The 288,358-nt window shown below is 33.7% G+C and overlaps 13 protein-coding genes and 1 long non-coding RNA gene across 47 annotated transcripts in view; 7 read left to right on the top strand and 7 right to left on the bottom strand.

Moving 5' to 3' along the window:
* Positions 1–13,075: 13,075 nt before the first annotated feature.
* Positions 13,076–55,330, top strand: LOC105327826 (F-actin-uncapping protein LRRC16A). Of its 23 annotated transcripts, none has more exons than XM_011428467.4 (40): positions 13,076–13,216; positions 16,474–16,571; positions 22,539–22,589; positions 28,676–28,735; positions 32,764–32,894; positions 33,230–33,398; positions 35,152–35,225; positions 35,371–35,446; positions 35,716–35,804; positions 37,199–37,293; positions 37,422–37,612; positions 37,719–37,796; positions 37,890–38,077; positions 38,381–38,532; positions 38,931–39,030; positions 39,422–39,476; positions 39,577–39,680; positions 39,906–40,043; positions 40,799–40,892; positions 41,065–41,163; positions 41,447–41,575; positions 41,819–41,935; positions 42,018–42,080; positions 42,977–43,086; positions 43,218–43,305; positions 43,483–43,614; positions 43,884–43,904; positions 44,134–44,160; positions 44,809–44,856; positions 45,882–45,951; positions 46,736–46,849; positions 47,600–47,644; positions 47,851–48,124; positions 49,022–49,120; positions 49,291–49,445; positions 49,712–49,908; positions 50,248–50,923; positions 51,331–51,417; positions 51,746–51,973; positions 52,333–55,330. In XM_011428467.4, exons 1-40 carry the CDS (start codon positions 13,180–13,182, stop codon positions 52,506–52,508), a joined length of 4,935 nt encoding a protein of 1,644 aa, XP_011426769.3. In that variant the 5' UTR covers positions 13,076–13,179; the 3' UTR covers positions 52,509–55,330. The 23 variants fall into 23 exon arrangements, with proteins under 23 accessions (XP_011426769.3, XP_011426764.3, XP_011426765.3 ...); XM_011428463.4 differs by lacking the exons at positions 13,076–13,216; positions 46,736–46,849 and adding exons at positions 13,537–13,870; positions 46,453–46,473; XM_011428454.4 differs by lacking the exon at positions 13,076–13,216 and adding an exon at positions 13,537–13,870.
* A 301-nt stretch (positions 55,331–55,631) lies between these two features.
* Positions 55,632–97,691, bottom strand: LOC105348155 (protein disulfide-isomerase TMX3). Its single transcript, XM_034483007.2, has 14 exons — positions 97,554–97,691; positions 96,819–96,867; positions 96,220–96,259; positions 95,497–95,660; positions 95,067–95,147; positions 94,468–94,582; positions 94,272–94,349; positions 94,093–94,159; positions 83,945–84,113; positions 60,873–60,926; positions 59,730–59,922; positions 57,931–57,999; positions 57,531–57,693; positions 55,632–57,242 (listed from the first exon to the last, which is right to left on the bottom strand). The coding sequence occupies exons 1-14, from the start codon at positions 97,582–97,584 to the stop codon at positions 57,193–57,195; spliced, it is 1,323 nt and encodes a 440-aa protein (XP_034338898.2). The 5' UTR covers positions 97,585–97,691; the 3' UTR covers positions 55,632–57,192.
* LOC105327824 (techylectin-5B) lies at positions 65,948–77,683 on the top strand. Its single transcript, XM_011428452.4, has 2 exons — positions 65,948–67,400; positions 75,435–77,683. Exons 1-2 carry the CDS (start codon positions 66,734–66,736, stop codon positions 76,193–76,195), a joined length of 1,428 nt encoding a protein of 475 aa, XP_011426754.3. The 5' UTR covers positions 65,948–66,733; the 3' UTR covers positions 76,196–77,683.
* Positions 97,692–100,266: 2,575 nt separating the features above from the next.
* Positions 100,267–151,280, bottom strand: LOC105330821 (transient receptor potential cation channel subfamily M member-like 2). Of its 3 annotated transcripts, XM_034483009.2 has the most exons (33): positions 151,168–151,278; positions 148,807–148,901; positions 147,358–147,582; positions 147,093–147,242; positions 146,704–146,931; positions 146,458–146,616; positions 146,003–146,209; positions 145,630–145,799; positions 145,458–145,507; positions 144,799–144,910; positions 144,362–144,542; positions 144,015–144,166; positions 142,921–143,131; positions 142,637–142,755; positions 125,757–125,809; positions 121,118–121,251; positions 120,792–120,892; positions 120,085–120,222; positions 119,747–119,770; positions 117,491–117,593; positions 116,439–116,605; positions 116,121–116,227; positions 114,875–115,100; positions 114,561–114,635; positions 114,375–114,458; positions 114,098–114,226; positions 113,722–114,006; positions 110,996–111,170; positions 110,653–110,812; positions 109,132–109,322; positions 108,752–108,911; positions 101,202–105,760; positions 100,268–100,855 (listed from the first exon to the last, which is right to left on the bottom strand). In XM_034483009.2, the coding sequence occupies exons 2-32, from the start codon at positions 148,877–148,879 to the stop codon at positions 105,715–105,717; spliced, it is 4,395 nt and encodes a 1,464-aa protein (XP_034338900.2). In that variant the 5' UTR covers positions 148,880–148,901; positions 151,168–151,278; the 3' UTR covers positions 100,268–100,855; positions 101,202–105,714. The 3 variants fall into 3 exon arrangements, with proteins under 3 accessions (XP_065936170.1, XP_034338900.2, XP_065936171.1); XM_066080098.1 differs by lacking the exons at positions 146,704–146,931; positions 147,093–147,242 and having other exon boundaries at positions 100,267–100,855; positions 151,168–151,279; XM_066080099.1 differs by lacking the exons at positions 100,268–100,855; positions 101,202–105,760; positions 108,752–108,911; positions 109,132–109,322; positions 110,653–110,812 and having other exon boundaries at positions 111,002–111,170; positions 113,933–114,006; positions 151,168–151,280.
* LOC117692332 (uncharacterized) lies at positions 131,001–137,421 on the top strand. Its single transcript, XM_066077665.1, has 14 exons — positions 131,001–131,314; positions 131,686–131,753; positions 132,343–132,417; positions 132,543–132,635; positions 132,834–132,884; positions 133,192–133,408; positions 134,109–134,333; positions 134,667–134,767; positions 135,062–135,329; positions 135,691–135,806; positions 136,029–136,194; positions 136,389–136,672; positions 137,026–137,221; positions 137,414–137,421. The coding sequence occupies exons 1-14, from the start codon at positions 131,137–131,139 to the stop codon at positions 137,419–137,421; spliced, it is 2,046 nt and encodes a 681-aa protein (XP_065933737.1). The 5' UTR covers positions 131,001–131,136.
* Positions 137,578–140,109, top strand: LOC117682271 (uncharacterized). Its single transcript, XR_004596718.2, has 2 exons — positions 137,578–137,867; positions 137,966–140,109. It is a non-coding gene; the product is annotated as an uncharacterized lncRNA (long non-coding RNA).
* A 13,242-nt stretch (positions 151,281–164,522) lies between the features above and the next one.
* Positions 164,523–186,248, bottom strand: LOC105329392 (transient receptor potential cation channel subfamily M member-like 2). Its single transcript, XM_066080100.1, has 32 exons — positions 186,231–186,248; positions 185,558–185,617; positions 185,228–185,452; positions 184,900–185,049; positions 184,488–184,718; positions 184,241–184,399; positions 183,881–184,087; positions 183,553–183,722; positions 183,396–183,445; positions 182,770–182,875; positions 182,484–182,664; positions 182,143–182,294; positions 181,632–181,842; positions 181,391–181,509; positions 180,846–180,898; positions 180,622–180,755; positions 180,341–180,435; positions 179,440–179,577; positions 179,072–179,095; positions 174,832–174,934; positions 173,738–173,910; positions 173,430–173,536; positions 173,090–173,315; positions 172,780–172,854; positions 172,605–172,688; positions 172,342–172,470; positions 171,972–172,259; positions 171,362–171,536; positions 168,605–168,764; positions 167,951–168,144; positions 167,614–167,773; positions 164,523–165,561 (listed from the first exon to the last, which is right to left on the bottom strand). The coding sequence occupies exons 2-32, from the start codon at positions 185,598–185,600 to the stop codon at positions 165,516–165,518; spliced, it is 4,368 nt and encodes a 1,455-aa protein (XP_065936172.1). The 5' UTR covers positions 185,601–185,617; positions 186,231–186,248; the 3' UTR covers positions 164,523–165,515.
* A 2,419-nt stretch (positions 186,249–188,667) lies between these two features.
* Positions 188,668–192,522, bottom strand: LOC105329395 (fibroleukin). Its single transcript, XM_011430630.4, has 7 exons — positions 191,740–192,522; positions 191,529–191,628; positions 191,255–191,431; positions 190,611–190,750; positions 190,217–190,319; positions 189,690–189,854; positions 188,668–189,446 (listed from the first exon to the last, which is right to left on the bottom strand). Exons 1-7 carry the CDS (start codon positions 192,055–192,057, stop codon positions 189,169–189,171), a joined length of 1,281 nt encoding a protein of 426 aa, XP_011428932.3. The 5' UTR covers positions 192,058–192,522; the 3' UTR covers positions 188,668–189,168.
* A 2,218-nt stretch (positions 192,523–194,740) lies between these two features.
* On the bottom strand, positions 194,741–207,626 carry LOC105329412 (transient receptor potential cation channel subfamily M member 8). The gene is made up of 32 exons (XM_066077889.1): positions 207,405–207,626; positions 206,330–206,554; positions 205,927–206,100; positions 205,572–205,814; positions 205,145–205,312; positions 204,768–204,980; positions 204,477–204,655; positions 204,239–204,303; positions 204,031–204,136; positions 202,485–202,665; positions 202,192–202,343; positions 201,884–202,097; positions 201,564–201,676; positions 201,418–201,467; positions 201,150–201,280; positions 200,933–201,030; positions 200,616–200,753; positions 200,394–200,417; positions 200,193–200,298; positions 200,020–200,117; positions 199,830–199,936; positions 199,230–199,455; positions 198,866–198,955; positions 198,597–198,692; positions 198,297–198,425; positions 197,832–198,119; positions 197,265–197,426; positions 197,121–197,163; positions 196,665–196,824; positions 196,136–196,326; positions 195,011–195,112; positions 194,741–194,754 (listed from the first exon to the last, which is right to left on the bottom strand). Exons 1-32 carry the CDS (start codon positions 207,484–207,486, stop codon positions 194,741–194,743), a joined length of 4,368 nt encoding a protein of 1,455 aa, XP_065933961.1. The 5' UTR covers positions 207,487–207,626.
* A 2,797-nt stretch (positions 207,627–210,423) lies between these two features.
* LOC105329397 (calcium-transporting ATPase type 2C member 1) lies at positions 210,424–229,786 on the top strand. Of its 3 annotated transcripts, XM_034483027.2 has the most exons (23): positions 210,431–210,566; positions 212,726–212,758; positions 214,376–214,591; positions 214,960–215,049; positions 215,482–215,517; positions 215,707–215,768; positions 215,910–216,018; positions 216,109–216,336; positions 216,644–216,786; positions 216,969–217,093; positions 220,526–220,623; positions 220,840–221,025; positions 221,145–221,249; positions 221,587–221,743; positions 222,056–222,226; positions 222,591–222,739; positions 222,961–223,127; positions 223,791–223,859; positions 223,957–224,073; positions 224,275–224,422; positions 224,765–224,860; positions 226,894–227,035; positions 228,004–229,786. In XM_034483027.2, exons 2-23 carry the CDS (start codon positions 212,756–212,758, stop codon positions 228,123–228,125), a joined length of 2,739 nt encoding a protein of 912 aa, XP_034338918.2. In that variant the 5' UTR covers positions 210,431–210,566; positions 212,726–212,755; the 3' UTR covers positions 228,126–229,786. The 3 variants fall into 3 exon arrangements, with proteins under 3 accessions (XP_011428934.3, XP_034338918.2, XP_034338917.2); XM_011430632.4 differs by lacking the exon at positions 212,726–212,758 and having other exon boundaries at positions 210,424–210,566; XM_034483026.2 differs by lacking the exons at positions 210,431–210,566; positions 212,726–212,758 and adding an exon at positions 212,438–212,473.
* A 1,087-nt stretch (positions 229,787–230,873) lies between these two features.
* On the top strand, positions 230,874–240,725 carry LOC105329398 (GMP reductase 2). Its single transcript, XM_011430635.4, has 7 exons — positions 230,874–231,077; positions 236,979–237,098; positions 237,401–237,484; positions 237,756–237,929; positions 238,229–238,417; positions 239,141–239,343; positions 239,714–240,725. Exons 1-7 carry the CDS (start codon positions 230,991–230,993, stop codon positions 239,910–239,912), a joined length of 1,056 nt encoding a protein of 351 aa, XP_011428937.1. The 5' UTR covers positions 230,874–230,990; the 3' UTR covers positions 239,913–240,725.
* A 1,576-nt stretch (positions 240,726–242,301) lies between these two features.
* LOC105329400 (rhophilin-2-B) lies at positions 242,302–259,551 on the bottom strand. Of its 2 annotated transcripts, none has more exons than XM_011430636.4 (15): positions 259,374–259,551; positions 255,773–255,888; positions 254,918–255,046; positions 249,905–249,980; positions 249,455–249,532; positions 248,983–249,107; positions 248,407–248,515; positions 248,024–248,173; positions 247,541–247,639; positions 246,932–247,088; positions 246,314–246,433; positions 245,859–245,979; positions 245,570–245,720; positions 245,286–245,435; positions 242,302–245,070 (listed from the first exon to the last, which is right to left on the bottom strand). In XM_011430636.4, the coding sequence occupies exons 1-15, from the start codon at positions 259,431–259,433 to the stop codon at positions 244,717–244,719; spliced, it is 1,995 nt and encodes a 664-aa protein (XP_011428938.3). In that variant the 5' UTR covers positions 259,434–259,551; the 3' UTR covers positions 242,302–244,716. The 2 variants fall into 2 exon arrangements, with proteins under 2 accessions (XP_011428938.3, XP_034338919.2); XM_034483028.2 differs by lacking the exon at positions 259,374–259,551 and adding an exon at positions 257,645–257,776.
* Positions 259,552–259,744: 193 nt separating this feature from the next.
* On the top strand, positions 259,745–283,063 carry LOC105329401 (exocyst complex component 2). Of its 7 annotated transcripts, none has more exons than XM_034483016.2 (30): positions 259,745–259,863; positions 259,969–260,115; positions 260,905–261,075; positions 261,926–262,055; positions 262,196–262,249; positions 262,884–262,927; positions 263,115–263,184; positions 263,303–263,427; positions 266,201–266,272; positions 266,404–266,549; positions 266,738–266,819; positions 267,043–267,145; positions 267,306–267,418; positions 267,981–268,043; positions 268,393–268,443; positions 268,724–268,857; positions 268,945–268,995; positions 269,303–269,472; positions 269,891–270,012; positions 270,623–270,696; positions 270,789–270,872; positions 271,172–271,290; positions 271,460–271,535; positions 271,990–272,106; positions 272,880–272,945; positions 273,480–273,621; positions 273,788–273,966; positions 276,060–276,121; positions 276,559–276,615; positions 282,797–283,063. In XM_034483016.2, exons 2-30 carry the CDS (start codon positions 260,001–260,003, stop codon positions 282,894–282,896), a joined length of 2,892 nt encoding a protein of 963 aa, XP_034338907.1. In that variant the 5' UTR covers positions 259,745–259,863; positions 259,969–260,000; the 3' UTR covers positions 282,897–283,063. The 7 variants fall into 7 exon arrangements, with proteins under 7 accessions (XP_034338907.1, XP_034338914.1, XP_034338911.1 ...); XM_034483018.2 differs by having other exon boundaries at positions 259,749–259,863; positions 259,992–260,115; XM_034483017.2 differs by having other exon boundaries at positions 259,768–259,839.
* A 3,476-nt stretch (positions 283,064–286,539) lies between these two features.
* The window catches only part of LOC105343500 (uncharacterized), a 3,775-nt gene continuing 1,956 nt past the window's right edge, over positions 286,540–288,358 (bottom strand). The window contains exons 1-2 of the mRNA XM_011450925.4: positions 287,601–288,358; positions 286,540–287,330 (exon numbers count right to left, since the gene is read on the bottom strand). The exon at positions 287,601–288,358 is cut by the window's right edge and continues 1,956 nt beyond it. The gene's annotated coding sequence lies outside the window, so the exon portion shown is untranslated. The remainder of the gene's footprint in view (positions 287,331–287,600) is intronic.

Below are 288,358 nucleotides of genomic sequence, written 5' to 3' on the forward strand. Positions count from 1 at the left end.
CCGTCTCTTCAGGAAAATTCCTGCTGTCTGTTTAGATCTAATGGTTTGTAAGGTGTTCTAGATCACTGTCAGACCGTCTGTTTTCATCGATCCATAAACTATTGTGTATAATTGTCTATAGTTCTTTGCATTGCCTTCGTGATAAGCTACTTTCACTTTCCCAATATGGCGGCAAATACAAAATCTGTGTTTTAAGATATTGCAGTTTATAACAATAATGGTCTCTTTTGCATTCATCATTTGGCTTTCAGCCTGTTTCATAAGCAAATATACTCATGATCAGCACTATCTTAGAGAATTTCAAGGTCCAAATCGTCTTGACATATTCCAACCCAGTCTACATTCAAGAAATTTTCTGAATATTTCCATTCCTAAAGCTTTAACAAACCGGACAGGGAGTGCCAATCAGTGTCTTACTAGGGCCAACAGAGCTAAGTGTATTACAACATGTAATTACTTGAGTCTTTTACTCATTGCTTTAGCATGTGATGTTGAACTGAACCCTGGTCCAGAATATCCATGTGGCATGTGTAACCAAGAGGTATCTTGGAGCCACCAAGGGGTCTGTTGTGATTCTTGTGATGCATGGTTTCATGCCTCCTGTCAGAATATAAACTCAACGGTTTATGAAGCCCTTAACAACACAAATTGTTCATGAATATGCTTTCAGTGTGGAATGCCTAACATCAGCAGTGGCATTTTCTCTTTTAATTACATAGAAACAGAAAATACCTATGCCCCCTTTAATCAAGAAGACTCTTAATCAAGTATGGACCTACCATCCGGTCGACAACAAATCACATCAACACATAAAAGGACAATCAAAAACAAGGTACCAGTAATAAGGATAATGTCAATAGAGGGTTAAAGACCTTGAACATCAATTGTAGGTCTATCTGTAATAAAAAAGTGAATTCAAAACTCTCATAGATACTGTCTCCCCTGATATCGTAGTAGGCACTGAATCATGACCGACACCTGATATAGCTGACAGTGAGGTATTTCCAGTAGACATGGGTTATACTGTGTTTCGTAGGGACAGAGTTACAACCAGAGGTTGAGGTGTATTTATACTAGTCCGTAAACAGTTTACAGCCTCCAGAGCCCCCGAGCTGGAAACTGACTGTGAGTTGTTGTGGGTCAGAGTTGTATTGCATGGTTGCAAAGCATTATATGTAGGTGCCTATTACAAACCAGAGGAAGCCGACGAACAGAGCTTAGTTGAGCTGAATATCTCCGACAAACAGAGCTTAGTTGAGCTAAATATCTCGCTATCCAAATTTTGCGCATACAGGTGGAACTATCTGGCTTATAGGCGACTTTAATATGCCAAAATATGATTGGGTTAGAAATAGTATTGACGCTATTTGTAGAAACACAAGCCTATATGAATACTTCATAGAGCTCATACAAGACAATAATCTACAACAAATGGTAGACTTTCCTACTAGAGGTGAAAATACTCTTGATTTGTACTTAACAAATCGCCCAACCCTGGTAAGTAAAGTAGCCCCCTTCCCTCTCCCAACTATGTGACATGAAAGTGAGTGACCATAACAGTACCCCTCCCCCAGCTAAGTATGCAAGTATCTCCATTACTGATGAATCCTCTCCATCAAGAATCCTGATGCCTGACATACAGGTGTGTACAAAGGGTATTGAGAAATTGTTTTAAAAAATCTGAAAACAGACAAAGCAGCTGGCCCTGACCAAATCTTTCCCATCTTACTGAAGGAACTGCACAATGAGGTAAGCCCAATAATTCTTTCAGCTCTCATATGACACAGGTATACTACCCAGAGAGTGGTGTACAGCAAAATGTAAGTCCTTTATTTAAGAAGGGGGACAGATCAAAACAACTGCAGACCAATATCCCTTACCTGTATACTGTGCAAAACTATGGAGCATATCATCGCATCCAACTTAGTAAGGCACTTTACACGGAACAACATCTTGTATGATCTCCAACATGGTTTTAGGGAGCGACGCAGTTGTGAAACCCAGCTGGTGATGCTGATAGATGAACTTGCTCGAAACATCCAAAATGGTAAACAAACCGACCTGATCCTGCTGAACTTCAGCAAAGCTTTTGATAAGGTCTCACACAATAAATTACTTTTTAAACTACATCAGTTTGGTGTTCGAGGCCGAAACCTAGCATGGATCAAGGGGTTCCTCAGTAATCGTTCCCAGCGGGTAGCAGTAGACGGCGAGTTCTCTACATCCATCCCTGTTACATCTGGGGTCCCACAAGGTTCAGTCCTTGGTCCCATTATTTTCCTTGCATATATAAACGACTTACCAGAGCAAGTGAAATCACAAGTCAGATTCTTCGCCGATGACACTGTCTTCTATATTACTTTAGATGGCAAGGGACGTCAGTCAATGCTCCAAGAGGACCTAAGGAAACTTGAGCACTGGGAGACCCTGTGGGTTATGGAAAGCAAACCCAAGTAAGGGCCAGGTTATCCATGTAACAACATCCAGAAACCCCATCCGTTCCAAATATATACTACATAGACAGGTGTTAAAAAATACCTCATCAGCTCGGTATCTGGGTGTTTATATATCGGATGACCTAAATTGGAGTATGCACACCAGCCGGGTTACAAATAAAGCCAACAGCACCCTTGGCTTTCTACGTAGAAATATTCCAACCAAGAACCAGCAGCTTCGGTCAGCAGCATACAAAGCTGTGGTACGCCCACAGCTTGAGTATGCTGTCAGCGTTTAGGACCCTCACTTGGCTACACATACGAATCAAATTGAGGCAGTACAGCGCATAGCAGCTAGGTAGGTGATGTCTGACTATAGCAGGACATCCAGTGTAACAAGTATGCCACATACCCTAGGTTGGAGAAGCCTACAGCTAAGGAGGGCTGATGCCAGACTTGTACTTATGTACAAGATCATTCATGGCTTTGTATAGCCATTCCCTCGGTTCAACTCGTCCCCCTGGTAGAATTACTCACTCAACTCACTCCTTTACTTTTCGGCAGATTCAAACCACAAAAAATGTTTACAAATATTTTTTCTTCCCTCTTACCATAGTCCAGGGGAACAGACTGCCGGACAGTGTTGTGTCACTTCCAGATGTTGATCATTTCAAACTGGAAATGGGCAAATTGAACCACCTCAGGCCTTAATTTTGCAAAAGTGCTTTTATGTCTTTTAATTGTAGATACTATTTATCTTATCTTTTATTTTCACTAAAACGTAATAATATTACTATCCCCGTTTTTTCAAAGTGCGTTATGAAGGCACATTACCATTTTTTAGCATCGAGACTCTTAACACACTTCGAAAAAATATGTATAAATCAAATTTGAAAAATTCCAATTGGTGCTTACCCCTTTCCTAATACTACCAGAGTATCAGCGACGACAAACTTAGGATAGCCTCCAAGAGGACATGCAGCCTCTATAATAACCGACTAGTGGTCGGCCTCCAAACAGGATTGGTCCTATGATTATCGATGTAGTAAGCCTCTCTCTCAAGGCAACCCACCTACCAAAATCGTACCTTAAATAAATAGTCTCGCAATTTCTCTGTCTCTTGAAATACTGCTAGGAAAAGAACGCTGCGACTGCGACGCGCTCTGTGGGTCAAGTGAAGGTAGATGTGAAAAATCAACCGAACAGCAAGATGATTGGATTATACGCGGGTCATGTGACAACTCTCCTCTGGTTGCGAGGCGACAATACAAACACTGTTGTCATGATTTAAGTTTACATAACATAAAACGTTACACTAACCACGCCTTCGATGACATGCGACCCACATGTAATTAAAATGTGAAAACTACCAAAGTAAGATTTATTTAGCATCAATACTCAAACTACAAATTTTCTAATCTTTGCAGCACTAACAGATATCTTTCTTAAGCCTTCAAAATGCATGTCAAATAATTTACATATCAAGCACAGCCTTCAAAATGCATGTCAAATAATTTACATATCAAGCACAAATTTTTCTTAGAAACAATTTTAGTATCAACATTTCCATCTCTGAACTTCTTAACAGCTTTTCTTCAATGGCTCTGTTTGAGTTTCGCAGTCCTTCCTGCTAACAAACGATTTTTCAACGTTTTTTCCATTCACTGTGACCTGTAAGGATTGGTCATCTTTTCTTATCTTCTTAGGGTGTGCAGGAGACAAGTCGACGTCCAAAGCATTCCGTTTATTAACTATTGGAAGCGAAGGCATTGTCGGCTTCCAAAACATTCATCCCTCAAGCTAACTTCCATCTTTGGTTTTCTCTTGAGAAACAGCTTTTTTATCACTCGTTGTAATGTCGTCATCGCTATTCTCATCTGAAATTTCTCTAATACGATCTCCCGGATTTTGTGCAATCTAATCATCTGAACCTCGCTGTTTTGTTGCCTTTTCACATCTACACCTTCCTAGCATCCAAGCTTGTTCAATTCCTCTATATTGTCTATTGGTTCCGAGTTTGCCACCAATGTCCCATTAAAAACATAAAGAACTCGAATGTTCTGACGAGTTCATCGCCCTCAATGGTGCAAATGTATCTTCAGTCACAAAAATTCCGGTCACGGAGACACAGTCAGACTCAAAATTTCTACAAATCCACACTCTGTGACATTATCAAACATGGGAGCTATAACGTTGCCCGCTGCAACAACCTAGCTACTTCGTAGTAAACAAAATTATTAGCCAGGGTCACCCTGCAACAGCTAATTCTTCCTTCCATATGCAGACCATAGCGTTTTCCTTTTATTTTTAATGACGATGTCTAGAGAACAGTCATAATCTTTCAGGAAATCAAGTCCCAACATACCATCAATACCTATTTCAGCAAAAGCAAACATTTGCGTGAAGCTCTCACTGCATAGTTAATGTCGTTAGACCATCGGTCTACTCTTAAGTGGTAGACCATTTGCAGTTGCTACTCAGCTTATTCCTGAAACAACAGAGTCGAAGACATCAGGCGCTAACATACTCAGGGTTGCTCCGGAATCTACCTTCCCATTTATAAAAACATGCCAGCTTCTTCAGCTTTGAAGGTTTCACCTGACCTTTCTGCTTGTAAGCTGTTTATAATGGTTTTATTAGATCTATTCCTTAAATCAGACAAACTATCCCTTGATCGACAACAGTCTGTATTCTTTGCTCTGTTTAACGATTTCGGGTATTTAAAACACTTAGCTTTGACATGTCCTTCCTGTTTACAATAATGAGAAACTACAGTATTTTTATGTTCGCCCCTGTTATGTAGATCAACCGTGCGGTGGTCAACGGAATGGCCTCTGTCTTGCTTCAGAATTGTTATTTCTTTTTGTAGGTCCAGTATTGCCTTGGTGAATACCGATATCGGGTCTAACGTTTCTTCTTCATCATTCTGTGTTGACCTTGCATAAGTTAGACTATTGTGCATTCGGTGGTAGAGGTCCTGACTAGAGTTGCAGGGTCCCAGGTTCGATTCCCAGTCCAGCTATATATTTTCAATGTGTTATATGCTCATCCCTCCTATATAACGTTATATAACGTACCTGTGTTTTGAGATGGGCCCTATAAAGAACTGATGGTGGATTAACTGCAAATACATTAGAGTTAATGTAAATTACATATGGATAAAAAATGAATAGGTTTGCTTATGTAGTTTTTACGCAAATAAAAATACCTAAAAATTACTAAAATAGCTGTTCCTTAGATGAGAATAGGCTTTACATTGAAAAAAAAAATGAGTTTCATCTTCAATTGCACCAGTTTTACAAGCATTACAATATCTTTCATTCCTGAATGTGGCATTAAATCTACCACTTTCTATTGCAAGTTTATGTGCACTTAATCTTATTCTACTAATAGAGGATCTCTCAGATCTTTTCCTGAGTATATCAACATAAGGACTTCTTTTTCTCATATATAATTTTTGAAAAAATTAAAGTTTTTCTGAACAAAAAATTGTTGATGATTGCTCTTGGATACATTGGCCAACGATTCTTTGCTTTATGTTTGGTAAAAAGTGTTGAACTGTGCTTTTATAATTACTAATGTTTGAGAATCCCAAATTATCTAGGATGCCATAAATTTTCTTAGTCCAGGAATTGGAATTGATTGTTCCCTGATATAATTTAAATGCCAAAGAATTAGACGTTATCAAGTGATTCCAATATTTAATGCTTGAGAATGAGATTTTAGACTAAAGTGGTAACCTGTTTAATTCTGCCAAACAACCAGCATTAGATGCTTTGCAATGTAATCCAAGTATATCTTTAAGAAATTTTAAATGAAAATTTTCGATAACTGAAATATCTTTCAATGAGAGATCCACTCCCCATATTTCACAACAATAAAGAAGTACAGGAAGTACAATATAATCAAAAAGTTTTTCTAAGAGCTTACATGGATTATCAATACCAATTATTTTGTTCATTTTAAAATATGCTTTTCTGGCCTTTTCAACAAACACAGATGTTGCTAAATTAAACCTCCCTTTACTTTTCAATACAATACCTAAATAACAGTTATTTGATACAACTTGCATAGTATCTCCATTGAAAGTGAAATTGATGCTTTAATGTTTACTATTTGAGTTAAAAATCATGATTTTAGATTTATCAACATTGACTCGTAATTTCCAATTTGAACAATAGTTATAAAGAATATCTAAACTAGTTTGTAAACCACTTTTGCTCTCTGATAAAATAACAATATCATCAGCATAAAGCAGACAGTTTACATTGAGATTATTTACATGTACAGGTTCACATTTTACATTTTGCTTCAAGTCACTGACAATACCATCAATAAATATATTGTAAAGTGTAGGGCTAAGAACATCCCCTTGTTTGACACCACATTCAGAGTTAAATAATTTACTTAACCCATCAGAAAATTTTATCCTACTGGTTGTGTTGCTGTAGATGAAAAAAGAATATTAAATAAGTTTTGAGAAATATTGGAGTTACGGAGCTTATAAAATATACCTTCTCTCCATACAGTAACGAATGCTTTTCTAAGGTCAATGAAAGCAGCATATACTTTTTTACTTTTATAATGGTCAATGATAGTTTTTATAGAGAACAAGAAGTCTGGTGTTCTACAGTTTTCTTTGAAGCCAATTTGATTTTCACTTATTAGTGACATAGACTTTACAAATTCAAGTAACCTAGTATGTATTATTCTATTTAAAAGTTTTCCAAGATTTGAGGTAATTGATATACCCCTGTAATTGCTAGGATCAAGCCTATTTCCAGATTTATATAACAAAACTAAATGACTCTCATTCCAGCTTTGAGGAAATGTACCAGAATTCAGTATAAAATTAAACAACTTTCCCAAAGAATTTAACATTAAATAACCTTCATATTTTATCATCTCTTTTGATACCATCTCTGTAGATGAGCTTTTCCCATTTTCCAGAGATTTTAAGGCAGTTTTTATTACATTTATGGTGATTCCTGGCTCAAGGAAATTGCTTTGGTGTAGTTTATTTTTCATAGCATGAAATTTTTTAATATATCTTTATGAAATTCATTAAGATTGTTGTCAGCTTTATTGAGTATTTTTAAAAATTGGTAAAATTCTTAAGAATTAACTTCACGAGACAAAACATGTCTAGTGATATAGATTTATCCAGTTTGTTCAATAATTCCCAAAATGATTTAGGATTATTAGGGTCTTCCGTTCCCGACGGAAGACCCCTTTGGTTTTTTTCGGTTTCTTTTTATTTATTATTATTCTGACTCCTTCCCGGTTTTATATTTCAAACATTTTTCATCCGATTCAATTAAATTTTCAGAGCTTTTGTAAAGTTACTGTACCTCAAAGATGATAAAGTTTTAGCATTTACGTCACTTCCGTTCAAATTTGACGGCCATTTTTAATTTTTTTAAAAAGTGATTTTGTCCGGAGGTAATCTCCATAAACTTTAAAGATATCGCTTTGAAATTTTTACTTATGATAGATGTATCAATTCTATGGTGTACTGGGGGGGGGGGGGGGGGTAGTTTTTTTCATCAATTTTGCTCAAAGCCGGAAGTAGTTCCAATTTTTGGAAATTTTCATTTTTTTTAAAACAAAATGAAACAATGCTACAGTGTTATAAAATTTGCCATGGTGAATTTAAATCTGAAATCTGTTTTAAAATCGGACGATGCATTGCAGAGATATTGGGGATTAAAAATCGATTTTCCGGAAATTTTGATTCCACGCTCTAGGTTTAAAAAATAGCGTAAAGTTCAAAGTGAAATTAACTCGTACCAAAAATAAATCGTTTTTTTTTTACTCATTCAATTTTTTTTGGTTAAGTCGTTCTGGAAATCGTTAAGGTTTTTGTTAATTCGTACTCAAAATCATTCGGATTTTGTTTAGTCGTACCAAGAATCATTCGTTTTTTTGTTTTTTTAAGTTACCCTTTTTATTGGTTTAAGAACTCTGCTTCTTTCAGGAACATCTAGCTTTACTCTCGACATTAACAGAAGACCCACTTTGCTCTAGTTGTTAATATTTTTGTAAATATCATTACAAATTGTGTTTCTATAATTTTGTTCCTCAAATTTACATAGTCTTCGATTTTGCTTTATATGTATAAAACATTTCCCTGTATTCACCATTGAATGGGTGTTTCTTTACAAGTTTTTCATAATTTTTAACTGTATTCCTGAGATCAGAACATGACTGTGAGAACCACGGTTTTTTCCTTGTTTTATGTTTGCCTATTGGTGTTTTCATAATAAATTTGGTTGACATTCTTGCACATTCAACAAGTATTGAGCTAAAGGCTTTTGAGATTGATTAACTATCAAGAAATTCATTATTCATAAATTCAGAAAATTTAATTTGAAATAAACTGCTTTGACTATTATTAGTGTATGATGCTATTGCATCGTTGTTCCACAGAAATTTTCCGGGAATAGGTTGTAAATTGTTTAATCTACCAGAGCAAGGTTCTGAGCAAAAACTGTCAAATATTGCACAACATATAGGCCGATGGTCTGAGGAGGATGTAAAATCTAAAACTTCAAAGAAACTTACTGAATTCAGAATATCCTTAGATACAAGACAATAATCAACAAGACTACAGCCGTTATATGTTATACAAGTTGGCTGACCAGTTAGGTCACCTGTTGTTCTACCAATTAAAATTCGTAAACCAAATTTCTTACAAAGGTTCAAAAGGCATTTGCCACTATTGTTAATATGTTTGTGGTCAAGATTATTTCTTGACATAATTCTATCTGGTTGATATAGAACATCATCAGAACTTGTGTGTTCAAAATCAAACATAACAAAATCAGGTTGGGTATTGGTGTACGCATTGAAGTCACCTTGTGTGATTAAATCACCATATTTACTATACTTCACTATATCACTTAGCAGAATTGAATATATGTCTTCAATGTTATTTACATTGCTGTTGGAGTATTTAGGAGAAATATAAACAACTCCAAGATAAATATCCCTGTGTAATCTAAAAAAAACTTTGATCAAGTTTGATCCATAAAATATCTGGATGATTATTACTTACTTGTTTAATACCATTTGTAATTGTTGTTTTAGCATAGATATAACCTGAAGCCTGAATAACGCCTAGCCCTTTTATGTTTTTTTCCTAAAACTTGAATGAATTAATTGGTGATTAGGAAATCCATTGAATTGGTTTGTTTCACCTGTCCAGGTTTCGACTAGACTAGCTATGTTAAATTTGAACAATTGCTTTTGAAAATGAGGGTCTTGGATTTTTTCATTTGATAGGCCTTCAACATTCCACATATCCAACTTCAGAAAATCTGCATTACATTGTTTGGAGTGTTTTGAATATTTTTTCATACTAAATTGAAATGAGAAGGGATACTGGAAAAATACACTTTTTGTAATAAGTATATGCATATCTTTGAGCAAATATTCTTTATGCTTGTTCCTGAAAAACCACAATTCATAGTGGATAGAGACATTTATTAAAGCATCATATACGATGTATTCAATAACTCATCAACAAAGTGATGAAATATCATAATTATATGGGAAAACTCAGTACATTATATGTAGTACAACAATCTGGATAACAACAATTCTTCAGCAATACCTTATAATGTTGACATTATACAGTAATCAGTTTTTCCTTACTTATAGTATACGTTAAGCTGATTTTTCATTATTCATCAATAATGAGGTAATTAAATTTTGAATACAAAAATTATACCAATATACAAAAACAAGGGTGTTAAAACCAACCCACAAAATTACAGACCAATCACTATACTAAGCTGTATTGAAAAACTTTTTACCTCCATTCTTAACGAACGACTGAATACATTTTCAGATGAATTTAACGTATTACATGAATACCAAACAGGTTTTAGAAAAGAATATTCAACCATTGATAATATTTTTACATTATATATTCTATTCGAACTTTTAAGAATGAAGAAGAAAAAGCTTTATCGTATGTTTGTAGATTTCGAAAAAGCGTTTGATAACGTATGGCGAAAAGCATTGTGGTTTAAACTATTATCCCATAATATTTGTGGCAAAATGTTTAATATTATTTTCAATATGTACAGTCATATTAAGTTAAGAATTGTTTATAATAATGAAACCTCTACTTTTTTTCATTGTGAAAACGGAATGAGGCAAGGTGAAAATATGTCAGCCTATTTATTCTCTATGTACCTTAATGATATACATGACTTTTTAAATGAGTCTGATGTTCAAGGTTTACCAACTATTACTGACACGTTAGAAAATATTTTTTTTCAAATTATTTGCTATATTATATATGCAGACGACACTGTACTGTTAGCTGAATCTCCCGAGGAATTGCAAAATGAGATAGATTGCCTTCATACTTATTGCATAAAATGGAACCTGAAAATGAATATCGATAAATCTAAAATAATAATATTTAGCAAAGGTAGGCAGAAAGAAAACGTACAGATAAAATATAACGATAAATCTATTGAAGTTTTTACTGATTTTAACTATTTGGGAATAGTATTTAGCAGAACAGGATCTTTTAAAATTGCAATACAGAAATTAGCCGAAATTAAGCTACAAAAGCATTATATGAAGTGTTAAAAAAGGGGAGATTTCATAACCTATCAGTACAGTGTCAACTACATTTATTTGACAAGATTGTCCAACGTATACTGTTATATGGATGTGAAGTCTGTGAAGTCTGGGGATTTTCAAATATTGCAATTATAGAAAGAATTCATCTCAAACTTTGTAAACTTCTACTCCATTTAAAACAATCAACTCCAGATTTCATGATATATGGTGAACTTGGTAGATACCCACTTGAAATTCAAATTAAAACTCGCATTATTTCTTATTGGTCCAAAATACTTACCGGAAATGATACAAAAAAGTTAATATATGATCTAGGAATTTGTATGAATCACAAAATTGGGGGGGGGGGGGGGGGGTCCCTTGGTAATGAAAACATCAAACATATTCTAAATAACTGCGGTTTATCTAAAATATGGGATTAATCAAACTACAATGTATACATAACTCACAATGGCTAAAGGCAAAAATAAAACTCACGTTGATAGACCAATTCAAACAAAATTGGCAAAATATTCTGCAATCATCCCCAAAAGCTCTAAATTATAGAATTTATAAGGAAGATTTACTATTTGAACATTATTTTGATACATTATCAAAAAAAGATGCAATTACTTTCTGTAGATTTCGAACATGTAATCACCATCTACCCATTGAAAGTGGACGTTGGGCAAATATTCCTAGACATGAAAGATTCTGTGCTCATTGCAATAAGTGCGAAATAGGAGATGAATTTCACTACATACTTAGCTGTAACTCGTTGCAACAAGAACGCAATTAATGCTTATCAAATATACATATAAAAATAATAAATGCTATTAGTTTTAAATTTATAATGGCAAGTACAAAACACTGTTCTTTGAGGAAATTATGTGCTTTTATTAGAAAAATAAATAAAAAATGCTCCCCAGGTTAAAGCCCCCATACTTCACATTTGTATTAACGAGTCAGAGTTGTAGACGTTAAGATCTCGGTTCAAGCTGAAGTTTTAAAGGTTCCCAACAAGGTATGGATACATTTAACTGAAGAGCAGAGACAGAGACGTCTTTTCAGACTTTTGAATTTTCTATTACCTACAGCATCTATCACCTCATCCGAAGGGAGTCTGAAAATTCCAAAAGTGTCTAATATAGCCAAAAAGCCAGTACAAACAAAAAGAGTGAAGTCATGCAAGACAAAAATGGTAACGAAGAAAATGAGAGTAGAATAGAAAAGAGTATAAACAAAAAGAAGTTGAGAAGATACCCCCCCCCCCCCCAAAATGGACCCTGAAGTAGAACCACGTCCACGTCGTGAGGTCATTATGAATGGCCAGGAGTACTACAATTAAATTAACTAATTTAAATTTCTGACTTACATAGTAGCAAAGATTCTTAAATTTACATAAAAAAAAGAATAAAGATGGAGCCCCCCCCCCTTTTATGGGACCATGTAAAATTTTGAATTGAAAATACGGAAATAATCGTGAAAATGAAGTTAAAAGTATAATACCCCCCCCCCCCCCACACACACACACACACGGTTTAAGGTTTTCAGGATTTTGGAAAGAAACCATATCTATCAAATATAACAAATAATATACAACATCCCCCCCAAAAAGTACACACAAAAAAATAAATAAAAAAAATAAAAAATCATTTACCCCCCCCCCCCAAAAAAAAAATCGAAAATACCCCCCCCCCCCCAATAAAAATAAATAAATTAAAAACACCAAAAACAAAATATGGACCCTGAAGTAGAACCACGTCCACGTCGTGGGGTCTGGAAACATTCATATTTTGAATGACCAAGAGTTCTACGATTTTTGAGATTTCCTTTTTAAAACATGATCGGGATCGATATTCTGAAAATATAGAAACGATCCTTAACAGAGCAAAAATTCTTTATAATAAATTCATATCCATTTTTTAAAAATTCGTTTGATAAAGAATTACTAAAAAAATGTATCTTTACTGAAATACATACAAATAAATGATTTACACTCACTATTTAAAAAAAACCGCTAGAGTTCTCTAAAGTTCTCTAGAGTTCTCTGTTTAGTAGTACCCCTAAAACTCCCCTTCCGTATTCATGACGTCCGTTAAACTATTTCACTCATAGATCAAATCCTCGTTAAAGATCTGTGAAGGTTCGATGACCTGATAAAATGACATCGAGCTCTAAAATACCAAAAGAATTAAAAGGTAAGCCAATATTGATGAAAAAGAGAAACCGAATGCTGTCAATGTAAAAATGTAAACATTGGCCTGGCCCTTCTTCTTTGGAGGAGAAACAGCTGACAAATGAAAATCGTTTTGTTATGACTAACAATAGGCTGTTTACCGGAAAAGTATCGGATAGTAGCTTCCGAAAAGAAAAAAAAAATACACATATGTAAGAAGACACTTGTGGCAATTCTTTAGACAAGCAATTTTAATTGCTATATTTTGTGTATGGTTGTTTTAGGACCTTCACATGTTATGTTTAAGTGTCCCATTAAACAGATCAGGAAAACAGCTTATATATTATTATAATGTGATATACATGGTATAGACAACAAGGATGTAGAGCATAAGTTACATGAAAATTCCTGTAAGAATTGCACTTTTTGTATGGTTATTCATTTTGAAAGATAGTTTGATGATTTTGCTGGATAGAATCAGGGATCATTAATTATATTATGGAGCCTGTTAATCCTGTTGCTCCACCTAGAAAGAAGAGAACATCACAAGTTGTTGAGTATGGGTATCGTTCGTCTAAGAATGCATCTACCGTTATGGTTGAAAGTTCAAGTGAAAAACAGCCCAAACCTCGTAAATCTGTGTCTTCATCAGTGTTTGACTTGGATGCATTTTCAGGTACAAGTATTGCATATAAATTAAAAGTGAAATGAGTATAAAAAGGTTTGAAATAAAAAGGTGTTTTATGTTTTACTAGTATTATTTAAAATTCTTATTTAAAAACTATCAAACACTTATGTTTTTTTTTCTATGTTTGAGTTTCTCTTCCGTGCTCTAGCTTGTATATATAAATAGATGATCAGTTGATTAAGGAAGTGTGAGTTGATGGCAAGACCCTTTTAATGAGCAATACTTCATGTTATTAGTTTTGAGTGTAATAATTTATGCTAGTGGGATTTGAAATTTTTTAGAGGGAGCCTGGTTTGATTTTGAGAAACTAGAATTTAGCTTTTTATAATACACATATTTTTCATTATTAATTTTAAGGACTCATTCTCGTGATGATTGATTTGATAATTGCTGTTGCATTTTTTTTTAGCAAGTACAATATTGCATCCAATTAAGACCAAATGTCATATATTCTCAGAGTACTTGAGTATTTTGCTGAACACAACAATCATAAGACATAATGTCCCAACTGGGAGCTTCATGTCTACTATTATTGTCAAAGCTATAGCTATAGCTGGCAAAAGAATGATTACTATTGTTATAAATTTTATTCTTTCATAAAAAGTTCCGTGCTTGATTATTCTTTTCACTCTTCACATTTCATAGTTCTTTAAATATAAATATGGTTTTTCAATTTTCACTGATCAGTGCAAACAAGTTATTGTCCTTCAGTAGCTAACCACTGGTAGGTAGATGCAGAAAAAAATTCTTTTGAAGAAAATGGAGACTATCATTTGTAATTATTTGTTCCTTGAATCAATATTGGATTTAGTTCCTCAGGTGAGCTTTATGGCCTTTGGGGATATTGTTTAAATGTCATAATAGTTTTACGCCTGTGCAAAAGAACTTTGTATGATCTACACAACTAAGAGACATAAATGAGTGATACAAATTCAAAAAGATTTTGATATGTCACATGTCATCTTAATTCAGTTCTTGTCTTTAGAAAGTAGTGCTTTGGCTGTTATTTTAGTGGTTTTATTATTAATGTTTGGATTGCAGGCTCCTTGTTTCCCAAATACTGGATTAATTGGTTTGGTGAGGAGCTGGTGTTTTGTATATCTTATTTTAAGGATTTTTAACTAATGTATGACAACGTAGCTTGTTGTTAACATTTTACATGGATTCGGCTAATGTGAGAAGTGGGTATCAATTGCATAACCAGAAATCAGTAACCTTGTTTTTCTACATATCAGTGCAGTTATACTATTGATTGATCAGCAAGCTAGATGAAAGTAATGGAGCGATAATGAGAAGATTAAACATTGAAATTATTACCTGATTAACTAATTAAATGCTTCATGAGTCCTTAAGGGAGAAATATATCAAATATATGAACTTTCCAGAGTTTCAAATTTCAAGCTGCATTGATTTTATCTCCCAGATCTGTTGTGATCTACACTGTTTTATGTAAGGGGGGGCAGTTACTTTGTCATTATGGAACATTAATGATGGATGATTATTATTAGCTTAATTGATTTTCCATAAATAATAAACATAGTGCATGTATATGCCTTTCATGTCTTATCCATCAAAGACTCAATGAGTTTATCTAATTACCTAATACCCATGAATTTTTCACTCAATTTTTTTTTATGTCACCAAATTGTCTCTTTTACTCATTGTTTAGATTCTTATATATACTGAATTGTCATTGTCAATCTTCAGTTCGGAGGCCTGACGCATTACCGGCCACTTCCGTCTGTGACCCTTATTTGTTTGTTATTGGTCATCTTTTAAACTCAATTGATAATAAATACGGAATCCTTCATCATGTTCATCACTTCGTTCTGTTTCTCTGGAATTGCATATTGGTGGACCCTTGGAAATACGGCATATCTAACCTTCGTGTTTTTACCTTAAGGCCCGCAGCTTGACGCAACCTTATTTCTTGTACCCTCTTCGCCAACATTCCCTCACCCCGTTTGTACTGCACATGACAGATGCAGTTCCAGACGAAATCCCTTAGTACTGTACAAATCTACGCAGCCACAATTAAACTATTATAAACTTTTAATATAACACATATATACTGCCCTTTACTTCTGGTAAATTTTGTCATTGACAAAGATTGTACAAAGAGTATAACAATGAACTTAGATTTAAGCATTTGGTAATTTTCTTTTTCAGTTGAAAATTTAAGGTAGAATTCCATATTTCTGCTCATTCCATATCTGTAGTAACTGTGTTATTTAATATCAATTTCATTAATTTCAAGTTGAATGTCTACTAAAGTTTTACTTTAATTGATTCTCTGATCTAGCTTCTCTGCCTATCTGATTATCTGTTAAAGAATCAAAATTTCCCCAGACTGAGCAAGCTTAATAAGAATTAAGTTTTCCTTCCTCTTTCAAATTTAAACTGTCTACGTTATGTATAGGAAATTTGACCCACTGTAAAAAGAAAATATCTTGCAGTAGGTATAGTGCATATGATTTTGCATGGATGAATGCACAGATGTTGAAATATAAAGGTTAGATATATAATGATCTTAAAATACTGTTTTATTTTAGTTTAGCATTATTCTTTATCTTTGAAATTGTTTGTTTTAGATAGCATCAGGGAGGTTCTGGGCAAGAATGTGACCCTGTATCAGAAGTTTTTACTGAAACAGGAAGTAAGGCCGGACAAGTTTGAAAAGCGGGTCATAGTAAGTAAAGAGCTCCAACCAGTAACTAACAGTACCAGTCATAGTCTGTACAACAGTACCTGTCATAGTCCGTACATAGCTGGAACCAGTATTCAGCATTATTTTATGTGCCAAATATTTTTACCTACCATATATTTTATAAGATTCATATATTGATGTCTTAACTGGCACTGATTGACAAAAAATGAAAAATTGAGATCTGTTTGATTTTATACATGGTCAAATACATGTAGTACTATCTAAGCTGACTACTGGGTACTGCACATGACCTTTTAAACCTCCAATATACTTTTATAATGCTTTTTGAACTTTCATATTGCAGTGTGAAAAGCATTACAAATGCAGGCTTTAGTTTAGATATACAGATAAATAATAAAGCTTACTTGCATGGGCCTACCAAGTGAATTTGTCCTAGCTGTCATAGAGCATAGGATGTTGTCCATGTCTTGTTGTTATCTCTAAATAGACTTTTATTCCAAATTCTGTATTTTAAAGAAAGTAACGAACTATACAAATCTACTTTATTTTTCAGTAGGTTTATCTAATATTTCCTCCTAAATGAAATTGACTATTTTTCAATTTTTTAAGAGTAAACAAAAACTGTTTGTTGAGATTAAAATGTCCCTGGTCTACCAGGAAGAAGAAAAAAACCCACAAATTAAATATTGCTGAAGTTTCTTATCAGTTCAGAAATAAATATATATAAATATATATAGGCCAGTTTTCATTAATTTTCATGCATGATAAATACCAATTTATTTATAACAGTGGAATTTTAATTTTAATATGATGTATGTACTTTACAAGTATTTATTTACATGTATTAGTTTCAAGACGTGTGTAAAATTGCTGTACTACTTCGCAAGTTTCAACTAACTTATACCAACTCCAGAACAAGAAGGTGGATTTAGTGCCCCTTCATGTTCATTTACATGTGTCAAATAGCGTAGTACGTAATTGAGACTTAATTTAGAAAGCATTTTTTCCATTTTGTCTGTAAAGTTACATTAAGTACTCCCAAATTTATGTTAAATACAATTAGTTTCATTCAAACATTTTGACATTTTCCACAAGAGGAAAAAATTCTGCAAAAACATGCAAGCTGTCATCTCCTATAAAATACCATATTATTCCTATTAAGCACCCTTGCCCCTATAAGCCCCCTTCCAGTTTATTTCAATTGTCATAAAATAAGGGTGCCTTATGGTACAGTTTTTTGCTTTCATGAGTGTTGCTGGTCCCCCAAAAAGTCCCCATATATCTAAATCATACAAATGTCTGTATTTCTCGTAATGTTCCCCAAGACACGAAACTAAATTCAGCCATTATGAAAAGAAAGTGAAAACAAAACTATGGTAGTTGGGTAATTTGTACATAAGGTAGAAGCGTTAGTGTTAAAAAATCAAAGAATATTATATGCACGACTTAATAAATATGTCCTGAAAGTAAAAGTGACCTTTCAGTTGTGTATGAATCAAACATATTTGGACTTTTTTTTTGGTAGAATTAATTTAATAAATATGACTTGAGTGGAATATCTTATTATGAAGGAAATTATAACAATCATGATGGAGTTTTCCAAATTTAAATATCTTTTTATCAAACATTCTTAAGTAACAACATATCACAGAGAATAGTTTTATACAAATGCCAAATAAACGCCCCTATTGCATTTTTCTAAGTGCCCAGGGCACTAATAAAGGATAATACGGTACTCATTATGTTTTCAATGTTAAGCCTATACAATATGTATACTCTGTCCCAAGATATTTATGCAGCACATTTTCCTAAATTATTTGATATTCATAAATACCCCAGGGTTCATTCAATATTTATTATATGGTATTGAATAAATATCCCTAAGTATTTTTTGATTGAAATACCCTCACAATCTTAATTGTCAGATTTCAACATATGGCTAAAAATCAAAAGTGTATGCATGGGATTTGTAAAATGGGGGAAGATAACTGTATATATGAAAAAAGAGAACTTTGGGGAAAAATAAATTTATAGTGAAACAACCAATATTTTAATCAGTATTTCTCAGGAAATAATCTAATGGTATAGATTATATACAGATTTTTTTGATATTGGAATATTTTTTGGTCCAGTGTTCAGGTGAGCATTGTGACCCTTTCTCCTTTTGCCCATGTGGTGTCATGGGGGGTCGAATGAGAAGATCAACACAGTAAATAAGATTGGTTATATAAAAGGTACATGTATTCTGAGTACCATACATGTATTAATTAGTGCTCTCTCTCTCTTTTTTTTTTTAATTTTACGTTGAATGTACTACAAAAGTCTGTAAAGATTACCAGGTATATAGGTGGTGATTTTCGTTCATTTTCAGTTTTATTGGTGTTTGATACATCCTCTAGGATATGGAATTTATGCTTGATAGATACAGTGGCATCTCTGCATTTTACGACTAAGTTTACCATTAGAGTATATACACTGTATGCCTTAGGTTAAAAGCACTGTATACATATACTGGTATGTTGTAATCAAAATATAAGCACAACAGATGTGGGATATCATATGAGGGAGCTAAATGCTGGCATTTGCTGGTTTGATTTCTCTCTCTAATCAATGAGGCTGATCTGTTTATAATTATGTATCTATTTTGTCAGGTTTATTCTTATGCATGTTAATCAGTACATAAACGAGGGTTGTTAAAAAAGTTCACCGACAGGTTTGATTGTGAGCGGACTATTCGCATGATACCAGCAAAACTTTTCATATTTAATCTTGATGTATTTTCTAAGAAATATGTAAAGATTTGTTTATTTCAAATAAACCATAAAAAATATGCAGATTAATTATTTTGTTTAGATATGCTTCATGGAGCATATATGTTTTTAATTGTTTAATATTTTGTACGCATTTTTTCTTAATAAGAAAATGTACAGTTTAAGTGCATAAAAATATAAACAAACAGTATTTCACAAGAGATCACAATAAGTTATGAAAGTCATTTTGTGAAAGTTTCAATTAAATTGAAGAATTTATGACCATTTTATCGCTGAATATGGACGACCAACGCTAGAAAAATGAGTCAAAAACGTTAACGTAAATGGACACTTTGGCGCACAGGTCGTCATTAAATTTTGTGTGCAAGCAAAAAATCTCCGATGGAGACCAAAAGGTTCTTATATGCTGCTATTTTTATAGGACAAAGGTTTACAATTGGTATCACAATTGGAATTTGAGGTCTGAAAATGGAAATACTGTTATCTTGAGCACTTGAAGCACCCCAACCCCCCATACAGCCCGGATATTGCACCTATGGATTTTGTTTTATTTCCTTATCTAAAGTCGAAACTGTGTGGACAGAGATTTTCGAGCCTAAATGATCTATGATTTAATTGACAAAAAGACAATATACAAAAATTTGACAAATAATGGTGTGAACGTGCATTTTATAAATAGGTTAATGGCATGAAAAGTGTGTGAACTATAAGATGTTTACTTTGAAAAAGAGTGACAGGTTTAAATTGCCTTTCAGTAGTTTGACGTCATCTAATGTTGTGGAAATATGGAATGGTGGTACGTAAATCCAATTCGTGCATAATAAAAATCGCTGTTTCCTTTGAAACAACTTCATGCAAAATCATATGATTTTTTGCATAGTTATTTTTAATTGTTAATCATTTAATAAAACATACGTCATCCTACAAAGTACACAGTAATTTTGCCGAAAATCACTTTGTCCATGAACGTTTCTAACAACCCTTGTATATGTACTTTAGATATAAGTATTGATCGTCTCTAATCTCTACTTGATGCAATAAGAAATGATTCTGATTACAATATAAAGTACCTCCAGAACAATATGTAAATGTCATTGATCTAGCAGTGCTTCTTTGCAAGCAAGATTTATGGTATGCTTAAATGTGAATTTCTGTATTAGAGATAAAGATCAAAACTGTCTAATTGTTTAATTGAGATGAAGATATTTTGAATAGAGCATTTACATGTTCTGGGTAATATCTTATGAGAGTTTTATATTTAGTTTCACACTAAATGGAGAACAGCATGCACTTTCATGGCATTAAACTGAACATGGATGCATAATTGGTGCAAACAGCAAAATTTTTAGGGATTTGATACCAAGACAGTTTCTTCCTCCCTATTGATGTATTTCAATTAGCTGATGGCTCTAGAAATGCAGAGACACTATAAGAGAATCCATTGCTCGGACCGGATCAATAGAATAAGCTGCTTTACATCTTTTTGTGACTTAAGAATATAATTGCACAATAATATCTCATGTTAAAATGATAGGCACTATGAAATCAGAGGACCATTTTGTGACTGGGGCAGGGAGGGTTTAATGGTATTGCCTGCATGGAGTCAGTCGTGATACTCTTACACACTTCATTTATTTCCTGCAAGTTTGCATTTTAAGCAGAGTATTGGTTTTGACAGTTCACGTACCAGGACAAACTTTCTGTTGATCCGTTAGTGTTATATCCTGTTCTCGTACCACACTACACCTGCATGAACATTATATTACAACCATTTTGATTTGATTAATTTCACTATAAGTATGTTCTGGTTATTTTTTTTTAATGGAAATATTTTCATTTGTTCTGATTGAATAATGAAGCCGAAGAGTTTTCAGTTTAATTGCAATATAATGATCTGCATTCAAACAGCCAACATGCCATCATTTGTTTATAAAACACACACCCCCCCCCCCTCCCCAAAAAAATAAAAAATAAAGTGGTTTAGATCAAAGCAACAATGTGTCTTACAATTCTCTATTTTATTCTTTTATTACCTTTTTTATTTATCTTAAACTAAATTTCCAAAATTCTTAAAATATAATTTCAAATTGTTGTGTTGCATGGATAATCTAGTTGAAGAGAGAAAGACATATATCTTCCTTATTTTACTGTACACAGCATATCATATTTTATCAAACAGAACATGTATTTGAAGATGTATATTTGAGGAAGTACATGTGCAAGGGAAACATTATGATTTGTTGTCATTTTATTCATTTCACATTAGAATTTCTCTTCCTGTTTGAAATGATAATTTGTTAGGTAAATAAATGTACAGTCATATCTTTGAGTGATTAAGTATATATATATATATGTATTATATTTTTCATGTATTACATTTTTATACAGCAGTTACTTAGATATCTTTGAAGGTTTTAAAAGGTCACAAATTACATGTATATGACTAGACTATGAAACATATGTTAACATTAGAACAGTTTGAATAGGTCTAGGTAGCTGTGGTACACTATCATGCTATTTACAAGTTTACATTTATTAACGATACATTTTTCATTGTACATTTATTTTCATTCTATGATTGATTAATTCCTAGCTCTCTGATTAGCTCATATCCAACTATCTCGAAAAAGGTTATATTCACCTGCACATGACCTTGGAGGTCAAAATAACATTTGATTTTCTATACATTGGACTAAAAATAGATCATTGAATGAAACATTGCATTTCTCAATTTGTTCGGCTATGGCTTCAAACTAAAATGTTGCTTGATAACACTGTCTGTATCAATTCGACGCTGAATCATAAATAAAATAATTATTGCTATTTTTTTTATCAATTCGATGATTTAGCTACCTTTGAAGTACAATATTCACCTCGCCTATGACTCTGTGAATATTGTACTTCGAAGGTAGCTAAATCATCGTATTGACCTCAAAAACAGCAATAATTGTATAAAAACTCATGTTACATTGTATTAATATTGGAAATTCATATAGTTTATTTAACCATGCAAACCAAAAGTTATCTGTTTATACCTCATGAAACTTTAATCTTATAGAACTTAAAATTGATATGGGACAGGATTTGGGTGTTGCAAATTTTGTAATGGACAATCAGATATGACATGTAACACATGTTGATTTGTATCTTAGCTTTTGGAAAGCATTGTTCTTGAGTAATACTGCGCTGTACGTAATTATTGTGATTGTTATTGCAGGGTCTGACAGGATGCAGAGTTTTTGTTTTCCTCGCCAAGACCCCTACAAAGGTGAGAAAAAAGCTTATTGGTGATCGGTTGCAGCACTTGGTAATCAGTGGGTACCACCCCCTGATAAATTTGTGGCATTTTCAAAATTAACCCATGAGAGCATGCATTGTGTAGGAAAATAATTGGTTTGAAAAGGGAATTGCGTATCCTCTAAATTAATTGCTTAGTTGCAGAGAAATTGTGATATGTTTCTACTATAATTATTCTTCTGGGCTTATATTTCAGCCCATCAGTGAAATTAATGACTGGTCTGAATGTCATATTAATTATTTGATTAATTTTTAATGAATTTTCTGTGATATTATTATTTTCAGAGAAACCAAGCAATATGATGTATAATTGTACATAGACATACTTTTGGTGCATTAGAAATTGACACTATTCTTGGAAGATGGATGAAATCCCCCCCCCCCCCCCCCCAATTTAATCTGTCAATATTTCAATGACATACATATGTATGCAATATGACCAAACATTTGCAATTACTTTGAAATATAAAAGCACCGTTTTTTTCAGGTTAGTTTATAAAGAGTTATTTTACTATTCCTGACCCCAAAACTACTTGATACTCTGAATATATATTTTATGCTTTAAATTTCGAATTTTCTAATTATGTGGATTACCATTATTTATGCCTAGGTCACATTTAATTATGCTGATGCCCGATGAACAGAATTCCCTCATATTCCAAATACTGAAATTACAACCAAAATCTATTTATTGATATGAATCCTTATCATATATTTCATGAAGTTCTTACATAATATTAGAAACCTCCATAAAATCAACTTGTGAAGTAATAAAACATTAGATAACTCAATATTTTTCCTAATGAAATATGAATTCCTTCAAACAGCACAATTTTGCAATGTAAAGTTCAGTTAACACTTTGCTTTGAGTATAATATCCCTTTACAACTTCAACCCAAAGGTTAAAGTGACCAACTACACCTTGAAATAATTTCTCAAATCAGCTGAAAATTACTTTATTATTATAGATAGCATGATGCATCAGAAGTATTTATCAAATACCAGTAGGCAAAAAATATGCAATTTTGAAGAAGAAAAAATATACCGTGATTTTCTAAAATCTAATTCTAATCAGTAGATATGAACAAAAGCCCCTTGGGTTCACAACCTTGATACTTCAACAACTGTACGATGATGATATTCAACTTAATAGATTAATACAAACAATTTTGAAACAAACAGAAAGTATTAATCTTGATGTAATGAAGTACCTTAAAAGGCAAAAGAAGAAAATTCTTCTTTGTGATGTGTACCAAACATTTGAGCAACTTAAAAAAGGTTTAAGTGGGTACATTGTCTTATTTTTTGGGGTGCGGCTTATTCAAATTTCTGTGTAACCCTACAGCTGAATTATGTCTAAATTAGAATTTACGAATTTCCTTTACTTTTATTTCATGAACAAACTGCAATATGTTCACATTTACACTGTATATTATACAACTTGTGTATATCTGGATGAATGGTCATGGACAGTTTAGCTAGACTATTCAAACCTTATTTAAAAGAAGAGTTCGATTGGTTTGCAAATTCAGGAATATTTTCATTTGAAATTGAATTTCAAAGCTAAAACATTTAGGTATTTTCTTTAGTTAAAAAAGTTTATGGCTAAAAAAGTCATATTTATAATTTCCGGTGTGTCAAGTGTTTGTTGATTTTCTAATCTGCATATTAGGGTCCTTTACACCTTTGAGAAAATTTTGACGTACAAGCCCGAAATTCTAAATATTCCTTAAAGATATGGATCTCTAGAAAGTGTTTGGCTTGAAAGTTACAGAAAAAGGTTCAATTTTGGGGGTGGGGGGAATCAACTTTTAAAAATGTATTGCTATTCATAGAGACAAAAGTCATACAGTATTTGAACTCGTCACCCAGAACTCTGTTAATGGAATGAAGCTATACCCATTGTTCTTTGGAGACGGAAACCCAAGTATTGGGATGAAAACAGTTTCACAATCCAAAGTTGAAACCATGTTGTGATGTACTGTCGTAAAAAGTAGGAAGTCACGGGGTGTCAAGGACCCTTAAATAGATATATAGGTCAGATGGACCAAGTGTTCTCTTATTCGTTGAGTTTTACCTAATTATAAATTGTCCTATCAAATTGTTGTACGAATTAATTATATGAGCTGCATTTGCTGTTAAAAATGGATTGTAATATGGCAGGTGCTTTACACATGATATGAGATTTTCTTCCATATATTGAGTTTGGTTACATCTACAAATGATGTACATGATGTGTTTGTATAAAAGAGGAATGTGTAGGATACCACAGTAACCCGTTCTTAGACTTCTCTGGAGATAATGGTTATTTGTTTTCTGGACAGATTTCATGCAATTAAGTGATCCAAAGGTCAGATTGTAATTAAGACAAGTCTTAAGGTCATTTATTTTATTTGAGACCAAGGTCCTTGAAAGATAAACTTTAAATTCATTACATCGATTAAGATAAAGGATTGTTTTAAGTTTAACAAGTGGCTTCCTGTGAAAAGGGATATCCTACCAGGTGTATGAATTTCCCTCTGAGCAGGAAGCTAGCTCAGGAGAGAGGGAGAGAGGGAGGAATAGAGGTAATGTTCTTATAAACAAAAGACTTAAATTACAACATTTCGAAGTACAGGTATTTTATTTAGAGTAGTGTTTTGTGATATTAATATATTTAGATTGATGTGCATTTGTAAGTGAGGTATTGGTAATAATAGTTGCATAATATCCTAAGCATGCTAGGGATGGATGACAAACAAACATGAGTAAACACATCTAATTTGAAAAATGCGTGGCTCTGTCAATATGATGCAGTAAGTGATGCAATAGCATGCAGGGAATATTTGCTATACGTCAAAGCTGGTTTAGTCAGATTTTGTGAATACTAATGTCTTGATGCAGTACAATACACAGAATGCAATGCATCTTCTGCACTATTAATAGTAGAAGACCTTTCCAAATTTAATCATTTTTCCACTGAAGTTTAAATACCTCTATTCCAATTGAGAGAACGATTAAGTTCAACGGAGACATTAACAGTACTGTTATTATTAAAACGTACATTATTCAAAAAATTTGAGCATATTTTCAAACAATACCACAAATCTTGATGGTATACACTTTTTTATCCAGCAAATTGTATAAATACAAGCATTGATTAACAAATTGTCCGATAGACCTTAGGTATTTACATATACCGGTATATAGTTCCCTATCAGTGAAACAAACTTCAAAGGGTAAAGGTTTTCTCACTGCCTGCTTTCTCTCAGTGTCTCCTTTTGGTTCCACATTTTTTTTATTCTTGTTATTGCAAATTTGTCTGAAAAAATTGAACTGTACTGGTTTGTGACATGCTGTTTAATTGAGTTACACTTTTGTCATGTCTAATAAACAGGTGGTAGCTACAGAGTATCCTCATCAGAGATAGCTGCTTCCTGATAGGGGACATGTTTTATTGTGTTTGCGATACACCCAGAATTTCTGTTTTCTGATAATTCCTATGACTCAGGATTATATTTCTGTGCCTAAGGAGTCATTTTTAATGCTAGAAGATTTATTCTTTTGACTGTGTCAGGGGGAAATATACAACAGCTTCCTAAGTCACTTAGGTGACATTTAGTGGCATTCTTAGATGTTTACAGAAATGCAGATATCGATATGCACTTTATTACAAATGCCAGTATTATTTATTCTTCATTATTGGCTAATGAAACTACAAGAAGAAAAAAAACATTTTTTTTCAATGTCCTTTTAGATGTTCAAAACCCACAAAAAGTTTACTGATGATTGTTGTTTGTGATTTGTTTTATCAATTTTTTGTAGAAACCAACATGTTTCTGCATGGTGTCAGATAGGTCTTTCACTATGATTCACATCCTTTTTTTTTTTTTACAGTTAATTAACAATTCCACTAATTAATTTGAAGCATTTACCACATTTTTTTAAATTGAGCAATTAGTGTTAGACATAAAATTCAGTAATGAAGGTTGTGATATACGTGTTGGAAGCACTTCTTTTGAATTGCTCTGAAAATTCATAAGACATTTGTTTATTATTTTCATTGCCCACGCATTCTATGATTTGTTCATTTAAGAGTTTGTCACTTGCTTAGTGGGTTTGATTCATAAAAAGATTTCCTTTTCCTTTTTAATCATGATATGATAAATTGAAGAAAAAAAATTTAGTAGGATTTACTTTCATCATGTAAGATTTCTTTAGTAATACAGTTTACTGGCGGCTACTGTATACTTATCGTCAGAAACCCACGTCCAATCTCGCAGTTGCCTACTGATCTTTGGCCAACTCATTGAACTCTTCTCATTCTTATGACTAATTCATGCTCTGTTCCGATTAGCTCCTTCACACTTTCATGGAGGAAATCTCACAAATCCCTTTTATATTTACGCATGCATCCATCAACAATGGCATGTTTTCTTAAATTACATGATGGTCATTTTCATACCTTTAAAAACTGAAGAGTTTTGCTTTCTTATTGGTGAATTTAGAATTGTAATGAATATTCATGAGAACAAGAAGAGTTTAATGAGTTGGCCTACGGTCATTAAGTGTATGCGAGACTGGCCATGGGTTCCGGATGCTGTATTTTGTATATTCCTTAACATCAAAGGATGTCATGTACGTTGTAGTTGATTTTCGGAGAAAGAGTCTGTAAAAAAGTAAAGGATAGGAAAAATGTAAAATGAGGACTTTTATTAGAACATTAATTTCTGACGCTATTAATGTACCTGGTTAACCAGGTACAGCATCCTTGTCAGAATCCTTATTTACATTAGCTTTCATTGATAATCCATATTATTAGGTAATATTATTCCTTTACAGAATCCTTATTTGAGTGAACAAAGTTGATCGATTTAGTGCAGCTTCATTAAACATAAAATTATCACGACAAGGTGCTGCTGTTGTGTATGAATACCGGCCCACACCCAATGGTGTGAAATTATTTTTTGATTTGAGAAAAAGCCTTTGGTTCATTGGGTTATCAAATAATTGAAAATATTATGTGTAATGCCATTCATGGTTTGCATTGGAGGGCGTGAGTTCTTGGGAAGATAGAGACGGCACAATACCAGAAGGAATTCTAATCTCCAAATGATTTGCATTTCATGTATAGGATTTTTGTCCCTGATGATCAAATGTTTGTGTCTTCTGTCCATTTGTCTCCACAAAGGCATGCATATTCAGTTCTTCAATAGTCCCCTTTCAAATTTACTCATATTGAACACCATGTGCTGTATGTAATTATTATATATATTTAGACGCCTACCTAATCTAGATCATACAACAAACTCAATAGGGGTTAGCATCCTCAGTAGGGTAAATGTTAAATCATTATATGATAACCGATACATTCTTTGCTCGGGGACATTTATTTATTTCACAAAGTAGGAGAATTTTATTTAACAAACAGACCTGTTTCACAATTTTACAGATCTAACATATTTTTAATCACCACTACTCAAATGTAAGAAATGAGAGTTGTTATGATTATGAACATTATTTTCAAAACTTTACTTCCTCAGGAATAACATAACTTACAGTGTTATACATTAAAACTTTGTTATACATGTAGTAAATTCCTAGGGATCAGTGGATTTACTCCTTACAACAAATTCATAATAATAGGAATGGCAAAGTGTATAGATGTTACTTTCAACATCATTTGTGTTAATTGATGCAATAGATACGGTAATAAATACCGGTATCTTTTTTTGAAACCTAGGGAAAACGAAGTACCGGTATTAATAAATTAACAAATTTATGTTAAAATAAATTTATTCAAACAGTGTAATGTCAATTGGCATTGCTAACTTTAAAAAAATATGAACCAATTCTTTGTATAAAAGTTATATTTCATTATTTTTCACCTGTAGGGGACTCAAAATTAATTTGCTATATCTGAAAATTTTAATTTATTATGACAATAAAATTTATCAAGGACTTGTGAAGAATTTTGCTGGGGATTTCCAAAACTGTGCTATATCTGCGTTTGTACTGAAACATGTTTTACTGTAATTATACATTAAACTTAAATTGTTTTAACTTTTTATATTTTAGGTGGACCAAGATTTCAGCTTTATAGATATTCAAGGCTTAGAGAGCAAAAAGAAAAACCAGGTAAATCCATTTTAATTTATCTTTTAATAGCTCACTGAGACTGAGAAGTTGGGGGGGGGGGTTATGTTATACCCCCTGTGTCAGTTTCGGCGTCTGGAACTAGTTAAAGTTTTTAGAGCAGACCCTGTATCTTTGTCCTACTTGTCCTACTTTCACTTTATTTGCATGGATAGTACATCTGGACCTATTAATGAACTTACAAAGACTTGGATGCTAAATCTGGGCCATGAATTTAAGATGCTGGAGGAGGTTATGGTTTTTGAAGCAGTTTAAAGTTTTTGGAGCAGGTGCCCTTTGATAGCCATATCTAGGTTACTATTGGTCCCAACTTCACCAAAATTGCATGGATGGATAGTCATATCATACTAATGCACTTGACAGGCTTTAATGCTGAATCTAAGCCATAGGTTTTGGATCCTGGATAAGATTAAGGTTTTTAGAACTGGTTAATGTTTTTGGAGCAGATGCCCTTTGATGATTATATCTTATTTACTACTGTTCTTAACTTCACCAAACTTGCATGATGGTGCATCTTATGATACTGATGCACAAGACAGACATGAATTCTGAATCTGAGTCATAGGTTTTGAATGCTAGATGAGGTTGAAGTTTTTTTGAGCTGGTTCAATAGCCATATCTTAGTTATTACTGGTCCTCAATTGCCTTAACCAAACTTTCTTGGCTGCTGCATCTTATGATACATATACAACTGACAGGCTTGAATGCTGAATCTGAGCCATAGGTTTCGGATTCTGGAGGAGGTTAAGTTTTTTGGAACTGATGAAAGTTTTTGGTGCAAATGCTGTTTGATAAACGAATATTAGTTATCTTTACCATATTTGGATAGATGCTGCATACGGTATACTGATGCACTCTACAGGCTGGGATGCTGAATCAGAGTCATAGGTTTCAAATGCTGGAGGAGATTAAGGTTTTTGGAGCAGGTCACATTATACAGTTGTTGACTGGGGTCTAGGGCAACAGTTGATTTGTCGGACCGGCTCGCAAACTGTTGCCCAAGGCCGAAGGCTGCGGGCAACAGTTTGCGAGCCGGTCCGACAGATCAACTGTTGCCCGAGACACAGTCAACAACTGTTTTGTTATACCCCTTCTAATCAATAACATGTTTTCGCGGAATGTGATGTCACTGGTCAGCAGTCTTTTTTAACAGTCGATTTTAACAGTTCCAATCTAACAGTTCCAGTCCAACAGTCAAAATGCTGGATTTTTTTCGTATAGAGTTATATAGTAACTGTTTTACAGGGGTATAACAAATTTATGTATTGTAAATAATAGTACTTACTTTTTCAAACTTGAATGTTTAAATCAACCATATATAAATGAATCGCAGAGGTAGCTTCAGATACAGAGGGTGATCTTGTGTTAAATTGTGTGAAATTGTGTTAAGGTCTTGGAGCTGGTTACAAAATGAAGCTAATTCTTTTAAACTTAGTCATTGATGCTGGAGCAGATGTAAGTATTTTAAGTAGTTAAATACAGGTTTGAATACGAAAAATGCTGTCCTTACAAACTTTTATGGTTCATTTAACTTTGGATTTGAAAGATAAGGCTAGCTATGAATACAGAGCCTGATCTTCATTGTCAAGGATGCTAAAGAAAACCTTGTCTTACTTCACTAAAACTTGCTTGATAGATAGATGTGATTGATATATCAATAATATGATATGATATTTTATCATATGATATGATTTTTTCATATGATATTGTACTAAATGATAAGAAATAGTACTGTATTATATTGTATGATATTGTATCATATGATGTATTATTGTAAGATATAATAGGATACAATTATATGATATTTTATAATTTTTTAATGTAATATCATATGATAAAAATTTATTATAATATATTTTATTTTTTTATATTGTATCATGTTATATGATACAATATTGTATGACATGATAATGTATCACGTAATACAACACCATATCATACAACATATGTGATACAATATTATGTAAAACTTCATGAATCTGGATGTTGTCCAATCCGGCGAAATGATTCAATCCCTTGACATTTTTTTTATTATTTTACATTTTATGTTTGATAAATGCTGTGCAATCTGTGTCTTTTCTATTCTGTTAACCGACCGTGTTGTATAGAAATGACTCCTTATAATTAGTGAAATCTAACCATTTATTGATGGATGATTTAAAGAAGCCATATGCGGATCATTACTGCTCAGTTATCAATTTGCCTGTCAGTGCTTTTGATTTAAACAAATTTAAGTTTATTATACCGTAAAATGCTTTTTGTAGTACACACTTTTTTCAGCACAAATTAGATCAAAAGCGGGGACGTGTATTATACTTTAACCCATTTTTTTAAAGCCGTCACTCTAAATACTGTGGGAGTATGACTGCCAATATCATTTGTAATGTGCGTCTATGTTCTGTCAAAAATGTTTCATTCTTAAGTAAATTCCAATGTTTTTGAATATTTATCCATTTTTCCCTGCGTCAAAAGAGTTCTCGCCAGTGTATTCACCATTACGTAATCAGCCACTTGTTGACTTGTGGTGTGGTCAATGTTTATTTATCAGTTTCTGGTGCAGCATGCACTTTTCTCGTGTTTGACTTCTAAATTTATTATTAATTTATATTTGATGATTATTTGATTGAAAATATATTTCCATAGAACCTATTTGGTTTTGCAATGAAAATTTGTGCAATCATAAGGAGATTTTAAATTTTTCATGAGAATTGAAAAGTTTGCAAGAATATGCAATCAAAACCCACTGCATTAAATGCTAAATTAAACTTGCAACAATGTCCTTGGATGTTGCTTAATCTGGCGAAAATTTTTCAAAACCAACCTCTGCCGGATTAGACAAGTTTCACAGTACTGTATAATGCTGTACAAAACATTAAACAATATTGTATTAATCATATGATACATTTGTTTCATACAGAACAATATTGTATCATTATGATAAAATATCTTATTATATATCCAGCAATTTTGCCTTCTTGACACTTTCAATTTTACAGAGTGTGATCGGATTTTCCGAATCACCACACTGTGGGTTTCTGATTCCGTACCACCACTCTCTGAAACTGATGACATAGCACATTTTAAAAGAGGTCGTTTCAAAACAGCTTTGTTATATGAGTAAACGTCATACAGTTGATTTTAAAAAGACTGTTTTGTAATTAAAACTTTTAAATAGACAAGGATATATAATGAATTTATCATTACAACAGTAATCTGATCCAAAGAGCTGGATCATGTCTCATTGCCGGAGGAGATTATCAAATCAAACTCGACGCTTCGCGTCTCGTTTGGTCTGATGATCAGTGCCTGGCAACTCGTGATCCGACCCTTTGGATCAAGTTACTGTTATATATCAGATACAATATAACATTACATAGTTTTTTATCATATCATATGATACAATATCGTATCATATTAAATGATACAATATTGCATCATATTACATAATACAATATTGTATCATATGATTCAATATTCATATAACTTGATACAATTTCATGTCATATGATACAATATTGTTTTGTATGATATAATAGTGTATTACAAATTTATATTATAACATATAAAATATCATATGATACAATTTGATAAATATTATATCATACAATACAGTATGAAATTTATATAATATAATAATCATAGATCATATGATATTCGATATTATGTCAAACCACACTACATAAAACAATATTTTGATAAAGACCATTATCTCTGATATTTATATAGTATGATAAAGATGGTCTCATAAAGGTGAAGCCTTGTCTCGGTGAGCCCTGTAATATTCTTTATCTGAAATGAATTTGTGTCAGCGATTTGGCAATACTTGGTATATATACATACATCATAATGATCTATTACAAAAATTCATTTAAAGTTTCACACAAGTATATCCTTGATAAAATTGTGAAATACTTAGAGAATGAGGATCATTTTAGTGTGAGATATACATGTATTTTTAAGGTGGTAGCTTGTTTCCTTATTGTATGTTGACTTTCTCTTCACTTTTACAGCTAACAATCACTGTGGCAGATGGCAAGCCAGTCTCTGTGGTGACAGTAGAACCAGACTTGGATGACATTGATCACATAATAACACACATTGGGAGGTCTCTCAAAAACGTATTTCCCTTCTATGATATCGAGTAAGTGTGATTAAGTTGACATAGAGGTCGGCATTTTTTGACACTGTCAATATTAACCGAGATAATACAGCTCTGTGAAATCAATGATTATCAAACTATGATTAATTTTATCGGTCAAATATTGATCAGTTTTTGGAACCTCCCCTTCTTTTTTTTCATTGTAATACATTATTATAGTGATGAGAAAGACAAAATGTGTCCAAAGAAATGAAAAATAAATTATTGAATTTTTGAAGACACTTGTGTTATATTAGAGAAAAATGGTCATTTAGTCTTATTTTACATGAGAAAACACTTAAATCAGAGACTCTAATATTGTGGGTTTTTTTATTCAGGAGATTTATCAAGAAAATCGATGTGCAGCCACCTGATCGTCTACGGCTGATGCAAGACATGATGAAAGAGATTGAGAAGAAAGAGCATGGACCGTGTGGGGGGTACTCCATTATGTACGCCTGTATGTGTGACTACCACAACACCCCCTACAGGGAGGAGGTGGCCTGGGTAGGTGGAACGGCTTTAAATAATCTCAGCGAGATTTGTCATGACTGAAAAATTTTGACAGACGTCTCTCAAAATTTTTCAGTCTCGACAAATCTAGCTGAGATTAGGCTTTAAACAGGGTGAATGCTGAAACCTCACAGAACTGTCAGTACTGCACATGGGAGGATATAGAGGGATAGAGGGAAGGGTTGGGTTGGGGATGGGGTGCACCATGGAAATTTTAAATCTCTTAAATACACATCATTGTTAACTTTAGTAACTGCCTTGGATAGCAACATATATTGGAGAACAGCTTTGCATTGAAACTGAGTTGTTCACTTCATTAACATTTGTACTTGGATTTATAATCGCCATAATCTTCCCAAACTCAATAACTATTACCAGTATTTATTACACTATACTTTAAGTTTTAATTTTTTTACACTAGTTTTAACCTGTAAATTATTTTCATGCTACCCTCAGTTTCTTTTAGTTGAACTAAGAATACTATGTTGAATTGTGCTTTAATTTGTCAATAAATTTAAAACTGACGTCAGTTGTTATAATCGATAAAGTCATAAATATTTTGTAGATGTTTTACATACATTGATCACAAATGAACAATGTATTTTTAATGGTATAATGCAGTATCATAAGGCAGACTAAGCAAATTGATAGTTATCGAACAAACTAACATTGTAATGCAAAGAATTCAGATAATAGAACTTTCTTGGAAAACTGCCCGCACAGCATATCATTTATTAGACTAAAAATGTCAATAAAATTTACATCTAGAATTGCATTTTTATGTTGGCCATTTGCAGAAGCCCAGTCAAAATCCATGCAACAATAATGATAAAGCAGGGACGGTAATGGGATTCTGATGCTTTTGAGAATAACGTGGGCTTACACAAAGACAGAGCTGAAATGTCACAATTTTTATCTGGTACTTGGGGGATTAAATATTGTGCTATTAAAGAAAAAAACACATACTTGGCCTATTATTACAAAATAAAAATGTACATAAGAGATATCAAAGTTATTTGATGTTTCCTGAATACTCACAAAAACAGATAAGGAAATGAGAACCACGATATTTATTTGTCTGTTTACCACTCATTACTTTGATTTCCAACCCTCAAAACATAGTTTGATTTTCTGCAGATCCAGTCATGTAATTTCTGTCACCAGAAAAACTGCTAAAAACTAGCAATTTAAAGATTGAAAACTTGTTTCATTTCTGTAAATCAAAAAGAAAACGTCTTTCAGTTAAACTGAAAATGTTATGTCCCCAGGGAAACCTCTTTAATTAATAAAAGAAACTCAAGTGAAGATTTTTGAAGTCAGCTTTAAAATTTCATCAAAGATTTGGGTTGTTTTTTTTTTTAAAATGTTAATTTCATAAATCGTTCAAAAATATTATTTTATTTAATACATGTAGTAGACTGATGTCTCGTAAAAGTAAAATAGATATCTCAAGTTGTTAGATTTCCTGAAGAATATATCCTAAGTGCATGTTATACATTGTGCACAGGTACTGGTCATTTGGTCAGTAGTTTTTGTTGTTTGGTTATCTTGTTCAGTTTGATTTTGAGTTTGATCATGATGTCCAAGAAAAAAAAACATTAAAGAAAGAAAAGAAAGATATCACAAACGCACAATTTAATATACCAGTTACAAAAAATAAAACTATAAAATCTGGAGATATGGTAAAATAAGATGTGAAGTTTTGCTTGAATAAACGTCTGATATTGTAATCTGATTTTTTTTTCAGGATGTAGATACCATTTATTTGTCCCAAGATTCCAGAGAACTTAATCTGCAAGATTTTGATCATTTGAGTTCAAAGTAAGGCTTTGCACTGTTTTAATAGCTAAAAAATTCTTCATATATTTCCTCTATATGGAAATATGAGAATTAAGAATTACAAATAGAATTATTAGACCTAATTTGTATTATATTGTAATATTCCAAGCATGTATTTGTCTTGTAGGGACCTAGTTCCAATCATAGGGGCTTTGGAAAACAACACTTGGTTTACTAAATTCACAGCCAGCAAAATCAAATTGGTAAGTCCCCAATAGGAGAAAATTGTTAGAATTGATTGTTTTTTTAAAGTTATATATATTACATATTTAACCCTTAATATGATAAAACAAATTGTATTTTACCCTCAAAAGAAACATGCTACCTCCAATATTGCACTGGATATCTGTATGTTGACAGAAATAATTGTGTTTGTCACTACTGCGATTGTCTAGAAAATAGTAAATAGTTTGTTATCAGTATCTCAATAGACTGAATATAATTATTAAATGATTTGTATTGTATACTGTAGACATCAGATGCCCAGACTGAAATCCTGAAAGTGATGAAGAGGAATAACACGTTAGAGGAACTGGACCTCAGCAGTACAGGAATTGCTGTGTAGGGCTCAAAGTTTAGTAGAACCTCAGGCTGGGGGGTTCAAATTCTAAATAGAGCCTCAGGCTAGGGGGCTCAAAGTCTAAATAGAGCCTCAGGCTGAGGGGCCCAAAGTCTAAATAGAACCTCAGGCTAGGGGGCTCAAAGTCAAAATAGAACCTCAGGCTAGGAGGCTCAAATTCTAAATAGAACCTCAGGCTAGGGGGCTCAAAGTCTAAATAGAACCTCAGGCTAGGGGCCTCATAGTCTAAATAGAACCTCAAGCTAAGGGGCTCAAAGTCTAAATAGAACCTCAGGCTAGGGGGCTCAAAGTCTCAGTAGAACCTCAGGCTAGGAGGCTCAAATTCTAAATAGAACCTCAGGATAGGGGGCTCAAAGTCTAAATAGAACCTCAGGCTAGGGGGCTCATAGTCTAAATAGAACCTCAAGCTAAGGGGTTCAAAGTCTAAATAGAACCTCAGGCTAGGGGGGTGGGGTCAAAGTCTAAATAGAACCTCAGGCTAGGGAGCTCAAAGTCTAAATAGAACCTCAGGCTGGGGAGCTCAAAGTCTAAGTAGAACCTCGGGCTAGGAGGCTAGGAGGCTCAAAGTTGAAATAGAACCTCAGGCTAGGGAGCTCAAAGTCTAAATAGAACCTCAGGCTAGAAGGCTCAAAGTTGAAATAGAACCTCAGGCTAGTGGGCTCAAAGTCTAAATAGAACCTCAGGCTAGCCCCCCCCCCCCCTTAGTCAGACAAGCTAACCTGTCACCTCAGTCTCAAGTTATAGCTTACATGTATATTACTAGAAGTTTGACTTAGATTCTAGGTGAGGCTATCTAACCTTTACCCCATAGCCAGGAAAACATGTTTAATTTGGTGCAAACAATAAGTAGTGCATTTCCTGATGAAAACATGGGAAATTCATACATTAGGCTAACAGTTCCTCCTCGTCCTATGACATGTATTTTTCATAATGGTGCATCACAACATGGAAATTTAGATGAATTGTAACATTTTTTGTACAGAATAATATGTTAGTCTGATTTCATAGCCCAGTGAATAAAGCATTTGTCTTCTGACCCTCAAATCAGTAGTTCAAATGCAGCATGGACTTTTTGTATTAATGAATTGAAGTTAATGTTTGAACATCATTTTTTTCTCCAAAATAACAATTTTTTCTGCATTTTATTCAATTATCTATTGGTACACTCTCAAGATATTTGAATCTTTGTCACAATCTTTTATTGTATATAATGTATTGTTTTAAATATTTCTGTGTTACATTTACATCGCTAAAGGATAAACAAAAGGAAGAAATTCAAAGACATTTTGATAGATATACTGTAGAGTTATATGAATTATGTTTAGGAAAATTTCCTAGAATCACTGTGTAACCTGGATCCTTGTTCTTTTTGCAGAGATTTTGTGCAGAAATTAGCAACAGCCATTTTGTCCAATAGTTCATCACAGCTACAGAGAATTGACTTGTCAAAGAACTCTTTAGATGACAAAGGTACATGCTGCTGATGTTAATAAACCTTGATCTTTTATCACATACTTGTATGCTTATGTGTGTACTTCATCTCTATATACAAGATTGTATATCAAAGACATTTCTCCTTTAAAACAAAACTATTTCAGCAATGGTACACTTCATTGGATCACTGAAGAACCTATCCAAGGGACTTTTACACCTGGATATATCCAACACAAGGATCCTCGGGAAAGGTGTCAACAAGGTCGCTGAGTGTCTGTCACAAAGCCCCGCCATTGTCCAGTCGCTAAACTCACTCAACCTGGCAGACAATCCCAGCAAGGGAGAGGACATCCAGGTAAGTTCCACAGTTAAACCTGTAAAACCTCTTGCAGGTAAATTACCTCTGTAACTGCTGTAGACTTTTGTGTGTACACTTGATTAATATTTTTTATTAACTTCAGGGTCTCTACAACTTCCTGGCCCAGGGAAACAATATAACCTACCTAGATCTCTCAGGGATAGACTGTGCCCTGGAACTGGTAAATATATTTTTATGATTAAAAAGATAAAATCATATTGAATTCCTGTTACCTTACCTGTGTACTGTAATCTGTGGGGATGATCTGTTTCAGCTCTGTGCAGCCCTGCTAAGAGGAAGCTGTGCTTCTCTGACTCATCTCAAAGTTGCCAGAAACGTATTCACTCACAAAAAGACCAAAGAGGTGATTGTGCAGGGGACATGGAAGACATTTTTCTCCAGTGTTTACGGCCTGGAACTGTTGGATTTGTCTGGCTGTAAACTACCCCCAGAGGCCCTCAAGTAAGGAACTGCTTCTGTTCTTAGGATGTAGCAATAACAAGGAGGGCAATACTTTGGGGCATAATTTAGACTCATATGCATGCTGCTGATTTTAAACTTAGATGTAATATCACATATTCAATGATTTTCCCTGGGGAGACAGTGAAGTCAAGTTAATGAAATAAAGCAGCATGACATCAAATAATGATAAATCTGATTCTTCAGTAAAAGAATGGCTTAGAATTACATGTATTGCTTTGAAATGATGTATTGTAAATTATGAAACTTAAATGATGGTAACATTAATTTTTTATTTTCCTGTAGGGAGTTACTTTTGGGAATTGCCTGTAATATGCACATCAAGAATCTTCACCTTGACCTGAGTAGCAATGACCTTCAGGCACAAGGAGGACAGGTGTTGGGGGGTTGTATTGGAAACATCAGTAGTATCACAAGTCTGGATATCAGTAATAACAGTAAGTTTACTGTAACAAGTGATGGAATTATCAAAGAGGGCACATTAAGCTAAGTCTGTGGCCCAATTACTCCCAGAAAGTGGTGGCATTGCCTTATTTTGATACATATATTTTCCTCCTTTAGACAGTTGGCAAGTGTCAGCTGTTTATAAAGCAAATTTACAATATTGAGCATATTCGATTTTGTTATAAAGAATAAAAAGAATACATTATGTAATCAAAATTTAATATATATGATCATGCCTATAAGAACAATTAGATTCTTTCTACACATGAAGCTTTGATAAATATACATATAAGGAAATCCAAATGTTTAGATTTGATAATTTCACCATAGGGATGCAAAAGTAAAATTTCAGAAAATGTGATGAATATTTATGGTCTTTTTTAATTTTTAGATTTCAACCAATCAATTGTGAGTTTACTTGATAGTATAAAGAACAACAGAAGTATAAAGTCTCTTGCCATTGGTCAAAACTTTGATAATGTAAAACCAAAGTAAGTAGGAAAGAGAAAATGGAATTACTTTGTACCAATATTAAAGAATGTGATTTTTTCCCCTCAAATCAACATCTACATATGGGTAATTGTGTATAGGAGTGTAAATTTGCAATAAAACTGAAAGAAATAAACTATATAAATCAAGATCTGTGTTAGAGTGGAGATAAAGCATGTAGTTATATTCTACATATTCTGTGCATATATAGATATGATAGATATTTATGTTACATATTTTGTGCTCCTAAAGATACAATGTTTGTGTGTCCCTGATTCTGTGCTTCTATAAATATGATATTAGTCACAGATATCTGTTCTTAAGTAGATATAATATTTGTATGTCACAGTTTTTGTGCTAGAATCTACATAATATTATATTTATATGCTACAGATTGATGACTGGTGTGATGGAAAGTATCGTCAACTTGATTCAAGACGAATCCTCGGTAAGTACTGGCATATCACGTTTGTAGACTACAGCTCTTATTTTCTCACATCTTCTCCCACAGAGTTTCAATTCAAATGGTTTTTTTTTCTTGTTAACAGTGTATCGAGTCTCTGTCATTAGCCGATTCCAGACTGCGGAACAATCTCTCAGATATCATAAACGCATTGGGCAGCAATGTGACTCTAACAGAAATAGACATAAGGTACATAAGGCTTTCTGTGTAGGATGAAACAAAATGTAACACTTCTGTAATTCACTTTTATCTCCATTTTTTCATCATGTAAGTGCATTTGCTGACATTAATGTATTTGTAAGTGATATGACTGATAGCAATTCACACCATTCATCAGGCATTTTCCAATTACTCAATCCCACATCTTATGATTGTTAAGTACATTATATTAGTGTGTGACTGTTTTTGATTCAGTGGAAATCAGATCGGTGATTTTGGTGCCAGAATGCTGAGTAAGGCCCTCCAAATTAACTCCAAGCTGCGCTGCATTCTGTGGGACAAAAACTTGATTTCCGTGCAAGGATTTGAAGACATAGCTCAGGCTCTACAAAAGTGAGATATTCATTGAAAAACAGAAATATAAGCCATTTAAAACATTTCATTTTAAAATAATTGTTATCAAGGAAAAATTGTCACAGTCCAAGCCCATTTTGACTTTGATTATCTCAATTACAGGAGAATTAAGAATAGGCAAGTTAGCATGAACATATAGCATAAATTAATTGTAAATGTATAGTGTAATGTAGAGTTTGTATATATATAATTGTATCATTATTCTTCTCAATGTCAGCTAAGATTTACCACCCCTCAGCTACAAGTTCCTCAAGTATTTTAATTTAAATGTATACCTACACAATGTTTAAAAATTGCATACATCTCAATTGAATTGAAATGAAATAGAATTAAAAAGCCAGAAAATAATGGATGCTTTGAGTCTATACTTATTAATAAGTTGTCTTTTTTTTCCAATTTATATATAAACTGTTCATTGATTTTGCATCATCTGAATTTTTGGAAGACTGATTGTGAACTTAACCAAGTAAAGATTAATCATAATGTAACATTAACTTTGATTTATAACAATCGAGCTGTTGGAAAAAGCTGTTTGGTGGTCCATGATAATAAATTACATTACTTTTCTTTCTTGTGGAAATATATGCTATTTTTTCTTTCTCTGAATTGGGATCCTGTGACAATGTGTATGCAGTATATTGCACAAAGAACGACAACTCAAAATATTTGATTTCATCAGAGTGTGTTAAGGTGTACTATTCTTTGATTCTGATTTTTTATGTCTTGTGTCACAGAAATTATGCCATGAGAAAAATGCCCATGCCAATAAATGATGCTGTAGCAGCCCTTCAAAAACAAGGGGAGAGAACTGAGATTGCACTACAGAAGGTATGATTAATTGTTTTAACATTCAGACACAAATAAATCTGAGCCTAACTCATCAACTTGTGCCTGGCTTTTTTGTATTCCATAATACTAGTTTACCTGTACTCAGAGTTTTGTACAGGTGTGTTATGAACAAAACTGAAGTGATGCTGAACTTATATTTTGTGTGATGCAGATAGAAAGTTTGCTCCAAAGGAATCACAGTCCACAGAAATTTTCCTCTGACCAGGCGTACAGGCTTCAACAGGGCTTCCTGATCAGCTCCACCCAACAGGTAAATTAATTACCTTACTTGTGTAATGTGGAAAATGGGTCTTTGAGTTTTAAATCATATAGTATGTTCATTTTTACACCCCAGGTAATTCTTTTTATCAAACCTGTGTAAGGTACAGTGTACTATGGTCCAAATGTAGTAATACATATTTTTAGGTATCCTCATCAGCTGCAGACAGCTGGTGAATAAACTAACAAGGTGATGTTATAAAAAATAGATGTGCAGAGTTGATGACCAGCGTGTCAGTAAGTGTACTGAGTGCTGACATTTTTTCTTTAATCAGATGGTGGACCGTCTAGTGGTACAGGTTCAGGATGCGGTCAAAGCTCTGTCCATGGGGGATACAGCCCCTTTCCAGTCTGACATTGACCAGGCCAGCAGTGTCGTCAAGGATGCCGATAATTCTAAACAGGTGAAGAAAACAAAGAACAAAGTCCTTAAACACAATAGGCTCCATTTTGAAACATTCTTAAATTTTTAAGTTTTCATAATGATTTCTGGTGATATACTCAAAGACTGTTCTTTATATCAAGAATATGAAAGCATAATATTTCAGAATCATTCACAGTGGTGTCATTCATAGGGGATTCTACATATAACACATGAATAGAAATACTGTTGAGATAGTATGATTAAATGCTTTTCTTTTATTTAGTTACTGCCTCACCTACAGCATATAGCCATGAAATCCTTGAATACAGGGAATATGGTGGAAACTGAGCTTAAGGATCTCACTGATAACCTTAAAACAACCCTTCAGGCCCAGATTAAGGTGCACATTATTTTGTTTTAACAAACTCTCATCTTTGTATATCAGCATTTATAACAATACTAAATGTTTCCATTTCTTACAGAAAACTGTAGCTGACATGATTGAATGTACAGGAAACCAGTGCTCAGGGGTCACTTCAGACAAGGTCAGTAATCAAGGGTCACTTCAGACAAGGTCATTAATCAAGGGTCACCTCAGACAAGGTCAGTAATCAAGGGTCACTTCAGACAAGGTCAGTAATCAAGGGTCACCTCAGACAAGTTCAGTAATCAAGGGTCACCTCAGACAAGGTCAGTAATCAGGGGTCACTTCAGACAAGGTCAGTAATCAAGGGTCACCTCAGACAAGTTCAGTAATCAAGGGTCACCTCAGACAAGGTCAGTAATCAGGGGTAACTTCAGACAAGGTTAGTTATCAGGGGTCACTTCAGACAAGGTCAGTTATCAGAGGTCACCTCAGAAAAGGTCAGTTATCAGAGGTCACTTCAGACAAGGTTAGTAATCAAGGATCACCTTAGACAAGACCAGAAACCAGGTTTACATCAGACAAGGTCAATAATCAGGGGTCACATTAGAGGTCACATCAGACAAGGTCAATAATCAGGGGTCACATCAGAGGTTCCATCAGACAAGGTCGGTAATCAGGGGTCACTTCAGACAGTCAGTAATGAAGTTGGTCACATTAGACAAATTCAGTAATTAAGACCTCAGGGGTCACCTTAGTCAAGGTTGATGTTCAAAGGTCACTTCAAACAAGATCAATAATTTGGGGTCACTTCAAGCAAGGTCAGTAATAAAAGGTCACCCGAGACATGGCCAGTAAAAATGGCTCACCTTGACAAGGTGATTGTTAGGGCCGGGAAAGTCAAGGTCATATTCAAGGGTCATCTGATCCCAGAAAATATCAGTATTCAGATAAGGATCCAATAAAAAAAGGTTAAAGTTTTAATTTTATCATTTATGATAATGTTATGTCAGTGTAGGAATTATTTATATTGAATACAATTATTAATTGCATGTATTTTTGTTGTATTCTTTGTAGGATTTTATGTTAGAATTGGTATCAGGATGTTCAGAGAGAAGTTCTCTACCCAAAGGATTTGCTAAACACCTGATGGATGGAGTGGAAACTGATGTATACAACAAACTAAGGTCAGTGCAAATCTGGATATTGCATCATTCCTAATGTTTCTTTGGAATTTTTAAAAGTTCCCTCACTCATACTCTTTCTGATCTTTGTCAAACTGTGGTGAGTTCATTTACTGATTGTTTTTCTTCTTCAGTGAGATTAATTTAGCCGTGGCAGCCTACATCTCCGACACAGTGATCGATGGGGTGATAGAAACTCTGACAGACAACCATAAAATTCTGGTACTGATCATTAAACTTTACCAATCAGTTCATTGATCAGTGTTTGTCTCACCTTTACCAATTTTCTGAATGTATAATCTCCGTGTGAAGACTCCAAAATGATATACCAAAGAAAGTGAATTCAAAACTTCATTTTGAGTCTTAAGCTGCTATTGTCTATTTTTTTTCTCCTCGTAGATGTCTCATGTGAAACAGAAACGGTCAGAGTCTCGCCCAGTCTCAACAGACTCCAGAGAGAAAGAACTTGAGAAAACGGAGGAAGTGGACAAGGTTCCTCTTCGGATCACTATCAAAGCAGACTCCCCGGGGGTAGGTACACTGCCCAACTATGGCAGTAGTCCTAGGTCTCAAGAAATCAATCACCAATACTGCTTGTGCTTGGATATTGTTGGGGGAAATCTAATTAGCCTGAACTCTGCATTTATCAGATTAGAAAATCCACACCTGATTTTAGAATATTAAGATTGAAATTCATGAAAACTTTGTCAGTTGAATGATAGTTTAGTTTTGTCCAAGGTATTACATGTAGCTTATCATATTAATATTTCACCATTTTGAAAACCGTTGTTCTAATTAAGGCATCATCTAAGAGCAGCCATGTAAGTTTGGTTTTTAGATTCTTGTTTCTTGACTTTTTATTCTTAGAAAGATACTTGCATGATGAGTTTATGATTTACGTTTTTTTTCTCCTTTTTTAAACTTAATTTTTTTCAACTTGTTAATGGTTTACATTTTTATTTTATCATATGTATTTTTTGAAAATATATTTTTCTAACTTTTTACAATTTATTTAAACTGCAATGATTTTTCTTTAAAAATGTTATGAAGGATAATCTTGAAGTACCTGAAAATAGTGTAAGTTATGTTACTTGTATGACCTCCATCATAATATCTCTGAGCTAACCTTTATCTGAATCAATCCAAGCCTTTGATCCATCTGTTTTCTGTAACCAAATTTACTTCAGATTCTTGGGAATCTGTCTGCTGTCAGATCACATCATGTGGTTAGGAGGCGGTAGTTTGGGGAGTCTGTCTGTCCGGATCTTAGGCCCAGTGTCTGTCTGGATCTTAGGCCCCCTTCTGGAGGTTTCAGTGTGCTTTCTGTGTCTTAACTGGATTGTTTTTGTTTCATGAGTTACTTCCCCTTCCCTTTCACTCTTATGTTGGTTAACTGTTGGTGAGTGAAAATATTAACAGGAAATTTTAACATCTGAAAGTAAGGAAATTTAATGGGAAAAAACTTATAATTGTACACCTTATTATTGTCCGATAAGTTCTTAAGGGAAAGCGGGAGGCAATTAAAGGTTTAGAATTGAAATGCAAAAAAATTTCAGGATTTTTTGTCATAAGAGTTCATAAGATATTATATGTTATAATGTGAAAAACATGTAAAAAAGTAACAAATCCTCCAACCATTCGCATGAATTCCTGAATTTCTGTTTCTGTGACTGTTTACATTGTTTTATGTGAACTTTGTTTCTTCCATTTTGCATGTGACTATAGTATATTGCGTACACCGTACCGTATCTGCAGACACTTCCCTATGTTCGTGTAAGTCAGATTTAAGTGTTAATATACACTACATCTTCACTTGACATTAGTTCAGGACTATCTGCTTCTTGTATGCAGTATTTTATCCAATCAGTGCTTGAGCATTATCAATGGTATTACGTATACATGTATATCACACATAAACGGGCATCTTGAGGAGCCATCGGATGCTTCATTGAATATAGAAATGCATATCAATGCAGAAGAATTCCCAATGCCAAAAAGCTAGGAGATTGATTAAACAAATGCACTAAACTAACCAGAGAAGATGTACACTTTAAAAAATCTTTTTATAACTTGTCATAAATGTTTTTATTTAGGTCTCTCGAAAGGTAATGCGAAATTAAAGCTGGGATAAGATGGCATTTATTTCTTGTATATTATTTCTTCATTAATGCTTCATTTTCAGTTTTCAAATATAGTTGTATACTTATGCATTTTTTATTTATCAATATTTTGAAACTTCTACTGCATATGTTAGGTAAAATAGGATTATTCATTTAATCAACAAAACATTTATTTAAACTAGATTTTAAGCTATGCTTGGCGGTCGCTGAAATTGCACTTTTTTCACAAATGCCATCATGCATGAAACATAGTGTTTTACAAAAATTATTTGCCTACTATTTTGGATATACTAATAAAGTTTGATAGGCCTGTATTTTATTGCCACAGTGACTGTTATTTGAAGATTATAAAATAGATTATGAAATTGTATGAACTGGTTATTCCATTCTACCATGGTGTATGCCTGTGTTTTGTTCTGCTGCAGAGATGACCTTCCTTATTATCCATGCTTCCATTGAACTTGGTGCACTAATTATGCACATATTAAAAGATACTTCATATTATTCATCTATAAATTCATATTTTGGTGTAAATATGATTAATATAATGTTAATAAATATTTGTAGATTTTTTGTGTATCAAAGATAATTTTTTTCTGTGGTAATTTTAATTTGGTAAACTCACTGATTTGATTTAATGGAGTGTCAAATAATTACTGAATTTTAACTAAATTTCAGAGCACACCAAACCTTAGTAACAAAAGGAAAAGTGTCAATGCGAGAAAGATGAGGCCCCCCACAGTTATTGGTGAGTTTGGTTTAGTTGTACTGAAATACCTGTATCATATTATAGTCATTAAACTTAGGTAGAATATATATACAAGTATATCACTTATATCTTACACAAATGCCTGGCTGAATGACGTAGCTGGTTTAGCAAAAAGTTCATTGTATTCATTTAGCATATAGATACAGGCTAAGTTGATCTTATCAAATCTTAGTTACTGCACCATGCTAGATTTTGTAAGATAATGGTAGATTATTGAGTATAGCTACGAGGATAGATTAGACAAATGTCTAGTATGTTCTGCCTCCTGCCAGTACTTCGACATTCTGAAATGGCTATATGTAAAAAATTCACCTTTTATCATGCTTTCTGTCTTTGCTGATCTGGATGGGTCTTGTGTGTTGTTACAAGAAAAAGGGAGATAATGCAATTCAAAAAAAAATTTCAAATTTGCATGATAAAGTTACATGTATATTGAAAGGATTCAACTCACTTTGCTCTGTTTTCTCAATGTACATGCAGTTACAAATAAGAAAAAGAAGAGTAAGTTTTATATTCTTTAGAGACAATTTAAATCTTTTTCCCCTTTGACTTAACCATTGTTTTAGTTAATGATTGATGCAGCTACAAAAAATCCATTTTGTTGCCTATCTCTCCTTTTCTTTATGGTTTTGCTTGCAATTTCACCTTTAAGTAATATTTCAGAAGTCACATGATTCACTGCAAGTCATGTGACGAAAATTCATTTCACTGCTAACCGATTTCTTTGTCTCTGTCTTCCTCTGTTATACAATGCGCTATGTAGATCCAGAGCAGGTCAATCAAGCACTAAAAATTCACCAAGCCAAGGAGATTGACCTTGATGACTCAAAGGTCAGTGATGATGGAGAGGTCAAGGACACTGAAACTGCAAAAGAAGGTATCTGGGTGTTGTAAGGGCATATCCAATGCTTAAATGCTTTCAGCTTATCATGTAAAAATGGCTATGTTACCACAGCAGCAAGAGATATTGTTAGTCATTCTAGATGTTTTATATTGGCAAACTATTACCATGTGGTATAGACTGTAACTTGATTGTCAATCATGTACAAATGTATACACATGTATTGTACATGTATAAAATGTTACCTACATTTATCAGATTCCTAAAAAGTGAATACATCATTTGAATTGGACAATCCCTAAGATTGTTACATATTAAGTCTCTCTACCAATCTGTCTATGCTCCCTGATAATTATTCTGTTCTTTTTGTTTCTTTTGATTGTATGAAACTTGTATGAGAAATTAACCATCAATATTTATTATTGCATGTTAGTTTTGCAAACATTACATCTAATTCCTTTACCAGTCATATCAGATTTTTGTAGAAGATATAGCTACATGTAGCTATATATGCAAAAGAAGAAAAATAATTATTGATTAGATGCTTTAACATGCATCTTTTTCATTAATAATCAGTTCTTTTCATAATTATTACACATGCATTTTGAAGTTGTAAACCATTGGTAGGCTATTTAAAGTCCAAGAATATTCATTTATTGTCATTCAAATTCTTGTTTAAGACGTAATCTGATGTGTCTTGATTTGTGATCTGGAATACAGATACATGTAAATATTATTGAAATGAAATATATGTAAGCTAATATATGTTATCTTTATTGATTCTAGTTGGCTCACAAGAAGACCTGACTAAATTATCCACAAGTAATGCAGGTGAGTGGGTCAGTGGTTTTGGAATTAAATAGGTTAAGATAGGTACTATGAATCAACTAGTATTTGCAAGGAATTTTTTCTGCAATTTACAAACATCTATATTGTACTAGACATTCGATTTTATGTTAGAAATAGGTTTTTGATGAGACACATACATAAGCTAACAAGTACTTATCAGTATGGTATCAAACTTGATTCTCTGTTAGAAAAAGTAGAGCTGGACTCTTTGGGAAGTTTACCTGACACTTCCACAAAGCTTACCCACATCGCCAAATCCCGGCCCCGGGGCCCACAGAGGAGGCGCCCGTCTGCCCGCCCACAGGAGGCTGCCCAGGACACCGGCGCCGGGCTGAAGGCTGACGAGGGCCTGGATTCGTTTTTTACATCAAGCCCAGCAGACCAGGGGACACCCAAATCCAGCAAGTCAGACAGGAAAGAAAGCATAGGCAAAGGGTCGGACAAAAAGGAGCCACCCCCAAAGTAAGACCTCAGTAACGCTCACTGGTGGGTTTTTTTTATATGTTTGATGACTGATAGTTATGCCTCCTATTGGTTTTTTTTTATTAATTTGATCCACATTTCCAACAAAGGATTTTAATTAAGGAATGAATTCAATATTTATTAGTTTTATACGATATAAAATGGTTTGGGACAGTTTACGCTTTATAAACCGCGAAGCGGTTTATAAAAAAGCGTAAACTGTTTCAAACCATTTTATATCGTATAAAACTAATAAATATTGAATTCATTGCTTATAATTTAATTTTTTTACTCTTCATTGTAGATAAAAACGGTCGTTTGACCTTTAAAATGACGTAAAATTGTACAAAATTCAAACGTAACGTCAGGCGTATTGATATGTTTTTGACGTTAGTCTTACTATGACGTAGGCAACATTCTTTATACGATATAAAATAATTTTTCTAGCCAATCAGAAAGCGCGTTACAACCAGAATTAAATTATTGTAAAATAAGTACAGTAGCTTTATTTTGTCCCGGTAGCTGTTGAACAGTATGGGATGGTTATAATGGCAATAGCCGCTGCAATACTGACTTCTTATGATTAGAGCTGCATTCTATGAAAAAATCTTTTTAAATTTCAAACTTATGGAATGATCTGCAGTGCACAAAAAATTGTTACATGAAGTCATTCATATTTCAACTAATTCAATAACCATTATTGCCACATTGTTTACATTAATTGGAAAAAAGAAGAAGAAATTCTTGCAAGCTAGTGGTATGTTTATCTTGTCTTTGTATCCCAAAGATAATTGAACAATGAATGTCACTCTCTCATACCTGTGATGTAGGTGTAATAACTTTAATTTGTTTTACATGTACATACCTGCCAGTTGATTGATGTTTGTTTCTTTACAGACCCACATCAGAGAAACCTAAGAAAGGAGGATTGTTCAAGCGGAACACAGGAAAAGATGCAAAGGAGCAATCGGATGAAAAACATGACAAAAGCAAAGGGTTGGTGCTATATATAGTACATTGTGTATTATAATAGGTGATATTCGCTTACTTCATTGTTACAGTTAGAAAAATGCAATTATAAGATATTGCATTTAGGATTTTTAAAAATTGTGTTTGAATCATATATATGATAGATGTAGTAGTGTACATTATAATGTGATTTACAGAGGGTTTGCCAGTAAATTGTTTGGGAAGAAAAATTCAGACAAAAAAGAGAAGACACCGCAGAAGTCAGAAACCCCAGCCAAGGTGGAGGAACCAAACCGAGAGGAGCAGGGAGAGGACTCTGAACCAGAACCGGAAACTAAACCAGCACCAGAAAGTATGATCCAAGCGTAGTCCATTCAGTGAAATACAACTTGTAACTTGTAACTCAGTGTGTATTAATGAGGTGTATGTTCCTGTATCATTTATTTGTGTGATGATGAAATGCCAGAATGTGAAGGACTATGAGTAATGTGATTCATCATTCGTCAATTATTGATATATTATATAAAAAAATTGCATTTCTTTTATTCCATTGATAGACAAACATGGTTTTCTTAATCTCAATGTAGAGGTTCTACTTTGAATGTGATTTTTCCACAGATTCCACTCCTGACACAATCCCTGAGAAGGAGGATGTGAAAAGTGAACAAGAGGCTGAGGAAGCTGCTCCTACTGAGGAGAAGAAGGAAGAGGCACCCCGGAGAAAGCTTCCTGTGGGAGGGATCGGAATTATGGGTGGTCCAATGAATATGAACATCTTCTCTGAAATGAAGTCAAACAAACGATTTTCTACACTGGTAATTATATTGTTCATGTATACCTAGGCCTGTGACTTGAACTAAGAATTACTGTAGATTCTCTATATGATGGGATTACTGTACTGGTCTTGCATTAAATTGTGAGACATTAAAATTGTGAGTTTCAAACTTTTATTGTAAATGTAATATAATTTCGTTCATTAAGTTCAAAATGTCCCTAAAAAAATTGCAAGTTTAAAATCAGCAAGAGAGGCTTCTCTAGATTTGGTGCAAATATTTCTTGAATTAAAATCTACTGTATGTTAGACTATACATATAAAAAAAAACTGTTGAAGGGAATAACTAATTTTTAATGGGAGAGGAATTATTTTGGTCTAGAATGCTGACAAGGAAGAGAGGAAGCCAGCAGTTGCTTTACTTCCCCCTGGAAGGAAGTCTCCCACTGCCAATATCCCTCCTCCCTTTAAAGAGCCAGCTAAGGAGTCCCCACTGAAACCAGTGGAGGAAACAAAATCAGAGGAAGAACTAAAAGTGAAGGAGAAAACCAAGTTGGAGGACAAACCAAAAGTAAAGGAAGAAACCAAGTCAGAGGAGAAACCAAAAGAAAAGGATGAAACCAAGTTAGAGGAAAAACCTAAAGTAAAAGAGGAAACCAAGTCAGAAGAAAAACCTAAAGTAAAGGAGGAATCCAAGTCAGAAGAGAAACCAAAAGTAAAGGAAGAGCCCAAATTAGAGGAGAAATCAAAGGTAAAGGAAGAACCCAAATCATCGAAAGAGCCCAAAGTGGAGAAACCTGTTAAAGAAGAGACAAAAGAGGAGGTGGCCTCATCAGAGGTCAAGGACACTACAGTTGAGGACAAATCTGACCAGAAAGAGGACAAGGAGAGCAAAACAGCAGCTCAAGAGAGTAAACAGAGCCCAGCAGCCATGATAGGGAACATCCTATCTAAGCCTAGGCCCTCTCCGTCTCCTCGCTCAGGCTTGAGGAGGACACCTGAGGACACAGCCTCAACCCCTTCCACAGCCTCCCCTAGGTCCTCGAGGACGTCTGGCGGTAAGTGATCAACAGAGGTTTATTATTCTTACTTGAATCTTTGATTTATTATAATATTATAAAATGATTTTTTCACTCTGAAAAGACGTGTGTAAGTCACTTATTGATGTTCATTATAAACATGTTTTTTCTGAGCTGCTTTATAAAAAAATATCTTTTATTTGTCTTGCAAGGACTTTTCAGAATCTTTTTTCACATTTCTGAATCAAAGCATGCTTCTTTGAAACTCAGCAGCCAAATGTTCTGCATGTGGTCATTTCTTCTCTGATGAGAAAATGCTTAACACAATCAAGTTGTTGAATTTCAATAGAAATGGATCTGTGAAAAGAGGTCCAAACAACAGCCGAAGTGTCTTGTTTCTCCAGTCTGATAACAAATATTTTTCTATCTGTGTACTATTCTTGCAGACATCTCTAAACCCTTACCCCTGAGGCCAAAGCCACCACCTAAGGCTCCAAAACCATCAAACAAGAGCCGAAAATCTGATCCGGAATGTTAGTGTGGATAACAGTCTTTTTTTTTTTAATGTAACAGAAAGCTACAAACTCAACTGTTAATGACTGCTAAATTGAGTTTGATATTAATCACAGTTGCAGTTATTTCCAATTAATCCTCTTTGCTATATATCTTTTGATTAAATCATTATCTTATCTGTTCATGATTCTTTTACAGAGAAAGAATACAATATGAGATAAATATATTATTTTTAAGCAGGATACCACTACATAATAATGTGAATAAAAGTTGTCAATAGCAAGTCTTCTATTCTGCTCCTTAATATAACCCTTCTGTCTTTCCATATGCATATTTCTTTATTATTAGCAACAGAGAAGGGAGTTTCTAGGGAGAGTTTGGAAAGTAAGGAGTCTGCCGCTGACAGTAGAAAAGAGGCCCACTCTACTCAGAGTGATGACAGTGGGGTCGTGGTGGACTCCGCCACACTACGACTGTCCGTCGGGGAGAAAATTAAACGACTCAGCCAAAGACTACCTGAACCAGAAAACCCCCCTGCATCCAGCAAATCCAGTTCTCTACCCAAAAATGTTTCATGTAAAATTTCTATATTCCTATTCAATAATGTATCTACAAATTTATCAGTATATTCATTTTGTGTTACCTATATGTACATGTATTTGTCACAAATTATATAGGTACAAGTATATGTCACAAATTATAAAAGTTAACTGCAACATTATTCTGACCTTCTTCTATATATTTTATAAGCACATGTATGACCAAAAATATTGGAAAATGTATTATCTTTTACACTACCGGTACAATGGATTTCACTTATTAGTATTATTTTATATTTTTTTTTTTTTTTACAAACTTTATCATATTTTATATTTCCTTGCATCCATACACGTTTTCATAGAATGTATTTCCTGAAAATGACCATTTCATTGCAGTGAAAAGTTCTTTGAAATCTGAAGTGCAAGAAAATGGTGACTCGGAGAAGTCTGGCGACAAGCAGGAGAAATCAGAGGAGGAAAACTCAGACAGTTCCAAACGTACCTCTGACTCAGACAAGTCTGAATCTTTGGGCGAAGGTGCAATAGAAAATGTGGATGAAATCATGGTTTAATAGGATGTCACAATTAGTTGTTCAGCATCTTGATATTTAATTCTTTCTTGAATAACATTCATTTTTCAAATATCATTGTGTTCTCTATGGCAAAGAAAGGGATAGATCACTCATTTAACCATTAATCCCTGGATGTATAGAGCCCTCAGGTTTAATTCAATTATAGTTATGTAATTGTTACACAACTTCACACCAAAAAAGGATGTGTACAGTATATTTTTGAAACAAAATGTGGCCTTTTTTCCATTTTTATGAAAAGCATGCTCTGAAATTTCTTACTAACTGTTGTATTCATCTTTGAAATTTTACATTTTATTGTTATATTTGTTTCAAGAGTATATTTTTTGACAAAGGATTTATTGTGCTAAATTTTGTGAGGGTTGCAAGTTTTCCCCAAAAAAGTGCTTTATAATCAGATACAGACAAGAGTAGATAACACATGAATATACATGTACTTTCATACAGATAGAGTTTTAACATAGAGTTCCAGGCACTTGCTATTGATCTTGTGTAAATATAGATTTTGACTGTTTGAAATTGACTAACTGAAATCAATTCTATACATATATGTATGTATTATGTTGCTAAATGTTGAAATGAAATGCATTTTTCACAGATGTTGAGAGACCATACTTGAAATATCAGCCACTAATCTTGATATATCTACAAAGTTTAATTTCGAAAAAAAAATGAAAAAAAACTTTCATCCTGTCCATTTTTTTTTCTTTTTTTGCATACATCAACATCAAATTTTGTTATTCAATCTGTAATCAATATCTGCCCTCTTTAAGCAGTAATCTTACATGGTCCATGAATAAATGATATGTATTGCTCTCAACATAAACTGCTCTTGATTTTTCTCATAATCATCAAATTTTTCATAGATATTAAAGCAAGCTTACAGTTATACCTATATACATGTATCCGGAGGGCCCAATTTTTTGTGGAACAAATATTTATATTTTAAACTTATTTAAATATGTGGAAAACTAGCAGCTTGTGGAAATGCAACACAATTATTTTGGGATGCTTTACTTTGAGTGAATAGTGCTTGATAACAAATTTTATGTTTTTCATACATTTTCTGCTAGAAACAAGAATGTCTGCTACATAAAATAGGATAAATTCATGTTAACTTTCAAAAGTTGAAAAGTTTAAAAGAATTAAAAATCTTTTTGGAACTGCGATTTGCACAAATCATATTTTTGATTGGGAACAAATCTCACTATTTTAATGAAAGAGCAATATCCATTGAACAAAAATGTGTCTGCTACATAAAATAGGATAAATTCATATTAACTTTCAAAAGTTTGAAGAATTAAAAATATTATGCACAAATCATATTTTTGATTTTGAACAAAGTCTCACTATTTTAATGACAGAGCAATACATTCTCTTCAGAAACCATGAATAACATGTTCCCTATATTAACTTATAGAATATCCAACTAGGATGTAGATGAAGTTACCCTTCTTAGATTGTCTGTGATAAAAGATGTTTAGTATTTAGACAAAATTCCTTTTTAATTTTTTTTATATTCAAATCCCAGTTTTATTCTCACCCACTATAACATTATACATTTGTTGATGCAATATATGAAGTGTTCAATTTGATTTTGAGCATTGCTCTAAACCTTTATATTAGTTAGACGATATATTTGTGCTACATATATTTTAGACCATTAAGATGTATTTGTACACAAACATAATTCAATAGTCTAGTTACTGTAGTACATGTATTGCAGTGTTATCGATCATAATTTTGTATGTTTTTTTGTTTTTTTTTTACTTTTTGTAAGAGCATAATCTTTATTAAATTATTTAATCATTTTATGTGTATATCAGTCCATATTCATGATTGTTGGCAGTGCCAGAGTAAGATAATTAGGGGTCAAAGTTCATGCTTTTATCTCCAGTAAAAAAGTCATTATTCCATTTACCATATTTTAGTGAATCTTCCACAGATGTAGCTATATTTTGGCCCCTTTTCTCCTTTTCTAAATAATGTAACAGTCAATAAATACTTGTGGGAAGGATTCAAATTATGGTACATGTAGATTTTTTATAGATGGTGAACTCTAACCTTTTAGGTTCACATTAATATTCAATAGGTGGGACAATGCAATGTTGAGTGCAGTATGGTACTGCTTGCATGTATATTTTAGTTTTGGTATTTTCTTTTCGAGACCTGTACATCTCTTTTCTCTCTCTCTGTCTATACAGTTTGAATGCTGGATGTAAGTGTAAGATAAACACCGCTAAGCAGGCTGTGCCAATGTATGGGATTAGGAAATTATTTTATTCAAGATTCTGATAAAGATAATTTTTTTAGGATAGTCTTTTTCTGGAAAATAAAGCCTACAACTTGGATATGTTCATACACAGTTTTACGGTACAATCATTACTTCATTATTTTGACCATCTGTTTGATGTCAGCTTTATACAACCAAATGGTTGTGAGCTCTTATTCATTTCCTTCTCCTCAAAAGTTGATAAACAAGATTTCTGCATCACTATTATGTATTTTATGATTGTGTGTTTGATAATTATTTTCTAATTTACAAAAAAAAGGTCTTCATTTTTTTTCTATTAAAAAAATCATCAGTCTTCCATTGTGTAAGCAAATCAACAGCTAGCAGCATTATCCTAAAAAAAAATTGACTGCCAGGCAGGTAATAACCTTTAGAATTGAGACATTCCTCCTTTTTATATTGTTAAATCTTAAATTGTTACCTGTTATGTCCATATCCCTCCCTAAGTGTGCAAGTGATGTTCCCTTGACTTTTTGTTACACAAGTGTATTAAAGATTTTTTAGTGAAGAAGTGCTGATTTTGGTTTATGTTTTCATGACAACAGTATACTGTGGTTTCATCAGTATTTGTTGAGCACATATTTTTTTAGATATCATTGTTCAGTCAAAATCAGATACCATATTGTACTGTTTGGACCACTGTCCACAAATTACATATCCTGGAAATTTAATTTGATTAAAACCACGAAAATTGATGCCATGAATATTGATGAAACCACAGCAATGGCTGTTATTACCAGTAGTGGCAGGAGGATATACAAACACATGTAATGTCACCAGTATAATTCAGGAATACAGAACAAAGACATCACTTTCAGGGAATATACATAATTTTATTTAAGAAAATAATTTACAACATTCATCACTGTCAAGAAGCACTCGATCCAAACATAAGAATGTGCTTAAATACCCAGGACTATCTGGAAATAAAGTTACCATATATTGCCTATCCTTCAAAACATTTACACAATATTTCATATCAGACTTCAATTACCGGTACACAACAACGTCCATCTTTGTAAACATTAAAGTTGAAAAGTAACTGCAGTTTATGATGTTTGGTGAGTACATAGTAGAATTGATCTTGCAAATTGAATTTTATAAATAATATTCCAATCAGTCATATTTTTTTTTTAGCTACTATCTATTGTTCAATGTAAAATCACATACATTAAAAAAAAAACCATAATATTTTCTAACAATCTGTATAAAAAATGTCCATAGCAAAAATGTAAACTCCACCTGCTGAATTACAAATTCAGTTACACCAATTCATAAACTCTCAGAAAGCAAAGGTTATGATCACAGAAGAAAAAGATATCCAACAGACACTGGTCTACATTGCATCTCCAAATCCCAAACCAAGGCAAAGTTGCAAGATTTCAATAAATAAGAAAAGTTTTACATGGATCTGTATGCAACATTTGTTAATAAAATGTCCCCACCACAACGTGGCATATAATGCGAACATACATGTATATGTTAAAGGTTTTTCTGTCATGAACAAAAAGTAATGAATTTTTAAGCCTTCCTCCTATTGCAAAGTATAATGCGAGCAGATCAATAAAACAAAAAATTGCCCCTGCAACATCTGAAGGTGTATCTCAAGAAACTTGTACACATTTTACATGTAGATACATGATCAATGCCACTAGTTGCTGCATCGTTACATTCATTTAAAAAGAGAACTACAAAAAACATGAATGAATGAGATCATCAGAAACGGTTGTTTAACCTATCCAGTGTATGACACAGTTTGGTATAAACCATGATATGATGGCCTATAGATGCAATCTAAACTGTTCATTAACAAAAGCCACAAATTTGATGTATTACATTAAAAAAAAAGGTTATTGAAACACAGTTGTACACTTATCCTGATGGATAATTACATGTAAGTATGAAATTACCTTGATTTAAGTACATGATTATGACGCTGACATTTCATTAAAAAGACAAGATGACGCAATAGTTATGGAGATACAGACACCAATCACGTACACCTAGTACCATCCCGACTATGGGGAGATAATACTGATCAATAGCCCCTTGTAAACAACTGGTATGATTCAATCCTGAACGGCTTATACAATTTTCTTTCAACCAAAGGTGAACAATTTTTTCACATTATTATCAGGCTCTTCTTATAATATTAGGTTCCCAAAAAATTCTTAAAATTATACTCAGATTTTCTTTATACAATAAATGTAATAAACTGACATTGAATGGCTATCCACATTTGACCAGCATGTGTTGTTGACTTTTAGAAACTTAGCCCCAATTATGTGAGATTTACTTTCTTTGAAACATAGAGAGGCTTCCATTCTCTTCTAATTTGGAATGTGAATTACTGTAATATATATTTTTCCACCATCAATCAGCTTTTTCATGAAATGGTTTTGAAGACTCCAAGTTTTCTATTTCTGAAATAAAGGCAAATCACCAGTATTCATTTGGTTTATTTTGTTAATACCCCTTTCATTTATATACAGTCAAACTTCGTTATCTTGAACTAGATGGTACTGTTTGAAAACTTCAAGATATCAGAGTATTCAAGGGTAAAATACTTGAAAAGTAATTGGTTGGGACTTACAAATCACTTGGATATATCCATTGTATTCGAGATATCAGTGTTCGTGTTATCAAAGTTTAACTGTATATATAAATAGTAATAGTCATCGGACATTGATACAGCTGTTTCTATTCCTGACCTTGACCTGTCTCCTCTTCTCCCTCCTCTTTCAAGTCGCTGTCTTCCTCTGGAACATCATCAGCTCCCTCCATACAACATATACTATAGCAGACGATACTTACAACAGCCGTGGGGAGGCCGAACATTAACAGGAACAGCCAACGAGAGGACTGCCAAATGCTCTGTAGACAAAGGACAAATGATGAACAGATTACTTTTTTATGGAAAAAAATGGATGATTTTAGAAAGTTATAAATAGATATCTCTAATGCATGTGTATATACAATGAACTGATGAATATGATAAGATGTGTATCATACTTTCGAATAAATAATCACTAAATTCATTACTTCAAACTGAAGTTCTTAGAAATTTCTTTTACTGAACAAAAAAAAAGAATATAAGATGAATGTACTTACAATGACTGTGGTAAATAAATCGTAAAATATTCTCTTTAGTCGCTGAAGAAAGCCAGTTCCACCCATAGGCTGAAATATCAAAAGAAATCGGGAAATTATATTATAAACTGATATCATTCAGTGAAATTCATTTAATGGTAATTTTTTCAACTTTTTCAGCAATTTATATTCAAAACTGACATAGTAAATTTATTTCATATTAAAGTGCAGAAACTATACATAGCTGAAAATAAAAGTTCCATATTGTGAATTATACCACAATAAATGGTACAATGAAGCGCATTGAAGTGGTAAGAGTTTTCGTTTGAATGGAATGTCCTACACTTTGTATCGAACTTCAATTGTTACATAAGACATGCCCATTTCTTTTATAAGAAGAAAACAGTATTCGTAACGATGCTTTCGGAACCGCTCATCTTCTAAACAACACAATGCGCTTCATTGTAAAATCGACATCCACAGGGATTGTGGTTTTGAAAGGACTTTGAGTACCATGAACAGAAAACTAGTGTTAGAGGTACCAAAGATTGTATTTACATTGGATTTGGGCACCTGTGGTGGACAGTTTTATTAAAGAGGTCTTAAATGACCCAACAGAGCTCAGAAAAGCACCACAAATCTTAAACATTTATATAAAACAAAATCGCCAAATTCCATCAATTTATGTCTTGCTAGACTGCCTTGAATGGTTTTATTTTGGTGCTTATAAGATAATATACCTCCCTGTATTTATATAGTTTGATAAAAAAAAAAAGGGAAGGGGGTTGTCATGAATGCCTACGCAATTCATTCCAGATTGTTTTTTGTTTGTTAGAAAGGCCCAAGAAGTTGCAATTTGAAGCTAACCACAGAGGTGAATCCTGATAGCAAGGGTGAGTGCTGCTACCATTATACATTAAATGTGGTGGCTATGTCTTGTTAATTACAAAGACTCAAAATTGAGTTTCAGTTGTATATTCCTCATGTTGAATGAATCATGCCATCATGTGGTTGCATGAGTTTTCTCCAAAATGACATCATTTTCCTAATTTCTTATATGTCACATGGCGTACAAAAAATCCTTTTATCTTTATACATGTACATGAAAAAAATTGAAATTGAGTTACATGTATACTAACAAAGTAATATTGTGTGAAATGGTTAGAATCACACAATTACTCAAGGGACTCGTAAGAAACGAATTTTCTCTATTACTTCAATTAGAGTCACTAAAATTGCCAAAATCCCAACTATGATATTACAGTATCTAAAATAACTTATCATCCTGTCAAACAGACCTCTGACGATGATTAACATGCTAAAATTATCAGACGACTAAGTAAAGTTTTTCTTAGTTTGCAATCCTACGAGAGCTATAAATCAATCTTCTTCTGAAATAAAAATGTTAATAGTCATACAAATGACGGTACTGTAATAATCATAAGCTATGGAGAAAATCAAATATTTGGACGATTTACACAAAAAAATGTTGTTGTATCCTACTATCGAAGACACATGACGCATATTTTAATTACTCGAATGCTGCATCTAGTTTTTTTAAAGCTAGAAATTGCATATGATGACGAAGACTAACTTTGATTTTGTATCGTCAATTTTCAATGCCATGTCTTAGGTTAAAAATGATTAAGTTTCAAAATTGTTAACTAAAAAGACAGCCATTAGAGGCAGCGTTTAGTGTTAGACTATCGGAAACCCATGATGCCAGGATACAAAAAAGCATGTCACAAAACAGAGGTCTCCGATACCTCCTTCAAGTACCATAACATTTCTCTCTCTCCTACTCTCATCTTTGACTATACCTGAATGTTTCCATCTCTGACTCGGTTGAGGAAGTCTGACACTGTTTCTATGGTAATGTCCTTGACCTCAAAATCTGGGAAGTAGTAGTAGTGAGTTTGTGTGTTAAGGACTAGAATGACTGGTGTTGCTAGGAAAGCCATTGTAATGCTGTTTACTGTCTCAACATCTGTCATCCACAGAAACTGGAAGTCCCTAGTGAAGAGTTCAACAAAGGGGAATAACTTTGATACCATTGTATAATTTTCTCAAAACACAATTGCTGACCTTTCAATTGTGCTTTACTATTCATATATGATATGTAACATACCTAATTAAGAGATACTGTTTGTTCTAAAATATATGGTCACTATACCTATTCATTCTTTTCTTTTTTTATCTCTATGGAATCATTATTAATAAGAATCTTGAAAAGTGTATCTAGAGGACACATCTGGATTTTTTCAGTTTAAAATTTATAAAAATTTTCCATGGTTTTATATTCACCTAATGTTTAAAATACTTTATTTGTATTTTTCTTTTTTTTTGTCTGTGAACTTGCACTGATAGGGAAGCCGGATAACCATTCATCCTTGCAACGGGGATATTTATGAATGTAATTTGAATAAAAACAACTCCCTTTAAAATAAATGTTTACTACAATTAATGATATCTGTCAGAATAAGAGAAAATATGAACACAAAAGTCAAAGATTGGTCTGGAAATTACTCCTTCTCTCTATATTATTAATTTTCCTTGCTGTACAGAGTTGACGGTTCAAATGTGATGAATAACATAATGTCATAACTTGAAAAAAAAAATTAATGGAAGAAATTTAACACTTTTGGTATAATAGCTTTCACCTGCCTTTATTAATGTGGTTCTGATCAAACATTGTGTACATAGCACCAGCTCTAGGCAGTTGTGTTTCTGTACGCCATGCAGAGCTCACCACTGTAGCAGAAATGTGACAGTGATTGATTGGGGAACAACTTGCCCTGGTGTACCATTACCACAAAGGTTACCTTAACTGTGACACAATCTTGACAGGATTTCACTATATGGTGCACAACCAATATTTCACACAAGAGCTTTTTGTTTCGCTTTTCTTTGTGGGATACTTTAATCTTTTTTTTTTAAACCAGCAGAAATCAACATCTTCTTACCTGTGGTATATTTCTCTGTATTTAGAAGCCATAGTTTGACCAACATCTTTGATTCTATAAATAAAAAACCAAAAAATTATGTGTTTATATACCGGGGTGCACACATATATGCATGTATCTACAACAAAAACTTCCCAGTGCTCTGAATCATATTTCAATCTTATCATAGTATCATAGATGTAATTCAGGAACTAAAGTGCACTGCCTCTGCTAAAATTCAGAACCTGAATGCGCTGCCTCTGCTGCCTGAATGCAGTTTTGGTGCTAAACTATTGATATCATGTCTAGATGTATATAAATCAGGATCAGTGGAATGGATTTGTGCTTATTATATAATTCTTAGATATGCACCATGTCATTCCAAACCCCCCATAAATGACAAGACTAAGATATTCCTGGATGATGTCTGCTGTGGCATTGATTGTGGCCCAGTTTGACTAAGGATATCTTTATCTATATCATTTCTTTCAGTGAAGTTGTGATTTCTCAACATAAGGCCAATTTATGCAAGAGCCTCAGCTAGAAACTCACTCTGATCACCTCACTGACTGTACACTGAGATGACCAATTATTTTGCATGTTGTCTTTGAATAGCCAAATATCATTTTAAAGCAATGCATGTAATAAGTTTTGGGTTCTGTATAATTTATAGTCAAAATGTAGTTAAAAAAGGATTATTTTGCATGTGTGTACATTAGATCTTATCTCAAGATGTATAATAAAGGACTATTGATCAATTTATAGGTGCTAACCTTTCTTCAATCCCTAAACCCCTTCAAAACTTTTATTTGACTGGGTTTTTTTTATCAGCATGATAAGAATTAAAATATCATTTATTTCAAATTATTTTCAGACAGAAAACAAGAAGGGTAAGGTGTTGAAGCATAAATCTCAATAATTTTCACGTATTGATTTGCCCTCTTTAGATAAAAGCATACAGGTATTATTCACAAAAATTACACTCATCAGCTAAAACCTTCTGAATTTTTTTTCATTAATTTTTCTCAAGTAGTCAAAGAATATTTACAGATGAAGATTGGGAACAGTGATTAAGAAGGTTTATCCTCTTGTGCCCTATATCCACCACCAATTACGCACACAACCAGGAACTGATGCCACAGAAATACCATAACTTCAGATAAAAATATTTCCAAGACAGTAAGATCAAAGAGTAGAAAAAAAACCCACAGAAAGATCTTATTTAGCCTCGATTTTTTAGCTCATAAACCCCATGCAATATTGTTGCCAAACAGTGACAAAAAACCAGACTAATATCTAATATGCTGCTTTACTTTTTCTCCTGAGTTACCCCCCTTTGACAAACAACAGTGTATTATGCAAGATCAACACAGTGTGGAGTATTTTTGTTTAGATTTGATGAAGGTGATTTGCTCCAGCGCCCCAACTGTACTGCCATTGGCATGGTTGATGACATCTACCACATAGAAACTTCTTTGTTTTTCATTATTTTCAGTTCTAGCTGGAAACATTGGGAAATGAGACTTGGCAAAACTAAGTCCAAACATACCACATCTATCATGGTAGATTTATAGTTTCAGAGAGGCAAAGCAACAGAAAATGGAAAGAATTTATTGGTTACTTGGCATAGTTTGCAGCTCAAGACTGAGAACAATTTTCAAAGGAAAATCTGTTTTTCTTTCCAATTTCAATTCTAATTTCACATGTAGTATATCGATCCTTGTGGAATATTCCTTAGTTTAAATGTATAGAAGTCATATTTAAGGCTGAGCCATTAAAAGGATAGCAGGACAGTGCTGGTTTAAATTCAACAGAGTAGGTACTGCTCAATAATCTAACTGTGATACTAAGAAGGTAGAATTTAGTGACAACAAAATCTTTCTTCACAGCTAGAGTATAGATACAATCTGAGAAAGGAGGAGAGAAAATGTGTCATAGATAGAATAGTTTGATTATAACTGATACATAGTGCTTTCTTTGCTCTGATTTTGTCAAAACCCTGTGTCTCCACTCCAGAGTTTTAATTTTATTAAAACTCAAATAAATAAATACTGTTACTGAACTTATTAACAACTGATCAACATGCAGATAAAGAGCTACAAAGACAACTATAAAAAAAAATACAAGGGGAGAAGAACAACAGGACAAATGCATAGAAGGTATGACAGTTGATTTGCATATGGTGCACAAAATTCACTATTTCACTGTACCAACGGTTGCTGCTAAAATGCGGAACAGATAGTGGAATGGGAAAAAGGATAATTTAAAAGATACAGTAAATCTTGTTAATACAAACAAGAGTATAATTGGAAACCATGGATAAAGTGAAAAATCTTTGGTATCTCCAGCAAATTCTAAACAATGTTTTTTTTCTCCCCTGAAACAGTGAAATCTGATCAAGTATATGTATGGATATACATTTTATGTATCAAATTCTGGTGGGTTAAGAATCTCTCATAATCTTTTATTCATACTTGAGATTTATATCAAACTTTTAAAGTGTTTATCTTCAAACACATTCTTCAATTTTAACAGTATAAGGTTTTTAATACAGTCGTAGTAAAGATATGAAACTATATATTTTCACTGGTTTACAAATTGAAATTAATTGCCTTTTGCTAGCTGCCTCCAATTGAGAGCCCTGCAATGAAACTATCTTCATTTCCCAAGGAAGAGATCCAATGATACTCTGCAGCTGTATTCATTGGGAGGAAAATAAGTAAACAGAGAAGTTTCACTGTATTTGGAATTTGCAATACTCACTATAAATTAAGGACTTGTAAGTAATGGATACTGAAAAGTAATTTTACAAATTCTTTTGACTTTGCTGAATATGAGTTTTACTGTACTTTTTTTAATGTACTTTTTTACGTAAATCACTTGGAAGATATTTAACACAAACCATACACAATTCACTTCATATCTTACAACCAATCTTAATTTTATCATGAATCTTCCTCAACTATACTACAGCATTCTTTTTTTTTAACCAAGAGTGGTAATTCTAAGTGAAATTGACCAGCTAGTACATACAATCCGGTACAAATTGAATAAGTTTATAAAAGCTTTATCTTATAAAGTTAATTAAGTTACTCAATTGCTTTTCACTCTTCATTGCATTATCATAATAGCTTACACCCCTGGTCCAACTGCCTCATTCATCTTATTTGACACTGTTACATAACAAAGATTAAGCTTGTTGAGAAGAATGTGGGCTTTTTAGTATCACAAATGTTATTAACTTACTCAAATAAAATTGATTGTACATTGACATTTATAATCACAGAAAAAATAACAAACCATTAGTTCTACAACTTTTTTACCTAAACACTTGAGTTAATTTGCTTTGATTGCCAAATCACTGAAGAAAAGGAAATAAACTCAGAACTGTGATGACTTATCCATTTGGCATTGCTGTTATCTGTCACTTAATTATGGCTTGTTAGACTGTAAACTGAGGATAATGTATGATATTGGATGATGTTTCTGGTATTCTAAATATTAATCCAAAGAATAAAAATAACACAGGTAACAATTTAGATTGCAGAGCCCAGTTGCCCATAAGCTTTGTATCCCCCCCCCCCCCTTTGACACATTAAGTGTCTCTTTTGTCCACAGAATGTATACGTGTACAAAGTTGTTTTTTTTAAACAGTTCATCAATCATTTTCATTTTTTAAGTAAAAAATAAAATAAATAAAAATACCCCCCCCCCCCAAAAAAAATAGAAGATACAAATGTCACTTCAAAATTTATGTCACATCAAAATTAATGGTTGACAAAATACCTACATGTAATTAGACCCAATTGAATTGTAATTTTTTAAAGTATTCGGGTCATATTTAGTGGGATTAAAATAGTTCTATCATTAAAATACTTTCTGAAAGGTCACATTTCATTCACACACAATTAAGATTCAAGTCAACTCAAGCACTTTCACCTTTACATTATTCCCCCCCCCCTCTCTCTCTGTTACAGGGTATTACATTACATTATATTGTTTAAAAGTTGCTTGCAATCTTTTCAGTTATTCAGGTTTAGCCATGAGTAATGAAACAGTTCCATGACTAATTCATTAATCATATATACACTTTACACTTTATTATTATACCAGTGCTGCATTCAAGATCGTAGCAGAGTGAACAATATACTAGCTTAGCAATAGAAGCATTGATTTATTCAGTGTGTAAAATACTACTTAGATATCTATACTAGCAGCTAATTACGGTAGCATCTACAATGATTATCTTGATTGCAGCCCAGATCTCTGCACAAAGAGAGAGAAGAGTCCAAATTTAATTAAAAGCATGCACAGTGCAACTGCTTTTTAAACCAGGTGCTGCACACAGGACACTTAATTGAATGATTGCACATACATTACTGGCAATAAAACTTGAAACGAATTACATTCTTTTGGGCAACAAATCATGCCCAATAGAGTGTTTTCTGTAATTGAAAAAAAAATGATAAAGAGACAATAACCTCTGCAGGCTATGAAACCTTTGAATTCCTATATCATCAGTGAATAATTCAAATGCCCACCAAGGTTTGTGAGAAGTCAAATTCTTCTTGTTATTTTTCATCATGATGATCAAGTTAAAACCCTCTTGAAATATGATAATCTTCTATTAGTGTATATTTCAATCTTTAAATTAACTTTTCATTTTTCTGAAGACAAAACCCCCACTTTGTGATCATTTGATAGCAAATTGTGAAGTTTTTTAATGTGAAATCTAACCCAGCCTCACACTTAAAAGGCATAATTTTTGTTTACAATTCTAAGCAGTTTGATGGATTACATAAAATGTTTTTCGTATCTTTATTTTTAAGCCCATGTGTTTAGCAAATCACCAACCTCTCAAAAAGATTACATTTATATTTATGTGTAGAATGTACTTGAAAATACATTCCTCCCAGAATATGGCAATTAGGATAACTGAACAATTTTAAGTGCATCTATTGTACACAAATACACTACTACAAGGCACCCTATTATGTAATGCAGTCTACAATAGACCACATAAATATTAAATTCAAGCAGAGAGTATTCCACTGCTGCAGATGTATCTAAGTGCTAAAGCTGAAATACTTAACTTTATGCATGTATCAGTTTGTAAAATCAGCGACTGTGAAGATCCCCCCTGAAACCTTAAACCCTGATCTATCAACATAAAAAAGGTAACAATGATATGCGGTAAGAATTATACAGCATTAAAGGGCATAAGAAAGGGGCAGTCGTGGTGTATTGACTTGCTGTAATCATCGACAAACACGGCTACCGTATGACAGGATCACTTCTTCACTAACATTTTACCTGAAGCTCCAGCGTTTTATGAATGAACTGCAACACAGTGGGAGGCATAATGCTGCAAATTTTGAAAAAAATAGGGGGGTTGTATTTTTCATCAGCATGACAAATGAAGATGCAGCAACCACTGGAGCAGAGCTTCAGCCCACACAACACAGGGGACTAATAAGGAATGGCTGACAGCCACGTGTTCTCGCAAAAAATTAATTCTGTCACTGGACCACTGTTCCTATGAGATTCCTGGTGTATATAAATACAATGCGAGTGAAAATTTAATTGAAAACTTACAAGTTCTCCTCATTGTTGAAATCAGCAACCCAGGATATTTTAATGAGGACATTTTTCATTTTCCAAGACAGTTATTTCCATTCCAAGCTTACAGTCAGGTGTGTTAAGTCTGAAACAGCTTTGATGTTGTTCCAAAATCTCTGAATGTTCCAGATTTCACGTAGTGATACATTTTTGAATTTATTGGAATATTTGTTCTGAATTTCTTTCTCTGTTTAACATTATTAACACAAAACTTGGGATATCAAGAAGTTATCTGACAGCAAGAAAAAGGACATTTGCTAGCCATGAGGAAAATTCTAGTGATTTTGCTTTTTAGTTTTTATTTCTGCCTTGGCATGAAAACATCGAAAAACTCCAATAGGAAATTGCTAAAAACCAAGCGTTGTAAGTATACATTCGTAGTCAAGGAGATGGTAGATGGCGGTCACTGTCCAAACCAAGTCCAAGAGTTTCCACAGGCAGACAAAAGAATGGAGAGCTCCACCTTAGCAGCAGACTCTAAAAATCCGTACAGTATCATAAAGAGCACCACCAACCAAATACTGTCCGGGTCCACGTTTACACAGCTAGAGAAACGACTGAAAGCTGTAGAGAGTATGCTAGAAGACCAAACGTTAGAAAACACCAATCTAAACCAGACAATCAGTAAACAGGAATTCAAACTCCAACAATGTGATAAAATGATGAATGATTATCACAAAAACATCACAAACATGTTTCGTTTAATGAACCACCTCCAGAGGTCAATAAATGGGCAGAAGCAGGGGTATCGGGAGCTGGAGAAGAAGGTCTCCGGCATTGTCCTGGATGTGGTAGAAGTGAACAATGTGCTTGAGAAGAAAGTGACAGCATTTGACAACACTGTCAGCATGAAACGCAAAAACATCCAGGTGGAAACCATCTCTAAAGTGCTCAACTGTGGACAGACTAATCCTGAGACCACTTTCAAAGGTAGGGGCTTAATTCCAATCAAATTCCAAAGCTCAGCTGAATTTCTATCATGATATAATATAATATACCAAAAAACTACAGTTGCAAGCTTTTTAACCAAAAAATGAAAACGCTTTTATCTTTCCTTCTTTCTGATCTTTCACAAATACTCAGTATCTTGAGGAAATTTTACGAGCAGCATGTTGGCACAAAGTTGTGATTACACAGGTATCACCAATTTCTGGGATCTTCAAGCACCAGCAAATATTTGAAGATTTGATAAAATTCATAATTCAGTTTTATGACCATTATATCTATATGCTATTTGTATTATGCAACTGAATCATGTGTCAGCCAAAGTATGCTTTAGTCACTGTCTTCATTACTTCTTTTATTTAGAATGAAAAATGTGTGGAAAAAAATTTAGCAGAACAATAATTCATATTAGTTATAATCTCAATCTAGAGATTTTTTCAAGCTTCTTTTTTGATTCTTAGCGATATGTACACAATGTGCATTACATATTATGAGTAAATTTAACATTTTGAATACAATGTATTTTTGACTCTGTAAAATACTCATTTAATCTGATGAGCGATTTAGCTTCAAGAACAAATGATACTGACACCTACTAAACCAAGTACTTCTAGTACACTTTGAATCATTTAACCATCCATCTAACTATATATACTTCTAATCTTCATAAATATATTTGCCGATTCTTACTCCATGATATCTTTATTATGTTTGTATGAAAAATTCATGCCTTAACGAAGATCTGGATGATCAATCAGTTTACAAACACGAATAAGTTGCTGTACGTCCCCCTCCATCCCTCAAAAAGTTAAACCATTAAAGAAAAGTCTCAAAGGTAAAAGTTGAAAGCGTACAATGTAGTGGAGTAGAAAGTCGTAGGCAGTAACGTCCCACCAAGTAATTCGTGCGCTTAGCATCATCTTAGCATCATGAATTACCACCCCCTTGCTGCTTTATATGATGGCCGATAAGATTAAAATTAAAAGAATTCATGAAATTTTCTTTGAGAATCTTGTTCCGTTTAATTTGTGGTTGTCATGCCTTACTGTTGTCCATCACGCTCTCTACCCAATTATGGGGTGCATGTATAACCACACACCCCCACTTATCCAGTGGGTGCTTTGTTCTTTAATATCACAAATAAACAACTGTTTGTAAAAATTCCATGCTTTTAATTATGTACAGTGGCACCAATTCAGCATGCAGACCTCCCTCATTGGCTTTTGCTGACGAAGCTCTGTTTAATCAGGATTTTAACCTGCTTCTCTCACTCAACAAATTCTCACCTCTTTGATCCAATGAAGAAAGCATGTTTTATAAACTTGAGTCTCCAGTTAAATTCAAACTGCACTGGTTGCCTAGGAAACCTTCTCTGTTTATTTAGCACTAAGACCTGCCATTTATAGCATATTTTTGGGAGGAATAAACAATAACTGCAATATAAACTACCGGTAAATAAAATCTCAAGAGATTACAAATCTGGATTTAAATTCTTCACATATCTGCAGGTTTTGCCATATCTACTAGCTAATATGATATTTCATTGACTGAATATTTCAAATATTCCAAGTTTATTCCTGCACATAATGGGAAATGTACCTTAGTTAAATACATGTACATGAATGATCCAATTAATATTCTAAGTTAATTTTTCTAAATACAATGTATAAATTATATGTGCTTGTACCAAATGTTTCCAAACTCTCATTAAGTTCCAGCTTGTAATCAGCACTTAGCTATCAAACATATGAAACCACCTACAAATCTTTTAATGCTCTAATTCAAATAAAATGAATATGAGAAGCAAATTAAATACATATGTGAGATATTTAACAAAAAATCTGAATTCTGGTCATCAAAAAACTATTTACTGAATTATCATCATGTTTTCAGAGTAACATAAATTTTAGCAGTGTTTAATAACGCATAATTTAGGCCAAATTGAACTGAAAATCCTGATGCTTACTGACATATTTTATCTAATTGGAGGAATATAAATGTCTGCTAGGAAAAAACTGTTCCTCTCTAGCTATTGAGATTCACAGTCAGGATAAGTACTGGTATATCTAATTCAATTTAGTAAGCGACCCAATAGAATTTATAAAAGTTAAAATTATCTTTAAGAGATGCATAATATAGCAATGCATGGACATCGAATTCAAGCATGTTCTTTTCTATAAAGTCAGGATAAATAATCGTCTTAAAGTTTTACAGAATGAAATCAAAACCAGTTAAAATTCAAGTAAACCCAATTCACAACTGAAAAAGCTAGAGCTGAGTTCGGGCTATTCTCTTTTGAGAAGTGGACAGGCATAGCCTACATCCATGTAGGCTATGCCTGTCCACTTCTCAAAAGAGAACAAGTTCGGCCCACTGGGGGTAAAATGTTAATTGGAAGGTGATACGGCATGGCCATTCAAGATGGTTTCGAAAACAAAATTTGTCTGACATTTTAAAAAATGTTTCTGAGCAAATTGTTTTTTTCCCCAGTCATCATGTGCTGTTCACATCTAAATATTGCTGTATAACTTGGTTAGAATTTTTTACTGTGTACCTTTCTAATTCAAAAATAAAACAGATAATACATGTTCAAATGTATTAAGCATCTTAATACTGCTCCTTGAGTGCCCTTCAAAAATGTAAATGAGTACTAAAGCTGGTATTACAGCTGTATGCAGCCACTGGAAAATGTTCTTCTGTGTGGGGTGAAAACATTTTTCTTTAAATATAAAAAGAACATTGAATGCAATGATGGAGGAATTTGGTTAACAAACTCACAGCATCTGATCTGCTGTAACGTGCATTGAAGATTGCTGATATTCATCTGTACTGCATAATTCCAATGTTAGAACTCTTGTATACAGTCTTGTAGATTAATTTGTATTTTACATTCTGTCAATGACCTCTAAATTCACATAATAACCAAAAGATACATATCAAACATTAAGAATTCCTTTTTTTGATAATTAATTTTTGTTTGGCTCCGCAGTTATGAAACTGATGACAATGCTGAACATTTCTGTTCAAGAATTTGACAATGTGTCTGTAATCCTGGCCCCAGCCTGCCCATTCTAAGAATTTTCATGTTTATATACACACAGAAGGCATTATGACAGTTTCCCTATCAATCACCTTCAGAGCCAAGGGAGATGAAGAAAAGAAAAAACTTGCATAAAATAAAGGTTACTCATAATTTGGGTTATTCATCTGTAAACAATTATCGATAGTTACCATTGTGTGTGCGCATGCATCACTACAGAAATGTCATGCCATGTCAAACATTTTTCTTTCTTTTGATTTGCTTTGATTTAAAGTCAGGGTTAATTGAACATATAATATCTAGCCCACTGACACAGAAACAAGAAGTTCTATTAGCCACTGTAAAGCTAGACCTCTGATCAGAGACTTAAACTTTTTGAAGAACCCAAATTGCTAAATAATGACATAATGGTGATCCTTCTGGCTCAATCCATCATAATCCTAATTTGTTTGAAATGAGTTCCAATGACCAAATACAGTGTAGTTTTATGTGTTGCTAATCCACAAATAAAGCATCAAAATACAAAAAAAAATGGCACACTTAGTACTTCATCCATGGTCTGTTATAGCCAAGAGTAGCTGTATTCAATTAAATCAATACAAAAATACTTTGCTTTGATATGGGCAGTTTTTTGCTATTTCAGCAACTATACAAATGCCAACAAAATTATGCAATGTTATAAAATGATTCCTATGCCTCAATGTCAATGGTATATTGCCTATCAAATACTCATTGATGAAAATTCTTAATCATCAAAATCTTGCTATATGCTTCAGTTTTGCTGAGGCATTTATTTTTTACTGGACTTATTATGAATGGTGTACCCTAACTGACTATTTTGTAATATGTACGTGATAAAACTTACTTTTGTATGTAAAATGCATTTGTCAAGGATTATGGGGAGCAGCTTTGGGTTTTCAAGAAGCAATTTTGAGGCACACAGCATCCAATTTTATAATACCTTCATATTTTTGACCAACATTTATTCCTTGGCTTTCAGTAGTAATTCAAATGTTCTATATAGTCACTGTTTTGTTTTTCATAAACATACTCTCCAAATTACACAACCTGATCATGTCAGAGACATATGCATTCCAATTTCTCAATTTAATTCTTTGAGTAAATCATATCTTAATTTCTCTGTCAACTCATTCAAAAGCAAACCCTGAAAAGTCTGAATTCATGTTTTAAGCAGTATGTCAGCACATTAAGTTTATCTTGGATAATGCTTTAATAATAGGGATGTGGCAACTTTATCTCAAATACAATTTATCCTCTTTTTTTTATTGTTACAATGTCAAAAATACCCATCTCTCTGTGACATTAAAATTACAGCCATTTTCAATTGATATAATAGTGTATGAATACACGGGTGTCAAAAAGTTTGAGCAGATAACTAGACAATTCCTTGTGGAGGATCCCTGATGAATGAGTCCATTCATTTCCCCGAGACACAGAGAGGGAAGGTTGGGAGCAAGAAAGGTCACCCCTCCCACTATCTGAATACAGTCAGCATAACTAAGTAGAGCACTGGGAAAAGAGACAACGTTGAGAGGTGAAAATAGGAATGCAAGCTCCTAAATGGCTATGTAATGACAAAGATCTGAAAGGTTACAAATTGCCATGTGGAATTTGAGGCACCTATTAAGATCATCTATGCTAGAAAGAGTAAACAAGTTGTCTCTTATCTGCATCACTATGCAGTTGTCAAATTCGGATCATAACTATATAGGTTATCAATTCCCAAAATATTCAAAGAGCTAGCTTATGCAAATTCTACTCACTGTTTAAAATTTTTTGTATTTAAAGTCTCCATGTTTTTAGATTTTTCATTATGCCAAAAAGAGTATTATATTGATATACTGAAAATTATGCGATAATAGAGAAAACTGACAATTTATATTACACATGTACATGTATTTCTTTAAATTCAAGTGAACTTGATGACTCCACATGTGACTTGAATCTCCCTCATTAGAAAGGAATCCTAATTTATCCTCATGTTTTTGTTTACACTTACTGATTCTAGACAATTTAAGTCATTTCTGATTTATTAAATCATGATAAGCTCAAGGTTCTGGGTGGGCTCTAAATTTGAGCATTCATTCGAAATAAATTGGCTATAAACTTAAAAATAAAAAAGATTAAAAATATTACAAACCCGAGAGTCTGGGGAGTATTTTGCTATATAATTCTTTTCATTGAGTCTTCATCATAAATCCATCTTCAACTTTCTTATTTTCCAAAACTTTATTCAAAAAAAGAAAAAAATTTGATTCTTTAAAGTTTAAGACTTTTTAAAATGTGATTTTCTACCATTCTTCTATCTCAATCATAAAAAAAAACCCACATGAGACACATGAATCACACGATAAAAATAGGGCTATAAATCACACTGAAAAAGAAAAATAATCTTAATATCAGTTAATATTAAAATATCAGTTTTTTCAATTGATTTCATCAGACAATAAAACATTCAACCAGGTCTGCATTCATCATGTAATTATGGGTCTTCTACAATTATATAAATCAGATATGCCAATTCTTCAATTGTAACCTATGAACAACCAACTGGTTTATGTGAAGGGTTTGTCAATGCATCAAAGTTAGACACAACAATGAAAGACTGAAGATGATAAGGAATTATATGTCCTCCACAATGGTGGAGTTTTTTGGGTTATGTCATCAGGCCATACCCTATGTACTGCCTTAATATTCAACTTTACATTAACTTCCTTTGTTCATATAGGGTAGATGAAACGATGGAAATTGTATACAACTGGAAACAGACTCTGCATAAACTGATTGAATTTGGAGTGATAATCATGTGTTATAAGGCATTAATATAACATTCATTCTGTAGAGCCAAAATGATTGTTAGATCCTTTTATATTCTTAAAATGAAATACATGTTCAAGATTTTGTTAATGGTTTCTATTAGGCATAACAGAATTAGGTAACTGATAGAGTTTTCTTTATTGTTTTGTTTATCATCTTTGATGCAACTAAATAAATAATACAGATAGAAATAGTTAAGGTAATTCTATGCAGAGTCTAATACAAAGGAACAATGAGCAATGCACTTTATGCATAAGGAAATAGGGTTGTAAAGTTGCTGCTTTGAGCAAGCATCAATTACCTTTTGCCCTGACCTCTTAACACATAATGCATGCATTGTTCAAACAATTTGAAAAATGAATGTCTTAAAAATGAATAATCCCTGGCTTAACCTATTTAACAGCACTTGAATTTTATAAAAAACACCAACATTAAAAAAAACAACCCTAGAGATTTACTGCTTTAAGGTAAAAGACCTCTATTTTCTGCCTCTTAAACAGCTAGTGTCTGTACAATAGCTACATGATATAAATCATCCTAGCTTAATAGCCCTCATCATAAAGATCATAATATTTTATGGTCCATCTTTTTTATCAGTCTTCTATTTTCCTCACTGACTATCATCTTACCCATTTATATTTCACTATTAAGTATTATTTTATAAGCGTAATAGTTGGGAATTAATAGAAATGCCAGTGTGAACTTTGAGACGTTTTCTTAATGTTTCAAACCCACACTGAAATGAATTTCTTTAGACAAGTGTAATATGTGAGTTAACGGGAGACTGTTTGAGCTTTGCAGTGAGTATCTGGGTATCAATGAGTCACTTTTTATTTACTATTAATTCATCATCCAATTTCTCAATTGTGGACCAGAACCAGAAAAGAAGTTTTTGGTATTCATGAAATAACATCACCATGAGTACACAAAACTGCAACCAAATCACACTCCCTTCCAAACCATCTTTAGATGAAAAAATTAATAAGTAAAAAAAAATTTAAAAAAATTGATATATTCAACTCCACAAAAAACCGATAACAAAGCATAACATGTAAAATTATCCCCCCTTTTAGGGAAAAAAAATGATTGGATTTGATTTGACACAAGCCATAAATTAAGCTTTTAAGGTCATTAATTGTATTTTAGTTTTAAAAATTCTCCAAGATTCATCTTTCTATTTTGAAGTGTACCTAAACTATCAGACAAGGTGGTAAACTGTGCGAGACAGCTAGAATATGAGAATGCAGACAGTTATGCAATAATTATGAAACAGATGCACCCAGCTCTAGGATAAAGCATAATAAATGTGTCAATTTTATATAGTACTGTAAGGCATACGCACTGATAGGCTATGACAGGCCGATATTCTGTGATGAAAATCTGTATTGGAACTTTTTCTGAGTTGGATACAATCTGCCAATTATTCCAAGTGCAGTTATAACTATGAGACTCTCAATACACTACCAATACATAAAATATTTCCTCTCAAATTATCTTTAAAAAATTTTTATGAACTGCAAAGAAGCAACATACTGAATTTTATGACTCAAAGGTGTCCCAAACCTTGATCTCTAAAGTAATTATCAATTAAGCAGATTCCGCAAAGAGACAATATCTTGACATATTTATCGTTACCGAGAGCAGTATATTATCCTAGCTCTTAAGAATTGTTTACCCTTGATTACTAACAAACATTTTTTTCTTTGAAGTCTTTAATTGATATAATTTTTTTACAAACCTATTATAATAGGTTTTTACAAACCTAATATAATTTTAAAAAAAATTGGGATTGGCTCTCTTGATTGATTTACATTCAGAAGCTATCTTGCAGTGTAAGCAATGGGCTGTCTGATGCTTTAAATAGTGCATGAAGAACAATTATAATTCCTGCAACAGAAGCAAAGCTATAAATCTTTCTGATACAAGTTAAGCTTCTATAATGACACAAAATGTCTAAAAATTAGGTGGTGCGCACATAGAAATGTGTAACTCATGAGAAACTAAAGCATCTGAATGGATCATAGTGCCTCACATTAGCCAAACCACTCACTGATGTATAAAAATGTAAAGAACAGATGACTAATCTTTGTCTGGCATCATGTAACAAATGACACCCAAATCTATCTTTTCTTTATTTGCAGACTGTCAGGATGTCTTGGCTAGAGGTCACACCATAAGTGCTGTGTACTACATCACCACCACCTACTCATCTTGTTCCATCCCAGTCTGGTGCGACATGGACACACCACCGGGGGGTTGGTTAGTTATCCAGAACCGCTTCAATGGTGAGGTGGACTTCAACAGACTCTGGGACGAGTACAGAGACGGCTTTGGCAATATTGCTTCAGAATTTTGGTTGGGACTGGATAACATATTCCTTCTGTCCAATCAGGACTTCTATGAACTTAGATTTGATCTTTGGGACTTTGAAGACAATCGAGCGTTTGCTCTGTACAAGAATTTTAAATTAGATGGAGCAAGAGACAGATACAAGATTCATGCTACTGATTTTGAAGGCAGTGCCAAGAATGGTATGCAAGTCCATAATGGCATGCGCTTCTCCACCCCAGATCAAGACAATGATAATTGGTTGAAATATCACTGCGGTAAAGAATGGCGGGCTGGGTGGTGGTTCAACAACTGTTGGCATTCCATTCTTAATGGTCCATATTACAACCAATCAAAAGTCCTATCACGGGGAATCTCCTGGAATGACTGGAAGCCTGAACAACTCGCCAAAAGTCAGATGAAAATCCGACCCAGTCGCTTACATAGAAGTGTGGAATCAACCAAACATGACCCGAAGGCATCCAACTCAAAGATGAACGATGAGACTTATCTACCCTCAAATAGTCAGGACTTACAAAACATGGAGAGCAGCAAACTGAAACCAAAATCTTAGAAATCAAAGCCTCTAGGTGTTCCAATTTTTTTTTATTAAGAAACCTACACCAAACTTTCACCTATCTTTCAACAGAATGTGCTATATTCCTTATCTTTCAAAGGACAAAATCAGTGGTATATTTCAGACTACAACCAAGCTAAATCGGAATGATTTGGCTTTCAGAAAAAAGACAGAAAGGCAGTTTATCTCTCATAATTCCAAGATTTATCACACATTTTTTCATTGAAGCAGACAGACTACAGCATGTTTCAACAGTCTGTACGAGAACAGAACAGGCTATGATGAGGCATGTTAGTAAGTTTTATTGCTCAGATGTAAGAGATACAGTGTCTGAAAAGAAATGAAGGTTGAAATTAATGGTATTAAATGATGTAATATAAATTCCATTGTTTATTAAAACTTACAAAAAAAAGGAGTTTAAATCAGCAAATTTTTTTTTCACTACTTATTTGCTTAAAAAAATCATGCTGCTATTTAGTGCAATAAATTTCTGTTTCATGCCATCAAAGAAAGCTATTAAAGTGTCTATTCGAAAGTTTATTTTTCAATGAGAAACTGCTAATTCTTGCAAGGATGATAAACTGTTAACATCTTTAGTCTGGATAGGTAAGTCTAGCCTACACTAACCTGTTAGACCAATACCTTGACACAGCATAGAGTGAACAAATGGTAAAGCAAATGATTAAACACAAACTACCTGGTACATTCTAGAATATTCATTTCAATGTCAAATGAAGGCATTGTTTTCTGTTTGGTTGTTGGTTTCTGAACATTTCCAGTTACAACGTAGTTGTTGAGGATCTAACGAGTACAATCATTATTTATCTGTCTTCTGCTGAAAGCTCACTGCTGAATACATATATCTATTAGATGTTGCATTGCTTGGCAAATCTACATGGCAAACAGTTTAGCATATATGACATTTCTTGTCCTAATTAGATTATCTATGGATTATCTCACCAACTGACTTATATCTGTTAGATACCAGTAAGATATGTTAAATATCATTCCAGAGACCCAGACAAATGTTTCTGAGATGGTTCAACGCATTACATATACCTGTTTCTAGCAAGGAGGTTTAGTTTGACATTTCACCAACTCTTCATCTATGAATTGTAACAGGACATTAATTCCAAGTCCATTTTGTCAAAAATAACTGTTGCTAGTATCACACAGTTCATTAAAAAATTACAGTTTCATTGATTTATGTAAGGTAAAAAGTAGATTCAACAGATTCAACATTTGCATGGGCAAGAGTCTTTGCATTAATTATTACCCATTTTAATCATGCATATGCAATTAACACCTTATTTAATTTTGTATTTGACATTTTTCCATTTGCAGCAGCATTTTGTAATTTCTATGTATGTATTTTGAACTATTTTATATTAATATTTATATATTTGTGTATACATGTTAAATTTATTGTGAAGTTTCTGCCTGTACATGTAATACATGTAATAAAAAAATGATTCTTGTTTCAAAGCGAAGAACTTCTTGTGAATAATATTTTTAAATTACCTTTAATTTACTTTCCAAAAATGAATCATTCAGATATACTATCTGATATCTGTAAAAGCGCTGGTCAATTCTATCTAAAATTATAGGAGAAATTCATATTATCAGTCGTTTCCTTAAAAAGATTGTTGATTACTGAAGGCCTGAAAACCTGCTATGAGCTTGTCCAGTGGGGTACGAAAATAAATCTCACTTTTTACAATCCTATTTTTTCTTATAATGATGAAACACTCCCCATGCACTGTTATTAGAATAAAAAAATTGGTCCATTGGTAAAATGATTGGTAAATAACAGTCTGAACAGAAATGTGGTTTTTCAAATCAAACAACACTTGCTAGGCCTTGGGCAAATTGCACCTTCAGAAGAGCTATGATCATCCAGAATAGACAGCTAGGTCTGCAAAGCTAAGGCAAATTAAATAAGCAAACCATAGCTAACACATATATTGCAAAAAATGGCATCATTATTGCCTTCAAGGTTAGACTTTCATGTGTGGACTTCAAAGCCTGCACAACTAATGAAGGTCGAAAAACCAATGACACAGGTAGCAAAACAAGGTGAGGAAAGGGCGAAAAAACAAGGTATAGACGGGGTGTCAGTCAACATGTGCATCCCCCCAAGTTTATGTTACTGATAATGACTATCTATATAAAAATTTATCACTGAATAATAACCCTCAGGAATTCTACCGGACAAAAAAATGAAAGACTGAAAACTTGATAAAGAACATAAACAAAACCCCCAGAATGTGAACACACACAATTAACAAAGCCGATATTTCACAAGGTTATCGTTTTTCTTGGTGAATTATGTAACACTACTTAGTTTATACACCCAATTACACACTGCATTCCAATGTACTGTATAAAAACGGGCACTATTCTTGGCTGTCAGCAGACTTCTATCTCACTCCCCTCCCTACATTATCATTCCACATGGCCGTGACCGAAAACAGATCTGTCCTGAACCACCATTTCATAACAAATTCATACGAAATTCCTTACTTCAAAGTCTTATGCCTCCTCGAAAAGAAATTACTTTTATAAATAACAAATTAATGCTTGTAAATCACTAGTACTGTAGTTGAATTGGCACTAGATTTGTAAGCTAAATTTTCATTGTTAATTGTCACAAACCTATACAAAATTTAAATAATTTTTCCAACTATCTTAAAAAGCACCACTGAATTGCATTACTAATCTAAAATCATTTAACAGTGAAAAATTGAACAATCAATTAAAAAAAATTCATAACACAATATTTATATCTACCGAGTATGATTCCCTCTATTTCCTACGGAAACTTATAGTTACCGGTAATTCATAGCACTATAGAATAGAAGCTGTAGAAACTGACAGGATTGAAATATACATATAAATATGTTTAATAAAAACATATGCATCATGGTCATTCACATTTTAGAAGTGGACCACCTACACCCTTTAAAATAAAGATTTTTGATAAAAAAAAAATAGATTAGGAACTTGTTTCAAGACAAGGTTCGTAAACCAGAGATCAGATTTAGGTGATAAGACAGGCTATAGATTAACCCTTGCTATAAATTTCACAAATAGAAGACATCCTGTTTAAAAAAAAGAAAGAACACATTGTTTTGATTGACATGAATTGTCATCCATTTTTTTTCTCTCTGTCAGTAGATAATTTTTATATATAGACTCTATCATGTAAAATCTATCAATAAAAGCACAATTCAAGGACCTGCATTATATCATTAATGCGATAAGTATCTGGAATAAAAATAACAGGTACCGGTATACCGTCTGAATAGAGGAGAAGCTGAGTCACTCAATGAGCAAAGCCATTTCATTGGAATTTTCATTCATTTTACAATAAATGTCATCCTTTCTTCCCAGTGCAAATACTTTAGATTTACATGCTCCACAGAACCAATAAACTGAATGCAAAATATTTTCTATTACTTTTTCTTTTCCATAAATATTTTTTAATTTATCAAATTGAAAATTTGATAAAAAGTGAAAGCTTTTTATAATAATTTCTTGGAAATGGACATGTGAATAGATAGCATTTTATTTACTTGAAGTATTTGACAATTAAGGAATCTGTTAAATTGTCAATGTATGGTAAATGTCCAAATTTCCCTTAATGAAGCTATATACTGGTCAACAGAATCTAAAAATTGAGCCAGACAGTAGCCCACCAGACATATTTTTTAACTACTTAACAGTGGGTAAAAAAAATTGAAATAAAATTAAAAATTGAGACAGACAGTAGCCCACCAGACATATTTTTTAACTATTTTACAGTGGGTGAAAAAAAATCAACTGATGAAGAAAATCTTGTAGATGGAGGAGATATAAAAACAATTTAATCTTTAAAATAATCTTGAATACGGGAGAGATTTAGGGAACAATCTTTGGAGTTTGTTAATAAAGAAAACATGCTTCAATACGAGCATGTCAGCATTATTTTGAGTGTAATCTAAAGTGTGAACCGATGGGCATGCTTAACTGCAAATCATAAAAGATATAAAGATACGCTTTCAAAAGCCATCAAGAATTTAATTTCCTACTCAAATATATTTTCTTCACCTTGACGAATATTGAGCTTGACAAGCAATATCTGACACATAGTCTAGGAATATATATTAAGACTTATGTATGTCCTTGTGAAGTGATTGTATGAAGTTGATTCAGAATGAAACATGTCCTGAGGCATTTGCTCCTCCGCCCCCGCAACCTCCATTTACTAATGCTACAAATGTGCTACTGTCTATCAGCAGCCACAGCAGCTTAGTCAATGGGTGATAGCTATGAATGAAAGAATTTGATAGTTCAATGGAATTAAACCTGCTGCTGGCGCTGTGGCTCATTATCTGCCTCCAAAAACACTGACAAAATAGTGAGTGGGTTCTATCCCACAAGTAATCACTAAAGATTACCAAGTTTAAAAATGACTTGTGTTGAAAAAATTGTGAAGATCAACACATGCTCCAATTTTTTGTTGTTGTGAACTGAGCAAGTATTTATACCGCACAGCTCTTGAATCACTGCAGGTATGAAAATTTGCAGATAAACAACATTTTTAAACAGAACTCAAAGAAAAACAAAATAGATATTTCATTACTCATTAATTTGCAGTGCATTGCAACTTCTCTGTCCGACTCCCACAATGACAGCAGGGTATTTAACATGGTGGAAACCTGTTTGATTTTTGGCATCTTTTCCACTGGTTTCCAAAAGTACACAGATCATATAAATTATTTCTCGTTTAATTAACTTGTCCAAATCCTGTTTACCACGCTTCCTTAACTACTAGAAAAGACCTGTCCACACATACCCATGGTTTATGCACTAGTACTAAATTAAATCATGTTGTGGGTCACGTACCCTCACTTTCATTTCCCGTGTTATCTCAGATTTCAACAAAATCCATCTGAATTTAATCAGAACTGTCAACCGTGTAATCAAGAAATTCTTTGAATAATAGGATCCTGTGACTAAAGGAAACCTCCCTTTAGTCATAAGACCTGATTGGGTAACTGATATAAGGGGACAGCACTCCAGTATCTGATGAGATAGTGATAGGTGGAACCCTTTGATAAGTATGCAGTGTTAGCCCTGTTTCTTCTTCAGAGGTCTTCTCACGTTTTTGTGATGTAAGACAATTTATCAGAATCTTACATTTCTGTCGGCAGTTAACAGATATATGTGAGATTTGATATGCAGTTAAGGCTGTCAAATCTTATAATTTACCGGTACATACATTCTCTGACATTTTCATATCACTTGCAATATTCTCTGAGAAATTGTCAAGAAACACTTCAGGAATTAATCTTGAAGTTTATGGTAAATCCTTTAGATGGAACTAGATGTCTACAGAATATTTTAAATTTTTTGCAGCAAATGCAGACACCAAAAGAGATGTTTTATAAAACATGTCACTAATGTTCATTGATAAGAAGAGGTAATACACTCTAAATTTGATGAAGTGTTGAAACAAATAGGTACCGGTACAGTAAAACTTGTTTAGTACGAACACGGATACAGCGAATTCTCGGATATTGCGAAGTTTTTTTGAGTCCCCGGTAATTCTTAACAAATCTTTGCAAAATTTTACAGTTATAACAAATTCAGATATAACGAATTCACGGATATAGCGAACTGATTTTGAGTCCCGTAGAGGTGAATAATATCGAAATTTTACACTTTTATAACGAATTTCTTTACAGTTTAAAAAGTTTGCGCTACCATTTAACATAATAATTTGAATGAATTTATTTTCATATAAACCTTTCAAGTCACAATCTGATTATTAAAGGTATCAAAAGAATATATTTTCATTTTAAGCCTCAATTAGCAAAATTTATAGTCTGGTAAAAGAAAAAATGTGTATAGTGAATTCGCTACAGTTATTATTACGAATTCGTTATACGGTTACAACGAATTACGGATATAATGAAGCTAATCCAGCGGTCCCTAGGACTTCACTATAACCGAGTTTTACTGTACTCAGCATTCATGAACACAACTACCAGTGTCTGCTGTCTGGGGGTATACTAACTACCAGTGCATGCTAAATACAAGAGTATGGTAACTACCAGTGTATGGTGTCTGGGGTATACTAACTATCAGTGTATGCTAAAACCCAGAGTATGGTAACTACCAGTGTCTGCTGTCTGGGGGTATACTAACTACCAGTGTATGCTAAATACCAGAGTATGGTAACTACCAGTGTATGTTGTCTGGGGTATACTAACTACCAGTGTATGCTGTCTGGGGTATACTTACTACCAGTGCATGCTAAATACCAGAGTATGGTAACTACCAGTGTATGTTGTCTGGGGTATACTAACTACCAGTGTATGCTGTCTGGGGTATACTTACTACCAGTGCATGCTAAATACCAGAGTATGGTAACTACCAGTGTATGGTGTCTGGGGTATACTAAGTACCAGTGTATGCTAAATACCAGAGTATGGTAACTACCAGTGTATGCTGTCTGGGGTATACTAACTACCAGTGTATGCTAAATACCAGAGTATGGTAACTACCAGTGTCTGCTGTCTGGGGGTATACTAACTACCAGTGTATGTTAAATACCAGAGTATGGTAACTACCAGTGTATAGTGTCTGGGGTATACTAACTACTAGTATATGCTGTCTGGGGTATACTGATTACCAGTAAATGGTGTCTGGGGTATACTAACTACCAGTGTATACTGTTTGGGGTATACTAACTACCAGTCTATGCTAACTACCAGTGTATTGTATTTTTGTGGATTTCGTTGTTAAGTTGATCCACAAAATTTAATGTTCATTGAAGTGCAATTTCAACTTACATTTTGTATTGGTAGGATCATTAGCCTCAGGTATCCTTGAAACTGGTATTTTCACTTTATACACAAAATTGATATCCTTGAATATTGATGAAACCACTGTGTACTAACTACCAGTGTATTATGTCTGGGGTATACTGACTATCAATGTATGGTGTCTGGGGTATACTAACTACCAGTGTATGCTGTCTGAGGTATACTAACTACCAGTGTATGCTGTTTGCAGTATACTGACTACCAGTGTATGTTGTCTGGAGTATACTGACTACCAGTGTATACTGTCTGGTGTATACTATATAGCTACCAGTGTAGGCTGTCTAGAGTATACTAACTACCAGTGTGTGATGTCTGAAGTATACTACAGGATTTTCCCACCTGGTAATATCTTTCTTATCAGTCTTACCTGTAGTCATTTTAATCAAATTCAAATAAATTTTTCTATTCCAACTTCATGTTTTGTTTTTGTCTCAGGTATACCTTTTTTCATTCTGTTGGTTTCATAAATTGTTTTACACATACAGATTTGTAGTTATTATAGATTCATTAAGACATGCCTGAGAGCCAGAGGACATTCAAACACACATTTGAACTTGTAACTTAATAAAATTGTACCAAATTGATTTCACTGTATGTCTACCTGTGTGTCAAATGACCTTGAAATATATCGACCTTCTACTTTTCTACAATGAACTGATATCAACAACAATCAAAAAAAAACTTACCAGTATTGCATGACCTTCTTACTTGGCTAAGGTCTATTGTATCATATCAGTTACATGGTTTGTAGTTGACCTACTAGGTTTACAACTTTACATGTGGTTGATACATTCAAAATGAGGCAAGAGCACCCAGAGCAAAGATTTTTATTTTTAACATGTACCAACTTGTGTGTCAAATGTCAAATACTTACCTGTGTGTAAGGTCTGCTTTCTCTCTATCCTCTGGGTTGACAACAATCATGACCAAAGATTTTCCAGTCTCTGCCATATCATTGATGTTCCCCCCTGAAGCTTTTGGAAAAGATGTGAAACGCTCACCATTTATCCACTGTTCTAAGGAGGCCAAACTAGCATCTGATGCTACAAAGAAAAGGACCACACTGACAGAATATTCTACGGACTAGGAAACATGTATTTCTCTTCATTTGAATTCTCTCCAATAATTTGATACCATATAAAAGTTATAAATGACCTTGAACTCAACCATAAAAATGAAAAGATTTACATTTTTTAACAAATACTGAAATAATAATTTCTGAAAAAATAAAAGAAAAAGTTACCAAGCTCACATTCCCCATGCCCCATTACTTGTGATGCTACAACTACTGAATGGCAAAATATGCATTAAATACACAAGAAATTTGTTAAACAGCATAAAAGGAAAACAAAATCATCAGCTAAAAACTTCCTGCAAATATTCAAATTCAACTTCGTATTCCTTTGTCTTTAACAAAAAAAATTCTAAATTCAAAAGGACTGAAATTCCCAGAAAATAATGGAATCGAAATTTCCTGGTAATATGCACACCTACACATTGTGTCCTTACTATATAACTACAAAGTTTCACTTAATTCCATGCAGCAGTTTAAAGGATCCAGTTACACTTACAAACTCTCATTACTATATTCAATACCAGTATATGCAAAATTTTAAGTTCAAAAGGACAAAAATTTCCAGATAAATAATCATAATGGAATTAGAATTTCCTGGTAATAAACAAATCTACACATTTTGTTTTCTAAAAACCTACAAAGTTTTACAAAATTCCTCAACAGTTTAAGAGGAGTTGCTCTTACAAAAAAAACCAAGACTGATTGACTGAGTGACTGATGAATGGGTCAAAATTATTTAACACCTAACATCTTTGTAGCATGGGGTATATACAATATGGGGTCCTTTTCATTATATATCAGCATAAAAAACATTAAGTTTGATACAGATCATCATCAAAATTAATCTATCAGTTTATTATTTCACTAAACAAGTTGCTGATAATTCTATATATTGCCATTCAGATATCAGACTTCAAGGTTGCGATAATTTCCTGTACAAATAGCTATTTCTTATTGTGACAGATTTACAATGAGCAGAGGGATGGAAAAACTGAAAGTGTTTGTTATTTGTGTGCATGAACTTGCAGACTGTCAAGGAAAACAACATTGGCATCTTCAAACAAAATGATTAGCATGAGCATTTTGCTCCAAAAACTGTGAAAATTGCAAACTGCAGAATTAATGCTGACAAGTGAAAACATGTGTTTTCCACTTACTAGACTGAGTATTTGAACATGTTAAAGAGAAATGGTAAATAGAATTGAAATGTGAGCAGAAAATGAAATGATTTTGAATACCCCAGCCTCAGTCAAATTCTTTTACGTCTGGCTTACATATTTTAAAGCAGGGTTTATTTGATTATCATGTTGTACATGCTACTAATTTTCTAAACACCTGATCCTACGAGGCGTAGATAGAAACCTGCTGTGTAGAACGGAGCTTGAAACACAAGGCTTACTCAAGTCAATGTAAATTTTCATCAGTAGATAATACTATCAACTTCAATTTAAACCTTTCAAATAAATATCAAAGACTGGAAACATGTGGTTTTCCATTTGAATTTCACTGTCAAATCTGATTCACTTAATGACTCCATAGCTCTTCCATTACATAGAGAGATCTTGATAAATCTCAATTGCCATTTTGACCTTCTAAAGAGCTTATATTGCAAACTAGTCTTAACTGGTAAAGATCAATAATCATTCACCAAGAACAAGTTGTTATCGATCATGCAGTACTTGGCATATATTACATGTAGCATCAAAGCCATTTCATTCAATCTTTTTACATTTTTGTCATAGTTTACACAGAACCCAAATATCAGAACTCAAATCATTTACTGTAATTACATTACATTTTAAACACACTATTTTCAGGGTAAGTATTCAGCTTTTCAGACTTCCTAATTAACCAATATACGAAACAATTTATATCATCAGATGTTGATGGACCATTAACATAAAGGAATATATGTATAGTGATAGAAATACTGTAAAGTAAAAAATTATAATAACAAAGACAAGATAGCTGAGACAAGATCAGTGCATGTATGTTCATTAACAGTCTAATATGTCAATGGAGCCTAATTGTAATGCTTATATTTTCCAGGTTAATTTTTTTCCCTTTTCTGTCATGATCTTCCATCATTAGTGAAAAGTACAAGAGAATATCAAAACTCTTGAGTCTATTACAGAAACAGGAACTTTACTCTTTTTGTGCACTCTCCTATAAATCTGTGTACATTTTACCTTTTCTCACTGAGAGAAACTCAAGTTCTTCTCCAAAGTGTAGCACTAATTTAACTTGAGTTCCCCCTCTATATTTTTGCAGGGCAGAAACATTTGTTGATATTGCGTATGATTGAAGTTTCAGAATGTTGAAATTTGAATCCTGTGATATGAATGTTTTGACCTCTGGAATAATTATAGTAATAGTTACATAAAAGCTGATACAAAAAAAGTGTCATTTAATTCAGCTCTTTTGATAGTTCATATCACTGAAATACAATATTTCGCATTCAATTCAAGCAGGTATTTTGAGTCCACGGTTTGCTAAATACCTATGCAACGTCTTACTGAAGGTAAAATTTTTAGTCCTTCAAGGATAAAAAAAGAATTTGAAATCTTTTAGGGCATCCTTGATTTATATTATCTCCACAGCACCACAGGTAAACAAAATCCCAATCCACAACGACAGTATTATACAATTTTATTCTTTGTAAGGCCTGTGCAAGTCTCATGGCAGTAATATTTCTCACTTTCAAACCATGCAGTCCTAAAATGTATGTGGTACTTATTTTCCAGATAATCTCCATCTTGATCTTGAAAACTTAAGTTAATGCAAACCAGATTATCTCTGGTAAATGGTGAAATAAATTCAATTAAAGCAAACAAAAGTTTATTTACAGACCCCCAATACTACAATGGCTACTGTGAGACTCCAGTATGAGTTTCCCTATATGCCAAGGTTGTATAAATTTTGAAATGTGTGGATTCTACTGTAGAAATATAAATAAATAATTTTCAATACAAATTCCTACAATTCTGCACAGGAATGTGTTACATGCTCCTCTCCAATATCACATACTATAAGCCATATTGCTTGTGGGAATTGTAACAAACATGAATTTCCCTAATTAAAGTAACTAAAAATAATAAAATTATAGAGGTTTGTGACACATACATACAGAAATATTCTAGAATTGAAATAATAATCTCCAAACAACTTTTTTGAAGTTAAGAAAAAAACCAAAATGTTAAATTCATAACTTGCCTGTAAGTACTCATTTAATAAATTTAAAAATTTCTGTATCCAGCATGGTGATTTGTTTTATAGAAATAAATTCACAGTAACAATAACCCATCCCCTTCCAGTTAACGAAAATAGCAATGCAGAGCTTTTCTGTGGATAAAACTTTGAACATGCTCTTCACAGATGCAATTATAGTCTTTTCTAAATTTTCCCAACATTCTCCTACAATGCAACTGCATATCTCAGAAAATTGCTCCCACAGGACTACGATTTTCTTTGATGAGCTTATTACCTTTGAGAAATTACAATTTTTAAAATTTTGAGTATCATTTTGCAAAATAATTCATTTCTTAATACCGGTAATGACATAATATAATGAGAGAAACATCTGGTTTATATGAAACAGTACAACCAACAAACCACTACCCATTCTACAAATTATCAATTTCCCATCAACATATGCTTATCTAAACCACAATGGTCTGATAATGGTCTCCTTGGGACAAATGAATTCAGCCAGATGTTCTTATTAACTGCTGACAAACAAATTCATGTATTTCCATTGTGAGAAGATAGAGTACTTTGAAACATATAAAAGTATTTGATTATGAAATAAGGAAAAAATTAACAAAAAAAAGGGTGAATTAATGGAAGATCAAGACAATCAAGGGGATCAACGATTCAATGACATATATAAATATAAACCTTCATCAAAATTTGAATCCCCTTGTGTGGCCCAAAAATTGACCAGCTAGGAGCCACAGTCTAACAACTGGGAATCAACAAATATCAAGATGCTTGCATATAAAAATCGCATACTAAAACATTTGAATTTTGAGAATCAAATTTACATAAAAATTCAACATCCCCCCTTCCATTGCGGCCTCATTTTACCCCCAAATAGAATGATTTGAACATACTCTATTTACCTCTCTACCTAAGGATGCTTCCACACTAATTACAGCTGTTTTAGCCAATTGGTTTTCGGGAAATTAAAGATACATGTATTTCTATATGTATTCTTATGTAAAAACACCCCCCCCCCCTCCCCACTGTTGCTTCACCCAATCCCCAAGGATAATAATATACTTACAGCTTGTCTGGCCATTTGATTTTTGAGAAGATTTTTAAAGATTTTGAATATTCCTAAGTAAAAATTTAACCCCCATTGTGGCCCCACCCTACCCCCTGGAGATCATGATTTGAACAAACTTAAATCTACACTACCTAGTGAGCTGAATCAGTGCATTTTAATTCTAGCATATACCATATAGAGTGTATAGAAAAACAAGAGGCCCATGGGCCACATCGCTCACCTGAACAGCAGTTCCTTGTAACATTACATTTCGTAGCATATGCTTTTTCTATTTTAAACATTGAACCCCTTTCTGGGGACCCAGTTATGGTCCGAGGTTTATGGTTGGCTTGAACAACATAAATAGTAACATAGGAATGAAAATGTGAAGCACTGCGGTGGGACCGCACGTACACAACCTGAAAAACTGAACATAGCAGAGTTCCACTTCAAGAGGAATAACTCTCAGACTGTACAGAACACAAGAAAGATAACTCTTGGTTCCACTACATTAGAGTTTACACAATTTGAGGATCCTTGCATAGTAATCTCACAAACTGTAGCATTATAGTTCTCGAGAAAAACTTTTTAAAAACATTTTCAATATATCTTTCTATGTTAAACTTTGAACCCCTCTTGGGGCCACAGTATTAGTCCAGTGCTAAAGCTTTAATTATTTGGAATCTACATTATTTAAGGATGCTTGCCTAGTTATCTCACAAGCTGAAGCATTATAGTTCCCTAGAAAAAGATTTTTCAACATTTTCCCTCTATATTTCTATGCTAAACTTTGAACACCTCTTGGGGCCCCAGTATTAGATTGAGATCACAGCTTTTATAATTTCGAATCTACACTATTTGAGGGTGCTGACGTAGTTATCTGACAAATTGATGCATTGTAGTTCTCGAAAAGAAGATTTTTAAACATTTTCCATATATACCGGTACTTCTACATTTAACTTTAAACCCATCTTGGGTCTCTAGTATTAGTCCAGGGGTCACTATTTTAAAACTGTCGAACCTTCATTATCCAAGGTTGTATGCATGATAGTAATCTCACAAATTGAAGCATTGTAGTTCTCGAGAAGAAGATTTTTTAACATGTTACCTTTATATTTCTTTAATAAATTTTGACCCCATCTTGGGGCCCCAGTATTGGTCCGGGGGTCACGATTTTACCAATTAGGAATCTACATAAGCGAAGGATGCATGCATAGAAATTCCATAAACTAAAACATTGTAGTTCTTGAGAAGAAAATTTTTAAACTTTTCCTTTATGTTTTTTAAAATGTTTAAATTTTGAACCCCTCTTGGTGCCCATCAATTGTCCGGGAGTTACAATTTTTTGAATCTACATTATTTAAGGATGTACATGTATGCATAGTAATATCCCAAACAGTTGCACTATAGTTCTTGAGAAGAAGATTTTAAAACATTTTCCTACATATGTTAAAATCTAAACCCCTACTGGGGCCCCACTTTTTGTTCGGGGGTCACGATTTTTACAATCTTCACTATGTATACAACCTTTTGTGTATGTATTGGCATTTTTGGTGAAGTGGTTCTTGAGAAGAAAATTTTTAAACATTTTTCATATGTAGTTCTATGTTAAACTTTGAACCCCGCCTGGGGCCCCAGTCTTGGTCCGATGGTCACGATTTCTACAATTTAGAATCTTCATTATACATACAAGCTTTTGTGTAAATATTGGCATTTCTGGTGCAGTGGTTCTTGAGAAGAAGAGTTTTTAAACATTTTCCTAAGGTATTTCTATGTTAAACTTTGAACCCCGCCTGGGGCCCCAGTCTTGGTCCGAGGGTCACGATTTCTACAATTTAGAATCTTCATTATACATACAAGCTTTTGTGTAAATATTGGCATTTCTTGTGCAGTGGTTCTTGAGAAGAAGAGTTTTTAAACATTTTCCTAAGGTATTTCTATGTTAAACTTTGAACCCCGCCTGGGGCCCCAGTCTTGGTCCGAGGGGCACAATTTTTACAATTTAAAATCTTCACTATATATCCAAGCTTTTGTGTAAATATTGGCATTTCTGGTGCAGTGGTTCTTGAGAAGAAGATTTTTAAACATTTTCCTATGTATTTTTATGTTAAACTTTGAACCCCGCCTGGGGCCCCAGTTTTGGTCCGAGGGTCACCATTTTTACAATTTAGAATCTTCACTATGTATACAAGCTTTTGTGTAAATATTGGCATTTCTGGTGCCGTGGTTCTTGAGAAGAAGATTTTTAAAAAAATTTCCTATGTATTTCTATGTTAAACTTTGAACCCCGCCTGGGGCCCCAGTTTTGGTCCGAGGGTCACGATTTTTACAATTTAGAATCTTCACTATATATACAAGTTTTTGTGTAAATATTGGCATTTCTGGTGCAGTGGTTCTTGAGAAGAAGATTTTTTAAACATTTTCCATATGTTGTTCTATGTTAAACTTTGAACCCCGCCTGGGGCCCCAGTTTTGGTCCGAGGGTCACGATTTTTACAATTTAGAATCTTCATTATACATACAAGCTTTTGTGTAAATATTGGCATTTCTGGTGCAGTTGTTCTTGAGAAGAAGAGTTTTTAAAAATTTTCCTAAGGTATTTCTATGTTAAACTTTGAACCCCGCCTGGGGCCCCAGTCTTGGTCCGAGGGGCACAATTTTTACAATTTAAAATCTTCACTATATATCCAAGCTTTTGTGTAAATATTGGCATTTCTGGTGCAGTGGTTCTTGAGAAGAAGATTTTTAAACATTTTCCTATGTATTTCTATGTTAAACTTTGAACCCCGCCTGGGGCCCCAGTTTTGGTCCGAGGGTCACCATTTTTACAATTTAGAATCTTCACTATGTATACAAGCTTTTGTGTAAATATTGGCATTTCTGGTGCCGTGGTTCTTGAGAAGAAGATTTTTAAAAAAATTTCCTATGTATTTCTATGTTAAACTTTGAACCCCGCCTGGGGCCCCAGTTTTGGTCCGAGGGTCACGATTTTTACAATTTAGAATCTTCACTATATATACAAGTTTTTGTGTAAATATTGGCATTTCTGGTGCAGTGGTTCTTGAGAAGAAGATTTTTTAAACATTTTCCATATGTTGTTCTATGTTAAACTTTGAACCCCGCCTGGGGCCCCAGTTTTGGTCCGAGGGTCACGATTTTTACAATTTAGAATCTTCATTATACATACAAGCTTTTGTGTAAATATTGGCATTTCTGGTGCAGTTGTTCTTGAGAAGAAGAGTTTTTAAAAATTTTCCTAAGGTATTTCTATGTTAAACTTTGAACCCCGCCTGGGGCCCCAGTCTTGGTCCGAGGGTCACGATTTCTACAATTTAGAATCTTCATTATACATACAAGCTTTTGTGTAAATATTGGCATTTCTGGTGCAGTGGTTCTTGAGAAGAAGAGTTTTTAAACATTTTCCTAAGGTATTTCTATGTTAAACTTTGAACCCCGCCTGGGGCCCCAGTCTTGGTCCGAGGGGCACGATTTTTACAATTTAAAATCTTCACTATATATCCAAGCTTTTGTGTAAATATTGGCATTTCTAATGCAGTGGTTCTTGAGAAGAAGATTTTTAAACATTTTCCTATGTATTTCTATGTTAAACTTTGAACCCCGCCTGGGGCCCCAGTTTTGGTCCGAGGGTCACCATTTTTACAATTTAGAATCTTCACTATGTATACAAGCTTTTGTGTAAATATTGGCATTTCTGGTGCCGTGGTTCTTGAGAAGAAGATTTTTAAAAAATTTTCCTATGTATTTCTATGTTAAACTTTGAACCCCGCCTGGGGCCCCAGTTTTGGTCCGAGGGTCACGATTTTTACAATTTAGAATCTTCACTATATATACAAGTTTTTGTGTAAATATTGGCATTTCTGGTGCAGTGGTTCTTGAGAAGAACATTTTTTAAACATTTTCCATATGTTGTTCTATGTTAAACTTTGAACCCCGCCTGGGGCCCCAGTTTTGGTCCGAGGGTCACGATTTTTACAATTTAGAATCTTCACTATATATACAAGCTTTTGTGTAAATATTGGCATTTCTGGTGCCGTGGTTCTTGAGAAGAAGATTTTTAAAGACATGCACCCTAAACTTACTGTTTCGCAATTATCTCCCTTTTGAAAAGGGCTGTGCCCTTTATTTTAACAATTTATAACCCCCTTTTCATAAGGATGCTTTGTACCAAATTTGGTTAAATTTGGCCCAGTGGTTTTTGAGAAGAAGTTGAAAATGTGAAAAGTTTACAGACGGACGGACAGACAGACGGACGGACGGACGGACGGACGGACGACGGACAACGGGTGATCAGAAAAGCTCACTTGAACCTTCGGTTCAGGTGAGCTAAAAAATGGTGACAACTGCAATTTAAATGATCTTTAAATTGGAGTAGTTGCCCTTTAAAATTATGTCACTTTGTTGTGTCTGGAGAAGAATAAAATGGCAGTATCAAAATTTTCTTTAACTTTCAAGCACATAATCAAAGGTGATAATCAAAGGTGTATGTAAAATAAAATGTGCATATTTTGTAAAAGGCTATTAATATCAACTAACGGGTAAATGTAATTACTGTATACTCATATTTAACTATGTACTTTCTATAATCTTGATGAGTCAATGAAAATAAACCAATATAAACATCAATTTTATCTCACTTTCATCAGATTTGGAATGAAAACCTTTGAAGACTAAAAAGTCAGAAACTCAATGCAGACCTGCTTTTTTCCATTATCACACACAAGCTTATATCTTTTTGAAAAAGATTAGAAATTCGCACAGTTCGATATAAATAGTAGATGAGGGAAACAGGTTCAGAAAGTAGGTTGTTTTTAATTTCCTTGATTGATTCTTTCTTTGTTTTTCAAGGGATAAGGTATCATGGCAAACCAGCATAGAAAAACATTTTTATAATGTAGAATTTGATGTGGAAATTATTTCTATCTGGTTTATATTCTCAAAGTTCTATAAAAAAAAACAACTTTAATACAGAAATAATTTTTTTTTAAATGCCCTCAGTAGATTGACAAAAAAAATATATCTGCATATTATGCTTAATGTTATATGAATTAATACTTGATCATCAATTAATACATCTTTTACTGAAAAAAAAATAAAATTGAAGACAAATACATGTACCTTTAATTTTTGTACAGGTACACCCAATCCCTATATTTACTTACAGCCCAGACTTCCCTTAAAAGGTCTTAATTGCCGGTAATTATTAAAATGCATATTAAGCACAACTTGGTAAGTTATTAAAGGTAAAGCGAGTTCACGCAAGTTTGTAGTAATTGTCACAGAGGTACAGTTTCTACTTTTACATGTAGGTAAACTGACTTTGAACAATAGTGACCTAGCTGTGAAATGTAGGAATAGTAGCATGTATACACCGGTACATATTTGGTTTTGCTCAGACTGAAATGTCACACTTTCATTGGTTTAACCATGTCACATGATTGCCAGATATATTTCTATGTCCTGCTGGTGGGATTTATATTTGGCAATATGGCTGACATTTTGCATACTTATCGGGTTGGCTTTGCCTCAGCATTCATGAAATTGATCAACCCAATATATTTCCGTAGTCAATCAATAACAAACCTAATAAGTAATAGTATCCAATTAAAAAAAAATCCACAGATGTTAGAGCTGAAGGGTACTAGAAAAAGGCTAATAATACCTGAATATTCAAACCAAGTGCGATCTTTAATGACTAGAACTGTTGGAAATTTTGTTGGAGTAACATCCTGCAAAAAAAAGTAAGAGGAAATGAAAGGCTAAATCATTAAGTGCTAAAGATATTTGCAACTCAATATTTTCTAACTCAAACACCGTTTCAAATAAGAAAAGTACCGGTACCTTTGGTATAGTTTTTTCAGACCCTGCATAAAAGTAAGCTTGGGCTGCCATTTTTTCTGCTACACTTGAATATTTTTTCTATAAAAAAGAATTACACAAATTAACTATATGTATATTGAAAAAACTCCTTCTGTAATAATAGTTATAAAGTATTCCAAGATTTTAAATTTTAATTAGAAAAAAACCAATTTCACACATAGAGATCAATTTCTAAATTCCCATCTCCAAGATACAAGAAGAAGACTCCATCTTTGTGTTCCAGCTTTCCTTCATTAAATTTTCCAATACTAGCCATACTTCTAACAGGTGGACTGTAAAATATATATAACATAATGGTGTATTGAAAGAAAGACAACCCGTTTTATTCTAATGCAAACAACAGGTACAAAACTTATATTCACAAGACATCAATTTTGATCTCCTAAAGTTCTTTTTCAGAAAAAAAATCCATAGATATGTCATATCTATGTATGACATCAAGATTTGACATATTTCATGTATGAAAAAAGTATAGAAAATAATAAAGTTGGCAATGTCCTAAGAGCTAACAAATTTTAAGCATCAGTTCTTAATACTCCCTCTATATGTTCTAAGCATCAGTTCTAAGAGCTCCGCTAAACATTCTACTTATCAGTTTTAAGTACTCCCCAATATGTTTTATGTATTAGTTCTATATACTTCCCCTATATGTTCTTCATATCAATTCTAAGTACTCCCACTACATGTTCTATGTATCAGTTCTATATATTCCCCTATATGTTTGTCTAAGTTGTAATGTGCCTGAGACAAACTCACCCACTAGCTTTTTTGACAAACTCCACAATATCCTCTTCTGATCTTTCACCCCGATGTGTATATACTGTTTCCCCATTTATACTAAAAGTGGTGAAAAAATAAATGAAACATTTAAGCAAAATACATTTTGAGGACTTTTACATGATTTATAACTTTGAATCATCAAAAAATGATCTTCAATGGCCAGGTAAATAAAACTTAAACATGGATTTAGAATCATACACAGTTAAACTCATTTTTTTCATACCTATTGCATTTCAATGTCATCATAATGTCTTAATTAATTAATAATTCAGTATTCTAATGACCATTAATTCCACTGTGAAATGGTTGGCAAATGGCCAAAACAGCATCAAATCCTAATCAATCAATATAATATAAAGTCATATCACAGCCTTTCTGTGTAATGGAGCAGATCCATTGCACTTACAATTTAATGGTGGGAAAGCCGGAGACGTCGAACACTGAGGCGATGCTGGAGAAGCGAGTACAGTCTATCTTGGCCACTTTGACAGGATGTGACTTCAGAGTGTCCGCCACTTGTCTGTAAATCGGCTCCAGCTTTTTACAGTGGCCACACCATGGAGCGTAGAACTGAGCAAGACATAATGTAACAATAGATCTGAATGCATAAAGTAACAATTATTCTGAATATACTTGATGTAATGATTAATCTGAAAATATATTTTAACATTGTTACAATTAATCTGAATACATGTTGTAAAAATTTATCTGAATACATATTGACACTGAGAATTAATCTGAATACATGTTGTTACAATTAGTCTGAATACATATTGTTACAATAAATCTTTACCAGCAATTCAATAAAGAAGAAACAATGAAAAATGTGAATATTACTATCAATGATTTATATCATGTATAAAAATTCTTCTGTATAAAGTATGATTTAAAAAAATCTACACAAAAACAATGTTGTGGTGTACATTATGTGGAATAGTAAACCCTTAATTAATTCTTTTGAAATTTCTTGCTAACAGCAAATATTTATCCAGTATTTTAAATCACTTTTTGAGTTCCACAAATCTCTGATAAAACATATACATGCAAATTGATATTAAATTATGAACAAATACAGGGTAATCTTTATTGGGTATGTTCAAATAGATTAGTTTTTGATTTTTAATCTTACCTCAACTAACCACATTCCATCATTCCTATGTTCCAAGAAACTAAATTAAAAGAAATACCATCTCATAAAAGTGGTACATTAATTAATATTCTTTTCTGAACTTATCAACTGGGAAATCAAACATTAATGAACATATGTCATAAATGAATGATTTAAGTTATGGTTATATTTGGAAAAATTGAAATATTTGATCATGTTCTAAAATGAATGACATACAATGTATATACCGGAAGTTATATATCAATCTTTGAATTAATTTCTTTCAGGGTAACTCCAACGAATTTTTTAAAAATTAAAACTAAATAAATGAAATTTGTATTTTACCTATTAATATTCACCCAAATAAACATTTAAATACATGAAGTAAATAACTCATATATGTTATACGGTTTATATCTCGATCAGTTAACTAATGATATAATTGCTTCTTTTTCTAAATCAAAGTCAAGATCAGTTCTATAGAAGTGTTTTGTAAAATAATGAAAAATGTCTAAAATATTTTAGATTTTTTTTGGTTTTTTCTTGTGTCTTAAGAATAAGTAAAATAACATGGTACATGATTTGTGAATTGGTTTAACTCATAGAATATTAGGGATTACCTTTGATCAAGCTCTATCACATGCGAAGATATGCATCCAACAAAGAGCCCTAAAACCAAAAACTGCAAGTTAAAAATGTTGAAATATTGCTTATGATGTATGTACATCATTTACATAGATACCATTAAGGCCTATAAAAAAATTGTGTGTTCAGGGTAACACTGATGAAAAAATTAGGTTAGGTAGGTAGGGATTTTTTTTTTATTTTATCATATTTTTTGCTGCATGAACCCTAAGAATGTTTGTTTGTGTCATATTCAAAAATGTATTTTTGAATAGAAATAATATAAAATTCACTATCGGATAAAAACAGACATCTAAAAATGGTAAGATCGGGGAATTTTTGTAGGTTAGGTCGGGTTACCCTAAACACACAATTTTTTTTTTGGGGGGGGGGGGGGGGGGCCTAACGCTAATTGCAGTGACTATATGTGGACAGAAAATTAAACATGTAACTGGTAGTAGATTATTTGGTGTAGAAGGCCCAGTAAACCTTGTTCAGTTGTTATCTACAAAATACACCGATTTTATCATAACAAACTATCACCACCCTCTCTCTCTCTCTCTCTTTCTTTCTCCCTCCCTCTCGACTCTCTCTCTCTCTCTAGTGTCTAGAGGAAATTCTGGTTACACAGTGCAGATACGGCTTTTTTGACAAATTAAAATATTAAAACAAAGACAAACAGATATGTGAGGGAAAATAAGCGAGAAAATCTAGTCTTATATAAAACTTGCCTATTAATATCGCAGTTTTGATTGTCTTCATCTCTGTGATCTCTCAGCATCCTACTCCAGCCGCGACCTAATGAGGTTTCAACGCTCCTCAATTTTAAGCTCTAAAACCAAAAACAGGCTCTGGACGGCAAAAACTGTCCCGGAAAAGGTTTTTAAAATAATAATAGCGAGTCGTTGCAATATATAAGGAATAAGGAATCATTCTTTGAGTGTTATGAGGTGATAATTTCGGTCGGGGCGTGATCAAATCCAATAAAGCCCGAAATTATCACCTCATAATATTTAAAGAATGATTCCTTATTACTTATATTTATATAATTTTAAGCCATTGTCCGATTAAATATTTAAATATAGATAAACAAACCCCGCTGGTGCCTCAATTTGGCGTCATTTGAGTTATATAGTACAAAATCGATACGTAGTGTTATCACAGGCAAAGACACTGGAAAATATATATATATATATATATATATATATATATATATATATTCTTTTTATTGTTAACCTTTCTATCTTTATTCACTTGCATTTATCATATTGAAACGGTTGAAAGAGTTATCTTCCCTTGTTTGTATTTTTATTATCAATAATTATTGTAAATAGAGTAATTAAAATGTCAAATGATTAAAAGATTTATTCAAGTATTTTAATTATCATATAAAACAAAACAACAAAGACAGCTATTGTAGTTTCTTAAACTCCATAATAATTCAAATTTTTATATGTAAAGAATCTGGGGGAATAAGCCGGTGCAAATGCCCACGACCTTCTCATACCTCTAATAAGAAGTAATAAACGTACAAGTTAACTGGGCATTTAAACGGTGGACAGTATTGTCCAAATGAAAATGTCCAAAAAGGCGAAACTGTGATTAAATTTTATAGTATTTACATATACTTTAAACTGGCAAATTTGAAATGACAATCACGTACTCATTTTAAGAGTTTAAATACAAAAATGTTGATTACTGTCTAAAAATATTTTATTTACTAATTTACCTCAGTCATCATATACAACCCCTAACGCAGGGGAGTCGACAAAGAGTACGGGGGAGTCGATTCCACCATTTGTAGTAGTCGATTTTTTCCGCTTCGGAAACGGGAAGAATTTAGGTAACACCTTTTGTAGGTACATGTATTTAAAACAAGTTTTTCCAAAAAAAAAAAAAAAGAAATGAGTGGCGTCGGAATCAAATTGAAAGTGGGGGGGGGGGGGGGGGGCTAGACTTGTTCAAAATATTGACAAGCAAAAAAAGGTCTATGGTATGTATAAATTTGCAAAAAAAAAGTGAAGTGAAATACATGCCTAGTTAATCGTTGAATTTTCATTAGGCGCACACTGTACGTTTGACTTAACTTGTATTCTGCATTTTGAGCACAATTACATGCTTTTGTCCAGCGTATGTACCTGTTGTGTTAACAAGACTCTCAAGGATTCAGAGATGGAACGTTTTATCTTGCCATTTAATAGTTTCTTGCATGCACAACAACCATCTGTTTACAATATGAAATCGTGCAATCTTAAAGAGAATAACATACATTTCATATTTTATAAAAGTAGTAGAAAACGCATATCAAATAATTTCAATTTATTATTAGCAAATTTTTAATTATTAAGAAAACAAAAGAAAAATACATTTGAACAATGTATGTTATTAAGTTTAAAAAGAAAATTACATTTTAACAATGTAAACAAAAAGATAAACAAAAAACTCAAAACGCGTACGATTCGAACACCCACTTTTACAGTGACATTTGTTCAAAGAACTCCTCGCTTACCACTACACCAACGATTCGCTTGTTAAGAAGATATAATATAGCCGATTGTATTGTTATCAGTATTACGCAAACAACTGGACATAGCCATTTAAAGACCAATCTTAAATATTAAAAGAAGAAAACTTACTTTTTACCATAGAGTGGGTTTTCGTACCATTTTTTGGAAAATCGAAAAAGATAGACGTTAATATGTGTTATCAATATTCATTCTTTAAAAAATGGTACGATGACCCACTCTATGAAAAAATATAATTTGAACATCCGATTTCTATATCATTTTGTTGCCAAATTAGCATATAACTATTTTGTTGTCTTAATAACAATTAAATGTGAAGTTACTTTTTGTGGGTTATGGCAGCACTGAATGTATATGATTACATATGTTTAATAAATGTAACAAAAGTGAAATTTGTTAGAAAAAAAAATGTTAGTTTTTTTAATGGACCAATGTGGTTTTTTGCCTCGGCTTATTCCCCCAGATTCTTTTAAAAAAATAGTTGCTGCAAGAAAAAGTTTGGGGGGGGGGGGGGGTGGCAAACATTGAAATAGCCACAAGGTAGTGGCTTATATATACATGTATATATCTGTATATATTGAGAAATAACCACAAGGCAGTGCATGGTTAACGTTTATCTGTATATTTTGAATTAAAGCTTTTCCGTACATCCTAGAGGCACTTGGTAAGTGTTATTTTACTCTTCGTTTGCATTCCATAAAACTCGGGTGAACTGGGCACGGACCGAGACGCCTGGTCGAGGCACGACACATTATAATATTTTTCACAAGGTTAATATGTTGGGGCCAAATATACATGTAAATAGACTGTGGGTATGAGTTACGCAAGTCCACAGACACGTGGGGGCATGCACCCCCTCCCAATTTCACATTTTTAAAAAAAATTTAAATCCCAATTTTAATTCTTACTTTCTTCCTATAATTTGAAACGTGTGGTTTGCATATCATTTCAACATTTCGGCTCTATATGAGCTATTTTTAAAGCATTTTACGACTGACAATTAAAAAAAGAGGTCAAGAATCTGATTTTTAGACGACTATAATCAGATTCCAAGTTTACCCCTTCTAAGAAAAAGAATATTGAAAGAGAAATCCATGCTACTTGTGTACGGCACATCAAGAAATTATTTAAACAATAAAGTGTTTTCGTTGGTGATTCATTCGGGATATAAAGGTAGCGACATTGCAGAAAAAATGCATCAGTAACCCCCTTTATATTTTTTCAGATTATCAGATCTTCAAAATAAATCTTTGCCTGCGCAGTTCGACATCTGTTCTGAGTGATTTAAAAGGCATTGTCCTGTTCTTGTATGCATACTTTTGAAACAAAATGACATGTAGGACTTCATATTTATTGCTTTTTTATTCAAACAAATGTACGAATCGAAATCATTTATCCCATTCTGTTTACTGGAGCTTCCGGTTTATCACTCCCTTCGATCCTCGTTGATCACGTGGGTTTAGAGAGTATATAAGCGGCTACAACGGATGTTGTTAGTATGTTGCAGCCTGAAATGGAAAAAATTCACTTCGTAGTAGGCGAGGTCAAACCCTTGGTAATAGGCTAAGTCTTATATGCCTGAATAAGGTTGTCGAGACTTGATTTGTTATTGTATTATAGCTTGTGATAGCTACAAAATGTATCAGGGTTGACAGAAAGCGCGCGCTCCACAATAGAGTGGGATATTGTAAATATTATTGATTAAAACATTTGATTGAGAAATTTATAGTTTATCTACATATTTCTTAAATTGCTCAGACAGAGCAGCCGAATACCTGAACCCAGAAACCTTATCTTTTAGCAACATTTTTGGCCAGTTTCGGACAGAAACAAGCCAGTTCAAGAAATATTTACCTTCTTATCCCCAAATGTGCAAGATGGCCGCACATCCCCCATAAATATAAGAATGCGATACTAGTATTCAAGACTTCACCAACATCTCTGAACATTGATGAACTTTGTTGACAATGCGTCAATATTTTTTTTTCCTTTGAGAAATGTTCCACGCGGCTGTAAACATTTACGATTTGGGAAGTTCTTTTGCAACACTGTAAAACATGACAGTTCTGTCTGTCTCTAAGGAGGTCACAAAACAAGATTGGGTTAGACAGCGATTGTATGATTGTTTAACGCCTTTCTTTAATTTTTAACCCTTTGCTTTGCTATCAGTAAGGATAGCTGTTGGTACCATCACGTACCACGTTGTACAGGCCCTCTCTGTCAGAAAACCTGCTGAGCAGCAAAAAAAAAATAAAAATAAATATTTTATAGCTTCCAATAGTTAGTATTACATTCGGACCAAGTATGTTAACTAAACGTACGGGGGGTATGTTGAAGGCGATATCTAGCTACATTACACTTCGAAAGACAATTTATTGAAAATTATACCTACATTTATATTAGGCTATAGTCTGTCCCAAGATATTTATGCAGCACATTTGGACGATTTTTAATAAAAATACACATACTTGTAAAAGAAGTGCAATTGAAATATTGAAAGGGATAATTTCCAAGATAATTTCTTTGACACATTATCATCTTTCACTCGAAAAAAAGACAGTTTCCTTACGGAGATTTATAATGGGGAATGTTTACATCTTTTCTCCATTCGGAATACACTCGGAATACATCGCGCAATTTTTCAGCGTTATCATACGGGCTTGCTGCAATACAAAATCCCCGTTGACATCACATATTGTAGCATTGTATTAAAACCTGATAAGCTATTATAACAGGGGCGTTTCGACTGAGAAATCTTGGAAATTTTTCATACTTCTGCTGAACACTGTTTGAACCCTGAGGTATTTATAAATATTAAGCAATTAAGCAAAATCTGAATTCAGGATATATTGGGACAGAGTATAGCTACAGAATCCTTCATCGGAGGAAGTATAAAAAGGGGCGCAGATCAGAGGAAACACCTATAATATAGAATAAGTAGGACTTCGATTCCCCAGATGTGATGGATATATAGAAGTTAGAACATACTCAACTTTCAGACTTGGAAGTCATAACGTTACAGGAGGCGTGCATCAACTGCCTTAAAACTACATGCATACATACATTTTGAATATATCTGAAAGGAAGAAAACTTCCACGGACCGTTGGTCCGCATAGACAATAGTGATGTAACATAACGAATTTTCAGGTTTGCAAGTCATCACTTTACAGATGGCATGCATCAACTACCATAATACTTTACCTTCAAAATATATCAGAAAAAAATCAACTTCCACGGAACGTTGATCCGCACAGACAGTGGCCGGTGTATAGGCCACCTGTGACGAATGTTACTTGCCACCCTTACCTGTGTTCCAATTCCAATTAGAAGAAACTAGTTACTCATAGGAAATTTTAACTACTTTGGGAATACTTTAGGAACATTTTCTACCCGTCGGTAAGTCGGAAGGTTTTCCGTATACCGGGTACAAAGCAACAACGTGATATATGTACTATATAATATACTTAGTATCTAAATTTCAGATAATGACTTTTCACTAGATACAAGTCAAATTGCAAGAGTTTTGATCATTTAATGAAAAGTGAGTAAATTCACACAGAGAAGCGGTAAAAACAAAAGACATTTTCACATATTACACACAAGTCTAAGCATCCATCAAAATAACAAATTAAAGCATATCACAGATAATACTTTAAATGATAATGATTGACCACGAAATTGAATTTCATGTAGAATGGTAAAAAAGAGCCAATTTATCATCCACTGAACGACTCGATTCGTTTATTTAAAAAAACCACAACAACATCATATAAGGAATTGTTTCATACAAACTACGCAAACATGATTCATGCAACCGGAGGGGGGGGGGGGGGGGTCTGCCCACCACAATTAAGTAAACATTGCTATGTCGTGTCACGTAAACTAAGAATTGCACAAACAGATATCATAAAAACAGGAGTTTGTCTATTCCATTAAAGTTTGTTATTTAACAAAACCCCGTAATTCTTGAGTATAATTAATGATCAAAGGGACAGAGTAATTCTTGTAAAAGCATGTAAAATGTATACTTTATCTTCAGTTTAGGCACAAACAAAAACATATCTACAATATATACAGTATCCGTGAGTTAATACAATACGTATGGTACACTATATGGTATATATCAGTTGTGCCAAATCAAAAATCAAGTGAAGGGAAATTCTAGCATTAAAATACTCACATACATTTTATCTATCTTAAACTGCAGCAAAATGTAAAGCTAACAAAATGTAGCCCCGCCGTCATCTAGTGACACATGGCATCTTTTCTTTAAAGGGAGGGGGACAGACTTATCCAAAATATTAACAAGCCAAAAAAGGGGGAAAAGGGGGGGGGGGACTTCAAAATCCTTATCCGTGGGGTTAGGGTGTTACGACATCTATTTTAAGGTAAATTTGCTTATTTATCATATTTTCTTAAAGTTTTCCATGTTTAGATACCAGAGTATAATCATAGCGCATGAAGTATTTAATTGCACTGTATACATATATATTTAGTATATGTTTGATTGATACATTCAATATTTAAATATAATGCATGAATATGTACATAAACATATTACGCCCTAGAAAAGTTACAATGTAATTGAAGCAAGTCTTGGTATATAATATATGTGAAAATGATTTTTTTGGGTAGAAAGATGAATTGTATTTTAGTACTTTTTTTTAATACATTAGATTTTGCTTAATTTGTGCAGATAAACAGTTAACTGTCTGATTTACCAAAGTCTCTGTTTGATTTCATACGTAAAAATTACATAATACAGGCGATATTTCCCAGGTAACAAACCTGGATGCCATTGTAGGGTCGTAATATTACGTCACGGACAAAGGATGTTTGACTCTAAATATTTTGGGGCCAAAAATTTAAAAGTATGGTTGAACGTTTGTGAAAACAATCAGCTCAAATAACGTTTTGTCCGCCATGTTGCCGTATGAATTTTGACACTCGCCGTGTAAAGAAATTTATAAGGCAATCACGTGACGCAATTTATCCAATGAGTCGAGACATTCTTGTCCAAGGAAAAACAAAATTAACTAAGGGAGATAGTTACCTACAGTACTGATAAGCTCTATCCATAAATATTTTTCTCTATAAATATATATTTTTATATATCTACCAAGTATGATCCCTCTATTTCTTATAAAACTCTTAGTTAATTCATACCTCTAAAGAGCAGCTGTAAAAACTGACAGGAATTGAAATCTACACCCCCCTTTTATCGATTGCTCGAAACCTTCAGCGACTTAAGAAAAATCATGGACTGCACGAAATACTCATTATGATGTCAGACTCAAACTCCCATAAGAGATGATTTGGCTGTTTCTTTGAGCTAATGTGCTGATGTACATTAACAGTAATTTGGTGAATTTTACTTACTTTTACGATCATTTTATTAAGTTGTTAGTAGAAAGATGTAAATATAAACAAAAAAATGCTTTCTTTGATGATTCATGCGGGTTTTGAAGGTAGCGATCATTGCAGAAGAAATTAACTAACCCGCTAACGCGGGTCATGTATTTTTTCTGCAATGTCGCCGCCTTCATATCCCGCAAGAATCAACGAAGAAAGCATTTTATTGTTTAAATAAGGGAGTTTGGGGTTTTAATGATAAAAAGCAATTGATATGAACAGAATGGCCCACCTTATCTCCGCGGATATGCTCATACAAAAAACCCTCCAAAATCGTTTAATATTATATAAAGCACATTGCAAGGTTATTTTACTTTTTTGTCTATAAAATAAGCGTACATTCATAGCATGTAAAATTACATCGGAAATTTGTTGATCTATATGAATTTAGAGCCCAATTCCGTTCAGTAATAAAAAAAAATCCTATTATTTAATAACTGAGAGAATTTGATTTCCGATTTCAACGAATTCCCTTTTCTAAAGCAAATTTTTCTAAATCAAGTCATGGATTTGTAATTACTCCCAGTACAACACACTATTCCCGCCGATGTTTAAGGTCCATCTTAGCTGTCGCCCAGCTTGGACTTCCCTATAATTTTTAAATCACTTCGATATCAACTCCAATTGTTTAAAGAAAAGTACATAATTTGAGGTCAAAACTCAAACTTGAGGCTGAGTATTGACTTGAGGAAAGTCGGTGACGGTGAGTCAGAATTTGTTCTTCGTATTAAAAAAATCTCCCTTTTAGATCATACAATGATAATAACATTCATGGTTGTGGTCGACATGCTTTTGATGACTTTTCGGTGTAAACCGAAAAAGTTGTACATCTCTTATATTAGAAGAATCATGCCACATTCAATGTAAGATTGATTAATATTCGATAAAATAAATATAAATGACATAAACTTCCTGGTGGAAAAAAAAATTAAAACCACCTAGGAGCTTGATCTCTTATGTTGTTTCCTTTTGGGCGTTGCCATTTGGTATGCTCTGAAGCCTACAAAAGTAGATTCAAATAATAAATAATAAAATACTAGCAGTGTTACAAGAGTCTTCCAAATCAATTGTAATATTAGCTGTAGGTCTGTAGCTCCGGGTCTGAGAAAATTCGGATGGACGACCTGGGATCTACAGTGCCTTCGAAAGTAAATCTAAGTATTGAAATAAACAATTTTGCATGGCAAGTAGTTTCTTAGGTGTATTTGAATAAATGTGCACATTTTTTAAATATGAATTATCGGGCTTTTCCGACAAGAATTCCGAGATACGGACGGATACACCATTTAAATTATGTTGTGTAATACCGTAATTTAAAATAGAATTAACGCTATCAAACTCCACAATGCATTAGGTATCAGTAATTGAAATTATTCGAAAAATTATATCAAAGCAATCGACTACAAAAAATATCTAAATTTAAAATCCAACTATTTTGAAGTTATTTATAGATAAGTTTCCTTGAAAACAATGATTCTGAACACATGACATATCAATTAATGGTTTTTTTGTCAGCGGTGATGATTTGTGCTTAGGTCCAAACACTGTTTCATTTCCGGTTTGCCAAAGTAACTGCATGGGAAAGTTGATTAAAATCAACTCCCAAAAACTGCAATTTACGGCGCACAAAAGATTTCGCTAGTTTTGGACTGATTAACATTATTTACACACAAAATATGTTGAAAACAATAGTACCATTATATTCTTTCTACAATATACTACTAAATGCCTGACATCATAACGTCAGGCATATGTAAAGTTTGAAAGTTGCCTTCTCTAAAACAGTGCAGGCAATGGGAGTAAGCAAAACACGATTTTTCATCATAAAGATAAACCGATGCATGTTTAGTGTGCAACACTAATTTAACATTTACAATTGATGAAAATGTTAAATGGCATGTACATGTACATGTAATAAGCAACAGTGAGCAAGAATGTTCAAGTAAAAGGGCTGTTCAACATATGCACATGTGTAATCCTGATCTTAAAATATGGGGGGTCATCGCAATAAGTTGTAACATATTGTCTATTAAGGTACAATGTACGTAATAATTGGTGTTTGATTATCATCACTAATGAAGAATCATCATTTTGGATTAAAACAAATATATATTCATTTAGCTTGAATGTTTAGTAAATGAACTAAATCGCTGAAGCGGGTTGTCCGGATTTTCGATCAATCTGGCGATTTCATTTATTTTGAAAATGGTACATAACTCGCGAGTCTCACTAAATGTACATTGAACAATTACTAATCAAGTATGTATATTAATAAATTTGATAGATCCCTTTCAAAGCATTCGATTCAAAGTATACTACATGACTGTATAAATAAAAGTTATTACGGAACAAATGTCAAAAAATTGATCTGACTCCCTCCCCATGGATCTACGCCAATGGATGAGTTCATTCAAACCATTTCAGCGTTGCGTGAATAGTAAAACAGGACTTCGCGCCATAATGTCTTATTTATAGTTTTTGCGCGCAGATTAGTCATGTTGTGAATGTTCCAGAGCAAACCGTGTGTACACATCACAGGCATGTGCATGTAGCATGGGGGGACACTTTTTTTTATCCTTAATCAAAATGGAAATGACACGAACTGCCCCCTCCAGTTTGGCCGAAGCATTCGATCTGATTAAATTGAATTGCAGTTACAATGAAAAAATAATACCCCTTCCCCTCCCCCTCACGGATTAGGATTTTCTTGCATGATTTTGAGAAATCCCCCGGGTTTTTTAGTTGCTTGTCAAGATGTTTTGGATAAAGCTGTCCCTGCCCTCTCCCACACTTTCAAAATCTACGCTTAAAAATGCCTTTGGTTTTTTCCGAAACAAGCTTGCTGAAATCCAGTCACGTATCATTGTTTCTAAAAGTGAAAGGGGGGGGGGGGGACTAAAAAGTTCTTGACAAGCAAAAAAACCCGACATCTTCACGAATCGTTAAAATCTCAATGCATGCCGAGGAAGGGGGACGCTTATACCCTCTAGCTATCACTGCAATTTTACAGTAAATTTTCTGAATTTTACTTTTTTTCTTTTATTTTTCACATGCAAACAAAGAAGTAGGGTGGGGCCGACTCCATGATAATTAATTTTTTTAAATAAATCTTTCTGACTTCGGAAAATGAATTATGTTCTTACGCCGAAATCGAGAGTCGCCATTTTTCATATAGGCCTACACACACTGCACAACGTCATTTTACTGGGCTGGTGATGGTGTTCAATATTACTTATTAGGTTTGTTACTGACTGTTTACAGAAATTTGTGGTTTCGGTAAAATCCATAGAAGGCGAGGCGGAGCCGAGCTTCTATGGACTTTACCGAAACCACAAATTTCTGTAAACAGTCAGCAACAAACCTAATAAGTGTTTTGTTTTGTCGAAGACCTAAAGTTTGATATGTAAATAACAAAAGATAATATATAACAATTAAATTCATTGGCTTATTCTCTAATTTTGTACCTTTCTCGCCAGTCGTCTGTGCAAACCTCGATGCCATTGTATATATAGGATCGTTTTATTACGTCACGGGCAAAGAGGGGTCACTCTAAATATTTTGGGGCTTAAAAAAATTAAAGGTATGGTTGAACGGTTGTGTAAAAAATCAGCTCAAATAACGTTTCGTGCGCCATGTTGCCGTATAAATTTTGACGCTTGCCGTGAAAAGAAATTTATATGGCAATCACGTGACGCGATTCATCCAATGGTGTAGAGGCATTCTAGTCCGAGTCAAAACAAAAGAAATTAGAACGGTATGCAAATTAAAATGGTTGGATGGTCGTGACCATTATATGCTAAATTTTATACCTTTATAAGACAAAGAGCTCTGTGTAAAGATATATGGAAATATTTAGATTTTCCTACAGTTTATAGATAACTCTAATATCATATTTAAAAGTAGGTAGATCTGATGGTTTTAAGATTTTTGTTGACCACACAGCTTCCATAATGCTGATTTGACATTTAGTGATAAAAGAGAGAAGGGGTACCTATGAAGTATCTTCTCCACTTGCATGGCCACATTCTTGGCTATCCTCTTCTCAGTTAGGGTTGAGTTGGCGGGGTCCTCATTATGCTTCTTCATGTACAGATGAACCATGTCTCTCTCGAAGCTATTCATCATATCGCTGATTTTTAAGCATACCAGTACTGTGTGATAAAATAAACAAAAATTAAGTCTACTTATACATGTATCAATTTTATATACACGTATAGTAATAATGATAATGCATTTTAACCAATGTTCAATGTATATTGCTTCCTGTTCACGTATATTTTACTTTATATATATATATATATATATATATATATATATATATATATATATATATATATATATATATATATATATATATATAATCATTCTTACATTTTTTATCATTTTCTACTTTGTTACGTTTTTGACGGCTCTTGTACATCCATCTCGCAAAATAGAAAAAACGCTCAAATATTCCGAGAGGCATCGGAAAAATCGGAACCCTCTTGAACTCCCGCACCAGTGCGTATCTCTCATAGTTCCATTTGTAATTCCTTTTGTCCTGTATATTTCGATAGGTGTCACTATGTGGAAAAAATAGCGACTAATTTTCCAAATATATCCAAAGAAAATGATAACGGCTACTTACACATCTGAGGGAATCATTAACTAATCAAAGTACTGAAGAACTGACGGGAGTTGATTTTGTCGAAGCTTATTTATTTTAATATCAATAATATGTTATTTTGCATGACAAGTTTCTAATTTGCATTTGAATTACGCACATTTTTATAATATGAATTTTGGACTTTTTCGACAAGAATGTCGAGAAACCCCAATATGAATCATGTTAAATAATATTTAAAGATAACATTAATTCAATCAAACTATGTATCAGTAATAGAAATATTTCTCGAAGATTGTATGGATCAAAGCAATGTTGAACTCTAGTCTCGTTCAACCAAACGCTCGGCTGACACCGTAAATCTCCGATAAGCAAGAGAGACTCTCTGCTTGTCGGAGATTTACGGAGACAGCCGAGTGTCGAGTTGAACGAGACCATATTGAACTCTGGCGTAGGAATACATACGACAATGCTTTAGCATACAATAAATTGAATTTATCAATTATTTTCAAGAACTAAGTCTTGTCAGCAGCGATGATTTGTGCTGAGGTCCAAACACTGTTTCACTTTCGGTTTGTCTGAGTAACTGCATAGGAGAGTTGATTAACTCCCAAAAACAGTTACTAGCATATAAAGGTCATGCTTTTAAAGATACGTACACATGTACTTAACAAAGTTCATATTATATAAATAGTGCCTGTTTGGGAGGGTAACTGTTGAAATTGGCACCCCGAGAAAACCATTGTCAACCGACGCGAAGCGGAGGTTGACAATGGTTTTCGAGGGTTGTCAATTTCAACAGTTACCCTCCCAAACAGGCACTATTTATTTTATTATACTGAATGTCTTAATTTTAAAGAGAATTTTACTGCTTTTACATGTATATAGAAATGAAGTGAATTCTACGACGAACCGTACGCGCATAATTTACGCGCATGTAACAATTCGTTGTGTTACCCGTTGCCAAGTGTGTTGCTAACGCTGAGGGTAATAGAACGGATTACCAACTGCGTCTTAACCAATCAGATTTCAGTATTTAACATGAAAGTATAATAATTGATATTTTTTTCTATGAGTTTCAATTAAATGATACACCCTCTAGAGTGACAAGTTATTTGGTATTTGAAAAAAATAACTGATCATTTTTATCAATCAACCAAAATGTTTTTAAAGAATTGCATACTGTTCTGGAAATAAGTCAGAATTCCACATCCGCACCCCAATCAGTTTAAGCTAAAAAATGACTTTTGACACTTAACCTTTCGAGGTCACAATAGAGTCGAACTTACCTAAACATAGCTATAAGGATATTTAGGAGCATGACGTTGGCAAATATCAGGTAGATACCCATCAAGACAAGTCCAATGACCTGCCGGTGCTTCTCAGCGCACCTTGGGAGGGTTCCGTTGTTATACATCGCCACATCGAACGTACACTTCGGTTCTTCCGCTGTCAACGTTGTAAATATTAGACATTAGCAGAACACTCAATCAGGACAACTCTCTCTCTCTCTCTCTCTCTCTCTCTCTCTCTCTCTCTCTCTCTCTCTCTCTCTCTCTCCGATTATCATTCAGATTACTCTAATGTATTCTGAAATTGTCATAACATCAAACTCAAATGAAACTGTCGTACCTTCAATGTCGTCCAGAAGTAGCTCTCCGTAGAGATTCCAGTATCCAAGGCGCAAGACGTTAAAAAATAGATCGACACCTCTTTCAGATTGAGGATACATTATTGCATGAGCAGCAACAGCATAAGACACCACAAACAGCATCAAAATCACCACAAAATAAAGGAGATCCTTCGCCTGAAATCAAATCAAACGTTTTCAAAAATAGCACTTAAACAGTTGGGACAAATTAAGAAACCAATGTGGCACGGTGAACCATAAGAAATTACAAGTAATGTAAATGGAACTAAGTCAAGTGTAAAATACAATCAAAATAAAAATTTTAAAATTTAACATTTAAACCTGGCAATAAATTTCATCCTAAGAATGATTAGATAAAAAGGTTAAAATGTAAAAGCCCCTCTGTGGGTCTCATAAATGACCTGCAAATGACGCTGACGCTTCATCAAACTGCACTTCACACTCTTATTTCAAACAAGAGGCACATGGACTACATCGCTCTCCTGAATAACATTTCTTGTATCTCTTTCGAAATTTTTTAATATAATCCTCTTTAAATCACAAAAAAACACAAACAAATTTTATATATTAACAGATTTAACAACACAAAAAACAGTCCAATCTTATTATTCTATACCTCAACGTATCAAAGATAAAAAAAAATTATAATTGAATACAAATAATTATAACATGAGGCCCACTGGCCACATCACTCACCTGAGCAACAATAGCCAACAAAATCGTTAGACCATCTTTAGAGTATCAAATACAAAATATCTAAACAACTTAAAAGAGTATATCTTGATTTTTAAATAAAAAAAAAATTAATTTTTTCTCAACATACTCTGAAGTTCAACATTGAAGTCATTTTGTTTTTTCAGGTTTTTTAAAAGAAAAGAAGATTTTTATAAGCTTTTTTTCTATCTATTCTAAGGTAAAAATTTAACCTCCTCCCATTGAGACCCAACCCTATCCCCAAGTGATCATGATTTGGACAAACTTAAATCTTCACTACCTTAGGATGACTCCACACTACATGTACTTTCAATCTTTCTGACAACAAAAGCTTTTGAGAAGATTTTTTAAAGATATTGCTCCATTCATTCCTATAAAAAAACTTAACCCATTGTGGCTCCACCTTACCCAAAGAGATAATGAATGTATATCACAAACTGGAATCTACACTACCTGATGATATTTTTACCCAAGTTACAGCTTTATTTGCCGAACGGTTTTCTTAGAATAAGATTTTCAAAGATTTTTCTTTCTAAATGCCTTTGTAAAAATTTGACACCCCCCCCCCCTCATCATGGTCTCACCTTTCCCCCTGGGATCATAATTTGACCAAACTCGAATTTACACTACCTACGAAAGCTTCAACACAAGTTTCATCTTTACTGGCCAAAAAATTATAAGAACATTTTCGAAAAAAAAATTCATGGCATGCAATTAAATTTATCCCCTTTTAAAGAAGGCATGACCCTCCATTGGAACAAACCCATATCCCCTTCCTTCACCCAATAAAGCTTTGTGCTCAGTTTGATTGAAATTGGCCCGATGGTTTTGGAGATGAAGATGAAAAGGTGAAAAGTTCACTTTAAACTTAAACAATTTAGAATCTGTAGTATCTGGAAATGCTCACAAATCGTAGCGTTGTAGTTCCTGAGGAAAAGCTTTTAAAACATTTTCCATAGAAAATTGATATATTAAACTTTGAACCACCCTTGGGACTTCAGTATTGATCAGGGGGTCATGGCTTAAACAATTTACAGTCTAGACTATCTGAGGTTGCTGGCATTGTAGTTTAGTAAGAAACTTTCTAAACATTTCTAAATATTTAATACTTTGAATCGCTTTAGGGGGCCCAGGAGTCATGGATATAACAGTCGTGGTTTTCAGAATTTAAAACCTACACTATCTAAGAATGCCTGCATGGTAATATCACAAATTATAGCATTGTTGTTCTTGGGGAGAAGATTTTTAAACATATTCCCCATAAATTACTATGTTGAATTTGAACACGAGATCTCTTGGGGTCTCAGTATTGGTCCAGGATCACAAAATTTTACATTTTACAGTCTACACTATCTGAAGATGCGTGCATGGTAATATCACAAAGTTAAGCTTTGTAGTTCTTGAGGAGATGATTTTACAACATTTGCCTTTACATTTCTATGTAAAAACGTTAAACCCTCTCTTGGGGCCTCAGTGTTACACTAGGAGTCATAAATTCTAAAATTTAGGATCATCACTATGTATAAAAGTTTTCTTGTAAATATTGGCATACAATATTGGTGCAGTGGTTTTTTATTTGATGATCTTTGTAGACACACCCTATTTTTACCGTTTTATGATTATTTCCTTTTGAAAAGGGTTTAGATCCCTTTTTAACAATTCAGAATCTCCTAGTCATAATGATGCTTTGTACCAAGTTTGTTTTTGGCCTGAGATCTACAAGAAATGTCTAAAATTAAAAAAAAAAAATGAAAAACGAACGGGCGGACGGACACCCAGACAGACAGATGATCGACAACAGGTGATCAGAAAAGCTCACTTGAACCTTCGGTTCAGGTAAACTAAACAATGAAAGAAAAAAGTATTCAGTTTATAAAGTAACAGTATTTCTAAAGACAGTATGTCACTATATGGAGGTGGGAAAGTCCTTCTAAATTTTCATCGTAGTCCCTCAAAACCATTATTTTTTTTAACAAAGTAGTTGTGTATTTACCATAGCAGCAATCATCCAAATTTTGGGTCCTAACTCTTTAAGAGCTAAGAAGGCTTTCATGGTACGCATAAAGAAGGCTATTAGACTTATAGCAAGTAAGACGCGTCCGGCTTCCACGAACCCAGATAGGTTTAAACTCATGCCGATTGGAAAGAAAATAATAACAATGAAGTCAAAATAATTCCACTTGTCTGTGAAATACCCTTCCAACCTTTTTGACCACGATAACTCCTGCGGGAAATTTGGACCTAGCCGTTTCTTTAAATCTGCATTTACACAATAAAGCTGCAAAAGAAACAACACAGGATTATAAAAATTATCACCGAATTAATTTACTCTGTAGAATTTGGTCAAAAGGGTATCGGATTTAACCCACCTCTCGAAATTCATCCATAATCAAGCACAATACCCAAAAACACATCTGGTATTCGATATAGGTCAATTTATCTCCAAAGCCGGTCAGAAGTGCGTAGCTAAAGAACCCCAAGAAAACTATGTAGGAAGCCTGTCAAACGAAATTAAGAAAATCCGTGCGATGTATTGAGTGAAAGACAACAATCAAGATTTAGCATAATCCAAACGAACCTATTTACTTTAACGTGTCAGAACACCATTCAAAACAGAAAAAAATAACCTGGTAGAAAAAAATATACCATTGTATGTGAGAAGCGCATGATCGGAGCAGTGTAGAAATTGGTGATGCGATTCCTAATTTTTTTCATACATGTATTTTCTTTCTGTGGATGAAACAAACCATAATAATTCAGTAAATATGTTTATTAGTGTACTAAAAGGAGAATTCACGTCATGAAATAAAACATCTGACGTAGCAAGCGTACTACTTTCTCTTCATCGGATTCTTCAAATCGAAGCACAAAAGGAAGGAGTCCCAATACAAATACTGATGACATCATCTGCAAATAAAACCATAAAGCATTCAACAACGAAAATGTTAAATGCAACAGTATTCAAACACAGGACAATCCACATCCTGCAAAAACAAACAGAAAGTTGCTAAACGCAGACCCAATGCTTAATAATGTAACCTCACTCACCCATGTCTTCCGGGGGGAAATTCCAAAACTTAAAGGATGTATTTAAATTTACTATTAATTAATTGTTAACATTAGCCAAACGTATTTTAATTGGTCACCTGTATTGAATTATTTTTGGCTGAAATTTTCCCAAACCATCCCCGGTTGATAGAAATTTTGCAGGCATCATGCGTCATAAAGGAATATATTTTCATTTGGTACGCTATTTCTAGGCACGTAAGATTGCGCCACCGCGGGCGTTTTCTTGTCAGTATACGATCAGTTTCATCCGGACGATCTGTGTAGCATTGATTCAAGACGCCACATGCCAAATCTAGAAAATCTCTGAAATGTAAATTTTATTTAGACGAATTAAACAACAAATACATTTACGATATGTACATGTAGCCGATACTACAAATTTCAATCAGGGATGGGGTAATAATAATCAGTAATCGTAATCAGCTGTAATTGATTCCAGGTTGCTGAGTAATCATGAGTAATCAGTAATCATCCATTTTTCTGATTACAAGTAATCGTAATTTAATTGATTACTCTGTGAGAAAGTCCTGTAATCATGATTAATTTTTGATTACTACTATGATTACAATGGCAAAATTCAATAGGTTGAAATCATTATTCATTGGATCTTATATTTAGTGAATAAGGTTCAGTCTTAAAGTTGGCCAGTATTCCTTTATTGCCCTTGGGCATGTTTAAATGCATGTCCAGTCACAATACAATGAGTTTGCTATTCAACAGTCCTTGCTTTTAGGCGCATTAAAAAACAGTTCACATACTGTGCTTATTTAATTGGGAAAATTATTTAAAGGGTCACTTTTAGTTGGACTTTGTTTAGAGAAAGATGTCTGCTATACAACATTTTGAGTTTTCTGATGACCAACCATCATCAGGTATTGTGAAAGCCAAATGTAGATACTGTTCTGCATACATTTCGGGGCATGCAAAAACTACTTCAAATTTTGTCACACATTTGACAGACCAGATAGATGCAGGCTAAATGACTCTACATTTCAAATGTTAATGATGATAAAATGCAGTAAAAAGGCTTGTAAATAATGCAACAAATTACACTGATACCAGAATAAAGAGTCCTGTCAAAAATGCACTGGTTTTTTTTAAAATGAAACATGTAAACTATGAAAAACTGAAAAACAAATAATGTAATCTAAAGTAATCACAAGTAATTAATCATGATTACAATGAGGAAAAGTAAAAAAGTAAAAGTCACTTTTAAAAATAGATGTAATTAGCCTGTAATCGATTACTTTTAAAACCCAAAATAATTGTAATTTAATCGATTACTTTTGAAAGTAATCGACCCCATCCCTTTGAAACACTTACTTCTCCGCCTTGGATAATTGGTCTGCTAGTAGCTTGTTTGCTGGTTGGCAGTTCTTTCTCAGTACTCGGTAAATTCCGGAAGCTATAATGGCTGACGGAATCGGTTCCTGTTGATTTAATTAAATAATATAAATCATCTTTACGGATTAAAATGGAAGGTGTCTTTTCTAAATTTTTAGTTTTATAAAATGAAATATCAATAAGAAATGTCTGTTTAAACTATATGCAGGTACGTGTACGTTATACGCATATTAAATCATTGTACATAAAGGAAACACAATATACAATATAGATAAACTGTACTATATATGCGTGTACCTTGCAATGTTGCCAGAAGAATTTTGCAATGTCTTGTAGATTCATCATGAGTATTGCCCAAATCATGAGATAAAAGTAAGGGTCGGACTGATTTTCTGCGCTCTCAAACGATGCGAGATTTTTGAGCTTCTTCACTATATCTTCGTTGGACATCGACAGTTCCTGATCTGTGAATTACACCACCAAATAATAATATATAGTGAGGTGCATTTATTGACTAGGTTAAACACGTGCTTAAAAGAATATAATAATACATCTTATTCTCATTAAAAAAACTGTACATTTATAGGAAAGATGCAATGTACTTGATATTGTTGTCAACCATTTAAGCATTCAATGCTTATATATATATATATATATATATATATATATATATATATATATATATATATATATATATATATATATATATATATATATATATTCATACTGATGTCTATTTGGATGATCTTTTTTGTATTGCCGCTATTAAAGCCATTTTTTGCGCTCTTCGTCAGGGACCAGGATATGAAACATTCATAGAACAGCCATATTAACATGTTATCTAGTTAGCTTCCGCCACAAAAAAAAAATATAGTGCCAGAAACTTTTTGGAGAAAAATCTTTTTATCAAGGAGTAGATATACAACTATTAACCACATAAATCGAAATTGGAGGTGTCGGCATGTGACATGTATTTCTTATGCAGTACACTCAGAATGCTTGTTCTAATAAAAGGAAAAAAAATCACCGTTTTGTTATAAAAATAAATGTTTAAGACTGCTGTTTAAAATGATATTGAATGCTAATATCATAATTAAAAGCCGATTTTAAGTTTTGATAGTACTGTATGTAACCACAATGGTATAGTTTAAGGAGAGACAAGTAAACATGTTCGTAAGTCAGATTAAAACACATTATCATAATTTGCTCGTTAGAATGTATTATGAACAAGCACTAAGAAAATATGATGGAAAACCAAGGATATGGGTAAGTGAATTAATGTAGGTAGGAAAGATCGTTATCAAACTAATATACCCAAGATACAGATTTAAGCTAAGTGAATCACACACCGCTCTTTTCGTTCAATCCGTAGCTGACAAACACGTCCATCTGTAGCGACCTGACAACAAAGCGCATGATGTTGTCTACAGTTGGATCCACATCCCATTTCAACTACAAAACACAGCTCTGTCAAAGACTGAATTCAGTCTACCTAATATTATCTAACAGCGTGCCAGCTTGCTTGTCGGGCCGTGCTCAAATTTTGTATGCTGATTATGATACTACTCATCGATTAGTTGTTCGATTTCATTGACGTTAATACTAATTTGCATATCAAACACAACCCGCACTGACCAATGACATAACATGATTTTTGGTAGTGAATATCAACACGTGGACAGTCCAAAGCCTGTTGTTTGTTAAATTTATTTCTTTACGTTTTTAACGTTTATTTTAGATAATTTTCGTAATATTTGGTTTACTTCAAAACATGTCATTTTCCATTCCCTGTATAAATATATTTACCGGGGAATATGCGATTAATGCGATGTTCGTTACAAAGCATTACAAGTTGTTCTTTGGTTTTCCCTACCCGCCCTGACCCAAACATGTTTTTTTGGATTAACTAATATTGAACTGTTGTTAAATTGTTCTTTATGTGCTGTCGTTTATTTGTATGTTGAATAAATATTAAATGCGATTTGTAACAAACGCACCAATCCTAAAAATCTTCTTTTATTTTTCGATAAATTAGTCAAGAAAATATCCACCATAAGTATACACAGTTCGGTATCACAAAATCGGCCATTCATCTAACGTTGAATTTTAAAAAGAAGAATTATTAATAATTGATTATTTTATATATACGAAAGACATCGGACGAACAAACAAAAACATTTTTTTCTATCATGAAATGGTTGCATATTTTGCTCTGCAACGTAAAAGGAAACAAGTAAAAACGGTGGGGGACGTTTATTTCATTTGAATACATTGTCCATATTCCCCTTTCTAGCGTTTTGTTACCGATATGAAAATGGATCGAACGGTATGTAACCGTTGGTATCATATGCAGAAGACCCCGTCGAGGAGGTCCAAGTAAAATTGTGTATTACTTATTTCTAGGCATATATATTTAATACATTTAACAAACAACAGGCTTTGGACTATCCACGTGTTGATATTCACAACCAAAAAATCATGTAATGTCATTGGTCAGTGCGTTTCTTGGTTCTGTGTGTAACGTTTCTGAGTTCGATATGGGATTCGGCTGCCCTGCCTGAGCAAATCAAAGATTTAATTAAATAATCTATTTCCTAAATCACAGTTTTAAATTTGAAATATGTACAAGTACTATCCCAAGGTTCTCTGATCTGTGGCGCACGCACTATAAATGACGATTGCGTATGCGCTGCTCGGAGACAGGAGAGCACGCGCCGTTCCGGGACTGAAGCGTACTAACCACAGCCAACAGGCCAATTTGTATATTTATTAATTCAAATAAACACCTCTAGTATCGAAAGCCTACAACAGGCACGTAAGATCATAAACAGGTTAATCTTACCAAACTTTGTTTCTATTCTGGCTTCGACGTGTTGCTGCTTCGGCCGGTAAACACAGACTCTCTGATCCTACCGATTTGCTCAGCTTATATAACCTTCGGGTATCACGTGATCAGCTGAGGATCGAATGGGATACGTACATGAAACCGGAAGTTAGTCAGCACAATTCTACCACAGGGAACCGAACAGATATTTTCGATTTTAATTATAACTTCGCACCATGTGCTTGATATGCAAATATGCAAATCGAACAACCAATCGATGAGTAGTATGATAATCAATCAAAATTTGAATCAAAACTTTAGAACGGTCCGACAAGCAAACTGGTACGCTGTTAGTAAAAAGATAATAAATTATTCCTTAACCTTATACCAGATAACAACAGGTAGCTGAAGGAGAGAGAGAGAATGAGAGAGAGAGAGAGAGAGAGAGAGAGAGAGAGAACAGAATTAATTGAAGTTTCCTGAAATGAAAATTTATTTAAAAAGGCATTTATTCATAGTTTGGTTTTATAAAATGTTAGAAAGGCGTTTGGGGAGAATATTTATTGCAGTGGCAATCTAAACCATATATGTTTGCTTCCAAAACCAATTTGAAAGCAGTGTACAAATTACAACTGATGGTTCCGCTTTTCCTGATCCGTTGGGAACGTGGTACTAGTACTTGGTCAAGACTTAAAAACTTTGTTTTATTTACCTATTCATTACAGGACAGGAGAATTCAGAGAAAAATCAGACTGATAATGTGTACACACGTATACTTTACCTGTCTTCTAAGTTCATCTGGAATCTAAAAATAAAATTTTTGAATTTGCATGCATTTTACAGATTTTTGATCCAAAAAAATCATTGATTATATTTAATATTATATAAAGGTTTATAAAATATATGTTCGTTATCATATTTTTGAAAACTGCACTAAAATTCACATGTATCAATATGATATATTTATATACTAATCAAGGACCATCGGGGGCATATACATTAAAAACAAAAATATAATCATGCCAGCAACTTCTTAATGTTCTCTAATGTACAAATCAACATATTGCATGCTGTTTCAACTAAAAATACATGATACAAGTTTGATTGCATTGTTCTTACTCGATCCGCCTGGAAGAGCTGCTGGTAATTGCTCCTCTGAAATCTATGAATGTCCACACACTCCTTGATTAGAAGCCTCACAAACTCGCGCTTGCCGTCTCGCATTGCTCGTATCAACAGATTGTTCTTGAAAGTATCCTAAATTTTTCGAATAAAAATATATCACTCTTTTGAAGATAATATACAAAGCAATATCATCAAAATAAATTCGCTCAAACTAGATCGTTACACAAATGAGCCATCTAGATTGACCGGATTAATGTTTCTGTTGGCTTCATCTCTTTTGCAATCATCTGCCATATTATAAATGTTGGATTAACTGGTGGCTGTAAATGAAAATTTTTCAAAGCTTTACATTACGTACATTTTGCATTTACACCCATCAGTAAAATCTACATCATGGCTCATCGTCACAAGATAAAAGTGTTTTTTGTACGCCTTCAGCCATATTGCATTGCAATAATCCAATTATTCATATATAATTACTATAAAACATATATAATAACACATCATTTAACGGCATTAACATTCTTTGTTAAATGTACATGAAAGAATGCTTTAACCATACTGGTTATATTTATTCTGAGCATTTTCGGAAACACTTTCAATACATTAATGGGAAATATAAGAGAAAAATAAATGTCATAGTCAAAAAATTGAGTTTAGTTGCATAAGATTTTTATTTCGTTTGGCTAAATCAGACTTACCGTAAAATCTGGTCTGTGCGAGGCGAATACATGTTGCATTGCTTTCTCACTGTTGTTAAATGCCAAGGCGAGAAAAAGTTTGTTCTCGAGCTCATTAGAATCTGAAACGATCCATGATTACGATTTGCATTTATCTAATCATGAAGTAGTTTTAAACAACTAGATAACATGAATTATGTTCTTTTTTGTCATTTTTTCCCCGAAAATAACTTCTGATTTTGTTTTTTGGTAACCAGAGCTCTTATAAACTATTAACTCTTTAAAAAACAGATAGTACATTCATTCATCAGATTATTAACTAATTAGAATACTAAATATTCTCTTACCGGAGATGTCTCTCAGTAAATCTTTTATTAGGATGCTCTTTAGTTGACGTGTTTTATCGTTTATGTCGACAAATCTGAGACACATCTTGCTGTTCTCGTGGTTTACAATTTCCTTAATCTTACCGTCAGGTGACCTGGATAAAATTGTAAACGCATCTTTTTTTCATCATTTTTAAGTCAAAATCTAGTTAATGATTCCAGAGTATCTTTTTGGTGCTAGTACCACTATGACGTCATAATTGAATTGATGAAAATAATAATTTAATTCTGGTTGTAACGCGCCTTCTGATTGGCTAACAAATTATTCTATATCGTATAAAGAATGTTGCCTACGTCATAGTAAAACTAACGTAAAAAACGTATCAAAGCCAGACGTTACGTTTTAATAATGTATAAGTTTACGTCATTTTAAAGGTCAAATGACAAATTTTATCTACAATTAAGAGTAAAAAAAATATAAATTATAAGCAATGAATTAATGTTTGTTGGTTTTATACGATATAAAATGGCTTGAAACAGTTTACGCTTTTTTATAAACCGCGGATTATAAAAAAGCGTAAACTGTTTCAAACCATTTTATATCGTATAAAACTAATAAACATGGTTTGAAACAGTTTACGCTTTCTTTATAAACTGCGAAGCAGTTTATAAAAAAACGTAAACTGTTTCAAACCATTTTATATAATATAAAACTAATAAACGTTGAATTTATTCTTTAAATAAATGATTCCAGAGTGTCATTTTGGTGATAGTACCACTATGACGTCATACTTGATTTAATGAAAGTTGTTCCAGTACGGCTATAAAGGTAATAATATATATGTAGAAATGGAACAATTACTTTACAGTCTATCTTAATTCATGGAAAAAGTAGCTCCAATACCTGTATTCAATTTGACATCATTTTAAAGAGGAAGTCAAGAGCTTGTTTAATGTCGTTTTTAGAGAGACTGTAGTCATTCTAGATATATTTCAATAGTAAAAAATCGACAAAACTGCGAAATCTTTTGATTATTTTCTTCTTATTTTATTGAACCTGGCACTTAAAAACCTGATTTGTCATTGTATTTACTAGAAATTTAAGCCCCGATATACCCATCAAACAAAGCTATTGAAATGAAGCATCGTAGAAAGAATTTATACGTTGAATTTCATACACCTGTAGGCACCGTTCATTTACTAGATCTTGACCTTAAGCACCCCTGCGAATATGTTCGGAATGTTTTCTTTATCGTTGCTAAGTATGTAATAAATCCAGAGGTGCTCGAATGAATGTTCTCGAGAATTCACCGAAATTTGTTCAGTTCCTGTACAATATCGAGCGGAAGTATAAGTATTCTCAAAATGCGAAAGTACTGGTCGTTTTTCATATCATATTCTACTTTGATTTATGTTAAAACATGACAATCCTTTATGATGTATGTCTTATTTCACCATCTAGCGGTTATTTATATTTAATGATAAAATTCAAAACAGAGTTATCGTTCGTGTTCAACCATGTGAAGAGTGGTTGAAAATATAAACATTAGGTTACATAATAAAATTATAGCCATGTTTGATGCTTGTGGCGTGCAATATCATGTTTAAAACAAGAGAACCATGGGGCCACATCGCTCACCTGAGCAACAATGGGCGTTTAAAAGATATTGTGCCATATGGTCCCTCGGTAGAATAACAAAAAGTAAATATTGTAAAGTATTCGAATTTTACATTTATTTTTGCATACACGCAATCTTTGACATTATACCTTCATGAAATACTATTTTTTACCAGAATAAGAAAATCCTACGCAAGATATGATTTGGTAGGGGTACACTGTTTAGTTGTTAACTTCCAATTCCCTATATTTTCCTTCTACCCCCCCCCCCTCCCACTTTGTTAAGCGATCAAAATATATGAGAGCATATAGATTCATTTTTTTCATCAACTACTTACTAGTTATCGTATTTTAAAAAAAAATATATAGCAATTATTGTTTTTCATTTAAAAAATCCTACATGTATAGATGTGAAGAAGAAAATTGTACCTTAATGTGCTCAATTCCTAAAATTAAAAACATTCAAAAATTTTATTTGTCTTCTCCATTATAATTAAATGACTGTTATTTACTTCGCGTACAAACCAGGATAATTTTCCACTGTAATATTTTCTTAGGAATAGGATAATTACTTTATCCCAGCAACAGAAATGTGTCAGAACCATGGAAACTGTTTTAAAGATGTCGTTTTTATTTACTCGTGTCTGAAAAACTATCAAAATTGATGTAGATTTCACATTATTTATTGTATAAAGAGGGGGCCCCAGAGAGTAGGTATATATAAACAGAATATCATTCTTTTATATTGTTTGTACAAGTATTTAACATTCTCTAATTCATATAGAATTTCTAATGTTCAACCAAAATTTCAGCGTCAATCGTAGAATTATAAGCAAGATACAGAGCTCACAGTTCGCCTAGGTTTGAGTCATATTTTGTTCACATGAGTTTATTACATTCAGCTTAAGATTTTTAACTTGGTATTTCCTTTTCAGCATTTAAAATGGTAAAAAAGAATGGCCTAAGATTTTCAATTCTTTTATTCACTCAAGACCAGTTTACTGGTATTTGAGGTTCAAAATCAGTTAATACAAATGTACACAAACACAGTCAATGATCACATGTACAGTAGGAGTAATAATGACGAAAAAAGGTTAAGTTTACAATACAATAAGTTGTTAAAGTTGTTTTCTGGAAGAGTTTGAAAATTTTCTTAATAAATATTGACAATTTTTTTACTTTTTTACTTTTTAGTTTTTAAGATCTGTGTACAAACATAGAATTGTGAGCAAATCTCTGTATCTTGCTTATAATTTGAAGCTTAACACTCAAATATGGTTATAAATAGAAATTGTAAACAATTAAACACAAGAAACATGCACTATATCAAATAAAGAACACAATTTATTTTTTTGAAATGAATCATATTTATATACATGTATATACCTACATATTTCCGTCAGCGATATCAAACTCTATTTAAACTGAATAAACTCGAGAAAATGCCGAGCATTTCAACAAAACCTTTTGCATTAATCTACCATTACGCAAAAGATAATGCCGAATTACCGATAGAATGAATTGTATTTCAGTACTTTTTCGATACATCAGATTTTGCTTAATTTGCGCAGGTAAACAGTTAACTGTTTGATTTACCGAAGTCTCTGTTTGATTTGATACGTAAAAATCGCGAAATACAGACGATAGTTCCCAGGTTACAAAGCATAAATAATGAAAACGAAACGAAAATCAGAACAAGCTAACACCAACGTCGTGTGTGAAAACTGTCAACGCATTGAAATATTTAGCGTCAATTTACTTCACAAAATTGGCACCAATATATTTTGCATGTTTCAAAAATTTCCCTTCATACGCGAACTGTTGCATAGCAAGCAAATTCATCATAGTCAGATCGACCCTTTTTCGTATAATGTCATGGCTGCTTTAAACAAAGAACATCGTTTTAGAAGTATGGAATACGAGTCTTGGTAAAATAGGTATGCAAACCCGGGCCGTGGCAAAATAAAAGCCGGGGCAGATCGGCAATCGTCAATTCCAAATACGCATTATTTTGCAGCAATATTTACAGCGAATACAAATATACTGGTCCATCAAATATCCTGAAAACTTAATGAGATTGGCAGATTAATACCTGCCAATCTTTTGTTTTGCTCAGGCCAAGTCTTGCCTACCCATTTTACCGTATGCCGAACCCGAAGCTATTAAGCTGATTGAAACACGCCTTTCCTTTATTATTATTTTCGTAATAACTCAGATTTGAAACAGAATTAGCACTTAATTTTTGCAATTTATATTTTCCTTCCCATAATGATAATTTATGCTAAACTACAATGAATTGGACTCGGTAGTTCTTGAGAAGAAGATTTTTAAAAATGCACCCCCTTTTTCTACAGTTTCAAGGTTTTCTCCGCTTTGAATACAGATCGGACTTTTATTTCTGCAATTTATATTTGCCCTCCCATAAGGATGCTTTGTGCCAAATTTGGTTGAAATTGGAAAAGCGGTTTTAGAGAAGAAGTTCAAAATGTAAAAAGTTTATAGACGGAGAGACGGACGGACGGACGGACGGACGGACGGACGGACGACGGACAAAATGTGATCAGAATAGGTCACTTGAGCTTTCAGCTCAGGTGAGCTTAAAAGTAGTGGATGTCTGTTTTGCATTAAAACTTAGTATATCGAGCCATTTTCATGGAATATAAAATAGTATAGTCTGTTTCACTATTGATACTATTACTAGGTCAGGTGCAGATCAAAAATTAATCCTCAGGGGGAATCTCTACTAAGCATGTTTATTGTTGCAACAGCAGACAAAAACTATTACTTGTATTGTTACATTTATTTTTAGAACACATTTTATCCACTAATTAATAAAGATGCAATTTAAAATTAATAAACTCCTAGATTTTATATTTGATTACAAGTACCTAAATTCTATAAAATAGACTATAAAACTGAAAGGGTCAAATAAAACCACGTGGTCTAAAATTTAAATGACAATAACAATCGCAGGGATGTTAAAGAAGAAATCAAAGGGTTTTTTAAAAAACATTTTCTTAGTTTATCTGAAGTCGTCCTCACCTGGGTGTGTTTTGATGAACATCGGCTAAAGTGTCAGCTAATCCACCTGTCCCCTGAAGGAATAAGCTCAGAATAAAACAAATGAGGATACTTCGATAAAATTAAAATTATGAAATAAGGATTAAGAAATGAAGTAAATTGCCATCATTTATCGGGAAATTTTGTTATTGTCAGACGGTCAATATAGATATATCATTCGGGGTCCAATCGTAGCTCAAAGAGGGATCACTTTTTATCACGGCCGGAACGGAATCGTCACCATTATCATGATCTACAGTATATGGCCATAAGTGAGTCTTCAAAATGGCCGCCGTTATAAATTATCGGTGCACTCTTACCTGACTTCTAAATAAAATAATTCAAAATGTAATAAAGTAACTTATCTCAAATTTAATATTCAGTCGCATGACCTGTCGTACACGCTTAAGAATGGATGCATATAATCCTTGAATGTAATCACCCCTGCAAATGTGTTCGGAATGTTTTCTTTATCGTTGGTAAGTACGTAATAAATCCAGAGGTGCTCGAATGAAAGTTCACGAGACTTCACCGAGATTTGTTCAGTTCCTGTGAAATTTTGAGCGGAAGTATAAGTGTTCGGATAATACTCTCAAAATACGTAAGTACTGGTCGATTTTCATATCATATTCTACTTTGATTTATGTTAAAACATCAGCATCTTTTAAGATGTATGTCTTATTTCACCATCTAGCGGTTTTTTAAATTAAACGATGATATTCAGAACCGAGTTATCGTTCGTGTTCAACCACGTGTAGAATGGTTGATAATATAAACATTGGGTTGCTTAATAAAATCATGGCCATGTTTAATGCTTGTGGTGTGCAATACCATGTTTTTAAAAACATAATAGGTGAATGTTTTGCATAAAAACTTAGTGTATCGAGCCAATTTCAAGGAACATTCTGCATAAAATAGTACAGTCTGTTTCACTATTGATTTTATTAATAAGTCAGGCGCGGATCAAAAATTAATTCTTAGGGGGGATCTCTACTACGCATGTTAATTGTCGCAATAGCAGAAAAAAAACTATTTTTGTATTGTCACATTTATTTCTAGAACACATTTTATCCACCAATTAATGAAGATAAAGTTTAAAATCAATAAACCTCTAGAATTTATATTTGACTACAAGTACCTAGATTCTCTAAAATAGACTATAAACACAAGGCACGATTTTTACTACGAAACTGAAAGGGTCAAATAAAACCACGTGGTCTAGAATTTAAATGACAATAACATTCGCAGGGGTGGAAATGCTTTGGATGTAAACTCCATATTTCCTTCACTTTTTCAATCGGATTTTCTCTGTTTTTGATGTTGTTTACTTCTCTTTACAAACAAATTTTAATTGTAAGCCATACGTTTCCTATAATATTAGGGTCCAGTTATTTGGATAGCCTATTTAAAAATGTGATATTGTTTCGTTCTTTCCATCGTTTTGTTTCGTTTGAAGTATGTACGGGACATTGTCTTCTTGGAATGAATTATCGTTGTTAGAGAAACACCGAGATAAAACCGGTCGCAAATTTTCATCTAAAGTGTCGATATATTTTCGGGAATTTATTTTTTCCTCGACTCTTTTAAATGTTCCGATCCCATTATGGGAAATACAAACCCAAAACATGGCAGAAAACTAACGGTTGCCTCGTAGCCCCAGACACTCCGATCGCCTGACTTCGTCAGCTCTCCTCCAAACATAAACTCGTTTATTTTGGAAACCACAACTTGTGTTTCATCAATAAAAATTACTTTTTTCCAGTGTCTATCCAAAGTCCATCCTAGTTTTGATCTATACCAATTTTTTCGGCGACTTCATTCTTTTTCCGAATTGTTAAAATTTTGCGATCTTTCCTTCTTGCAAAGCGAGAAAAACCTAATTCTCTTCTAACAGTTCTGCTACAAACAAAAGGTAATAGATATATTGCTTCATTCTTTGTTTCTGCTAAAGTCTACACAGGATGAACCTCTGCCATTCAGTAAACTGAATGGTCTGGAAATGTGACTAAATGAACTAGTTATGTCATTCAGTCACATTTGAGTTACCTTTCCGTCATATTTCAGTTGACAGATTGTCAGAGATTCATCATGTGGCTGTCGTCTACACGTTTTAACATAGCTTAAAATTTTCCTATCTCCCCTTTCATCTGTTTTTCGAGGCCTCCCGCTTCGAGGTAAATTCTTAATGTTTTCCCTTCGAAGAAACTTACTACTAAACTTAAATATTGCTTGAATATTGACTGAATCCATCTTGTCGTAAAGATATAACCAACTGCTTCTGTGGTGATGGCATTTCCTTTCGTTTTTCCGCCATGTTTTAGCAGACGATGTTTACAATTTAGAAAGGTCAGGGTTATCATTAAATTAAATATAGATTAGCCGCTATTAAAAAGCCATAATTTAATTTTTTTTTCTCTAGCGCCATCTTAAAGAGCAAAACTTAAAAAACAACTCAGACATGGTAAAAAAAAACGGCGTACATTTGGATGACTCACTTTTGGCCATATACTGTATCGCAACAAAGCATATCGGTTCGCGATGAAAGTATCATAAAGTATACAGGCGTATCTGTGCATGCACACGCGTCTGTATGGCACGCCAAATTCAAAAATTGGGCTAAACATAGTTCACATTTGAAAAATAAGGTTATTTAATTATAGTTTACAAACCGCAAACTATAGTTAACGATTTGTTAACTATAGTTTTCATATGTACAACTATATTTAACGGTTGTAAACTATAGTTAACGAATGATTCATAAATATATCTATTCGTTTTATGAGAAATTGGCGCTTCTGATGTATAGAGCGGAAATTTTCAAAATAAACACTGTCAACAATGTGTAACTGTGTCTGTTTAATGGTCAGCAAACAAAATACAACTTTATAAACATAGAAAATTAAAAGTTTAGCCTTCAAAAATAAACAAAACACATAATTTACATATGTAATTCACGAAATAGAAAATGTAGCGATTTCACGATTTCGTCTGCTTGGGATCAACGATCAACATTTACGGCAAGGCTGGATGTTCCAATATTTCAGGAATAATTATAATAATTATAAACTTTCAGGGTTTGACACTAACTTTTTTACATTGGTGGACCGCAGGTCCACTGGTCAAGAATTTTTGGTGGACCTTCACAAATTCTCGTGGACCTTCATTAATGTTAAAATTAATTCCTCCGTATTATTCATTCTTGTTAAATGCATTTAATTTGAACACAAACACGTGTAATCTATTTTACTGAATTTATTTCATTTTCTACATCATCATCATTTTCACTATCAAAACATATCATATTTGAAATATTTTTTACTGGGTCACAATTTTTTGTAGAAAGATTTCACTTTTCCCTAACACTTTTCCGTAACAGAAAAATATGTAGAAATAAGTTTAAGAATTAAATCAGGGAGACTTCATTTAATTTATTAAGTTTAACAATGATATTCACAAATTCAAAACTTAAATTTAAAATATTGCTAAATATCCTTGGGACAAACTATATTTAAAATACAATGTATATGTAATTGGATTAGAAGCATGTCCACAACAGCTAATAAAAAATCAAACTTTTTTTGAAAAAAAATATTTCTCTTCACTTCAGTGTATTTTGGGGTATTAGTCCAACCCATTGACCCACTTACCACTGTTACGTAGTGGATAGCCAACTGGTTAAATTATAATTGTTTTAGCTTTTATTTTGCATTAAAAATGTCTTTTTATTTATCAGCTATCATTTTATTGCCAATGAAGTTAATTTGCACAATCATTTTCAATGAAAGAATTTGCATTAATAATATGATTTTCATAATAAAAGTTTAAGTACCAGTCCACATAAGAATCAGACAATATAAATAAAATATTATATACAACCTAGCAAAAAATACTTCTTTTATTAATGAATTATAAAGATCTTGTTAAAAATATGACATTCTGAAAATTTCACTTTGATTTGTTCACTAATAACAATACAAGGGCTTTTTGAATTTTGCCATATTTACCGAATGACTCCATAGAGTACTGTGTTAACTAAGTGAACTGTCTTGAGGTAAACCAATTTGCATCAAGGATGTTGGTTAGTTTCAATTGTGTTTATAAAAAGTATTAATCATATGCTTTCTTATTTATTCACAATTTACATGGGTTTTCTGTTCTGTAAAAATTGGGAGGCATTTAAAGTAAGTATGCATCTATAGTTTTATTACCTCCCTTAAGTAGAACTCTTCAGTAAAGGAAATTAATTTTGGTGTATTCAGTAAACAAAATGGAAGCAGACAACACTCATACAGATCAAATTTGCAGTTTTACGCCTTTTTACAGCCATGTACGAAAGACGAATAGGGCCACTTAAAAAAATATTTTTATCTCGTAATTACGAGAAAATACCTCGTTATTACGAGTTAATTATCTCGTTATAACGATTTAATTATCTCGTTATTACGAGAAAAGATCTCGTAATTACGAGTTAATCATCACCTTCTTAATTATTGATAAACAGTTCGATGAATTTATAAATCAATCTGCTTTGCTACTTCTTCTGAAATTTCTTTAAAACTGCTTGATCCGATTTTATATCAAATTATGCGTACGCTTTTTAACGATGATTATGCTAAGTATGTATATATCAATAGACATTGCAGTAGTTCATACACTTTACATAAAAAGATTAGAATAATGAAACGCAACATTTTAAATAGATCTTTTCTCGTAATAACGAGATAATTAACTCGTAATAACGAGATCTTTTCTCGTAATTACGAGATCTTTTCTCGTAATAACGAGATAATTAAATCGTTATAACGAGATAATTAACTCGTAATAACGAGGTATTTTCTCGTAATTACGAGATCTTTTCTCGTAATAACGAGATAATTTACTCGTAATAACGAGATCTTTTCTCGTAATAACGAGAAAATTATCTCGTAATAACGAGATCTTTTCTCGTAATAACGAGATCTTTTCTCGTAATAACGAGAAAATTATCTCGTAATAACGAAATCTTTTCTCGTTATTACGAGATCTTTTCTCGTAATTACGAGATAATTAACTCGAAATAACGAGATATTTTCTCGTTATTACGAGATCTTTTCTCGTAATTACGAGATAATTAACTCGTAATAACGAGATCTTTTCTCGTAATTACGAGATAAAATTATTTTTTCATGTGGCCCCATTCGGCTTTCGTAGCCATGTGTGTGGACCTTCTAAATTTTTTCCATCAGAGTGCAATCTTTTTCCAATTTCTAAATGTTTAAAAAACATATCAAGTCATTTGAATCATTTTAACTTAAGTAACTCTCATATTCCAACTGAGGGGCATTTGTTATGTTTCCAAGTGGGCATATTTTCTTGCAAGTCCATGGTACATTGTACTATATGCCCAAAGCTGCGTGCACAGTTAGGAGTCATGTGGCGACGGGGAAGCACGTGCGCGTACCCAAATCACACCGGAAAGGCAAAACCAGAGAGGTCCATCTCGCCTTCAACGTCATATTTTTTACTTGCCAACAAAGGTGTCCTCGTACCTGTTGGATCAGGCAAGTAACATCTTAAGTCATATTTTGAAATGTTTGGAGATACTATATATAATGTAAAAATATCGTTACATTTAGATCTATATCTTAAATTAGTAATACAATTCAAAGGAAAGCCTTAGTATATAGTATACTCTATTGAATGTTAATTTTGTACATGTACATTCCTTGCATGTGGAATTTCATTGTAGAGTTAATGAACTATTGTACCAGAGATAAACCATCACCAGTTAATTTGGTTTCTATAGAAAACACTTTCAGTGTATAATTATATATTGACTTGCATGCATGCAATAATTAATTGATTGTTTAATTATTAATAATTAGATCGTTTTGTTCTTTCATTATAAACATGACCTTGCATCATATAACAGGTATTTGTCGCAAGTGCAGAGGAGATATGTACGAGGCAATGAAGGTCTCAAATATGCTAAATATTGAGGTAAGTGATTTTAAAACATGATATCAAAGTGTATATTTTATTTACCATATATTATAAATATTTGGAACTAATTAATGTGATTCATTCAAATGAAACAAACTCATTTATCTACATTAAGGTGAGAGTTAATTGATGGCTACAACCAGTAAAAATATTCATTTTTGTGTAATGATTATAAACATGTAGAGAAAATAACTTACAGTGATCATCTCCCTATAATATATGACATCCAATTTTTATGCCCCCTTCAAATAAGGGAGGGCATATTGCTTTGCTGCTGTCGCTCGGTCCACCAACAGTTTCTGTTCATTTTCTACGCAGAGGTTGCACATATTGAAATGAAATTTGGTATAAAGAGTTAATAATAATAATTAGGTCAAGTTCGATTGTGGGTACGAACGAGCAATTTTTGACAGAGTTATGCCCCTTGAACGTAGAAAAATTCCAATTATATGCAGTTTCCGTTTATTTTCTTCGCAGATATTCAAAGGGGGGGGGGGGGCATAAGTGTTTCACAAACATCCCTTGTTATTGAAATTTTCCTTGCATTTACACATTTATTTATTAATGAGGGTTATTTTCATTTCAGTTTTTTTGCAATGATGTAACCTCATTTCCAAATTTCAATGTGGAAGTAAAACCTGACGTCGACCCCTCAAATCTGGTAAATTCTATTGGTTTAATTTATTAATCCACAATTAATACAATAATCTTTTTTATCTCAGAGACACAATGTTTTGGTTATTAGGATTTTAAGCAAATTAATGTAATGATACTTTTTTTTTTAAGATTCATCGGCAATCAAGTACATGTAGTATGATAATCGAGGCAAAAAACTCCAAAAATCAGGTTTATTCAAGGATTGTTCATGATCAGAGACATGTATGCTTTTTGAGTTTAGAATAATATATTTATTTTGATAATTAAAGCATACATTTAATATTCTATGGTTATTGTTTAAATATTTTGTGAAGTTAAACAAGTAAAATATGAGAACCTGAGCTGAACTTTCAATTACAAAAACATTTAACTACTGTTCCGAAAAAAATATGCAACTGTTTATTTTTTTTTCTGTTTTAGGCAGAAGAAAATGTACCAGCAGACTTGCAGGAATATTCAGAAGAAGAATCTGTAAGTTCATATAAATACATTTTTAATCTTTTGCAGATGATTCCAAACATTCTTAATGACATTTGATTAATTTTGATGTACTAAATTAATCAATCTCAAGGTGATATAACATCACTAATTGTGTGTATATATAAGTATGTTAGTGTGTAAATGCTTGGCAGAATTGAAAGTAAAATTAAGATATATTCACTTGTAAACAATAATCTAATTTTACCCAGTTTAAAAAGTAGAACAAATAGACAACTTGCACTAGCCATGAAGAGCAATTAAACAACAATTATTTTAATCTTTTCTATCATAATCACAGGTACTGAGTTCTCAGCCTCTGTCCCAAGTTTCCTCATGGAGCGAAGAAAATTTGGAAACTTCGCTTGATGATATAAACAAGGCCTTAAGTTCTATAAGTAGGGGCAGTTTCAGTCCGCTGAAATTTCAGGTTAGAAGGAATTTAGATATCCTAATGCCCAACACCATTCGCACCTTGAAAAGGAAAGCAGAAGAAGCTACAAATCTAATCCTAGAAGGTATATGTTGTCATTTGGCTTTTTTTATTTTAAGTTTATTTTGCAGAATTAATTTCTATATTTTTTCAGAATGTTAATTTAACAGTACCTTTAAGAGGGTTCATGAATTTTTTTTTCTACTTTGCTGTAAAAAATAATATATAAAGTTTTATTTTTAGGGGGTGGGGTTATCATTTGTGAGCTTGCTCACAGTACACTTACCTCTAGTTTAGCATTGCTAGATAATATAAATTAAGCATAATTTTTTCTTTATAAATTTTCTTGCCCCTTTAATAAAGTAATATAAGGCCACTTTTGTAATTTAATTATTTTTTAATACTGACTGACTTAAATGTTTAAGTGTTTGGAAAATAAACTTGTCTGTGCAATCAAATGAATGAATTAATTTAGCCAAACCAGCTAGTATATTATTTGAAAAATCAGCTTAAATAAAATGGGTCTGTTTTGGATAGTATATGGTTTCACCATTACATTTAATGAACTTGTGTGAAAATGTATTTTTTTTTTTGTTTTACGTACGGTACAAGTACATGTACAAGCTAACCCAATTTTTCTGGGAGAGGTCTTGAATAAGAACTAATATAAAATATGGCTACATTGTATTACTCAATATTTTCAGAAATATATATTCGTCAAACAAAATTTCATGTTCTGTTAAGCAGTTATGTAATAAATCACATGCTATGATTTATTTTCTTAGGTATAGCTCCTGGTCAGGGGAAAAAACTTTTTAAGTTAATCCAGGAACCTTCAGATCTCAAAACAACTTCTTGTGATCTAGAAAGAGCTGTGGTCAATCTGTACATGGAGAGCAGAGATAAAGACATTAAGAAACAGCTTCTGTCTTTGATTTCACAGCTCATCCCTCAACTCTCAGTTTATGCCATAAATGAAGCTCGCAAACATGCTTTAGATCAAAAAGAAGGTAGGTTTTCTCTTAATACGATGAATAATGTATCAAATTGAAATTAGGATTTTGATTAAAAGAGCAGCACAGAATAATTAAAGGTTAGATAGTATGTCATATGAACAGTAAATATCACTAAAGCTTTACAGTTTTGCACACATTTTTCTAAAAAAAAAAAATAATAATTTGAAAACATGTGCATGTACTACATTTGTACTATATAGATATTGTGAAGATAGATCATGCATTAATTAGGCTTTTCTTGAATACTTCACTTTACCGGGTTGGTACATGTATTATTACATAAATTTTTAGAATTAGCTTTGTTGCTAAAGTAATCCATTTTTAAAGGTACTGAGGTTCCAAATCAGAAACCAGTGTTTCACAGAAAAATGGACATTATAAAATTAGACCATGCACTGGATTTCATCTTTAATCCAGCATTTTATCAGGTATTTATTTGGATTTTAATTTGTAGTGCAGTATTAGCTGTTTGCACTGTATCCTAGAGTGACCTTAATTAGTTGCTGGTGGTCCCCATTACCAGTAGCAAACCAAAATATTCTTTTCAATTGTATAACTTTGTCTATGAAACTATGAAAATATTAACTTTCAATTTCAGTAGTTATATTGAGCATATTATTCTTAACTTGAATTTCAACAGTCAAGCTATGCGCCAGTATGTGGGCTATATACCTGTACCTATTCATGTACTTTAGTAATTGATTTATATGAATGTTTCACAGGTTTCCTCTATTGGTACTAAAGAGATGAGACTAGAAGATGGCAGTGTCATATCCATTCCAGAAGTGGTTAGAACAGTTTGGCACTCAACCCTGGTCAAAATCTACCTGGCATATTGTGAAGAGACAGAGTTCATTCCTCTTTCTAGATCCACACTTTACCATATCCTGCGTGTATGTCCTGCTTCAAGGCGTACAAACCTAAAAGGCCTTGACAACACAGCAGCAGATGGGGGAAATTCCTATGATGTGCTTTTATCGACAGTTGCAGGTTTTTAAATTTTATATGTGTAGTATTATAAGTATTGTTTTCAAGATGCAAAACTGAATTTGAACACGCAAGATATGTGTTGTCTAAACCCGTGCACACTTCTGTCAACAGCACATTATACATGTATATACAATTTAGAATGGATATTGTCATTTGTAAAAACTATTTAGCTCTATAACATAACATTTACAAGCTGATTAACCTTTAAAGAAAATTTGATCATTTTATTATTTTATCTTTTATATAATAATTAAATTTCAAATAAATCATGTATGATTTTGCAAATATTAAAGGATTGGAAAAGTTTGTTGATTTTATTATACATGTAAAACAATATAAATATTTATGAACTGTATTTCAGAGGTGGAAAAGTATGCAACAGATGGCTTATTGCTAATGGAATTAAAAGAGTGTAAGGACTCTCTTGTAGCCAGTAGGATTTACATGAAGACAGATTTTAAAATGCACATAAAACAGGTATTTTAAAAATAATATATCTCAAATGGTTTTAATATCACTGTCATTTTTAAGGAAGATGTGTGGATATGTTGTATATTTGAGAATAAAAATGTCAACATTTCTTGAACTGGCCTGTTTCTGCCCAAAATAAACAGGTTTATTAAAATTGTATATTTTGATGTTTTTATAGACACTCTTTTATGAATGCAATTAAAATCAATTATTCTTATTTTTTTGCAGACTGACCACTGCGGTGATCATTGCATAAACTATGCTTTGAGTGATCCACTTGATAATCAGTTTCAGCAAACCTGTATTGACCATCAACATGATGTTGCTTGTGACCGTTGTCAATTACTCCCAACAGCAATTTTGAATTTGAAAGAAATATTGGACAAACTTGCAAGTAATTCTCTATTGCATATATCGTTGATGTGTTTCATGTCAATTCATGTTTACATGTAATTCCATTTTGATTTTTGATGAATTTGATCTATTTTAAAGTGAAACATTTAATCTGAATGTTTATCAAAACTATTCTTATGTACAAATATTTATTGAGTATTGGTTTTAAATTAATTTACTGATTGATTTCATCAGATCTTTCTCCAAACACCAAAGAAGAAATGTTGGTGGACATTGAAGCAGCAGAAGCTAAGATTCTTGAGTGGAAAAGTCATATTGTAAAAACTATCAATCAAGACAAGGCAAGAACCCAAACACTGAAAGATCTCCAGCCTGGTGATATTCTTCTCATTATGGACTGGGCCATGAAATTCTTACCGATTACATTCAGAGAAAAACAGAGCAACTGGTATGGTCAGAAGGGCTTATATTGGCACTTATCTGTGTGCATTTACAAGGATGAAGACTCAAATTTAAAGGTAAGACAGCTCCAGTGCTTAAAATGATATGGTCATTATGTATCTGTTGGTCAATGTTTCTCTCTGTCCAATGGCATTCATCTTTCTGTCCTTTCCAAATAGTTTACTTCATGACGAAGAGGCTTGTCAAACACTTAGTGTACTGATATGCTTTACTCTGTGTCTTCATTGTAAGATACACCAGTTTAATTTTATCACATGCTTTCTTAAATAATATCCAATGATGAGATACATCAAGCAACTCATTGAGTAAAATTTATCCCAAACAGAATAACTCGCAATTTTAAATTACATGCAAGTCAACTGCTGATATTATACTGGTTTAAACTCAGTTATAAAGAATTCTTTTTTAGCATAGAACATTTGCACATGTGATGGATGGAGTGCGACAGGACTGGTTAGCAATTGCATGTCTCCTCGAGGACACACTTCATCACATCAAAATTCAACTTCCAAAAACTACTAGGGCATTCCTGAGAAGTGATAATGCTGGTTACTACCACTGCGGCAACTTATGGCTTGCCATTCCAGGCATTAGTAGGCGTACTGGTAAGGATTTTGCTTTTTATAAGTTAAAATTTATATTGGCAACCAAATTGCTGAAAGCAAAAGCATAAAGGTTGTCCAAGGTTTTTAGGTTTCAGGGTATAATCAAATCAAAGGAATGCTAAGCATCAGTTGAATCAGATATACCAATTCTGTCTATATATAGAGTAAAATAAATTTTATAACTAACTTCAGAGTCCTGAATTTTTTAAATATAACACTTTACATGCTAAATGTGTTCATTACTAATGCCATAAAAAGGGAGTATTCATGATGTTGAAGAGAGCACATGTAATCTATTTCAGGTATTTCCATAGCCAGCTATGACTACAGCGAGGCCCAAAGTGGGAAATCTTATTGTGATGCCAAGATTGCCCATATAAGAGGGAAGTTGAGTTAAGAAGCAGCATCAGGCCATAACATCATCACAGCTGCTGACATGAAATCAGCTATAGACTTGCATGGAAGAACGACTGGATGCCAAGCTTCACATGTTGAACTCCTTGAAAAACCCTCTCCTGCAGCTAAGTGTCCAATAAAAGGCATCACTAGAATATCAAATGTGAAGTTTGGTGAAGGACTTATAACAACTTGGCGAGCCTACAACATTGGAAGGGGCAAAGAATTCCCTATTGAACATGAAAACAATGTAAGTTTGAATGAGAAGCAAGTACAGAAGTTGTTAACATTGATATCACGTAAAATGCTTTTTTTCAATGAATAATCAATAACTGTTTCTGATTACAGGATATTGCAGATTTAGAAATAAAATCAGGTTTTGTTGCGAGTCATGGAGCAGAAGGGAACATTCGGAAACCCACAGATAGTAGGAATGATGTGAATTCTGCAGTTGATCATTGCTTTCCTTGTCCTGAAGAAGGATGTACTCAGACCTTTACTAGATATGGGGATATGCAAAACCATTGTTTCCTTGGCAACCATACTTATAAACTTCAAGCAATGTCCACTTATGATGATATCAAGATGAGATGGCGGAATGCATGTTCTTCATTGTCAGAGGATACCCTGAAACACGCTTCTAGTACTGGAGAGGAAGTCACAGATCAAAGTTTTGTGCAGTCTGACATGGGGTGGGCCTTGAAAAAAGACAGAAAAAATGCTCGATTTTCGGATGATCTGAAATCCTATTTGACTGACATCTTCCAACATGGAGAGAATGGTGGAACAAAGGTGCACCCATTTATAGTTTCTCAGAATATGAGAGTGGCCAAGAACGAACACGGGGAAAAAAGATTCAACCCAAACCAATATTTGGCAGTCGGTCAGATATCTTCCTTTTTTTCAAGACTTTCAGCTATGAAAAAAACATCTACTAACGACATGACTGATGGTGATTTGGATGCAATCCTTCTTAATATTGCGAAGGCTGATGTTATAGCAGAATTTCAATAGGAATTCAAAATCTTTGACAAAAATAGTGTCTACTTATGCTTAAAACTGGATTCTAAATATTACATGTAATACATAGTGTGCTATTGTGTACATGTATACATGTATTATAAGTTACTGTGCATTGAAGTCTTTGATGTAGATCTACCAGAATTCTTAATGTGATAACGTACAGACATTAGTGTACGGTTAGTATATCAAGTGTACCAGTTTTGACAGCACTCACTTAAACAAGTTTATAAAATACAAAACGGGCAATGCTTAGTGTGATCGAGAGACCATTTGATTAAAACCAGTTTTATAAGGAGTGGGTGTAGCAAAAAAAGTCACCAACATTCACATGAGAATTTTAAGAGTTTTAATAATCAACAAACAAGTATATTTTTATACACTTTAGGTACCAATTTCCATTTATGTTGTAAAACGACTAACACTTATGATCTTCGAGGGCTGATTTGTGTTGCTATCAAGCAACAGTTTTTTGTTGCTTAGCAAGATACAATAAATTTAAAAAGCCCATGAAAATAAAAGTTGCTAAGTTTATATATTGCATACACTGTATTTTAATCTGAAGTATTACAATTTTTTTGGCAACAGAAAAAAGAAAATGGTGTAAAACTTAAGAAAGATGATTCAGCATTTTACATGTATAAGAACTATGTGCATGTACATGTATATTTTGTGGTCCTGTTGTATTAAATCACTTCATACATTCTTTTTGGGGGGAAATATTTTTAGTGTGTTATATCATTGGTCACAATATAGAATTGCAACATTGATTACTGATATTATATAAAATGAGTCAAATGACCTGTGATTTAAATTCATTTTAATTGTACATGATGTTGTAGAGTGGAGAGATAGGAAACACAGTTGCAGATAAAAAAGTTGTGTAGTATTTAAGAAAAGGCTGGTAAAGCTATGCTAATTAGCCTGTGAGTTCTCTCTTTCTAATATCACACGATCCATTGACAATTTTAAAAATGAAATGCTACATTTGTTTCGATCAACATAGTTACATGAATTATCAATTATTGTCAACTGCCACAAAATTATATTTTTCCCTTGTTGCTATGACAACCTAATTGTTACCATGACAACAACAACAATTATTTATTATTATGTTGAAATATGATGTTAACCACCTTTCTTATTTATATTGTATGATTTATAGTGATATTTAAAAAAGAGATTTACTTATAAGCTATTAACAATCACATTTTGGGCTTCTTAGAATGTAAAAAATGTCGATATTCGTTGCTAAGCAACAACCTTGTTAAACAAAAACCCATGTTTTTTCAATTGAATTCTGATAAAGATTGGACCCAATAACAGATTGACATGTTTTGAATTGCTATCTTTTTTTGCTGATTTTTTTTATATCTTATTGAATTTCACTTAGAATTGTGAAAATGCTGAGTCAGCAAATTTTGCAAAACATACAAATTTGTTCCCCCCAGAAATAAAATTCCATAAATTTTTTTTTTCTGTATCTTAGTTTTTTTAACAGAACAAACAGTCAATTTTCTTGACAAAAGCTTCATACCAATATTTTATTTCATCAAGACAGATTTTGACCCCTTCGAAATATGAGAATTTTATGCAATCTGTTAAAGAATAACCTGTGGTTGCTAGGGAATTTGCGAAGTGAAGATATCCATAGCAACTGTAATCTGATTTCATAAATTCTTTCAATGCTTGAATAGTATAGTAAAAGGAATATTTGCACAAAAAATCATTGAATTCTGAAAACTGTCATGTATCATTATTTGTCTGATTCTTATGTGGACTGGTACTTTAAAAAATTTTAGTGGATTTTAGTGGACCGACGGTCCACCAGGTCCGGAACTGTTGGTGGACCTTCCCAATTTTTGGTGGACTCGGGCCGCCGGTCTACCGTAAATGTCGAACCCTGACTTTCACGGTAACACTGCTATTAAAATTTGTTGAGTTTTAAATTAACACACGTACATGATCAGTCATCAGAATAAGCATCGTAAAGCAAAGCTCTGAGAAATGCATCAACTCTTTCGGCGTATCATTTATGTACCTCACTGGCTATATATATTTACCACAACGTTTACAAAAGTCACACTGTGACACATACATACTATTATTTGTCGATATATCGACTATTTTCGTCCACGATCACGTCTTCTTGCACGGTTATGCCCAGTTGCATATTCCAGCGATCTAACTCACACTAAAGTCATTTTAAACGAATCCTGCTGCACAGTGAATAATATCACAAGCCATCGCATGTATTTCCCTTTCGTTTTCAATTCAGTCGGTTCAGATTTCAACTCTCTGTTCGTGTTTAATCCATTAAATTCAGCTCAATAGCTTTGCATCGACTGAAGGCCCGTCCATATTTTTGCTGTTGTTTGTATTCATACACGCGGCTTCATTTACATTATTTATTTTTTATCAATGCCACTTTACATTTTATGATTTAAAAATGTTATATTATATGATAAGAAATTTAATAATTTTTTCTATTGATCGACGTATCAAAGGAAAAAGTGACCGGAAAACTTTTTCTAGATTTTGCTGATAAATACATTCGTTAAATATATAGTTAAGAGTTATTTATCATAGTTTCACAATCATGAAACTATATTTATCAGATAAGCTATGTTTTGCAATCGCAAATGGTTGTTTTTAGTGTTAATTATAGTTTTACACTTCTGAAACATAGATGATCGCGTTTACTACGGTTTACAAATGTGACCTATACATTAACGATATTAATGATAAACTAGGTTTATCGACTGTTAACTAAATTTTACGAAAGCTAAACTATAGTTAACAATATTTTATGGTTAATATAGTTAATATAGTTAATATAGTTTACGACCGTAAACTATAGTAAACAATTTGTTAACTATACTACACGATCCGTTTACTGTAGTTTACATCTGCAAAACCATATTAAACGGTTGTAAATTATAGTTTACGAATGATAATCTAAGATTATCTGTCTGCAAATAACGTAAACAATAGATTTTGCTGATAAATATAACGTCTCATCTGTTCACAAATTTGCATTCGTGAACTATGGCTAAGAGCTGTGAATCAGTCTCACACTCGTAAAACTATATTTATCAGATAAATAATGTTTTGCAATCGCAAATGGTTGTGTTCATTGTTAATTATAGTTTTAGACTTCTAAAACATAGATGATCGCGTTAACTATGGCTTACAGATGTAAACTATAGATTCTCGTCGTTAACTATATTTCTCTGTCCGTAAACTATAGTATACAACCGTTAAACTTAGTTTATCGACTGTGACACTATGATAAGCTCATTTTTGTAAATTTGGTGTCCCATACAAAACGTTGACTTGTTTCGCGATGTTGTTTCTATCATATCGAGATTTATCTTGAAATCTTATTTGGACAATCTTATCAGAATATCGGTTATCGTATATAAACAGGCGTCATAGATCGTGTAACCTGAAATATGTCTATCGTGACCTTACCGTTTAAAAGTTCAACAAATCGCAAAAAACGTTTAGACTCGCATCACATAAAGCCTTAAATTTTGGAGAAGATCCACAACGAATTATGATTTGTTAATTGTGGTGCTCGTATAATAGATCCCACGACAGTGGGAAGCCAGCATACGAGACATACCTGCCATACAAATACATATCAGCACTGCAAGATTTCTATCAGCCAGCGAGCTGATACGGGGAACATTATTTTTAAGCTGAATTTTATAAGCAAACTCCTATCCATATACTGCAATTTCCTTATTTTACGCAAATAATTAATTGTGCAATTCCGCTTTCTTGCATCAAAATACGACAAATTAAAATCGAAAACATCATCTTTTTTGTTATGATTTCATATAGCGCAAAACTGTCTAAAAAATAAGAGCGAGCTTTTGTAATCCGCGAGGACTGCATCTAGCGATTTAACGCGGGAATTAATTTTTTACGTTTAAAAAGGAATTTACAGTATGTGTAAGTAAGTCATAAATAATTTAGTAATATCTAACTAACCTTAAAGACAATGACGTAACGTTTGGCGTCTAGTGATCGCTGGATCATACTGACGGACTGGTATTGATCGCCCCCTACCACCAGAAGTACTGAGGGGACAGTCACAGACATGTCGTCTTCTAGAAATGTTTAAACAAGTTGAGATAAAAATCACAAATAGTAGCATAAGCTAACAGGCTATAAAAGAACCCTTCCTTCAAAGCAAATTTGTAAGCATACGAAACTTGAACAGCACCATATTTTCTATTTCTTTTTATTTCAGACAAAAAGGAAAAAAAAAGCACCTAGTTTGTTATTTCTGAATCTTCCACGACGAATGTATTCCTCCAAGTTGGCCCTGAAATTGGCAGTAGCGTCTTTTTTTCTTTTTTCTTTTTTTCTTTCAATGGGTTTCACAGGCAACAAAAAGTGCGTGCAAATAGGGTTGAGGCAGTAGTCTCCTGAGGCAGCAGCTGCCTTCCGTGGATTATATTGGGTCGGCCATCGCCCAAACCCCTGACAATTAAGAAAAACCTTCAAACTTCATGCATTAAAAAGGATGGCTAACCCCAATTTCTGATTCAATCTTTTTATTTTAATTGCGCAAGACTTTTTCTCAATGATCATACTAATAAAACTTTGGGCTTAAAAGGTTGTTCCAATATTGAAATGCGATTGTTAGTACTATGTTAAAGCTGCTTGGTCCGATTTTTTTGTTATTACAGTATCAAATTTTTTTTCCATACAAACCATTTATCTTAGAAAGTTATGGACTTTCTCCTATTTACACGAGCAGATTCAGTCTCTTTTCAAAGTTAGAAATATTCAAAATAAATAAAAATAATCTCTTTTTGGGCAAAAGAAAAAACAAACCAAAGTGCCTCACGGGAATTCTTAGAAAAGGAAACCGTTTGGTTTCGTCCTCCGAATTATTATTTTTTGGGGTTATTCAACCCGCATGCTATAAATCGATTGTAAAGAAAGCTTCAGAAATATTAGCGAACAAAACGTACACATGTTTATTTGTAATTTGTCTGATTATTTCGACCTTTATTTAATGCGATGTGAAGGTCGTAATATAATCATACCCATCTCGTCGTCAGGGGTGAAATTTAACATGAGGCGAAATAACGCGGTACCCTTTTATGTCGTTTGTGTACATATATTTCTTCATTGAAATTTGGCTTAATTGACTAGGAAAAAAAAACTACAACAATGTCTATTATTATACATATACTAAGCAAAACAATCGTTTAAAAGCGTGCATAAAATTTGATATAAAATCGGACCAAGCAGCTTTAAGTTTTTATCATTTCTTTTTTAGTTCAGGTGAGCTATAAACAGCAACTCTTTGTCTATATATGCAATGCAGTTAAAGAAATTTAAAAATCTAGCATACGTTTTTGAGTTCTAAAGCGTGATTCATTTTTAGATCTTCCCATGATGCAATTCCTATCACCGTCGGTCGTTTATTTAAATCTTCTTTTTCTACAACTTGACCAATGACCTTGGAGATTTCTGAAGTAGCGCCATTTGTCGTGATCCACACCCCTGCAAAACTTTCCAAATAATATATTCTGTACACATACTTACTGATGGTTGAAACAACACTTTTTGTGATTTGTATTACAATCTGAGGGTTTATTTAAAGGACGAATGAAAATAGAATCATATTATATTGATTAATTATTCGTATGATATAGTATAAAACCATGCAATCAATATGAATTAACAGAAACACAATACCACTTTCTTTCACGATGTTTTCAAACGCTAAGGTGAAAAATCTGGCTTTCACTGGGTCATTCAGGATTTGTGACCCCTCCCCCGTGATTGAAATCAGGAGCTGGGGTCGCTTTAGTCCCCAGTGTCTCATCAGGAGGGACGAAACAATATTCAAAGGAGTTGTGGTACTGAGTCGAACGTACTTAAAGGAAAATCAGAGTAAAAAATGTTAATATCTAATCAATAAACTAATATTGTCTCGGACTGTCAAAACAACGTTTTTATCGGCGTAATTTCGTTAATGTTTATTATTCGAATAATCTGTTATCTATAAAGTAAATTTACATTTGTTGATGAGCAAATTCTACGGCATGAAATTCACACAAATGCATGAATATTGATATACTAGTACACAGAATATAATGTTACTTTCCAATAAAATTACAAGTATGACTTACATGGGCAATACTATTCTCAAGTCCACCATCTGCAAAAACTTCAACTTTTCCATAGGCATCTGTCATAGTCATAGCGATAGCCTGGTCATTTGGAGGTACGGAAGTTCCAGTGCTGTATATTGAAACACACAGTCATCAAAATGTAATACTATTTGATCATTTTTGATAGGAACAACCAAACCTAAGAAAAATTCCAAAAAAGCATCTGATACAGCATGCCCGCTGGTTAACGTTACATAATATGATCCGATTTCCTTCCATTTTTTTCACAGATGTTTAGTTATCATGGCGGTTACTGGCTGTTTACAGAAATGCATCGGGTTGTTAACGTCCTCAGAAGTCGAGATGAAGCTGAACCTTCTATTGACGTCAAGAACCCGATAAATTTTCGTAGATAGACAGTTGAAAACTTAACAATTGTTCTGTTTTGTCGGGGACCAAAATTGTCTGTAGAGACATTGCATCCACTACGTTGCTGTTTAAAACTTTTCACTCTATGGTAACATAATATATCTAATATCTTTACGGCAATCAAGTGACGCGTTTTATTCAATGACAGTGTGTCATTTTATTCCGAGGCAAAACAAATTATTATCATGTACAATATATTACAAGAATTCTAATAAAAGTAATATAATAATACGGTATAAAACGATTACCTTGGTTGACAAGGAACTTGAATACTTTTTCGAATCCATTCTTCTTCGTTCTAACAATTCAAATATAGTTTCCTTTAGAAAAGAAACTTTAAAAAGACAGTCTGAGGTTGATAAATGAAATTCAGTGATAGGAAAATAGAACATAATTTTAGAAAGAAAAATAGAGCCTAACTCTATCGATAACTTGTGCAGCAAGAAGTTCTTTGAAATAGTCTTGTAGATCGCTTGGGTAGCAATGGCTACCAACAATTTTTATAAGCCATTCGGGTCGCCTATGGGGACGTCCCTCCTTAATATCCAGAGGAAGGATTCTTTTCCATAAAGCGTTTGCAAATTCAATATCTTGGAAAATCATAATTAAGATGGAAATACAATTGCATAAATCGAGGCTGAATTTTTTTTTAAAGTTAGAAATCGTAATTTACTGACATTTAAGATTGCAAACTGTTTCTTAATCCTTTGTGTTGTCAAACTTTATCATAACTACTTTATGATTTAGTTTTTATGTTTCTTTATAACAAGCCAAACTTTATTATAGTGCATACCCTTTCTGCAAGTGTTATCCTTATAATAGATATCGGACAAACAGGCGATGAATATTTCACAATTTGCGATGAGGGCGTATTTTTTATTTTTGTCCAATCCAACTGTCGAATAGATTTGATGGTGTTTGTATATTTTTCTCAATTCATTTCGAAGGTTCTCTGCCAAATTCTTGTCTGTTGTACTTATGAGTGCTATTTTCTTCTCATCTTTTGAGATACAATAAAGAAAGTTTAAAAAACCAAGGATTAATATAATACATAAACGTAATGTGCATGTAACTAAAAAAGGCTTAATAAAGAAAGTTTTGAAAACCAAGGATTAATATAATACATATTCGTGATGTGCATGTAACAAAAAAATGCTTAATTCAGTTTTATTTCTATTTTACATGTAAATTTATAATATGTATAATATTTACTTGGTGTACTGCCAGGTAGTTAAGAATTTGATTTACCTTTTGAAATAAAGGTGTGTTTGAGTAAAACTTTCAGAAGTACATCGTCCTCTTCGTAAGGAACAATCCATGTGTTTTGTAAGTCTTGCGGCGACATATCTGTTTGTTTATCCATGTAAATACAGACTTGTTTTCCCGTTTTGCGAATCAATTTTTGTTCTGAAATAAAAATTGAGGGAAAGGTTTGGTACTGTTTTATAAACGAATTGAAATCAAATTAAATTTTGGTTGTCATCAAATATTTACCAAATTGACAGAATTCATCTTGTGAATAATCACGTGATAAAAACACGAGATAATGCGTTGCACTGCTGAGATCCTCTGTAAGTCGATGAATGACGTCATTGTCTATTTTTGCGAGGGTGTGGAATTTACTGATATTTAGATCAAAGTTTTTTAAGATTGCACAGATTTTGTTAACTTCTCTGGCGTTGTTCGGATGGTTGCTAATGTATATGTACTTCTCTTTTCTCTCTGTTATGAGCCAAAAAAGAAAAGCTGAATACCTAATACATTTCCCAAAAGAACAATTCAAATGATTGTTTAAATTCTTTATAATATAAGAGAGAGAGAGAGAGAGAGAGAGAGAGAGAGAGAGAGAGAGAGAGAGAGAGAGAGAGAGAGAGAGAGTTAACCTTTTTGGGTTTTACGTAAGGAAAACACTGAAGGTCTATAAACTTTGTCAAAGACCAATAGATTGCTCTTGTAGTTTTGCCATTGGGACACCATTGGATCAAACGTTATCAAGGAGAGCTCATTTCCTCTCATAGAAGATAACATATAGTCTAAAATAAAGCATCATACTGTCATAGTAAAAAATCATACAAATGTACCAACCAGCCCTAAGAATTTTTCTTTTAATGTAACCTGACCAATCAAATTTCCCGTAAGTTGAAGTACCTTTTGTGAACGCCTGAGTGACCACGAATTCTTCAGACAGACAGACCAGGACGATTCCTTTACTAAAGTTACTGTAATCATCGTCATCATCTCTAGTCTCGCTTTCGTTTTTCACGATGACGTCAGCTTTGGTGTTTTGTAAACTCTTCAAAAACTTTTTGACATTGCCCGTATCCCGGGTGTGATAACACAATAAAATTTTTCTCTTTTCTGCTTTTCCACACACTGCAGCATGATAAGAGTCTCAAATAGCATTTTAAAATTCATTATGTTTGATACGCCAAAATCATAATCAAAGTACTGAAGTACTGACGGGAGTTGATTTTATCGATTATCATTTATTCAAAATCAACGATATGTGACTTTGCATGGCAAGTAGTATCAGTAATCGAAATATTTCTGAGAAATTGTATGGATCCATGCAAGATTGAACTCTTGTCTTGTTCAACTAAACGCTCGGCTGTCTTCGTTTATCTCCGACAAGCAAGAGAGACTCTGTTTTGTCGGATATTAACAGAGACAGCCAAGCGTCTGGTTGAACGAGACTACATTGAACTCTAACGTAGGAATACATACGACCTTTAAAAATATCTAAACTGTTTGTACAATTTAAAATCTTACTATTTCCATGGTATTAATAAATAAGTTTTCTTGAAAACAATGCTTCAGAATACATTGCATCGAATTCATCGATTATTTTCAAGAACTAAGTGTTGTCGGCGGTATTGATTTGTACTAAGGTCCAAACACTGTCTCACTTTCGCTTTGCCCGAGTAAGTGCATAGGAGAGTTGATTAAAATCAACTCCCAAAAATGAGCTAAACATAGTTTTAGAGTTCATAAACTAGATTTATTGACTGTAAACTATTCGTTTACGAAGCGTAACTATATATATTTAATGATTCGTTTTCTATAGTCTTTACCTGTAAAACAGTCGTAAAGTTTTACATACTTTGTCTATAAATAAAAGTGAATAATAGATTTTGCTCTTAAATATAGATTCACATCTGCAAACTTACTTTTGATTAGTTTAAGTTTTCGCCAAGTACAATTTCTCGCCAGTGCATTGTGACGTCATTTTTCGTATATAATTTTATGTGTTGATAAAGTGACGTAACATTGCACTGGCGAGAAATGGTACTCGGCGAGAACGCCAGTATAGTTAAGAATTGTAAATCCTAGTTTCACAAATCTATCAGATGAACTATATTTTGCAACTTTTTTCAGTGTTAACCTGTTAAAGAATATTGTATTACCTATGATTTACAGTTGTGAAATATAGATGAACGGCGTTAACTATAGTCTGTAAACTACGGTTTACAGCTAATAAAACTAGGTTATCGTCTTAAAAATATGTCTATAGCTCATTTGTGAATTTGGCATGCCAAATGTATAAGCAAAAATTAACGTCTAAACTTTTTTCTTCTGCAAAGAATAAGAAGGTCTCACATAGACAACTGATCCATTTAAGTATGATGTCTTGAATCCCCTCTGAGGGTCTATTTAATTTTGTAACGTCCATTATAGCGTCTCTTTGTCATCATCTGCAAATAAAAGGAAAGGGATTCGAATTTATTCAGGAGCTACATCTATTTGTGAGACACGAAATCGATTGAATATGTTACCAAAACGTTGATGCTAAATATTTTTAAAACTGTTAAAAATAGAAATTTCATACTCAATGTCTCTGACAGTAAAATCTATATTTAGACATGACAAACGGTTGAAATCCGGGGTCTTTATATTTATATAGATCTCTTGGCTATGTATATGCAGAAATATGATTGAATCCAAATGCACATATATTACGCTCTTCCAATCTTTGATAAATAAATCAAACAAGAAGGTACAGTTTCTTTCAATATTTGCCCTAAAATTCAAAAGTTGTTTAAATCTTATAAAAATAAACATATACCGTCTTGAACATGTGTGTATATAAAGTACCAGGTTAAAAACTTTTATCTTGTTTCAAAAAATTATGACTTAGAGATTTTGGCATATTTTTAGGATTTAGTCTAAAATGATGAAAAATGGCACATTTTCTCATAGTTTTTTAAAAGAGGAAAATGTGTCCGCAGCCGTCGCCTATAACGAAATTGATATATTTTATGTAATATCACATGATAAAGTTATAATATGAGTTTCATCGTGGGTGACGGCTGCTAGCATATTTTTCTATTTAAAAAAAACACTAAGGAGCTTGTGTCTTCTGCTCAGTTGTAGGAAAATTACGAGAAAATGCACTGTTAATGACGTCACAATTAACCCTGTGAAAGTCTAATCACGTAACTATTTATAGATTCTTAATTTATGGGTATTTTTATGTAAATAAACGTTACTTTTCAATTTTTTGTTATATTTTTAAAATTCATCCTTAAGCAGGGCCAAATATGTCTGAAATTGTACCTAGTTCTTTTACGATTTTTTCATCTTGATAAATCCAACTTTTTTTAACAAGAGTTATTGTCAACTTTTAAAGGTACTGCAAAAATGCATTGAACAATTATTTAACATCAAATCTGCCAAAAGTGTAAAACTGTTATATTTACATCTACCCAGTGTTATAACTTTTATTTCTTCAGAAAACCTATTGTGATTCATAGCTTTATAAAACTAACAGGGTTAAAATCTACACAATCTGGTTCATACTAGTTTATTGATCGTTCTTAATACTTAACAACCTAATTAAACCACGGACAATTGTGCACGAAATCACGCGGAACTCAAATTACTATCCAAAGAAGAAAAAGTCATTTTTTTCTCCATCTAATGTACTGATATACCTAAAACAAAGTACTGAAGTACTGACGGGAGTTGATTTTATCGATTATTATTTATTTTAGAATCAACGAAAATGTTATTTTGCATGGCAAGTGGTTTCTTATATGTATTTGATTTACGCACATTTTTTATAATATGAATACTAGGACTTTTCCGAAAAGAATTTCGAGAAAACCCTATAAATGAATCATGTCGTGTAATATAAAGATACTATTAATTCCAACAACGTACGTATCAGTAATCGAAATATTTCTGGAAAATTGTATGGATCCAAGCAATATTGAACGCTAGCTTCGTTCGACCAGACGCTCGGCTGTCTCCGTTAATCTCCGACAAGCAAGAGAAATTCTCTGCTTGTCGAAGATTTACGGAAACCACCGATCGTCTGGTTGAACGATACTATAATAAACTGTAGCGTAGGAATACATACCACTATAAAAAATGTCTAAATTGTTTCCTACCATTTAAAACCTGACGATTTTCAAGGTATCAATAAATAAGTTTCCTTGAAAACCAATTCTTGAGAATTCATTACATCGAATTTATCGATTATTTCCGATGATGATTTGTGCTTACATGTATGTCCAAACACTGTTTCACTTTCGGTTTGCCAGAGTAACTGCATAGGAGAGTTGATTAAAATCAACCCCCCCCCCCCCCCCAAAAAAAAAATTAGTTATTTTTACTATTTACGATTAATTCATTAACTTGTTAAACGAAATATGTAAATATAAACAATGAGATGCTTTCTTAAATGACTCACGAAGGCTTACGCTGGTTATGTTAATTCTTTTTTTTATTGCAAGGATCGTTACCTTCTTACCCGCATAAATCTCCAAAAAAGAAATCATTTAATTGTTTATGTATATAATTTTGATACAGTCATGTCCACATCCTTCTTTTTTTTTTTAATTAAAGAACAATTTAATTTGCGTTAAGATTCTAACACATTTCTAATGCTATGCTATTAACGCAAATTTGTCATTTTTTTAGGGCAGATTATTTTGTTTATACTCATAACGTACGTACCGGCAAGGGCCTGGGTTCCGGAAATATAAAATCAGTATAGAATTTGATGCTTATATAGCTGTATAGAGTTAGACGTAGGTATGACAGCGTAACTATTGGTGTTACAGGGGCTCCATTGAGGTTCTGACTACATAGGGATCCATATAGAGGACTTAGATCATCGATATCTATTTTTGCATTGAATGAATATTTTTAAATGCCGTCGGCCCTATAACTTAACAAGAATGTACAGACAAATTAAATACCACGCGTTAGGGCGGTTATATAATTTGTCTGCAAAACAGATAAAGTTTTCAATGAAAAAAAGTTCAGTTTGACAATAATGTTCACACTCTATTAGTTCCATAACAAGATAGGAACAGTGAATAGATGAATTATGCCATCGATAGAGCTCAATTCGGGAGAAGAATTTACTGATATTGAATAAAATTATAAAATCAAAGGGCAAGTAAACTTTGACGATGTTCTTTTTGTTTTTTAATTAGTGAAACTTTTTTTTTACTGTTAAATCTGACGCGTATTATTTCATAGAATACAAAGTCTACTTTTACCCATATTTTAAATATACTTGCACATCTAACGATTTTAGAATTGCTATCCTAATAGATGTACATATATGACAATTTGGAAGGGGGTGGGTATCTGAGCATTTTATTACAATTAACATTTTCAAGAGATTATCGTTTATTATATAGCTAGCATGTATATGCTTGGGGGGGGGTGGTTTAAAAAAACAATTTACACCGAAATAAAGAAAATACAAAGAGGCGAGTTGATTAACTTTCTTTGAAACAAATGAAGGTTAAGACCACTACATTCTAGTCTTAGTTTGGAGTGAAGAGTTTGGCCTATTCTGGTATCTAAATAAAAATAATTTGGGATTTTAATCTTAATGGTATGTAAGTATGTGTTAAAGCAATGTGATGAAGGATTTGATTGCACATTTTGGGGTAAAGCATTCCATTGTCTTATTGTAGCTGGGAAGAATGAATTAAAATAAAGCTTAGTTCTTGTATTGACTTCTCGCAGTGGGTGCATTGTTCTTGTGTTGTAGTTCTGTCCTTGAGTTTTTTGTGATTGGATGATAGTAGATAAGTAATTAGGAGCCATATTGTGAAATATTTTGTGAAGTTGAATAAGACGATGATTTTCCCTACGTTTCGATAATGGTTCCCATCCCGTTTCTTTATATATCAGATGTCTGGATGCCAGTCTATTCCCTCCCGTAACTATTCTGGCTGCTTCCAATTGTATACTTTCAATCTTATTGGCCAAGTATTCTGGTATGTTGTCCTATATAATTGTCTGCATATTCTAAGACTGGTCTTACAAAAGAAAAATACAGTTTTTGCAAAGATTTCCTATCATGAATATACTTGAGTCTTCGCATCATACCAAGGCGCGAATATGCTTTTTTAACTGTTTCATCTACATGTAAATTCCAAGACAAATTACTACTAAGAATAACTCCTAAGTGTTTAAGGGTTTCTACTTCTTTCAGGTGAACATCATTAAATATTAGGGATGGATGAAAGGGTTTCTTGACTTTATTAGATATGGTTAGACATTACGTTTTGATTGGGTTAAAATACACAAGCCACTGTTTTGACCAATTATGAATTTTTTCAAGGTCTGTATTTAACAAACATGCTGAAGTATTAGCTAAACATGCTGAAGTATTAGCATTATCAACAACAATATAAAGAGATGTATCGTCAGCAAATAATTTTAATATTGGTGACCAAGTCATGGTGTACCCCAGCCTTAATATGGCCAATGTTTGATTTGCTACCATTGATTACGACATACTGTTTTCTATCATGTAAGTAATTTCTAAACCATTCGAGTAATTCTCCTCGAACGCCAAATTTTTCAAGCTTGTACAGTAGACCAATGTGCCATACTTTGTCAAAAGCCTTGCTTATATCGAAAAATACAACTCTAACTTCTTTACCCTGATCGACTGCTTTGTACAAATCACTAGTTATACTTAATAACTGATTGACTGTAGAATCATTTGGTCTAAAGCCAGATTGGTGCGGTGTAGGAATATCGTTGGTGAGAATGAAGTTGTATAAATGTTTGAAAATACACTTTTCCATACATTTACCAAGAACACTTAATAATGATATCGGCCTATGATTGCTAACGATATTGCTGGCGCCTTTTTTGAATACAGGGATAATGTTTGCAATTTTCCATTGGGCTGGAACTGTAGACTTACGAAGCGATAAATTGAAAAACTTGCTTAGTGGTTCGGCAATAGCTGGCGAAGCTTGTTTTAGTAATGTTTGGTTGATGCAATCAGGCCCGGTAGCCCTTGCTCGTGTCTAGTGTTTCTAAGACATCTTAAACGTCTTGTGTTGAGATCACTTTGTTCGAAATGATACATGTATCACTAAAACTATCGTTGTTTGGTAACTCAGTATTTTCGTCGTTAACTACTGATTGTGAACAATTATTAAACAAATCTGCTTTAATTTTATTGTCACTTATTGGCAGGCTTTGTTCCTCGCTTTTATTTGTAGGATAAGTACTTGAGTTTTTAGAACCGATGATTTTTCTTAATATCATCCAAAATTAAGCAATAAAATGAAGACGTTTTCTAGCTCTAATAGATTTCCTATTATTATTATGCATCCATGGCGGATCATTGGGGCGTAAGGTAATAATTTTTTTTGGAATTTGTAATATCCGGAAATTTATTGTCCATTTTGTAATGGTTTCATGTTTAGTGTATTGTCTTGTTTGTGACCTCAGTTCCGTAATAAATGTGTACGAGCACATGGTGTTATTCTTTCCGAGCAAATCATCAATATTACACTGGCGACGAGGATGGCAATGAATCTGCCTCAATTCCCTGAATTCGCAGTACATGCAGAAGGAAGTACTGCAACAAGATGGAAGAAATGGAAGGATCGACTCGAGAATCTGTTGATTGCAGTGAATATCAGCGACAAAAATCGCAGAAAGGCAATTCTTCTACACTACGCAGGTGAGAAGGAACACGACATATTTACCACGTTAACTCTAGCGCAAGACGAAGAAGACCCTTACAAACAAGAGTTAGATGCTCTCGATGCATACTTTGTCCCCAAGCGGAATAAGGAGTATGACATTTACAAATTCAGGCAGTCGAAACAGGAGACAGGAGAAACTATAGACACTTTCCACACACGTTTGAGGAAGCTTGCTGAGACATGTGAGTTTGAGAAAACAGACAACGAAATTAAGTCACAAATTATTCAGTCGTGCAGCTCTACAAGATTGCGGAGAAGAGCTCTTCGTGAAAGTGAAATTGACTTGAAACAGCTACTTCTATGGGCACGTTCATTTGAAATAAGTGATAACAGGCCACTGGTATTGAAAACGACGCTGCGCATGTCAACGCCATGGAAAAAACTACTGCACGAAAACAAAACTACAAACCACATCAACCTAACAGAGGAAGAGGCAATTATCACAGAGGAGGATACAGAGGCAACTATCATAGAGGGGGACACAGAGCAAACTTGGGAAGAGCAAACTCGGGAAGAGACAAAGAAGAAAGAGTGTCGCAATTGTGGAGGATCATACCCTCATCAAGGAAAGTGTCCAGCGAAAGGGAAGCGATGCAATTCCTGTGGAAAGGACGATCATTTTAGTCGCGTGTGTAGATCAAAATCAGTGAAACAAATTCAGATGCGGGAGCCTGCTAACATTGAATCTTCGAGTTCAGAAGACGAATGCACCTTTCATATCAAGAGACCCAAAGTAAGCAACATTAAGCAACCGAAAACAAAGATCAAAATATGTGGCACAGAAATCGAAATGCTGGTAGACACAGGTACAACCATAAACATTCTTGATGAATCAAGCTACAGTAAACTAAGAAATTGCCCAGCCGTTAACCCTACTATTACAAAGGTCTTTGCATATGGAGCAAAAAAACCAGTTAACTTAGTCGGCAGCATTTATACAAACATTTCATCACTCAGTGGACAGACGTCCGTGATGACAGAAGTTTACATTGTGAGAGGCAATTGTGGATCCTTGCTCAGTTACCAAACAGCGGTGGACCTAGATATCATTCCAGGCATTACATCAGACCATATTCTTGATGAATACTCAGACTGATTTGAAGGTATTGGGAAGATAAAAGACCTCCAGTTACATATTCATGCAGATGAAAGCAAAGCACCTGTTGCACAGCCACACCGACGCATACCATTTCATATGAGAAAAAAAGTCGAGGCTGAATTGGAAAGACTAGAACAACTTGATATCATAGAGAAAATTGATGGGCCCACACCCTGGGTATCTCCCATAGTAGTCGCCCCTAAACCAAAGAAGCCAGAAGAGATAAGGATCTGCGTAGATATGAGAAGAGTCAATACTGTTATCAAGAGAGAACGACACATCACCCCCACCATAGACGATGTAATACTGGACCTAAACGGTTCACGTGTCTTCTCGAAATTGGACCTAAACTCTGGATATCACCAAGTTGAACTTGCACCCGAATCACGAAACCTTACAACATTTACTACACATGTGGGACTCAGGAGGTACAAGCGATTGATATTTGGAATCAGTTGTGCAGTAGAAAAATTTCAGGCCATCATTAGAGACTGTCTAGAAAACCTAGAAGGTACAAGTAACATTAGCGATGATATCATTGTGTTTGCTAAGACCCAAGAAGGACATGACCGCAGACTCAAGAATGTGCTTCAAAGATTGCGTGAGAAAAACATAACTTTGAACAAGTCAAAATGTGAATTTAACAAAAACTCTGTTGAGTTCTTTGGATACTGCTTCAGTGCAGAAGGTGTGTCAGCTGACCCGAAAAAGATTGATGCCATAAAATCAGCCACAGCTCCACAGAACGCTGGTGAACTCCGTAGTCTTCTCGGATTGGCCAATTACGTATCTCGTTTCATACCGCACTTCGCAACCATTGTGGCTCCATTACGTACTCTTACCAACCAAAACACAACATGGCAGTGGGGCAAGAAGGAACAATCTGCATTTAAAGAACTCAAGGAGAAACTCAGCACTGAAGTAATGGCATACTTCAACCTAGCAAAGAGTACCAAGCTACTCGTTGTAGCAAGCCCAATGGGACTAGGCGCCGTTCTGACTCAGGACGGAAAAATCATATCATATGCAAGCAAGGGGCTATCAAATGTGGAAAAGAGGTATTCACAGACAGAAAAGGAAGCGTTGGCCATAGTATGGGGAATTGAACACTTTCATCTGTACTTATTTGGGTCAGAGTTCATAATGACCACTGACCACAAACCATTAGAGATAATATTCAACAACCCTCGAGAGGTGGCGTTTACGGCTACAACCCTATGATTTTAAAGTGGAATATCGACCGGGCAAAGGAAATCCGGCGGACTATCTCTCCAGACACCCTGGACAGGAGGTGAAGACATTCAGACACTCAAAGATTGCAGAAGAATACTTGAACTTTATTGTTTCCTCATCCAAGCCAAAAGCACTTACTATCAAACAGATAACAGATGCATCAAACAAGGACCCTGTCATTCAAGAAGTCATTACAAGAATGCTCAAAGCAGAATGGGAATCATCTCCAAATAATCCCTGCATTCGATCATACTTCGTCAACCGCGACAAACTTACCATTGCTCCTACTGAAAACGGAAGCATTCTACTCTTCGAAAACCGTCTCGTCATACCAGAACACCTACAGAAGACAGTTGTAGAACTTGCGCACGAGGGTCACCAAGGAATAGTGAGGACAAAGCAACTTCTACGAGACAAAGTATGGTTTCCTGGAATCAACCAGCTAGTCGAAGAGATCTGTAAGAAATGCATACCCTGTGCTGCTAGTACTCCAACAAAACATCACGAACCACTACAGATGACAGAAATACCTGATGAACCCTGGTCTCGTGTTTCCGCTGATTTTTGTGGTCCGTTTCCAACAGGAGAGTACCTATTGGTTGTGATAGATGACCATTCAAGATACCCTGTGGTAGAAGTACTGCGATCTACATCTGCCAGATCTGTAATTCCTCTATTTGACAAAATTTTCTCATTGTTTGGAATACCAGAAGAACTGAAAACGGATAATGGCCCACCATTCCAAAGTTTTGAATTCAGACAGTTTGCAGAACAACTAGGATTCAAACACCATAGAATCACACCATTATGGCCGAAGGCCAATGGAGAGGCTGAAAGATTTATGAGAACCCTAGGCAAAGCCATCAGAACAGCCCACATAGAATCCAAGAATTGGAAACAGGAAATGTTTACATTTCTGAGGAACTACAGGGCAACATCCCATAGTACCACCAATCTATCTCCGGCAGAAAGTCTCTTAAACAGAAAAATGAGGACCAAACTACCACAGATGAAGGAAAAGAAGAAGAAACTGATTGATATCTTCAGCAAGGACAGACAGGCAAAAGAAAAAATGAAAGTGTATGCTGACACGAGGAACAATGCGAAGGAATCTTACATCAAGGAAGGCGATACAGTGCTTGTGAAGACTCCAAAAGAAAACAAGCTATCAACACCGTTCAGTTCCAAACCGTACATAGTGAAGGAAAGAAACGGAAGTCAGATAACCGCAGAACGGGGAGGAAAAACCATAGTTCGAAATTCATCTCATTATAAGAAAATCAAAGTTGATCCTGACACACTGAAGGACCAAGAAGAAGGCAAAGATGAGCTGGAAGAAATCCAAAATACCGAATACTCCGACTATCATTGAGCCCGACAAAGATCCTCTCCCATATGTTCGCAACAGACCAACACGCGCAGCCAAACAACCGGAGTACCTGAAAGACTACGTTCTCACTTGAGTGTTCTTAAAACTGTTCGTGTGACTTGTAAATGTGTTTATTTGTTGCAATTAGACTCAAGATTCTATTCATGCAAATGTGTGTTATCTAGTCATGTTTTTGTGTATCTTCTCTTACAGCAGTGAATTTCTTTTGGATTTTATTCGAACATTCAAATAATGTGATTGTCATTTATTCAACAATAAAAAAAAAGAAAAGTGATGTAATATCCGGAAATTTATTGTCCATTTTGTAATGGTTTCATGTTTAGTGTATTGTCTTGTTTGTGACGTCAGTTCCGTAATAAATGTGTACGAGCACATGGTGTTATTCTTTCTGAGCAAATCATCAATATTACAGAATTGTTTTTGTGGCTGAGTTCACAATGCAGTTTGTAATACTGTCACAAGTTTGGTCAAGATCATTACTGTGCAGACTATCCCAGTCTTGATTCTTTATAAGGATTTGATAATCTTGGAAATCGGTATTTGAAAAGGACAAAAATTTTCTCTTATATGTTCTTGTATGAGATTTCGGTAGTTTTAGTACACAAAAGATTGGACAATGGTATCTTATATTGCTCGGAAAAATATTATCTCCAACACCTGAGAATTCAATGACGTCTTTATTATTAACAACTAATAGGTCCAGTAGGTTTGCGGAATTTTCAGTGACATGCGTGCATTCAGATATAAGTTGAGACATACCCTGATCCCATATGATATCAACTAATTTTCAATCGCGTGTATTGTTTAAATTGCAGTTAAAGTCCCAAGTGATGATTATATTATTGATATTCGTGTCTTTGGCTTTTTCCATCGAGTAAGCTATAGCTATATACTCCCATTCACTAGACTCTGTGTTGGGTGGTCGGTAAAAAGTTCCCATAAGAAATTTCATTTTGTATATAAAACACTCTAGCCAAATGCATTCTATTTGTTGAACTTCTAAATCTTGTCTGCGTTTGCATGAAATTTGATTTTTTGCTTAGATAATAACGCTACCGAATCTATTTTCCTCCCTGTCACGCCTGAATGGTTCTTGGAAGCCTTGAAGTAGTATGTCTTGGGATTAAGTGTTTTTATCTAACCAGGTTTCGTTGAAAGTTATAATATTGAATCCGCCAAGTTCGGCTAATCGAGCTTATTGTTTATGCTTTGGACATTAAGGTGAGCAATTGATATTGAGTTTTCTAATATTAAGTAAAGTGAATTAGGAATGCTATCTACCGAATCATCTGAAGTTATAGTGTGCTCGTATGGGCCAGGATTAACCTCGATATCCCCACATAGCAATAGCATAAATAAAATCCATAGCAAATACAAAGAAGTTAATGTACATATAAATACAGTGGGATACGTAGTTATTGAATGTTTGAGATACTTAATATCTTTCCTATGTTGGGTAAAATTTGTACAGTTTATCTTATTTACAGCACTTCTACTGAGCTTAGTCAAAAAGTTATTAAAAATGATTAATACAATAATGGTTAAGGCATTTGTTCAATATGGTACAGGTAAATTTACCATCAATATTGTCAATAGATCCAGAGAACAATGTTTTATGGTTTGTGACATGTCGTAGTATAGACCTGTCCTGATTCTGTGTAGGGTGTTACTTACAGGCATTATGTAATTGGTCTATGAAAACAAATATACGATCTGGCAAATACAACAAGGATCAGGTACAGAGTCACACATAATAAATCAAAGTCAACAAAGTAAAACACCCCCTCTCTTAGAAGGGACTCAATTCCAGCAAGAAACCGAATACAACCAACTTTTTAAAAAAAAAAGTAACGTATATACAATTCTAATAATCATTGAAAAACTGTTTGAAACTTTTTTGGAAAATCAGCACCTCGATAATGACCATGATACTATAAATATCTATAATAAGGGTCAACTATGTTATAAATGTCTATGATAAAAGTCCTCCATAACGATCCCTATATAGTCAAAACTTCTATGGAACCCTTGTTAAACCTCTATAAGGCCCGCAATATTTATGTTATCATTCTGATATGTAAATCTATAAAGCTTTATATGCAGCAAAAGTAACAAAGGATGCATAGAGTATTAACGTATATGCCAATGCTTTAGGTAGATGTAAATACCTGATTCAGAATGTCATGTTTGTTTCCCCATTTGTTGTTTATCTTATTAACGTTTCAATTTCAATTAGAAACCATTGAAAATGTTGTCGACACAGTTGATTGCGCCTTTGAAACGTTCAATTATCAATTTGGTCGGAACAGACTGTCAGAGGAATAATAAAATCATGGGGATTTTAAACTAACTCATAATGCACATAATATGGTTCATAAGAAATAATAACTCTGCTTACAAAATTTAACATTTATGTATATAGTACTAAGAACCAAGTTTTGGGTACAAGACACTTTTTGTACAATTCATATAACCTTATATCTAAATGATTGAAAATTAAATTGTTCTATTCAAGACTTGGTTCCATGATTTAAAAATTTTAAAACAGAAAAGTATTAAATCAAAACGTTTAATTTTCATTGAAATCTGTAAAACAATTGAAACTTCATACTCAGTGTCTATGACAGTTAGATCTATTTTTAATGACGGTTAGTATTTGAGAGAGAGAGAGAGAGAGAGAGAGAAAGAGAGAGAGAGAGAGAGAGAGAGAGAGAGAGAGAGAGAACAATTTTCACATCCACTTAGTTTATGCTCTTGAATTTATTACCCAGAATCTTAAAACAAATTTCAGGCAGATATTGATTTCAGTGTGTGTGTGTGTGTGTGTGTGTGTGTGTGTGTGTGTGTGTGTGTGTGTGTGTGTGTGTGTGTGTGTGTGTGAGAGAGAGAGAGAGAGAGAGAGAGAGAGAGAGAGAGATTAAAGCCGAAAAATATATATACTTTTTTGTTTTTAGATGATTCATGTTTAATAAAAGACTTTTATATCAATGAATTGTAAAACACGAAATCGAATCAATATGCAACCATAACGTAAATCTTTAATTTTCTTTGAAACCATCGAAAAACAAATCATACTCTATGTCTATGAAAGTAAGATCTATATTTGAACATGACGAACGGTTGGTATTTGTCATCGATTTATTTGGCTCTTTTAATTTATATAAATAACATGGATATGTATACATATACACTCATATGATTGTAGCCAGTATGGCGAGTATGCAGAGAATGATATCTTGAAAAATTTCAATTATCCACAGCAAGGATTGTAAGTGATCTGCCATTTTTTATATAATTTTCATTTAGAAACAGCTTGAGACGCCTAAAAAGGCAATGCTACGAGAATAGAGAGAGAGAGGTGATACAGGTTAAAAAAAAAATTTCACATCCACTTTGTTTAAACTCTTCTTTTTATTACACAGAAACTAAGAACAAAATATAATGCAGAAGGCTTTATGTATTCTTCATTTTTGTATGTAGATAAATCATATATGCATGCATGTGTAATACACAGAATACTTTTATTGTATTTGAGAGACATGAAATCAAATATTATTGCGAGGTTCCTAGCACTGTGGGATGTGTCCAGACTTGGCTCCTGCTGCGTTCCACCAGCGATCCCTGATCACTGTTTTTGTTCTATACCTCGATCGCACCAGGACATGGATGATGTATTTTCAGACATCTGACATTTTTGCAGGTCTTTCCTTAATGGTATCTTGTTTCTTTTATCCCTCAGTCTAATGTTGTTTGAACAGTTCTTCTTAAAATCATTGACTTGTTCCAGTGCGATTGCACTTTGTTCATTCTGTTGAGCATTCCATCCCCCTTTTAGAGGCGCAGGGGTAATGGCTATGAGGCACAAAGAGCAAAAGAGGTCACCCTTACCACTCGTCACTAGTCTGTTTCTAGCAATAAACTCTCTCACTCCAGTATAACCAGCGTTCACTTTTAGCCATCGAGTCTTTCCCGGTCGCCATTGCTAGTGTTAAAATGTTAAAATATAAAGAATACTAGACTTTGACCCGTGCGTGCACGGGTTGACATATAACATGATATCGGACATTTACGAAAAAGATACTTCGACACGCCGTATTGTTGACATTTACATAACCAAGCTTTAAGCCTACAATAATGCTATTAATTTTACTACACTCTGCTTAGAAAAATCTATCTGAAAAACCTTGGGACGGGCCTTCACCACAGTTAAAACGCCTCCGATATGTACACCCGTATTAACGTAGCAAAAAGTTGCAGAATCGCTCCGGAACGATTTTGGAGAAAATTAACGAAGCTGCATTGTAAATAATTAACAGTCAAATTATTCACAAAAAAACCATTTCGAGGCTGGAAATATCTTTTATCTAAAAAATTAATTCATACTAAAGAATTCAACACTTTCCACCAACTGTTTTCCTCGCTTTGAATTTACACACCATGTTGACATTCGGAACTCTCGGGATTTTTCATATTAAATGCACTGAGAGTTATCTCCCGTATTTCCTTTGATGAATATATGACAAATTTTCGATTTCAATGAAAATTTACACGTATTTGTAATATCGTTTCTGAGTTTATCCATACAAATGTCATATTTTGAAAACATAAACTAAAGAACCTTCCGTGATTTAACATGAATGTAATGCGCATACGCAAAATTGTAAAATCCATAAAAATCAGATGATTTCCGGATTCTTTAAAGGAATTTTCTTTGATTACTAATTAGCGAAGCTTGATTGAGAAAAAATAAAAACAAATTGGTAATCTCCAAGTACCAATGATGTTTGAAATATATAAAACAAACGACAGTACTCATCCGATTTCTCGGTATTAAAGCTCAAAGAATCGAGTCAATTATTTTAATATAGTAGTATAGATATGCTATAAGGTTTAATTTTGCCCCCGTTTTTAATGAATTTGAAAAAATCATATTATATTATGATATTTTGATAAATATTTAACGGAATACGCTATTTACAGAAATCTTTTACAACAAACTTTACAACATCGTTCATTCCTCGTGCTTCTATGACGTCATATTTCCATTTCCGCATTCTTTCAAAAACATGGAAATTCATCTGTTTTTTTCATATTCAAGAGTATGGGTATAGAGCACAATGTTGCCCTAAAACTATTTTAACATATATTATTGTTAATATTAATTTGCATATCTTATTAACAAATGGTGTTTGAGCAAGCATGTGCTCGATGTTTCCCCTTCAAAAACCGATAGGAAATCCCCCATTTTTTCTAGAATACATGTACGTACTTTTTGTGCAATTTTAATTATAACATTTTATATATTTATATTATGACTTCGATTAGACACATTATAAACCTGTACTAGATATATTAACTCATCTTTTAGCAAACCTTAAAGTTCCTTTTATAAATTTGAATTTTGGGGCTTAAAACACTTTATCACATAGTTCTTTCAAAGTTTATTTGATCGATTGCAGTCAACTCTTTCAGCGACAATGTTCTTTAAATATAAGAAATGAGATCTTCAAGACTTTACCAACATCTCTGTCATTGATGAACTTTGTTGACAATGCGTCAAGATTTTTTTTCTTTTGAGAACCCTTCCACACAGCTGTAAACATTTACGATTTTGAAAGTTCTTTCGCAAAACTGTAAAACACAGTAGTTCTGTTTCTAAGGATGTCACAAAACTAGATTTGTTTAGACAGCGTTTGTATGATTGATTATCGTCTTTCGTTACTTACTGATCCTTTGCTTTGCTATCAGTAAGGATATATATTGGTAGCATCACGTACCACTTAGTAAAGGCCCTCCCTATTAGTAATCATTTCGGAACAAGTATGATAACTAAACTTACTAAGGATGAGTTTAAAGACGAAATCCGGCTACTCCTATATTATCTGACAACACGGTGATGTCGTTTGTAAGACAAATTATTGGAGGTGACAATTACATTAACATTACGCAAGCTGCAGAATTCTTCATTAGAGAAAGTATGAAAAAGAGCAGACCAGGAGAAACACCTATGATATGAGAGTTAGGAAGACTTCCAATTTCAAGATGTGATGAATAGTGGAGGAACATACTCAATTTTTAGACTTAGAAATCATCGCATTACAAAAAGGCTTGCATCAACTGCTTTAAATCAATACCTTCTAAATATATCTGGAAGGAAGAAAACTTCCACACATCATTGATCCGTATACACAGCTGTCATGGAACATACCGAATTCTTAGGTTAGCAAGTCATCATTTCATCAGAAGGCAAGCATAAACTACCTTACACTTTACATGTACCTTCGAAATGTATCGGGAAGAAATCAATTTCTATAGACCATTGCTCTGCATACTCAACAACTAATGTATAGGCTACCTGTTTCGAATGTTCCTTACCGCCCTTACCCGTGCTTCAATTTCACTTAGAACAAACCAGTTACTCGAAGGGAAATTTATTTAAAAGATACTAATTTAGGAATGTATCAGTAACAGTTTTCCCCCGTCGGTCAGTCGGAAGGTCGCCCTTATACCGGTTACATAGAAACAGCATGATCGTTACTATATGTACTAAATAATAAACTTGGTATGGGAAAGTCAAGTAAAGAGCCTTTACTATACACAAGTTAAATTGCGATGAATTTGATGATCTTTTTATTGAGAGTCAGAAAATATAAACATTGTTATGTATAAAATATCACAGACAACCGGTAAATACGGTAAGAAAAAGGCGTTTTATAACATACCGGGTATAAGATATTTGCACATATATACACACACGTCTAAGCTTTCATTAAAATGACAAAATCAAAACACATCACAGATAATGCTTAATATGACTCAAAAGATACATGTTTTTCTCGAATTATAAATAAAATGGACGGAGTATCCCCAGTAAAAGATTTACATGTAAGTTCATAGTCTAAGTTTTTAGTTAATGCACAAACCAAATTACATGGCATCAATGCGTAGCGTTCACTATCAGTGATATATATATATATATATATATATATATATATATATATATATATATATATATATATATATATATATATATATATATATAAGCACAAACATTGCAATAACTCTCAAATTAACATATACCTGCCCATCGAGAAGGATATAGATAAAAATAAAGCACAGAGGCTTGAACTCACGACCTCTGGAACCCACTCTCCTAGCAATGAGCGGCCACCGCTCTAACCACGCCGCCATCTAGGCAAGACAAAAATCTTGCTTTCGATTAGGAACGGAACCATACAGCGCGCTGGTCGCTCACTGCACGGTCGTTTGAGATACAGGTGGAATACAGTTAAACGACAAAGTGTACCGTTCCGATCATCTCAAAGTGCAGGACAATTCTAGTATTAAAATACCATTAAACTGCAGCAAGATTTCAATCTAAAATTATTATAAAAATTGGGCATTGGCTTGAGGAAACTTGCTGAGGTCAGAGTTAGTTCATTGTATTTAAATAAAATCTTTTTTTATCATACAATCATACAGTTATATTAACATCCATTTTTTATATTGAAAAATTCATGCCAAACTTAATGTATATTTGATAAACATTCAATGAAATGATCCTTTGTTGAAATAAAAGAACAAAACCACCGAGGAACATGATCTCTTATGTTGTTCCCTTAAGAACGTTGTCATTTGGTATGCTCTGAAGCCTACAAAAGTAGATTTGATAGTAAACAAGAGGCTCAAAGACCACATTCCTCACTTGAGAACAATAGGCATGATAAACTAGCTTAATGGAGTCATTATACAAAATATCTAGACATTGTAATACATGTAGATCCTGTATAATTAAATATCCATCTCCCTGGATATTCTTGTGTTTATAATCACGTCCCATTTCTAACATGATGCTTTTATAGTCACATCACATGTTGAGCATTGCAGTTCTCAAAAAGATCTTAAACGATTGTTTATATATATGGGATATCAACCTACATCAAACTCTGAACCTTTTATGAAGCACAAGAGCCGTCCAGGGGCCAAAGTCTAAACAATTTTAAAGAATCAGCAATATATCAAAATGCTTGCGTGCATGTAAATCCATACATTATAACTTTTCAAGTTTTGTGAATAATTAAAATGTTTTCCTTTGTAAAATTGGATCCTCAATGTGGCCCCGCCCTTCACCCATAATTTTGATATTAACGAATGTGAATAAACGTTATCTGCAGTTGCTTTCACTAAAGTTACAGCTTTACTAGGTAAATGGTTTTTTAGAAGATTTTAAAGACTTTCTCTACATATTTGTATGTAAATATTTGACCCCCCTTCCCTCTTCATTGCATGTGGCTCCACCCTACCCCCGGGAATTCATAATTTGAACAAAACTAAAATTACTCTACCTGAAGATGCTTCCACAGAGGTTTTAAATTTTCTAGCTATTTGGTTTCTAAGAAGATTTTTAAAGATTTACTCTACATATTCCTATGTAAAAATGCCCCCATTGTGGCCTCACCCTAACCCTGGGGATCATGATTTGAACAAATTTGAATCTACCCTACCTGATGATGCTTCCAAACAAGTTTTAGGTTTTCTGGCTAATTTGTTTTTGAGAAGAAGATTTTTAAAGATTTATTCTATAAATTTATATTTATATTCAACCGCCCATTGTGGTCTCATTCTACCCCCGGGGATCATAGTTTGAACAAACTGGAATCTACACTACCTGAGAATGCTTCCACACAAGTTTCAGCTTTCCTTCTTTCTGGTTTCTAAGAATTAATATATATATATTACTAAATAAAAATCGACCCCCCCCCCCCAATTGTGGCATCATCTTACCTCTGGTAGTCGTGAATTTAACAACTTTATTTACACTTCCTAGGATGCTTTCACACATTATGGCCCCACCCTACCCCTAGGAGTCATGATTTTCACTACTTTGAATGTACACTTATATAGAAAGCTTTCACACAAGTTTCAGCTTTCCTTGCTGGTTAGATTCTGAGGAGCCTTTTAAATATTTACTCTTCATATTCCTATGTAACAATTCGACCTCCGTTGTGACCTTAACCTACTCCCGGGGGTCATGTTTTTCACAACTTTGAATCTACATTTTCTGAGGATGCTGCCACACAATGTTTAGCCATAGTTGCTGGCAAAATGGTTCTAGAGTAGAAGTTATTTGAAAATTTCTCAAAAATTTTCATTAATTCCTAAATATCTCCTCTTGAAAAAGGGCGGGGTCCTTAATTATAACACCATTGAATTCACTTTGCTTAAGGGTGCTTTGTGCCAAGTTTAGCCCAGTGGTTCTGGAGAAGATGTTAAAAAGGTGAACAGTTTACAGACAGACAGACGGACGGACGGCAGACAAAATGTCATCAGGAAAGCTCACATGAGCTTTCAGCTCAAGTGCGCTAAAAAGTGTTACAAAAGTCTTCCAGATCAACAATTTTATTGATTATTAAGACAATATATTATGCCATCACCTATCAGTTTACTTCTAAACCAAACGACCAAGGTTTTGTTGTACGCGAAATGTTTTTTCATTATGCTGGATGGTCATGACCATTTTTAGCCTATATTTACCTCCTTTACAAGAGAGCTCTCTTTAAAAATACATGGATAGGAATTATTTGCAATTTTAGTTGATAACCAAAAATATGTAAGGTTTAAAAGTTGAAGGCAGATCTTAAGATTAACAACACGACCTCAATCATGCTGATTTGGCATTAAGTGATGAAAGAGAAAAAGGGTACCTATGCAGTTTCTTCTCAACCTGCATGGCCACAATCTTAGCTATCCGCTCCTCGGTGAGGGCTGAGTAGGCGGTGTCCTCACTGCGCTTCTTCATGTACAGATAAACCATCTCTCTCTCCAGGCTGAACATCATGTCGCTGGATTTTAACGATACCAGTACTGTGTGATACAATAAACAAAATCAAATGAACAAATAAAATGTATTATTTTTAGTCATTCATTACGCATTCATAACCAATGTTGAATGTAGCATGCTTCTTATAAAATGCCTGAATGTAGTTCTTACTTCTTATATGTAACCTTTTTTCAAATATTACAAAGAAAAGTATTTCTTACATTCTTTGTCATAGTTCTCTACAGTGTTACATTTTCGACATGTCTTGTATATTCCTTTGACAAAATTGAAGAAAAGCAGAAGTATTCCGAGAGGCATCGGAAAAATCGGAACCCTCTTGAACTCTCGCACTAAGGCGTATCTCTCATAGTTCCATTTGTGATCCCTTTTGGTCTGTATCCTTTGATAAGTGTCACTATGTTGGGAAAATAGCAATTATGAGTTGACCAAATATCAAAAGAAAATGATAAAAAAAAATGTTTTAGACATCTAAGGGGCATTGTAACTAAAATCAGTTATATAAAGGCCAAGAATTAAAGATACGTAACTTGACATAAGCCATATTGGATAATCAAAACTGAAGATAAACCAATTAATTTTGCATATTCGAACGGATGTTTATGGGTCCATGCTTTTATTGTAAAACCTAAAGCGTAGCAAGTTGATTATCCAAAGAATGGTATTTTAAAAAATCTGATAATTTAAAAACATTCTTTCAATAATAACACGCTGTTCTGGAAGTACATGTAAGTTCGAATTCCACATCGACAAAAAGCCTCCTAATAAGTTTTTTATCTCCAAAATCATAACCTTTGGCACTTGAACTTTCGAGTGGTTTTTTTTTTTAACATATGCCACGATAGAGTCGAACTTACGTAAACATGGCTATAAGAATATTAAGGAGCATGACGTTGGCAAATATCAGGTAGATCCCCATCAACACCAGTCCAATGACCCGCCGGTGCTTCTCAGCGCACCTTGGGAGGGCCCCGCTGTTATACACCGCTGCATCGAATGTACAGTCCGGCTCTTCCGCTGTAAACGTTATAAATCAGAGACATTAACAATTAAAAGGATGTGCGGCTGTGCGGCTATCTTGGACATTTGAAAATAATCATGTAAACATTTCCTGAATTGACTGACCAATACTGTTGTCAAAAGAAGAAAAAGCAATAAATATTAGTTTCGATATTTTTTTAAAGGGACATGGTCACGATTTTGGTCAAAAATTATTTTTCCGATTTTAATATTTACAATGCTTCAGAAAGGCATTTCTAATAGGCAACCGAAATTTGAGTGTAATTTGTTGTCGAGTTGAGTTATAAGCAAGTTACAGAGCTTGAAATTCTTCGCTATGTAAACAAAGCGTTTGTTTACATTTTGAACGTTGAAGTAAAAATTTCAGTTTAAAACGAATTTGTTAAATGTTAGGAACTGTTTATCCATGCCTAAAACAATTTAAAAAATAGACGAATAAGCTGGAAAAAGATTTTTTTACTGGTAAATTGACTATGTAAATAAAAACAAGACACGAGCCTTGTTTACATGACAAAGAATTGTGAGCCCTTTATCTTGCTTATCACTTCGAATCACTCTTAACTTTTATTTGATAATTAGAAATGCCTTACTAAAGCATTGTAAACGTTAGAAATCGAAAAATAAAATTTAAACAAAAATCGTGAACATGCCCCTTTAATGCAAATTACGCATATAAGAAAAAAAAAATGAATTTTTAATCACTTAGAACAGCTGTAGAACTGAGAGCTGCAGATTTATTTTAAAGATTTCAGAATCTGAAGAAAAAAAGAAAGGGGTTCATTGGCGTCCTTCCTACAACCATTTGTTGAGATAAAGGTTTAATATTAAATATTATTGTAGTATTTTTGCCTCAAAAAGGGTACACTATTTCAAGATCAAGAAACTCATAACTTTTATGGCTATGACGCACATTGACGTCATATTTATATAGAAAAAATAAATGTCCATTCAAAACAATCTGTGTTGGATGTGACAGACATCTCTGTACCTTCAATGTACACCCCCATAGACACAGACAAAATTATCTCGAACGAATTGATGTTTTTTTTTTGGACCCGTTTTAAAGGGGCATTGTCACGATTTTGGTCGAAAATTATTTTTTAGATTTTAATGTTTACAATGCTTTCATAAAGCATTTTTAATAGGGAACCAAAATTTGGGTGTCATTTGTTGAGTATAAGCGAGTTACAGAGTTTACAAGTCTTCGCAATGTAAACAAAGCTTTTGTTTATGATTTGAATGTTGAAGTGAAAATTCCAGTTGAAGATCTCAAATGAATGTGTTAATCGTTAGGAACTGTTTATTTATGCTTAAAATAATGAAGAAGATAGACAAATCAGCTTGAAAAAGATCTTTTATCGGTATATTGAACCTATGTAAACAAAAACTGGGCACGAGCCTTGTTACAATACAAATAATTGTTAGCCCTGCATCTTGCTTAAAACTCATTGACTGGCACCCAAATGTCATTTGATCATTAGAAATGCATTCCTAAAGCATTGTAAATAATAAAAACAGACAAACAAAATTTGACCAAAATCGTGACCATGCCCCTTTAAGAACAGGGTACCCTATTTTAAGACAAAGAACTGAGAGCGATAACGTCCATTTTCCGCCTACATTTTACATCCAAATGTTTCGGAATTTCTGTCAGATATTCAAAAACAAAAGTATCTATACTAAAAAGAATAATCAATTTCTCATTCATTTATATTAAAAACAAAAGTTTTGCTTACGGGGAGGGGGTCCAAAAATTTCTGTATTGAAATCGGTCTCTATGAGTGAAGAAAATATTATTTAGCGGCCGATATGTGAATAAAAACCTAAACATCCCATGCTTAGGTTGATATATGAAAGTAAATTTTCATTTTTTATTCATATGTGTTATTTTTTGAAACGTTACAAGGCAAAATGCATTTTTTGGAATGTATTTTGGTCTGTAGACGTATGATACCCCCGTGAAACAACAAACCCTTTGGTATACATGTATATGTTTGTTTGACCGAATCATTTATATTTAATGAAAATATACATTAACGTTTACATTATTATGAAATAAAAATAAATTTGATTAAACAATTATCCAAAAATTACTTTAAGTTAAGCGGCGAGACAATGCTACCTTTTGCAGTTCGTTACAACTTCAATAAGCAAGTTTAGACATTTTTTCTCAGAAAATGGTTGTAGGGTGGACACTAATGCCCTCCTTTCATATTTTTTTTTCAGATATTTAAATATTGTATTTAGGTCTCTAGCTGCGCAGTTCTAAGTGATTAAATATGGCATTGTTCTGCTCTTGTATGTGAAGTTTGCATGCAAAACAAAATGTAAAACCTCATATTTATTGCTTTTTTTTATCTTCTGACAACAATTCTAGTCAGTTTTGGTCAGAATAAAGCTAGTTCAAGAAATGTTAAAATGTTCATCCTCAAATGTAAAAGATGCCCGTACATCCCCCGTAACAGAACAATCAATCTGGACATCTCTCTCTCTCTCTCTCTCTCTCTCACACACACACACACACACACACACACACACACACACACACACACACACACACACACACACACACACTTTATCTGTAATTGTCATACCCTCAATGTCATCCAGAAGTAACTCTCCATAAAGATTCCAGTATCCAAGGCGCAAGACGTTAAAAAATAAGTCAACACTTAATTCAGATTGAGGATACATTATTGCGTAAGCAGCAACAGCATAAGACACCACAAACAGCATCAAAATCACCACAAAATAAAGGAGATCCTTCGCCTGAAATCAAATGAAACGTTTTCAAAAATAGCACTTTATTAGTTGGTATGGGACACATTAAAAAAAACAATGTAAATTAAACTAAATCACGTTTGATAAATAAAAATAATTAAATAGAACATTAAAATTCTACAAAACTTGACCATAAATTTCACTTTAAGAATTTAAAAGGTTAAAATATTAAAGCCACAGCGGATCTCGTTAATAACTTGCAAATGTGGCTTACGATGCATCAACCGATTGTACAATGTTGATAGATATTAAAAATAGTAATAAAAAATATGTAAATATATAGTAAGTATATAAATTTAGTTATTTTCATCATTTACTTTGACAGTACGTCATAATGTCCACAGCCCACCTTTATTACCACCTTTGTAGTCTATTAAAAATGAAAAACCGTTAATTTAAAAAACAGAATAGTTTTGTATTTACCATAGAAGCAATCATCCAAACTTTTGGTCCTAACTCTTCAAGAGCTGAGAAGGCTTTCAGGATACGCATAAAGAAGGCTATTAAACTTATAGCTAGGAAGACCCGGCCGACTTCCACGGTTTCATAGTACCCAAGTAAGTCTAATATTACACCGATTGTAAAGAAGCAAAGGATGGTGATGTCAAAATAGTTCCACTTGTCTAAGAAATACACTTGCACCGCATAAGGTCGCTCCGAAAAGAAATTTGGACCTAGCCGTTTCTTTAAGTCTGCCATTGCATATATAAGCTGCAACAGAATGATAGAGAATTATAAAATTATTACCGAAGTGGTTGATTGTATAGATGTTGTCAAATAGGTTTAAACATACCTCTCGTACTTCGTCCAGCATCAAGCAGAATACCCAAACATACATCAGGATTTCGACCCAGGTCACTTCATTTCCAAAGCCGGTCAGAAGAGCGTAGCTAAAGAAGCCCAAGAATACAATATAGGACGCCTGTCAAAGGAAATAAAACCGTGCATTGTATTGCGTGAAAGACAACAAATAATGAACATAATCTTTACAAATTTACTTTTACATTTCAGAACAGCATGAAGAACAGAAAAACAACCCTAGCAACAAATATATACCATTGTATGTGAGAAGCGCATAATCGGGGCAGTGTAGAAATTGTAGATGCGATTCCCAATTTTCGTCATACATGTATTTTCTTTCTATAAAAAAACAAATAATTCGGTAAATATGTTTTGGTGTACTAAAGGGAGACAACCACAACTTAAAATACATCTGACGTAGCAAGCGTACCGCTTTTCGTTTATCGGATCTGTCAAATCGAAGCACAAAAGGAAGGAGTCCCAATATAAATACTGACATCACCATCTGCAATTGAAACAAAAGTATTCAAAAAAGAAAATGTAAATTGCAACAGTCTTGAAACACAGGACAACCCACTTCCTGCAAATACAAACAGAAAGTTGCTAGTTGCAGCCCCAATGCTTGATAAATGCAGTCCCCTCACCCATTTCTCTCTAGGAAATTTCCATCTTAACGAATGTAATTAAAACCACTATTAAATTAATTGTTTACAATAGCAAAATGTATTTTGCTTTGTCACCCGTATTGCACTGTTGTCGGCTGAAATTTTCCCAAACCAGACCCGGTTGATAGGGATTTTGCAAGCCTCCTGGGACATGAAGGAATAGACTTTCATTTGGTACGCTATTTCTAGGCACGTAAGATTGCGCCACCGCGGGCGTTTTCTTGTCAGTATACGATCAGTTTCATCCGGATGATCTGTGTAGCATTGATTCAAGACGCCACATGCCAAGTCCTGAAACTCTCTGAAACGTAAATTTATTTCACAAAATCAACAACAGATACATGTACATCACGATATGTAGGCGATACGGAAAATTTCAAGGCAAACACTCGTGAATTACAGTTGAAACATTTACTTTTCTGCTTTAAATAATTTGTCTGCTAGAAGCCTGTTTGCTGGTTGGCAGTTCTTTCTGAGTACTCGGTAAATTCCGGAAGCCATTAGGGCTGACGGAATTGGTTCCTGTTAATATACATTCTACTAACTGATATATATCATCTTTATAAATTGGTAAGGAAGGTATCTTTTTTTTTAGTTTATACTTAAAAATACTAGTATAATATCAATTCGAAATCTACACGAGGATACATGTATATCTACTACGTTTTATGCATATGATATTAATGTAAAAATATAATATAGATAAACTGTAAATACATGTACCTTGCAATGTTGCCAAAAGAATTTTGCAATGTCTTGTAGATTCATCATGAGTATTGCCCAAATCATGAGATAGAAGTAAGGGTCGGACTGATTTTCTGCGCGCTCAAACGATGCTAGAAACTTGAGAGTCTTGATCAGACCCTCGTTGTCAAATGTCATCAACCGTTCCTGATCTGAAATACACCACCCAGTCTTTACATTAAGTATGGTACAAATACACCACCACTATATTAAGTATGGTACAGTTTGGACTATAGGTTAAACGAACATGTGAATAGAAGAATATTTATAATACCTCCTTGAAATCTCATTTAAAGCAAGATTCAGTGTACTTGATATTGTCATCTCCCCTATTTGATCATAGATGTTATATCCAGGTATAGATCTTCCATCAAACTTACTCGAGATCTATTCGAGACCTATTTAGGGCATACATAAACATAGGAAATGTCGGTAGGGGACATGCATTACTTATGCAACACACCCAGAATGCGTAATTCTATATAAAGAACACAGTTGTTGTGTTATAGAATAAATGTTTAATATATACTTCGTTTTTCTTTTCTTAGAACATTTAAAGATAATATTGGCTACCACACCTTTGAGAAATGTTTTTGCAGACAATTCCAAATTTTTATATTTCTTACAAAAATGAATTTCTAGCATGTGTCCGACTTCAAATTCAGAGGAATATGTACTTTTGAAATTCTCCCGCTATTCCCGCAAAAGTCTCTAGAGTATTCTACACCCATTGCGACAAAGAGATAGACACTAAATCTTGGTGTTTCATAATCGGTAAAATCGCCATTTTGTGAAGTACTATCATAAGAAATCTCAAGAAACCTTAAACCTATTATAAGTTTCATTGATAGTGTATTCAACAACAATGGTGTTTATTAGGGAAAAAAACAGTAAAATATTATCAAAAGTCAGCTTAAAACATCTTATCATCATTTACTTATTACAAGTTCAGTAAGAAAATTTGATGGAAAACCTATGATATGTGTAAGTAAATCAGTGTAGGAAGGAGGGCTACTGTAGCTTTAGAGTTAATGTATTGAAGGGTTTGAACTGGTGCCAAGCGAATCACACACCGCTCTTTTCGTTCAATCCGTAGCTGACAAATACGTCCATCTGTAGCGACCTGACAACAAAGCGCATGATGTTGTCTACCGTTGGATCCACTCCCCAGCCCACCTACAAAACACGGCTATGTCAGAGACCGACTCAAACCATCAGGAGAGAGAGAGAGAGAGAGAGAGAGAGAGAGAGAGAGAGAGAGAGAGAGAGAGAGAGAGAGAGAGAGTGAGTGTGTGTGTGTGTGTTTCTATAAAAGACATTGTAAAAGAATGTATAAAATCTTCTAAAATTTTCTAAATCTTTTCACATATGCTTTTAATCATAGTTTAATGCCACAAACGTGCTAGGAGAAACGTTTAATTCAATGACTGACAAAATTGAACGCAGTGTTCAAATTGCGTTTGAGATTTTTGTTATCAAATTAAAGATATCCCTTCGGTTCTCTGCAGTAGCATTCGGCTGATTTCCGGTTTACCGTACGTCATCCCAATCGCTCTCAGCGAGTCACGTGATACCTGAAGGGTATATATAGGCTAAGACATCGGAATGACTTTGCCGGTGTAATGAAGAATAATGACCCCCGTAGAATAATGACCGGGGGTCATTTTTCGACGTAGAATAATGACCCCCCTAGCTGAAGAATAATTGGATTTTTCTGAAGAAAAATGACCCAGGGGTTATTTTTCTTCATGTTAAACATGAAGAAAAATGACCCCCGTAGAAAAATGACCCCCCCCCCCCGTAAACATGAATAGAAATTGGTTACACCGTATCCAAGAAATGACTTTGAAATTTACTTAATTTATTAATTAATTATTAAATCACATTATACTATTACATATGAAATTGCAATATATAATATTGTATCCTATGATATAATATTGTATATTCTATGATATTGTATCAAACAGTATTGTATAATATACTATTGGTTTCTGTAATATAGAATTATATCAAATGAAATTGTATATATGATATTGTAATATTATAAAATATCGTATCATGCGATATTGTATAATATGATATTGGTTTATATGATATATTATCATATTACATGAAATTGTATTTTATGATGTTGTAATATATATTATTGTTTCATATGATACAACATGTATGATATAATTGTATTATATAATATTTATTTTATTCCATGATATTGTATAATTTGATATGATACAATGTTGTATCAAGTTATATTGTATCATATAATACAATATTATATTATTTATCAAATATGATACAGTATCATACAATACAATATTATATACTATATTATACAATATAATAACACATATTTCAATGTTATGATGTATTATTGCAATATGATATCGTTTCATATAATACTATATTGTATTGTGTTTTATGATATTGTATTATTTGATCAAATAGAATAATGTATAACAAAATACAATGTCATATCATACGTTACAATACCATATCTCACAATTTTTGTACGGTATTTTATGGTATTATATGATGTATATTGTAAGTATGATAGGATGCAATTTTTAATTTTATATTATTGTATTGATTAACATATGATTATTATACAATTTCTTAACAGATGATATACGATAATGTGTCAAAACAGAATCCATGAATATCCAAGATCATAAAGGATGGTTTTCATATAATATGATAAAGGTGGTCTCATAAAGGTGATGCCTCATAAAGGTGATGCCTCGTCTGGGTGAGCTTTGTAATCTGTTATTACCTATGTTTTATAATTGCGGAGCTCTCTATCGTTTAAGGGTTCCGAGGCATTTTTGGAAATTTTATTTTGATAAAATTAATAATATTAAATTATTCAGGGGGATAGGGTCCGGACCCCCTCTCCCCTTTTACTGCGTGAAATTATAAATATTGATTTTTCCCGGGGGACGGACCCCCTCTCCCCCCTCTAGATCCATGCATGAGCAAGGAGTGTCGCATAATGAAATTAGAATGTTGCTGTGTTTGGTCCACGGTAAACAGACGGCTGGTAAGTGATAGGAGTCTGGAAGTGCATACATGTATGTACACATTATGGTGGACATTAAATTTTGTGTGGAGTATATAATGATTAGGCATAGCCAGCACTGGTAAACATATATGTCACATGTACACATTAAAATATTTATAAACATTCATAGTAAGCGCGATGGCCTAGTGCATGCGTACCAATAATATCCTGGATTAATCGAAAAACCTTGGCGAGTACGGTGACTGCATTAAATTCTATGTAATCGACCGAGACTTGCTAAATGCAATCAAAAAAGGCGAAGGCGAAAGTGCGAAGATGCGAAAGCAAGAGTGCGAAGTTAGGGAAGATCCGATAGTAGTATCGCTCCTTCGCCTTCGCACTTTAGGCATCACATCTTCGCGCTTCGTCGTCGCATCTTCGCACTTTTGCTCCTTCGCCTTCGCACTATCGCTTTTGCAACTTCGCATCTTCGCCCTATATTAAGGTCAGAGTGGCCCTATCGGAACACCATAGATAGACGTAAATGTAATTGTTAAAGGGGCATGGTCACGATTTTGGTCAAATTCTATTTTTCGGTTTTCATTATTTACAATGCTTAAGGAAAGCATTTCTACTGATCAAATGAAATTTGAGGGTCAGTTGTAAAGTTATAAGCAAGATACAGGGCTCACAATTCTTTGTCATGCAAACAAGGCTCGTGCCCTGTTGTTGTTTACATAGGTTTAATAGGTTTAATACACCAGTAAAAATCTTTTTTAAGCTGATTTGTCTATCTTCTTATTCATTTTAAGCATAAATGAACAGTTCCTAACGTTTAACACATTCATTAGGTCTAAAATTAGAATTTTCACTTCAACATTCAAAATGTAACGAATGACACTCAAATTTTGGTTGCCTATTAAAATGTCTTACTAAAGCATTGTGAACAATAAGATCGAAAATTTTTTTTTGACTAAAATCGTGACCATGCCCCTTTAAGATGACAACCATACCCCGATGCAATACGTCAATGTCTTGTTATAACGGAAGGATTTTTATTTTCTAAGCTTTACCCCTTCTTTCTATAGGTTAATTTGAATATGAATTATAATTTCTGTTACTTTCTGTAAACTGCAGCAGTAAAAATAACAATAGTGTAAAGACTATTTCACAAATACTAAAAACTATACTGAAAAACTTTAATCTACAAGGGGGTCATTATTCTACAGGGGTCACTTTTCTTCATGTGGAGTGTGCTATTTTTATGAAAATGACACTTATTCTTCAGGCAAAGGGGTCATTTTTCAACCTAGAATAATGACCGGGGGGTCATTATTCTACGTCGAAAAATGACCCCCGGTCATTATTCTACGGGGGTCATTATTCTTCATTACACCGGCAAAATAATTATCGACACTGGAATCAAAGGTTGGTAAAAGTTTATAGGATTAAGCTGACTAGAGGCTCACGCGCCTGAAGTAGGCTTTTGAGACTGTAGGTTATAGCGTTTTTATTTTTACACTATAGTCTGTCCCAAGATATTTTTGCCGCATATTTTCTTAAATTATTCAATATTTATAAATACCTCTTGGTTCAGACGATGTTCATTCAATAGTATGAAAAAATCCCAAGATTTCCCCTTTGAAACGCCCCCTCTAGCTTGTCGGGTATCAGTACACGGCTAAAAATAAAAAGTCTACGAGGTTTTTCCATTGCCAAGGAGATAAAGACGCCCGGATGATAACGTTGAAAAATTGCGCGAGGGGTCCCGAGTATTTCCGAATGGAGAAAAGATGTCAACATTCCCCATTATAAATCTCCGTAGGAAATCTGTTTTCGTTCCTGTGAATTTTTACGAGGGAAAAATGATAATGTGTGAATGAAGTTATCTTGGGAATTTTCCCTTCCATCGATTTTAATTGCACTTCAGTCACAGGTATGTGTATTTTTATTAAAAATCGTTCAAATATGCAGCAAAAATATCTTGGGACAGACTATAGGCTAAATGAATTGCCATATTTAAAATACACTAATTAAACGGCTTGTTGAATGGCGAGTGTGCTTCTGGTCCTGAACAGCGCACTGTTGTAACGGACAGAATGTGCGCTAGAGAGTTCTGAACGATATCTATTGTACATATTTTAATCAAAATCAGTTTCTAAGAAATTGTGTATTTATTCACTTTTTGATTTGCTCAAGCAGAGTAGTGGATTGGGGATATGGCGGTTTGTCATGTTTTTAGTTTGCTTCACTCATAATAGAAAAATTATAAAGAAAAGTCAGACTGAAATATGTACACACGTATACTTTACCTGTCTTTTCAGTTCATCTGGAATCTAAAAAAATAGACGACTTGTATAAGAAATTGTTTACAAAGTTGAAAAAAAATAATTTAAAAAAGTATGAAGAGATCAATAATGCACGTAACACTAATACTTGTATGCGATTTATTTAATTATACAAAGCTAATAAATACAGTTTATGTACATTGTCATATTTTTAGAAACCGCACATCACCTATCAAGATTACATGTTAATTAACCAAGGGCCATCAGGGGGCCATAAAAATTGAGAATAATATAATCGTAATGACTTCTAAATGTATTAACTGTACAAATCCACACATTTCATGCTGGTTCAGTCAGCTATAAAGAAAGTAGTTTGATTGCATTGTTCTTACTCGATCCGCCTGGAAGAGCTGCTGGTAATTGCTCCTCTGAAACCTGTGAATGTCCACGCACTCCTTGATTAGAAGCCTCACAAACTCGCGCTTGCCGTCTCGCATTGCTTGTATCATCAGATTGTTCTTGAAAGTGTCCTAAATTCAATATACAGTATTTCACTTTTTTTTTACAGATACTATATATAACCTACTATCTAACAATAATTTCAATGTTTATATAATGTGTCCAGAAAATAAACATGGTTTTTTCGTTGGCTTCATACAATCAACTGTCATGTAAATTTTGGATTTACTTGGTGGCTGTTAGTGTGAATGCAAATTTACATATATAAAATACATGTACATACATATACAATAACACATCATTTAACAGCATAATCATTCTTTGTTTATTTAAGGTATAAGGAATATTTTTGTCATATTTCGAGATGATCAAATTTACGGTCGGTAGGGATGATTGCATCTATTTTTGATCACGCTCGACTGTATTTGATCACCTCATAACATTTAAAGAAGGATTCCTTATTACTTATATTTATCCAATCATAATTTTCTGCAACTGTGGGATTAAATATTAAAATTGATTAAATGTATTGGATTATAAATGATAAATCGATTCGCAGTGTTATCACACTGGAAAATGTAAATATAAGTACATGGAAAAAAGTGTAAAATTCATACTGGTTTAATCCATACTCAGCATTGTCGGAAACAAGATGGACACGGTGTGAAATAAAAGATGGATTGTACTTAGAAAATATATGTAGTAATCAAAGAATAAAAGCCTCAGCCTAGTTTACCGTGAATAAGGTGTCTTTTTTCGTTTGACTTTACCCGACTCGCTGTTAACTCTGTCTGTATCAGACCTACTGTTAAACATGGTCTGTGTCAGACTTACCGTCAAGTCGGGTCTATGCGAGGCGAATACATGTTGCATTGCTTTGTCACTGTTGTTAAATGCCAGGGCGAGAAACAATTTCTTCTCATTAGAATCTGAAACGTTTTATGATTGCAATACGCATTAATATTTCTTGATTATATCTCATCTTTTAGTGTATTTTGACAACACAAGTTCTATTTTGTCTTATTTTTCGAAAATAAGTACGGATTTTGTTAACTGCATTCTCAACTCTTAAAACGGATACAATAATCAGATTACTCAATGTTCTGATCTCTTACCGACGATGTCTCTCAGTAAATCTTCTATTAGGACGCCCTCTAGTTGATGCGTTTCGTCGTTTATGTCGACAAATCTGAGAAACTCTTTGTTGTTCTCGTGGTTTATAATTTCCATAATTTTACCGTCATGTGACCTGGATAAAATTGTAGACGCATCTTTTTGTGAAACGAATTGAAAAATTGGTATGTTACATTTTCTATTGTTTATTTGGAGTCTTCCTTACCTCAGTCTATTTTCATGAACATCAGCTAATGTATCAGCTAACCCACCGGTCCCCTGAAGGAATAGCCAAACAAATGAAACGACAGAAGATACTTCAGTAATTAAAAGTATGTAAGATAATGTAGGAATGAATTTATTTATCGAAGAATTAATGCTTGGATACTTTAGTAAATAATCAGTTTAAGACACGCTGTTTCAACTCTTTTAAATAACGCAGTGCAACCGAATGAAGTTATCACAATCCTATAATGGTCACGTGAAGATCACTTAAGTTTAATGAAATATTAATCAGTATATTCTTTTAATACAGAAGTATCATTTAATGATAAACTCTTCCAGAATGAAATGTCCGAAGGTTTGCTAAATTATAAGATAAAAATACGTAAGACCTTATCGGCCAAACAAATTCGAATCCACATTGCAGGATCTGTAACAACTCGAGGGCTGATACGGGTATAATTCATGTATAATTATGTTAAACTTCGTATAGACAACCCTTTATTTATTACTAAGAATGCAATAAGAAGTTGGTAAAAATTAACTAACCTTAAAGACAATGACGTAACGTTGGGCGTCGAGTGACCGTCGGATCATACTGACGGACTGGTATTGGTCGCCCTCTACCACCAGAAGTACTGAGGGGACAGTCACAGACATGTCGTCCTCTAGAAACGCATCACAGGTCAAAAGTTAAACAAGTTATGACACACACATTAGCATTAGCAGCGACTATAAAAGAACCTTACTGAGAGAGAGAGAGAGAGAGAGAGAGAGAGAGAGAGAGCACCTGGTTTGTTGATTTTGAATCTGCCACGACGAATATATTCCTCCAAATCTGCCCTGAATTTGGCAGTAGAGACTTGATTACTTATTCCGTTTTTGACTTCTATGCTTTTTACAGGCAACAAGAAGTGTGTACAGAAGGGGTTGAGGTAGTAGTCTCCCGTGGCAGCAGCTGCCTCCCGTGTATTGTACTGGGCCGGCCAGCGCCCGAAGCCCTGGCAATTAGGAAAAACTTGATATCAGCCTTTGGTTTCATTTGCGCTCTCTCAAACATACAAGAGCAAACAAATAAACACTTTTGACTTTAGAAGATGTCCCACTATGAAATGTCAATTGTTATCACTACTTTAAGTTTTAATCATAACATAGTAGAGGACAATATTTATAATATTTTATGCAAGACATTTTTACTGACAAAGGTGAGAAATTTATTTTTTATAGTTCAGGCGAACTATAAACAGCAACTCTTTGTAAAATAAACACTAAAGTAAGAAAAGCTTGAAAATCTAGCATACGTTTTTGAGCATCAAAGAGTGGTTCATTTTCAAAAATTCCCATGATGCAATTCCTATCACCGTCGGTCGCTCATTCACATCCTCTTTTTCCACAACTTGACCTATGACCTTTGAGATTTCTGAGGTAGCGCCATCTGTCGTGAACCACACCCCTATGGAACAGAGAAACAATACTGTGTTCTGTACATGCAGTTGCTGACAGTCGAAACAATATCTTTTGTCAACTGTATTAAAACCTAAAGGCTTATTCGAAAGAAAGAATGAAAATAGGATCTTGATTAATTTTTTGTGGAATATAGAAAAAATCGTGCATTCAAAAGTATTCAATACAAATACAATACCACTTTCTTTCACGATGTTTTCAAATGCAGAGGTAAAGAATCTGGTTTTCATGGGGTCACTCAAGATCCCTGACCCCTCCCCCGTGATTGAAATCAGAAGCTGGGGTCGCTTTAGCCCCCAGTGTCTCATCAGGAGGGACGAAACAATATTCAAAGAAGTTGTGGTACCGAGTCGAACGTACTTAAAGGAAAATTAGAAAATTTTTGAAATTTGCACAAAATCCACAAATGTTGATCTACACAAAATATGTTGCTACGTTCAAATAGAATTACAGTTATAGCTTACATGGGCAATATAATGCTCAAGTCCACCTTCTGCAAAAACCTCAACATTTCCATAGGCGTCTGTCATGGTCATGGTTTTGTTTATTGAAGGTAGGGACGTGTCAATGCTGCACATTGAAAAGCACAAACGGTCACGAAACAGTATGTGAGAACAAAAGCAACGAATGAGACGTTGCGTCTATCATGTTGCTATCTAGCCACTCGCCGTTTATACAATACTTATTGTATACTGTGGAATCATGGCTTAATTTTCGTGGTTATCGTGAGTAGCCCTCACCAACAAATTAACATCCTCAGCGAAAAAAAAATTAGAAACAGTTAAAATTCTTACTTGATTTTAAATCCGACGCATTCACAAACTTACATCCCCATGAATAAGCAACTCGCCCTTCGCTTATACAATGTAGTATGACGGTCGATTTATTGTAAACGTAAAAAAACGCCATTAATGATTCTGAACGACTTGCCTTTCTCAAACGTAAACATAAGTAATAAACAGCAATGTACGTGATCAAATCTACTGAGAAGCCCTTCGGGCTTCGCAGGATTTAATCATGTGACCAACCAATTTCATTTCCCGATGAACTTTTTAACTTTGCTGTTTATTTCTTATGAAAAAACGCCTACCTTGGTTGACAAGGTACTTGAATTCTTTTTCGAATCCACTCTTCTTCTTTCTAAAAATACATATAGTCTCCTTAAAGAAGACAGTCCTACATGCATGTTTATATATGAAATAAGTTGATAAAATGTAAATAATTCTACGTGAAAAATAGAAAGTAACCCAATTGTTTGCGTGTGCTGCATGAAGTTCGTCGAAATGGTCCTGTAGATTGTGTGGGTAGCGATGGGTACCCACAATCCTAATCAGCCATTCGGGTCGCCTCCGAGGACTTCCCTCGGTTATATCCAGAGGAAGGATTCTTTTCCATAAAGCGTTTGCGAATTCAATATCTTTAAAAAATCATAATTAAAATTGAAATGTGATTCCATTTATTTGGGATTTATGTTTTTTTTAATCAGAAAACGTTTACTCACATTCAAAATTGGAAACTGTTTCTTATGTCTTTGTGCTAATAAATACAATGCCAATATTTTAATGTAGTGTATACCCTTTCTGCAAGTGACATCATCAAAGTAGATATTGGACAAACATGCGATGAAAATTTCACAATCTGCAATGAGGGTGTATTTTCTATTTTTGTCCAAACCCAATGTCCAATAAATTTCATGGTGTTTGTATATTTTTCTCAATTCTTTTTGAAGTTCCTCTGCCAAATACTTGTCTGTTGTGCTTATGAGTACTATTTTCTCTTCAGCTTTTAAGATAACATAAAAGAAAGAACTTACAATGGAGGATTATACACATCAGTGAATGATGAATTGTTTTTTGTATATTTCAGTTTTATTTTCATTTAACATGTAAATGCATTTTCTCGGTGCAATATTTGGTAATTAAGCATTGAGTTTACCTCTTGAAATAAAGGTGTGTTTTAATGAAACTTCCAAAAGCAAGTCGTCGTCTTCGTATGGAACTATCCATGTTTTATTTAAGTCCAACGGCAAAATATCGATCTGTTTGTCCCAGTAAATGCGGAATCGTTTTCCTATGTTGCGAATCAATCTTTGTTCTGAAATAAACATTCAGTGAGGAAATTTGAATTTTGTATTATAAGCAAATTGAATTCAAATCAATTTTTGTTGTCTTTGGATATTTACCGAATTGGCAAAACTCATCCTGTATATAATCACGTGATAAAAACACGAGATGATGCGTTGCTATACTGAGATCTTCTGTAAGTCGATGCATGACGTCATTGTCTATTTCTGCGAGGGTGCGGTATTTACTGATAGTGCACTCAACATCATATTTTTTTAAGATTGCACAGATTTTGTTAACTTCCCTGGCGTTGTTTGGGTGATTGCTTATGTATACATACTTTTTGCTTCCTACAATGATCCAATAAAGGAGAAGTGACTACTAAAATACATTTTCCTAAAGAACAATTCAAATTGTGATTAAAATTTGCTCATGTGCTGATCAGAGAGAGAGAGAGAGAGAGAGAGAGAGAGAGAGAGAGAGAGAGAGAGAGAGAGAGAGAGAGAAGAGAGAAAGAGAGAGATTTTTAACCTTCTTGGGTTTTACGTAAGGTAAACACTGAAGGTCTATAAACTTTGTCAAAGACCAATAGATTGTTCTGGTAGTTTTGCCATTGTGACACCATTGGATCAAACGTTGTCAACGAAAGCTCATTTCCTCTCATAGATGCCAACCGAAAATCTAAATGCAAAAGAATGATCATGTCATGGTTAAAAATCACCGCCCCTCCCCCCCCCCCCCCCCCCAAATTGTCACATGCTTTAACATACCTGAAATATACATGTAATCACTCAACAGTATGTCTTTTATTTTACGATTTTCATCGAACAACAGAAGTTCCCCGTATGTTGTACTGTACCTTTCTCAAACGCCTGACTGACCACGTATTCTTTGGACAGACAGATGAGGACGATTCCTTTACTGAAATTATTGTAGTCGTCGTCATCGTCTCTAGCCTCGCTTTCGTTTTTCCCGATGACTTCAGCTTTGATGTTATGTAAACTCTTCAAAAACTTTTTGACATTGCCCTCATCCCGGGAGTGATAGCACAACAAAATTCTCCTTTTTTCTGCTTTCCCACACACTAAAATCGTGATTAAAAAGTCTCAGAGAGCAAAAAGCCAAGAAATATATAAGCAATAATTTACATCTATATCATTACATTTTTTTTGGTTTTAAAAGAACTCACGTAGACAACTGAGCCATTTCAGAAGGATGTTTTGCATCACCATTGAGGGTCCTTTTAACTCTGGAATGTCCATTATAGAGTTTCTGTGTCATGTGATCAATATTTTTAAAGCTGTTATAAATAGAATGAATCAAATTAATGTATATGATAGTTAGCTAGATCTATATTTTACGGAACGAACGGTTGATATTTGTTATCGATTTCATGTATTGATTACTTGACGGCTATGTATAAACATAGAAATGTGCATATACTTGGCTCTTCTTCCTATCTTTGATGTATAATTCAAAATTAACGATTTTCTCATCTTTATTAATTCATCTTTTGAAAAAGTTATTGTCCACTTTTAAACCACTTATTAAAAAACGCATCAATATTTTTAAAAACGCCAAAACTTCCAAGTGTTACAAAGTTACACAGCATTTATATCATACATGATTCTTCTGTTTAAAGAACCATTTATTCATCCCGGTAAATCTATCTTTTACGTTGAGATTCTTACTTTAAACCGTGCTACATGTATAAACGTAACTGACTTAAGTAATAGCAAACATGGATGAAAAAAGCAAAATCATAACACGGGCAAGGACCCTGGTTCCAGAAACCATCATGAAATGTAAAGGATGCATAGAGTGTTTACGTATAAGACGATACTTTTGGTAAATAGAAATACCTGAATCAGAATGCCACGCGTGTTTCCGCCATTGTTGTTTACCTTGTCGACGTTTTGGGTTCAATTAGAAACCCATATTGATTTAAGAATCAATGCCGACACGGATGGCTGCGCCTTTAAAATGTTACAATGAACGATTAGGTCGGAACTGACTGTCAGGGTTGTAATGAATTCACGGAGATTTAGATTTTAATATAAACTTTGCTAAGAATTGTTAAATATATTAGTATGAGGCATATTGTTATGATTGACACTACTAGTATTTATGTCTTAAGACATGACGATTGACACCACGCTATTACCACGGGAAGTATTTTTCAATGGTCCCTAAGAAACCCAGTGTCATATTACCTTCTCCTAACGGAAATACCCCTAATTGGTTGAACAGAGAAACATAGTTTTACCCGACTAAATTTATTTATGATTTTGTTTTAGATTTTTAAAGAAACAATTCTAAAAAAGAACGATCCTAAAAATATTTTGAGTATCATTTTTTTAGAATTCTTTTTATTTTATCATAAAAAAGAAATTAATCTGTTTAAAATCAGACCCTTGATCTGCTCCTTGTTTTGTGTTTGTTTTCTTTTGTTTGGTTGTTGTTTTGGGGTTTTTTTTATTGGTTTTTTATTGGTTTTGTTTTGTTTTTGTTTGTTTGGTTTTTTTGTTTTGTTTTGTTTTGTTTTTGTTTGGTTTTTTTGTCGCTACACAAGGAGATCTTGGATTAGCGACAGTAGAAAAGAACGGAGATCGAAGATCTGATTTTAATCACATTGTACAAGAAATAAGATGTGAACTTTGCATTTACCCTTAATAGTTTTTGTTTATTTATCAACTTTTATAAATAGATTCATGCTCTTCCAACGACAGAAAAACAGAATAGCTGCATGGTTGTTCTTACAATTACTTATATTTTAAAGATATTTTTGAAATTCTTTTCGTTGATAAAATCATTACATTTATTATGATAGCAATACTTTAGTTTTATCTATATCTTGGATTGGCTAATATAATACAAAATGATTAAAAATGATCACATGCATTCTCAAATCTTCAAGATTTATGTTTGTTTTCAAAACCTCGTAAATAGAAAAAATTCAGAATAAATTTGACGGAATTTTAACGACAATTGCCTCTGTTAGACTATGAACCTGTCATTTTTCCTTTTTACTCTTTAAGCCACTGACAATGATATAATTATACATTTGAAATAAAGTACATCCGCCAGTCAGATCTGTAAGTCACTTCTGGACAAATATCTATTACGTATCATGCAGCATGCACGGTGCGATAAATCAGTCTAGTTGCGCCGTGTATTTATTGACATATCAAAAAGAATAGCAATAACTATTTTGTTCTTAAGTTTTACATATTATTCATTTTGTATCGATTTACAGCAAAGTGCGTTATCATGTGGGTCGGATTGCCAACAAATTATATACCCATTAGGTGTACTTTAAAATTGAAGATATAATATCTTTAGTCCAAATTTAAAATAAAGATTAAAATCCAAACAATGGCACATATTTTTCTAGGTCTTTAAACAGGGTTGTTTTTCTAAAGGAGATTCAACAATTACCAAGTATCTAAAGGTAATCGAACCAGTAACTATATTTTTCGCGGAAATCCCACCACTATTTTCTCTCTAACTTTTCACCATGCAATAAACGTATATGGCACTATAGGAAAAGCACACATCTAAAGGAAAAACAAAATCATCTCGTTATTGAGTACCGATTTGTTAATTCACAGAATTCGAGTTACAGCATGGATTCAGATACTAGTAACATATAGCATTGCCATCAAAGTATTTCCAATTTTTTTATTCATGTGTGCCGATGCATTTCGATAACATACAAGTATATTATTAGTATATTTACCTGAATATAACATGTTTGAATCCGCCATTGTTGTTCACCTGTAAGATTAGCGTTTATGGTGTATGGTCTGATCAATAATTGATACACCCGATTGCTGTTGAATTTTAGTCAGAACTTACTGTCTGGGAACAAATAAATCACAGAAATGTTTTCTCGTAATGCACGCAAATCAATTCAGAAAATATAATATTGTATACAGTGTAATTAAAAAAATTACGAAAAAATTACGAAATCTTACAAATAAATCATAGCTATTCATTATCAATTAGAAACTAGTTTTAAAGTAGTCTGGGAACAACATAAGCAAATGACAAGTAAAGGCAAGTTCCAGTCATAATTCAGGCACGTAGCATCAGGGGCCTGCCCTACACCCCCCCCCCCACTATTTCCCGCAGCAACTAATTTTTTTTTAAAATTTGCATATAAAAAATTGAATTATCATGGAGTTGCCCCCCCCCCCCCCCCACTTTTTGGGGAGTATGTAAAAAATTCATATGAAAATAAGAAAATTAGGAGTGAAATTGAAATTATATACTACGCCAGTCCCAAAAATCACAATTTATTTGAAAAGAATATTTGCTTTTAATAGAGTTTCAAGTTCAAATTCAACACCAATATTTTTTTAATTTACTTACAAGTATATTTCAATTCTATAATTTTGATACATATGAGAGAAGATTTAGCGAGTTATTTATTTTCCAAATTATTATCTGTCGTTTGGAACAATAAACAATTTATTGCATTCATCATGAACGTTCGGGAGTTATGTACATTTGGGGAAAAAAATCACAATTTATTTGAAAAGAATATTTGCTTTTAATACTGTTTCAAGTTCAAATTCAACACCAATATTTTTTTAATTTATTTACAAGTATATTTCAATTCTATAATTTTGATACATATGAGAGAAGATTTAGCGAGTTATGTATTTTTTTTTCAATCATACCTGAATACATTATCAAGGAGAGTGTTTTGATTTTCCTACTGACCCTTTCTAAAATTATTACACGACCTGAAACATTTTTTTTTCCTGTAAGAATATGCTATCGGTATTGCAATCGTCATCCATTAATATTGCTGTTCTTCGTCGATATCATGATAACGGAATCCTGATGTCCAGGAAAAGGTTTATTACCAGTTTTTTGCCAAGTCATGCAACTCTCACCATCTTCACAGTTCTTCCCATTCAGATTGGACGTTGAACATTTGTTGTACCACCACCCACCCCTCATTTTCCGGGCACAGCTCCCATCATTGTACTGATCATTATCCTTATCGACTGTTGAGAACGACATATCCTTGGCCTGAAACTGTAGTCCTGTTCCACCAAGTGCATCGCCTATATTACAAATAATGAATAAAATGTAAATCGTCCAACAAAAATATATATAATGGCTCGATTGGGATCAACGATAAACTTTTTGACAGTAGGAATATAATGCTGGATTTAACGAGGATGTAGTGTATATCTCACTTTATTCTAAACACATATATATGAGCAAACGTCCTTATGAAAAGATCTAGAAATCATTGATTGTGATATCGGATGGGTCGAGTGGGGAAGAATTTCAATGAAGTTTACCCGCAGATCCCTTTACATATTTGCCATATGTCATTGCATAATTCGCCGACTCATCAGAGACGCTTAAATTACTGTACTCGGCCTGTACAGTCGAGCCGTTGAAGGTTGTTAGCTGGATCCGTAGGGTGTTGGCGCTCTTCGTCAACGCATGCAATGCATCGTTACCTACAAAAGAACACCTAGTGTGTCATCCTTGCTAGCCAAGAATTTCTGATACTCATTGCTCCTAAAAACGAAGCAGATCAGAAACCCTTGGCTGGCAAAGATGCTAATGTGTGTGTAAATAGATAACATGTGAATTAACATCAATAAACGGATTTCATTTTTGTCACTAAATGTACATTCATAATGTACAATTATTTAGTTAAGGATGTTCGATAAAATATGTATTTTCAGTTCAGTTGTTTAAATCAATTGGAGGCAAATGTACAACAAAACGTCTTACCTATCCACTAGTCCCATGTCGCAGTCAATTCATTATAATCGTTTTCAATTTAACCGTGTTTTACTGTATATCATGTTCCTACCTATCCAGTAGTTCCCTGTCGCCTCACCAAAACCAGCTTTGTAATCTCTCCATTTTCGAGTAAAGTTGAGGCTCCCATCCTTCCGAATTCTTCTCTGTACTACCTAAAATCATTATTACATGTCATCTATTGCATAAAAAATAATCGGACACCATCTTTGGTGCATTTTGCAAATATATAATTTTCCTCACACACATTTAAGTTTGTAGGGTAACATAAATCTGGAACTGGAATTTGATTTGAATGTGAAAAATTCTCTCCCCCGTCAATAAAAATAGCGAAAACGAAACGAAACAATAAAAAAACCGGATATTAGCTATCAAAATCAAAGTTCAATAAAACTCATTCCTACTTTTTTAAAGAAGCAAAGAATCAATTAAAGGGAAATGTTTACCGTCCATCCTTCTTCGGTTTCCATATTACAGTAAGCACTTTTTACAACTTTGCGGTCCGGAGAGATGTTGTAATGTCCACTCTTAAGGGTATTGTTTTTGGAAAACAGCTCTGTACAGTCTTTTAGTATAGACTCGGGTACTACAACAAAAGTATCACGGGTTACACGGTTTTCTTTTCATTACCTTGCTTCAAAAATGTACACTCATTAATTTTCTTCATTAACTTTTGAAGAAGTGTCATCGCATAATTTTGTACCTTCGTAAAATAAAAATTATTCAAATAATAAACGATAGTCGCAATTTAAAAAAAAAGTCGCACTTAAAAAAGCACACAAGGAACAATCATAACAATAGAAACAAAGAAACGAATTAACAAAATACCAAAAAAAAAACCAAAACATTGGGATCTTTATAATACATATGAGTAAAGTTTTCGAAAAGCAAAACATCACGGTTTTCTTTTTTTTCAAAAGTTCGTTGTCTCACGTAATAAAGATTAGAAAAAAATGAGCATTTTGACAAAACCAAACTAAATATCGAAGCAAAGAGTTTGAATATTAATAGGTTGAAATAATAATACGATGGTTAATCCTATTAACACAAACCGAAGTAATTTTTGATTATTAATTTAAACCAATCCTACCTTTGCACTGAATGTCCATTTTCCACTCCCCCTGTTCTGTACAAACAGCACACTTTGTCCCTCCAGACGATTGGATGAAGCTTTTACATTGAATTTTAGCCCGAGCTCCGACTCGGCTATCCACATAGTGCACCATTTCAGTATTGGGTGCAAATCTTGAGGGCCTTTCTGCACAATCTTATATTTAAAAAAAACATCTCTCTAAAATAGGCTATGTCTTTTTGGGTGATTACTGATTGATAATAAGAAAATAAAGTTAAAACTTAAAACTTACCTAATATTTCACAGAAAGGCTCCATGGTCGTTGTATTTAATGAACATGTTTCATTAAGGTTACATTTTGTATGGTGCTCTTCGCATTTACCCTCTAATGCCTTTAATATAGAATTCAACATTAACCAGAAAAAAATGTAAAATCATATTTGTCATAACGTAGAGCTGGGAATTAAGTATCAGCAAAAGTTTTTAATTGTTTAATATCTTACAAATCGGTGAATAAATTCCCATCTGAAAGCCTGATAACAGCCGCTGATGTCTCTCTTTGGGATTTGGTCTGTAGGGTACAGCATACAGATCAGGACTCGGCGGTCGTACCGGAGAGCCTGACATCGGGGTCTCCTTTTACACTCACGGACACAATCTACGAACGAACGGTCAAATAACAATATGTATCCTTCAGAAGTGCCCTCGAAACACTTACCAAGATTGGTTTCAGGTGTATAGCCCACTGTGTTACCAAGAAAGTATAATATTATGTTTAACAGCGACAAGACGAATTTGCTCCCCATTTCAGATGACCGCATGGTTATGATGTGTTTGCGCGAGATCACTCGTAAAGTACGTGCTGGTGGCTATGTATACTTATAGCTGAAACTTTATAAATTTTTAATTATGTGTTTTGTTGATAATTTTTATCTTGAAGTAAGGCGTCCCAGAATGTATAAATAGTGACTAATTATTTATAAGTTTATTTTTATTATCTGCCGTCTTCCCAGCAGGTGCTATTGTTTGAAAATTATTTTTTTAAATTTTTTCCCAAATGTTAATATTTGCGTTAATAAAAATTTAAAAGGTTTTATCACTTTATATTACACAATGATGATGATAAATATTACAAATTGATAATAGTTGCCAGGTAATGGAATCTTTGTGGCTCTAATCAGAATATCGATTAAAAAAAATAGATACAATATCAAGCTGGGCATATTATAAAAACACCAAACCAGTGCTGTATGCAGCAACTTCCCTTTTCTTTTGTATCTACTGCATGTTTTGTAAAAGCTTTTTGTCTGTTTAAAGAATGTACAAGATAAAATGTTATTTTTAGTGTTTTTATTTATTTTTTAACCACTTTCTGGAGAAAAAAGAAACAATTAGGACTGTAACATGTGTAATGCGTTTTTACTTAGACATTTTTTTTCAGGCTGCTGATAATGATAGTACGCAAATAAAAAGACATAGCGTAGTTTAATCATTTCCTTTTGTCTGTTACTGACTATGTACGGAAACGTGTCTGGTTGGAAAGTCAAGAGAAGCGAGGCGAACCATGAAATGTTTTCTTCGGCGGCTCAATTTAAATGTTAACATAGCTAACCTCACTAGCATTAATAAATATTTATTTAGAACCATTTTAACAAGACCTTGGACTTTCAGTAGGACGTAGCTATCCGATTCTTGCGTCTAAACAAGTTAAAAATGACGCGGTTTCAAGCGAAATATGCACCGATTGCGTAGTCATAGCTCAAAAGCCAGACAAATCTTGTTGGTTTCAGAGAGCCGTGGCTGATTGGCCAACAAAGAAATAGACAAGCCTACGTCACAATCTGTTTGACACAACCACTCAAGTCTAAGCTCTTGTTAAAATGGTTCTACGTCCACTAAGTATGAGCCCCTCAAATGTTTATTTAATGAAATTGATTGTAATTCAGAACTCTATAGAAACTGACAAAATTTACACAACCCGCTCACTCGGATTATGTATATTTTCCCCTGCAAAGTCGCTACCTTTATACCCCGCATGCATACCAAATAAACCATTTTATTGTTTTAACAATATAATTATTATAGTTAAATGAGTATCATGGCTTTAATTTACCCGAGAGCCATTGTTGAAAATTTACGACTAAATCAATGTCAAAGCACGACATTGGACATTGACGAAATCTAAGGGGTAAAAAAAAACTCCCCAAGAACTAAACAACTAGAATTCATAAGTTGTTCCCCATTTCGCTGACTGAAGTGAATTTAAGAGGTTAGGAAGAAATAAATCATAAAAATATATGTAGATGTATAAGGTATTCGATGTATAACGACCACATTGTCCGATTTGCTTAATCATGATATCATTTTGAAGGTGTTATCAAATAAAAATACTCCACCAAAGGAATTTTCAAAATTTTAATTATGGTCCAACTAATTACACCTTGAATTTTTCATTGAAGTCTATGGGCAACGTATGTTTTATTAAGATGTTGTAAAAAGTAACTTATAATTCGTAAAACTCTCTTGGTTAATACATGCATAAACTTTCTTTTTATCAAAATATGAAATAAAATGAATCATTTACCGCAGATATTTTGACAAAATTAAAATTTTTCTTTTTCCATCAAGGGGAGATAACTCTTTAAAAACTTTTAAGGTGCAAAATAACCGGCTTCTTACATGTTGTCTGTCATGTAAATTTGTTTCATTTCACTTTCATAGTTATCTAGCAATAAATATTTAACTATTTTAAAATGATTCAAAATTGTTCAATATCCCTTCATTATACATGTCATAGGTCAGAATAGGTCATGTCCACAAAGGAAGTCAATTTTCAACGTGGATTTATGCAGAAAAGGCGCAACTGTGAGCTGGGATAATAGACTAGAGAGGCCACAATATGGAAGAAGGGTTCAAGTGAACACAGAACTAACAGGAAAAATTCCTTAGAGGTAAATGGAGCCTAGTTTTTGTTGAATAGATATAGACGCAAACTAGCTCAAAGAGGTTTCAATTTTGTTCATAGCATACTAAGTAGCCCAAGTGAGGTTTTACCATTGAGAACGCCAATTTTACCCGAAAACAAGCCTCTGATGAGGTATGGAGGTTAATTATGTTTCATTTAAGTCAATATTGGTTTGTGTCTGAGTACAGTCAATGATTCACAAAAAATTAATAAGCATGCAAGTTTTTATCAACCAGTTTCATGCCCCTTATCGAGCATGCAGTAAAATATTCATTTCCCGTATCAAAAACGCCTTTTGTTTGTTTCTCCGTGGACGCTGGCCTGTTGCATAATTAAGGTTTATAGGCCCTGGGGCCCTACCCTTGGTAACTGTACATTTATTAAAGTGACATCATGGTTTCGATAAAATCTCATGCATTAGATTTAATTTGACTTCAAAGTCATTTGAAAAACAATGATAATGCACCAATAGGATGTGTAAAATCAGTTCCATGTTGTTAAGTTGTTTCTCGGTAGGTGTGACATAATCTGTATATCTGTTAAACTCTGCAACCTACAAAAAAAAGGAACAACGGTATTAATTTTTTGACATTAAGACAATGCAAGAAATTTGAAATTAAGACTTGTAGAACGGACGTAAACTATAACAAAATAGTATCATACAACAAATAAAACATGACATTTATAGAGGTTTCTTTAAAAGATATCTTCCCTTAATCAATGCTAATATTTTGATCCAAACCTGCCAAACCGTTGGTTGAGTTGTTCATTAACAATATTAGAAACATCAAGTGACGTCATCGGTGTACTGGCGTCGTCTTCTTCCTGTTTCTTTTTCATAAACATATAAACGCATTCCCTCTCTAAGTCTGTTAGCATTTCATTTTCGATTAAGACTTTCCCTGTTAAAACTGGAGAGAAAAAATAAACGAGTTTTTGAAAGAATACAGTACTTTGACAAATGTCGTAAAATGGTACACAATCAGACAATTATAACATCCGTAGGTCACAACCCTACGCAAAAAAACAAAAACAAAAAACAAAAACAAAAATTGACAGGCTTAAAGTATTTACGGGTTCTCTGTTGTAACTACTTTAGGTTATAGCATGCCGACAGTTTCAAGGAAACGATTAGGCTTATGGCATTTTACTTTGTCAAATCATCATTCAATTCAGTTTTTACCACGTTCAATCAATTCACGTCATTCCATGTATCTATTATGAACTCTACGCATAGAAACTATACCTTTTAAATTCATGAATACAAAAAATACCGATACAGTAAAACACGGTTATAACAAAGTGCCAGGGACGGGCGATTTTGCTTCGTTATAAGCGTAATTCGTTATACATGTAGCAGTCAAATTTACAACATGTTGTATAGTCATGGGGAATGCAGATCACTTCGCTGTAAGCATCAATTCATTATAAGCGTGTTTGTTATAACCCTGTTTTACTGTACTATAGTCTGTCCCAAGATATTTATGTAGCACATTTGGACGATTTTCAATGAACAAAAATACACATACCTTTGAAAGAAGTGCAATTGAAATAGTTGAAAGAATATTTTTCCAAGATAATTTCATTGAAACATTATCACTCGGAAAAATTCACAGGAACGAGAACAGATTCCTTACGTAGATTTATAGTGGGGAATGTTTACATTTTTTTTCCATTCGGAATACACTCGGAATACATCGGGCAATTTTTCAACGTTTTCATCCGGGCTTGCTGCAATACAAAATCTCCGTAGACATCACATTTTTTAGCATTGTATTGAAACCCGATAAGCTAACAGGGGCGTTTTGACTGAGAAATCTTGGAAATTTTTCATACTGTTTGAACCCTGATGTATTTATAAATACCAAGCAATTAAGCCAAATGTGAATCCAGGATATCTTGGGACAGAGTATAGTTAACACACACAATCATACCTGGTTTGGTATGGTCCACGGCCGTGCATTTCTTGAATTTCCGGTACATCCACCTGACCATGTAGTGTATGTAGATGATGGCCCCTAGCGGCATAGGAATTACGGGCACTCTCTGGAACTCCTTCACCAGGCCGTATCGTTCATAGTTCCACTTCTGGTTCCGTTGAGTCTGGATCCGTTGATACGTGTCACTGAAGAACATTATTTAGACATTCGTTTGCAAAGTGTTTATGCTATTAAAGAGGCATTCATAAAAATTGTTTTTTATGAACAAACTATGGAATCAAGATTGAATTACAATTAATATGGGTTATAGCATGGGGGTCACCAATCGCTTTCCATTCAAAACATTTTATTTCCTCACTTGAAATTACACAAACAATTTTAATTTCTTCAAATGAATACAGCTTTTTTTCAATAAAAAATTATCCACTATTTTTTCTCCAACAAAAACAACTTACTGATCAATAGTTTTAATTTATATAATTCTAATTTGGAAAGCAAAAGCACAAATGCATGGTGAAAGCACCTGAACATCGCAATGAGGATATTTAGCAGCATGACGTTGGCAAACAGAAGGTAGATGCCCATCATGGTGAATCCCACCAGCCTGCGGTGTTTGACCGCACACCTGGGTAGGGTCCCCGCCTCGTACACCGCGGGGTCAAAGGAACAGGCCGGCTCCTCGGCTGTTAAGGCAATCAGAAAAGTAGTTCAACCATTGACCCGTAAAAGAAAATCAAAGGACCAAATGCCGTTGGTTCTCTCATTATTGACTCAATGAAATCAGAAATTCAAACATTCCTTAAGTTTGCTTCCCGAAGCATTTTCCCCCATTGAATTATTATTTGAATTTTAATCTATGAATTTCAAATTATCAGGGATACATATTTACGCATAAAGTCATCCATATTTGAAGATATAGTTGATAACAGCAGTAAGAAAATTCAACCAACATGGATAAAGACAGACAAAAAGACAATACCTTCTGCTAGGATCAGCTCACCGAAAGGTTCTTGTAGCCTAGTCTGTCAATTCTAGTAGCCTAGTCTGATAATTCTAGTAGCCTTGTCTGACAATTCAACCAACTCATACCGTACCTGTGTAGAGTCAGACAAAAACAATATACCTTCCAGGTCTTCCAGGAGCAGTTCCAGTAGCCCAGTCTGAGGACACTAAACACGAGGTCAAGGTCGAGTTTGGAGTCTGGGTAGATGACAGAGTAGGCGGCTATTGCATACGAGACCACGAACACCATCAGAATGATCACAAAGTACATCAGGTCCTTGGCCTGAAACAAATATCGGGTGTCATCACTGTCGTAAAGACAAGCCTTTTTTTCCATAAGTAGGTGTTTAATTTTTGGCGTTGTTGGTAAAAAGCTCATTTAATAAGATTTAAATTTTCCTATATATCATTTCTGGTTACAAAAACAGTTTTCCTTCTCATAAAATCATATTTCTTTTGCTAAAACGACTTTAACAGCAGCTGCGTAAATCTAACAATACACATTCGCATCATTTACACATTCATACAATTAATCTAAATTAAATAACATTTATTTATTGGGGAAAATAAATAGATTTGTTGTATTATTTCGTGAATTTGAGAGACAATTTTTTATTTAAAATACCAATCACTTAGCAGGAGTTTATAACTGACAATGAAAAATGCAGGATTATATTTTAATTGCTACCATCGCAGAAATCATCCACAGCTTAGGTCCCAACTCTTCAATGGCAGAGAAAGTTTTCAATATTCTCATGAAAAACGCAACGAGACTAATTGCATGAAAAACTCTGGCAAATTCCTCCGCGGTGTAAGAAGGCACAAAACTTAGAACCACGGCGATGACGAAGAAGCAGAGAATTGTGACGTCAAAATAGTTCCACTTGTCCCGGAAGTAGACTTGTAGAACAGACGGACGCTCTCTAGCGTACTTCTGGCCAAAGTAGGTCTTGTTTTCATCGATGCCATTTAGAAGCTGCAACGAAGAAATTGGTTTCCTATCAAAAAGCTTGTGTATACATAATGGTTGAGTGCATAGCTGTAAATGTCTTGCAACGGGAAAAGTCCAATTGTAAGATTCCGGTATTATTGTTAAAATTAAATATAAAATAAATGGACAAATTGATTTTGAATTTAATCATAGTCACCTCACCTCTCTGATTTGGTCCAGCATTAGAGTGAACACCCAGCTGTACACTAGGAGGACTTGCCAGTCAGTGTGTTCCGAAAACCCCACCAGTAGGGTATAGCTGAACAGGCTCAGAAACAGCAGATAGGACGCCTGACAAAACAAGATCCAGTCAGGAAATACAACAAAAAGTATACGCCGAGCCAATGTTATGAACGACTCTAACAGATCTCGAGTTTTGGCACTATATACACAGTACTTTAAACAGTTATATTTTTCTGCAATTATGTACATAATAAAGTATTATAGTATTTAAACAATTACCATTGTATGCGAAAATCGCATGATTGGAGCTGTGTAAAATTCTTTTATACGATCTCTCATTCTCTGCCAGTTATTTCTACAGCATCCCGTCTGGTTCTAAATGGTAATTTTTTTGACTGATTTAGTAACTAATTTTCTCTTATACACCGGTCATTTAGAATAATTGTGAGCAACACAAAGTTATTTTGACATTAACCGCATTTTTCTTTCTTCGTTAACATTTTCAAATTTAAAATTCGATGTCAAGTTCCATTGTTGTATTGACAAACCTTATCTTGATTACATGAAGTGTCACGTGGTTCCTCCATAAATTTCAGCACAAATGGGAATAAACCAAGGAAAAAAACGGAAATGGTCATCTGAAACAACGTCGTTACAATGATTTCTTCGAAAGAAAAAAAAGTACAGAGAAATACATAGAATCTTATCTTAGTAGTGTTGAATGGCCTTTTGAGACTTTCTTACTTTCCTCTATATAAATATTAAGCAAAATATCATATTTCATATCTAAAGTACTTTTCATTACTAAATGATAGTTCATGGCTAAATAAATCGTATCTTATATTTTAAGATAGATCTAATTGGTAATAAGTTCACTACCCAGCCTTCTTTAAAAAATTTCAGCGTTCATACCCGAAACGAATTATTTTCAGGAGATATACGTCCAAACCAGATCTTATTGATAGGGATCTTGCACGCTTCGTGGGACATGAACGGTCTGTGTTTCAACCGGAAGGCGATTTCCAGACAGGAGAGGTTGCGCCAGCGGGGGCGATTCCTGGTGAGGAGTCGCTCCGTATCCTCGGGGTTACTCTCAAAGAACTCCTGGAGCACGTCACACGATAGCTTGATGAACTCCCTGTATGTTGACAGAACATATCAATGGAGTGTTCATTTTTGTTATGACAGAGATGGATTTGGCAAGTATGAATTTGGTCTTGCTATTTCTAACAAACCCTGAATGTCAAAATTTTATTGTATTCTAGATATATTTTCTGTGTAGATCTGTATTTCGTGATATTCTAGGGTAAAGTCTCACGTGCAAAACAAACTAATTGAGAAAAATTGATTTTGTAGCTTTTTGTAACATCGGCAAAAATACATACCACATTTACAGGAATATTTTGAGAAAAATTGTGGATTTTATGTGACAAAGCAGCCAGTAAGACCCAGTCAGATGATATACCTTAATGACACGTGACTAAATGGTTTGTAGTATAAAATGAGACATACTTCTCCTGTTTTAGAAGTTTATCAGCCAGGATTTTGTTGGTCACCTGACAACCTTTTCTCAACTTCCGTATTATCCCCGAGGCAATCAGCGCCGAGGGGAGGGGTTCCTAAATACAGCCAGAAATCTAAAGAAAATGTCCATCCACACGATAAAATCATAAAATTGTTTGGCAGAAAATAATCGACTTACTTCGCAATACTGCCAAAAGAATACCGACAGCTCGTGAAGATCCATCATAAGAATAGACCACACCATCAGGTAGAAATAGGGATCATCAGCATATTTATCTGTTGTAGAAAGTCGTAAGTTTATTTTTCATATTTAAAAACCAATGACTAAATTGAACAGTCTGAGAGTTTTACCTTTCATCTCCACAGGGATGTTATTTTCTGCGAAGACGTCCATTGTTATGTTACGGACCACGAATCGGCGGATGTTGTCGATGCTGGGAACCACATCCCAGCCCAACTATACAAATGTTTCAGATCGTTAATTTTGGCATTTGAACAAATCTTTTGAAACGAAGACTGCAATTTTTCACACAGGGTTTTAACGTTTCTTACCTGTCTTCTTAGTTCGTCTGGTAGCTATTAAGTAAACAATGGTAAGAGATATACATGTACTAGTACATCTTACTGAACAAATCACCATTTTAAACATCTGTTATTTAAATTTTGCAAAAAGATCTTTATCCGCTCCAATGTGATGTTATAGAGAAATTTATATCCAAATTTTAAATATTTTGTAAGATGAAATATTAAGTAGACAGCTGATACAAATCTTACATATTTTGATGCGTAAAGTTTGTCCCTATTATTCAGCTGAAACTTCTGTATATCAATGCACTCCGAAATGAGGAGTCGCACGAAGTCAATCTTCCCCTCTCTCATCGCTTTCATCATTAGTTCCGTCATAAACGAGTCCTAAACAGCAATTAAAGCAGGCAATATAAGTTCTGTGGTCTGTCCATTCTAGGCATATCCTGTATGTGCATCAGATAATATTGGTGATTGCGACAATTTTTTAAAAATAATCCGTCATTGCAATTTGGACAAAGAGTATGAAGAATTTTTTTTTATTTTGAAAAAATGGTTTACTATACTTCTAATTGTTGAGTTTTTCTGTTGTCGAAGAAAACATGTTCCATTGCCTTTTCGCTGTTATTAAATCCCAAAGCAAGACTCAGTTTCTGTTCGTCATCTAGAATAAACATGCCGATACAATGTCAAAGAAAACCACATTTTAAAATATGAATCTCGCATATTGTTTTGAAATCCGTTTGATAAACTATGCCAAAATGAAACTCTCGACCATTCTACCTGAGATGCTATTGAGGAGAACATCTAGAATGGTTTGGCCAAGTCCGCAGTGGTCATCATTAAGGTTGACAAAGCTTATAAAACGCCGCTCTGGGTGAGTGAGAATGTCGGAAATCCTCGATTCCTCACTTCTAAAATTAGTAAGATTGTTTTTAATCAAAGATGAGAAACAAAACAAGCTGAAAATTCAGATGAAGTTGATAATGAAAATCAAACGGTTATAGTGTCAACTAAATTTTAATATTGAAAAACAATGAATACAGTCTACCTTCCGGTCTTAAATGCGTATGCTAATGTATCGGCAAAGCCTCCAGTTCCCTACAAACATGGATACCACACAATTAGAAATCAGTTTTAGCTTTAAATAATGATCAATAACAATACATATCCGATTCGTGTTTTAGACTTGTTTACCCTCAGAACGACGACGGGTCTCTTGGCGTCCAGAGAACGTTTGACCATACTGAGCGATTGCAGCGGATCTCCACCCACAAGCAGGAGTAAGGAGGGTATGGGTTCAGGACAACCTTATTAACAAGTATAGGAATTACAAATGTCAATATACAATGTTTTATACTTTTTAAGTGGTAGGCATTTTATAACTGGTTTTTTTTAACGTTCTGGTATAAGAGGGGGGAAAAGATAAGATAATTTCATTTTTTATTTTAAGAGAGAGAGAGAGAGAGAGAGAGAGAGAGAGAGGGAAGGGGCGAAAGGGTTGCTTAATGACTTACATGAAGCTTGAACATTGTATTTTCCCTGCCGTATGTATTCCTCGAATTCTGATCTGAAATTTGCCGTCGAAATTACGCAGCAGTCGCCATTATCGCTTACCACTGCACATTTGTGAGGAAGAAGAAAATGAGAGCAGAAGGGGTTTAGGTGGTATTCTCCTTTCGCTTTCAGGGCCTCTCGTGTGTTGTAAGTAGCTGGCCATCTCCCAAACCCCTACAAGTGAATGTAAAAAGAAGAAAGCTAATTTCTATATTTCATTTAAATTATTAACAATACTCTTTTACAAAATTATCAACAGTGAACATACGTTTTTGGTGACGAGATGTTCATTCATTCTGAGATATTCCCAAGATGCAATTCCGATCACTATTGGCCTTTCATTGACATCTTCTTTCTCAACTACTCTGCCGATAACTTCTGAGATTTCTGAAGTAGCGCCATCTGTCGTGAACCAAACCCCTGCATCGAGAAAACATCTCAATATAAATATAGTCCGTGAAAATATTTTTGATATAAATATAGTTTTCAATTCAGTTCTAGTGCTTAACGACTCCATGCTTTTTACATCTTAAACCGTCTATCTGACAGCAACATTCCAACCTTTTTCTTTGACTATGTTCTGGAGAGCGTTGGTGATGGCGCGACACTTCTTGGGGTTTTTGATGATCTGAGACCCCTCGCCCGTCACTGAGATCAGCAGACGTGGTTGTTCTAGCTTCCACTGGTCGATGATGAGGGAGGACACAGTCTTCAAGTCTGACTTGGTACTAAGGCGCACGTACTGAAAATCGAGGTCACTGTGGTTTCATCAATCTTCTTTAAATTGCATTTTTCGTAGATTTCGTTGTTAAGTTGATCCACGAAATTTAAATATTCATTGATTTAATAATATAGAATTTTGAACCTTTATAGCTCTTAAAGGGACTTAAACACGATTTGAGATCAAAAATTTTATTTTTATTTTTTATGTATAAAATGGTTTATTGGTGCATTTTAAATGATTGACCAAAATATTAAATGTTAAAGTCAAGTTACAAGCGAGATACAGAAGTAAGAATTGATAGTTATGTAAACAAAGCTCGAGCCTTATAGATGTTTACAAAAAATGTAATGTAGAGAATTACCATTTCTTAGACAAAATGACATGTAAAAACAATTTCAACTAATTCAATATCTTCTTAAATACTATTATCAACAAAAGAAAGTTACATTTGATTGAAATTTACACTAATACATCGAATATGTTAAAATGACAATATTCGAGCTTTGTTTACAAAACAAAGAATTATGATCGCTGTATCTTGCTTATAACTTGATATTTGAGTTTTAAATTTTGACATAGCATTATGAACTTCTACATTTATCAGTATGAACATTGAAACTGGAAAAACAAAATTTGAAATTTTTAAGTCAAATCGTGTCCAAGTCCCTTTAATTATAAAGAATGATACTTATGTATTGTCACAGGTCACTAATGCAATGACTTTTAAAAGAATATAGTTCATGTATTAAGTCATATAGCGTACATAAGGTCAGACGCTTTACAAATCGGTGACCTAAGACACATTAAGTGGTGTGAAAATACTATGTCAGCTTTTCAAGGCTTTTTGGGAGTTGATTTTAATCAACTCTCACTCGGGCAAAGCGAAAGTGAAACAGTGTTTTGACCTAAGCACAAATCAATTATACCGCTGACAACATTTAGTTCTTGAAAATAATCGATAAATTCGATGCTATGTATTCTGAAGCATTGTTTTTCAAGAAAACTTATTTATTTAAAATACCATGAAAATAGTAAGATTTTAAATTGTACAAACAGTTTAGATATTTTTTAAAGTCGTATGCATTCCTACGCTAGAGTTCAATGTAGTCTCGTTCAACCAGACGCTTGGGTGGCTCCGTTAATATCCGACAAAACAGAGTCTCTCTTGCTTGTCGGAGATAAACGAGACAGCCGAGCGTTGGTTGAACAAGACAAGAGTTCAATCTTGCCTGGATCCATACAATTTCTTAGAAATATTTCGATTACTGACTACTTGCCATGCAAAATCAGATATCGTTGATTTTAAATAAATTATAATAGATAAAATCAACTCCCGTCAGTACTTCAGTTATTTGATTAATAGTGGTAAGTATTTTAGCCTACCATTGCTGCTCGCCGTTCCAGCCCACCCTCTGCGAACACCTCGACCTTCCCGAAGGCGTCTGTTACCGTGTGTTCGGGTCCCCCTCTACAACCGTGACATCGTTCTCTGTTAAAAAAAATCAAACTCCTCATTATTGTTGTAAAGGGTGAAAAACATAGGACTCGGTATGTGTGAATGTTGAAGAAATTAGAATACTGAAAGCATTACATTTGTTTGGAGATTTCAGAATGAAGTGGTACGGTGATATTTCGCTGGATCCAATTCTCAAGTTTCTGAAAGGAATATCGAAGGAGAATACTATAAGACTACATGTACTTTAATTACATTGCACAAATAACGGCATTAAATTTACGTATGCAACCTGAGTTTTATGATATAATTGATCTGTGTTCAAAGCATGTTTTGTGCCTTTGTTAAATTCTGTGACAATCTGATCTTAACCTACCAGATTATCCTCATTGAGTAGAACATTTTGGTTAAGAAGGTCTTCAAGTTCCTTTTGGTCCACAAATTGACTGTGGCCAATGATTTTAATCAACCATTTAGGATGTTCCATGTCAACGGGATCGGCATATAAATTTATTGGAATCAGTTTCTTCCACATCACATGCGCAATTTCAGCCTCTAAAATATAAAATAGGTCTTCTTAAAAAAGTGAAGCATTATTTCAATCTCTTATTTAGATGTTGCATATAGGTATTCTTTTCATAAATAAATAAAAATGATAAAATGGTACCTTTGCGACATTTCTTGTCCGCAATAAACGCCTTTGATACACACAGAACCACCGCTTGGCATTTCATAATTTTTTGATAAAGCTTCTTTGATTCCGGGAAATCAGTTGTGAGGCAAACCTTGCATTGCGATAAGCTGGTCCGGAAAATCTTTCGACACTCCTCGGCATTAATTGAATCGGATGGATGGAAACTGATGATGATCGAGTTGCATTCTTTAATAACAAAGGGATGTTGTTACGTCATGACACTAAAAATGGTGTACGAGTATGCACTATATATCATTACCAATTAGAACTTCATATACAAATCAGGTTATCCATTAGCAATACCGGTGGTATAAAGTTTAGAGAAATGAAGTACTGATTGTTTTCATAACCTTGTTGCTCCTCCAGAATATACGACACCAAAACACTCATGACATCATCGTCATAATCGTATTTAATTCTGTGCAGGGTTTGTAGCCATGTCGGGTCTGTTTTTCTGCTGTGTGACCGTACATCTATAACGTGGATTTTCTTTCCCCTTCGTCTTATTAGTTCACATTCTATAAATTTCAGGGCATACGGAAAATTTTTTGTATTTGAAATTTGAAGTTATTTTTTTTTCTATTTGGAATTGAAAGTTAAAATTCTTAGTAACTACCTGGATTCTATGAAGAAAAAAAGAATTTTTTATTTATCATTCAAAATTTACCAGCATTTTATCAAAACATTAAATCAATTTTAAGTTAAATGATTATTTTTTTTTTAAACTAATGGATCATTTTGGAATCGTAGCAGCGTACTTAGTCAATGATGTCATACCAAGTAAACAAATGTCGTCATTGAAATAACCATTGGATAACAATAGCAGGTACTCGTCTGATGAAGTAAGATGATTTGAGGTTAGGTTCCAGTCCTCTTTCGTCATATTGGCAAACGATCTCCTCTTTTTAGGAACGACGTAACTAAGAGTTGTGATTGATGACATCATTGCACTTATACGTTCCATCTCTGATGATGCATCGGAACAACTGCTTACGTAAACAGTTTTCGTTTTGGAACATTCTTAATTGGTAAAAAATTTAAATTGTTGAAAAATGAATTATTTAGCAAAGAATTCCTTAAGTTCTAAATGCTAAGCTTTTATGACAGTCCGGTTAACATGGTGCAAACGAACCTTTCTTCTTTCTTTTATAAATTTTGAAAATAGATGGAACATCTGGCTCTTCGAAAAAGAAAACTGTTTCTTTCGTTATTCCTCTTGAATTAAGATCCTTCTTCAACTCTTTAAAGTTGTCCTCCATCATAAAATAGGTCACTTCGTTCTCTCCTTCCATTAGAGTATTCACATCTGGCAATGTGTTACAAAATACATGTTTACATCATTTAAATCAAATGAAACACCAAAATGTTGCTATTGGTTAATATTTTCACTAAAGGAATGTAAATTCAGATGAAATTGGTGAGCCAACATGTATACATAAAGTAAATGTATATAGAATAACATATATATATAGAGTCGTTACAAAAAGATAAACGGACGAAACAGGTGCGCGGGTCCCGATCAGTGCGGAGCTTACCTCTGACAAACTGTTCGGAACTCTGGACGTACTCCACGGAGAGGCAGAAGATGACCAGGTCCTCGCTGAAGCCCCCGCCTCCCTCCGCCGCTGATCCCTCATCCTTGGAGGTGACGGTCACCGGTCCGAGTTCCTGAAGGCTATGTTTGAGTTTGGTCACCTTCTGTTCATCCTTGGAGTGATGACACAGCAGTACGGAGTCAATCAACCTCCGGGAGTCGCACACTGACAGAGAAAGGTTACATATAATCCAATTCATCTCTGGCCCCAGGATAGTGAAGTATTTTAGACAAAAGTCAAAATTTAAGTACTTCATTTAAGACTTATTACAGCTACATTGGCACTTTAAATGCTTGGGTTGCAACAAGTTTGGGTGAGCATCCTTAATTTCATTTTATATATTATCTGCATACAATAATTAAACATTTAAACTGTGTACTAATTCTGACTTCAGTCCAAGACAGCTTCGTGATCCTAAAGTCAGAAGACTCTGACATGGCATGTAATTCCCCTTCGTTGTACATGTTATGTACATGCAAAAAATTAATTCCATTATGTACAACTGATCATCCATGTACACAAATCCTTACTTACAAAATTAGCATAAAAGTACATTGTGACAGTAGAATTCTATTTCAGTTGATTTTACAGATATCAAATTTGGATTTTATTTCCATATATAACAGTGTTTGGCATTTTCATGTTATAAATTTTTAATTTACCGGGTGGCAGTAAATACATTATTTACAACATGACGAAATTTTGTATTTACAGCCACCCGGTAAATTCAAAATTTACAACATGACAGCATGATGCAGTACTTAATAAATGGAGTGGGTGAATTTTTATTGTACTTCCGAACTATTCCCTTTTAAAAACATGTAAAAGTTGTCATCTTGATGAATATAGATTAATTTTCCAAACAATTTTATACATATGTATTTTCATATAATTATCTAAATACTAGTAAGAGCTTAATTTAAATTGACAGCGGTAGAACAAGTATAGCTTAGCTGCGGATATCTTAAAGGTAGATTCAATCAATTATAGACAATGGATATCGGCTGATGCTTACGTAAGTGAGACAACCAGGTCCGGACCAGTTCCTGTCTCTTTGTATCGCCATCACAGAAGGCAGAAAACAGATTTTCGCACATTTTACGACATCTGATTGTCCGTGGTTTTGTTTGTGTTGACAAATTCACTGACGTTATTTTGCCCTGATCCGCTTAGCTTGTCGCAGAGGATTAATATTTTTATCAAAAGCATATAAAGTGATTAAAGGACACGGCGGTTTAACCATTCTATTAATTTTACTTGACAATTTCTATTGGTACAAGGTCAAAGAAAGTTCAGTAATGCAATGCAATGCAGTCTTTTAAAAACTGCAAATGATTTTCCATTGCTTGAGAAATATTGATTCGATTTCATTTTTTTTTTTAACTGAGTTGATCATTATCAAGACATTTAAGTTTGTTGATACAAGAAATGTTTTGATTCAGCAGGCTAAAAATTTATTGATACACGTTTCAGTTAGGTTATTAATAGTCTTATACATATGTGAATTGCGAAGCCAACTTTTTTCATTCATATATACGAAAAACGAATAGGGCCACATAAAAAAATTATCTCGTTATTACGAAAAAAGATCTTGTTATTACGAGAAAAAATCTCGTTATGACGCGTTAATTATCTTATTTTAACGAGTTAATTATCTCGTTATTACGAGAAAAGATCTCGTAATTACGAGAAAAGATCTCGTTATTACGAGATAGAATCTATATAAAATGGCGCGTTTCTGGAAAGACCTTCATGTCGATTGTACGAAAAACGAATAAGGCCACATAAAAAAATATTTTTATCTCGTAATTACGAGATATAAGATCTTGTTATTACAAGTTAATTATATGGAAATTCACGAGAAAAGATCTCGTAATTACGAGAAAAGATCTCATAATTACGAGAAAAAGATCTCGTTATTACGAGAAAAGATTTATATAAAATGGTGCGTTTCTGAAAGTCGACTGGTTCACCTTTTCAGTTTATTTTTTTCTTTCTAGAAACGTTAATTCAACTTTGATTAATTTTTAAATAACAACTGCTATTATTCATTAATTTTTACATAAAATGATCGGATTTGACATTTTATCTTATATAAACAAGTGGAAAGAACTTCATGTAATTCCTACTACCTTTCGTCTTAAATATTATAATCCCAATCCGAAGTAAGTAACAGGGAGTTCTAGTCGTAAAAACACAATTCTATTTGTTACAGATGACGCAAATGACTATATAGTTTCAATCATTGATATACCGGATTATGTTCTATACATCCACACACAATTAACTTATATTGAAAATAATTGTTTTTGTATATTAACATTAACCAGTTATTCATAGTATTCATAAATTGGTTATTTAATCTATTAATCAATCTGCTTTGCTCTTTTTTCTAAAATTTCTTTCACTAATGTAATGAATTTCTCGTGTACATCCATTTTACATCAAGAGGGAGTAGAAAAATAAAACGCACAGTTTATTTAGAACTTTCTCGTAAAAACAATATCCTTTCCCGTAATAACGATACATTTAACTCATAATGACGAGATATTTTCTCGTAAGAACAAAATTTTTACTCGTAATAACGAAATTTTTACTCGTAATTACGTGATATTTTCTATTAATAACAAGATAATTAACTCTTGATAACAAGATCTTTTCTCGTAATACCGAGATCTGTTCTCGGAATATCGATATGTTATTTTTTATTTATTTCATAAAAAGAAGTTTATAAAACCATTGTCACAGACATATTCCCCCAATGCTAGTCAATTTTTATTTTATTGTTGCATTCCTTGGCACAAGGGTGGGCCCTCTTATGGAACTACCTCGCACCATTTCGATTTTCCCACCATGGATAAGGAAAATTGTAAGAAAACGTGAAATTAAACTAGTCATAACTTATATATTTCGTAGTGGCATACGCGAGTTTTCGTAATCACGAGATAAAAATATTTTTTTAATCGTCTTTCATTCTAACACTAAATAGGATTTTTAAAAAAATTAGATTAACGTTTACTTAATCCAGTCAGTCGATTTGTTTTCTCCATCACGCAGCGGAAGTTAATTGGGATTAAACTAAAAACAAATGCACATTGTAGGTACGATTCCAATCAATATCCTCAAACTAAAAAAAATCAAGATGTATGCTGGTCAATGCATTACATATATATATGATTATTGTTTTTCTTTTACGCTATAGTTTTGATAATAAAAAATAACACACTGTAAATTGATAGATCTATGAAATTCCTTATATGACAGCCAAATGTCAGCTGCCAACCTTCAGACTGCTTATTGTCAAATGCCTACTCCAAGTTGCCCTGCCGAACTGCTTCCAATAGTTCATATGCCACATGCATTGCATATATTACATGTGTAAGGTTATCAGCTGTCCACAAATGTCTCACACAACTGAATACATAACATTTTTAGCACATACGCAAAAGCTTTTTGTCAGTAAGCAGTTTGTAGTAAGTGGCAAACAGTTGGCAGTTATATACAGAATTCTAATAATTCGTACTCTTTTTTTTTTGTTAGTTTAATTACTATTTCATAATTCGAAATGCCCGGAATAAGTGACCCGTCGTGGTGATATAATCCCTCTAGACTAAAAGTATATTTTATTTCCACAGGCACCTGACGTTATAATTTTTTCTCGTAATATAAAATACCCTGTCCCTCATTATTAAGTGTAACGTTACTGTAGGGTATTTATTTTTATTATGAGAAAAGTTTATAACGTCACACATGTATTTCTGTTGATACTAAACAACCATAAACATGTTACTTGCATATTTTGCATGCAAATTCAATGATTCAGAATATACTGCAGTACACATACACAATACACAAAAAATGAAAGGGATAAAATTTTGCAACCTTAAAGTACACTGTCTGTGCAGAGACATAAAGAACATAAATAAGTTTTTTATGTCTCTGGTCTGTGAAACAAGTATGAGGCATGAGTAAAATTGTTCCAAAATACAACTACAAGTCGTCTCCCTTTTAAATTGATCTTTTGTAATGGAGGTAAAAACTGTGCAATATCCGGTTAGGTGTCACAAACCACAAAGTTGACAAACGATTCAACGAGTTTAGAGTCTACCTCGGAAGGGAATAACAATGTTTATGTCTTTATATAAAAATGCAGAATTATTCTGTCGCTGAAAAGCATGTAAGTTAAACAAATTAAGTACTTTGTGTGTTCTTTTACCTAATGTTTCATAAATTACTACAAATACTTTAGTAGTATGTGTGTGAATATAATTATAATACAGTCGTTATACCGGTATAAACGAATCAGTATGCGGTTGTTTCATCGTACTTGCGAGTATAATTATAGGAATTCCAAATGTTTTTATTTTTTGTATAAATCACGTGTCTTTTCCTTCTAAACTGTAGTATCAATTTCAGAAAATATAAAGGATGAATTACGGAGAAAGTAAATTCAACACCCCATACATTTTCCTAGTTTCGAACTCGTTTTCCAGTATCAAATCAAGCCCCAACTATCACTTCTGATCGAATATTTTTGGGCGGATTAATTAATAAAATACACAAGAGGTACAGAGGAAAAAATTATTGTGGGAATATGCTATTTAAACAAATAATATGATCATTATTTTTATCGTACCGTTTTCTCGTCAAATTGAAACTGGACTTGAACAGTTTTCATTTTGCGTTACTTTATGAAATTTAATATTCATGAAAACACTTTATAACAGTAATTGATGATATTAAGTAATTGCCATTTGTCTGTGTTTTGCCCGTATACAATATATCCAGTCAAAAAATACTTCTATCGCAATGAACCGAAACTAGGAAAAATATACGTGGTTCCATTTGATGTCGAGTTTCATTCAAAGCTCAATTTTTATTTGAAATGATGCATGATCTAATTAAATGGAATATGGGGGTCAATAACAAACTTATTTTCATAGTTAGGCTTAATTGTTTACCCACTTTCATTAATATTTTCTGTCTTGCACTTCCGGCAGCTCATATCTGGGTCACCTTTTTAATTTGTAAAAAATACAGTAAATAAAGGTGCAAATGTCAAACAACTCCACACACTGAAAAAATATTTATTTCTGCATTATAATTACCAAGCAAGGATTTTTTAAAACCTTCACTTTGTTTTCCAACAATAATTTTTCTAAAAATTATTTCATACTGGCAAGTATTCGTTACAGGTAAAATGACTGATTGTACCGGTAGCTAAAATTACCTAACAATATATGCAGGTAACTCTTGATGGCTCGAACTTCGATCGCTGAAATTTCTTGATCACTTGAAGTGATTTTCCGGTCCCAAATTTTCTCCCCATAATAACTAAGCAAATTTACTCCTCATTTCTCAAAACCTTGATCCTTCGAAGTCAAACTGCAGTCCCGTCGTTATTCATAATCCATTGTTTTTACTCTCGATACCTGGAAATGGCTGTGTATCTGAAAGCATTACCTAATTAAAACATGTACCTTTGCTCTTTCATTTAAATGGCTCCTGCCGTTCAAAGTGTGACTGGTGTAAGGGGATGTCTATGCAGGCGACTTTTGTCCTGCAAGGTGATAATTGATCGATGATTGACCATACTGTTACCTAACCTGCTGTCTTATGATAATTAACATAATTTTGAGACGTAGTGAAAATGAAAAAAAAATAATTTTGAGATAAAACGATAATTTTGAGCATTTTAGAGTAAAAACATAAGCTTAATGAATTATAAAACTTTAGAAATTATTAATTAATGTATCGGCATCATTATCATTATAACGATTATTGCCTGGAGTCACAATTTCTTAAAGCTGGTAGTCGACGTGTACAGTGGTTGATTTTCAGTTATTTAATTTACGACAAAATGTCTCGCAGTCCAGTGCGTTATAGTACTCATGGTACTGAGGAATCTGATCATAATAATTAAGACGAATTAAATATATAAATATCATGATTTTATTTAATGTTTATTTCTATTTAGTTTTTATATACATATAAATCTGTATATTTAACAGGGGAAAAAAATAATGTTGTTAAAGCACACGCGTAAGCTTAGCACTAAAGTAAATGGCTGAATCATATCATCCGGTAAGACTAATTTTAAACCTGTCATTCAACCCGGAAAATTCCAAACTCTTGTAAACTCTAACTCTTGATCCCTCAAAGTTTTTCCTCGGTTTTCCTTGGTTGTACTCGAGTTATTGAGTCACCTGCACTTTATTTACCCAGCTGAAGTGAGGTTTATTTTGCTACATTTACAACTAACGGCACATAGCTTAAAGTATTTTAGAAACTTTTTTCTACATTGAATCCTATAAAGTATTTTTGTGTTTCCTTTAGTAGGGAATATTTTCCATTTTCTCTATTAGAATGGTAAGCATGTTATGCATGCATGCATGTAGCTTTCAAATTCATGTATGACTATTATTAAAGATATTGTGGATGAGGAAATATGTACTCTTTGTCATTATGTTTAAACTACACTGCTTACTTACTCCTAACAATTGTTAATGGAATTTTTTAGATTAAATACTAAATATTGTAAACATGCAAGACACAAGTTCCATACCTGGGATCTTTTAACTTACTACAGGCCAAAATTTCTAGCTTACTACAGGCAGATGCTATTGTCTTCACCATTTGCTGTGTATGTTCAGTATAAATGTATAGGAATGAAAATTTGCTTATTTCTTTTAAAGAAAAAAAGAAGATAATTTGACACATGAATCAAGAAAATCAATGAATATTTACTACACATGGTTGTCATGCAAGTGCATTTCATTTGCTTTGTCATACATGTTTAATAAGTGCATGTTAAAATTCACGGATGATTTGGATGAGCACTGATCTATATCATCCCAGCAATATGCACCACTCCAAGAGTGAATTTGTTACATTTGTAGTTTTCTTTGCTAGTTATGTGTGTATGCTGCTTACTGAGCATTCTTATATGCATATGTATTGAAGAATTGACAAATGACTATAGCATAAAAGGAGCAGTTGATTTTTTGATTAAGTAAATTTGAATCAATTATCAGGTTATAAAAGGATGAAATGGTATTTTTTAGATTATGTATTGCTACATGCAGGCACACATTTGAAATAGAATATGTTTGAAATTTAAAAAAAATTTTTTTACACATAATTTTTCATTAATCAGAAAGCTCAATAATTTTTTTGCAACCAATATAGTACACCTTTAAAACTTGCCATACATATGTCTGCAGACTGGCCTTATAGAAGCTAGGACTGCAGGTGGTAATGAAATGAAAAAAATTACTCAATTTTTAACCCCTTTAAGTCAATGTTCCTGGTATTGATTTTTTCATAAAGATAAAAAAAATCTGAAGTGTGTTTATACAAGAGGCTGCATTCAGGAATGCACCAATCTGAAAGGGGGGTCCTGAGGGGGAAATTTAAAGCGATGCTTTGAAAAGAGAACAAACATTTTGTAACTTTATAAGGCTTAGATAGATTGAAGAAATTGTTTTGTTTTAACAATTAATTGCTCCATATTTTCTGCTCGAAAACAAGCTGTTTAATGCTAAAAATGCAAAATGGCGGGAACAGAATAACTTTTATGATGTCATAAATTGTGTGCACTTGAATCAAAATAAAAATAATAGAAAAACTTTAGTTTATCTGTAAAAAGAAAACAAAAAATTACATGAAAATAATGATGAGGTCATTTTAGGCTTAAATCATATATCGTCCTTTGCTTATGAAATAACACTAAATTTGCAATCAATATATGAACTTTTGGCATCAAAAGTATTGATGAAAAAATGTTTTAGATTATTTATGATGATCTTATCTATAATTCCTTTTATTGGACTGTTTTCTTTCAGGCAAATGGAAATGTAAGCTCAATAATGTGTTGCAGAGAGAGGTTAAAATATTCGGATCTCTTTTATCTTTACTATGTTACCAACAACAGCATGCTGATACAATTTCACACTTGATGATAATTCTTCATTTTCTGATTGACAGTTGAAGCAAGTAAAGGACGATTGTGGTGACATGATGTCAGCCGTGCCGCCTGCACTAGCGGTCACGCTTCCCTACACGGAGGTGGAGGCGCGACTCCGAACCAATGTTAACTCAGGGCTCAGTACAACCGAGGCCAATCAGCGTCGGGCATTCTATGGGGTGAATGATTTTCACATCGACCATGACGACCCCTTGTGGAAGAAGTATATATGCCAGGTAAATACTGGTATCTTGTGAAAATCTCAGTTAATCAGTTTCATCGACTCTTCTTTGAGAGAAATGCTTTGTTCTCATTAATCATATACCAAAAATGATGAGATATGTTTGATAAAACACATCTTGTGTACATGAAAAGATGATTTTTAAGGCATGAAATTCTTACTTTTTGAAGAAAAATTAAGAATTTCAAAGAATAAACAAAATAACAAAGGGTACTTGAACCAATAAGATATCCATAATTCTTACTTTTTGAGGAAAAATCTCAAAGAAATTCAAAGAGCAAACAATAAAACTAAAGGAACTTGGACAAAAAAAATTTGTTTATATATAACCATGGCAAATGAAAATGTAGTGTGTTTTTTTAGTTTAAAGATCCAATGATAATGCTGCTGTTGGCGTCGGCATTTGTCAGCATCCTAATGAAACAGTTTGATGATGCAGTCAGTATCACTGTGGTAAGGAGGCTTAAATTCAAACCAAAAAATGGCAGAATATCATCATCCTATTACCTACTGTAAATTCCTTATATTACGCGAGAACTTAATTCTGTGATCCTGCTGTTTTGTATCAAATCGCGAGAATATAAAATCGCTAACGCAGAACTTTTATCCTTATTTCTCATAGCTCTCAACTCTCAAAAAATAATGGCAAGATTTTAAAATTTGCGAAGGGTGCTCCTCGCGATTTTACGCGAATAATGATTCCTCCTCGCGTTTAATTAGGAATCTACAGTAACTAAAATGCCTTAATTGCAAAATTTTTGAATGTAAAAAGAAAAAAGATATTGTGAAGTGAAATACTTTATATACTAATGTTGAAAATTTTGCTAACTATCAAATGGTCTCATGATTTCACAAAATCTTCATGTATAGAATTCTTTATTGCAGGCCATCATAATTGTGGTAACAGTAGCATTTGTGCAGGTAACTCAGTTGTTTGGGGAACTAAATTTCTAAACTTCTCAATTTATTTGTCTTACCAGAACTTCTTGGATATATCTTTTACGGTAATTTGTTTTACCAGAACTTGGTATTTTGTAGGTTAATTAATAATGCATACTTGAGTCTTATTGTTCTTGTAACTCTTCAATGACTCTTGAATTGTTTGTTTAGGAATATAGATCAGAAAAATCTTTAGAAGCCTTATCCAAACTTGTTCCACCAATGTGCCATTGGTAAGTATGTGTGTACACATGTACTTTAAGTAAATTACCAGAGAAATTTTTCATTTACAATTAAATAGATAAATTATATATGTAGAGGTACTTTTAAAAAGATGTAACTTTGCTTTATCTATTACACGGCTTTGTTCACAGTTTAAGGGATGGGAAGTTGGAGACATTCCTTGCTCGTGACCTTGTTCCTGGGGACATAGTGTTTTTGTCCGTGGGGGACAAAGTCCCTGCAGACATCCGCCTGTTTGAGGCAAGTTTTGTCAACTTCTTGACTGATTTGTGAAAGACTTGATAGTAATAAACTAGCAAACGTTTCTTAAATGTTTTTCTGCCCATACAGGCTAAAGATTTAGCAGTGGATGAGTCCAGTTTTACTGGGGAGCCCATGCCAAAAGGTAAAAACATCAACCCTCTCCCAGAAAAGGAGCAGAGGACAGGAGTCTCAGGAATGACCTGTGTGGCCTTCATGGGGACACTGGTTAGGTGTGGGCGAGGCAAAGGCATCGTCATAGAAACCGGAACAAACTCCCAGTTCGGAGAATTATTTACAATGATGCAGGAGGAGGAGGTATAGTTGATAGCTGAATCTAAAATTAGAAAATACACTTTGTATATAGTTTATAAATAGTAAAACTTGGAGTTTATATTCTGTAAAATCAGAGCTGGAAAGTAAGTTTTCTGCAAGCCCCACCCAGTTTTGTTAAATGCTATATGAATTCAAGTGTATTCGTATTTAATTTATTGACAAACAGAATAACAATAACTCTAAAGATCATGTATTTGTTTTTAAGGGAAAATTGTGAATTTTGTTGAAATCATTGAAATAAGATGTTTTTAGAGAGATTGAATACAAGCACGGTCATTTTAACCCCCAGGCCCCCAAAACTCCCCTACAAAAGAGCATGGACACCCTGGGCAAGCAACTGTCCTTCTACTCCTTCTGTATCATCGGGCTCATCATGTTACTGGGCTGGCTCCAGGGCAGAGGGCTCTTGGACATGTTTACTATAGGGGTCAGGTAAGGCTTAATCAATTAATCTTTATATTTATTTTTACCTTGGAATCATTATTTCACCTGGTGTCAAAACATCTTTTCATCATCTCTCTTTGTGATCTAAGTTGTGGTTTTTGTTTGAAGATTTTAAGGAGGTGTGTGGTTTTGTTTATAGTTTAATTTTAAGTCTGTGCTCTTGGTTTCAGTTTGGCTGTAGCGGCTATTCCTGAGGGGCTCCCTATAGTTGTGACAGTCACCCTGGCTCTGGGAGTGATGAGAATGGCCTCACAAAAAGCCATTGTAAAGAAGTTACCCATTGTAGAAACTCTTGGTAAAAATATATCATGTATTCACTTTAAACTGCCTTTATTTTTTATTAACTAAAGTTCTTCACATATTCTCTGATCTAAAAGAGTTTTGGGGAAATATTTGATTTAATATCTGAAATCTCACTGACTGTAAGAATCGTTTTTAATTTTGAACGTCCAGTTATTAGATAATACTGTGTCATGGTCAAAGTGAAATTTATTTTGAGTATGGAATACATAATCAGTATGAAATGAAACTATTCCCTTTTTAGCTCACCGAGACGAAGTCGGGGGGAGCTTATGCTATACCCTCGGCGTCGGCGTCTGCGTCGGCGTCGGCGTCCGGACCTGGTTAAAGTTTTTGTTGCAGGTCCTGTATCTAACTTATTACTTGTCCTATCTTCACCAAACTTGCATGAATGATGCATCTGGACCTACTAATGGACTTGAGAGACTTGGATGCTGAATCTGGGCCATGAATTTCAGATGCTGGAGGAGGTTAAGGTGTTTGGAGCAGGTTAAAGTTTTTGTTGCAGGTGCCCTTTGATAGCCATTTCTAAGTTACTACTGGTCCCAACTTCACCAAACTTGCATAGATGGTGCGTCTTATGATACTGATGCACCTGACAGGCTTGAATGCTGAATCTGAGCCATAGGTTTCGGATGCTGGATGAGGTTAAGGTTTTAAGAGCTGGTTAAAGTTTTTAGAGCAGGTGCCCTCTGATGATCATATTTTAGTTATTACTGGTCCTAACTTTACCAAACTTACATGGATGGTGTGTCTTATGATACTGATGCACCTGACAGGCTTGAATGCTGAATCTGAGCCATAGGTTTCGGATGCTGGATGAGGTTTAGTTTTTTTGGAACAGGTCACATGTTTAATATATGTAGGTAATAGCACTATTTCAAACTTGCATATATGATCTAACTATAATATAAATGAATGGCAGAGGTAGCTTCAGATGCAGAGCCTGATCTCCATTATCAAGGATGCTAAAAAATATATCTTAGTTATTTCTGGTCCTAACTTCACCAAACTTGCAAGGATGGTGCGTCTTACGATACTGATGCACCTGACAGGCATGAATGCTGAATCTGAGCCATACGTTTCGGATGCTGGATGAGGTTAAGGTTTTAAGAGCTGGTTAAAGTTTTTAGAGCAGGTGCCCTCTGATGATTATATCTTACTTACTACTGGTCCTTACTTCACCAAACTTGCATGGATGGTGTGTCTTATGATACTTTTGCACCTGACAGGCTTGAATGCTGAATCTGAGCCGAAGGTTTCGGATGCTAGATGAAGTTAGGTTTTTCGAGCAGGTTAAAGTTTTTGTTGCAGGTGCCCTTTGATAGCCATTTCTAAGTTACTACTGGTCCCAACTTCACCAAACTTGCATAGATGGTGCGTCTTATGATACTGATGCACCTGACAGGCTTGAATGCTGAATCTGAGCCATAGGTTTCGGATGCTGGATGAGGTTAAGGTTTTAAGAGCTGGTTAAAGTTTTTAGAGCAGGTGCCCTCTGATGATCATATTTTAGTTATTACTGGTCCTAACTTTACCAAACTTACATGGATGGTGTGTCTTATGATACTGATGCACCTGACAGGCTTGAATGCTGAATCTGAGCCATAGGTTTCGGATGCTGGATGAGGTTTAGTTTTTTTGGAACAGGTCACATGTTTAATATATGTAGGTAATAGCACTATTTCAAACTTGCATATATGATCTAACTATAATATAAATGAATGGCAGAGGTAGCTTCAGATGCAGAGCCTGATCTCCATTATCAAGGATGCTAAAAAATATATCTTAGTTATTTCTGGTCCTAACTTCACCAAACTTGCAAGGATGGTGCGTCTTACGATACTGATGCACCTGACAGGCATGAATGCTGAATCTGAGCCATACGTTTCGGATGCTGGATGAGGTTAAGGTTTTAAGAGCTGGTTAAAGTTTTTAGAGCAGGTGCCCTCTGATGATTATATCTTAGTTATTACTGGTCCTTACATCACCAAACTTGCAGGGATGATGCATCTCATGATACTGATGCATCTGACAGGCTTGAATGCTGAATCTGAGCCATAGGTTTCGGATGCTGGATGAGGTTTAGTTTTTTGGAACAGGTTACATGTTTTATAGATAATAGCTTGCATAATTGATTTAACTATAATATAAATGAATTGCAGAGGTAGCTTCAGATACAGAGCCTGATCTCCATTATCAAGGATGCTAAAAATTCTCCTACCTCACTCAAACCTGCTTGATAGATGTGTTTGTTGTTAAATGATTTAACATGATTCCTATGATATAGTATTCTATGATATGATACACTATTGTTTTATATGATACAATGTAATATCATACATTATATTGTAAAAAGTTATATGATATGATATGATATTGTATCAATTTTTTTGTACATTATTATATGATATTGTATTATGATATTGTTATGTATAGTATTGTATATTATTATACAATATTGTAGAATATGATATTGTATAATATATTATTTTATCGAATGATATTGTTTCATATTATATTGCAATATATGATATTGTATCATATGATACGATATTGTATATTATAATTATAGCATATCGTATGATACAATATTGTATAATATGATATTGGTTTATATAATATATTGTTATATAATACATGAAATTGTATTATATGATATTATAAGATATCATATAATATGATATTGTATAATATGATATTGTATCATATGATATGATATTGTATAAAATGATATTGTATTATATAATATCGTACTGTATCAGATGATATTGTATCATATGATATGAAATAATGTTTTATAAAATTATATTGTATCATATGATACAATATTGTGTATCAAATATGATACAATATCATACAATACAAAATTATACTATATTATACAATATAATATCATATGTTACAATATTGTGATGTATTATGTGATATGATATAGTATCAAATAATGCTATATTGTATTTATATTAGATATTATGATATTGTATTATGTGATTAAATACAATAATGTATAACACGATACAATGTCATATTATATGTTACAAAATCATATTGCATCAATATTTATTACAGTATTATATTGTATTAAATGATATATATTGTAAGTATCATTGGATGCAATATCATATTTTATATTATTGTATTGATAAACATTGTATCTTATAATAATGTATGAAATGAACATAGGATTATCATACAATTTTTTTACATATGATATACGATATTGTGTCAAAACAGTATCCATGAATATCCAAGATCATTAACTATGATTTTCATATCATATGATAAAGGTGGTTTTAAAGGTGATGCCTCATAAAGTTGATGCCTCGTCTCGGTGAGCTTTGTAATCTGTGATTACCTATGTTTATTTAATGTTTAAGCTACAGTGATATATTTTCCGATAATTTAATGGGTTTTAATTTTCTAGGCTGTGCCACGGTTATATGTTCTGACAAAACGGGAACGTTGACAAAGAATGAGATGACAGTCACTCGAATCCACTCAGCAGATGGCCAGTATGCTGAGGTATAGAAAGACACATTTATTCAACATTTTGCTACAATAGAGCATTGACTCAGTAAATACATATTTTAGCAATCTGTCTCTAACATTTCCACATCAGATGGTGAATGTATTGATATTTTGTGCTGCTTTATTCTATATTATTTGATTGTCTTACATTGATATACATATGTATAATCCTGTACCTGTGTAAATAGTTTCATGCAACACCTGTTTCAGGTGTCAGGTGTGGGATACAATGCTAATGGATCTGTCGTGTGTCAGCACGAACAAGTGACAGAAAACTCCCACCCCTCCATAACAAAGGTCATAGAGGTCGGATGCATATGTAATGATGCTGACCTTTGTGAGGATGGATTACATGGACAGCCCACTGAGGGGGCGCTGATAGCTGTAGCACAGAAGGTCGGTCATACATGCATGTACCTAATACAATATCAGCAAATACAACACCTTGTAAATTGAACAATCAATGTATGTGAAAATGTTTGTAATCAATCCAAAGAAATATTTACCATTTGTAGATGAATTTACATCATGTCAGAGAGCTTTATACACGGGTTGAAGAAATGCCATTCAACTCGGAAACCAAATATATGGCTGTAAGGTGTAGACCATCTTATGGAGAGGTACATGTATATTATCAGTTCTATATCCATGTAACTGGAAAAAATGCTAGTAAAACTAGTCCCTGTGTCATGATAAACTGAAAATTTATGATAGTCAATATGCCAACTATTATGAAAGTATGTAGCAATACTGTAATGTTTGCTGGGAAAACTTAAATAAGGGTGCTTAAGCTATTTCATTCATTGAAGCAAAGGTCAAATACAAAATCCACCTGTTGTTCTCTTTTGTTTCTCATTTATTTCTTTTTTTTCCATATAACTAGTATGTTTCTGTCTTATGTACATATTTCTTCATGATAAAACATAATAACAGCATTGTAATTGCTATCCCATACAGAGTACAGAGACCGCATTCTTTGTGAAGGGGGCACTGGAGAAGATTCTGGCTAATTGCTCTCGCTACTACAGCCAAAGTGTAACTCTGCCATTGACAGAGAAAACCAAGCAGGAGTTTCTCCACGAGGCCTCCATGATGGGAAGTGCAGGACTACGAAGTGTGTATCTACATTGACATGTGTATCTGTTGTTTCTCAAAAACAGCTCTGATGAAATGCAGAGAACTCTCCTTTCATAGAGTCATGCTAGAAATAAATTCTAAAATATTTTAATTTATTTAACATGCATGTCTAAAGAAATTAGTTTTTGCAACATCTGAATAATAGTAAAAGTTTATGATTTAAAGTTATCATTTTTATAATAGTCATGTACCGGGTACATGAACCTCTTTTTTTGTCTACTCTGCATGTAGTGTTGATCATACATGTATTACACATACTTGTATAACTTTCATGTCTGTGTCTGTACAGTTCTGGCCATGGCCTACGGCCCGGAGATGAACAACCTGGTATATGTGGGTATGGTGGGGATCATTGACCCTCCCAGAGAGGGGGTGAGGGAAGCCATCATGACCCTTATGGAGGGGGGAGTTTCCATCAAAATGCTGACAGGGGACTCAGAGGAAACTGCTAAAGCCATAGGTGCATTGATTTGATTTTTTTTTTTTTGGTGACTGTTAATGGTGATTGCTACCAGTAGAATGAGCTCTAAGACATGCTGTGTATCTAGATTTCATGTGTAAATAAGTTATATGTTAACACCAGGTGTATCAGCATTGTGCAAAATTGTGTGCTAAAATGTTTCACACTTATTTTGTTATTTTCTATTGCATGTTGTGTATTTTGAGATGAAGATTTTTTTAATGAAGTATTGTTACCGTAATTTACTTCACTTTTGTAACATGAACATTTACTTAATGAAAAAAAATAGAGATTTTGTTTTCTTACTCTTAAATAAAACAAGAAAATTCAAATACTTTTACAGTCTATTTTGTGTTATTTGTAGGTACTAGACTTGGGCTGTACACTCATGAAGGGAGGTCTTTATCAGGGGAGCAGATTGAACAGGCAGACATTGAGCTTCTAAGGAAGATAATCAATGATGTCACAATATTCTACAGAACAACACCAAAAAACAAACTTAAAATTGTCAAAGTAATAACATTTAGCAAATTTACATTTATTTCAAGAATTTAACAATTTAAAACAAAAAAATAAGTGCAATGTAATCACAAATGAAGTTAGAAATTAAAATCACTACACTGCTTACTTTTACTTTTGGTTCACTCCCAAATGAATATGCTATAAAAATAATAAGAGAGAGAGAGAGAGATTTGAAGATGAACACTTCTTTTTATGAATTTTTCTTTTTCTAGGCTCTACAAAGTAATGGTCATGTGGTGGGTATGACAGGGGATGGAGTGAACGATGCAGTGGCACTCAAATGTTCTGACATTGGAATCTCCATGGGCATCACAGGGACTGATGTCAGCAAGGAGGCTGCAGACATGATTCTAGTGGATGACAACTTTAGTGTCACCCTGTAAGGGACAGTATTTCACCACTCATGGATTAATGGAACAATATTTACAGCTCCCAAGTATTCTTCCCTCTATTTCTTACGGAAACTTATAGTTAATTCATAGCTCTAGAGAAACAGCCAGACTGAAATCTACACACCCCATTTATCGATTGGTCGAAATCTACAGCGTCTGAAACTGAAAAGAAAATGACAGGACAGATATCGACACACCCTGTTTATCAATTGGTCCAAACCTATAGCGACCTAGGAAAAATCACGCACTGCATGAAATAATCATGATGCTGTCAGACTCAAAGTCTCACAGGAGACGATTTGGCTGTTTCTTTTAGATAAATTACTTACGTACATCAACAGTAATTTAGTGAATTTTACTTACTTTTCCTAATCAATTTATCGATTAGCTTAAAGAAAGATGTTAATATAAACAATAAAATGCTTTCTTTGATGATTCATTCGGGTTATGAAGGTAGTGATCATTGCAGAAAAAATTTACATAACCCGCTAACGCGGGTTATGTATTTTTTCTGCAATGTCACTACCTTCATATCCCGAATGAATCACCAAAGAAAGCATTTTATTGTTTAATTATTTGTCTCCATTCTTAACCTATTGTACTATATTGTGTAAAAACTGTGCTTAGATGGGTTTTTATTCTCTTTGCAGATCAGCCATAGAAGAGGGGAAAGGCATATTTTATAACATTAGAAATTTTGTCCGGTTTCAACTCAGCACGTAAGTGCATGCAAATTTTCAGAATAAAACATGTGGAAAATAGAAATTATCTTGTAGTGGTTGCAGTAGGCAATGACCAGATGATTGTCTTTTACAGAAGTATAGCTGCATTAACATTAATTACCTTATCTACTGTGATGAAATTACCAAACCCATTAAATGCCATGCAGATTTTATGGATCAACATCATCATGGATGGACCACCTGCTCAAAGGTATACCGGTAATATTAGTTAATAATCATGGAGTTTCAGCTTAAACTAATTACTCTCAGAGTTTACCTGGTTTTCATTGATGCATCAGAAAATTAGTTGTTTTATTTCAAATATATTTAGTACTTGTAATTTGGATAGTTTTATCAGAGGGAAAGTGCTATGGTGGTTTATTGTAAGGTCTGATTGACTTGTTTCTTGTAGTCTGGGTGTCGAGCCAGTGGACCATGATGTCATTAAAAAACCTCCCAGGAAGGTCAAGGACCCGATCATTACCCTTGACCTCATCACAAATGTCTTAATCTCAGCCTGTATAATTGTGTCAGGAACATTGTGGGTGTTCTGGAGAGAGGTAAACATTCAGATACTGTATACAGGATTATTTTTCTCCGTTGTTATTTTCGCCTTTCTTCACTTGCAAACAGTTTTGCCCGTCTTGAATTTGCCCAAACAAAGCTGTGTTTCATTTGCCCAAACAAAGCTGTGTTTCAAAAGAGATGATTTGAACCAATGAAATTTGCCCAGTTTTAAATTTGCCCGTAGAAAAGAAGGTGGAAAGGGGCAAAAATATTTCCTTGTATACAATAGTCATCTTGGCTTCATTTAGTTTGTCTAATATATCACTTGTAATAATAATGATGAATCACTTGTATTGTAGTGATTTATTTGATGTATTCATGGCTTCTCTCTACAGATGAGTGACAATAAAATCACACCCCGGGACACCACGATGACCTTCACCTGTTTTGTATTTTTTGACATGTTTAATGCTCTCAGCTGTCGCTCAGCAGTAAGTGACCACTATATTCTTCATTTTGTGTCCTTTTTAGCTCACCTGAGCTGAAAGCTCAAGTGAGCTATTCTGATCACATTTTGTCTGTCGTCCGTCTGTCCGTCTGTCTGTAAACTTTTCACATTTTCAACATCTTCTCAAGAACCACTGGGCCAATTTCAACCAAACTTGGCACAAAGCATCCTTAGCCTAAGGGGATTTAAAGTTGTGAAAATTAAGGACCACGCCCTTTTGCAAAGGGAGATAATTAGGAATTTATGAAAAATTTTGAGAAATTTTCAAAATCTTCTTCTCATGAACCATAAGACCAGGAAAGCTGAAACTTGTGTGGAAGCATCCTCAGGTAGTGTAGATTCTAATTTGTGAAAATCATGACCCCGGGGGTAGGATGGGGCCACAATGGGGGTCGAAGTTTTACATAGGAATATACAGAGTAAATCTTTAAAAATCTTCTTCTCATGAACCATAAGACCAGGAAAGCTGAAACTTGTGTGGAAGCATCCTCAGGTAGTGTTGATTCTAATTTGTGAAAATCATGACCCCCGGGGGTAGGGTGGGGCCACAATTGGGGGTCGAAATTTAACATAGGAATATATAGAGTAAATCTTTAAAAATCTTCTTCTCAGAAACTAATCAGCCAGGAAAGTTGAAACTTGTGTGGAAGCATCCTCAGGTAGTGTAGATTCAAAGTTGTGAAAATCATGATCCCCGTGGGTAGGGTGGGGCCACAATGGGGGATCGAAGTTTTACATAGGATAATATAGAGTAAATCTTTAAAAATCTTCCTCTCAGAAACTAATCAGCCAGGAAAGCTGACACTTGTGTGGAAGCATCATCAGGTAGTGTAGATTCATAGTTTTGAAAATCATGACCCCCGAGGGTAGGGTGGGGCCACAATGGGGGATCGAAGTTTTACATAGGATAATATAGAGTAAATCTTTAAAAATCTTCCTCTCAGAAACTAATCAGCCAGGAAAGCTGACACTTGTGTGGAAGCATCATCAGGTAGTGTAGATTCATAGTTTTGAAAATCATGACCCCCGAGGGTAGGGTGGGGCCACAATGGAAGGTCAAAGTTTTACATAGGAATATATAGAGTAAATCTTTAAAAATCTTCTTCTCAGAAACTAATCAGCCAGGAAAGCTGAAACTTGTGTGGAAGCGTCCTCAGGTAGTGTGAATTCAAAGTTGTGAAAATCATGATCCTCAGGGGTAGGGTGGGGCCACAATGGGGGGTCAAAGTTTAACAAAGGAATATATATGGTAAATCTTTAAAAATCTTCTTCTCAGAAACTAATCAGCCAGATGATTCTTTATAATTGTTAAGACTTTGGCCCCAGGACAATTCTTCGGCCTCACAAGAAGGTTCAGAGTTTATGTACGTTTATATCCCATATATAAACAATTGTTAAGGATCTTTTTGAGAACTGCAATACTCAACATATGATATGACTATAAAATCATCCTGTAAGAAAAGGGACTAATGATTATAAACATAAGAATATCCAGGGGAAAAATGGATTTTATTTATACAGGATCTACATGTATTATTGTACATTGTCCAGATAGTTTGTATTATGACTCCATTAAGCTGATTTTATCATACCTATTGTTCCTCAGGTGAGCGATGTGGCCCATGGGCCTCTTGTTTCCTGTTACAAAACGTAGTTCTTTTAGGTACATGCAAGTGCTGCATTTCGTTCATGTAAACATTTTTATTTAAATTCATTCAAAAGATTTCTTTTACAAGAGTATGGTTCCTATTACAGTATTACAGGTATTGTAAGGTTTAAAGGTCAAATTTACCACTGTTACACCCCTGTAAAGTACTGTATAACCATTATATATGGGGAGGGGACCATGATACGCCAATCATCAATGTATTTTATAGGGTTGACATGTCATGATGTCAATGATATTTTAAGTAATTTTACTTTGCTGACTTATATTTATATAGTGCGGGATATATACCAAGGCAACCTCAGTTGAAGTCCTAATTTTAATAATATTATTTACTTTTATTGTTTCAGGAAAAATCAATATTTCAAATAGGTTTTTTTACCAACCGGATGTTTTTATTGGCCGTCGGGGGTTCCCTGATCGGGCAGCTACTTGTGATATACTTCCCTCCATTACAAGCTGTATTCCAAACAGAATCCCTCTATTTATCAGGTGAGATAAGTGTTCATTGCTCTCTAATGATTATATATCAAATACATACCGGTATGCATGCTTAAAGACAACAAAGACATTGAAGGAAGATGGCAGTGAACTTTCATTGGTTAAAAATTTGAAAAATCTTAGTTGTTTTCAATCATGAAGACTTGATTCCATCTCTCACCCACTCCAGTCAGAATTTGAAAATACATTTGTACTTATATATATATTTGTACTACCGGTAGTACTTTATTAATACATTCAGGTGTTCATGTTTTCAAATTTTAGAATGCCATTCAATTTCTTAGATTTAATGAATTAGATTATTGCACAGATGAAATTGTTTAATTAATAAATGAACATTTAGGTTAAAGCTGAACACCGCTCGTAAATAGGCACTGTCCGCTATATTTCTCTTTCATCAATGCTGTCCATACAACCCCTGTATAAGGCACAGACCTTTAAACAGTTCAAAGTAGTTTGCTGTAGAGTTCTCACCTGTGTGGACGTACATCTTGCCTCGCTGTGTTACTTGGTCGCGATGAAATTATCAAATTTTACGCGCTTTTTTCAAGCCAGGAGAATACTTTCATCAAATGAATTGGTTAATGCATTATTTACAAACATATTATGCACATAGAATAATAAATAAATGCATAAAAACGAAAGACCACAAAAGAAATACATGTACTATACATTGGCCATGAGTTTCAGGTGTGCAATCGGGGTGTAAAGAAATCGAAGGGTTTATATACCAGTGTGATGATGCTTATATACGAGTGGTGTTCAGCCTCAAGTTTGACTAAGAAATGTTTACGGTACATTTGGTCCTCCAATGTAAAAGATGACTGAACATCTCCCTTAATTAACTTGCATATTGTCTAAGTTAATAGTGCTTATATTTTTGATAAAGGAATTTGGTTTACTTTGTTTATTGTACTAACACATGTGTAATAATTGATCTTTTTTTTTTTCTTTTTCAGATTTGATATTTTTGATATTTTTAACCTCATCAGTTTTTATAGTAGCAGAAATTAGAAAGTTTGTGAGAAGAATGAAAGAAATGAGGAAGAAAGGACCAGAAAAACAAAACTATTTTGTGTAGAGAAATGTCCCAAGGACAAAAAATAACACATATCAACATTATTATTGGATGTGTATAATGGGGAGAATCAAAATTTAGACCAGATTTATATTAGTATTAAAAACACCGTAGAAGCACATATATTCCTTGGCTTAAAATTTCGTTGTTTTTAAAACAAATAAAATTTCATTGGGATTTTATTTCGTCATATCGTAATCCCTTAAATGTATTGTATGTATCAACTCTGTATTTATGAACACTTGGGTTAAAAATTTGTCATTAACCAGAATTTAATTTTGTTGATTAATACTTTCAACAAAAATAACGAAATTAAATCATCAACGAATATTCTGCTTTTACAGTATTTCTTAATTTTAATAATACAATTAGTCCTTCTACTATAATGATGAGGATAAATCTCTTGATAAAAGAAATATTTTGAACATCAGGTACATATGACCTGATTGTATCCTTAGTCATGGGGGGCACTTGAGGAGAGGTTCGGTTTGTACATGTGGGAAGATTTAATATATTTCATCATATTTGTATTTACTGGGGTATTTACTCCTTCAATATGGGGTAGAATATGCTTTTTTGACACTGGTTTGTTGGAAGTACATGTACTTTTCAATAGAAATTATTGTCTATTTGTTAAAAATTGCCTGGTAGTGTTTCTTCATACAATTAGGGCCAAAAACTGGATTTTTATTCATTTACCAGTATATGTTCATTAACCATTGAAGGGTTTTCTAGTGGCATGCATAATTTAAACAATATATTAATTTTTATGAAATATTTAGAATGAGAAATGTGTATTAATTTCACAATGGTCTACAGTTGTCCCAATGAATGAAAATGTACAAAAGACAGCAAAGATTTGTAGAAAAGTCAATGTACAGTGTTTGTACAAGGGAGATGGGATGTTTATATTAATGATAAAGCTATTACTTGACTGTGTTACTCTATAGATACAAAATGTTTATTAAAATTCTACATCAAGAACTGTTGCATTGAAAAGAATGTGATGAGCTTTATTTTGTCTCAGTATTTCTCCAATAATAAATATTGTGAATACAAGGCATAAGTAGCGGTACTTTCTTAAATGTTGTGAAACTCAAGAAGACTGCAATGATATGTATACTTGTATGCTACAATGATGCTTCACATGTAGTTTTGTTGGATTCTGTAAACATGACAGTCACTAAATGTTGATACCCATTGACTTGACTGTATTTATCTCACTTAGATGTTTAGAGTATGTGCCCTTTCCTGATGCTTAAAGTGAATGAAAAGTGCAATAAGTGCTAGTTTTAGGATCTACAAAATGGTGTATGTTTTGTATGTCAATTTGGCAACTACCAGTAGAAGACATTCGGTGTTAAAAGTATTTTTACTATAGAACATGCATAAGGTGTCATTTTTTGGAAACTAAAAATTAACATACTGCTATTTTCAGAGTACATTACTTGTATTTATGTAAAATGTATATGCAAATCGGTCTTGATGCAATTAAGAACTTAAACCATCAAGAGTTTTCTATGCCTTTTTCCAAAATATAAAGCAGTGTTCCAAAGAGTTTTTGTGTGTTTAATAGGGTTGTGTGAGAATGACATTCCATCATAAATTCATCAGAGCAATTTATCAATTGATTGTTTTGTGAAGGAAATAAAACAAAAAATATATCAATGATGTTTTTACTATTTGTAAAGATTGGCATTAATTCTGAAAAATATTCATCAACAGCATGAAAATGATCAGTATAATGGTAAAGAATTTTATAAGTTGCTGGTTTAACGAAAATTGGGTTATTGAAATGGTGAAAATGGAAAGTGGCTGCCCAAAAGATACCTGTATTGTACAGATATAACTCCTCTTACAGTTTGAGACAGGAAGGTGATGCTTTGCGGATTAATTGTTCAAATATCAGCACATTGCTAGGATTCTGGTTTTTGATAGCTTATGAAAACAAATACCAGCTGTTGAACTTGTCCTTTTTTCGCATATTTTTGCAAATAGGGTACCCTTAATCGTATGGATAACTCCTCCTACAGTTTTCAAGTGAGGAAATTGATGTTTTGTGGAACAATTGTGCAAATATCAAAGATGTGCATTTTGCATGTACTTGGATTTTGATTTTTGATAATTTATGAAAAGAAGACCACCTGTTGAGCTTATGATTTATTTATTTTTTTTGCAAAATGTTGCATGTAGAGTACCCCATTTCTCTGGATAGGTAGGGTAGTATTTATTAATTCAGGGTTGAGAATTAAATGGATTATGGATACTCTTCGCACAAAACTATAGTTTGCTGTCACAATGAGAGCTCTTTTCTCCTCCTCTTTCTTGAATGCAAGATATGTTGATCGATGCTTTAATATAATGAAATAAGAATTCATTCATTTGAATGGAATAAGATTTGCTGCAATAGCTTTGAAATGTAGGTGAAAGATAATTCATGTTTTTAGTGCAAGTTTTTAAGGGTTGTAAAGTACCACCATATATTATTATTATAGTTATAAATTCTGTTGTCACTAGACAAATTAAATCTTTGATCTTCACCTATACCCATCCTTCTGTTTTCAGTCTAACATTAACTATATGAAATAAAGAAAAAAATTCAATCACCAGACCTACTTATATTATAATGAAATGAAAAATAAAAAAAAACAAAAGAAGAACACCGCCAAAAAAGCTTATTTGTTATAAAGGATGAAAAGTACCGGGTCTGATTATTCTGGTAGGAATTAGTGTGGAAACCTACTCTCTGGTAATTGAAAACCACAAAAGTCTCTGTGTTGGCGGGGGATCAACATCGCTGGAAGAGGTCACCGTCACGATTTTCGATTTGTTGGCTAGATCCGGCATAAGGAGCAACAGAGAATAAAGATGCCCAGAATAGATAATGACGTGAAGCTGGACTTCAAAGATGTTCTCGTTCGACCAAAGAGAAGCACTCTGAAAAGCAGATCTGAGGTCAGTAATTAGATAATATGCAGACTACATTATATTTCATCAACTTATGTTGCAAGTTTTGTCATGATATAGCTCCTTTGATTAGCCCACGAACCTAATTGTATACCATTCGGGATTTTGATAAGTTGTTATTTACCTCTTGAGTGATAGATTGTGGTTTGTTTATGCAAGTACTTGGGATTGTGCCATATCACTGTCAAAATATTTGGTATCATATTACAAAGTTACATACACATTCTAGACGGAAAGTGTGCCAGAAATACTTCCGTCATAATTAATCCCCTATAAACCAGTTCTAAATAGTTTGCTTGAATGATGTTGATATTTTTGTTGTTGATATTATAGATATTTCAAGCAAGAACAGGTATATCAAGCTTGATAGATAATAAACTTCTTTTTAAAATATGGCATTATAAAGCTGTGAGACAGGTGTATCGGTAGTGTCTTTTGCAACATTTATAAATGCATGACATTCCCAACATTCACATGTTTTGAATGAATCAAGGATATTTGATATTTCCAGTGTAAATTTCCATATAAGGATCCATGACACCCCATGACCTGTAGTCAATTAAGAAATAAACAGCAATTTAAAGAGTTCATCAGGATATGAACTTGGTTGGTCATGTGATCATATCCTGTGAAGCCCAAAGTGCTTCTCAGAAGATTGGATCATGTACTAACCAAGTTCATATCCCGGTGAACTTTTTAACATTGCTGTTTATTACTTATATTTACGGCAAATTGTTCAGAATTGCTAAAATCAGAGAATTTATATCTTCAATAAGACAGCGATAAGTGCATTTAATCATCATTGTCACATCATGAAAAAGTTCATACAGAATTGAACGTTTTCGCTAATCTGTAGGTTCATATATGGAATTAATATCAATTTTTTAACTCGTTGTGAAACTACTTATGTCGTCATATTTAGTTGTCTATTTTTGTATTATAGCTCAATGGGTGACCAACAGGTTCTTATTTCGAATATCATTGTGGTTTTTATGAATGGCGATAAATTATGGAAAATTGATTTTTCCCCATAATTGAAAATTTTCAAGTAGAACGCATGCTAGAATTCCATATATCTTTAAGGAATATAGAAGTTTTAGCATGTTTGCTAACTTTTCCCAAAGGTTTTGAGGACCAAAAAGCAAATTGGCTTCTGTGTTAATCTCTAATATTAAAAAGAGGGGACTTACAAATAACAATAAAGCTGCTGCAGGTCTGTAGCTCACTGATTTGAGAAAAATTTGGATTTGGAAAGCTACAGTGCCACCTGCTGAAAATGGAAAATCGAATAAATAAGAATTTATCCCCCCAAAAAGGATTGTTAAAACTGTGTAACTATGGATTGTTGTCTCACAGTAGTATTAGAAAAATGGTAATGAGTATAAACAATTAAGAGCTTTATTCGTGAAAGCACATTCATCCCAGGGAAACCCACTGATAAAGCTGGGATTAGATTAATCTTATAGCAGGGTGTTAATAGATGCTCAGTTGGATGGAGTGCATTCTATAATTGTATTACATAATGTACATGTAATTGAATCCATTTTTCCAAGAAAACACATCTGTCTTTGTCTACCCTCTTTCCTTGCCATGTTTTATTCATATAATGAATAATTACATTTACCTGGCTATTACATGTTTATGTATGTGTATGGATTATTTTGTAGGTTGAATCTCTCTTTTAGAAATTTCTCTCTGTTGATTGTAATCTTGTATGCCCTATCGGCCTAAAATTGGAAATAAAACTATGATTATTATAATCATTATTATAATGCTGCAGATGTTCCTAACCTTTTTTATTATCAATCTTTGCTTTGTGATGCATATAGAATCCACATACATTAAATGTATTATCGTTTTACTATCAGCGTGCCAGATTGCTTGTCGGGCCGTGCTAAAATTTTGTATGCGATTATTATATTACTCACCGATTGGTTGTTCTATTTCATTGATGTGAATGCTAATTTGCATATCAAACACAGAACCCAGAAATGCACTGAACAATGACATAACATGATTTTTGGTAGTGAATATCAACACGTGGACAGTCTAAAGCTTGCTGTTTGTTAAATTTATTTCTTTACATTTTAACTTCGTTAATATCCGATAGTTTCCGTAATATTTGGTTTACTTCAAGGCTGGTTATTTTATGCAAGAGTGCTTCCGCTCCCAGTATAAAAAGATTTACCAGGGAGTATTCGACTAAAGCGACGTTCATTTAACAAGTAAAAATGGTGGAGGACATTTATTTCATTTGAATACATTGTCCATCTTCCCCTTTCTAGCGTTTTGTTACCGATTTGAAAATGGATGAAACAGTATGTAACTGTTAGTACAATATGCAGAAGATCCCCGAGAGGAGGTCCGAGTAAAATGGTGTAGGCATACGACTATATATCACTTATTTCAAGGCATATATATTTAATACATTTAACAAACAACAAGCTCTGGACTGTCCATGTGTTGATATTTACTACCAAAAAATTATGTAATGTCATTGGTCAGTGTGTTCCTGGGTTCTGTGCTTGATATGCAAATAAGTATTAACTTCAATGAAATCGAACAGCCAATCGATGAGTAATATGATAAGCATCATACAAAATTTTATCACGGCCCGACAAGCAAACTGGCATGCTGTTAGTAAAACAATAATATTTGTAGTGGTTTGTTAACAAACCCACCTTACATGAATCTACAAAACATCTGTTAGGAAAGGCTTTTCTTTAGGGCATTTAGTTCTGTTTTCATAAACTGCAAATTCGAAATGCAATGCTTTATTATTTGCAATGAAAATTTAAAGGAAACTGCAAGTAGATAAAGTAATTGATACATGTACTACCATTACTATAAGGGACAGTGACCCCTGTGTTGACCTAGATTTATTGTCTGTTTGTGGTTCTCTGTAGAACCCCCGACAGAGTTTGGCTACCTATGCCACCACGCCCGGATCACAGGGGCATGTGGTAAGAGCTCAGCGGTGCTATGGATGTGCAGTTATTTGAACATTATCCCCCCACACCCCACCCTACCCCATATAGATGAGCATCTTGGCAGTGCTATAGATGTGCTGGGGTTGTCATCCCTCCTCCAACCCCCCCCCCCCCCCCATTTCCACCACCCCATACATGTATGTCGATGAACTTGTTTGCAGCCTGACACTAAAGTTTTGAATCCTTATTTCAACAGTAGTCAATACATCAAATTTGCTTTTTAAAGGGACCTTTAATATATAAGTATATAGTAGAATCCAATATTGTTAAGTAAAAAAAAAAGTCCCTTTGAAGTAAATGTAAGTGAACATTGAAATTCCCTGGGTCTTGATTACATTGCAAACCAAGATGATTTTCCAGATTGTTATATTACTACTTTACAAAGTATGTCCTTGAAGATTCTCATATATATCAATTAAGGAAGAAGGAAAAAATCCCTCCTCAAATTTCCTTGATTCACAGAAAATTTCATTAAATGTATTCTAATTTTGTTGCTGGTAATTTTGTGGGGGAAACTGCACTAGAAATATTCTCCAACAGTTTTAAAATAACTTTCTGCATGGTGACTTACTATATACAAGGTGATTTTCACCCCATGTAATTTTTGCCCTTCAACACTTTGCAAACAGTTTCACACTGTCTTGAATTTGCTGAGACACAGTTGTTTTTAATCAAAGAGATAATTTGAGACCCAGTCTTAAATTTTCCCACTGACACCAAGGGCAAAAGGGGCAAAAAGAAAATGGCGGCAAATATTTCCTTGTATACATTAGTATAACTTGATTTATATTAAACTAGAAGTTTTGCCAAAATTTCAGTATTTCTTTAACTGTTACAGCAATTGAAAAAGGGTGGCCAGTATTTTGTAGTTATAATATCTATTATATATATATACAGTAAAACACGGTTATAGCGAACACGCTTATAATGAATTGATGCTTACAGCGAAGTGAATTTCATTCCCCAAGTCTCTATTTCATGTTGTAAACTTGACAGTTATAACAAATTACATTTCTAACGAAGTTAAATTGCCCGTCCCTGGGACTTCGTTATAAGCGTGTTTTACTGTATTACATTTCTGTGATCCAGGTGAATCCAGTTAGTTTGATACATGATCCGGTTTGTTTTATCACAGTCAAGGATTAAATGTATACTGAGGAATTGTTAAAAGCCAAGTACAGTAAAACACTGTTACAGTGTACATGCTTATAACGAGTTATTGCTAACAGAGCAGTCAATTTCATTCCCCTTATCTTAAAAATGTATCGTTATACAAACTGACTGGATGTATCATATTTGAATTTTATAACAATTTAACAAATCAAAATGGCTCATCCCAGCTGCTTTGCTCTAACTGTATATCTAAATTGGTATGTGACTGTTACTGACTATTTATAAACACATTAACAAGTGTGTCGTGTTTGAGATATTTTTAAAAGTTATTATTTTTACAGTCTAGATAATTTACTGTTAACTATATGAGAACTGTACATAGGTATTTGTCAATTTTTTTAGCTCCTGATTATCATTCATTAACAGAATTACAGTAGCAACAAAGCTGATAAAGTGTTGTACTCACTTATCAGCTATATAAATACTTATAAGTCTCGTCAAGATAATGCAACGTTTCTACAGATTACATACAATGTAAGCACACTGTATAAGAAATACACTGCCACTGTAGCTAAAGCTATATGAAAATTCTCCCAAATGCAAACCTATCAAAATAAAATGAATGTTTTTTAGAAAATTGCAACAAATTTATTAAATTGGATGAGGAATTTGACCGTGTTGATAAACAGCTTTAGCTCAGTATAGTCTAAAGGTCAGTGCATAATGTGCATGGATTTTAGATAGCCTCAAAATATTTGTCTTACCTTCAGCTACAAGAATGAGTGTATGATGACTGACCTTCAGCTACATTTCCAACTGACCATCACCTTAATTTATGTCTAATCTTCAGCTACATTCATGACTGACCTTCAGCTACTATTCATGACTGACCTTCAGCTACTATTCATGACTGACCTCCAGCTACATTCATGACTGACCTTCAGCTACATTTCCAGCTGACCTTCACCTTAATTTATGTCTAATCTTTAGCTACTCTCATGACTGACATTCAGCTTGTTTATTTAAAGTCAGTTCTGTTTACATACCATAATCTTCCCTTTTTTGTGAAAAGCAATGCTAGCATGAAGTTCTAAACAGTGTCTACGGTTTCCCTTATCAAGGATGACAATGTTCAAGTGTATTCCCTCTGTACAATTGCAGCATTATCTTGAATAGTAGTGAAGATTATGCCAGACTCTTTAAAGGGGCATGATCACGATTTTGGTAAAAAAAAATTATTTTTCCGATTTTAATGTTCACAGTGCTTCAGTGAGGCAACCAAAATTTGAGTGTCATTTGTTGAGTTATAAGCGAGTTACAGCTAGAGCTTACAATTCTTTGCCATGTAAACAAAGCTTTTGATTACATTTGAATGTTTAAGTGAAATTTTCAATTCTAGACCTAAAATGAATGTTATAAACATTAGGAACTGTTTATTTATGCTTAAAATGAATAAGAAGATAGAAAAATGAGCTTGATAAAGGTTTTTTATTGTTATATTGAACCTATGTAAACAAAAACAGGGCATGAGGCTTGTTTACACGACACAGATTTGTGAGCTCTGTATCTTGCTTAAAACTTTAAGACTGACTCTCAAATTTCTTTTGATCATTAGAAATGCATTTCTAAAGCATTGTAAGTAATAAAAACAGAAAAATACAATTTGACCAAAATTGTAACCATGCCCCTTTAAGTGTTTTCTTCTGTATTTACAAATATGTAACCATTGTTAATTTGATCTTTCATGAACCAATCAGCCTTCACGATCATTTTTCCTCTCCTACAGGTTGACTTGTGTCGGTCTTTCACGTTCCGTAACTCCGGACAGACCTATGATGGAGTCCCGGTTATGGCCGCCAACATGGACACAGTGGGAACATTTGAAATGGCCAAGAGCTTTGCTAGGGTTAGTTCTCTTAGTGAAAAAAATTATAATGAATCAACTTCATATTACCTTTCCATTTAAACAGTTTGGGGAAGTACAGTGCCATTTATTAACTTCATAAATGTTTCCTTATTTATGCAGTTACCTGTATTTTATATTCAATTTGTTGTTTTTAAGAAGTGAATAAACCATAACTTATAGATGACATGACAAAAATCATTTCGAAATCAATTAAAATTTTCTCAACTTATATGTCCCGAGACAGTTTGAAAATTTGAAAATCTAATATTTATAAGAATTACATACACATATTTTGTTTACAGAGTAAGTGCTTTGTCTGTATACACAAACATTATTCTGTCGATGCTTGGAAGGAGTTTGCTGCAGCAAATGAGGGAATTTTGGAGGTTAGTCTAGATTATGTTTTAAATTACATAGCTATTGACAAAACCAGTATATTTAAAAAACTTCAAACAACTTTTATTGAAAAAAATAAAAAAATTTTAAAGTGAATCTATTGACATGATGCATTGTAAGTTTTCAGTTAACGATACTAAAATGTTTCCAGAGTTTGTCATGCTTATACAAATACAATATATTAGGGAACATAATCAGATGATTATGATCATCAAAAATTGCAGTTACAAATGTTGTGAAATGATTTGCATTGTTTGACAGCACGTCGCGGCCAGCACAGGGACGGGGGAGGGGGACCTGAAGAAGCTGTGTGCCATTATTGAGGCCGTCCCCAACATCAAGTACATCTGTGTGGACGTTGCCAACGGCTACTCGGAACATTTTGTACAATTTGTACGAGACGTCAGAAAGACATTTCCCAAACACACAATTATGGTAATGACTGTAGAAAAGGGAAAAAAATACTGGATAATTATTTTGTGCTCATTATTACCATGATAAATGTCCAAAATTATTGGAGCAAAATGTAAAGAAAACAATTATACTGTATTAATCATATATTATAGCTTTGCTGTAGATTTTAAATTTTAATCACTTTTAATGAAACAAATATTGAGATACATTAATTAAAGATCTGTATTTTTTAAAGTCTTTTTAAAGACCTGTATGTATATGTACATAATGTGCAGTACAACTGTACCAAAGCATAATGGCCTCAATCATTTTGTTGACAGGCTGGTAATGTGGTGACGGGAGAGATGGTAGAGGAGTTGATTCTCTCTGGGGCAGACATCATCAAGGTCGGGATTGGCCCAGGCAGTGTGTGTACCACCCGTAAGAAGACGGGGGTGGGGTACCCCCAGCTGAGTGCAGTGCTGGAGTGTGCTGACGCTGCCCATGGACTAGGAGGTCACATTATCTCTGTACGTACAGTGCACATGTTGGGAGTGAATGTATTATCTCTGTATGTACAGTACACATGTTGGGAGTGAATGTATAGGTGTAACACATGTTGGGAGTGAATGTATGGGTGTAACACATGTTGGGAGTGAATGTATAGGTGTAACACATGTTGGGAGTGAATGTATGGATGTAACACATGTTGGGAGTGAATGTATAGGTGTAACACATGTTGGGAGTGAATGTATTATCTCTGTACGTACAGTACACATGTTGGGAGTGAATGTATAGGTGTAACACATGTTGGGAGTGAATGTATTATCTCTGTATGTACAGTGCACATGTTGGGAGTGAATTTATTAATCTCTGTACATACAGTACACATGTTGGGAGTGAATTTATTATATCTGTACGTACAGTACACATGTTGAGAGTGAATGTACGGGTGTAACACATGTTGGGAGTGAATGTATTGATGTAACACATGTTGGGAGTGAATGTCTGGGTGTCACATTGATGACACTGGAAATTGTCAATTTTGGGCAGTATAGGCAAAATAAATATTCTGTGAAATTGTCAGCAATCTTAAATGGATATTGCCAAATCAAATTGTTCATACATGTAGGTACACAATTGAGACCATATAAAATTTTGATATAAAGGGTGCCCACGGAGTTCTTAAGTTTGATCCCCCACACATCTGGTTTTCTACAGTATCTGAATGTATAACTGATATATCTGTGTAGGATGGAGGCTGTACCTGCCCGGGTGATGTAGCCAAGGCTTTTGGGGCTGGAGCCGACTTTGTGATGTTGGGTGGCATGTTTGCTGGACACACAGAATCAGGGGGAGAGATGATCGAGGAGAACGGCAAGAAGTTCAAGCTGTTCTACGGGATGAGCTCAGCCACAGCCATGAAGAAACATGCAGGTGGTGTAGCAGAATACAGGTACAGTCTGAGGATCATTTTTCCAACTTTGGACCATCGATCTGCATGATAATGTGATTAAACTGTGGTTGTTTTGTTGGGTCTGAGACAGCTATCTTATCAATGGATGTCTCGGCTTTATTTATTGGTCATAGTTTGTGAATTTGCATATATATGTACTTGAATTCTCAAGCAGACATCCAGCTCATGTTCAGATTGAACAAAGTCATTATGAATTTTCTGCCAGTGATTTCTGTACACAAATTTGTAAATGATGTGAATTTCAATTTACAATGTTTTTCATCTGTTAGCAATATTGTATGGAATTAGTAATAAGAATAAGATGACAGTATCTATAGTTATTTGATTATTCATTTTGATTTATTTTTAGGGCCTCTGAAGGCAAGACAGTGCAGATAGAATACAAAGGTGATGTGGACACCACTCTCCAGGACATTCTGGGAGGTCTAAGATCTACATGTACTTACGTAGGGGCCGCCAAACTGAAGGAACTCAGTCGACGGACAACGTTTATACGTGTGACGCAACAACTAAATGAAGTGTTCAGCGCATTCACTAAAGAACATTAATACATGTAATCCTAAACTGTATTCTGAGGAAAAAATCAAGAATTACCATTCCAGTATAGAAAACAGTCAGCTATCAATAATTACATAAGAAATCTTTTTGTTTGAACACTGTGTGCACCACAACCTGGTACTAAGAATATTTGATGGAATGGGTTTTATTGGGTTATTTATCATTCTTATTTTACATAATCTAAGAAACTGTATGGAAATTTCCATCTGTTGAACCCCTCCAACATCTAGTCACTTTTTATAAATTATGTACTACTATCAAACATTTTAACAAAACTGGTATGTTTTTTATTTTTGAATGATGACAATATGGTGTTGTGATGTTCCCTGTGATCATGTACCTTATTTCTGTTTATCTAGGTGTCAGGAATATTTGATGAAGTCTGTCTTTGTTGCTAGAGGAATTATTAATAATGTAGAAACCAAATTTCAGTGTAGAATCTGAAATACCTTCATGTAGCAATCTTTTTTTCTCTTTTAGCCAACAAAGCTAACATTTCTTTTTTGCCAAAACAACCAGATTAACGATTTATTGAAGAAATCCATGCTGAACTGCAGATCAATTTTGATATTTAATGGTATATATATTGAAGGGAAGTTGAAATACAAGAACATAGAGAAGGCACCTTTTGATCTGTATTTTGCGAGAGTTGCGTTATACCCAACCTTTTTCCCAAAAGATAACTTACATTTAAACGTGCTCTTTTATGGAAGGCACATTTTGCTCAACTTGATACATGTAGATCCATGTTTTATTATTTATGGGAGTGTATTGCATAATAAACTGCTATCCTGTAAATTAAAGATAGTGTGATTGGTTTGTATGGTGTTAATTAAATGAAGGCCTGTTTCAATTCTGTAAGAAAAAAGTTGTGAACATCTTTTGATATGTTTTTAATGACAAGAAAGCTGTTTTACACATTACTGCTGCTATGCATCAAATACCGTGATGCACATTATGGTTATTATTTAAATTAGTGTCAGAGAGCAGAAATGATAAGATACCCTTATGGACAAACTCCAGCCTAGCTGATCAAGAATGCATACATGTATAACGACAAGCTAACTACACTGATAATTTTAAAATATGCCTATTGCAACTGTCCGTTCATTGTCCCTGTGTCTTAGGTGATGGCAAAGTTGGCAGGAATTCATACCAATGGTCTTAGTTATTTTGATACGCTATTCAAACTGTAAATTCCTATTTGAACAAGAGGATTAAAACTAGGAGAAACATCTCTTGCAGATTTTGATATTTATCTTTTTTTTTGACGGTTGTTTTAAAAATACAACAAAAGTTTGATACTTGCAATTTCACTTTCTCAGGATTTACTAAAAAAAATATACAGAATTGCTGATTTAAGTATTCACTTAAAAGGAATCTACAGAAATTGTATTTTTAAAGTAGGCCAGGGGATCATCAATAGCTGCATGCATTCATCTTCAACCTGTATAAAACTAAAGGTACTGTAAGCAAGCTCACAAATGATACCCCACACAATTCAAGTAGCGGTATTTCATCATTTTCTTATAGCGACCTTGAGCTTGCAAAAATTTCCAAAGCTCCTGATTGGGACATATTAACAGGTCACAAGCAATCTGTGTAAAATTTTGGCTTCTAATCATTTTCCATTACAAGATATGGCCTTGACAGGAATTATGCATTTTTTTTTTACAACTGAACCTGGTCAAATTCATGACACACCCTCATGATCAGGTCTTTTAAAGCAACCTTTATGTGAAGTCCAATTTTTCTCCATAAGAAAGGTGTAGACCTGACATAATTATGAAAGTGGTTTTTTTTTCCAATGACCTTGTATTTGCTCAAATGAACTTGGGTCAAAATCATGACACATCGTCGGGTCATATTAAGCAGTCTTTGTGTGAAGTAAGAACTTTTAATGATTCTCAGTAAGAATCATTATAGACCAGACACAAAGTTTGCACTTTTCCTTCCATTAATCTTGAACTTGGGCCTAAATCATGACACCCCCCTAAGTCATAAGCAATCTTTTTGTAAAGTGAGAACTTGCAATGTTTCTCTATAAAAAATATGGACTGAATTCAAATTTTTGCACTTTTCCTTCTGGTGACCTTGAACTTGCTCAAATGACCTTTGATCAAAATCATGACACACCCTCAGATCATAAGCAATCTTTATGTGAAATAGGAATGTCAAACGTTTCTTGAACTGGACTTGAATGATGATTGCTCAGACAGACAGATGGATGGACAAGGTGATTCCTACATAAATACCCCCTTAACTTTGTTTGTGAGGGGTATAATTACCTCAATCATGAAGCCTCCATAATTAAATACCAGGTAAGCATATGTATTGTTTCAAATATTAACACTGTTAAAATAAATAAGCATTTGGAAGTTTACAGTATAATTAATACTTTATTGCTGTTTGACAGTACAACCTCTTGTTTCCTCTTGTACATTGAGTATTGTAAAAAAGCTCCCACTCAACAACAAACAGGAGTAAACATATGCACAAAATTATATTAATGATACAGTATATATATATGATATATATATATGATAAAATGATATATATTGGTTCAGGTGTATAGAAATATTATGTAGAAACAAAAATTGAAGCAAGTTTGAAAGTATATAATACTATATAGTAACTCCATGAATGTAACAAAAAATGTCGATACTTTTATTCACATACATAATGCACTATCATTAATGGAAAGGACTGTGGGAACCCGTGTATATTCTGTGAAATCATTTAAATTCGTGGGGGCCAAGTTTCGTGGATCGTTGGTTTTTTGCTTATTCGTGGGGATGTAATTTCTTGGATGTGTTGGTTTTCAGTTTTAATAACTATTACAAAACTTGTTTTCGTGGGGGAGGACTACCCACGAAAATTGAGCCGTCACAAATTTTAATGATTCCACAGTATCACACAGGTGAAGTGTATATATCACAGGTGTAAATATATCATGGGTGAACTGTATATATATCACACAAGTGTATATATATATATCACACATGTAAAGTCCCTTTCTTTAACCTTGATTGCTATTAACTCAGAACAACTGACTTCTAACATTGCATTCCCAAGTACATATATACAATTTCTGCCTGGAAGTAGAAAAAAATACTATAATTTACCATAAATATATTAGTATATTGCATTTATAATTCAATATATGACTTTGTAAAATATAACTACATGTTTATATATGGGCACATTTCAAAACAATACAAATTTTGATATTATCAATAATATTTACTACCTATAAATGTACTAAGGATAGAAAAATCTCTTAGAAAACATATAAATGTTACTACATCACAGTATATTTTATCTATTTTACATCACAATATAGGCATTTTGGCACAATTTTATTTGTGGTCTAGTGTACAAGTATGGAAAAGTTTTAAGGTAAGACAGTGTGTGTAGAGTCCATTAAATTACACCTGATTTTGTTTACGTATTATTACTAATGATAAAAAAAAAAAGAAAAAAAGGTTTAACTTTTCAGTGCCAAAGTAACTTCCCTTCGTTCCCTTGGAAAATTTGAAACAGTTTTTGAGTTAATTAAAACGAAAAGAATCGGAAATTTGCATCACTCACAAGATGTATCCTAGTACATATCCACCTGCTGACTTAATATGACACTAAATCGCATTACCGTGGTATATTCTAGATATGGATTTCGTTATACAACAAGAAATGCATATTTTTTTAAACACCATATGTTTAGATATTAATTGTAAAAACAGAAATAAAAAAAAAATGTACAGATGAAATAGTCATGACTGATGTAATTTGTGCAATCTGTTACTGGCATTTTGATTACAATTAAAAGAATATTTATACTCATTGATGAACCTAGAAACACTTGGAACAAGCTCATGTCACTATATACATGTAACATTTCATCAGAGTCAAAGATTTTTTTTACAATTAACAAAATCAATATTTCAGACTCTAAATGTTGTACCTGGTACAAAATGATGATCTCTCAAAGTACATGTACCAGGTACCTAGACTATCCGTTAGGATTTCGCTGTACTGTTATATACACATGAATGTACCTGTATTTCCTGTAAAAAGCATAACTAGAAAATCCTTCATAGATTTGCAGTACATAAAACGTACTAGCTTAAAGACATTTCTAGACAAAAATACTGATGCGAATTCTCCTGATGTGTAAAGAAACACTTGTTTGCCAGTCAATAGCACTCTAACAAAATCTAGGAAGCACAAAATGCAGTAAAGAAAAGCACTTGGAAGCAATGTTTCAACTGTAAATGGACAAATTTTGATATACGGCTTGATATGAGCTTAAATATACATGTCCTATATAAATGTGATAATTAGGGACATCCCTGAAATGATCAAAACTTTGCTCAATATATATTGAGTTATATCCATGTGCAGGGCAAACCCAAAAAGAAGTACATGTCAATATTCCTCATTATTCTCTCAAAACATTTTTTAACCATGATAGGTAGCCCCATCTTTGACAATCAAGATGCAAAAAGATTTTCAGATGTCAAATAACAACAAAACATATCAAAAATCTACATAGACTTATGAAATCATCAATAACATTGGCAACATAAATGACAATTACTTATCACACAGCTGGTTTATAATGATTTTTAAAAATATTTGTGGTTATCATTGAAATAACCGCACCATTAACAAAATTTGCATATGTAAAAAAATTTTTTAATTTCATATCAAAAACGTGACAAATGGGCGGAGCCTCTAACAAAGATATGACATCAGTATTCAACTGACCAATCACATCACTAGGACGACTGCCAATCAGTGAAGGAATGCCTCCCCATCCTCCATTTCCTTGCTTTTCTCTGGCTTGTCCTGTTTCTCCTTAGAACCTTTCCTCATGAAGGTCCAGGGGGCACTAAGTCGACTACGATTTGATTTATTGCTCTGTGTTGATATGCTCTCGCGAGGGCTCTGCATGCGTAATGGGGTGTTGGGGGTTCCCGGGGCTGATCGGGAGGTGTCGTGATCCTGAGAGAGGTTTGGGGTGACTAGTTTGAGCTCTAAGTGATTGCCGCACTGTCTGACAAGGGCCACTACCTCTTCATGTTTTGCCCATTTTGTGTCCTTTTCACCTACTGCTACCACTAAGTCTCCAACTTTGAGTTTTCCAATCTAAAATCAAAACAGAAAACTTTATCTATCATTACTTTCAAATACCAGTACTGTAAGTTAAAAAAAACCCAATAACTGTAAAACTTTAATACATGTATATGTATATAATAACTTTGATTTCGACAGATATTATTACACTTATGAATATTTATGAATTTCATGGATATCTGTACAAATTAACGGACAGCCTATCAGAGAGTTTTGTTTTCCCTTACCTCTGCAACACTTCCTGGCTCCATCTCTGCCACCCTCACAGGGGCATCTCCACGGACGCTAAACCCGAATCCTTGGTCCGGGTTACGATCCAGAGTTACTGTTCTTGGTGCAGACCACTCATTTTTAGCATTAAATATAGTGATGGGACCCTTAAATTTAAAAATTAAATTTTACATTTTACTCATACCTATACACATGAAAAAAGAACAAGATCTATGAAGGTAAATACATGAAATACAAAAGGCAATCCTTCAAAATAGTAGTTCAGAGGACATTGTTATACCAGTCGTTTGAAGATATCCACCACACTAATATTTCTGAACTCAGGGGAGATCGGAGACACATTCTGAGTAGTTTTGGGGTTTATTATAGGGAACATTAAGATCTCTGTGAAATCATCCTCCTCTTCTAAAGAGGAAAACTTTTCCAAGCACCTGTATCAAAAAAACGTTTTAGTTATTTCTATGAACAACTAGCATGCTTCAATTACTAGTAACACAGCTCTGCTTTATCATATTTGATAAACAAACAAACTTTGTCATTTCACATTTTATTTTTATTTCCTTTTTTACCTGTCATGAGCTTTTTTCAGAATTTCCTGAAATGTGTCAATTTTCCGAAGCTGTTTACACAAGTCGTGTAATCGCATTGCTTCTTCATGGCAGTTTAGGGCTCCTTTTAAATGGGCCTTTCCTACAAAACAGATGAAACATTATTATCAAGTGAAGTCCTATGGACCTTTCTCTGTACTGTAAACTGTTCTCAAGTACATTTACTTTAAACCAACTATTACCTGTACTAGTATTTGCGACAACTTTGTTTCGCAATTTACTGGAGATGGTTCGCACCAGCAAATTTTCCTGATCAAGATGTATATAATCTGGAGATTATAATACCATAGGTATTTGAGGACTAATTTGTGGTGAGAAATATTTGTGTCAGTGAGGGCAGATGCTCTTACGTACCTTGCAAAAATTTCTCCACACAAATAAAAGTTGGTTATCATATATATGAGAGCAGTACTGACCGAGCGTGATCCTGTCCTCCTGAGTTTGAGGGACACTGAGTCTGTTGTTCTCTGTGTCCACTTCTTTGGTGTTCTGTAAAGCATCCATGAACTCAGACAAAGACTGACTGTCATTCTCATCTAGGGAATAAAATCACCATGAGGTAGAGATAAACAGATTTCAACCATAATTACATGCATCTTCCCTTCTCTGGATAGCATTGTTATGGCAGTTACAGACTATAACAGCCAACTAGAGTTTTGTAAATTTTTTGTTTTTGTAACATTTCCAGAAGTTACCCATACAAAGTAATGATTTACTGTGGAATCATTAGATTTCGTAGTGGCTCAATTTTCGTGGAATTCGTAGGTACCTCTCATCCACGAAATAACATCCTCCACAAATTGATAAATTAGGGTAATGAAGTCATAATTCCTTTTGTAGATATATGAGAATACACGAAATTACGTCCCCAAGAACCTGTAAAATTTAAGCCATCCTCGAAAATTGGTCCCCACGAAATTTAATGATTCCACAGTACTCATTATTTAAATTTTATTTTTAACCAGGCTTTGTGGATTTTAAGAATTTTGAGCTGACATGATTTAAGAGTTCCTTCCAAGGGGACTCACACTCACCTGCAAACTCTATGATAGCAGTGGCCATATGAGTGTGAGCAAGGGCCATGTAATACTGTGCTTTAACTGTTGCCATGGAAACCCATGAGTAGGGGATGTAATCCTTGACCGGCTCTGCAGTCATAAGTAACTTTGTGTCGTCATACATCTGTGAAACCTGTGCACATAAAAGAAAACCAAACATTGAATAGGACTGCATGTACACAGCAACACTTAAAAATAGAAACAACCAAGTCTATCATTTTTTCAGACATAAAGTGAAGAAATAATAAAAGTTTACTTATGTTTATACACAATAAAATGCATGCTTATATGATCTAACCTCTTAGCTTTTTTGCTTAGTGAAAAGGAATGGGCTGCGTTTTACAAAGAACTCAATTAAGACAAAGTCATAAATATTTTCAGTCTTGTGGAATGATCTTTGGCGAACAAAATTTATATAAAACCATTAATTTACCATTATTTTGATTTCTATAATTATGTTTTACAGCATTTAAATATTGATTACTTATTGATTAGCCCTGGAACATTGGACACATTAAATGGTAATGAATGAAGATTACATTTCCATGATGCATTTGAATTCCCTCTATCAGAGCACATGCTTACCACAACTGCTTCCTGTGCTGCTCGAACATTACTCAGAAGTCCATTGTTACTGTTGCTGCCGAGGACTTTACACTCAAACACACATTCCTGAGCCTGACTCTGTTTACAATGAATGAAGAATCATTACATGTAACAGAATAATAGAAAATATATACCGGTATACATGATCTCTAAACATACTGTAATAGTGGTTATTTACGTGTGGAGGAAATTTACACTAGTTATGCGGTAATCATAAAAACTGCCTAAAATACCCCCACACGTTATGATAAAAAATCAAAACTCATCACTCATAAGCAAATTTAATACACACCCGTATTGTTTGACAATAAAAAATGCATACCTAACCACCAGTGAAATAACCACTTTTACAGCAGGTCAATATACAAGTAAGTTTGTATTTAAAACAGAGAGATGAGTGGAGTTATTGGGCTGATTTTGAATGCACTGTGTGGTATGTCACGGTTCTTTGGGGGTACTGACCATCATGAGCTGGATGAGCATGGTGAGAGTGTGGGGCTGCATGTCCATGCTGGGGGCGTTAGTGAAGTGATTGTGTAGGTAACGGAACGTCCCCGCCGCTTTCTGGAAATAACTGATGGCATCCTGTATCCCAGCATGACTTGTTCTGTCCTAAAACAATAATTATAAATGATTTTCAATTAAATAATCATATAAGACAGTGTTTCCTTGAGTATTAGTTGATGTAAAAAGATCACAAATAGCAAAATAAAGATATTCACTCAATTATTTAGTTACCGGTAATTCCTTTACTGTTATAAATGATTGTGTACTATTTTGTTCTCAATAAAATTCCTATTGTTTAAAGATTCTCAGAGGTATGTGACCTTGTGCCAACTGATTACCTGTTTACACCCTATCTGTGTGTATAAAGCACCAATATTGAACAAAACACTGCCTTTCTCAAACCCCATTGTCTTCTGAGTTTTTGGTACACCAGTAAGGGAGTCATACCTAAAAAATTAACAACAGGTATATAAACTTAACAAAGAATTGATTCTGTGTCACATTAATTGCTTTACAAAAGAAATCGAACATATCTATAACAGCTGATCTCAACACAATGATAAACTGTCCCTGCTGATGGCAAGACCTTCTTTTGAAAATTTGAACCAATCCTGAAGTTTGACATAAAATCATTATCTAACATAGAGTACACCAAATTTTACTGATTGCTATTGTTTGCAATACACAATGTAGAAGCTGCTTTCTATAACACAAAAGTATCACTGTTTGGTAACTTTAGTGATATAGATTGCCTGTTAGCTAGTGGCTAGCTAGCCTGAAAACCTCATTAGCTTGATAGAGTGCTAGATGTGTAAGCCAGAGGACCTGGGTTAAACCCCGCAGCAGAGACTGTCTCTGTAACAATAGTTTTATACACGCTCAGATACCAGTACTCAACATGTTGTTTTACATACCAATGGAAGTGAGCACCAAGAACTCGGTCTGGGGGGAAGAATCGTTTTTCTATGAAGTGTAGCTGGTTAAAATATTCAATCAAAAGGTCCACACCTGACTCATTTCTCTGAGGTGTCCGCATGTCCTATAAATCAACAAACACAAAAATTATGGGTACTGCAGAGTTTTACAATGTTTCATTGCCAATGATATCTGATACTGCATAATCATCATTGTATGTGGTCACTTAATGTTTGTAGACTTGGTGTAACCATTTACATTTGAATTTACACCTCCATGAACTTGCTGCATATATTACAATTTTAAGCAAAAAAGTGATTTATTTTGCAAAAATTGTTACTCAAAACATACTGTCCCAGGGAACTAGTAATTTACAAATAGATTTCAAATACCAGTCTAGAAGAAATTATCAATACCTTATTATCAGCATCACATTTACCTGTGTACCTGTGTATTGAGTATCAAATTTACCTGTCTGAGGTCACAGAGTTCCTGGATTTCTCTCTCATACTGAGTTCCATCCTCGCTATAGTGTTCCAAAATGAAGTCCTAGAAATAAAGAAAATATAATTAAAAGTCTATCCAAGCATGGTAAATGGTGTATGGCATATTTTAGGTATGAATTGAGTAATAATTTCCTCTTTTTTTACAACTTATAGGGAAACTATCAATAAAAAGTAATCCTCATTCATTGGCAAGAAGTAAAACAACTGACCATCATTTTGTTGAAGCTTTATATATGAAATTTCTTTTTCGTTTCTCTTTTTACTTGACATGTTTATTTGTATTCAAGGATTTTCATTTTTACTATAATTCAGCCATATCCAACTGTAAGAATCATTCTAATGCAGTGTGTTCATAGCATGTTTTAAAATTTTGTACATATCAAGTATGTAGGTATAAGTATGTGCATGTACTAGCCTTGATGGGGACGGCTAAATCACACTCCGTGGTCTCCTTCAGACCCAAGGGGATCATGGGAACATTGTGAAGCCCACTGCAATTACAACAATTTGATATTTAGAAAAAACAGTGAAACATTTCTACTTTCATTACACATTTTAAACTTGTTATCAGTGAACTAATAAAATTGAAGGTACATGTAGATAATTATGATGCCTATCTATTAAGATTTATATTTAATAAACATTCATTTTGAACCCTGAAATATCTCCCTTTTTTCAAAAGGAAGTCTAGAATAACATGTTTCATTAATGATGAATCAAGCTATTATTACTTATTATGAAATCTTATTTGAAATGCCACAAATATTTCCTTACTAAGCTTTTGATTACAACGTAAAATAATGACACCTCCCTCATTCACACACCCTTCAGGTGAATTCACATCGAGTGTAGTGTACTAACAACCATCACGCTCCACTGACCAAATTTACACCTATTTTATGGCTAGGGCCGTTAACAGGATATAGCATAATTGTCGCTATCATTGATTCATATTATTAGGACTAGACACCCAATTCCCTGTCCGAGCACTGAGCGATTTAAAAAATATGTCTCACACACATACAATTTAAATATCTGAGTGAATAACCTAAGACTAGCAGAATGAAAGTCCCAAACTGAAGTATTCATTGAAAATATGAATAGATTATTCAGTATCCTGAGGTCATAGTACTTCTCTGTGAAAAGTATGCCAGGTGATTCACTTTTAAATCTTGAGGCCGTTATTAACCACAGCTGAAAAACTTTACCAAATGTCTATTTAGTGAAACTACCTTAAAAGCTCTCAATTTCCTTTCTTGGCATAATTAATTTTCTCATTTCATCTCCATCCCTTAACCTCAAGAGATAAAAGAAAGATGAATTACGGTAAATTTCCATATTTGGGAATGGAATGCTTCGTGGTACTTTAAAGTGGTTGCAATTAAAATTCCATACAATGTTTTCTAATTTGCATGTTAACTTGGGTTTGCACACATTTTTAAAGGGAAAACAAAATTATTGGCAAATATTTGAGGCTCAAAACAGTTGTTGACAATTAAATAACAGAAAAAAATCATAACTGAATACCAATCACAGAATCTTTCAAATCTAGTACAGGTATGGGAGCATTGTACATATGAGCTATAGACATCGCATTATCCAAAGTTTTCAGATCATTACTTATTGAATTCTCGTTTACATATTTAATACATCAATTTAATAAATGGCATTGTAACTTATATTAGTATACACAAGCACTACCACGGCTAATTATCTTGTCTTTTTAACGACTGCCATCTGAGCAGTAGTTTTGGGAATTTACTGTTTGTATTTTATATTTTCATGGCACATGTTTTGGCATGCATACATCCAGCCACTGTTTCTTTATCTCACTGAGGAGACAGACTAAATAGCTCACAGTTTTTTATTACCCCTGCATGTAAATGTACCTTCCTAGACTGATGGCAATACAATATGACAACTGTACTTATGGATGTGTACTATGTGATAATAAGCTACTAACTACTAGAATGTTCTTATTTATAGGTACATGTATTGCCTTCTACTGTATTTAAAATCTGCACAAACAATTTTATATTATATGTATTTCAAACAACAATATTCCTAAATAAGTACATATATATAAAATATGTTGTGTCTCCATGCCAGGCATTTCCAATACATCATTGAAAGAATTAAACTTGGCCTTGTTCATGGTATAATAATTTCATGGTCAAGATAAAATAATGCTACATCATACTAGGTGTCAGATTTTGAGGTTCTGTGACAACTTGACGAATGGCTGGTCTCTGTATCACGACATTGAGATCGACACCGCTATAACTGGCCCTCATTAAGAGGCTACAATAAGACACCATCATAAGTCGTTCTCATAAAGAAGCAACAATAAGACACTAACTGCATGACCCTAAAATAAACAGGCAAGATCTGCCTTAAAGGGGAACCTAACCCCCCAAACCCAGGTAGAAACACAAAACAAATCAACAAGCACCAGCCATATTACATCTCAGAACCATGATAAATCCTGCAGTTATGTAAGAGCGGGGCAGTGGTCATAAATCTGCATAAATTACCACCTGCTACGAAAAAAAATTCACAAGCTTATGTATTTGACGCCTGCTCAAAATGAATGTACATTTCATTGTTAATGTTTCAATTAACTCTAACCTAAAGCAATTTAAACGTAATCGTTTTCTAAATGATTAGTAAAAGTTAATTCTGATTATGTAATAGGTATTTCAAACGAAGAGTATCAACTAAACTGCCCAGTGTGTGCTATCGGTATCTACGTGTGTACACATTAAGGTAACTATCGTACATCTGGTACATATATCTTCAGCAGGTGTTCCACATCTTCTATTAACCCAGATATTTGCATGTAAATCTCTGGCAAGCTCTACATGTACCTGATTATTTTGAGACGGTAATTATTCATGACCTAAAAATAATAAGTGAACCTACATTCAATTCTTCAGACCTTCATTAGAAATGTAAATACATGTATATGGGCTGGAACACTTCATTGAACTAAATATGAAAATAAAAAGGATCTAAATATAATATGCTTAAATATAGGCCAAAAATAAAACCAAGATAAATTACCCCATTTACTCAGTGCATGCGATTATGTGAAGAGAAGACTAGCTACAATGCATGCGGTAAGGAATTCTTTTTGGTGACTAGGATTGTATAATAATTTGCAGGTATCGTGCAGTCAACATTTAGATTGCATAAACAGCAGAGGTCCCAGGGCCTCTGGAGAAAGATAAATCAATACAGACATACCACTTGTTGAGTCCTTAGCTATGACGGACAATGCAATGCAAGTGACAACTAAATATACCTGCATACGTTCACCGACAGAAAATATTCATCTCTCGAAAAGCTAAACAAAGATTTTATTCTTCTTGAAGTTTTAAATCTCTAGGATTTGAGTGAAGTTTATTGCATATGGCTATAAATTGTCCTAACAAATAAATGTAAAACTGTATATTGATTCCGTAAGGAAAAATTCTCTTTTTTTAAAGCTGATTTCTATGCATCAACAATGACTGAACAAAACCGCATTATGTCTGTCTACAGAGAGAAATGTCACTGAATAAAAAGGTTCAGGAATTTAAAGATTTCTTACTAACTCAGCACAAACAAGAAAGCTACACTTAATAATCGCAAAACTAACAAAGAAAATCTACTGAAGCTTGACTCAGTGGAAACCAGTGATGGAGTTTGATCAAATGTAAGGCTGGAGTTCCCAGAGCAGTGTAAGGTTGGAGTTCCCAGAAGGAAGTGAGGTCTCTCTGCTCACTGGTCTATCAAAGACATGATGATGAATCTGTCCACAACAAATCCACCAATCTCTGTCATTTACTGTTATGAACAGGACAATTTACCTTTTGACCCTTTCTAGCTAAGGAATCTCACTCTCATTTCAAACTACATTGTACATGTAGCTGTATAGTAAGATTACTGTTAATTTCAATCTAGCCAAGCATTTCAAATTGTATCCCTTCATCTCCCTAAAAGATAAGAATTTATATGGAGGACACTTGGCTAGCAATATAGATGATTAGCTCCTTACAACACATGTACCACAAAAAGGTTTTTATCCTTTCTTTAACTTCCGTTTGATCATTTTTTACTTCTGGACTTATCTATATGTATACATTATTTTGAAGGCACTGGATTCCATTAAATCATGCAAAGACAAAATAAGGAAGCTACCGAAATCATCATAAAGTTCATGATCCTGCCATCTTCCTTAATTACAGTAAAATGCATCCTCTGATGCATAAATGAAGAACATAAACTTAAAATGTTCATACTAAAAGCAGAATTTAACAGTTCTCTATTTAAGGTCTTTCGACTGTCGCATGACGTCATTGGGAGCATTCCGGAATATTTTACCATTATCGGTTATAATAATAGTTTTATGTGATGCATGGTTTTGCCAATTTTTCTTGATTTAACTTGTGTTTTAGACATTTTAAGCTGTGTAAAGTGAAATGACACTAATGTTGTACATACATGTAGGAAAAGTCGAAAGAGACTACAATTCATAATTTTTTACCCATGAAGGTAAACATTTCTTAGCAGATTTCGACAGGAGATATAATGAGTTACAAATGTACCAATTTTCAGTGAGTTTGCACCATTATTTCAAAAGTTATAGACGTTTTTTTGCTAAACTGTACTTATTTATGGTTGAAAAATTGTATCAAAATTCACTCTAAATGTGATGGCTTTCATACTGGCAAGTTTAAATGGCCTTTAAATGTTAAAATACATAAAATAAAGGATTGCGATTAATTTCTTTTAAATATTGCTTTATCATACAGAAATCAGTAAAAAAAAAATGTGATCTTTGATTGGAGAGCAGCCGTCGCTATAATTGCCCTTAGAGTGTACCTGTGTTAGCTCCTACAGCATGAACAAAATATTTGCAACATACCAATATTTAAGTTCAATTTGAATGTTTACATATTAATCTTCAGATTTAAACAAACATTACACAGATTTAACCATAAAAACATCAAGGGTGGAGAAGCCTTAATCGTGTTTTATCATCATGCGTAATTGCTTTTTTGTGATGCCTTAACACTATTAGTTTCATTGCAGGGTTTGTGTACAAAGAAAGGGAGAAAATATCTTGAATAAAACCAGGATTTGAACCACAGCCTTCAAGCTCCACCATCAGAACACTCTGGTAGCAAAGATGATGAATTCCTTACAACATGTGTCACAAAACGGTGTTTGTCCTTTCATTACATACATGCAAGACATATATTTATTATAAATGTCCATACTTAAACAATCTTATTGTCAACAGCCATTGTATCATGTTGATACAACTAAGTCTTTGTATAATGTAGACACATAATATTAGCTTTATAATCATGTGTATCATGCTGTTTGGTCATTTTGACACCCTGGCAGGACATATGTACCATGTAGATATAACGATGCTTACTTTTCATGCTGGTACACCAGAACATCACTGTTCAGATCGGAGAGTTCCTCCTTCAGTAGCTGAATGTTGGAGTTGAAAAAGGACAACTCGACTGCTACCAACTCCTTCAGTCGTTTGTTGCCAGTGGCTCTGAAATTAGAAGCAGAAAACTTGTATACTGGAAGCTTATGGTAATTTAGGCACCAAACTCAAAGGCATAATCTAATTAAGATTTTCGTCATAGAATTTCTGTCTCAATAAACAGGTTACTTGATAATCATACTGTTTCTATGTAGGTAAATTTTCACTTTTATACCACAAACTGTGATTCAATATGCCAGTACCCTACCAGTGTTTAAAGTCCCAAAAGTCGGACTGCTGAGCAAGCAATTTTTTTTTTGCATAAAAGTACTGTAGATTTATGAACGACCTGTTGAGGCATTCATTGTATCAATTATAAACATTTCATTATGCAAACTGCTCTCACACACGAATCCCAATGTGGCAGTGTGTGCCAGTAAACATGGTAAAGCAGAGTCACAAATGTCACTTGGAAGAAGTACCACACAGAACCGGCATACAGCTGGCTGGTAATTACAAACTACATATCTTAGACTACGAAATCTCTTGTTTCTTTTATTCACCGGCATTGACAATAAAAGCCAAAAATTCATCATAATAAAGTAAAAAAAAAACTTTTTTCCAAAACAAAACAACTCTAATTAATTTCAAAAGTGTCTTTTAATATCACCTTTCAGGTCAAAGTCATCGAGGATTTCCTTGAATACTTTAATTGAGTCTTGCATAATAGTGTATAAGATAGCTACATCAGAGCTAGATTATATAGAAACAATAACACTCAGGTAGAGAATATACCTGTACAAATTCTCTGCTCCATTCCGCATACGAAGTTCTCGATTAATTTGATCGTTAACCTTGGATCTCCGAGACTGAAGTTTGCCTCTAGCTGTGGAAATGAGTGGATCTGAACCCTGTAAAAACATTATAGACAATGTAACTAATAATTATAGGGCGATCAACAAAAACAGGCTCTACAGCCCTTGAGTTAACCAAGCTCAGAGCCGGCTAGGTAATGGCTTGATGGTTTGTAATACCTGAATCTCTGTTTGTGCAGAGCTTACAACAAAACAAACTCTGCTCTTTTAATTGAACTTCCCAAAGATTGCAGTAATTAACATATCTTCAAACTGTCAGAAATGGGATAGTGCCAAATGCAATAAAAATTAGGAAGATGGTGCTGATGCCTTTGAAAGCTGTGCATGTAGACCTATAAGCTTTCAAAATAAAAGATGGGGAAACAATTTGTGTGTGTGTTTATGTTGCCAAAATTACAGGGCAGAAAAAATTCTAAAGTAAAATCCGGCCTCAGGAAAGTAAACAATCTTGGATGTGTATCTTGTGATAATGAAATAAATCACTGATCCCCTGGTACTGGGTGATTTTGCTGCAATAAAACCTCCCACAATGTGGTCAAATTCAAGCAGAGTTCTGGACATGGCAGATTTTATCATATGACCATTTACATATAAAGTTGTTCATCAGAAAAGCACTTTACATGGCAAACTATTTTGTGAGCATTTGATATGTTTTATACCATTGAAAATTAAAAGCAACTTTCATTTGGCTTTCAGAGTTAAAACTTTAAGCATCAAAGAGAAGTATATGCAGTAATAAACTATAATTCATCATTCAGTTTTAATGTGAATAAAACAAAGCATATGCTCCAATACTTGGTTTTCAAATATACAAGTCTCGACAAAGCACCTATTCTTCAGATTAGCAGGACAGCCATTTAAAGGTAAACGAAATCCTGACCCAACATTATTCTGTCAATAATTATCACTTGTCTAAGGAATCCCCCATGTGCACTTATATGGGTCTTTAAGCCATTGTATTGACAGTATCTAACAGTTATCTGTCTGAGATACCTGGGGCTCCTTGACTTCTAAACAAACCTCTTAGCATTCAATAACATCTCTATAATCTGAAAGTTAAAATGGGGTATTCTCTTTCAAATCCATGGTATTCTCTTTCAAATCCATGACAAGTTGTAGGGGAAAAAAAGGTTCTGCTTTTCTATGTGTTTGTATCACTTAGGCGAGACATGCATTGGAGAGAGAGAGAGAGAGAGAGAGAGAGAGAGAGAGAGAGAGAGAGAGAGAGAGAGAGAGAGAGAGAGAGAGAGAGAGAGAGAGAGAGAGAGAGAGAGAGAGAGAGAGAGAGAGAGAGAGAGAGAGAGATGGTACAGTCACTCAGTCAGGTGTATTCTAATCAGATTAAGGAAGTTTTGATAAATCAGGAAGTATAAATCCAATCATCATCAGGTAAACAAGTCACCCCTTCCTTTAATTCAATTCAAGAGTTTAAAATAGCTGTAAAAGCCTTGATGCTTTGAAAGATTTTCTCATGATAAAACTGTCATCAAATTTCCTCCATCAGGAAAATACACATGTACACAAACATCAAATGTGAGCTTTTTAATTTATGGGATAAAAAGCAAGATCTTACATTACTTTTATAAAATAAGTAAGAATGCTGATTAGATTCTATTCTCAACAAGCATAATTTAAGGGAGAGGCCAAATTAAATTAGAGAACTTGCGCCCAATCCCTATTGCATATAAGGGAAATAAAAATATGTTCACATCAAAAAATATAAACTGAAGATAGAAATATACAATGGCATAGAAAACAGTTAAAACCTATTTTACTGTAAAAACGTATCTACCTTTCCGTTCATGTTGGCGGCCTACAGATCACTACCTTGACTTGAGAAATTTGTAAGATTTTCAGGTATCTAACTACGTTTTACAGAATTCCATAACACAAGCTAGTCTCCGTGTAAAACTTGGCCCCTCTAAATTCTTTATGGATTACTGGGATACAGATAAAATAACAATGGCAGCTGGGGTAGCCCATTTTACCTTTTTATCAAAACTTTTTTTTAAACCTTTTGAACCCAAAAGGTGCAAACATCATGGAAACAATGGGGTTCACACCCCTCTAATGTTACCCTGAAAGACGGAGTATATCTTGTGTTTTTCCACATTTAAATATCCAACATCAAAAAGCCATAGATCTTTCTTTGATTATGCAATGTGGTAATTGAATTTTCATTTTTTTTTTTTATTTCAATGTGTACAAATGGAACTTGGGAAAACTCTTCAGTGAAAGAGAAATAAATGAATATAAGTCTTGTAACAGCCATTTTTATCTATTTTTTTTTTCGGTAGATGTAAAATACTCTAAGTTATATCTATCACACTAAGATATCTCAAACAACTTTAAATATCAAATAAATCAAAGATAAAACAGGCATAAAAATATCTGTATAAATAAAGAGAACAAGCTCCAATTAAGGTTTTCTCTTTTTTCCTTTTTTTCTTCCTCTTTCTCTCTGTTCTTTGTATTAATTCTTTCTCTCCTTTTCATGTTTTAAATGAAAAGCTTCAATATTATAGCTGATTATTCATTACAGATACATGTAACAATATAAAGCCCCTATAATTTTGGCTTGTTGTAAATCCAGTTACAAAAAAAAACTCCTTCAGCATTAATTATTATACTTGGGAAAAGAACCTTTCTAATTGTATCATAATACTCAGTTCATTTTGGGTCTTAATTAACCCATGCTAACATTGCTTGGCCCGCATCTGTTTGGTACAGTCAAAGTTTAATTGGTAAACCTTCAGGGCAACTGCGGTACTGCTCTTTTGCAGGGAAAATTGACATTATAAAGTTTTGTAAAAATCTGAGGTAAGGTCAATTGTACTAAAACTTCACCAAACTATAATAAATTTGCCCTGCAAAAGTACAGTACCAAAGTTGATACAAATAAAAGTAGCATAGTACAGTTAATGCACAGAGAGCACACTTCCATTAAAACTGTAATTTTCTATAAACTTTCAAAAGACATAAATTAATGATTAAAAGTTATCAAAACTGGTGTATTTGTACACTTGAGACAGTACAGTAAAAAAAAATAATAGAAAAACTGTATAGTCTTTTCATGTTTATCAACTGAAGTTCAACTGGCCATTACACAGATACTATTTCCATTTCAAATTCCACTTTTATCTCAATTGTTATGCAAATATTGTCAATTTAATAAAAAATATCTATTGCAATGATAGCTAGGAAAGAGTCAGTCTATGTACAATGGAATACTTTTAGTTGTTAATTCTACTCTCTAGACTCTTTCAGTGGTTTTTACTTTTACAAATTATAATGACATTTTACAAAAATATGTACAATGTATCCTTATAAACACGATATGCATACACATGTACACACAAAATTCAAGTGCCCGGGACTGTAGGCCTGTGACTGTGGTAGTTATTTTCGATCCATGAAATTGCCATATTCTCTCCCCCCAAAACCAACATCATAGTACGTAACGTGCATAACTGAATTTTCTCTATGAGGTAAACTATACCATGTTAACCGCAATGTATTACCTTTCTTCTGCCTTTGAGGGCCTCGTTGGCCGTAAATCCATTTGTATGTGTGACACTCATTCTCCAAGAGTATCATTTAGACGGTCTAATCATTCTAACAAGTTTGAAAGTTTTCACTCCATATCCTCCTCAACATTCCCATACTTTTTAGATAACCTCTGACCGCTGTGCATGACGTCACATGCCAGAGGGAGCAGTTATTATTCTAAAAATTCTTGACTCGCTTGACAAAAATTCAATATTTTGTCTTAAAACAATTTAAACTTATTTTATTAAAAATATATACCATTCAATGATAAGATTGTTCAAACATTAGATTTTAAAAATTATACTTTAAAAAAGATAGAAGAGCTAGTCTATGTACAAACTGTTTATTATCACTGTGATAATTCACCTCGGAACTCCTTGGATGTTATCTTAGTTTTCATACAGGAACACCCATTTCCTTGCATCGAAAATTGAAAATGTAAATGACAAACATCAAAAGCAGGTAGATTAAATAAGCTTGTGTTTTGTTTTTCAGTGATAGTGCTAAGGAATCAGTTTCCCAAATGAATCGTTTTCTAAGATTTTGACAGAATCGCATTGTTTTCAGAGTACACATGATGATAATTTAAGGTCAACATCATGCCAAGAGGAGGTGCTCCACTCGTCACGGGTGTGTCACCCAAGGAGGGTCCCCCGGGGACAAGGATAACAATCAGGGGAGAGAACCTTGGAAAAGACCCGAAAGACTTGAACGGTAGATAGCATACATATTTACGTTTTTTTCATGTCTAACTTTATATAAAATTCGAAACAAGTCAGTCAGTCAGATTATGTTGCCAACGTGAACAACATTTTAACATTATGATACGACAACGTAAAGTAGTCCTTGTGTTTGAAAAAAATGTTTGTTGACTACTATCTGGTATGTCATATGCATTATATGAAATTTCTTAAACAACCAAACTAAATGCATCCAATTTATACTCTGTCCCAAGATATCCTGGATTCACATTTGGCTTAATTGCTTGATATTTATAAATACCTCAGGGTTCAAACGATGTTAATTCAAAAGTATGAAAAATTTCCAAGATTTTTCAGTCAAAACGCCCCTGTTAGCTTATCAGGTTTCAATACAATGTTAAAAAATGTGATGTCTACGGAGATTTTGTATTGCAGCAAGCCCGGATAATAACGTTGAAAAATTACGCGATGTATTCCGAGTGTATTCCGAATGGAGAAAAGATATAATCATTCCCCATTATGAATCTCCGTAAGAAATATGTTTTCGTTCCTGTGAATTTTTACGAGTGAAAGATTATAATGTGTCAATGAAATTATCTTGGAAAATATCCCTTTCAACTATTTCAATTGCACTTCTTTCACAGGTATGTGTATTTTTATTAAAATTCGTCCGAATGTGCTGCATAAATATCTTGGGACAGACTTTAACTACCGGTAATTGATACGATTTGTACAGAAAAAAAAATATTTTTTGACATTTGAGGTTGAATCAGAATCCTCCATAAATTGTCAAATATTGTAGGTTTGCTGATTTGTGGAGTGGATTGCCTGCTTACAGCGGAATGGAAGTCCTCAAGTAAAATCATCGCTCGCAGTGGTCCTGGGAAAGGGAAGGGCGATGTGACGGTTATAACAAAGTCAGGAGGCGTGGGGAGCTGTACTGTGGGGTTCAAAGGATACCATGTACAGATTGGTAAAAACTAATTTAGTATAAATGTCTTCAACTCATTCTGTGTAAATCTTAATTCTCAGAGAATGTTACAAATGATGGATAACAATGAAAATTTCAATTGGATATGATAAGCTTAAAATGTGATTCTTTGAGAAGATGCAAAGGACTATATATGGTTTGAGCCTAAAATGGCCCCTTTAAACGAACATTGTCATTTTACTGTAATTCTTTGTTTTATTTGTACAAATATACATTTGAAGTTTTTTCATAATTTTCATTTTGATTTAAGTGCCCACAATTTAAAAATATGACATCATAAAGTTTACCTTTTCCCGCCATTTTCGAATTTTAAGCATAAAACGGCTTGTTTTGAAGCAGTTTTTCTTTAAGGAAAAATTGAGCGACTGCTTGAACAAACAAAATATTTTCACCAAAGATGTATCTCTCCAGTACTTATAGGTGACAAAAAGTCTGTTCTTGTTCAAAGAGTCGCTCTATATTTCCCATTCGAAAGAAGATAAGAAAAATGTCAATTTTTGACTGATTTTGATTGAATTATGAAAATAGCGTCACTTCTGACGTCATATAATGCCAGTGAGTGCATATAAATCAAATAAATAGGTGAACAACATATTTTATATCAACTCTTTTATAAAATAACACAACAAATTAATGTACCTGAATCACTTAAATAATAGCGAATTATGGGGGCCAAATTTGACTAATATCATATATAGTTCTTTGATCAGATTCTAATAAAGAATACTATTACAAGTAATTCACAATAATTCACAATAGAAGGAGAGGGTGTTAACCAAGTGTATTGATACATGTATAAGAAGGTTACAAAGATTGACTTTTTATCCTCCAGGCCCCCTTCAGGAATCAGCCATTTGGATTGATGAGTCACAGACTGTTAATGTTCGCCGCCTTCACACACAGCTTCCGATGTTTTCCAAAGACGATGACGATCCTCTGGGAATATCAGATGAAGGCATTCAGTATGTACATGTGATGTATTTATAAACTGTATGACAAATCTTAGAAACCCAATACCATTATCAAGAATGAAATTTTTTTTTAAAAGAATACCAAATATGAATTGAAATAACATGGTTTGACTTGATGGTTTACTTCCAAGAATAACCATACAGGATACGGAAGCTTCCAATGAAATAAAAACTTACGAGGATAGGTAATGGCCAGCGCAGATTTCAGCCTCCAGAGTTACTTTTCTGACATTGTTGCATGATGAAGAATATAGTTTTCAGTATGCTGTTCTGTAGACAAATAACTTTTCTCCAGATCAGAAAGAATATTAAGCATGAACTGTTTCTTAAGAGTGTAGTTTTGGATCATTTTTATTCAGCATGTATTGATTCTTGTGAAAATCAATAGGAAAAATAACCCTCTGCCAATTAATGTGTATGGAAAAAAATATTTTTAAAATCTGAATGATATATTCTAGCATCTTTTGTTTTTCTTTTAATTTGAGTTCTCTCATTGTTTTAAAACAATGAACATGGTGAATGACCATTTATTTGTTATCTTAAGCTTAAACATAAGTTTTTGATGATTTTGAATTTTAGGGGCTGAGTTGTTTGTTGTTATTGTGTGATACAAATAGTTTGTTATTTGAATAATGCATTCTTGGATGGTAATTAAGCTCCAAAAGACTATTTTAAGATGTTGGATTTCTCTTATATAAAAAAATAAATAAATAGAACATACATCACTTGCAATGGTAGATATCATTTGACTCCATTTTCTATAAAAATGAATTTTCCCATCTTTTAATTCTGTTTAAAAGTATATTCTCAAATTTTTAGTGCCAAATATAAAGAAGAAGAGCTGTTGGAACTCTTTCCTGAAGGTTAGAAAATCAACACATCATTTATAAAATATAAACCCTGTTGGAACAGCAGCAATCAACTGTCTGTTATATACATGTAATGCATATAGCTTACATACATGTAGCACTGTTTATATGTACCTTGGTACATTTACCTTGTATATTGGGGTTTGTCTCGGAGTGTGATCACAATATCTTATTTTGACAGGTTCTGGGAACTTGTCGCTGGAGAATTTTTCGGCGGCCTGGTATCTTCTGGAGAACCACCACAGTACAAGGTAGTCACCTCACTCTCTGGGATACACAACTCTTCTCCTCCTTACAAGTGTGCATTTTGATCTTAGTTTGTAATTTACATGTATGGTATGTGTGTTTATCATTGTGTGTTGTATTTAGTTTTGATGACCTGAGGGCAGGCCTGGCCTTCATGAAGCGTAGGGCTTCCCACAGATCAGAGGGACCAATCACCTTTGTCAAATCCAACCTCTCCTCCACCCTTGACTGTTTGGAAAGTTTAGATGGTATGTTAAACTAGTTTTGTCTATCCTTAAAGTTCCTTATTACATTGTTCTTGTTGAGATTTTGAAGTATACCAATCATTTTTAGCTCACCGAGACGAAGTCAGGGGGAGCTTATGCTATACCCTCGGCGTCGGCGTCGGCGTCGGTGTCGGCGTCGGCGTCGGCGTCCGGACCTGGTTAAAGTTTTTGTTGCAGGTCCTGTATCTAAGCTATTACTTGTCCTATCTTCACCAAACTTGCATGGATGATGCATCTGGACCTACTTATGGACTTGAAAGACTTGGATGCTGAATCTGAATCCTAAATTTCAGATGCTGGAGGAGGTAATGGTTGTTGGACCAGGTTAAAGTTTTTGTTGCAGGTGCCCTTTGATAGCAATATCTAAGTTACTGCAGGTCCGTACTTCACCAAACTTTCATGGATGGTGTGTCTTATGATACTGATGCACCAGACAAGCTTGAGTGCTGAATCTGAGCTATAGGTTTCGGATGCTGCAGGAGGTTAAGGTTTTTGGAGCAGGTTAAAGTTTTTGTTGCAGGTGCCCGTTGATAGCAATATCTAATTTACTGCTGGTCTGTACTTCACCAAACTTGCATTGATGGTGTGTCTTATGATACTGATGCACCAGGCAGGTTTGGGTGCTGAATCTGAGCTATAGGTTTCAGATGCTGAAGGAGGTTAAGGTTTTTAGAGCTGGTTAAAGTTTTTGTTGCAGGTGCCCTCTGATGATTATATCTTAGTTACTACTTGTCCTAACTTCACCAGACTTCCATGGATGGTGCGTCTTATGATACTGATGCACCAGACAGGCTTGAATGCTGAATCTGAGCCATAGGTTTTGGATGCTGGAGGAGGTTAAGGTTTTTATAATTTGTTAAAGTTTTTGAAACGGGTGCCCTCTGATGATTATATCTTAGTTACTACTTGTCCTAACTTCACCAAACTTGCATTGATGGTGCGTCTTATGATACTGATGCACCTGATAGGTTTAAATGCTGAGTATGAGCCATAGGTTTCAGATGCTGGATATGGTTAAGTTTTTTGGACAGGTCACATGTTTAATAGATAATAGTACTATTTCAAACTTGCATAGTTGATTAAACTGTAGTATGAATGAATCACAGAGGAAGCTTCAGATGCAGAGCTTGATCTCCATTATCAAGGATGCTAAAAAATATATCTTAGTTATTACAGGTCCTTACTTCACCAAACTTGAATGGATGGTGTGTCTTATGATACAGATGCACCTGACAGGCATGGATGTTGAATCTGAGCCATAGGTTGCGGATGCTGGAGCAGGTTAAGGTTTTAATTGCTAGTGCCCTCTGATGATGATATCTTAGTAATTACTGGTCTGAACTTCACCAAACTTGCATGGAGATGCGTCTTATGTATACTGATGCACCTGACGGGCTTGAATGCTGAATCTGAGCCATAGGTTTCGGATGCTGGATGAGGTTTAGTTTTTTTGGAACAGGTCACATGTTTTATAGATGATAGCTTGCATAGTTGATTTAACTATATTATAAATGAAACGCAGAGGTTGCTTCAGATGCAGAGCCTGGTCTCCATTATCAAGGATGCTAAAGAAATCTCCTACCTCACTCAAACCTGCTCGATAGATAGATGTGTTTGTTGATAAATGATATAACATGATTCCTGTGATATAGTATTGTATGGTATGAAACAATAATGTTTAATATGACACAATATAATATCATATGTAATATTATAAAATGTTATATGATACAATATGATATTGTATCAATTTTTTTTTTATATTTTATGTTATGATATTGTATCATGATATCATTATGTATATTATGATACAATATTGTATAATATTATATTGTATTATTAATTAATTATTTTATCACATGATACTTTTACATAAGATATTGCGAAATATAATATTGTATCCTATGATACAATATTGTATATTCTATAATATTGTATCATATGATATTGTATACTATGATATTAGTTTCTGTAATATAGAATTATATCACATGAAATTGTATAATATGATACTGTAATATTATAAAATATATTATATTATACGATATTGTATAATATGATATTGGTTTATAATATGATATATTATCACATCACATGAAATTGTATTGTATGATATTGTAAAGCAAATTATTGTATCATATGATTCAATATGTATAGTATAATATTGTATTATATAATATTTTACTTTATCACATAATATTGTATCATTTGATATGATACAATGTTGTATCAAATTATATTGTATCATATGATACAAATCATATTATGTATTAAAAATGATACAGTATCATACTATATTATACAATATAATATCATATGTTTCAATGTTATGATGTATTATGTAATATGATATTGTATTATAATACTATATTGTTTTATATATAATGATATTGTATTATTTGATCAAATACAATAACGTATAACACAATACAATAGTCATATCATACGTTACAATATCATATCTCATCATTGTTTATTATGGTAATTTATTGTATTATATGATATATGTTGTAAATATGAACAAATGAACATTTGATTATCATACAATTTTTTAACAGATGATATACGATATTGTGTCAAAACAGAATCCATGAATATCCAAGATCATAAAGTATGATTTTCATTTAATATGATAAAGGCGGTGGTCTCTTAAAGGTGAAGTCTCATAAGGGTGATGTCTTGTCTCGGTGAGCTTTGTAATCTGTGATTACCTATGTTTATCAAATAATTTGACCAATACTCTTTGTTTTTGAAGCAATGTATCAACAATTTTGCATTGATGATCTGAAAGGGGATGCAGTAAATTCCTATGCTGTGTTGTTGATGCGTAAGTAGGGAATACCTGTATATACATGTATGTACCATAATCAAGGAACTAAACCATTATATGAAACTAAATGTATAATGCCTCCCAAAAGCAAAAAAAAAATCACTAATGATGATGTGTTTAATCTTCAGAGGCAAAGTCCTGTGCTGATGGACTGTTCCAGGAAGTGTTGGGAAGGAAGGACAAGGCAGACTCTACAAGGAACGCTCTAAGTGTCCTACAGAGATTCAAATTCCTCTTCTATCTCCCCCTGAATATTGACAGAAATATCAAAAGGGTAAGTTGATGATTGAACAAGCTCAGGTATAGCAGTGTGTCTCAAGGCACACAATCTGATTGGACAAGGTTCAGTCAAAACATTACCTTGAAACTTTTCTGGAGTTAATGCCTATGAAAAGCTTTTATGTACCAGTATTTCACTATAAATTTGAATGTTAGGTACAAAATATGGTACATTTATTACAGGGAGATTACAGTTTGGTTATAAATGACTACGTCAGAGCGCGGTCATTATTTGCCAATACACAAGTTCAAGTGTTTAAAAAAGGTGAGTTGCAGTTCCTGTGTCAATTGTATTTATGAAATTAAAATTATATTATATACATAGTTTAAATATAGTAGAAATTGAGCAAGGAACATACATCTGTCATCTTCTTTCTACAGCTGAGGGCACTATGTTATTTGTAAAGAATTACCTTTATCAGAAACATTCTACAATCTTTATTTTAAAAGAATGATTTTGATAAATATTATCTTTTCTCTACCTGCAGTTTATAATGATGTAGAGGGCAGAATTAACGCATTCCGAACCATGCTTCAGACAAAGTTACTAGAGTTACCCACCCCTTTAGAGGAACAAAAGAAGTTAATCAGGTCAGGACTGTATTTAACCATTAGTCTTATGTTCTTAGCACAAACTCAGTGTCACTTTTGGAAGTCATCACAGCTACCTATTGTTCCAGTTTAGTTAGCATTAATAATACCTGGGAAGGATACCTGGGAGAATTTTGAGAGGCTATGTGTTAACTTTCAGGTACCTGATAAGTCTGGGATGTGAGGGGGACCCAGCCTGGCAGTGTCTGGTCAACCAGCAGAAATGGCTGGTGGGGCTACTGACCAAGTGTAAGGATAGCCACATACAGGAGGGTGAGTCCTGGATCTCATTCAATCTCGAGACAGCAATATCTGTACCTCATTCATAGTCATGACAATATCTCAATCAATCTCAAGTGCTTTCTGTAATCTCAGTCAATTGCAGGCACTTCTTATGTATCATTCGATCTCAGGAAGTAACTTTTGAATCTCAGTTAATCTCAGGGCAGTGCTGTCTGTATATCACACAATCTCTGGGCAGTTCTTCATGTATCTCATTGAATGTCGGGGCAGATTAACCTGTATCTTATTTCATCTCACGGTTGTTTCTCATTCTAAATCAAGAATTGAAATTAATTTAAATAAAAAAAGAAATATATATATATGCTTTTTTGCCTACTGTTCAATAATGTTTAATTTTATATTTTCTATACATGCATTTATGTCATTGAATAGAGTGTGATTTAATATTGAATAAAGCAAGAATAATTGATTTGAATGTAGATAGATGGTTAATTGAGAGGTAGTTTTCTAAGCTTGGTCCTCAAAGTACCAACTTGTTCTCATTAAAATTTTAGAATGCATTTTATTGATATTTTCATGTGATTAATTTTAGAAGCAAACAGCCTAGCTGAGGGAGACACTAACATTGTCAAAAGCCCAGTAGCTCTTGCACAAGGTGGAGTATTCAGTTGAAAATATTTTTGGCAATTAGCTACTGTATACAGGATTATTTTTGCCCTGTGTAATTTTCTGCCCTATAAGTGTGCAAACAGTTTTGTTCCTTCTTAAATTCACCTAGACATGTTTGTGTTTAAGGAGAGATGATTTGAGACATTGGTATTTGCCAGTCTTAAATTTGCCCTGTGACAACGAAAGGCGAAAGGGGCTAAAATAAAACGGGGTTGAATGTTTCCCTGTATACAGTACATGTATTGGAATAAGATTGAATGTCTTTGGGTATGATTGATTATGGTTTGTGTTGTCCAATGAAAGAGTGATCAATATTGTGAACCCTTGTATTGTAGGAAGAGGAAGAGACACAAATGCCAGTACTAAAACATCTTCAGAGCAAGCAGGTCAGTGCTACCGTGTTGTGTTGCATGTGCCAGTAACATGTTAACAGTATAAATAGGGTCCGCTCTGGGTTTATATACTGCTGGATGAGTAAATACTCCAAAAACTCTCAAGCCAAAAAAAAATGCATCTACAGACAAATTGTTTAAGAATTTCTGATCAACAACCTCAGTTTACTACTGGTCATCTCTCCCCAGACTTTCAGTTACCACAGTTGACTGCACACATATTTAAATATATATACCTGTATGTACACATAGTCACTGTGGAATTGTTTCTTAGGCTGGAAATCAGGAACTCCTCAGAAGATTGTGTTTGTGGAGGAACTGACGAACCTAATGCTGGACAATATCCCAGACTTCTGGAAGCTGGGACAGGCTTACTTCTCAGGCTCCCTCTTCATCAACACGAAGGAGGTAAGATTTAACTGAGATGATATCATGTTCTTTGTTACATGATGTGACTACAGCTTGTGAATGAGATTCCTATTATTTGCCTTGTAGACATCAGATAAACATTACAAAGTAGACACCAGTAAACACAGCCAGTTCAAGGTATGTGATATTTAGTAACTACTGTTAGTGTGGAAATGTTAGTGTGAGGAAAGTTTGGCTTATGAGTTTACATTCATGCAAATTCACAATTGTTGACATTTTGCATTTTGTTAATTCTTTATTTCTGCAAAAGCATCTCCAATGCAAATATCTTTTTATATACAATATAGAAATTGCAAATTTGTTCCCACCGAAAACATCCAGGTTTACAGAATACATTTTGCATATACATTTAATTACATCGTCAAGTAAATAGATAAGTTATACTTTTTCATTTGTTTAATTTGTTGTGTTTCTTTTTATTCAGCAAATGGTCACAGATTTAATCAGCTTGTTTTCCAATCTGGTCAGAGCTGCCTTTCTACCAGAGTCTCTGGAGAACATCGCCAAGGAGACGCGGGATTCCTTTGGGAAGTGGCCCTGTCCATGCAGTGATATTCCGGGAGGTTGGCTCCCCTCCAGTGTCCGATATATCAGGTCAGCTACATCAGTTTATCTCCCAGTACACACTATTCCAATGAATGTCCCACAACTGATCATAAAACAATTGCATATGATATCGATGGTTAATAAGCAAATTTTATGAATAAATTCTGAAGATATGTGGTATATATCTGGTAATTTTGCAATAACAAAATTTTTTGGCACCCACTTTCATGTTGCAAAAATTACAATGAACCAAGCGCAAATATCATTTCTGGTATTGTTTTAGATAATATTATATATTTTTTTAATTGTAAAAAATGGCGAAAGCAAATAAAAAAGTTTACATATATACGGTACCGCATTTATTACATTTTTGTGACGTGAAAAAATCCTGAATATATGGTACATTAGAGAGGCTCTGAGAGTGAGTTTATTGACTGGCTTTACAAGACTTGTTTATATTAAACAGGTTCTGTGTGAACTCGCTGTCTTTCCTGGACCTTCCTGGGGATTCCCCTTTAATTCTCCAGGATCTGGCTCTGGACATCCGAACAAACTGCATGTTTACACTGCTCAAGCAGGCTATTGCAGGTATGTTTGAAATTCAGTAATTTTTTTGAGTGACTCAGGTAACCTATTGCAATTGGTTTTGGTCTGTCGTTGTGCGTCATGTGTGAACGATTGAACATTTTTAACTTCTTCTTGAAAACTACAAGGCCAATTCTTTTTAAAATTTTGGGGTAAGGGGAACATACATTTCATGACTCTTGCCGCACAGGGAATTTTGGGAAGGGCCAAAATGATCAAAATTTGACCATATTTAAAAAATCTTCCTCTTTACTTTCTGCCATTTGAAAGAAAAACTGAATTCAAGTTATGTAGACCAGGGAACTCTCCACCAAAATTATAAATTTCGTATTCCACAGGGTAGGGGTTTTGATTCTAGGGCGTGGCCAAAATGATCATGTAGTGTTATGCATGTAATGTTTAAAAATCTTCTTTAATTCTTCTGATACTGAATAGAAACTAACTGTATATTAAGAAAGATGAAAAATCCCTCTACCAAGATTTAATTTCATGTCCCGAAGGTAGAGTTTCTTACTACAGAGAATCTGCTGGATACTTGTACACAATTTGTTTCAGTCACTGTCATCAATTATAGAGACAGGCATTTAACCCATTTTATTTTTTCCTCTTGAAGATGTGAAACAACTGCACCTAAAAGAAACTTGGACAGTGGATACAGATGATGAATCAGGGGGAACAACTCAACTTGTAAGAGACTTCAATCAATTTTATTGCAAAATTTTGATATTCAAAGGGACATAACCAGTCTATGCTTATTTCTATGCCTTGTTCTTTGATAGCCTGCTTTGTTTGAGAACATTGTCAATGAGGCAATACAACATCTCCATGAAGTGGTCGTTCAAAACAAAGCTGGAGAGCCAGAGGTAAGTGCTTGTATTAGATTCTGTACCGGGTACATGACTTTTGTACCACTGTTCTTATACATGTACTGATTTGATATTTACATGTTATTAAGGCACACTTTAGCCAACATAATTTTTGCATGCTTAAATATTTTTGATGGATGAATTGATGATAAAAAAAAAAGTGAAAAATTATTCATTACCATGGTACAAAAAATATACAGTAAATGAATACTTGAACAATTGCATCTTTTAAAAAATGCTTTATTGGTGAGACTGATTTTAAATGTTTTTCTACAATAAGGTGTTTTTCTTTTTAGATTTTTGCCCAGCGAACCATACAGAAAGACGCTACCGCCCTGTGCACCCAGCTTCTACAGGCCTTCTCCCCCTGTCTCCACAAACTCGCTTTTGATCCTCCTGAAGTCACATCCAAAAAGTAAGAACTGTTCTGTTATATCCCAGATTTTTATAAAATATGTGTGTCAACTGGGATTCTTGCTTTTGAAATTGAATTTTTGAATATAAGCATACTATTTAGCTGGACAATTTGTTTATTTCTTATACACCAACATACAGAAAACAAACTAAGAGTATTTGTTTTGCAGAAATAAGGGAGGAAAGAGAGTTATTTCCCCTGAGGACTCTTCAGCACCTCCACCTGATGAAGGAGTTCCACCATTTGTAAGCCACATCCACATTACTATTACAAGAATGGAAATAATACAAATATACAAATTCTTCTATGATCCATCCCAACAAATGAAGAAAGATTTATCCTTGTTAAAACCTTTTTTGGACAATGTTTTGTTATTACGAAATTTATCTACGGTAGTTTTAAAGAGGGTTGTTTAGATAAGGCCATTACTAGTAACTATTTGATGTTGACCTTAGGTGAAGGCACACATATTGGACTGAGGTGGTAAAACTGTTGCATTACTAAATGTTAAAGTTATGCCTACTACAATGTAAAAACAACTTCTGTATAAATGTATGCACCTGGTCAATATTTACTCCATTTGAAAAAAAGCTTATCATGAATTTTGTAGAAAAGTCAGCTTTTTCTAATGGAAAAGTTGTTGAATCAGAGAAAAAAAAAACTATAAACTTACTGGTATTATGATTTATTTGATTGCAGGACAAACGCTTGATAATCATACTGAGCAACTGTAACCACACAATGGTCCGAGTTATCCCCCGCCTGGTCGAAAACCTCAATAAACATGGCTACGTAGAAATGGAAAAAGCTCTGAGGGTACGTGATGACAATTCGTATAGTTGTCACTGTTTTTACTAAAGTAGAGGGTGGAGGTGATAAATTGTAAACAAGATGTTAGGTCTACAATCAAATACTATTGCTATTGCTTAGCATGGTGGTTAAAGAAGTATTATGAATATGATATTCAGAGTACAATGATTACTTGATTTAGTTTCTCAGTGAAATGTACTAGTTACAAAAATCACAAAAATACCAGGGGCAAAAAAAATCATATAGCAGATTTTAACTGCAGTTGTTAAAATTTGAATCATTCATAGAATTAATATTACTAGTAACATTAAGAAACACAACATTGTGAGGGAACCGAATCTGATGACATTTAAGATTTAGCTTTTTTTCAGTTATAAAACTTTAAAGATTTTGACTTGAGTTAAAGCTGCTTTTAGATCCAGGGATAAGATACTATACTAAACACAGCTTATAGATACATGTATACTGGCACTCAAATACCGGTAATTAAAAGTTGAGTTTTAAACATCATGAATTCATAATTTTTATTTACTAGAACTGATGGAAGATATTGAGTGTATACTTGCTTCCATGAAGTTTATAGCATACTAGATGAATTTCACACAAAACTAGACATACTCGTTATTCTGTGTTTAGACATTGCACTACATGATGAATTATTCTCTCTTTTTTGTTGTACATGCTTATTCCAACAACAAAATTCCTGACTCAGAATTTCTGTTGTGGCTTAATACCAATGAGCTTTGTTGGCTACTCTATTCAGGACTCTCGTATTTCAGAATGATAACGAAGAGAATTCAAATATTTCTCGCATCCGAAAGGCAGATCTGAAAGAAGGATATAAGGTTTCTAAATAAGTTTTCAGCATCCCTGCTTTCAATGTATAATATGTCTGTCTGTCTTTGATGTGAGTCATGTGACCAACTATTTGTCATTTCTTTACGTGATTTCCCCTCTGCCAACTTGCCTTTTTTTCACCAGTTGACCCAGCTGCCACTTATTTTCAGCACTATACTTCCAGCTTTATTTTATTCATTTCATCCAACACGGTTTTGTCATTTTTTGATTTTTTAAGATAGTATTTATGTTAATGTGTTTAAATACATTTTCTGAGATTTGTTTTGCATGGATAAGTTTTGATTTCTTGTTTTTCTGTTTTCTATTTTTATGTGTATGTTTATAATGTTATTGAATATAGTGACTCCATATATATACATGTATAAGTTGTGACATACAAATGTACCAGTAATACATGTAATTATGTCATATGTGTACTTTTATTGTAATCACCTGTATTTTCTTTCTCTGAATTATCCATGTATTAAATTATCCTGCATGAAGATAACACATTCCTCATTAACACAGTCATCTAAATTCAGGTTGCTAAGGATACTTATGAGGATCTAGATGATAGTTTGTTTGAGGCCTATGTGGAGGAAAAGTCCAATCCAATTGTAGGTGCCATAGAACAAAATGTCTACAAAGGAGGCTTTCAATGGAAGACCTGCAAAAAACCAACAGGTATTCAAAAAAAATTTGAAAACAAGAATATTTGAAATATCTCGTGATATTGCTGAGAAATTAAGAATTTTTTTCATGAATGTGAGGAAAACTGCCTTTACACATCAAATTTGCAAAATTGGTTCTATACCTAAATCAAAGATGAGACTTTTTTATTTGTTGACAGGAGTAAGAAACTACATCAAAGACATGATCATGAAGATCATTGAGGTCCATGCTGAGGTATTTGCTGTATCCCCAGTGTTCGTTACCAGGGTTACACAGAAGGTGATTGAGGCAGTATCTGAGGAGCTGACCAGGCTGATACAGTGTGTCACAGAACATGGGCCCTACAGTCCCATACAGGTAAAAATTGTAACCTCTTCTTAGCCAAAGACTCAAAGTATTAATTCTGTGGCTTTTTTGTGCAGCGTGTGTATATTTTTTGGAAATATGTACCATATCTTAAGATACCCTTGGCCAAGTTTTGGCAATATTGTCAGACTTTCCTTGGCCCACTGCTTTTATAAATTAACTAAAAGTAGAGATTTGGCCCTTAAACAAAGGGAGTTACAGTAAAAAGGAAAATATAAACAAAAGAACAGGTAGTGGTTGTTTGAAGAGACAGTACTGCTGAAAACATATGTGTGAATAACTTCAGATTTACCTATTGTATCGTTGGGAAATAAGAAATAACATTGATTGTAATAGTTGAAATACATAGAAATCCCTTTCACATAATTAATGTAATAATGAGCTTCTGGAAATTTAAGGGTCATACAAACCGGAATAATCTTACATGTATATCGTTTACTGTAGAAGTACTTTTGTCTGCGTGGTATTTATTTACGCTATGAACGCGGGCACAAATTTTCCTCGTAATTTTTTCCCAGTGTACTGAAAGTGCATTTTGGAATTGCATTATATGAATAAGGATACTAGTAATCGGAAGTTACTACATTATAGAACACTTGCATATAAGTGTACCCAATGTATATCGTTTTTATCTATGCAAACTGTCAAACAAATTTGTATTGAGAATTCACATAATAAATAATTTAATCTCCTAACGATTTGAATTTTCTGTAAATTTACTTACATGAAATTTAAACTTCTCCAAGCTTGAGATAACGGCACGTGTCAGACAACAAATAGCCCCAAGCGGGTTTGTCTTTCAATTACCCAATTAACTACACGCCAAGACCCGCGTTTTTACTGCAATTTTTAGATCCCTTTGTGCTCTGATTTTTAATTGATTAAACTGATCAACTCAATAATTTAAACGACATGAGAACTCATAAATTGACAGTTAATAAAGATTAAATGGTGTTTCAGACGATTTTAGCCAGCGTCGTAACATCTTGACGGCTAACTAATGACTACCGACCAGTGCACAACCGATAATTACTGTTCACTGTGAACAGTTCTTACAATTTAAGTTCAAAGTTTGACAAATTCTAGGTAATGAAAATCGCTGAGAACTATATTTCATATAGTTATTCAAATGATTTTTTTTTTTCGTTCAAAGAATCTGCGTAAATTTTTACCCGTGGATTAAATTGATATTGTGATTCCGCGGAATTATGACCCCGTGGAAAAAAATATGTCTACAGTATTTGTACCACGTGGACTTTGATTGACAGTGATTGACACATGCTGAAAACTACAAGATCTTCGTCCAACTACGATCCTATGGTTATACGAGGTTAAAGGGACTCTCTAAATGGAACACATCCTTACTTACTCGATAATTTGTAAATAGTTTACCAATTTCGGTTCATTATAAAATGCACAGACATAAATATGTCAAATAACACCTCAAGGGGCCTCATTTACAAAAATGAATTTAGGTTGTAACAACTCCTATGATAAACATGAAAAATACATGCTTACAAAATAATAATTTTGGTTATTTAAAAAACTTTGAACAATTATTACCTGGGAGAAGTAGAAAATACATGTTTTTATCAACAAACATGTCCAAGAGAATCTTCGCAAGGCCTGCATGTGTTTTGTTTACAGTAAATACGCATGCATAATAGTATAGAAGGCTGAACCCAGTAACACGTTGCGATGTAAATATGTGATAGCTAGGTTATACGTAATTATTACTTTTAATGAAATAATTAGATTTATTTCATGGAGAACTTCGTAATTTTCTGAAAGTTTATACATTCATGAGCACTGGTAGTACAAAAATAACAAACCCGATCTGAAATTTTTTTCAAGTTTGTTTTTCATAAGATGCGCTGTACTGTCACTTTAATTAAAACTCACAAGACTTTACATTTGTCGTAGCATAGATGGAAAATTACATTACCCAAGGGCAAAGGGCTTAATCTAACAGACAGTATGGAATAAAGGCCAACTCATACTGGTACCTGTTCTTCCCAGTTGAAAACCTGGCCTCCCAATAACACAGATTTGCTCTCTTATCCTTCATTTTTTTTCTTTATCAGGCTCGCTTGGAACTTCTGGCTCTACAAGAAACGGTCAATATGTACCTGACTCCACATGCAAGGTAATCCTGCCAAGTTTCTTTAATGAAGTACATATATACTAGTATTCAGATTTTGTTTACCCATTTTTCAGTCACAGACTTTCCCCTTTAGTCCATAATTTATCTCCAAGATGTTGCTTTTTTCAACCTTAGCATAGCACTTAATGATTATGAAAATGTCCTACTTTTGACTGTGATCATGTGAGATCAGTTAAATCTTATAATATTTTTAATGGGAAACTGTTTTCTAAAATTAACCTATGGTCATTTTCTTTTATATCATAAATGTCTATGTAGCAGTTTTACATGATCACTGGTACAGTTGTCCTAATATAGTAACAGATTATTCTTAAGAGTGCAGATATAGTCAGTGATTTGTGATACAGCCACTGTGACTTGTCTATTGTTGTAACAATGATCTGTGGGAGTGCTGATACAATCAGTGATTTGTTTTCTAGCTCCTGTTACAAGGATGCCCTAGATGACCTCCCAGTGCTGAAGCCGGAGCACAAAAAGTGAGTAGAACACCAGGGGTTACCTCCCTTAGTTAATGCTGGAGAGCAGATGTCTCCAATACTCTGTGCAGTTAACAGTATCAAAAAAGAAAATTGATGGGTAAATGATAATATATGCTCAGGTTGTTGAGTTTGGTACATTTTCGTCTGTCAGTCAGGAGAGGACAAAAAAGAAAAGTGGTTCTGCTGAATTTTTCCTCTTCATCCATTTTTCTATCTATAAGTACATGTACATAACTAAAGTCAAATTAAGTTTGTTCGTATGTTAATTACAAAAAATTGTACAAACGTTAATCATAAAATGATGAAGATTGATATTATCTAAGCATATTATTATCCTTATAAAGTAATTCCACCAACAGATATTGAATGATTATGCTAAATATTGTTCAAATTTTGGGATGATAAAACATTGTCAAACTTTTGATCTTGGCATATAAGTACAAATGGAACGGGCTACAGACAGAGGGTACCATAAATACAGAGTGTAAAAGCACCGTTTATACCAGGATATTTTTATCAGCCCTACACTGTCCTCTTGAATCTGCAGTCATAACATTGTCCACATTCCTCCCTTGTTTTAAAAATATTTTGAAAAATTATCAACATGTACATTTGTATTAATTTCATCTGTCAAATGTATAACCAAAAAAAACCCCAGAGTTGGAATGTTTATAATGATAACTATAATGAGAATCCCTTGGTGAATAGTATTAATATTTTAATCCGTAGAACAACATGTGGCTGCCCTGACCTTGACACCAGGAATAAAAACAACATTAATTAGGGTGCAGCAGCGAAATAATTAGAGGAAGTAAATGAATTCTGATGAGCCAGTGTCACATGATCTCTGATTAAGTCACATTCGATCTGACTGCAGCAGAAACCAGATTTAGCTCCTTCAGAGCTGTTATAAAAAACAAACCCTAGTCAGCTAGTCCATTATTCAGAGTTGTTGAAGGCCTTGTCCAGAGCTGCAGATTGATCTGTTCAGTAAAGTTATCTTGTCACCAATGTCGGTTTATTACATAAGAGGAAATTTTTAGCGACATGCTGATGCAACCATTTATAGAAGACATAGACATGTTATACATACACAGGAAATTGATGCTCTGCAGCAGTCACATTGCTCTATTATTCTTCTGAGTCATCTATTGATCAAATATTAGGCTTTTCAAAATTAATTCTACTTTTAATATCACCTTCAAAATACAAACCAACGAGGGGGGGGGGTGTATTGAAGTAAAATCTTGACTGATAGAAAATTCAACTTAATGATATTTATCTAATTAAGTAAATTAAGAAAAAAGTGTACCGGTATTTGTATTTGAATCAAAAAAACTAAATATCTGACCACAGGTGGGCTGTGTTTAGTCAGTAATAAATTGCCGGTAAAGACGTATCAGAGATGTTATCTTTAAAAGAGCACCAAATGTGTTCTATGCATATTAAATGCATTTTATAGCTGCTCAAAGAAAAACAAACCAGAAAGGATAAGTTAGGTAAAAGGGATTTTTTATTTTTAAGAGATTTTCCTTAACCTATACATGCACAATATCAAACTTAGAATTGACTTTGGATAGCCTTTTGAACAATTTGACAGATGTTACACTTTGTATATTTGATACTGGACATAAGCTCACCTGATTTAACTTTTTTAAAAGTCAAAGTTATTGATATAGCATATTTGATTGAGCAATTAAAGTGTTTATAAAGATTATAATACCCCACTGAATTTGTTCTCTTTTCTCTGCTATTTAGACATTATTGTTGATGATAACATGGCTGTGTTATTTGACTTCTGAGGTACAACAATTTTGATAAAACATGTTCAAGTACTGTATAAGGCTTGCAGTAAAAATTTTTAAATTTAGCTTATAATTTTCACAGTAAGTGTGTATTACAAATTTGCATGAATACTTTGGAATTTGGAACAAACTTTGATCGGAAAATCACCAGTATTGAATTGGATAGTGCTGAGTTATTTTTCTTAACATATTTTAATCATATTTCTTTTTACGGAGGACACTTTAAGGCACAAGATTGCTGTTGCACTTTATGATCGAAGTTTCAAAGGGTTCATCTTTTAAATGCATCCATCTTCCGGGCTATACTAAATAAATGTTTTGCTGGAGCAGTCAAAGCTTGGACTGGAAAATATTGTTTGACGATCTTTATCTTAGGATATATTAAGTGCAATAATAGATTAAATACATAAATCTTGTATTTTCTATTAGTCCAAACTAATGTACAGTGTAATTAATATACAGGTAACTCTCGATAGCTCGAAGTCCATGGGACCAGAGGAAAACTTCGAGGTATCAAGAGTTCGAGCTTTCAAGAGTTCGGAATTTTCCGGGTTGACCGACGGGTTATGAAATTAGTCTTACCAGATGTTATGATCAAGCCATTTATTTAGTGCTAACCTTACGCACGTGCTTAAACAACGTTTTCTTTTCAGTTAAATATACAGACCTGGATATTTTTAAAACTATATACAAAAAAATATTGAATAAATTCATGATACACTATAATTATATATTTTATGATGATCCGATTGCTCAGTACAAGTTGACCGCGAGACGACATGTCGTAAATTAGATACATGAGTATCAACATGATCACCCATTGTTCCTACTGTGCGGGTCTTTCACCAGCTGTGAGAACTTATTCAGCAATAATCGTTATATTTCCAATGATACTGATAAGCGTAATTTCTACAGTTTAATAATTCTAAAATTTTGACCATGGCTCAAAGTTATCTCTTCGTCTGAATTTATTTCTAATTTTCTCCAAATTATCGTAAAACGGTCAGTGTTAATTATAGATTAGGTATCAATATGGTCAATCATCAAACAATTATCACATTGCAGGACAGGTGTCGACAGAATAAACAACCCGTGACACGGGTCCCACGTCTAACGCCTGTAGCCATTTAAATGACCAAGTAGGTGTTAATTATTAGGTAACGCTTGGATATAAACAACCACTTCGAGGTATCGAGAGTAAAAAACTATACATTATGAATAACGGGACTGTAGTTTGACCTCGAGAGATCGAGGGTTTCGAGAGATCAAGAGTTCGAGATATCAAGAGTAATTTTGCTTAGTTATATAGGGGAAAAAATCGGGACCCTAGACTCACTTCGAGCGATCAAGAACTTCGAGCGATCGAAGTTCGAGCCATCGAGAGTTACCTGTACAAGAGAGAGAGAGACAGACAGACAGAGACAGAGGGAAAGAGAGAGAAAATAAGTAAGATTATTTTCAAATGGGTTATAATATTGGAAGTGATATTGATTTTCATCATGGATGGACAGTGCATTCATTTTGCTTTTAAAGATGCATGTCTGTCTCCTATTCTATTGAGACATAGCGAAGGGAAGGGGATTGGGGTGTTTAGCACTTCTTATAACAATAGATTGTTTTGATACTTAGATTATCCTGGGGGCATAGTGTGTTGTTGACACATTTCTTATTAAAGTGCTAACTAATTGGAGTAAATTGTTTAAATGATTAAAAACTCTTAATTAATAACAACACTCTTAAAAATGTTATGAAATTGTGCTGTTATCTTTAGGTATATAAACAATTCAAAAATGAATTTTAAAAAAACTTTTTTAATAAAACATGTACAATTAAAACATTTTTTTCTCAATTAGAATTATTTCTTTCTTCTTTAAAAATAAATTTAATAAAATTCAATTTCAACTATTCATTTATTCATCACTTTTTTTAAAGTGAACATGCATAAATATGCATAGTAATGCAAAGTAATGCCATGTAATGCCAGCATTACACTAGATTTTGGAAAGTAATGCATTACATTAGCATTACTTGTAATGCTAATTTTGAGGCATTACACATTACTAGCATTACTTTGAAAACATGTAATGCATTGCAATGCATTACCATTACATTTAGCATTACCCCAAGCCTGGTGCTGATACAAACAATTTTTAAAATCATTTTTATGACATGAAAAAAAATGTTTAATATTAGGTATTTTTTCCCTCATCCTTTTTACCACAATTTTTTATCCAAAAGAGGGGGGGGGGGGGTCTGACAGATAACTTTGTTTACCAGGTGAGGGCTGGAGGCATATTTTTGGTTTATTCACCATGGAAGGAAATGTAATAAGTTTGAATTTTTTAGAAGAAGTCCAGGAGACATGTTAACAAAAATTCTCTGTTTTTGTGAATAAACCCCTGACACCCCCTTGGCTTGCAAATATACCTGTTCTAAGGAACTGTAGAACAAATGATCTGGGGTTTTGGATTATGGTGTAAGGAAGAGTACGGTTATGCTGATGGGCTTTACTGCCCGAAGTACTAACATATTTCTAATTTAATATATCACACAGAATATTTATATGCTTTAGCCTGTCCCAAGGTTGAGCAATGTAAATGATACCATATCATAACATTAGCATACTCAATCACTTCATGAGATCAGAACAGCAGCACAGAGATATTAGTTAGTCTAAGGAGCTCTAATAAATTTATAAAATAATTCCATTTTTATTTAGTCCAGTATACTATATATATAATATAAATTTCTTAAGTGTGTATATTGTATTCAAAACTAATTTTTTCATGCAGATGACCTATCATGCTTGAAAAGAGAGTCCTTAGGAATAACAAGTTGTACATATAATCAGTTAATATATCATATATATACATTGACAGCTAGCATAGTAAAAATGATTACATATACTTCTGATATTTTGTTCTGTCAACATCTGTCATCTTGCATAACCACAAATTTGTTACCGGGGCATATATACACACACTAAGAAGTAAATTACTTTGCAAAAACTTGTTGAAATCAAATCTGTACCTTAGGTACGATATGTTTAAAGTATTAACAGTGAACAAATTTTGACAGAATTAAACATTATGAATTCATTGGAATAAAAACTAATTAATTATGCAGAAATCCTTGCACCCTATTAAAATTTTACATCAAAACAACACATAATTTGGGCTGGAGTTCATCAGCCTTTTCCAGTGTTTGTTTTCCTCAAGGCCATCTGTAGGAGGTTTGATAAATCTGATAAAAATAAAAGCCGTTAAAAAAAGGCTCGTATATTGTTGCATGTCTCATCCCACATTGGGTTCATAACCTCCTTCAGAGGCAAATTTTCGAATTATGAAAAGCAATTAAGAATGGGGAGAAATGAACTTTGAAAAAAGCAAAATGACCATGATGAAAAAAAAAAAATCGGTCTAGATTTTTTAACCTGGATTCATTATCACACCGTATCTATTAGTTTTTGCCTATGGATAAGATAAAGTAACCAGACCTTTTAACATAGGTAACTTTGACAAGCTAAAATCTCTCCTGAGAAAAATTGAACTATATCATGTTGCTTTAGTGTCTGCAATATGTAATCACATTCATAACAAGGGGTCCATGGACCACATAGTTCACCTACATAACAGTTTAACAGTAACCCCTGTGTTTTATATATATATATATATATATATATATATATATATATATATATATATATATATATATATATATATATATATATATATATAATGCCCCCCTTCGAAGAAGGAAGGGCATATTGCTTTGCTGCTGCATGTTTGCCGGGCGGTCCACCAACAGTTTTCATTCATTTTTTCGCAGAGGTTGCACGTACTGAAATGAAATTTGGTATACAGATTTATCATAATAATATCTAGGTCAGGTTCGATTTTGGGTATGATTGAGCAATTTTTGACAGAGTTATGCCCCTTGGACTTAGAAAAATTTGAATTATTTACAGTTTCCGTTCATTTTTTTTTTGGCAGAGGTTGCACATTCTGAAATGAAATTCAATACATAGATTTATCATAAAAATTTCAATATTTTGCAGTTTCTGTTCATTTTCTTCGCAGAGGTCTTCAAGGAAGGGGGGGGGGGCATAAGTGTTTCACAAACATCTCGTGTTCACATATATAATAGAAAGGAAATCTTTGAGAAAAAGTCTCAAATTAGAATTAGTTACAGACAAACAGACAGACAAAAAATCTGACAACAAGTGACCAGAAAAGCTCCCTCAAGCTCATAACTCAGGTGAGCTAAAAACCTTATAATCGCTCTAAGAATATGTGTTGAATTCACATGGTATTGATCAATGCCAAGTTCAACACAAGAGAATAAATTCATTGCAAAAAAAATTTTCCTTTCAGACTGCAGGAAGAGCTGCTGAATAAATTCAAATCTCAGATGAAATTCCAGCTGATGTGTTTCTATGGTGACAATATTTTGAGATCTTCAAGTGAGGCATAGTTGCATTCAGCAGACTTAAAATGATTATAATGTCACTTGATAGAGGTCGAAGGATGGAAATTCATGATGTGAAAGTGTCATATGACCTGCTATTGTGCAATACATTTTGTTTTGTTATTGAAATGTCCTTTTTTGTCTTTGCATCAAATATTAAAACTCAAAATGAATTGGTATAGTTTTTCCTTTTTTTAGATGCAAAGCCTCATCAAACAACAGAAGGACAAAATTTGAATAGCAAAAATAGAATCTGTCCATGGCAACTCAAATATTATGGGAATGTTGAAGATTAAGTAGAGAATTTATTTTAGATGTGGTTTTAAGTTAAGAAGTCTTTTTCTCTATATGTGTAAGCTGGTTAAGTACATCTTGATAGTGTTTTGGTTGTGTGTGTATTTATAATACATGGCTGAGACGTGTAGAGTATTATGTATTACAGTATTATGTCAAGCGTTGTTTCCTGTTTACAAGGATAAATCTGGCCTGGGAGATTTCCAACAGTCAGATACGGAAACCAGATTGATGTCTGATAGATTTGATAATGTATTGTATGCATGTATCCTGAATCATCCCTGCTTACCATAGATTTACATATAATTTTCAGGCTTATAAATGTGAAATATTAAAGAACATTAATTTTAACATTCAGAGGTGAATATGATAAGTTAGGAAAGCTTTCTTTCTGAATGACCAGTTCACATGATGTTCATATGTGGATCCATCAAAGAAATAACCCTCCCTTTCTCCACTCCAAACATGCTGAATACATATAGTACTGTCACAATGTTAAATAGTGTTCACAATGTTCAAACTCACCTACATCAAAAGGAATATTTAAACCCCATGCAACAAAGTTTGTAAGTGCAACTGCATTGATTTGTAGGCATTTAAGACACAATGTGCAGAGGTGCCTATTACCAGGAAATTCCGATTCCATTATTTTCCAAGAATTTCAGCCCTTTTGAACTTAGAATTTTGGCCCTATGTTGAATATAGTATTAAAAAGTTTGTAAGCGCAACTCTTCTTAAATCACAGCATTGAATTTGGTGAAACTTTGTAGGCATTTATTACACTATGTGTAGATGTGCATATTACCAGGAAATTCTGATTCCATTTTTTTTCAGGGAATTTTGAATAGTTGTTAAAGACAAATGAATAGATGTGCTTATTTGCAGGAGGTTTTTAGCTGATAATTTTTTGGGAGTTATTGTCTTTGTCAATTTACAATTTCTTGTGTATTTAATGCATATCTTGCCACTCATCATGTGTATCATTGTCAAGTAATGGGGGAGCGTGGGGTTAATGAGGGTGCTCACTTTTTTTTCCTGCAGCGTGGAATAAAGTTGGTATTTTAAATCCTGCCATTGTTTCAAACATATCACAAAATTGTCACTTAAATTTCTTGAGAAGATTTTAGAGTTTCTTGAGATAATCAAAATTTAAAGGGCAACAAAGCAGACAAAAACATCTTTTTCATTGAAAAGGAAACAACAATGTCAGTAACAAACCTATCAAATTATAGATATGCATTTGCCATTTTGTTCACAAGCAAAGTGCATGACTGATAGTAAATTCTGCAATCTTCAGACTTGTACACTTTCTGGCGTTTGTTGATATTAATTTATCAATCCAACCTATACCAGATGAGCACTGTAGTCGTTTTTATTTTTAGCTCACCTGAGCCGATTTGTCCGTTGTCTGTTGTTGTTGTCGTCATTGTTAACTTTTCACATTTTAATCTTCTCCAGAACCACTGGGCAGATTTCATCCAAACTTGACACAAAGCATTATTAATTACCTAGGTAAAGGGAATTCAAGTTTGTTCAAATGAAGGAACAGGTCCTCTTTAAAGGGGAGATCATTTATAATTATTGAAAATTTGTTAGTATTTTTACAAAATCTTCTCAAAAACCATTTGGCCAGAAAAGCTTTAATTAGTGTGGAAGCATTCTCAGGTAGTGTAGATTCAGTTTTGTTCAAATCATAGTCCCTGGGGGTTGTGGGGCCACAATGGGCTTGAAGATGAAGATTTACATAAGAATATATAGATAAAATTATAAAAATCTTCTCGAAACCATTTGGCCAGATTAGCTTAAATTTGTGTAGAAGCATTCTTGGGTAGTGTAGATTCAAGTTTGTTCAAATCATGGTTCCTGGGGGGGGGGGGGGTAGGATTGGGCCCCAATGAGGGGGTGAAGTTTTACTTGGGAATATATGAAAAAAAATTAAAATCTTCTCAAAAAACCAAATGACCAGAAACTAAAGTTTGATCACACCACCATTCCTTGGAGGAAAGTGGGCCCACAAAAGGGGGGCATCTTATATCACTACTAATGCAACAGAATAGAGAAAAATCTTCTCTCCTGGGCTTGGTATTTATCATAAAAATATGTAGATAAAAATTGAGATTTTTTAAACTTTTTGTGTGAGATCTACTGTTATAGTATTTATAATTTGTCAACATTACTGTTATGCTGATTTGATTAGCTTTTGTTGCTTAAGTGAGCGATGTGGCCCCTGGGCCTCTTGTTTTTCTTGTTTTAAATTAAAACCTTAGAAGATTAAACTCAAGAGATACAAGAAACACCAGTTCACTGACCGCATGATTGGTGTCTGGGGTTTTTTGAAGAAGAAAAAATAAAGATTTAAGTTTCTCCAAAATCAAGGTTACACGAAGGTCATACACGGCGAGGAACTATAAATGTGTACAAATCCATTGGTCGTCAAGGGAGGAATCAATCGTGTACACATAAAATATCAACACAATTTTTCTTTCAGTGTTGTCTACGGCTTGTGTCAATTTAACCACGCTGTTCGTTTTGAGCGTGTCAGGACATCGCAGTTCTTGTTTGTGCCCCAGCTATTGGTGGTCATTAGAAGGTCAAGGTCAAACCTGGGGGCCAGATGTTAAGCTTTGTCACAAAGACTAGCTAGCCGACCGTCTTACAACAACAAAGATTGGAAAGATGTCGGTCAGAGTCAATATTGGGACATATACATTGACAGATTGTGTGCGAACTATTTTGAATTTATGATAAAAATATATGAAGGATAAAGTTTTTGCAAATATATAATACATAATGCCTGTCATATAATTACGAAAAACAACGCCCAACGCAATTTGAATTTATTTATACTTTATAACGACACATTTTACAACCACGTACGGGGGCTTGTACATTGGGGGAGAATCAGAAGGAAAAAAAACAATCCTATAATTAATTTAGGCAATTTATTTTACAGTCACCGTGATGCAACATTTTTAACTTTTCTCGATGCACTTTCAATCAGCAGAGGAAATAAATTACGGATAATTGTTTTCAGCGGGTCGGTTCGCCCGCGCGTCCTTCTCATCTCCAAAATTACTGTTAAAATTTATATTTTAATACAAAATGTGCATTTTCATTTTATATGAATATTATAATCCTTTATTTTCCTTATATACCAATATTCCTTTCATAATATTTCTTTGTTCCACGCAGTTCTTTTAAACTGCGGGAAAATCCAGCCAGGTCCGTCCTTGACATTGTCTACAGTTGTTTACAGTTATAGCAGATAGCCGTATTTCGGTCACTGCGCAATATCTGGCGTGAACTTATCAGGTGAACACGGGAAACACGTGTTTCAACAAATCAAAACAAAGGATTGGAAAAAGACATTTTTATTCGCAAAAATAAACTGTATAACCGTCATGATTAGTGAAAAAATTAGCCCATCACAATCATAGAGCACAAAATGTGATGACAATTAAACACGATGAAAAATGAAATATGTAACAGAATATGAAAATGAACAAGGCCGACATATTTACAAACAATAACAAACATATTCACACGTCTCACAGCAAGTTTTCCTCACGGACAAATGCATTTCTTACGATTAAGAATACATAATGCAAATGTGAAAAGAGATCGAGGAAATCATGAAAATATGAAGAAAAAACATTTAATGCCATTAATTGACTGTTCATTTATGTACAATATACCCGTTTTTCCAGATAACTTTATTGCCATTTAATGTCAAATTCATTCTTGAAGTACTTTTCAGCCGAGTTAGGGCGTGTTTTTTCCAGACTAAATGCGCGCGACAGGAATCTTCCGGATGCCTCGGAGGGGAGGGAAGAAGATGGGACGGACAATGGAGCGAACGAGGTGGGGGATCCAACAGGTGTGGTGGATCCAGCATCCGATCCCACGGAATCGGACCGGAATCGCCTGATGGGCGGGTTCTGTTTGGGCACTTCTACTGGAATTTGTCTAGCTTTCTCCAGATCGACCTTAAGTTTCCTTCTTTCTTGTGGAGTCATAGAATACAAGTCATGTCCTGCAACAACGTTCATCTCCGGCCGGAAGTGGGGATGTTCTTTCCCCGCCCATTTGAACTCGCCTCTGAAATCTCCTGCCGACATATCGGACGACATCTTTGATGTCTAGCCTCTGCAAAAGATATGAAGTTAAACTAAGAAATCAGAATTGCATGTTTGCATAACATAAAAATGTATATGCTTCCGTTGCAACTTTTAAAAATTTGGTTCAACAGTCCAAATGCAGTTTAAGGTTGTAACGGCTCTTTTAACATTATGCAAAATAAAATTTACAAAACAATCAACAAAAAAGATGCAATATCAAATTGTTTGCTTTAATTTTATTGAAAGACAGACCTTTTCGCCCCTGTTAACATACACATGCCAAATTAATTATACTTACAAGAGTTTCTTCTGTTGAACTTTGTTGTGTTGTCTTCTCTATAGTTTCTCACAAGTTTCTGCCGCAGTGAAATATTCATTCCTTTTATATAGGAGGGACCCTTGCATGTGGACCCCGAAAGCACGCCACTTGTATTATGACAACTCATGGTGGCGTAAAGGAAAACCCTGGCGAAATCTGCTCACCGGTTTGGATTAATTTGATTGCATGATAACCATAAAAACCGACTTCTACTACATATATTTCAAAATGTTATCGAATTTGGTCAAGCTATGATTGTTTACGTGGTTTTTTATCGTTCAAAACGTTGGATTTGATAATTTTACATTTTTATCCCTTACAGATTATCCATATTTTTTACTTGGCCCATCATCGATATTGATGCAACCACGTGACTTTCCGTTTACTAACAATACCACGTGGTGAAATAGACATGGTCCCAGACGTGACCCAATTACGCCTTCTTGCACTTTTCTACAGTTGTATTAGAAAATCAGCAAACGCATGCATTTGATTTTTACAGTTGTTTAAAATGCATATATTACACGCGATCATTTTTTCATACAGCACATTAAATGCTTTTGATCTTATAGAACATGTCACGCACATGTAAATGTCCATACATATATATACATAGTATTAGGATTGCCGCCGATAATATCTGGTTTTTAGTTTTTTAGCGATCGCGGCGTAGCATGAGTATGGTTCCTATTGGTTCATGTATAGGCAGGCTAATTTTACACCATATGGATTGCAAT

This window comes from Magallana gigas, chromosome 3, assembly GCF_963853765.1.
Source record: "Magallana gigas chromosome 3, xbMagGiga1.1, whole genome shotgun sequence".
NCBI classification, from domain to species: Eukaryota; Metazoa; Mollusca; class Bivalvia; order Ostreida; family Ostreidae; genus Magallana; species Magallana gigas.

Coding starts and splice junctions, on each gene's coding strand:
- LOC105329392 (XM_066080100.1), bottom strand. CDS start 185,600: ATGGTGATGCAAAACATCCTTCTGAAATGGCTCAGTTGTCTAC. Junction 183,446..183,552: donor CAGCACACGCAAACAATTGG/GTTACTTTCTAT, acceptor ATGTATTTTTAG/AAAGAAGAAGAGTGGATTCG. Junction 179,578..180,340: donor CGCATAGACCCGACTTGACG/GTAAGTCTGACA, acceptor TATTGAATTTAG/GACACTTTCAAGAACAATCT.
- LOC105329400 (XM_011430636.4), bottom strand. CDS start 259,433: ATGAGTGTCACACATACAAATGGATTTACGGCCAACGAGGCCCTCAAA. Junction 247,640..248,023: donor TGCTCATCCAGCTCATGATG/GTCAGTACCCCC, acceptor CATTGTAAACAG/AGTCAGGCTCAGGAATGTGT. Junction 246,434..246,931: donor TGCTATCATAGAGTTTGCAG/GTGAGTGTGAGT, acceptor TTTATTCCCTAG/ATGAGAATGACAGTCAGTCT.
- LOC105330821 (XM_034483009.2), bottom strand. CDS start 148,879: ATGGACGTTACAAAATTAAATAGACCCTCAGAGGGGATTCAAGACATC. Junction 114,227..114,374: donor TGCGCTTCTCACATACAATG/GTATATTTTTTT, acceptor TTCGTTTGACAG/GCTTCCTACATAGTTTTCTT. Junction 109,323..110,652: donor ATCCTTATAGCTATGTTTAG/GTAAGTTCGACT, acceptor TTTTCCACATAG/TGACACCTATCGAAATATAC.
- LOC117692332 (XM_066077665.1), top strand. CDS start 131,137: ATGGTACATTGTACTATATGCCCAAAGCTGCGTGCACAGTTAGGAGTC. Junction 135,330..135,690: donor GCTTTTATCGACAGTTGCAG/GTTTTTAAATTT, acceptor ACTGTATTTCAG/AGGTGGAAAAGTATGCAACA. Junction 136,673..137,025: donor ATGAAGACTCAAATTTAAAG/GTAAGACAGCTC, acceptor ATTCTTTTTTAG/CATAGAACATTTGCACATGT.
- LOC105329401 (XM_034483016.2), top strand. CDS start 260,001: ATGCCAAGAGGAGGTGCTCCACTCGTCACGGGTGTGTCACCCAAGGAG. Junction 263,428..266,200: donor CTGTTTGGAAAGTTTAGATG/GTATGTTAAACT, acceptor TTGTTTTTGAAG/CAATGTATCAACAATTTTGC. Junction 271,291..271,459: donor CCTGAAGTCACATCCAAAAA/GTAAGAACTGTT, acceptor TTTGTTTTGCAG/AAATAAGGGAGGAAAGAGAG.
- LOC105329412 (XM_066077889.1), bottom strand. CDS start 207,486: ATGTGCGAAAATCTGTTTTCTGCCTTCTGTGATGGCGATACAAAGAGA. Junction 198,956..199,229: donor CTGAAAATAATTCGTTTCGG/GTATGAACGCTG, acceptor ACGTTGTTTCAG/ATGACCATTTCCGTTTTTTT. Junction 195,113..196,135: donor CGTGGACCATACCAAACCAG/GTATGATTGTGT, acceptor TTTTCTCTCCAG/TTTTAACAGGGAAAGTCTTA.
- LOC105327826 (XM_011428454.4), top strand. CDS start 13,693: ATGGAGCCTGTTAATCCTGTTGCTCCACCTAGAAAGAAGAGAACATCA. Junction 28,736..32,763: donor AGAGCAAAAAGAAAAACCAG/GTAAATCCATTT, acceptor TCACTTTTACAG/CTAACAATCACTGTGGCAGA. Junction 49,909..50,247: donor ACAAACGATTTTCTACACTG/GTAATTATATTG, acceptor ATTTTGGTCTAG/AATGCTGACAAGGAAGAGAG.
- LOC105329395 (XM_011430630.4), bottom strand. CDS start 192,057: ATGCGGTCATCTGAAATGGGGAGCAAATTCGTCTTGTCGCTGTTAAAC. Junction 190,751..191,254: donor AATGGACATTCAGTGCAAAG/GTAGGATTGGTT, acceptor CTTTTGTTGTAG/TACCCGAGTCTATACTAAAA. Junction 189,447..189,689: donor ATATGTAAAGGGATCTGCGG/GTAAACTTCATT, acceptor TTTGTAATATAG/GCGATGCACTTGGTGGAACA.
- LOC105329397 (XM_011430632.4), top strand. CDS start 210,537: ATGCAGAATTATTCTGTCGCTGAAAAGCAT. Junction 216,337..216,643: donor CAATGATGCAGGAGGAGGAG/GTATAGTTGATA, acceptor TTTAACCCCCAG/GCCCCCAAAACTCCCCTACA. Junction 221,026..221,144: donor TGATAGCTGTAGCACAGAAG/GTCGGTCATACA, acceptor TACCATTTGTAG/ATGAATTTACATCATGTCAG.
- LOC105329398 (XM_011430635.4), top strand. CDS start 230,991: ATGCCCAGAATAGATAATGACGTGAAGCTGGACTTCAAAGATGTTCTC. Junction 237,485..237,755: donor CAAATGAGGGAATTTTGGAG/GTTAGTCTAGAT, acceptor ATTGTTTGACAG/CACGTCGCGGCCAGCACAGG. Junction 239,344..239,713: donor GGTGGTGTAGCAGAATACAG/GTACAGTCTGAG, acceptor ATTTATTTTTAG/GGCCTCTGAAGGCAAGACAG.
- LOC105327824 (XM_011428452.4), top strand. CDS start 66,734: ATGAGGAAAATTCTAGTGATTTTGCTTTTTAGTTTTTATTTCTGCCTT. Junction 67,401..75,434: donor TCCTGAGACCACTTTCAAAG/GTAGGGGCTTAA, acceptor CTTTATTTGCAG/ACTGTCAGGATGTCTTGGCT.
- LOC105348155 (XM_034483007.2), bottom strand. CDS start 97,584: ATGAAGACAATCAAAACTGCGATATTAATAG. Junction 94,583..95,066: donor TTTGTCAAAAAAGCTAGTGG/GTGAGTTTGTCT, acceptor TATATTTTACAG/TCCACCTGTTAGAAGTATGG. Junction 60,927..83,944: donor AAAGCAGACCTTACACACAG/GTAAGTATTTGA, acceptor TTTTATTTATAG/AATCAAAGATGTTGGTCAAA.